Here is a 286,038-nt window from a genome sequence, read left to right on the forward strand (position 1 = left end):
GTCTAGGTTGGTCATAACTTTCCTTCCAAGGAGTATATGTCTTTTAATTTCATGGCTGCAATCACCATCTGCAGTGATTTTGGAGCCCCCAAAAATAAAGTCTGCCACTGTGTCCACTGTTTCCCCATCTATGTCCCAGAAATAGTTTTCCTTCTTCCTTTTCAATCCACATGCCTTTTATTTCTTTTTTGACCTGATTACCTTGGCTAGCACCTCTAACACAGTGATGAATAGCAGTAGTAAAAGGAGACGTCTTATCTTGTTCCTGATATTGCTCGTGTGCTCATTTGCTCCAGTCCGGGTCTGACTCTGTGACCCTATAGACTGTAGCCCACCAGGCTCCTCTGTCCATGGGATTCTCCAGGCACGAATACTAGAATGGATTGCCATGTCCTCCTCCAGGGGATCTTCCCAACTAAGGGATCAAACCCATGTCTCCCGCATCTCCTGCATTGCTGGCAGATTATTTACCCACTGAACCACCTGGGAAGGCCATTACCAATATTAGTCACCATTAAATACTATGTTAACTGTGAGTTTTATAAGATTCCCTTATCAGGTTGCAGAACTTCGTTTTTATTCCTATCATGTTTTTATCATGAAAAGATGGTGGATTTTATCAAATGTTTTTTATTTGTATTTTGAGGTGATAATATGGTTTTTGTCCTTTATTCTACTAATATGCGGAGAAGGCAATGGCACCCCACTCCAGTGCTCTTGCCTGGAAAATCCCATGGACGGAGGAGCCTGGTGGGCTGCAGTCCATGGGGTTGCGAAGGGTCGGACACGACTGAGCAACTTCACTTTCACTTTTCACTTTCATGCATTGGAGAAGGAATTGGCAACCCACTCCAGTGTTCTTGCCTGGAGAATCCCAGGGACGGAGGAGCCTGGTGGGCTGCCGTCTATGGGGTCTCACAGAGTCGGACACGACTGAAGCGACTTAGCAGCAGCAGCAACTACTAATATGATTTTCATACGTTAAATCAATCTTTCATTTCTGCAATACATCCTACTCGGTCATGGTGTTTAATCCTTTTTATATATTGCTGGATTCACTTTACTAGTATTTTGTTGAGTTTGTTTTTTTTTAACTGTATTCATAGAGATGTTGGTTTTTAGTTTTCTGGTGATGTTTTTGTTTGGTTTTGGTGTCAGGGAAATACTAACCTTACAAAATGAGATGGAAGTCCAGCAACTATTTTTTGGAAGCGTTTGTGAAGGATTAGTGCTAATTCTTTTTTAAACATTTGGTAGGATTCACTAGGGAAGTCATCTGGCCCGGGCTTTTCTTTGTAGGAAGATTTTGATTGCTGATTCAATCTCTTGTTAGAGTTCTATTCAGATTTTCTGTTTCTTCTTGATTCAATTTTGGTAGTTTGGGTATTTCTAGGAATCATCTTGGTTGTCTAATTTGTTGGCATGTTGACGGTATTCCCTTTTATTTCTGTAAGATTATAATTGCATCTTATTCCTGATTTTAGTAATTTGAATCTTATCTCTCTTTTCTTTGTCAGGCCCAGCTGGCTTGTCAATTTTGTTGATATTTTCAAAGAACAAAGTTTCATTTTATTGTTTATTCTATCTATTGTTTTTTGTTTGTTTCAGTTCAGTTCAGTTCAGTCGCTCAGTCGTGTCCGACTCTTTGCAGCTCCATAGACTGCAGCACACCAGGCCTCCCTGTCCATCCCCAACTCCCAGAGTTTACTCAAACTCATGTCCATTGAGTCGGTGATTCCACCCAACCATCTCATCCTCTGTCGTCCCCTTCTCCTCCCACTTTCAATCTTTCCCAGCATTAGGGTTTTTTCCAGTGAGTCAGTTCCTTGCATTAGGTGGCTAAAATATTGGAGTTTCAGCTTCAACCTCAGTCCTTCCAGTGAATATTCAGGACGGATTTCCTTTAGGATGGACTGGTTGGATCTCCTTGCGGTCCAAGGGACTCTCAAGAGTCTTCTCCGACACCACAGTTCAAAAGCATCAATTCTTTGGCGCTCAGCTTTCTTTATAATCCAACTCTCACATCCATACATGACCACTGGAAAAACCACAGCCTTGACTAAACAGACCTTTGTTGGCTCTTTTGTTTGTTTACTTTATTTATTTCTGCTCTAGTCTTTGTTATTTCCTTCCTTCTGCTTGCTTTGGGTTTGGTCTTCTTTTTCTAATATGTTAAAGTAGAAGTTTTGTAAACTGATTTGAAATCTTCCTTTTTTAATGCAGATATTTACAGCTATTAATTTCTTTCTAAGCACTGTTTTAGCTGCATCCCATAAGTTTCTGTATGTTGTGTGTTTTTATTCACCTCAAGGTGCTGTTTAATTTTCCTTGTGATTTCTTCCCTGGCCCATTAGTAATTTAAGAGTCTACTGTTTAATTTACACATATTGTGAACTTCTTAAAATTCTTTCTGTTATTGATTTCTAATACATTTTTTAATGGGGGCATTTTTTCACAGGTTTTAGAGTGAGTTTCCAGCTTGTGAAGTAATTGAATTCAGTAATTAAAGTTAGAATAACATTTGTTACTGAAATTTTCAAATCACATCCAACTCACTTTCCAGACATTTGGTTCAAGTTTTCCATGCATAATTCTTCATGATGAATGAAGAAATTCAGTTTGAAATAACTGTTAATGGAGTGAAAGTGAACAGAAATCCTCAATGGCCAGGATTATTCATTTGATATTTACTCAGTGGTATCTTCTGTGCTATTCAATGCTAACTATCTGAGTTTTGTATGTTTGAAGTTTTCTTGATGATATTATCATGAACCAGCTGTTTTTACTTATTTTTAATTTTAGGTTTTCACATGAATAACCCCTGGTGAGTGGTATGAGAAACTGTTTAAACAGTTATTATTTATTGCACTGGATATGTAGTCACATAGCCAAAATTTCTTTTCCAGAAATAGTTCCATGGATATATAAGGTTTGTTGAGCATCTTCAGTCTGCTAAATACCATTTAGAAAATAAAATTGGGCAATGCCTCTTCCCCAAAGTAAAATATGAACAAGGAGAAGCAAGAAGATTCTTTGGTAAAGAAGTCAAATATAAATTATCATTATGGGTTCAGTGGTAATTGAGAACAGGCTCCTAGAAAATGAACTGACCACAGCATGTGTTTATAAACTTGTTTCCCCTCTCTTCTGAAGAAACCACATGAATTCAGGATGTAAATATAATCAGTATTCTTGACTATAGACCTCACTTAAGTTGGAACTGGTCAAGTACCTGGCTATCCATGAGCTTGCTAGAAAATAATCATTGTTCAAATCACAAAATGGTAAAACCCATTGGATCTCAGAAATCACCTAGTCAGATCCCTTCGCCATTCATGGTTTATTTTGACCACTATTAAATCAATAGCATCAACAAGAGATCCTGGCTCACTAGTTGTTGGGTGAAAGAATCTTCCTGAAATGTCTCTGCTCAGGATTCTCTTTTCTCTGTCATTTCGGGTCAAGCCTCCTTTATCTGCCTATCAACTCCCTCTGTGATTTGTCTCCACCATATCTATAATTAGATTTCCTATTACTCCTCATCATACGCCCACCAAGTAGGCTGGTAGCCCATTTTCCCTACATACCCATATGTTCACACTACTCTACCGAATCCTATACATACTCCGAGGTCCACTTCATCCATCAAAATCATACATATATTCTGAGATCCATTTCTTCCATGAGCCCCTTTTCTGACAACTTTAGGCCACATTAGTTTCCATTCCTAAGATTTCTGTTATAGTTACAGTTAGCATCACAATTTACCATTTAAATGTTTAGTATTTGAGTATCTCCATGGAGTTATAAAAAGTACTTCACATACTTTTTAAAAAAAATATAACAATCCTGTGTGGTTGGCCAGAATTACTGTTTTTTCACTCAAGTAATGTGTTTTGAGTATTTACAATGTGCCAATGCTCTAGGGAGACACAAGGGAAATAATAGTAAAAAAAGAAGACCTTGACCAATAGTACTTACAGGTCAGAGACAAACTTTAATTAGATAATCATGCAAGTGTAAGATTACAATACTAACAGTTGCTAACATTTTTGAGCATTTATTATGTGGCTGGCACTGTTCCAAATCCTTTACCGATAATAATAACCTCATTTTATGTTCTTAATCACCCTATGAACAAAGTACTATTATTCTATATTGCACATGAGGAAAATTACAGTTATGGCACAGAAGTGTATAATAATTCAGTATCCACATATAACAAATTCTTATCGGTAGAGTCCTTAGATCAGTGACTGACTTCTAGTAAACATGTCTGAGTATTAGCTATTGTGATGGTGAGAGATTAAAATCCTATTGGGAGAATCCTGTTAGAGACATTTAACTAGGAGCTATGATCTGAAGGAGGCAGGTGTGAATGAGGCCAAGTGGGTGGTTGGGTGTCTGTTTTCCAAGCAAAGGTAGCAGCACATGCAAAGGTGCAGGGGGAGGGGAGAATAGAGAGTTGGGGGTGAGGGAGACCTAGAAGGCAGCCATTGTGATTGAAGTACAGGTGGGACGGGGAGCATGGTATCAGATGAGGATGCAGCTGAAAAGCTGCTGGATTCTGCAGGGGCCTGGCCACTTTGAAGATTTTAATTCTTATGTAAAAGTCGCTGAGGGGTTTTTAACAGGAGCTTATATGATCAGATATGCATTTTATATGATTATCTTGGCTACTAAGAGGAGAAAGGTTTAGATGGGGCTAAGAGTGGATTAAAGTAGATATTAGGAAGATTTTCCAGTAGTACAGGGGGGAGAAGGTGGTAACTTAGACAAGTCTAATGAAAGCAGAGTTAGAAGTAACTAGATTTAATATAAAAAGACAGAATTTGTTAATGGATTAGAGAGATTAGGGGTTGAGGGACAAGACACCAAGGAAATGCCTAGGTTTTTGTATTACTATTCCCTGAAATAAAATTCGTGCAGAAGGCCAAGTTTTGAGTGAGAAAATCATGGGTTCAATTATACATACATTGAATTTGAGATCCCTCTGAGACTTCCAAGAAGTAATGACAAGTAATCTGAACTCAGACGCATGGTCAAGGCCAAGGTCATTGATATAGAGGTGGTGGTAAAGTTCTAGGCATGGATAAGAATATTCAGAAATATTAAGCAGAAAGAAAAGAATTAAAAAAAGGAAAAAGAAAAGAATAGAAGGCCAAGAGCCAAGCTTTGAGAGGTGCTTGAAGTTAATGCTTGGGTAGAGGAGGATATGCTTATAAGGAGTCAAAAGAAATGATCAGAAGTTTAAGAAAAAAACTGGGAGAGTATTGTCATGGAAGCTGAGAAAAGACAGCATCTCAAGAAAGAAGAGTGTCAGTTGTGTCAGTTGTTGGGAAGTCGTTAAGATAACTGAAAAATGTTGGATTTGTTGACACCAAGATTTTATCAATGAGACACAAGTGACCTTATTCAGAGGTTCTTCAGGGGTGGGATAGTGTGGGGCCCCAGAGAACTGGCTAAACAGTGAATGGAAGGAAAGGAAATGAAGGCAGTTAGAGGAGCAGCTAGAAGGGAACCTAGAATCTAGGAAGGGTTTTGTTTTCTTTAACAGAAGAAAAAAAAATTGAGATTGTTTAAAACTATTGAGAAGGATCCAGAGGGAAAAAATTTGAAAAAGATATATAGATAAAACCAGACTATAGTCTTCAGGAAAGCATCCTGAGAAGACAGGGTGGAAGGAATCCAAAGCACGGGCAAAGAATTTGGCTTTAATTAAGAGGAAAGACCGGAGAAGGCAATGGCACCCCACTCCAGTACTCTTGCCTGGAAAATCCCATGGCGGGAGGAGCCTGGTAGGCTGCAGTCCATGGGGTCAGGAAGAGTCAGACACGACTGAGCGACTTCACTTTCACTTTTCACTTTCTTGCATTGGAGAAGGAAATGGCAGCCCACTCCAGTGTTCTTGCCTGGGGAATCCCAGGGAGGGGGGAGCCTGGTGGGCTGCCGTCTATGGGGTTGCACAGAGTCGGATACGACTGAAGTGACTTAGCAGCAGCAGCAAGAGCAAAGACAGCTCTCCATTACAACAGGAGGGAAGGAAAACAGAATGGGAACAGGTGAAAGTAGGACTGTAAGTTTAGTAGGAAGAAGATGGGAAATGCCCATGTGATAGTTCTTATTTTCTCAGGGAAGTCAATTGAACTCCCACTGAAAAGAATTTATCTTGCCTTGTTATCAGCTAGATACAGTTTACATAAGTCATAAAATACCTCAAAAGCCATAAAAAGCTAGAATCAGATAACCTGGAAAGGTCTGCTCTAAAGAACGTGTAGCTTTCCATTGAAAACTTCAGTTGTAATTTTTGCTTATTTCAGATTTCAGTTCATTTGTCACCCCATAGGTTTGTGGGACCTGAGAGTATAAGGGGCAGCAGGAAAATAGTGTCCTCAAGGGAGAGTCAGATTTTAATAATGATAAGAAATTGAAGAGAAATTTTGACAACACAGGGGCTTTTGCAGGTTGCAGATAATAAGTTCCAGAGGGCACAGTGGAAGAGTTTGGAAGGTAGGGTGAGGCTGAGAGAAAGGCAAGGATGTAGAGAGTAATATAGGCATAATACTTTAGCATGTTGATTCTCAGTGGGGGAGGAGGTTGCCCTCCACACCTAGGGTTGTCAGATAAAACACCAGCAGTTAATTTTTGAATTTCAAATAAGAATAGAAGTTTAATGATCCAAAAAGATACATGCACCCCAATATTCATTGCAGTACTGTTTACAATAACCAAGACATGGAAGCAACCTAAATGTCCATTGACAAACATGGATAAAGAAGGATGTGGTACATATATACAATGAAATATTACTCAGTCATTAAAAAGAATGAAGTAATTCCATTTGCCACAACATGGATGTACCTAGAGAGTGTCATACTGAGTGAAGTAAATCAGACAGAGAAGGGGAAAAATCATATGACATACCTTATAAGTGGAATCTAAAAAGAAATGATACAAATGAACTTCCAAAACAGACTCACAGACTTCTTGAAGGAGCTTATGGTTTCCAGGGAGGAGTGGCGAAGAATTGAAGGAAGGGGTACAGTGTTTGGGATATATATAAAATGGATCCCTGCTATATTTTAAATGGATGACCAAAAGGGACCTACTGTATAGCACATGTAACTATGCTCAATGTCATGTGGCAACCTGGATGGGAGGGGCATTTGTGGGAGAATGGATACATGTATACATGTAGCTGAGTTCCTTTGCTGTTCCCTGAAACAATCAGCATTGTTAATCAGCTGTACCCCAATACAAAATAAAAGTTTAAAACAAAAAAAAAAAAAATAAATAAAATAAAACAAAAAGAATAGAGGTTTGAAAAAACAAATATGTCCTGTTGTTTTTCTTTTGCTAAATCTGGCAACCCTAAGGGAACATTTGTCAATGTTATACTGTCCTAATATATTATGTGCATTTTGAAATCACAAGAAATAATAAAATTTAAAAACTAAAGGATGAAGACTTCCCTGGTGGTACAGTGAATAAGAATCCACCTGCCAATGCAGGGGACATGGGTTCGATTCCTGGTCCAGGAAGATTCCACAAGCTGTGGAGCAGCTAAGCCTGTGTACTACAGCTCCTGAGCCCAAACTCTAGAGCCCTCGAGCCACAGCTACTGAAGCCCAAGCGCCGAACAGCCTGTGCTCCACAACAAGAGAAGCCATCTCAATGAGAAGCCCCCACTTGCCACAACTAGAGAAAGCCCGTTCGCAGCAGCACAGACCCAGTGCAACCAAAAAAATTAAAGGATGAGATGAAACTGAAATAAACACACTTTTAAAATATAAAATTTTCTTACTCCCATGAACATTATTTTTTAAATCAAGGGCAATCTGATTGACTTTGCTTTGCTTCTGAAATGGTGGTTTAACAAACTATGATGTTATGATTTCAAAAGTTTGTCTCTATGATCTGTCTTCTACTTGGTTTTAATGGAAATGAAACTCACAAAAATATATAAAGGATCCAAATGAAAAAATAGCTAGTTGGGCTTATTCAAACATGAAATATTTTTCAGTCCTGTTGAATTTTATTGAAATTCATCTATTTAATTCTTATCTTCTGTGATATCAATAGTTGCATTTGCAAATTAATCAATAGATGTTGTGTTTTTAGCAAATATATTTAAACTTCACTGAATCTCTTTTATTTGGAAGATTCTTAAACACAGTAGAAAACTATCTCCAAGGTTTTATGCATGCGAATATGAACATTTTAAAAGTGACATTCTTCTATGTTTTTTGGCAAGAAAAATAGAAACACTTCTAAATATCATTTTTCAAAATATTTGTTTACAATAGCTTTCAAAAAGCAGTTATTTGTTATTTATTACACTATCAAGTTTCTCTTGAAAGAACAGAATTTAAAACAAACATTTTTTCATATCTATACTGCTGCATACTACTATCATCATCAAAAAAGTCAGCAAATTTGAATGCTTATTTTTTTGTAAAAAGAAAAGTATGTTATCCCTCACCACTGTCTTCCCCAGCAGGAAAAAAAAAAAAAAGAAACCTGAGTTATTTATAGGTTCTGACAACTATTTTAATATTCTAACAACAAACACTCAGCAAATCTGAGTGAAGCCAAATATATTTGTCATCAATGCCCCTTTCACCATAAACCACTGGATCATAAAGATTCTATCACCTGCCAAGGCAGGGAAAACAGTCCAGGAACTGAGATCCCAAAGCCATGGGCCAGCTAAGCCCAATGCGCTGCAACTACTGTAGCCCACTTGTCTAGAGCCTGTGCTCCACAACAAGAGAAACCACTGCAATGAGAAGCCCATGCACCACAACTGGAGAGTAACCCCCACAACTAGAGAAAGCTCACGAGCAGTAACGAAGAGCCTGTGGGCCACAGTGAAGATCCGGCACAGCCATAAGCGAATAAAGAAAGAATGAATTATAAAGATTCTGCTACATCAAGGTCTTGGTTCTACAAAATTGAGCACACTGATGTCATCGCTTAAACACAAAAAAATAGAATATGGTGTGCACTATCAATCTGTTTGCACTGTGGGGCTCCTATGTCTCCCTGAAGATACTGAGATGACCCCATAGCCAGCTGGCATCTGGACCAAATAAGGATGCCAGAGTCTATCTGTATATTAAATAGTAGCAAAGCTGAATTTTCTCTATTTTTTTTTAAATTTAAAAAGTATAACTATAAATCTAGCATTTTCTGTTAACATCCCAGTAGACCATCACGCACTCTGGATGTGCCCATTCTACTCCAATGTGGGGACCATTACACTGGAGGATGGGGTACCTGGAGACCATTTCCATTTCTTTGCTGAGATGCGTGAGGTGAAGACAGGTGCAGACTGAAGTCAGAAAGACCTGGGTTAGAGCTTCCTAAAATGGCTCCATCGTTCATCAGCTGTGCAGTCTTGTGCAAGTTACATCATCTCTGGGCTTCTGTTCCTGTATTTGTACTATGGAATAGTATTGTAAAGTGGAGATAATAACTTCTCACAGAACTGATGGGAGGATTAAATAAAATATTGTTGTTAATACAACCATACCACCTTTCCTAAACCCTCATAAACTGAGCACACTCCTCAAGTCCTTACCCTTAGCCTTGGCCTCTCCATCCACTTCACCAGGATCATGGAGGCCATTGGTTGACAACTCCTTCAGTTCCAGGTCTTTTTATGGCAAAGCTCTTCTTACCCAAGCACAGTGCTTTCACTGTGCTCTAGAACCATCTCAAGTTATCTCCTCATGTACCTTGTTCCATTAAACATCCTCTCTTTCTCGTATATTTTAACCCATCCAATTCTATTGGCTTTCCCCCCTAAGTTGGCAAATATGTTCAAGTGTCTCCCAACACTGAAAAAAATGTGTAAACCAAGATGATAAGTTAAAATCCGTATTTCTGCTCTTCCTCAATGTCTGAGAGGAAATGATAAATAAGAGTTTAATGCTACCCCATTATTTTAAATTTCTGCATAGCATAGTGTTCCATGGTCAGTAAATATCTCTTGAGTATCTACTTGTTCTATGCGCTGAGGGTATAGCACTGAACAAGTTAGACAATAGTCCCTGTCCTTCCCTGCTTTACTTTCCAAAGGGGACAGAAAGTCAATAAGGTAAACTGTATGATATGTTATATGATGATAACTACTTTGAGATTTAAATAAGGTGGAAAGAGAAAACATCGCCAAGAAAAGTGACATTTGAATAAATATTAAAAGGAGGTAAAGGAGAAACCCTCAGGGATATCTGGGGGAAGAGCCTTTCAAGCAGAGAAAATAGCAAGTGCAAATGTCCTGAGGCAGGAAGAATGCTTGCCACGAAATTATAGTTAGAATATCTATCTGTAGGCAATGTTATTTACCTCTCACATTCAGTTCGAGGTCCTACCTGCATATATTGAAACCAAAGACTAAATTGTAGAGAATTCACTGGAATTGTCGCAGAACTAAGATCCCACAAGCTACCTGACATGACCACTGTCTTCTGTCCTCCATTGTTTCTGGTGAAAAGTAGTAAGCTGTCTTTTTTTTTTTTTTTTTTTTAGATGTATTTATTTATTGTTTATCAACTGTGGTGGGTCTTTGTTGCTGCACTCGGGCTTTCTCTAGTGGCGGCAAGTAGGCCTACTGTCTAGTTGCTGTGTGCAGGCTTCTCATTGCAGTGGCTTCTCGTTGCAGAGCACAGGTTCTAGGCACAGAGGCTTCAGTAGTTTCAGTGCGTGGGCTCAGTAACTGGGCGGGTACGCAGGCTTAGCTGTTCCGTTCCATGTGGGATCTTTCTGGACCAGGGATCAAACTGGCATTTCTTACATTGCAAGGTAGATTCTTAACCACTGGACCACCAGCGAAGCCCCCAAATTAGTAGTTTTTTGATTCCTTATTCTCTTGTATGTAATGAGTCATTTTTCTCTTGTTACTTTCAGAATAGGCTCTTTGGTTTTCAGCAGTTTGAGTATTCTATGCCTAGGCATGGTTTTCTTTGAATTTACACAACTTGGCATTTACTGGGTTCTATAAATGTATGTCTATCAACAAATTTGGGAAATTCTTTTTTTTGTTTGTTTTGTTTTGTTTTTTTGTTTTTTTTATTTTTTTTGGGGGGGGGAAATTCTTGATCGTTTGATCATTGTATCTTCAAATATTGTTTTCTACCTCTTTTTCTCTCCTCTCTGTCTGGGACTTTAGTTTAATATACATTAGGTTTTTCCTCTATATTGTCAGTGACCTCTGAAGCTCTGTTCATTTTCCTTCCAATGATTTTTCACTTCTGTTTCTCATCTTGGACCATTCCTGTTAACCTGTCTTCAAGTTAAGTTGACTCTTTTATCATCTCTACTCTGTTATTACACTTTCCCAGTGAAAAGTTCTTACTTCAGAAATTTTTTTTTCCTTTTCCAAAATTCCCATTTGCTTCTTTTCTATCATTTTAGTTTGTCTGCTGAGATGTCCTATTTTCTATACGTTATGGGCATTTTCCCTTTATATCATTTAAAGTGGCTATAATCTCTGCTTTAAAATCTTTGCTAATTGCATCAACTGTATTATATTGGTATCCACCTCTGCTGATTGTCTTTTCTCTTGAGAAGATGTGATACATGGTCTTGTTTCTTCATACATCAAGTAATTTTTTTTTTTATATGTTTTTTTAATTTTTTAATTTTTATTTTTTCCATTTATTTTTATTAGTTGGAGGCTAATTACTTTACATCATTGCAGTGGTTTTTGTCATACATTGAAATGAATTAGCCATGGATCCCCATCAAGTAATTTTGAATTGTTGTGGAGACTTTATTCTGTCTAGTCTATATTAAATGTTTGATAGTCGTTTTTCTTAAAGAGTGTCAGTTTTCTTGAGGTGGTTGTTTTAGTTTGCCATTATGGATGAGTCAAACTGCAAATTCTGTTTTTGGTCTGCAGCACAGATTTCAGTTCAGTTGTTTTTCTTTGGTTGGGCTGCTTGCAGTTTGCCCTCAAAATATGCAATTCAGGGGTTCACCAGAAGTTGAACAGTGTCTAAACAAGAATTATGTGGCTCACTCTCTCTGGCTCTCTCCTTTCTCGGATTCTCCTGTCACTGTCCGACAGTTGTGGTTTCCCCCCAAATTCTGTCCTCTGGTCTTTCAGGCCAGAGAGACTGAATTTTCTATTAGAGTTTTAGTGCTTGAAGTAAGTAACCCTGGATGAAGCCTGCCTTCAAGGTTCAAGACTATAAAGAGAGAAAATTCAATCCATGCTATTGCTTGCTACATTTTAGGTGTTGACCCCCTGTCAAAAATCTATCTGCTCTTTTTTTTTTTTTAATCGCTCTCCAGTGCCTTCAGAGAGTTGGTTTGTGGTGTATTTATTTTGTCCGGAGTCCATGTCAGGTCTAGCACAGGGTCTTACTAGGACATACCATAAGTGGAACTCCAGTAACATTTTATTAAGCTGTCCATTTACCTTGGGACACCAGGATCAATCAGTCACTGCCAAAAATTCTTGCATATCAAAGCTTTCATTCCTGCTGCTCATTGTGATAATTCTTCCCATGTTGTCTTTTTTTTTAAGTAAATTTTTTACTTTAGAACAGATTTAGATTACAGAAAACTTGTGAAGATAAAGAGTTCCTATATATGTCATATCCAATTTCCCCTATTATTAACATCTATCTTAGTATGGTACATTTGTCATAATTTTTTTAGTAGTATAACACATTTTTTCTTTTATTCCTAGATTTTATTTATTTATTTATATTTGGCTATGCTGGGTCTTTGTTGCTGCGTGCGGGCTTTCTTTAATTGTGACAAGTGGGGGCTACTCTCTAGCTGAGGTTTCCTACTGTGGTGCCTTCTCTTGTGGAGCACCTGCTCTAAGCCACTTGGGTTCAGTAGTTGTGGCACATGGACTTGGTTGCCCCATGACATATGGAATCTTCCCAGACCAGGGATGGAACCCATGTCCCCTGCACTGGAAGACAGATTCTTAATCACTGGACCACTAAGAAAGTCCACATTTGTCATAACTAATAAACCAATATCATTACATAATTGTTAAAACCCATGCATCAGATTACTTTTGTGTTCCAGGATCTCATCAAGGGATCCACTTTACATTCTTGTCTTCTTATGCTATTCTTGGTTGTGACAGTTTCTCAGATTTTTCCTTGTTTTTGATGATCTTGGCAGTTATTTTTTTTTTAATTTTATTGAAGTATAGTTGATTTACAATGTTGTGTTAGTTTCAGGTGTACTGCAATGTGATTTAGTTTTATATATATATATATATATATATATATTCATTCATTCTTGCTCAGGATCTTTTCTCATGTAGGTTATCACACAATATTGAATATAGTTCCCTGTGCTACACAGTAGGTCCTTGCTGGTTATATCTCTTATATATGGTAATGTTTGTGTCAGTCGCAAGCTCCTGATTTATCCCTCTCCCCACGTTTCCCCTTCAGTAACCATAAATTTGTTTTCAATATTTGTCAAGTCTGTTTCTGTTTTGTAAATAAGTTCATTTTTTTAATTAAATTTCACATAGGAGTGATATCATATGATATGTCTTTCTCTGTCTTACTTCACTAAGTTATTTTCTTTTTTATGGCTGGTAATATTCCATCATATATTTGTACCACATATTCTTTATCCATTTCTCTGTCAATAGACATTTAGGTTGCCTCCATATCTTGGCTACTGTAAATAGCCTGTAAATACTGCTTCAATGAATACTGTCTATCTCTCAGCTGTGCCCGACTCTTTGCAACCCCATGGACTGTAGCCCACCAGGCTCCTCTGTCCATGGAATTCACCAGTCAAGAATACTGGAGTGTAGGGGGGAGGGGGGGATCGGGATGGGGAATACATGTAAATCCATGGCTGATTCATGTCAGTGTATGACAAAAACCACTACAATATTATAAAGTAATTAGCCTCCAACTAATAAAAATAAATGAAAAAAAAAAAAAAGAATACTGGAGTGTATAGTCATTTCCTTCTCCAGGGGGATCTTCCTGACCCCGGGATCAAATCCAGGTCTCCCTCATTGCAGACAGATTTCTTTCTGTGAGCCACCAGGGAAGCTGCAATTGGAGTGTGCGTATCTTTTCAAATTACAATTTCCCCCAAATATATGCCCAAGAGTGGGATTGCTGGATAATATGGTAGTGCTATTTTTTGTTTTTTAAGAGACTTTTTTTTGGTTATGCTGCACAGCTTGTGGGATCTTAGTTCCTCAACCAGGGATTGAACCCAGGCTCCTGGCAGTGAAAGTTGTAATCCTAACCACTGGGCCACCAGGGCACTCCCCAAAAGCCTTTAACTTTAATTAGGTCAAATTAATAATAATAAATAAATAATAAACAAATAAAAATTTGTTTGTGTTTTTATTTTCATTTCTTTCAGGGGTGGTTCAAAGAAGATATTGCTGCAATTTATGTCAGGGTTCTGCCTATGTTTCCTTCTAAGAATTTTATAAAGTTCAGCCTCACATTTAGGTCTTTGATCCATTTTGAGTTTATTTTTGTATATGGTGTTAGGGAATGTTCTAATTTCATTGTTTTTACATGTAGCTGTCCAGTTTTCCCAGTACCACTTATTGAAAAGCCTGTCTTTTCTCTATTGTATATTCTTGCCTCCTTGGTCATAGATTAATTGACCATAAGTGCATGGGTGACCTTAGTAGTTTTGAAGAATATTGGTTAAATATTTTGTAGAACATCATTCAACTGGGATTCATTTGATGTTTACCTCATGATTTGATTGGGGTTATATGTTTTGGGGACAAAGAGCACAGAGGGAAAGTGACATTTTCATCAAATTATATCAAGGGTATTATATAGACTGAATTGTTTCTTCCCCTGTCTACTCTCCCCAACTTCATATGTTGAAGCCATAAGCCCCAGTTTGACTGTTTTTGGACATAGGGCCTGTCAGAAGTAATTAAGGTTTTACATGAAGCAATGACAGAGGGGCCCTGATCCAATAAGGTTAGTGTCCTTATAAGAAGAGATATCAGAGAACTTTCTGTCTCCATGATGTGAGGACGTAGTGAGAAGGTGGCCATTCACAAGCCAGGAAAAGGGGTCTCAGCAGAAACAAAATTGGCTGACATAGCCTTCAGCACTATAAGTATATTTCTGTTCTTCAGACCGTCCAATCTAAGCTGTTTTGTATGGCAGCCCTAGTTTATTTAGGCAAGTATGCACTGTCATCATGACTTATTGCCTTGATCACCTCAATGAGGTGTAGTGTTTGTCAGGATTTCGCACTGTAAAGTGACTCTTTTTTCCTCCTTGTTCCCTACTAAACTCTTTGGAAGGAAGTCCACATGTTGTGTGTTCACTCACACTGACTTGATCTCTGTTACTCCAGGATCCCATCTCTTCTCTCCACTGAAATCCAGAAACCCGTCTCAACTATACCTTCTCCCTCCGCCAAACCTGTCTAGAGGAAAACAGTCACCAATAGGTAACGGGCATACTGGTACCCATTCACTGATATATTTCTCAGTGCATTAGAGAAGGGAGCGTCCTCTGGGATTTCTCAGATGCAATAGTGACAGGGTGGCAGTTCATACGTGATAGAGCCACTCCAACCTCCTTGTCTCCTTAAGACTTTGGATTCCTTCTAAGTTATGCCAGAAGGTTTTGCATCTCAACTTTATTGGATATAGGCCACCAAGAAAATGAAGTTTCATTCAACCAACTATCAGAGCCATTTCCCACTGCACAGTTAACACATTAAATCTAGAATGGTGATAAGTGTGCCCACATCAACAATTCAACCAAATCTAATATTACGTTCTATCTTCTTTATTTCCTTCTTAGAAATTGTTTCACACATTCTCCAAGTTTCTGCAAATATAAATCAGCAAAGTATTGCAATATTAAGCACAAATGATTTCTTCCCAGTCAATCTGTGGAAAATGTTGAAATCTGACCCTTGTTATGAATCTAGAGTAGTGGTCCTCACCTGATATGATTTTTCCCCCTGGGGTGCACTTGGAAATATCTAGATATAATTTCCATTGTCACAACTCAGGCTGGAGAAGGTGCTATTGAATATAGTGGGTAGAGGTCAAGAATGCTAATAAATGTATTACAGTGCACAGGACATCATCTCACAACAAAGAATTATCCACAGGCACTGAGAAGCCCTACAGTTAACAGTGAGTGGTGGGAGTGAAACTGGAGGAAAGTAGGCATCCTTCAGATGATATAATTACAGGACTTTAAGCAAGGGATGAGGGCTGTTTCCACTGATGCTGGAGAGATTTGGGCATTCTAGAATCTTAGCTTTGAGTCAGTCCTAATGTCCGCATTCCAAGTGTCAGTGTCATGTTCTTCCCAAGTAATGCTCTGTCTTTCACTAGAGAGTTTTGGCAAGGCTATGAGATAACTGCTGTTGTTACTCTGAAAACCGCACAATTAACTTTTTGTTTGTTTTAATCTTCAGGTACAAAAAGGAAAGGATTCTTTTAGGGCTGCCGTAGAAGCTTTTGTTGTACCTTGAACCAAATATTTAATGACTTGGACTTTCCATTTCTTTATGTTAGTTCTTCAGTGCATGAAAATAAAGTCACTCTCAACCCATAGTTGTTATAGTCACCGTGCATGTGTGCGTGCCTGCTCAATCACCCAGTCATGTCTGACTCTTTGCAACCCCTTGGACTGTAGCCTGCCAGGCTCCTCTGTCTATGGAATTTTCCAGGCAAGAACCTTGGAGTGGATTGCCATTTCCTACTCTAGGGGATCTTCCTGACCCAGGGATTGAACTCATGTTTCCTGAATTGGCAGACTGATTCTTTACCACTGAGCCACCTGATAATACCACTGAGGCCCCATGATAATCACCACTACCATCAAATAATCAAGCATGGCTCCAAAGCATTTGGTTTAGTGGGCACTTCAATACAAAAGACTTAAGGTGATAAGTTGATTATCTATGATGTTACTGCATCTCATTTCCCATTGATGAATTGCTCAACATTGATTTTGAATGTAAGGGTATGATCAAATCAACCCCAAATCCTATATCTGAAAGTCTCTTTCCTAGAACCACCCTTAGGACTATTTTCTTATTAGTCAGGATTCAATGAGGAAACAAACCACAGCAGTTATTTAACTGAGGAAACTAACACAAAGAGTTATTAGAGCTATCACAGGTATTGGAGAATTGAAAAAGGAAAATGAAACAGGAAAGTAGTAACTGCGAAAAGTAGATGGAGCAATAAAGGTCAAGGTTGGGAATATTGGGACCAAACACTTGAAGGAGGGGCCTTAGAGAGGTGGGATCCAGACCTCCAGGAAAATGCGCTGTCTTATACTGACTTATTCTGGTACCTCAGTGGCTCAGAGGAGGACCTGCATTTCAGGACTCAGACTTCTGAGGAGGGTTGCTGGCTGACTGGTACTGGTATCTCTGAGGAATGTGATGAAGCTCCTTCTGGGAATACGGAAAGAAGTCCAAAGATGGAACCAACTGTTACTGCTGGCACAAGCAACTGTTGCCTGGGTGACGCTGATAGAAACAGGAAGTGAACAGGAAGGAGCAAGTCCCTTTTCTCTCTCCTGCCTCAGATCTCCCACGGAGAGCCAGGCTGGCAAAGGAAATATGTGAATTGCAGAGACCTAGCCCAACACCAAAAAACAGAGTAGAGGTGGGAGGGTTTGAAGCTGAGGAACAATTTCTTTATAACCAGCACAAGACAACCAGGATTAGATAACATACACAAAGATGAGGGAAAGGAAGGGTTCTAGAACATTTCACAGGTTTCTAGTATTAGTAACCAAGTGAGTAGTGGAGAAAGATGTGGAGTGAGGAGTAGAGAGGAGGTAGGTTTGTAGTGTGTAAAAATTCTGTTGGGTTGATAAATTTAGTTTGAGGAACCTGGAATCTAATATAATACAATTCAAAGTGTCTCTGGTCTAGCTAGTATGCAATTAAAAAAAATTGTGGCAGGGTTTCCCTGGTGGCTCAGTGGTAAAGAATCTGCCTGCCAATACAGGATCCCTGATCCGGGAAAATTCCATACGCCAAGGGGCGACTAAGCTGGTATGCCACAACAACTGATCCTGTGCTCCAGAGCCTGGGAGCCAAAACTATTGAGCCCATATGCTGCAACTACTGAAGCCCATGTGCCTGGAGACCATGCTCTACAACGAAAGAAGCCACCTCAATCAGAAACCTATGCACTGCAACTAGAGAGTGGCCTCCACTCACTGCAGCTAGAGAAAAACCCATGCAGCAAAAAAAGACTCAGCACAGCCAAATGTAAAATTAAATAAATGAATAAATAAATAAATAATTTTTAAAATTGTGGCAAAATACACAAAAGATAAAATTTATCATTTTAATCCTATTTTAAATTACTAGGCAAATAAAAATCTTTTTTAAAAAAATTAATTTATTTATTTTAATTGGAGGTTAATTGCTTTACAGTATTATAGTGGTTTTTGCCATACACTGACATGAATCAGCCATGGGTGTACATATGTCCCCCATCCTGGACCCTCCCCCCCACCTCCCTCCCATCCCATTCCTCAGGTTGTCCCAGTGTACCAGCTTTGAGTGCCCTGTTTCATGCATCGAACCTGGACTGGTGATCTATTTCACATATGGTAATATGTATGTTTCAATGCTATTCACAAATAAATATCTTAAAGTTGGACCATTAAAAATTTTTCTCTTTTTAAATTTAATTACATAATTAATTTTTGGTTGCACTGGGTCTTCCTTGCCGTGCGCAGGCTTTCTCTAGTTGCGGTGAGCAGGGGCAACTCTTCTCGGTGCACAGGCTTCTCACTGTGGTAGCTTCTCCTGTTGCAGAGTACTGTCTCTGGAGCCTGAGGGCTTCAGTGGTTATAGCATGCAGGCTCAGTAGTTGTGGCACAAGGGCTTAGTTGCTCCTTGGCACGTGGAATTTTCCTGGACCAGAGATCAAGCCTGTGTCCCCTGCATTGGTAGGCGAATTTTTATCCAATGTGCCACTAGAGAAGTTCCCATTTTAATAATTTGTAAGTGTACAGCTCTGTGGCATTAATTACATTCATATTGCTTTGCAACTATGATCACTATCTCCAGAACTTTTCCATCATCCCAAACTGAAACTGTCTACCATTAAGCAGTGACTTCCCACGTCTTCCCCCCAGCTCCTGGCTACCACCATTCTACTTCATGAATTTGACTATTCTAGCTACCTCATATAAGTGAACTCATATACTATTTGTCCTTTTGTGTTTGGCTTATTCACTTAGCATGGTATATATTCAAGCTTCATCCATGTTGTATCGTGTATTATGGTTTCATTCCTTTTTAAGGTTGAATAATATTCCATTTTGGGTACATACCACCATCATGAGAAACGCTGGGCTGGATGAAGCACAAGCTGGAATCAAGATTGCTGGGAGAAATATCAATAACCTCAGACATACAGATGACACCATGCTTATGGCAGAAAGTGAAGAAGAGCTAAAGAGACCCTTGATGAAAGTGAAAAAGGAGAGTGAAAAAGTTGACTTAAAGCTCAACATTCAGAAAACTAAGATCATGGCATTCGATTCCATCACCTCATGGCAAATAGATGGGGAAACTGTGGAAACAGTGGCTGACTTTATTTTTCTGGGCTCTAAAATCACTGCAGATGGTGATTACAGCCATGAAATTAAGACACTTACTCCTTGGAAGGAAAGTTATGACCAACCTAGACAGCATACTAAAAAGCAGAGACATTACTTTGTCAACAAAGGTCCATCTAGTCAAGGCTATGGTTTTTCCAGTAGTCATGTATGGATGTGAGAGTTGGACTATAAAGAAAGCTGAGTGCAGAAGAATTGATATTTTTGAACTGTGGTGTTGGAGAAGACCCTTGAGAGTCCCTTGGACTGCAAGGAGATCCAACCAGTCCATCCTAAAGGAGATCAGTCCTGGGTGTTCATTGGAAGGACTAATGTTGAAGCTGAAACTCCAATACTTTGGCCACTTGATGTGAAGAGCTGACTCACTGGAAAAGACTGGTGCTGGGAAAGATTGAGGGCAGGAGGAGAAGGGGACGACAGAGGATGAGATGGTTGGATGGCATCACCGACTCAATGGACATGGGTTTGGGTAGACTCTGGCAGTTGGTGATAGACAGGGAGGCCTGGCATGCTGCGCTTCATGGGGTTGCACGACTGAGCAACTGAACTGAACTGAACTGAACCACCATTTTGTGTAATCTGTTTTTACCAGTCCTTAACAAGATGAAACTTTTTGCTAGAGTATAAACTATGGTAGCAGGCACCATGTTAATCTCCCTTCATTTTTTTTTGCAGGAAGATTTTTCAGTGAAAGAAGCAGAATGCTGATTTACATTCTGGAGCAAGGTTGATTTCTCATTTCAGACCAGCATCTTGTGTAGCACTGATACGACAAGTATTTAGAGGCACAGCTTTGGACTGGAGTTTTGGGAATCATCATCTGTAAAAGAAAAAAGTCCTAACTAGGACCAGGATGCAATTTTTGCATGAGATAATTTACATACAGCCTCTTTCCAGGAAGAAATTAGAATTTCTGATTAAATACTCCCAACTAACAGGATTAAAACTTCTGAGAAACCAGTTATCCACCCACTTTTCAGTTAAGAGTATAGTGACTTTTACCAAATATTTTTTTGTTTTTTGTATCTAATCTAAAATGATTTTCTAACCAATCTCTTCCTCTCAAATATCTCTACTAAAAGTAGACCTTAGAATTTGATTTCTTAATGGATTATCATTAAAAAAAAGAGACTCAGATGCAAATATGAAATGAATGTGTCAAAGATTTAACTTAACTTATTAATTATTGAGAGAACTAGAAAAGATGTTACAATCAGTTCAAAGGAAAATCCAATGGCCAGACAAGTATCTAAGCCTATCAGAATTGTTGAAACCAATTTTCTTAGTAGTTGCAAAGCCAGCTTATTGGAGGATGTGGGGGGACAGTGATGTCAATAGAAGCTTTACCTAACAGAATCCTTTTTGCAAATCTAAAGACAATAATTAATTGCATTATTATCAGTTTTTAACAAATTAGCTTATATCTCTTCAGAGATGTGAAATAGTTCAAAGACAGAAAAAGTATAAATCCCATAGAATCTGATAAGTGGGAAGTCTCCACTTATCAGACTGTTTAAAACAATGCATAGTCTCCAATTTCTCAATAATCTTTCAGTCCATTTAAAAGTATTTCACACTTTCTCCTATATCCTACTACAAAGCTTCTTCCTCATTGCAAGATGATAATGAAATTTTGATATGTGCTTATATCAGAATTACCTGAAAAATTTTCTTCAGCACTTGGCTTCTAACAGTGGTTGCTGATGCAGGAAAGTAGTGCAGGAGTCTCAGTGATTTTTCACTGAATTCTCATTAGTATGGCACCCCTATCCTTAATTAGATAGGGTCACCTCTACCCTCTCCAGGGAATCAACCCTAAGCCTTCTGCAGGGACCAGGAGGGGAGTGACCTGGGAGTTAGGGAGGAAGTCTGGTGTCTGCTTCTGAAGTACACTTTTAACCAGTTATTGTGCTTTTAGTCCCAGCTTTACCCCTACTTCTTTTCCTTTTTTTTAAGTTTATTTTTGGCTGTGCTGGGTCTTTGTTGCCGCTCAGGCTTTTCTCTAGTTGTGGCAAGCAGGGGTCACTCCTCCTTGTGGCGCACAAGCTTCTCATTGCCATGGCCTCTCCGGCTGCGGAGCACGGGTTCCAGGGTACACGGGTTTCAGCAGTTGCAGTGTTAGAACACAGCTCAGTAGTTGTGGTGCATGGGCCCAGTTGCTCCGCAGCATGTGGGATCTCCCAAGATCAGGGATCAAATCTGTGTCCCCTGCATTGGCAGATGGATTCCTCACCACTGAGCCACCAGGGAAACCCCTACCCCTGCTTCTTGAGGTACCTGGCGCTGCCCATTTTCAAGCCTTTCAGTGGTTCTTTGGGGGCAAATCGGGCTTTCTCTTGGCCTGCCTGTTGATAGATGATGAATTTGCTAAGTCAGTTCCCACCATCCTTCTGCTTTCCAGCTTCCAAAATGTTAGCGATTTTATCTCCTCTTATGTGAAAAATCAACAATATGAATGGACAAATAGCCATTCCATGTATGACAACAGAACACTGATCCAGAACCTCCACAACAACTGGCCTAGGAAGCCAGGTGGTTAGCATCTAATTGGCATGAGAATGGTCAGAATTTATCAGTGAGTCATCTTCCTTATACCTTGCCCCTACTTCCAATACAGGACCAAACAGAGAAAGCCAAATCAATCACATAAGAAGCCTGGCTTCCAGTTAGCCCTGAAATAGATGGGGAGACAGTGGAAACAGTGTCAGACTTTATTTTTGGGGCTCCAAAATCACTACGGATGGTGACTGCGGCCATGAAATTAAAAGATGCTTACTCCTTGGAAGGAAAGTTATGACCAACCTAGACAGCATATTAAAAAGCAGAGACATTAGTTTGCCAACAAAGGTCCGTCTAGTCAAGGCTATGGTTTTTCCAGTAGTCATGTATGGATGTGAGAGTTGGACTGTGAAGAAAGCTGAGCGCTGAAAAATTGATGCTTTTGAACTGTGGTGTTGTAGAAGACTCTTGAGAGTCCCTTGGACTGCAAGGAGATCCAACCAGTCCATCCTAAAGGAGATCAGTCCTGGGTGTTCATTGGAAGGACTGATGCTGAAGCTGAAACTCCAGTACTTTGGCCACCTCATGCGAAGAGTTGACTCATTGGAAAAGACCCTGATGCTGGGAGGGATTGGGGGCAGGAGGAGGAGGGGACGACAGAGGATGAGATGGCTGGATGGCATCACCAACTCGATGGGCATGAGTTTGAGTCAACTCCGGGAGTTGGTGATGGACAGGGAGGCCTGGCGTGCTGCAATTCATGGGGTCGCAGTGTCAGATGCGACTGAGCGACTGAACTGACTGAACTGAACTTCCCCTCCAAAATCACTGCAGATGGTAATTGCAGCCATGAAATGAAAAGACACTTACTCCTTGGAAGGAAAGCTATGACCAACCTAGACAGTATATTAAAAAGCAGAGACATTACTTTGTCAACAAAGGTCCATCTAGTCAAGGCTATGGTTTTTCCAGTAGTCATGTATGGATGTGAGAGTTGGACTATAAAGAAAGCTGAGTGCCAAACAATTGATATTTTTGAACTGTGCTGCTGGAGAAGACTCTTGAGAGTCCCTTGGACTGCAAGGAGATCCAATCAGTCCATCCTAAAGGAGATCAGTCCTGGGTGTTCATTGGAAGGACTGATGCTGAAACTGAAACTCCAATGCTTTGGCCACCTGATGCAAAGAGCTGACTCATTGGAAAAGACCCTGAGGCTGGGAAAGATTGAGGGCAGGAGGAGAAGGGGACGACAGAGGATGAGATGGTTGGATGGCATCACCGACTCGATGGACATGAGTTTGGGTAAACTCCGGGAGCTGGTGATGGACAGGGAGGCCTGGCATGCTGCTGTTCATAAGGTCGCAAAGAGTCAGACACAACTGAGTGACTGAACTGAACTGAACTGAACTGAACTGAAGTTCCCCAGGACAATGACCTCCATTCAGAATAGATCTAAAGCCTTCTAGTTTTTTCGTTATAAAGATTCCCCAATTCTCTGCCTGCCTTTGAGATTTTGCCAAACACAAGTGATGGTTGCTGACTCCCTCCTATAGCAAGTTCTGGATAAGTAACTTCTGTTTTTTTCTCATTTAGGGGATTTTCTTTTCTTTTTTTTTTTCTATATATTTTTACCTTGAAGGTTTGTGTTTTCCTATTTTTAAAGAGATTTCAGGAGGAAGTGGATTTACATATGGCTCAGTCCATCATTTAACTGGAGGTCTGTTTCTGTGCTCTTTTCTCTGTGACCTAGATGTTAGAGTCTACTCTTTATCATCAGCTCCAAAAAGCCCAAAATAACATTTGTCTTTTCCTCCTGCAAACCTGGATGCAAAATTCAATATCTATTCAAATTCCTCTAATGAATCTCCTGGAACAAAAGCATTAGAGAATGATACAGACGTTATGGACACCTACCTACGAGGAAGAGAAGATGAGTTTGCATAACTTGCACACACTTCTCATAAGGAACTTAAAATCCCAACTCTGAACATTTTATACACCCTTTCTCTCCCACAGTCTCTCCTCCCAGATATCTTTCTTCCAGGAAGATTCAGCTTTCAACCCCTGTTGTTAGATGAACTTGTCTCGTTGTGGGGGTGTATATATCTCACCCTTACTCTGAGGGGCCTTCATGAATTTCTTCTAAATGAATATGGGCATTTTTCCCAAGAGATAGTCTCATTCCACTTCCTTAGGAGAAAAAAAGAGTTCTGAGTCTCTAAACCACCAAGAAAGGATGCCTTTTCTCACTTGCTGACAATAAAGTCTTTTTTTTTTTTTTTTTTTTTTTGCATTTCCAGCTAGCTTGTAAGCTTCTTGAGTGCATAGCTGCATATTTTTGTAATCTGTATAATACCTAAAATATTAGAAAAGTTTATAGAAGGGATCAGTGGGCAGGAAGGAATGACAGAATTTCAATGGAAGGGAACAGGATATTGAGTAAGCCTATTTAGTGGTTCCCTCTAAGTTTTGACCTTTATCTTCAACACACTAAACAAATCAAATAAATGGTTTTCACCTTTATTGTGCATCTACTGGGCACTATATTCAGCAGATTTTAGTTGACCTGTGTGATATGCATTCATTATTAGTATCTTTCATTTCCTGTATCACTTAGGGATTGGGTTCTATTGATAGTAACAAAGACTACTGCATGACTTAAAAAAATTAATTTTCTCATGTAAAAGAAGTCCAGAAGTAGTCCAGAACTAACCCTAAATTTAGGGTTAGTACAGAAACTGCCAAAGACATCAGAAGTCCAGGCTTCTTCAACCTCTCCACTCCCCCTTTCTAGGCACCTGGCTTCCATCTTCAAGGTGTCACTGTGGCAGGGGGGCTGTGGAGCTCTAGCCATCAGGTTTTAGTCTCAGTAAGAAAGAAGGATAATGATAAAAAGCACCCCTCACCACCAAAAGGACCTTTTTAATAACTTTCAGTTCAGTTCAGTTCAGTCGCTCAGTCGTGTCTGACTCTTTGCGACCCCATGAGTCGCAGAATGCCAGGCCTCCCTGTCCATCACCAACTCCTGGAGTTTGATCGAACTCATGTCCATTGAGTCAGTGATGCCATCCCACAATCTCATCCTCTGTCATCCCCTTCTCCTCCTGCCCTCAATCTTTCACAGCATCAGGGTCTTTTCCAATGAGTCAGCTCTTTGCATCAGGTGGCCAAAGTATTGGAGTTTCAGCTTCAGCATCAGTTCTTCCAATGAATATTCAGGACTGATTTCCTTTAGGAGTGACTGATTAGATCTTGCAGTCCAAGGGACTCTCAAGAGTCTTCTCCAGCAGCACAGTTCAAAAATATCAATTGTTTGGCACTCAGCTTTCTTTATAGTCCAACTCTCACATCCATACATGACTACTGGAAAATCCATAGCTTTGAGTAGATGGACCTTTGTCAGTAAAGCAATATCTCTGCTTTTTAATATGCTGTCTAGATTGGTCATAGTTTTTCTTCCAAGGAGCAAGCATCTTTTAATTTCATGGCCGCAGTCACCATCTGCAGTGATTTTGGAGCCCCCCCAAAAATAAAGTCTCTCACTGTTTCCATTTTCTCCCTATCTATTTGCCATGAAGTGATGGGACTGGATGCCATGATCTTAGTTTTTTGAATGTTGAGTTTTAAGCCCACCCCACACAGCTTCCCTATTATAATATTAACATTTTCCACTGGTGTGGTATGTTCGTTACAGTTGATGAACCAATATTGACATTACTAACTTCAGTCATAGTTTAGGATTTTCCCCTTGTTGCACAATTCTATGGGTTTTGACACATGCATAATGTCATACAGTACCATACAGAATACCATGTCATTCAGTACCATACAGAATAGTTTCACTGCCCTAAAAATCCTCAGTGCTCCCCCACCTATGCACCCTCTCTTCCTCCCCTCCACTAGGTGGCCCTCTGGCCACCACTGATCTTTTTACTGTCACCATACTTTTACCTTTTCCAGAATGTCATGTACAGTAGTTGGAATCATATAGTATGTACCCTGCTCAGATTGGCTTCTTTCACTTAGCAACGTGTATTTAAGATTCCTTCTTGTGGGTTGATAGTTTTTTTCTTTTTGTCATTGAATAATATTCCGTTGTATGGATGTAACAGTTTGTTTACCCATTTACCTGTTGAAGAACAGGTCAATTTATGATGAAAGCTGTTGTAAACATTTATGTGCAAGTTTTTGTGTGGATTAAGTTTTCAACTCATTTGTGTAAATACCTAGGAGCACGATTGCTGGATTGAGTGGCAAAACTATGTTTAACTTTGTTAAGAAACTGACAAATTATCTTCAGGAACAACTGTACCATTTTGCATTCCAGCTAGCAATGGATGAGAGTTACTATTGCTGGGTATCCTCAGCAGCACTTGCTGTCATAGTGTTTGGATTTTAGCCATTCTAATAGAATTTAGTGATTCAGTGAAGTACTGGTATCTCATTATTGTTTTAATTTACAATTCCCAAACAGGTAAAGTCGATAATCTTTTCATATGCTTACTTGGATATCATATAACTTCTTTGAGATGTCTATTCAGATCTTTTGCTCACTTTTTAATTGGTTTATTGAATTTCAAAAGTTCTCTCTATAGTCTGGATAACAGTCCTTTATTAAACGTGTATTTTGCAGAGATTTCCTCCAAGTCTGACTTGTCTTTTTATTCTCTTGTCTAAAACATTTTGAAATAAAGTTGTTATTATATTTTCTAATTTCTTGTATCTCTGTTGTACTTTTCTCTGTTTCCCCTTCTAGTCCTAACATTATTTATTTGTTGTTATTTCTCTTCTATCTGGATCAGACTCACAGAACTTTTTTCACTAGTGTTTTCAAAGATCTGGGCTTCCCTTGTGGCTCAGCTAGTAAAGAATCCACCTGTAATACGGGAAACCTGGGTTTGATCCCTGGGTTGGGAAGATCCCCTGGAGAAGGGAAAGGCTACCCACTCCAGTATTCTGGCCTGGAGAATTCCGCGGACTGTATAGTCCATGGGGTCACAAAAAGTTGGACACGACTGAGTGATTTTCACTTTCAAAGATCTAATCTTAGTTTTGTTGGCCATATGAATCACGTCCTTTTCTATTTTATTAATTTGTTCTCTGATTTTGTTATCCTCTTCCTTCTAGTACTTTGAATTTATTCTCTTGTTTCTCTCTAATATATTAGCTGGTCACTTATATAATTGATTTTCAGTATTTCTTATTTTCTAGTGTAAAAAGCATATGTTATATGTTTACATGTATCATGTAAATTTTCTAAATATGTATAGCATTTTTTTACTTCTCAAATCTAATATTATACATTTTAATTAGGATTTCTTGGGGAGGGGGAAAAAATTAGGATTTCTTCTTTTAACTTTTAGTAGGATTTTTAAAAAATTCTCCAAATATATGGAGTTTTTAAAAATAATTATTTTATTATTGATTTTTAACTTAAGTGTAATGTGGTCAGGGAATGAGATCTGTATTCTCTGACCACATCACACTGAAGTTAAAAATCAATAATAAAATGATTATTTTTAAAACTACATATATGTGGAGGGGGCTTCCCTGGCGGCTCAGACAGTAAAGAATTTGCCTGCAACACGGGAGACCTACTAGGTTCAATCCCTGGGTCTGGAAAATCCCTGGAGAAGGGAATGACTACCCACTCCAGTATTATTTCCTGGAAAATTCCATGGACATAGGAACCTGGCAGGCTCTTGTCCATAGGGTTGCAAAGAGTCAGACACAACTGAAGTGGCCTAGCACTAGCACATATTTGGAGAATTTTCTAAAAATCTTACTAAAAGATTATTTACAGCATTTTTTCTCTGTGGTCAGAGAATGAGAGCTGTATTCTCTGACCACATTACAATTAAGTTAAAAACAATACAAAAATGATTATTTTAAAAACTCCATATATTTGGAGAATTTTTTTTTAATTTGGAAAATTTTTTAAATATTTTACTAAAAGATTCTTTACAGCATTTTTTTTCAATATGTAGAAAGTTGTTCAATGACCTAAATCAAAATTAATTTTCTTAAATCTTCTTTGTTTTTAAAGTATGTGCTCTCTCAAAATGCTGTGTGCAAGAGTTCTATACATATTCCTTTCCCTGGTGGCTCAGACAATAAGAATCTGCCTACAATTACTGATGTGTCTTAGATGTTTTTTCATATTTAAGTGTGCAGTAGGCTGAATGTTTTGTGTCCTTTGAAAATTCGTACGTTGAAAACTAACGCCCAACGTAATGGTATCAGGAAGGGGAGACCTTTGGGAAATGATTAGGACATGAGGGTGGAGTCATCATGAGTAGGATTAATGCCTTATAAGGGAGACCCAAGAGAGCTCCTTATCTCTTAGGCCAAGTGAGGACACAGTCTGGTCCTGGTCTATAAACCAGGAAGCAGGCATTCACCAGACAATAAATCTGTTGGCACCTCGATCATGGACTTTTCAGCCTCTGAAACTGTGAGAAGTAAATCTCTGTTGTTCGTAAGCTGCCCATCCAATAGAGTCTTCCCTGGTGGCACAGACAGTAAAGAATCGCCTGCAATGAAGGAGACTTGGGTTCAATCCCTGGGTCAGGAAGATTCCCTGGAGGAGGAAATGGCAACCCACTCCAGTATTCTTGCCCGGAGAATCCCTTGGACAAAGAAGAGTCTTGGGGTCAATAGGGTGGCAGAGAATCAGACACAACTTGAAGCAACTTAGCACAGTCAATAGTAACTTTTAATTACTAGTCCAAAGGGACTAAAACAAAGAGTGAGATACTAAGAAGTTGATTGGAAATTTTTTATGCACAGATGGAGCTTGTTGACTGTACCTTAAATGTAGGTTGATTGCTTATGGATATAGACAGTTTATTATGGGATCCTTCAAATGATGTATCCTTCCATTCCAATTTCTATCTTTTAAAATTATACCAATATTTGTCTCCTCTCCTGCTCTTTTTCTTCTTTGGCCTTATAAACTTTTCACTCCTTTACCTTCATTCTAAATAAAAGCCCACCCCCCAAAAAACCCCACTTTTTATTGAAGTACAAGTGCCTTCAGAAAAGTGTCCACAGACATGCAACCTGAACACACATGTAAATCAGCACTCAGATTAAGAAACAGAACATTATTAGCCAGAAGCTGCCATGTTCTCTTCCAGAGTCATTACTCCACTAAGAGTAATTGCTACATTTGTTACCAAACGAAACTTCTGTCCACTCATCTGTGCACAGTAAAGTCAATCTACTGACACAGGGTTGTAGTGGAGGAAAGTGCAGGGTGCCAAGCAAGGAATCTAGGTAGCTAGGACTCAAAAGATTTGAACTCCCTGATGGCTTTCAGAAGAGTTTTTAAAGACAGGGTGAGGGAGAGAGGTTGGGGGGTGGGGTGGTGCGTGATCATCTCGTGGACATTCTTCTGATTGATTGGTGATGAGGTAATCAGGAGTCCACATTATCAATCTTCTGTTCCAACTGGTCTGGGATCTAATGCTTATAGCAGCATATAGTTAACTTCTTCACCTGCTAGGGGTTTTGGTATCTGCAAAATAGCCCAAAGGACATAGCTTAGAATATTATCTATAACCTTTGGTGTCCAGTTTCTATGTCATACCCGACTCTTTTGAGACCCCATGGACCGCAGCACACCAGGCTTCTGAGACCTTCACTATCTCTTGGAGTTTGCCCAGACTCATGTCTACTGAGTCGGTGATGCCATCCAACCATCTCATCCTCTGTCATCCCCTTCTCCTCCCTTGAGGAGTAACTAAAGGTCCTTGACTTTGTTTAATGGCTAAACTCTTATTATTTTGTCTTGCTTGAGTGTTTCCCCTTCTTTCTGTATTTTCTCACTTCTCTGATTAATTTTATTCTTTAGAATTCAGGTAAAGTGTAGAAGGCTAAAGTTTTTCTACAGACAAGAGGCAGGCGGAGAACATGGGGAGCAAGGGGTTCTGTCCTTGGAAGGCCCAATAAGGTCCTGCTTGGTTACACATTGACTTCTAACAGCATGGATATTTGCATAGTTTCCAATTTAGTGCTATTACCAAGTATAAGCATAAGCTTTTTTTGTGCATGCCCTTTAAGTGAACATATGTACACATCTTTGGCTACGCATAGCTTCAGCTTTTGCTGATCCTGCCAAACAGTTTAACAAAAGTGCTTGGGCCAATTTATGTTCCCTTCAGTAGCCTGAGAGTTCTGGTTGCTCCACAGTCTTGCCAGTACTTTGTATTTTCTTTTTCATTTTAGCCTTTCTGGTGGGTAGGTAAGGGCTTCCCAGGTGGTGCTAGTGGTAAAGAACCCACCTGTCAAGGCAGGAGACTTAATAAACATGGGTTCGATTCCTGGAGGGGAAGATCCTCTGGAGGAGGGTATGGCAACCCACTCCAGTTTTCTTGCCTGGAGAATCCCATGGTCAGAGAAGCCTGGTGGGCTACAGTTCATGGGGGTCACAAACAGACACAACTGAATGGCTGAGCATGCATGCATGTACGTGGGTGTGTGAAGGTGTCTCATTGAGGATTTTTATGAAATATGTTATTTGTGGATCTTCATTGCCACATGCCAGGTCTTTTATTGCGGCATATGAGCTCTAGTTGTGGTGCGAGGGCTTGCTCCATGGCATGCGGGATCTTAGTCCCCAAAACTGGATGGACCACAACCCCTGAATTGCAATACAGATTCCTAATCACTTGAACCACCCAAGAAGTCCTTCTCTGAGGCCTTAATTTGCATTTGCCCTTTACTTTTTTGTTTATTAGGTGTTTTAGGATGGAGCAGATGAAAATGCAAGGGTTTAATGCTGTATATCTGCCAGAAAATTTCCCTTAATGGGTAATTACCTAATGGAACTTAGAACCTTTTCTCCTGTACTGGAAGCCACACGATGTAGTGATGAGGTCAACAAGCTTTGCAATCAGATATACTATTTTGATTTCCAGCTCCAATTCTTATTTGCTGAATTACCCTGAGAAATTTATTTAACCTTTCTCTACATTATGTAAAATGGCACTAATAATAGTACTGTCTCATGAGATTATGAGGATTAAATGAGATAAAATATGTAAAACGTTTTGCAAAGTTCCTAGCATACTATTAGCACAGAGTCCCCAAATGGCAGCTATTATTATTCCTTATATTGTTTATGCACATCTCATTTCTCCTATTTTACACATTCTGTAAAATGTGACAGCATTTTGGTATAAAAGCAAAGCAACAGCACATAGTATACATAAGGTGCCTCACAAATGACAGCTGCTGATAAAGACTGGGTGAAAGTTTTTAAATATAAATGGAAGGTATGGTGGTTCTTGTTATAAACGATGGCATACCTATTATAATGGATATAGTATAAAAGGCACTTCTAATGAGGAATGTATTATTTAAACAAGTGTCTCTTCTGTTTACCTTCCTCATTTAATAGCTAAGAAAATCAGTGTGGTGCAGAAACACCCCCGAGCTAATTAGTAAGGACAGTTAGTTAGAAATTCCATATTGCATTTGTGATGGTTCCAGAGGTTTTTTCCTTAAAACCAAGACAAACAAAAATATCACCGAGGGGGGTAAAAAAAAAAAGGCAACACTTATCCGAAAAGGTGTTAAGCCTTTCCGATTTTAGCAGAGCCTTTGTTCAGCACTGGAGAAACCGGTTAAGGCACCAGCAGCCCGAGCTGCTTCCGTACAAGATGGCGTCGCCCACTTGTACACCCCGGCTGGGGTTACGTCACGAAACCGGAAGTGGTTTCCGTCCTAGAGGATTCGGGTGGGTGCGCGCAGGTGGTCACAGAGGTTCCAGATCTTCAGCGTGGAGTGCCGCAGGTGTTCGGGTCGGGTCCAGGGCCGCAGGTAAGTAAGCCAGCGCACCTCGCCTCGGCGGCCGACGAGGCTTTTCTCCGGGTTTGTGCGAATGGTTGAGGCGGTTTTCCGTGCGGATTGAGGAGAGGGCTCAAGATGCTGGCGATGTCACCGTGCGCGGGGGCGAATGATTGCGGGGACCTCGTTGTCCCCGAGCGACTTGGCCCTGCCCCTCTCCCCGCCTTCCTCGCCTGTGGCGGGGGCAGTTCAGCACCCAGGTGCGCCGCGAGGGATGTCACCTCGATCGTTGGCTCCCGGTGGCCTTCCGGGGCCACCTCCTCGGTCCCGCGTCTGCTCTCTTTAAGGAGTACCTACCAAACCTTCCTGGCTTCTTGACCCAGTTAGCTACAAAGGAAGCACCGCTCGCAACATCTGGCAGCTCCTTAGGCGCTGCGTGTTGCACGCGTCCACAGATAAGAGTTTCGTCCCCTCGATTCGTGGGGACCTACGCCCGCCCCCATTGTTACCACCTCTTTCTTCCCAGACCACACCCGCTGCTGTGGACCTTACTGGGAGGCACCTCTTTTTCTTTCGCAAACCTGGAGTGTGGATCAGGGCTAGAACCGTGATGATGATTTATTACAGAATTGATACCTGCTTGTAAAAATATAAACGAAACCTAAACTTTTATAAGCCTTTGATATATTAATGGACACAAACTCCCTTAGACACTCGTTTCTTGAAAACGCTGAAATATTTACACCGTAGAACTGAACTGAAAGGTTTTGTAATACCAAAGTTGCGAAGTTCGAGAGAAAAAGAGTGATTTAAGAGAAAGGAAGGAATTACAAATTTTGGTCAAGTTGAGTTTGCTTTTTAAAAATGTATTTATTCTTTTATATTTATTTTAGCTGTAGTCCATGCATACAGTCATGTCAAAAATTTACACAAAATAGATCTTCTTTGACCTCTTTCCATCTCCATCTTTTCTTTTTTAATTTTTTGCCCCAAGGTAAAAACTGTTATTAGTTTGGCTTGTTTTTTCTATTTCTTTTTGTTTACATTTATTGATATGTGTTTGTACAGATACGTGTGTAAAATTTTGTGTTAAACTTTTAACAATGTGGCATATTGTACCTCATCAACAACTAAACTTCTTATGCTTAAAAATGGGTCTTGGAACTTTTTCTTTGTTAATATGTAGACATCTGCCATATTTGTTCTACTTGCTCTGTAAATTCCAGAACATGTTACGATCCCATAATATGTGAGATTCCATAGGTTGCTTAGTTTTTCCGTCTTAGGCACAGTGCGGCAGAGAACATCCTCCCACAGCGTCTGTGAGCTTGAGTGAGCATTTCTCAAAGATAGAAACCTGCAGGTGGAATTGCTGGGTGGGAGGGTGTGGATATTTAATGCCAACTGCCCACCAGCAGTGTATAATAATATCTGTTTTCCCAGCTCTTTTAAACATTTGATGGTGTCAGCCTTTTTTGCTTTTGCCAGTCTGATGGGTGGGAAATGACTCTAATTTGGTGTTTTAATTTGTATTTCCCAGGTTATTGGTGAGATTGAGCATCTTTTCATGATTGTTGGCTATTTGTATTCCTTCCTCTTTTGAGAAATGCCTCACTTCTTTTGGGTTGTCTGGTTATATATGGTAATGTTTTATATATTAATCTTTTGTCATTCATATACATTTGAAGTATTTATTCCCAACATTTTGAAGTTGTTTCTTATCTCTTAACCATCTTTGTAAAATCAAAGTTGTAAATTTTACATTAAAATATATCAGTCTTTTACTTTGTGTATTTAGTGGGCTTTCATTCCTAATCCCAGTGGTTCTCAAATGGGAGCTGTTTTGCTTTCTGGTAGTCACTTGGCAATGTCATGAGATGTATTTTGGTTGTCGTCCAGTGGCTAGAAGCCAGGGATGCTGTCAAACACCCTACAGTGCCCAGGAAAGCCCTTAAGCAAAGAATTTTTCTGGCCTAAAATGTCAGTAGTGCTGAGGTTGAAAAACCCTGTTCTACCTTGAGGCCGCGTTTTCTCTTACCACCATGTTTTCTCCTGTAAGTTGTTATATGTTAGAGTTTTTCTCTAATTCCTTTGTGTGTGTGTCAGAGAGAGAGAGAGAGAGGGAATGGTGTGTGTCTTTTTCTTGTTTTCCAAGCAATGTCGCTCTGAATATCAGTCCATCCTTGACCCATTAATCTAAAATACCACATTTTTCATGTACTAATGTCTCACCCAGTGTCTTTTCTGTATGCTCTTCTTTCCTATGTCCTAATTTTCTATTTTGTTGGGCCAATACTGTAGCATTCTACATTAAATATACATTATACTTTGGTATCTAGTAGGGTAAGTAGTCCCTCATGATTATTTTTACTGTTATTTTATTGAAAGTCATACTTTATCAGCTCACGTACTTATTATTTAATCAGTGTTTTGGGGGTAGTCTTACAGTTTCTTTCCCAGATTAATTTTAGAATCAGCTGGTCAAGTAGTTTTTTTCTTTTTTTAAGTGAGTTTATTGTGGTGTCCTAAATGGGAAGAGGTGGCTTAGTGGTAAAGAATCTGCCTGCCAATGCAGGAGACATGGGTTTGATTCTTGGACTGGGAAGATTCCCTGGAGAAGGAAATGGCTACCCACTCCAGTGTATTCTTGCCTGGGACGTCCCATGGACAGAGGAGCCTGGTGGGCTACAGTTCATGGGGTCTCAAAAAAGTCAGACACGACTTGGTGACTGCAACAAAACGGAAAGGAAATCTAAGAAAGACTAGGCATATGTATACATATGACTGATACACTTTGCTCTGCAACAGGAAACTAACACATTGTAAAACACCTGTACTCCAATAAAAATTAATACAAAAATAATTGTATTTAAAAAATAAGATGGTTTTATTGAAATGTAATACACATAATGTTTTTTAAAGTACTCAGCACAATTCAGTGATTTTTTTTTAGTATATTTCCAGTTAAGCAGTCATTGCTATAACCTAATTCTATTTTATTTTTAAAAGTTTATTTATTTGGCTGTGCCAGGCTTAATCACAGCATGTGGGATCTAGTTCCCCGACCAGGGATCAAACCCTGGCCCCCTGCATTGAGAGTGCAGAGTGTTAGCTACTGGACCACCAGGGAAGTCCCTACAGCCTAATTTTTGGGCATCGTTATCATCCCCCAAAGACAGTTGCTTCAGTCATGTCCGACTCTTTGAATGGACTCTAGCCTGCCAGGCTCCTCTGTCCATGGGATTATCCTGGCAAGAATATTGGAGTGGGTTGCTATTCCCTTCTCCAGGGATCTTTCCCACCCAGGGATCGAACCCGTGTCTTCTGCAGCTCCTGCATCGCAAGTGGATTCTTTACCACTGACCCACCTGGGAAGCCCAAAGGAGCCCATACCTATTATCAATACCCATTCCCCAGTATCCTAGCCCTGTGCATGCTAAGTCACTTCCATCATGTCCGACTCTTTGAATGGACTCTAGCCTGCCGGGTTCCTCTGTCCGTGGGATTCTCCAGACAAGAATACTGGAGTGGGTTGACATTTCCTCCTCCAGGGGATCTTCCTGACCCAGGGATCGAACCCAGGTCTTCTGCATTGCTGGCAGATTGTTTACCGGCTGAGCCATCAGGGAAGTTGCTAGCCCGAGCCCTAGACAGTCACTAATCTTTCTGCCTTTATAGATCTAAGTATTTTGTGTAAATGGAATTGTACAGTTTTTGCACGGTTTTGTGATGGGCTTCTTTCACTTGGTATACTGTTTTCAAGGTTCATACATGTTGCAGCGTGTATCAGTACCCATTCCATTTTATCTTTGAATAAAATTCCATTCTGTGGTGTATTTGTTTCCTAGGGCTACAGTATCGAAGTAACGAAAACTGGATGGCTTAAAATAACAGATGTATTCTCTCACAGCCTTGGAGGCTATAAAGTCCAAAATCAAGTTGTCAGCAGGAATGCATTCTCTCAGGTCTCTACGGGGGAATCCTTTCCTGCCTCTTTCTAGCTCCTGACGTTGCCAGCAGTCCTTGGCATTGTTTGGCATTCCTTGGCTTGCAGCTGCATAACTCCCAACTTCTGCCTCTGCCTCGCCTGGCCTTCATCCCAGCCTTCATCCCAGCGTGTCTATCTTCATGTTGTAATTCTCTTTGTGAAAATCTGTATCAGTCTTTTCTCCCCTTCATATAAGGACACCAGTTATTGAATTAAAGGCACTCCACTCTAGCAGGACCCTGTTTTAACTTAATTAGGCATGCAGAGGCCATTTCCAAATAAAGTCACGTTCATAGATAGTGGGAGTTAGGACATTAACATGTCTTTTGGGGGAGTCACATAACATTATGGATCTACCCCATTTTATTTGTATCATCAGCTGATGGACATTTGAGTTGTTTCCACTTTTGGCTATTGTGAATAGTGCTGCTATGAACTGTTGTGTGGACGTGTGTTTTCATTCCTCTTGGATATATACCTAGAAGTGGAATTGCTGGGTCATATAGCAACTCTATGTTTAATCATTTGAGCAACTGCTAGATTATTTTCCAAACACCTGTACCATTTTATGTCAACATCAACAGTATATGAGGATTCTAATTTCTCCGCATTATTGTCAGCACTTATTAGCTGTTTTTTAATTAAAGCCATCCTAGGTGGGTGTGAAGTGGTATCTCATTGTGGTTTTGATTTGCATTTCCCTAATAGCTAATGATGTTGAGCATCTTTTCACGTGTTTATTGGCCATTTGTATATGTTCTTTGAAGAAATGTCTATTCATATCTTTGCCTGTTTTAAATTGGTTGTTCTTTTTTTTATTGAATTGTAATAGTTTTTTTATATCTTCTAGATACACACCCTCATGAGATAGATGATGCAAATATATTTTCTCCCATCCTGTGGCTTTTTTTCACTTTCTTGATAGTCAATTCATTAAAAAAATTTTTTTTAAATTAAGTTTGCATTTAATTTACATTATTCTGAGTACTTCTTTTTTCAACATTAATTATTTTTTTATTTTGGCTTCGTTGGGTCTTCATTACAGCATGTAGGCTTCTCTACTTGTGGCATGCAGGCTCTAGAGCACATTTGGAATATTTCTGTAAAACATCTCTTCTTTATTAATGGAGAAATACAGTAATTATAGTACCTTCTGTAGAGGATTGTTAAAAGGATTAGACGAGTAATGTATTCATAAATATACAGGCATATGTGTGTAAAGAGCCTGGCACTTGGTATCGTGCTTTCTAAGTGACACCGGTTATATCCCTGCTCTTCCAGTCTTATTCTATAACTTCAGTAAGGTTTTCTCTCTTTCTTTGTATTCAGTTCAGATCAGTTCAGTTGATCTTACATATTTCTTGTTGAGTTCATACTTATGTTTGTGTGTGTGTGTTTGTTTAAAAACATGTGGCTTGTAGTTTTAAAACAGTGTATATTTCTATTATGAATGAGATTTTCTTCTTATTTTTATAATGGGTTTGGGAAGCTATTAGTTTCTATTCATCACACTTTCAAAATTCTAAGTTTAAAAGTCGTCACTTGTTTACTAATCCAGCTTATTCCGACCCAGTGTTCTGTTAGGAACTGGTGTTCTTTTCCATTCTGCCTTCTTCTGCCCTGATTTGAATCTTCTCATCTTGGCTCTGCTATTGTGAGTCTTAATCTAATGGGTCTGCCTGCCTCTAGCCTTGCCCTCATCCAATCTAGCACACACACAGTGACCATAGTGTTCTTTGAAATATGAGCCTGAGCTTGTCACTTCACTTCTAAGTCTGTTATTCGCTCCCCATTACCTGTAAGGTTTTATCTTATCAGGTAATACAGGGCTTCTCATGACTTGACCTGTATCTCCTCCTTCTAGCATCATTCCTCTCTGTCTCCTTACTTATACATTATGCTCTAGCACAGTGCTGACCAGTTGAAATATCATGTGAGTCCCATACATAATTTAAAGCTTTCTTCTAGCCACAGTAAGAGTATAAAAATAAACCGGTGAACTTAATTTTAACAGGTTTTGTTTAACCCAGTAGATCCAAAATATCATTTCAACGTGAGATATAAAATCTCAGTATGGAATTACTTGAGATAGAAAGTATAATAGAGGTTACCGAGGGTTGGGGAGGGAGGAATGGGAAGTTACTGTTTAATGGTACAGAGTTTGTTTGGGATGGTGAAGTAGTTCTAGAAATGAATAGGGATGGGACTTCCCTGGTGGCTCAGTGGTTGGGAATCTGACTGCCAATGCAGGGGACACAGGTTTTATCCCTGCTGGGGGAACCAAGATCCCACAAGCTGCAGGGCCACTAAGCCTGTGCGCCACAACCAAGACCCGACACAGCCAAATAAATAAATATTAAAAAAAAATAAAGAAATGGATAGTGGTAGTGATTGCATAACCTTGTGGATGCAGTTATGCCACTGAATGATACTCTTAAAAATGTTAAAATGTAAATTTTGTGTTATGTATGTTTTACTACAATGACATAAAAGGTCACCTTAAAAATCAATATGGAAGGGCTTCCCTGGTGGCTCAGTGGTGAAGAATCCTGCTTGCCAGTGCAGGAGACACGGGTTCGATCCCTGGTCCGGGAAGATCCCACGTGCTGCGGAGCAGCTAGGCACGTGTGCCACAACTTTGGATCCTGTGCTCTGGAGCCCAGGAGCTGCAACTACTGAAGCTCAAGTGCCCTGGAACCTGTACTCCGCAACACAAGAAGCCACCAGGATGTGAAACCCTCGCACTGCATTGAAAAGTAGCCCCTGCTCGACACAGCTAGAGAAAGGCCCGTGCAGCAGCTTAGACCCAGCACAGCCAAAAAATAAATATTTTAAAAAATCAATATGGAAATTGTCAGTAAGATAGTTTATTTATTTATTTTTTGTCAGTCTTTAGAATTCAGAATTTTGCACTTATGGTACATGTTAAATTGGCTTGAACTTTTCCACTTGTACCACGATGCTTCGTGCCTTTCATATCTTTGCACGTGCAGTTGTCCCCTCTGCCTGGAGTGACCTTCTTTCTGCCTGGCGCACCTAGAGAATGCTTGCTCATTAAAAAATTTTTTTTTAAATTTTAAAAATATTTTGATTTATTATTATTATTTTTGGCTGTGCTGGGTCTTCATCGCAGCATGCAGACTTCTCTAGGAGGGCATGAGGGCTTAGTTGCCCTGAGGCATGTGGGGTTTGAGTTCCACGACCAGGAAGGTGTATTCTTCACCACTAGACCCCCAGGGAAGTCCCCGGTTTGCTAAGTTTTTAACACCAGTACCAGTCTCAGAGCTCACCCTTCTCACTGAGTTTTTCTCTTAATAATTCCCACGCCTCCTCTTGGCCATCATGTACTTGCATGTGCTTCTGTGGTTTGTGTTACTTCACTATATTGCAAATTGTCCAGTACACCCATTTCTCCTTTTCTGAATCCTGGATTTTTGAAAGCAGATTGGCCTTTTAACTTTTTTTACCCAGAGTCTGGCACAGTCTTTGGTTTATTGAAAGAGTTGTGTACATGTTTACTGAATGAATCCCTTGACTGGGGGGAAAAATACCCCACAAAATTTCTCCATATAAAAGTGAATTAATTTTAAAAAATGAATTAATAACTGTTTTGAATGTTGCCAAGAGTTCCTTCATTGCTCCTTCAATTTCCCTACTAGGATTTTCTTTTTCACAGGCCACATCATGGTAAATAATAAGTGGGAACCTGGGTGCTTGGGAATTCCAGGTCTGAGGCAGCCCTTCTCAATGGAAGCAAATCAATAATGCTCTGGGTTTTTTTGTCTTTGTTTTTTTTTAAGTATTCCGCTTTAACGTAACCTGATTTTTAGTGTTATTAACCATGGAGGTGGTGTGAAATACAAAAATAAATTTGAAAGATGAATGAATAAAAACACGTTAGAAGATGTTATTTTCCCAGAAAACAGAAATTTTGTTTTTCTGTACAAAAACTTGTAAGTTGGGAAGGAAGCCACAATCAAGATGCAAATTGAGGGGCTTCCCTGGTGGATAAGTGGTTAAGAATCCACCTACCAATGCAGGGGACACAGGTTTGATCCCTGCTTCAGGAAGATCCCAGTTGCTCTGAGGCAGCTAAGTCAGCGGACCACAACTACTGAAGCCTGCTTGCCCTAGAGACTGTGCTCCACAGCAAGAGAATCCATCAAAATGAGAAGCCTGTGCACCGAAACTAGAGAGCAGCCCCCACTGTCCCCCTGCTCTCAACAACTAGAGAAAGCCCTTGTTCGATAAATAAATGAACAAATTTTTTTTTTTTAAATCCAAATTAATCACAAAGGATAAAATGTTTGGTTGAAACATACAAGAAGAAATTTAGATGGAATAAATGTAAAATTTTGGGTTTAGGTGCAAAATATACAAGTATATAAAATGAGGAATTCAATATGATTTCAGTGAATTTTATTTACCACAAACTCTGTATGAATCATCAGTGTGACCCTACTGTTCAAACACCTATCATTTCATCCAGTATAAATAAAATATAGGGTCCAGAGCCTGGGAAGTAATAGTACCAATGTAGTCTACACCAGTTAGACCATGTCTCAAGTATTGAATACAGGTGTGGGCACTACATTTTAAGAGATACATTGGCAAACTTGGAGCTGTCCAGAAGGATCTAGCCATAATGGCGAGTGGTCTGTAAACTAGGTCACAGGAAGACTGATTGGATTAAGTAGAATGTACCAAGGGAAGTCTTAAGAGCTGTCTTCACATATTTCACAAGCTCTTAGGAAAGAGTAAACACTTCTGTCATTTTAGAGGCCAGACTGAACATGAAAGAGAAAAAATTCTATGTAGGGAACTTTTACAGAATGCAAAAATGTTTCAACAAAAACTACCTCTTAAGGTAATGAACTCTGTGTCTGGAAGTATTCAGGTAGAGATCAGGTCATGATCTGTCAGGATTTTGAAAGAAAGAAACCTTGAACTGTGTGAGAGCTGAATTTGGCTTTTAAATTTTAACTCTATAGTTCTTTGTTTCCCTTTAATAAGACTACTGTGGTTTATAGAACCCAGTAGTGGTCATATTTAACATTTATTGAACTCTAAAGTGCTAGCCAATATGCTAAGTCAAGCTATTTCATCATCTTACTTAAGCCTTACAATAATCCTACATGGTAGGTACTGTCCTTCTCATTTTACTGATTAGGAAACTGAGACTTAGAGAAGTTCAGTAAATTGCCCAAGTTTATATAGCCACCAGGGCTTCCATGGTGGCTCAGTGGTAAAGAATCCGCCTACTAATGCAGGAGGCGAGGGTTCAATCCCTGTGTCAGAAAGATCCCCTGGAGAAGGAAACGGCAACCTACTCCAGTATTCTTGCCTGAAATATCCCTTGTACAGAGGAGTCTGGCAGTCCATGGGATCACAGAAGAGTCAGACACAAGTAAGTAACTGAAACAACAGCAATATAGCTAGCAAGTGGCGGAGGCCCAGGGTGTTTGACTCTGGGGCTTATGTTTTCATCCTCTACCTTATGCTGCTCTCTGAACATTTTAACTTACTGTCTAATGCATTAAAATGAGATTTCTTTCAGGAATATAATCATGAGTCTTAAGTGTTAAATGGGAAACTTACTTTGGCTGTCTCAAAAAGTGAAAATGAAGTGTAGTCAGTCAGTCATGTCCAACTCTTTGTGATGCTGTGAACTGGAGCCTGACAGTCTCCTCTATCCTTGGAATTCTCCAAGAATATTGGTGTGGGTTGCCATGTCCTTCTCCAGAGGATCTTCCCAACTCAGAGATTGAACCCAGGTCTCCTACTTTGCAGGCAGATTTTTTTTTTTTTGAAGTCTGAGCCACCAGGGAAGCCCATTTCTAAAAAGCACCACTTAAAAAAACGTGTTTCTAATTGGAGTCGGAAAAGAGTTGGACGTGATTTAGGGACTAAAGCAACAGCAACAAAATTATGAATATATACATACTTGTACAGAATTTGAAAAATCAAAACTATTTATAACCCTAGTGCCTTAGGTAACCACCGTTATCACTTTTATAACAGTTATTTTATGCAATTATTTTATATAATTAATACAGTTTAAAAAAAAGAATGGCAGATCCTTTGTCACTGAAGATGGTGAAGCATCAAAAGCTTTGGATCCCAGAGCCAGTCCTTAGCGAGGTGTCTTAGTGTGTATGTATAGAATACCACAGACTGGGTGGCTTAGAGACACCAGTTCTAACAGTTCTGGAGTCTGGAAGTCCAAGATCAGATTGCCAGCGTGTTTGAGTCTTGATGGACATTTTCTTCTGGGCTGCAGGCTGCTAACAACTTCTTATTGTATCCTTAGTGGCAGAGATCAGAGAGAAACAAGGTCTCTCCTGACTTTTTCGGAGCACTAATCCCATTCACTAGGGCTCCACCCTTATGACCTCATCTGATCCTAATTACCTTCCAAAGGCCCCACTTCCTAACACCATAAGTTAGAGTTTGAGATTTCTTCATGAATTTCAGAGGGACACAGACTTTCCATTTATAACCCAAGATTTAATTTTTCTCACTCCTAGCCCAGTGTTGAACCATACTGCTTGTTTGTAGTATCACAGCTCAATAAGGGAAAACATTTTTTTTTAGTTTCGTGTGAATAAACAGTTTTGTAGTCTGATAATTGAATTAGAAATATCTATCATAAAATGTTAGCATATAATACCTTGAATTATTTTATCCATTCAGTAAATATTTATTGTTATCAGCTCTGTGCTAGTTGCTGGAGATAGTTATATATAAGTGAAGAAGCCAGTTAAGGTGAAGAAGCATTTGAGGTCCCTATTTTCATGGGGTTTACATTCTGGTGGGAAAGATAGACAGTGAATGAACCAGCAGTCATTATTAATTCATAAGTCAAGCCAACAGGAGAAAAATCAGAAATATCCCTAGATTTAAAAAATTGCATACACTTGTGTAACCCACACCTCCATCAACATATGGAACTTGACCACAATTCCAGAAATTTCCTTCGTATCTGAAATGCTTTTCCCTGGAATTTGGCATAACTGGCTCCTCTTTATCATTCAGTGCACAGCTTTTTCTAACAGAACTCATCTTTAGTTTTAGTTTCTTGGCTAGGGGTTTCTTTTTGTAAGTATAACATGAACTCAGCCCCTATTATCAGTCCAGAGTGCAGATTTGAGGGCTTGTCCTCTCAGGGGGAACTCTGTTCATACTCTCTTTTTCTTAAATTGAATGAAAGATTCTTTATATTCTGTAGTAGTTTACAGTTTTCAAAAGTTTTACACTTATATTCAGGTATATACAGCTTTTTCCTTATAGATTATTAGAAAATATTGAGTATATTTTATGGACTGCAAGGAGATCCAACCAGTCCATCCTAAAGGAGATCAGTCCTGGGTGTTCATTGGAAGGACTGATGCTGAAGCTGAAACTCCAGTACTTTGGCCACCTCATGCAAAGAGTTGACTCGTTGGAAAAGACCCTGATGCTGGGAGGGATTGGGGGCAGGAGGAGAAGGGGACGACAGAGGATGAGATGGCTGGATGGCATCACCGACTCGATGGGCATGAGTTTGAGTAGACTCCAGGAGTTGGTGATGGACAGGGAGGCCTGCCGTGATGCAATTCATGGGGTCGCAAAGAGTCAGACACAACTGAGCAACTGAACTAACTGAACTGATACAGTAAATCCTTATTAGTTATCTATTTTATGTATATTAATATGTATATATTAATCCAAAACTCCTGTTTTATTCCTGCTCCCCCTTCCTCTTTGGTAATCATGTCTGTCTTCTTTGTGTGTCTGTTTCTGTTTTGCCAATAAGCTCATTTATTTCATTTTTTTAGATTTCACATTTAAGTGATATCATATGATATTTGTCTTTCTCTGTCTGACTTACTTCACTTAGTATGGTACTCTCAGGTCCATCCATGTTGTTGCAAGTGGCATTATTTTATTCTTTCTTATATATTCCACTGTGTATATATACCCCATCTTCTTTATCCATTCATCTGGTGATGGATATTTGGGTTGCTCCCATGTCTTGGCCATTGTAAATACAGCTTCACTGAATGTTGGGATATGTGTATCTTTTCAAATTAGTGTTTTAGTTTTTTGGGAGTATACACTCAGGAGTGGAATTGCTGGGTCATATGGTAGTTTTTTTTTTTTTTTTAAGATTTATTTATTTTTACCTATTTACTTTTGGCTCTACTGGGTCTTCGTTGCTGAGGCTTTCTCTGATTGTGGTGAGCAAGGGCTACTCTTCATTGTGGTGCATGGGCTTCTCATTCCAGTGGCTTCTCTTATTGCAGACCATGGGCTCTAGGCACGCAGGCTCAGTAGTTGTGGCACACCAGCTTAGTTGCCCTGCAGCATGTAGAATCTTCCTGGAGCAAGGATTGAACCCATGTCTCCTGCATTGGTAGGCAGACTCTTAACCACTGGCCCACTAGGGAAGCACCCCACCTGGACCCCCACCCTTGTCAGAGAATGAAGTTTTTTTAAAGATATTTTTAAAATTAATTTTTAAATATTTTTATTTATTTGGCTGTGCCAGATCTTAGTTGTGGCACATGGGATCTTCAGTCTTCTTCGTTGTGGCATGCTGGATCTTTAGTTGGGGCATGCAAACTCTTGGGCTTCCCGAGTGGCACTAGTGGTAAAGAACTTGCCCGACAGTGCAGGAGACTTAAGAGATGCAGGTTCGATCCTGGGAGTGGGAAGATACCCTGGAGGATGGCATGGCAACCCACTCCAGTATTCTTGCCGGGAGAATCCCATGGACAGAGGAGCGTGGTGAGCTACAGTCCATAGCGTCACACAGAATCAGGCATGACTGAAGTGACTGAACACGCATGCACATATGCAAATTCTTAGTTGCCTCTGAGTGTCTGGAGGGGGCTGTGGGCTCAGGAAGTCTTTAGGTAGCCTGTCTGCTTATGGGTGTGGCTATGTCACCACCCAGTTAGTTGTTTCGCCTGAGGCGTCCCAACCTTGGTGCCTACAAGCTATTGGGTAGGGCCACAGGCTCTAATGAACTAGAGGGAGGAGCAAAGATCAGCACTGGCTTATGTGACTGACTGAGCTCCCAAATACCACTGTTGCCAGCTGCAGCCACCCCCAGCCTCCCCAAAGCCAGCAGGTAGGTCTGACCCAGTCTCCTATCAAATGACAGCTTTTGGCCTGAGCCCCAGTGCTGGTAAGGTCTTGTGTGTGTCATTCAAGAGTGGAGTCTGTATTTCCCACAGTCCTTTGGGACTCCCGAAATTAAGCCCTGCTGGCCTTCAGAGCCACATGGTCTGGGGCTAGTCTTCCGGTGCAGGATCTCCAGGATGGGGAACCCAACATGGGGCTCAGAACTCTCACTTGTGTGGGAGAACCTCTGCACTGAATTATTCTCCAGTTTGTGTGTCGCCACCTGCGAGTATGGGACTTTATATCATGACTCCCGCCCATCCTGCCCATCTTGTGGTTCCTTCTTTGTGTCTTTTAGTTGTAGACAATCTTTTCAGGAGGTTTTGGTCTTTTTTCATAGATGGTTGTTCTGTAGATAGGTGTGGTTTTGGTGTGCTTGTGAGAGGAGGTGAACTCAGGGTCTTTCTATTCTACTATCTTGGTCGATCTCCAAGGACTGTTCATATTCTCATCCTTGGGTGGGTGACTTACCTGGGCCATGGTGGGTGAACACTTAGAGGTTCTTTGATTGAACAAGGCAATGCTTTCCTGCATCTCTGCTGTGCCCTGGGCCTGTGGCCTAGACTTTTGTCCCAGGGCTGGCGATATACCCCAGCACTGGGGCTGGTGTGTGTTCTGGTCTCTGCCCAACTTTACCTCCTACCCACTGCAGGTTCCCTTCTTCCATTTCTGACACCTGTCTTCTTTTTAAGTTTAACTGTGTATTAAACTTTTGTTATCTCTTTAATATTTTCTCCAAAATTTGTATTGTTTAGATTGGGAAAGGGAAAGGGTTTTTTTTAATCTTCTCAGAGTATTTTAACTAGAAATCTTGCTCTGCAAGTTCTTTAATCTCAATTTAAGTCTCAATTTCTTCTTCAGTAAAAGTACTGGAGAACATACACATGAATACTGAAGCATAGTTTCTGCAAAAAAGTATTTTAAGAGCAGCATAGCCATTTTATTGTTTTTATTAGTACTATAATAACTGTTGTGATTCCATTTTTTCTCCAGTGCTGAATATCTCTGTAGGCATAATGACTGGTTGTTGTAAATATTAAAGTATTTTTAAAAATTTGTCGTTGAAAGTTTTAAAAATTGATAACAGTGCACATTGGGAGTTCCTTGGTGGCTTTTCGGTTAGGATCCTGGGCTTTCCTTGGTGGTCTAGGTTCAATCTCTGGTCTAGAACTGAGATCCCAAAAGCCATATGGTGTGGCTGAAACAAAATAAAGTATACATTGAATGGAAACCAAGAGTCACAGAGCAGTACTGTTGTTCAGTTGCTAAGTCCTCTTCGACTCTGCGACCCCAGGGATTGCAGTATGCCAGGCTTCCCTGTCCTTCACTATCTCTCAGAGTTTGCTCCAACTCATATTCATTGAGTCAGTGATGCCATCCAACCGTCTTGTCTTCTGTCACCCACTTCTCCTCCTGCCTTCAATCTTTCCCAGCATCAGGGTCTTTTCCAGTGGAAAAAAAAAGTGAAATCTTTCCTTTGCATCAGGTGGCCAAAGAACTGAAGCTTCAGCTTCAGCATCAATCCTTCCAATTCAGGGTTGATTTCCTTTGGGATTGACTGGTTTGATCTCCTTGCTGTCCAAGGGACTCTCAAGAATCTTCTCCAGCATCACAGTTTGAAAACATCAATTCTTTGGTGCTCAGCCTTCTTTCGGCTTCCTTGGTGGCTCAGAAGGTAAAGAATCTGCCTGCAATGCGGGAGACCTGAGTTCGATCCCTGGGTTGGGAAGATCCTCTGGAGGAGGGCAGGACAACCCACTCCAGTATTCTTGCCTTGGAGAATCCCCATGGCACAGAGGAGACTCATGGGCTATAGCCTATGGGTTGCAAAGAGTTGGACACGGCTGAGAACCTAAGCACAGCAGCTTTCTTTATGGTCCAGTTCTGATATCCACACGTGGCTACTTGATAAGTATAGGTGGGGTCTAGCAAATTGCTGTGTCTTTGAACAGTATAGATTTTAGGTCAGAGCCTACAGATGGGTAGCCCGGAACCCAAAATAGTTTAATTTTTAAATTATTTTAAAAATTTATTGAAACCTCAAATTTTTTTATTTTGCTTCCACGTTGTTTCAAAAACTAAATTTGAAGATGGTGACATTTCACATAAAATTCAGGTAACTAACTTCTCTTGAGTCATCAAGATAGTCTGAACATACTGGGTCTTCTCCACGAATAGGTGAGGAGGAGCACAGCAGCTTGTGCTCGATGGTTGCTCTCCCGTGTTTTCCCTCCATTACGGAGGCCACAGGCCACTTGCCATTTATCGTTACCCTTGTGAAAGTGAACGTGTTAGTTGCCCAACTGGGTCCTACTCCATGGACTGTAGCCTGTCAGGCTCTGGTTCTTGGAATTCTCCAGGCAAGAATACTGGAGTGGATAGCCATTCCCTATTGTTACACTTTTACTGTTGTTTTAAAAATAGTATAGAAATAGTAGTATATACCTATTTTTTTTTTCTATCAAAAATAGGAAAACAAAAGATAGGTGGTCAAAAACCATATTGTAAGTATCGGTAAAAAAGTTAATCAGTTAATCCAATGAAGAATTGAAAGGTTTTATTTGAGCCAAATTGGAGAATTGTAACCTGGGAAGGGCATCTCAGAAAGCTCTGAGAGTTGTTCCATCACTGAGAAGTCAAGGCACAGTTATAAAAGATTTTTGGGACTGAGGGCTGTACATCAGATGTTGTATTATTGTCCGTTTATATTACCGAGATCTAAGTGCCATGTGACCCCTTGTGAGATCAAGAAGGAATGTTATCTCTAAGGAGCTGTCTCATTGATGCTAGGAGAATATTGCTGTTTATGATTGAGCAGGTATTTCTGCCAATGGGGAAGTTTCGGTTAATGCATAATGCAGATACATAATGCACAGTGGGAAGAGAGAGGAGGCCAAAGGACAGAAGAAAATATTTGTTTTTCTTGTCTTGCCTTAAAATAATGAATTTTATTTCACGTATGAAAAATGTAGAAGAAACTATTTTGTGATAGGAAGACAGTTCCTACATATTTAATAGGGCATCTGTGTCAATTTTCTCTTGCACTTGGCTTGCTTCCCTTATTTGTGTTATCCTGTTTTGATATTGTGAACATTTAAAATTGCAGCCACCTCTTGGCTCTCTTAAGTTCTGCTCTTTTTCATTTCTAGTTGGTCTTCTCTTTTGCATTGCCCTAGTTTACCCTCGATAATTGAGTGTGTTTCTATGGGAGAACTATTGAGGACTTCTCAAACAACAGAAAGTCCACATTTACTCAAGCCTGTTTGTTCCATCCCCTACAGCCCACACCTTCTAGAAAAGTAAGTTTCCCCACCAACTCCCTGGTGATTCGATTTTTCAAATTGCAAAGCAGATGTTTCTGTTCAACTGTTAGAGATTGAGGGTTCAAACACAAACACCCCAAGGAAGATCTATTAACTAAAATTTACTCACATTACATCAGCAAGTGGAAGTAAGAGTCTAGATTTTTTCTATTTTGGTTTTGTAGGATTAAGAGAGCCCTGGGCAACTGATAGAGGGCAGGGGTTTTTTCCTTGGATGAGGATGAAGATACAGGTAGAGTACATGCATATGTACTCAATCTCTCAGTCATGTCTGACTGTCTGTGACGCTATGGACTGTAGCCCTCCCGGCTACTCTGTCCATGGGATTCTCCAGGTAAGAATACTAGAGTGGTTGACATTTCCTTCTCCAGCTTATCTTCCCTACCCAGGGATCGAACCCTTGTCTCCTGCATTTTCCTGCAATGACAGATAGATTCTTTACCACTGAGCCATCTGGGAAGCCCAGAAGTAGAGTGCAGGACATACAAAAGGGGGGGAAAATTAAAATACCACTGTTTCATATGGAAAGTTGTAGTGATTGTTTAAGTTTGTGGTTACATGGATTGTGAATGGAACTTTTTTTTTTGTGGGGTGGAGGGGGTACTTGTTTCTTTTGTAAATACATTGTTGCCATTTGTTTTGCAGATTGCTGGGTTAGTGATATGCTTTCCTAAACAGCAGGAAACTTGAAGATGTCTAAACACTTAGTGGCCTTGACAGTGACCACCCTTCTTGGTGTGGCTGTCGGGGGATTTGTCCTATGGAAGGGCTTCAAGCGCCGGAGGAGTAAATCGAGCCCGGTGACCCGGCAGCGCCTGTTGCAGCAGCAGCAGAAGCAAGTGCCAGGTGGGAGAGAGCTGCCCGCTCCAGGAGAGGACCAGCTGCACTCCATTGCCCCCAGAGCCTCATGGGAAGAGAGGATCCTCGGAGCGAAGGTGATGACTGTGTCTCAGGAGGCGGAGTGGGATCAAATTGAGCCCTCGCTTAGGAGTGAGCTAGAAGATTTTCCAGTGCTTGGAATTGACTGTGAGTGGGTAAGTTAAAAAGCAAAAACTGAAACAAGTATTTTCTGCTTTTCCAGACATTTTGAGTAGTCAAAAAGAGGGTAAGATTAAAGGAGAATTCGTTTATTCTTAGTTCAGTTCAGTTTAGTCACTCAGTCGTGTCTGACTCTTTGCGACCCCATGGACTGGAGCATGCCAGGCCTCCCAGTTCATCACCAACTCCTGGAATTTACTCAAACTCATGTCCATTGAGTCGGTGATGCCATCCAACCATCTCATCCTCTGTCGTCTCCTTCTCCTCCTGCCCCCAATCCCTCCCAGCATCAGGGTCTTTTCCAACGAGTCAACTCTTTGCATGAGGTGGCGAAAGTACTGGAGTTTCAGCTTCAACGTCAGTCCTTGCAGTGAATATTCAGGATGGATTTCCTTTAGGATGGACTGGTTTGATCTCCTTGCAGTCCAAGGGACTCTCAAGAGTCTTCTCCAACACCACAGTTCAAAAGCATCAATTCTTCAGCGCTCAGCTTTCTTTATAGTCCATCTCTCACATCCATACATGACTACTGGAAAAACCTTGACTAAGTGGACCTTTGTTGGCAAAGTAATGTTTCTGCTTTTTAATATGCTATCTAGGTTGGTCATAACTTTCCTTCCAAGGAGTAAGCGTCTTTTAATTTCATGGCCACAATCACCATCTGTGGTGATTTTAGAGCCCCCCAAAATAAAGTCTGTCACTGTTTCCAGTGTTTCCCCATCTATTTGCCATGAAGTGATGGGACCAGATGCCATGATCTTAGTTTTCTGAATGTTAAGCTTTAAGCCACCTTTTTCACTCCCCTCTTTCATTCACTTTCATCAAGAGTCTCTTTAGTTCTTCTTCCCTTTCTGCCATAAGGGTGGTGTTATCTGCATATCTGAGGTTATTGATATTTCTCCTGCAATCTTGATTCCAGCCTGTGCTTCATCCAGTCCAGCATTTCTCATGATGTACTCTGCATCTAAGTTAAATAAGCAGGGTGACAATATATAGCCTTGACGTACTCCTTTCCCTATTTGGAACCAGTCTGTTGTTCCATGTCCAGTTCTAACTGTTGCTTCCTGACCTGCATACAGATTTCTCAGGAGGCAGGTCAGGTGGTCTGGTATTCCTATCTCTTTCAGAATTTTTCACATCTCTTATTAATTCAGCATAATACCTTGCCAAGATTCTGTGATCTAAGTGTTCTGGATATCTGGAGTATAGTCAGGACCCAGGAAATGTAATCAAAGGAGGCCCCAAGCAGAATAGCTGCCACCAGCTCAGATCACAGGTAGTTGGTAGGAGGAACTAAAGATGCCAATACAGTGATGACCAAGAAGAGAACACATGATGGTGTGGGAAAAGTTTGGCAGTCACACAAGGCCTTAGAGAGCTACTGAGGGTATTTCTTTATATCAGCAATAGTTGAGTAGTAGTTTATACCAGTGACCTTGGGCCATCAGGAAAGGATTGGGCATTTTTAGCTTATTGTGTATAAGAATTATGTCATTTTAGAAATATTAACATATTTCTATATTATTTTAGAAATGTTTACACCAAAAACAATAGAAGAAAGCATTAGTAAACATTGAGCTTTAGTAGATTAGGAAAATTCTCATTTGTCAAATACCTTTATTATTCCAACCAAATGAAGTATAACTTCAGAAACAATAAGGTAGGATGAAGTGACTAGTTAGTAACAGCTATTGATTTAATAGTGATATGTTTAACTACTATAGCAGAGTAAGTTTAAAGTGGCAAATAATCCAAAACCCCCTTCATTTTAGCTTCAGTGTATTGAACTTCCACTGATGCCACACTTCCCTTCGGGTGTGATTGCATTTCCCTGATTGCTGCCACAGAAAAACCTTCATCCATCCTCCTTCTTTCCATTCTTTCATCTCTGATTCCCTTTCTCTTTTGGTTTGCTTTTGTGTATTTGCTTAGTTATTATTTTTGTCCTTGTTTTATACAGTCAGTATTTGTTTAGATTTACCAAAGTGTTTACCTTTTTCTTTGCTCATCTTTCCTTGTATCTCAGAACTTTCTGGCATCATCCTCTTTAAGTCTGTCGTTTAGAAGTTCTCTTTTTGAGGGCTCATTGATAGTAAACTTAATTATTATTATTCTGTGAAAGTGAAAGGGTTAGTTGCTCAGTCGTATCTGACTCTCTGCGACCACATAGACTGTAGCCCACCCAGGCTCCTCTGAACTTGGGATTCTCCAGGCAAGAATACTGGAGTGGGTTGCCATTCCCTTCTCCGGGGGATCTTCCAGACCCAGGGATTGAACCTGGGTCTCTTGCATTGCAGGCAGATTCTTTATTGTCTGAGCCATCAAGAAACCACATTGTTCCGAAAGTGTCCTTATTTTGCTTTGATCTTTGAAGATATTTTCACTGGGGGATACAAAATTCTAGTTTAGCAGCCTATCAGTTTCAAGGTCACTTTCCACTGTCTTCTGGCTTCCATTGTTGCTGTTGAAAGTAACTGTCTGTCTAAATGTTGATTCTTTATATGTACTCAAATTTTTTGTAGACACTTCTAAGATCTTCTTTTTGAATTGCTGATTCTGAGGATTCACTAAGAATCTAAGAGAGGCTAAGTGTTGTCATCTTTCTGTATTTCCTGCTTGGGATTCAGAGAGATATCTGGATATAGTGGTTGGTATTGTACATCAGTTGTAAATTCTCTTTGAAGGTTGCCTTCACCCTGTTTTTTCTTCTCTTCCTCCTCTTCTTACCCCTCCTTTTTCACCTCTTCTTTCTTGTTGAAATTTGATTAGCTACATTCTGAACTTTTTTTGCTCTCCTACATGTCTTGTAATCTCTTTTATATTAAACATGTCTTAACCTCTCTGGATTCATTCTGCAGTTTCTTTAGTTCTCTTTTCAGTTCCCTTTTTATTTCTTTCATTTTGTCTAATCTGCTATTTAACCTACTCCTTGAATCTTTTTTTTTTTTTAACCTTTTTTTATTGTGAAGTAAAACACATCAAGAAAAGTGCCTGAAACAAAAATATTAATAAAACAGCTGGATGATTTAATCTAAAGAGAACAGTGTGTAACTGAAAACTGGGTCAAGAAACAGAATTTGCTAGCACCCCGGAAGCTCCCCTTGTGACCCCTCATAATCATTATCCCCCCCCCCCCCCCAGGGTTACTATTATCTTGATTTTAAGGTATTTACTTTCTTGTCTTTCTTTATACTTTTACTACTTAAACATGCATCCCTCGGCACTATAGTTAAGTTTTGTTTGCTTTTAAAATTTAATGTAAATGAAAATATCAAGTGTGTATTTTGTGTCTCACTTCCTTTGTTCAAACATTATGCTTGTAATATTTACCCATATTGTGTGTGACTGTGATTTCATTACCATATGTCCATTGTGTAAATATATCATGATTTATTCATCCAGTTTAATGTTGATGAACTTTTGGGTTGTTTATAGTTTGGGGCTATTACAAAGAATGCTGAAGTGAACAGATGTACTTATTATTGGACGTACAGTGTTTATGAGTGGAGTTCTGGGTCTTGGAGTTTTATATATATCTTTAACTCATAAATAATGCTAAATTGTATTCCAAGATGGTTTTAACTAGTTTACTGTCATCAGTAGTAATGAGTGTACCCATTGTTTTCAGAAGTGGTTCTAAAAATTTAACTTCTCTCTGAGACTTTATGAAAATTGCCTTTGTCTTATATCCTTGTCCACATCTGGTACTGTAAGATTTAAAAATTTTAGCTATTCTAATGGATGTGTAGTAATATTTCATTGTGGTTTTAATTTGCACATCCCTGATTAGCCCTGAGACTGAGCATCTTTTAAAAAAATTTTTATTCATCATTTGGATATCTTTTTTTAATAGAGTACCTGTTCAAGTCACTTGCCTCCTTTTTTTCCCTAAAAATCAAATTTTCTTTTTCTTACTGATTTATAGGAGTTCTTTTATATTTTAGTTATGAACCCTTTGTGAGTTAAATGTATTGTAAATGTTTTGCCCCATTCTGTGGATTGCATTTATGTTCTTTTAAAGCTTGATGATCAGAAAATCTATATAGTGCTGTATAACAAGCCTTCCCTTATCTGTCTAGTCGTGAGTATACTCTCCTATATTATTTTCTTGGAGTTTTGTAGTTTTAGATATTTAGATTTTACACCTTGCATATTTAGATTTTATACCTTGCATATTTAGATTTTATACTCTATCTGAAATTGAGGTGTGTGTGTGTGTGTGTGTATGATGTGAGGGAGCGTCGAGTTTCATTTTCCCCCTTAATGGATATTCAGTTGTCCTAGCACCATTGGTTGAAAGGATAAAATTTTTTCTCACTGCTGTGCAATGCTACTTTACTATAAAACGAGTATCTGTATATGAGTCGATGTATTTCTGGACACTCTAGTAGTCTTAATTTTCTATTCTTCCACCGGTGGTCACAAACTGTCTTAGTTACGGTTGCTTTATAATGACTTGATAACTGTGACAGCAAGACTTCCTTTTTTTTTTGGCCGGATCTTAAGTTCTCTGACCAGGGATTGAACCTGCGCCCCCTGCAGTGGAAGCACAGAATCTTAACCACTGGACCTCGAAGAAACTCTTAGCAAGACTTTCTATCTTGTTATTTTCCCAGAAGGTCTTGGATTGTCTTGGTCCTTTGCATTTCCTTATATATTTTATTTTATTATTATTATTATTTTTAGTTCTACCACTTTATTGCTACCAACCCATCTCCCTCCACCCTCGTGCACACATGCTCAGTCATGTAATCCCACAGACTGTAGCCCGCCAGGCTCCTCTGTCCATGGACTTTTCCAGGCAAGAATACTGGAGTGGGTTGCCATTTCCTTCTCCATGCATTTCCTTATATATTTTAAAATCAACTTTCCAAGTTCTACCAAAGAAAAATTCTTGATATTTTGATTGCATTGGATCTAATAGATCAGTTTGTGAGGAACTGACCTTATTCCAATATTGAGTTTTCTAATACAAAAATATTTATTTAGATCCTTAACTTCTCTTAGTAAGGTATTTGTAGTTTTCTGAGATTTAATAAATTCTATTATAAATGAAATCTTAAAAGATGTTGTTTCTGATATATAAAAATGTAGTTTTATTAAAGAGCTTAACTAAACCCACTTATTAATTCTAATTACTTGTAGATTCTTTTGAATTTCTATGTAAACTGTTATATCATCTGTGAAGTGATAATTTTCTTTCCAGTCCTTACACTTTGTATTTATTTTCCTGCCTTACTGTACTAGCCGGGATCATAATATAGTGCTTAGTATGAGTGGTGATAGTAGGCATCCTTGACTCATTCCCTATCGTAGAATGACAGCTTTCAACATTTTCATGTTGAGTATGTTGGTTTCATAGCATCATTGACTCATTAGGCACTAGTCTGAGCAAACTCTGGGAGACAGTGAAGGACAGGGAAGCCTGGCATGCTGCAGTCCGTAGGGTCGCAAATAGTCAGATGTGACTTAGCAACTGAACACAACAAATGTTATCTGCAGTAAGGTTTGTTTACAGATTAAATATATTCAATTCTATTCTTGGTTTCTTTTTCTTTTTAATTTATTTGGCTGTGCTGGGTCTTTATTGGAGCACTTGGGATCTTCCTTGCAGCGTGTGAGATCTAGTTCCCTGACCAGGGATCAAACCTGGGCCCCCTGCATTGGGAGCACAGAGGCTTAACCATGGGACCACCAGGGAAGTCCCTATTCTTGGTTTTTAAGAGTTTTTATGTTGTTTTGTTTTTCTGGTTCATACTGCATGGCTTGTGTGATCTTAGTTCCCTACCCAGGAAGTAAACCCAGGCCCTGGCAGTGAAGCATGGAGTCCTAATCACCAGACTGCCAGGGAATTCACCAGGTGTTTTTTATTTTTTTGAAGAATGAAATATTATTGTTGGAGCTACATAGATGGACCCAGAGGATACTAAGTCAGATATTCTAGGATATCACCTAATATGATACAAATGAATCTATGTACAAAGTAGAAATAGATTCACAGACATAGAAAACAAATCAATTTTCTTTTTAACAAAGGGGAAGAGGAGTGGAGGAGGGTTAAATTAGGAGTGTGGGATTAACAAATATAAACTGTTATACATAAAATAGATAAACAACAAGGGTTTATTATATATCTTGTAATAACCTATAATGGAAATTAATCTGAAATATATATATAACTGAATTTGCCCTACACCTGAAACTAACAATTTTATAAATAAATTATATTTCAGTTTTTTTAACTTGTTTTAAAATCGTGAATAGTTGTTGAATTTTATCAAGTGCGTTTTCTGCATCTCTTGAGATGAGTATGTGGTTTTTCTCCTTTAGTCTGTTGTTGTGATGAAATACATTGATTTTTAAATTCCTGGAATAAACTCAACTTGGTCATGATGTCTTATTCTCCTAATACATTGCTGAAATTCATTTTGCTAGTGTTTTTTTAAAAATCTATATTCATGAGTGACACTGGCTTATAATTCGATTTTCTAGAAATGACCGTGTCAGATTTTGATTAAAGTATGAGGTTGGCTTCATACAACAGGTTAGGGCTGTTCATTATTTTTGTGTTCTCTGGAAAAGTTTGTGTAAGATTGTCAATTCTTTTTTCCTTATGTGTTTGATTAAAATCTACTAGTGAAACCATCTGGAATTTTCTTTTAAGGGAGGTTTCTGAATTATGAATACAATATTAAGATAGTTTAGAGGCTATTCATGTTTCCTATTTCTTCGTGTCTGTTTTGATAAATTATATTTTTCATCTAAATCTGTCTTTTTTTCAAAATTTTAAATTACAGACGTATACTTGTTTATGATAGCCTCTAACAATTTTTTTTCCTATCAGATGGATATGTAAGGATGGGTCCTTTTTCATTTCTGACATTGCTTATTTGCTTCTCTCTTTTTTCTTGATTACCCCTTCCATGTGTTTATCAATGTTATTAGGCTTTTCAAAAAATCAGCTTATGGCGTTGTTGGTCTTTATTGTTTGTTTGTGTCCTATTACACCAATTTGTGCTCTTCATTATTTCTTTTCTTCTACTTGCCTGAGTATAATTTGCTATTCTCCATCTATTCTTCAACCTACTCTAATCTGACATCCTATCATACTGCTGCACTGAAAGTGATGAAGTTGATAGCTTTCTTGCTTTCCAATCCGGTGGACACTTATTTGGACTCATGTTATTCCAGCTCTCCAGAGCATCTCTGTAATTCCTGCACGAGACATTCTCTCTGGCTTTCACGCCATCACACTCTCCTATTTCCTATCTTACTGGTCTTTCCTCTTTTATTTATTTTTTATTTTATTTATTTATTTAGTTCTTGGTCTTTCCTCTTTTAAAAACATTTTTTACATTTATTTTTATTTTGGCTGTGCTGAGTCTTCGTTGCCGCGCAGGATTTTCTCTGGCTGCGGTGCAGGGCTTCTCATTGCGGTGGCTTCTCCTGCTGCGGTGCTGGGGCTCCAGGGTGCGCAGGCTTCAGCACTTGAGGCTCATGGGTTCCGTAGTTGCAGCTTCCTGCTCCAGAGCACAGGCACAGTAGTTCACGGGCTTAGCTGCTCCAAGACATGTGGAATCTCCCTGGACCAGGGATCAAACCCATGTCTCCTGCATTGGCAGGCGGATTCTTTACCACTGAGCCACCAGCGAAGCCCCTGGTCTTCCTCTTTTTCCTTTTCCAATCCCCCTTCTACCTCATATCTAAATATTGAGATGACTTACACTTGGTCTCTTCTGTACCCACCCCAGTTCAAACTCAGATGCCTACACGTCCCAGATAGGAAATGTCAGTGGATGATGTAGAGTGATTGTTTTGCATTTTTGAAGGCATAGGAATATTTTTCAATTTCATAAAGAAATATGATCCCTTCCTTTTTTATTTAAACACAATGTCTATGATCTATTTTCCATTTTCCTAGTTTTGATAGGAACATGGACTGAGAAATATTTCTCTGTATTGGAGAAACAGTGGTTTACAGCTACAGTGATAAATGGGAGATGACAGTTGGCTTCAGTGTTGAGAAGACATTATGGTGAATTAGAGAATTTCTTATGTAAATGAAGAAGCTGCTGTGCAGTTCAAGCCAAGTGTTGCCAGATTGTCCATTTCTTTAAAAAGAAACTTAACATAATAGATTTTTTAAAATGTGAGCTCCAGTAATTTAAAAGTTCTCACACAGTTTTTAAAATGTGGAGACCAAAAAAATAATATTAAACATATCTGTGGGTCGGCACCTCTAACTTATGTCCTCTATGTTCTTTTTTTAAGGGATCTCATCTAATTTTGTGGCTTTAAATGTCATTGATAAGCTGAAGACTTTCAAAATTAGAACTCCAGCTGTTTATATTCATCTCTCTACTTGAATCCTCCCTTGTCATCTCAGACTTAATATGTTCCTAACATAGCTCTTGATTTTTCTTCCCACACTTGTATTATCCCTAGTCTTCTCCACCTTTAAGATTAAAATCAGAGAGACATCCTCCCTCTTACAGGTTGTCTAACAGAAGTGATATGATTGAAAGTTATACACAAACAGGCAGTTATAGAATGTTAAGTTTCTTTAATTGCAAAATATATGGAAATTCAAAGAAACAGTTATAGAAAGCAGGAAGTAACAGCATTCTCCCAGATAGGGGTATGTGTTTCCAGATTCCCCCGAGTTACCCATGGTGATGTGCAACTATGGATAAATCCTGTACAAAATGAGGATTCTGCCATGTATTAGAAGCTATTATTGCCTTTCTCCTGGAGGCAGGGGATGGAGATGTTAAATATCTTTCTGGCCCCTGACTCCTGCCTGATTTTTTCTGGAGTCTCTGGCTATAGACAGCTTTGCTTAACAGATGCAAATAATTAGTGTAAGAAAGACTGAATGAAGTGAAGGTCATTTTCCCAAGAGCATCCCTCTGCTGGCCTAGGCTTCAGGCTTGCCTGAAGTCACCTCCCTTTTCCTTACTATTAACCCTTTCCTTCCATTTAGGAAGTATTACCAATGCTAGTTCTGAAATAGATTTTGCATCATCTACATCTTTACATCTCCTCTATTTCCTTCCTAGTCCAGCCTCAAGTATTTCTTATCTGCACCTTTGAAATGCCTCCTGACTGGCCTCCCTACTTGGATTCTTACATACCTATGATCCCTTCTCCATAGAGTTAGCAAAGTGATCTTTTAAAAATGCACACCTGATCATTTCAGTTCCCTGCCTAAAAAGCCTCCACTGCTTTGTATAAAACCAGGATGTCTTAATTACTTATGTGTTCTTAATGACTCATGTTCTTTTGCCTCTCTCAGCATCTCTCATTTGTCTCCTATTCTCTTTCCATCCCCTCTCTTAGTACTTTCCAGCCTCATTGGGCCTTCATTCTGTTGCCCGAATGGACAAGCTCATTCCTGTCTCAAAGCCATGGTCTAATTTAACTGATACATTAACTCCACAGAGAGGGTGCTCAATGTTCGTGCATGCCAAGTTGTTTCAATTGTGTCCTCTTTGCAACCCTATGGACTGCCCACCAGGCCCTTCTGTCCCTGGGATTCTTCAGGCAAGAATACTGGAGTGGGTTGCCATGCCCTCCTTCAGAGGATTGTCCCAACCCAGGTATCAAACCTGCAGCTCCTGCCTAGCAGGCAGATTGTTTACTGCTAGTTAACTTTTTTGCAGCCCATAAATATGGCTTCAGGTTTTTCTTTGCTCCTTGCTGCCATCGTGAGGTCATTTAAAGAATCACAGACTTTTCCCTAATCTCTAAACCAATTCTTTCTAAGTGAATTGCTGAAATACAGAAAAAGTGTCAGAAATTTTGTTTACAATGATTGATGGCATCATCCATTTAAAATTTTTGCTCGTGTGTATTTAATAACATCTATATCATTAGTATAGTACCACATTTATACGATTTAAAATGCATGTGTATATTTATTGTGTATGTCCCAAGTATTTTTTATGAGTTGACTAATCTAAAAAGGAGGAAAAAGACAGTGACCACTGGATTGCATAAGACTAACAAAATTAAAATATGGTTTTTTTTTTCGTATTAAATATAATGTTGGTAAACCAAGAATAGCCCTCATTGATAAAACAGTGCCTGAGGAGGGAACTCCTAAAGCTTTTGTGAGTTAAACCATGGTTTTGCTTAGCATAGAAGTAGAAGCTGAGGATGAAGTCCCTCCTAATTTTATGATTCTTGATCTAGACTGTTTCTTCTACATTCTATAGATTGGGAAATTCAGGTTCCAGTTCTGACTTTGCCCCAATTTCTTCATGTTTAGACAATTTACCTCATTTGTAGTCCTAACATTTCTTCTCCTGAAAAATGAGAAGGATTGAAATTTATTGGATGCTTAACTTGGATTCTGTGGATAACTTTAGGGGACCTTGAATTAATGTGAATTTTGTATGTAAATTTTTCTAGGAATAATTTCCTTAGCTGTAAGCATTTTCTCCAATTTATCTATTACTTCAAAAAAAATTAAAACTAAATCAGTTAATATGTAAAGTTAGTTTCATCTAAGATATGAGAATCCTAGCTTATGCTCGGCACACATTTTTATGAACAGCTTATGAACATAAAATGCTTAGAAGGCACTTTATGCTACCAGGATTTATTATATCGGCAGGTACCCACTTATTGTTAGTACTATATTTCCTGCCTCTTTGTGAAAATCAGATCTTCAGCCATTGATGCCCTGTAAATGAGTCAGTTGACTAGCATGCATGTTAAAAAGTCTAGAAAATGAAGAATGTATTCTCATTTGGCACTCATTTCCTTAGCTTTTTAAAACCAATGTGTCTCACATGACTCTGCCAGCGTGTGTGTCCCAGTGCTCCTCCAGGTCAGCTGGTCACTATTTATGGCCTGCTCATATTTCAGGCTCATATTTGGGCCCTCAGTAACCTGTTCAGGCTGCTGCTTCGGAGTCTATTGCATTTGTTAGCAAAGGCTCATCCTTAGGCTTGAGCCTGGCTGGTCAGCTCTTCTCTTTGGGAAGTCAGGGAAGTACCTCTCAGACATTTTTGCCGCAGTGTCATGTTGTCCTTGGTGCTGTGCTGGAGTGTGAACTGGGCCCTGTTTTCCTCTGTTGCAGGTGAATTCGGAAGGCAAAGCCAGTCCTCTGTCACTCCTTCAGATGGCCTCTCCAAGTGGCTTCTGTGTCTTGGTTCGCTTGCCCAAGCTGATCTGTGGAGGAAAAACACTACCAAAAACATTATTGGACATTTTGGCAGACGGCACAATTTTAAAAGTCGGAGTAGGATGTTCAGAAGATGCCAGCAAGCTTCTGCAGGATTATGGCCTCGTCGTTAAGGGGTGCCTGGACCTCCGATACCTAGCCGTGAGGCAGAGGTATGGTTTGTATGAACACTTGGATTGCTGTAGCTGTGGGGTGAATATTTTAGCAAAAGTTGGAGGTTACTGAGACTCAATAATGAAGCCTCTAAAATTCTTTAGAAGCCTAGAGACATCTGAGATGCCTATTGAATTTGTGAGGAGATATTCCACCTTCTGAGAAAACTTTAGCTACCTAGAACTGGTCTTTTTAGTGAAATGTTATTAAGGTGTCTCTATAAGCTACAGGTTGTAAACTGATGAACTCCTTGGGCAAATTAGAGTTGCAGATTTTTATTTTTTGGCCTGTGTGATATGTTGGGGAATTTTAGTATAAATCCAGAAGATTTAATGTAAAAATCTGTATTTCTGGCTTCTCTTAGGTGATTTGACTACGCGAGGTCAATAGTCCTGAGTGGTAACAATTGGCAGGTAGCACTGTCCTCTTTAGATGAGCATGTTTTGCTCAATTTCCCAGAGTCCCCACCTCTCCCATTGTAACCCCTGACTCATCCTGATAAACATTTGAATGTCCAAACCATGCTTTAGGCCAAAAATAATGAAACCTAATGCTTCACTGAGAGGAAGAGATTGCCCTTTCCCTTGGCATTCTATTATTAGGGAAATTCTACCTTTTTTTAAAGGTATATTTTCATGTATATTTGTGGTCCACATTTTAATAGTGTGGACTGAAATAGCCTTTATCCCTGACTTTCTCCATGACACTGACATTAAAAGTTTGGAGGTTTTGATAAACCAGGAGAAAGCCTGATTAAAATCTATGTTTATCATAATTTTTTAGTATTAAGTGAAATTCTATTTTGGCTTAGTAAATAAAACTCATAAAGTATCAATTTTTTCTAGTAATACATTAAAATCTTTACCGTATAATTTTTTTAGCTCTTTAAAATATTTGGAGTATAACAGCCACTTTTCATCAGGCCCTCCACCCCCTGGCGCTGGCTCCCCAGAGGTGCCTGTGGTGGTCCGGGCCTGGGTTGGAAAAGAATTTCCAGACATGATACAGAATGAGAGGAAAATAAAGTTTACTGGAGTGGGAGACGCTGTTAGCAGACCAGCTCAGGGGAGAACCAACGCTGAGTGGGGATCCTTAGTCCACTTTTATACCCAGGGTACAAGGAGTGGGATAGGGGTCTTACGGGTCATTTGCTGATTGAATGAGGCACGTATACTGGGTTGGGGGAAGAGTAAGGCAAATACCTCCTCCCTGTGGGGTAGGAGGGGAGGCAGGTTTTACTGTTCCATTAATAGTTACCTTATGGGGGAGGGAAGGGCAATAAAGGTCTGGTTTTCCTGTTCCTGCTTTGCAAGACCCTCCTTGGTTTTATCTGCCCTTTCGTCCGTGGGTCACCATAGTGCCCATAGTCACCTTTCTTAGAGGACGTGTGTATAGTGGCCAGGATTTGACTCTGGAGCGTACTATGTGGGTGGGAGTCCCCATCTTGCTCTTACCAGCTGTGTTACCTTCGGCAAGTTTCTGAGCCTCACTGTTCCTCAGCTCCCTCGTCTGTAAAAAGTAGAAATAATATTCCCATCTCATAGGATTGGTCTGAGGATTGAATGGGTTAAGCTATGTAAAGAACTTAGAAATAGTGTTTGACATACAGTCAGAGTGCTGTGTAAATTTCAGTCATCATCCTTCATTACCACCATGACTACTACCACCTTCAGCACCATGATCATTCGATTGATTTGTCCTTCCAGATCACTTTCTATCCAGTTATAGTCCTCTTTATGAGTTATATGGGCTTCCCCGGTGGCTCAGTGGTAAAGAACCTGTCTGCAATGCAGAAGATGCAGGTTCAATCCCTGCGTCAGGAAGATCCCCTGGAGAGGGAAATGGCAACCCACTCCAGTCAGTACTCTTGCCTGAAAAATCTCATGGACCGAGGAGCCTGGAGGGCTACAGTCCATGGGGTCGCAGAAGAGTCAGACACGACTTAGCAACTGAGCACACACCCACGCATTGTGAGCATATAGAAGTTATAAGTATCCTTACTTACACGGCTAAATGCAGAATAGCTAAGTGTCAAAGTTAAAATTTGGCCAAAGTGGAATATTACTGTAAACTTCTCTAGATATAAGAATGAAGCATTTAGCTTTTTAATTTTTAATGAAATCTTATTAAAATTTTAAACATTATTTTATTATTGAATACTTTAGTAGTAAAATTTAAAAATTTTGACATTATAGTAGAAGAAATTTGACATTATACTTAACACATTTAGCTATAGGTTGTCCCTGATGTTGGCTGTAAGAGGTTGACTTTCATTTGACTTTGGAAAGGAACAAACATTTTCTTGGTAATGCTGTTCTCTTTTCTTCATGCTGTCTATATTTTTTATTATATGTTAGCAGAAGATAATTCATTATTGAGACTGTTGTGTGTGATTCTGGAATCTTTGCTAGTGAAACTTTGAAGTGGCAAAGATGGCCTCTTGTTTTTAATTCATCCTCAAAAAATGTGAAACTTTCCCAAATATGACATTAAAAAAAAATTAATGACCTAAATGGAATTGAATTAATAAAAACCAAGTGCTGTCTTTCAGTGAGGGTAATGATTTCAAAAATTATGAAATACCAAGGCTTGATAAATTGGATAGATATTAAAAAGATTGAAATAAGGATTTTCCTAGTGGTCCAGTGGGTAAGAATATGCCTGCCAATGCAGGGAACCCAGGTTCCATCCCTGGTCCTGGAAGATCCCACGTGCCATAGAGCAACTAAGCCTGTACCCCACAACTACTGTAGCCCACGTGCATAGAGCCTGCGCTCCACCAGAGAAGACGCCGCAATGAGAAGCCTGCACACTGCAGCGAGAGCAGCCGCTGCCCACGGCAACCGGAGAAAGCCCATGCGCAGCAACCAAGATCCAGTGCGGCCAGAAATAAAATTTAAAAAATAAATAAAAAAGGACAAAGTAAGTATTTACTGTCATGAAAGGAGGTCCCCGATGCATTAAGTGATAGAGCAAGTTTTAGAACAAATACTAAAAAACTGTATCTGCTCCTCCATCTAGCCACCTCTTTGCTTGTTTATCTGTAGAAAGTATCTGGAAGGGCCCCAACATAACTCATAAGGGTCATTATTCTTGAGGCGTGGAAGTGTGAGGGGGGGGAGGACTTTCACTTTTCACCAATTACTCTTCTCTATTGTCTGCATTTTTAACAATAAGTATTCATTTCTTTTATAATTACTATTATAAAGGAAAACATGAAAAGATTTTAAAGAGAAAGCAGTTTGTCTCCCCCAAAGTCTTCATTTCCATGAATTGAACCATGATGTTATATATTTTACATAAATATGTCTGGACCTTTTTTTTTTTTAACTTTTTAGTCAGTGCTGCTGTTTGGGGTTGATGAAATCCATCAAGTTGCTGCTTGTTTTTGTAAGGAAAGACTTCCTTTTCTTTATCATTATAATGATTTCATTTTCCAGAGTAACTGTGGGAGTGAAGAAAGCCTTATCATATTTTCAAATTTGAAAAGTAATGCACAAACACTAGACAATTCAAATTTAAAAAATGTAAAGATTTCTGATCACCCCAAACCCTACACCCAGAGATAGCATCACCAACATTTGATTAATATCTTTCTACTTAACTCTTTGTGCTTCTTCCCTCTCACATACCTAGAGTCACATACACACATTTATTGTGTACTGTGTATATATTAATACAGAGAGTTCACGCACATGTTTTCTTTCATAATCTCTTTTTACTTTGCTAATATGTCAGGGACATCTTTTCATATCAATATAGATACACATCCTTATTTTTAACAACTATGTGGAATTTAATTGCAGGCATATTTAACTAGTCTTCCATTGAGGGTGTTACATTGTTTCTAGTTCTTTGCTACTATAAATAGTGCTGTAATGAAGATTGTTTTATGTACACTTGTCTGAGGATAATTTACTAGAAGTAGAATTATCAAATCACAGAATATTCCTGTTCAAAATTTTGATAGCTAAGAAAGCCTTGACTGTGTGGATCACAACAAACTGTGGAAAATCCTTAAAGAGATGGGAATGCCAGACCACCTTACCTGCCTCCTGAGAAATCTGTATGCAGGTCAAGAAGCAACAGTTAGAACTGGACATGGAGCAATGGGCTGGTTCAAAATTGGGAAAGGAGTCAAAACTGTGTGTTGTCACCCTGCTTATTTAACTTATATGCAGAATACATCATGCGAAATGCCGGGCTGGATGAATCACAAGCTGGAATCAAGGTTCCTGGAAGAAATACCAACAATCTCAGATATGCAGATGATACCACCCTAATGGCAGAAAGTGAAGAGGAACTAAAGAGCCTCTTGATGAACGTGAAAGAGGAAAGGAGTGACATGCTTTATTTTCGTGAGCTCCAAAATCACTGTGGATGGTGGGTGCAGCCATGAAATTAAAAGGTTGCTTGCTCCTTGGAAGACTGTGGAAACCTAGACATTCCTAGGTTTATGACAAACCTATACAGCATATTGAAAAGCAGAGACCTCATTTTGCTGACAAAGATCCGTACTGTCAAACCTATGGTTTTTCCGGTAGTCATGTACAGATGTGAGAGCTGGACCATAAAGAAGGCTGAGTGCTGAAGAATTGATGCTTTCAAACTGTGGTGCTGGAGAAGACTCTTGAGAGTTCCTTGGACAGCAAGGAGGTCAAACCAGTCAGTCCTAAAGGAAATCAACCCTGAATATTCATTGGCAACACTGATGCTGAAGGTGAAGCTCCAATACTTAGGCCACCTGATAGGAAGAGCTGACTCTCTGGAAAAGACCCTGATGCTGGGAAAGATTGAAGGCAGGAGGAGAAGAGGGTGACAGAGGATGAGATGGTTGGATATGATCACTGACTTAATGCACATGAGTTTGAGCAAACTCTGGGAGATGGTGAAGGACAGGGAAGCCTGGCGTGCTGCAGTTCATAGGGTCACGAAGAGTTGGACATGACTTGGAAACTGAACAACAAACAGCATTTGTTGACAGACCTTTTCATAAAGATTGAACAAATGTTCAGCTCACAAATTTTACGTTAGACTGTAATTCTTCATGTTCCACAATACTAGATGTAGTTATTTTTAAAGATCTTCATAATCTGATAGAGTTTAAAATTGTATATACTTTTTGTTTTATTTTATGTAGTGAGATTGAGTATCTGTCATTTGTTTATTGGCCACTTATATGCCTCTTTTGGATTGTATTGTTCTTGTCCTTTGCCCATTTTTGACACATGGTTTTATTTATTTCTTGTAGAAACAATTTGCTCTCTAATGGGCTTAGCCTGAAATCACTCTCTGAGACTGTTTTGAACTTTCCTCTTGACAAGTCCCTTCTGCTTCGCTGCAGCAACTGGGATGCTGAGAATCTTACTGAGGACCAGGTACTTCTCTTATCAGAGTAGTTGAAGAGTGGAAGAGTCATTGCTTGTAAAGTATAATTATTTAAAACATTCTAAGCCTCAAAATGATATATGTTGGGTGGAAATGCCTTAAAATAGCCTCATTGATGATACTCAAGATAAATGCTCTATAATAATGAACATGCCACTTGAATAAAAGGGTAAAACTCCCCGTTCTATTTTTTTTTTTTTTTGAGCATTTACTATATGCCAGGGATTTCAGAAAAATGTAAAATTCTTATCATGAGTAAAATTCTAATTTAAAAAAACAGTGTTATAAGACTTATTATAAGGAACAGCAAGTAGTCCTCCTGCCTTCCTCCCCCATTCTTAATTGCTCTTCCTTCTTTTCAGAGGCATCCAATTTCATTTTTTTCTGGTAATTAGCATTATATTTTAAAATTGCACACATATATTACTCTTTCCTTTTCTACTTATTATCTTTTGACGTCTTGCTATGGAAAACGTGATTTAGTGCTCTTGCAATTCCTGTATCCCCAGATACTTATTCCCTCCCCCATGCTCCCAAAAGAGGTAAATTGTCATTTTTATCAGATTAACATTTACTTATATTGATATTATTTATAACTGCTCCACATGGTCAATTGCAGTTTTTTTCTTATACAACTTTTTGTTTTCCCAGGAGTAGTAATTTATATTTTTGTTTGCTTAGTTTTCTGTATACCTGTTAACTGTGTCTACTCCAGACTCTCCTCTCTGCTGGTTCAGACACAGTCAGATAACTTAGTCATTTGAGTTTCCCTTGGAGCTTGCCCTTGTGGAGCCCTTGGTCTTCCTGTTTCTTTCAGGACTAGTTGTTCTGTAGCCTTGCTTGCCAGACTTTCATCCTGTTTGTGTTTACCATCAGAGTGGGAAGTCTCTTCACCTCTCTTCTATAGTAGTAGGTCCTCTGTTTCACAAACCTTGTGTTTTTTCACTTTCTTGTTCTGGTGGAGTACATTCAAACTAGCTTCCTGAGAAAAGGAGCATGGGAAGTTAATTTATGACACCTTGCATGTCTGAAAAGATACTTGTTTCCTCTGATACTGATACTTTGGCTGAGGATAGCATTTTAGGGTGGAAATCATTTTCCTTCAGAACTTTGAAGGCAGTGCTCTTTGTAGCTTCCAGTGTTGATGTTGAGTTTGTGACTTGTTTTTCTTTCTGGAAAAATCTTCTTTATTCTTAGTTTTTAAATTCATGATGATATACATTAGTGTGAGCCATTTTCCCTACAGTCTTAGAATTCAGTGGACTCTTTTGATCTGGAAGCTCATGTCTTTCAGTTCAGGGAATTAGTCTCAAAATATTTCTTAGAAAATTTCCCTTTTGTTTCTAGAATTCATATGTGTTTTGGATCCCTTGAATTAATCTTCTCATTTTCTTAGTAAAATGTTTTCTCTTTGATTTTCCATCTCTGTATTTTTTGTTTTATCTTCTGAAAAATTTCAAGTTTATCTTTCAATATTTCACTCAAATTTTTAATTATTCCCATTATAAGAGTTCCTGGTCTTCTCTGAATATTCACCTTTAAAATAACTTTTCATTTTTGTTTAATAGCATCTTCTCTTATCTTAGAGTATTGAAGGTTCTGAAGTTTTTTTTTTCCTTCCTGCATTACCTCCTTTTCCTCTGAATTCCTGATTTTAAATGTTTGATTTGGTCTTTGTCTTTCATGTTAAGGATTTTTTTTCAAATGTTAGATCCTTGGCTATCCATTTCTATTTATGAAGGAGACATTAAAGCGCCAGTTAAATTTACTGGCCTATTGAATCAAGCACCAATTGATGAATGAGTAATAAAATACAGTATAGCCATACAATAGAATATTATTCAGCAGTTAAAAGGATACATACTACAACATGGATGAGTCTTGAAAACATTATGCTAAAAAGTGAAAGAAGCCAGTTACATCAGATCACATATTGTATGAGTCCACTTATATGAAGTGTTCAGAACAGGCAGATCTGTAGACAGAAAACAAATCAATGGTTGCTTAAGCCTGGAAGAAGTAGGGGATGACTGCTAAAGGATATAAGATTTTTTATTGGGCTGACGAAAATGTTCTAAAATTGATGTGGTGAAGGTTGCACAATTCTGTAAATGTATGAAAAATCCTGAGTCATGCAGCATCTCTAAAAGACATATTTGGGACAATTGGAGACATTAGAATGCAACCATGTATTGTTGTGTTTTGTCAGTGTAAAGTTCTTGGGTGTGACAGTGGTGTGATTATGTAGGAGAGTGTCTTTGTTCTTAGAAGATATGCACTAAAGTATTTAAGGATGAAGTATCATAGTAGCTGCAACTTAATATTGAAATGTGTTCAGCCAAAAGAGAAGCATTTGGTGTATGTATTATAAAGAGATAAAGCACATGTTGACAGTTGTGAATGTTAGTTGTCATTCTTTTCTGTAGGTTTGAAACTTTCAAAATAAAACATTGGGGAGAAAAGGTTAATTGCCACCAAATTTGAAACCAGATTTGTGATCCATATTATTATGATAATTCAGAATTTCTAAAGACTCTTATTCATTCTTCATTTAAAATATTTATTGTTTTTTTAATTATAAACATAATGCTTAATGAGATTTTGTAAAATATAGAAAATAATATTTAAATTTGACATTTAAAGAAATGAAGTGAGAGCATAGCACATATGGCCAAATTTTTTTGACTAGTGGGTTTTATTATCAGTAACTATAAATTATAATCAAATGTCAATAGCTGTAAGTCTTTTCTCTCAGGCCACTCAGTTTCTCCAGACATAAATCTTCTAGTTTTCTACCCAAGAAGTATAAGCCCCACAGCCTATATTCTGGTAGCTGAGTAGAAGAGGTGGTGCTGGTTATCTCATTATTTAATATGTAGTTTTCCCATAATCCCTATTTTTCCTGATGACACTTTGCCCCCAACCTCTGCCATCCCTGATATTACTAGGTGCAGATCCTCTGTGATTTAACCACTATATAGCTTACACTTGTCAAAACCCAAACTCTGCACACTGAGTAAAACAAAGCAGAAATCTGAGTTTATTGCAGTCACTCATGTGAGCTGGTACTTCATTTTTTTTAATTGCTAAATAATACTTCATTGTATGGATAGACCACATTTTGTTTATTTGTTCATCATTTGGTAGAGCTTTGAGTTGCTTTCTTTTTTTTTGGCTGTTATGAATAATACCACTCTGAATATCTGTGTGTAAGTTTTTATGTGGACATACATCTTCAGTTCTCTAGGGCAAATAACCTACAATGGAATTACTGAGTCATATGGTAACTTTATGTTTAACTGTTTTGAGGAATTGCCAAACTATTTTCCAAAGTAACTGTATCATTTTATAGTCCCACCAGTAATATATGAGGCTTCCAATTTTCCATATTGTGTTTGATATGGTTTTAATTTATATTTCCCTAGTGACCAATGATGCTGAGCATCTTTCACGTGCTTATTGTCTAATGTTATATCTTCTTTGGAGAAATGTCTATTCAGATCCTTTGCTCACATTTTAATTGTGTTGTTTGTTTAATTGTGTTGAGTTTTAACAGACGTGTGTGTATGCATACATATTCTTTACGTATTCTGGATGCTAATCTCTTATCAGATATATAATTTATAAATATTTTCTCCCTTTTTTCCTTTCACTTACTTGATGGGATCATCTGAAGCATGAAGGTTTTAATTTTTTTGGAAAGTTTTAATTTTTATTGAGGTCCAGTTATCTATTTTTTCTTTTATTCCTGATGCGTTTGCTGTCATATCTAAGAAATTGTTGCCTGACCTAAGGTCATGAACACTTACTCTTATGTTTTCTTCAAAGAATCATATGTTTTAGCTCTTACACCTAGGTTCTCCTAATTCATTTTGAGTTAATTTTTGTGTGTGGTCTGAAGTGGGAGTCCAAATTTACCCTTTTGCATGTGAACACGCAGCTATTCCAGCACCATTTGTTGAAAGTGCCTTGGATTCCTTATCATTTGAAAACAACTTGTTAAAAAAGTATTCTGCACTCTTCACATTCAAACACCTTCTTTTCCTGTAGGAGACTGCTTGCTGACAGAGATGTAGATGGTTGAGTCTACATGAAAAATTTTATCTAAACTTCTTTTTCTAGTATTCTGTTCTTTTTTTGTTATTCTAAAATTACACACAGAAAAAAGATCCATACGAATAGTGTTATTTACCAGGCTTGATTATTAAAGCTGAATTAAAAGAATTTTCATTAAAGTCCTTACATGCTTTGTTAGGAAGAGCTAGTAATTAAATTAATAGTTTTGACTACTTTTATTTATGACCAGCTTGCCTGTGCCTAGTTGCTTAGAGAATGACTTACTATTGTTAAATACATAAATTCCAGAAATGGACCCTTGTGACTTTTGAGCTGAGGTCCATGTTTGAAGCTGTTTTTCTTGTTTTACACATAATTAATATGTACAGCAGTTTGTCTCTGATCAGTAGTCACACAGACCCAGTTGTTCTATATGATGACCATTTCCGAAGTGAAATTCATGTACTAGGTGTCAGGCCTGTGATAAGTACCCTACTCCAAGCTGGAGGAAAATCTGTCCAGCAGGTTTGGTAGCAGATAGAAGGAATTTCTAGCATGTAGAATAAGTCATTATTGTATCTGTGTTACATGAGGATTCATTATACCATTTGATTGATTTTTGTCTAGTTTGAATTTTTTTGTAATGAAAACGTTTTAAGCAGTAGATGGTGCCTGGGTTACTGTGCATCTTGAATTAGAACCTGGAAGTGGTCTCTTGTCTTTGTGACTGACTTTGAACTTGCTCTCTCTGGTCCGCCTTCTGGATTCTACTGATCTCTGACTTTTCTCTTCAGGTAATTTATGCTGCCAGGGATGCCCAGATTTCAGTGGCTCTCTTTCTCCATCTTCTTGGATACCCTTTCTCTAGGAATTCGACTCTAGAAGAAAATGATGACCACATTGTCTGGAGAAAAATCTTAGAGAAATGTCAGGATGTGGTAGATATCCCATTCCGAAGCAAAGGGCTTAGCCGATCAGGAGAAGAGGTTAACGGGGAAGCAACAGAATCTCAGCAGAAAATAAGAAATAAGAAGTCGAAAGCTGATGGAACGATGCCAGGCAACCACCAAGGGAGAGACCCCAGAAAACATAAAAGAAAGCCCCTGGGAGTGGGCTATTCTGCCAGGTAACTGAGTTGTTCTGTGTCTAGTAGATTCAGTGGCCCAGCCTGCAGCAAAAAGCATGATGCTTTACCTTGGGTCTGGGAAGAAGGCTTGTGTGGTAAGGTGGCAGGGGCTCTCCAAGGATTTTTATTTTTCCTTTCCTTCAAGGACATTTGGAGCTAGCCTTTATTTGTGTACTTTTCCCTTTTACCCTTCTACTGTTTTATTTTTGAGCAGTGGAAGTGGAAATGAGGAGTGCTTAAGCTAGCTTTGTCCCTGACCTTGATACAACCTTAGATATGCACTTCTATTATAAACGAGAAAAGTGACAGTATAGTCACTCAGTTGTGAGCCCTGTGGACTGCAGCCCGCCAGGCTCCTCTGTCCATGGGGTTCTCCAGGCAAGAATACTGGACTGGGTTGCCATGCCCTTCTCCAGGGGATCTTCCCTACCCAGGGATTGAACCTGGATCTTCTGGATTGCAGGCAGATTCTTTACCATCTGAGCCACCAAGGGGTATAATTATTATTCTTTGCTTGCTTCAGGAGAGCTGTGAAAGTAACATGAAGTGCCTCATACTTTTCAGGAGAAATGCATCATTCGATTTCTTACTCATTTGGTATTTGATTATTTAGAATGGTATCCAGGTCCTAAACTTACATTATCCTCTAGTCAATGAGAATTTTCCTGTACAGCTTATGTCTCTATTGCAGAATGATGACTAATAAATACTTTGGAGTGGAAGTTTGGTTCCTCTAAGCAAAATGCCTTTAGGAATTGGATGATTAAATTGAAGCAAGCATTGCGTATGAGCCAGAAATAAATCCACATGGCACTCATTACTTGAACTTGAATTTTAATTGACTTGGTTTAATCCAGTGATTACAGGGAAGTTTCCTCATGTCCTGTTCCTTCTTGCTTTCATGGTAGAACCATGTAAACATTACCCAACTTACTCCCTAATTTCCCAATCTATAAATATAAAAACTAATGGTATAAACTAGTTCATTTTAATTTCTCTTTCTAGCCCATTGTAGATGGAGGAGTAAACATGGTTTCTCACCATGTTCCCCCCGCCCCCCCCCCCCCAATAAATGTAACGTATGACCCTAGTGTTGAATGGCTTGGGTCACTCGGAATATAGGAAGGTAATTGATACCTTGATCAATAGTTTGCTCCAAAGTTTAGACTTCTCTTTCCCTCCCCACAGAAAATCACCTCTCTACGATAACTGCTTCCTCCATGCTCCTGACGGACAGCCCCTCTGCACTTGTGATCGAAGAAAAGCTCAGTGGTACCTGGACAAAGGCATCGGAGGTTTGAGATTCAGCCGTCATACTTGATTTCTAATTAGGTGCATGCAGGACCTGACTGGAGTGGGCCTGAGATCAGGGAGAGGGTTGCGATGTGTAGAAGGCAGAGAGCCCTAGAGACACGCGGGATGGAGCTGTTCAAAGCCCAGAAATAGTGATCTCTGCCCAGGACACAGCAGCGAACAACTGAGGTGGTGCTTCTTCCCTGGGGGAGAGGTGGGCAGACGGTCATGCGCTAACGCTGCCTCTTTCCTCTAAGAGCTGGTGAGTGAAGAGCCTTTTGTGGTCAAGCTGCAGTTTGAACCTGCGGGCAGACCCGAATCCCCGGGAGACTACTACTTGATGGTTAAAGAGAACCTGTGTGTAGTGTGTGGCAAGAAAGACTCATACATTCGGTGAGTGTCCAGCAGGGTGGGGCTGCCCTCTTGTCTGCCTCTGATGGAAGGTGCCCTTCAAGCCACACGCAGAGCCCTCGGCGGGCTTGGTTGAGTCTGCCCACTTTGGCTTGGAGACTTGTCCCCAGGGGGCATCCAGTGTCCCCGAGAGCTTCGACACTCTGCCTGGCCTTGCTGTCGTGGTGCCTGCCACTACCCCCCTCTCCCCCCCGCCGCCCCGCACCAGAGCCAGTTTTTAGTTTCTGGAATGAAACACTCTTGTCAAAACAGTTTGCCATGAAGAGAGTTTTTCCCTTTTGCTCATGAAGGAACGGAGACCAGTTCCCTCAGAAGCTGCCTTTCTGTGTCCTTGTGATCCTCCCTTGAGTGGCTCACAGGCTTTGCGACCCTGGGTACATGAGTATCCGGGTGACCTGAAGGCACACTCTGGAATAGTCTGAGATTATTCTGCGTCAGGGTCCCCAGGCAATGAGGGTGACGTTACCACTGGGTCCGGGCACCCAGACACCTGGGCTTTCTCCCTGGCTGCTGAGCTGTAGTAATACTTCGCGCCTCTCTCTCCTTGCAAAGTGAGACAAACAGTAGTGGTGGCCAGGAGTTTTCCCGGGAACTCAGTTCTCCTTAGAAGACAATGACGGACTTCCATGAACCAGGGAAGTAATTTGAGAGTAAGGGACCCTTCAGATGAAAGAACCGGGCTCTTACAGATCACCAGGCTTCCAAAATTTCGGGAAGAGTGGTTACCTGCTGCATGCTTTGAGAGGGTTATTTTCTAGATGTTAAAGGCCATTAGAATTTCTTTTCATTTCTCAGATCCTTCTCCTTTGGGGAGCACAGACTTCCCAAAGGTGGTTATCAGCCTCTTCCTACCCCTGGCTTGCCAGAGGAGTCAGAGAGCCGGTGGTCTGCGCTCACTTCAAGGAGAGGGGGACCCAAGGGCCATAGGCAGGTGGGCGGAGGCTGGAATAGGTGGTCGGGCCTTTATGTCGTCTCTGTTGGGTTGTGGGGCCCCAGCTCCTCAGTCGTGTTTAGACCCAGATCAGAATCGCAGTAGCCCACCTGCCGACTCCGTGTTCGGTCTGTGTCGTCTGCTAATGCGCGCTGCCGTGTGCCCGGCGCCCGTAGGAAGAACGTGATCCCGCACGAGTACCGGAAGCACTTCCCCATCGAGATGAAGGACCACAACTCCCACGACGTGCTTCTGCTCTGCACCTCCTGCCACGCCATCTCCAACTACTACGACAACCACCTGAAGCAGCAGCTGGCCAGGGAGTTCCAGGCCCCCATTGGCTCCGAGGAGGGCTTGCGCCTCTTGGAGGATCCTGAGCGCCGGCTGGTGCGCTCGGGCGCCAGGGCCCTGCTCAACGCCGAGAGCCTGCCTGCGCAGCGGAAGGAGGAGCTGCTGCAGGCGCTGCGGGAGTTTTATCGCACAGACACGGTCACGGAGGAGATGCTTCAGGAGGCAGCCAGCCTGGAGACCAGGTATGATCTGCGGTCCTGCTCAGAGGGGAGTGAGGACTGGTCCAGTGTCTTTACACCGGCTGCTCGGTTTGCGTGCCTGTAGGGCAGAATCAGGTGCCCTGCGGCAGCCTCGGGCTCACCCCGCTGAGCCTGTGTGGCTCAAGATATCCAGGCAGGTGGGACAGAGCAGTCGATTTGCTGATTAACTTTCTAGAGGAGACCTGCCTTCTGTCCTTGACCTTTTAAGATCATATCCCTATGTCCAGCCATTTTCATAATGAGCAGGAGAGTTCAAAGGCACCGGTGTTGAACCTTATGCATTCTCTGCAGAAGGAAATCTTCTGGTCAGCACGTAAGAGGAAAATCAGAGTCAAGAAATATCCCTCTAGTCTCTGGAGTTGCCTGTGAAGTACAGTGTGTGTGGTTTTGCATCTTTTTCCCTTATCCAGGTCGGTGGGAATTGAGACACAGGGTTCATGTTTCCTGTCTCTGACCTGCCCTCCAGGGTATTGGCCTGCTGAATGGCATGTTGGCCAGGATTGTTGTTAGTATTTCAATTACTTTGTACGTTTTTGCTTCCTTGCTTGCTTTCTCTCTCTTTCCCCAGGAGTACATAGTTGAATTCACTGAGTTCATATCATTTAATTGTGTCCCTAGATGAGAGGCACTTTATAGTCCTGAGAAATGAATGGCAACATGGCCCAGATGCTAAAAACTCTGGGCTGCCTATTATAGTTTGCTTCCCAACTTGTCAGTTCTTTCCAGGGACTGAAGTAACTGAACTGGTAAGTTCACAAATCCTGATAATGCTGCTGGTTGCCTATAGTGTTTTATTATTTAAAAAAAAATACTCCCATAAACTTAATTATAGCAACAAATATTTATTGAACAAATTTTTATAGATATGCTAATCTATTTAGCCCAGTTAATAAACTTTATATATATTGCCTTAATTGTTTCTTATAACAATTCTTTCCCTCCTGTGAGGTAGGATTTAGATTTCTTATTGGTTTCTGCTAACATCATATCCTGTATTTTTTTAATATCTTTCAAGACTTAAAAATTATTCCTAAGACTATTTTCCAAACTCTATTTTAGATACATTAAAATTAAGGTTAAGGTTATATTACAAATTAAGGAGTCTAGCTTCTTTAACCAGTTCCCAGGTGTATTTCCTAAAACAATACATTTCCCTTTTCGGTGACCAACCTATCTAGTAAATTCATCTTGCTGCCTTGGATGGGAGGGTGCTGGGCTTGGATGTCTAAGACCAAGAAGAACAGCTGTTTGGGGAAAGTTAGGCAAGTTAGTGGTATGCTTGTGAGTTAAATAAGAACATACCCCACAAATACCCGGAAGGCACGAACAGGCTAGACGGGGAGGATTGAGAGTGGGGTGTGGATGCAGGGAGAGGAACTGAATCCCAGACAGGGAAATCCTTTCATTCACAGGAGCTGAAGGCACTGCTCACGAGGCATCTTAGTGAGAAAGGAGGCAGGGCTTCATCTTCTCATTAAATGGCACGAGCTGTGCAACTGAGCAACACGGTAGCATTTCACTGTGACCAAAACACGTGAATGTGGTTTGGCATTTTTTCGTATGAGAAGGAAGGCACCAAAGAAATATGCCACCTTTATTTTACATTCAAGTATTACACTGTGATGAAAGCCTGGAACACGTGGGCTGATTGAAGAGTTCATATAAAGACTAAGTATTGATCAGAATGAGTAACTTAAAAGAAGGGCAAGGGACTTCCCTGGTGGTCTAGTGGCTAAGACTCTCTGCTCCCAATGCAAGCGGGCCCAGGTTCTTTACCTGGATCTGATGGAACTAGATCTGAACCCGAGTCTCCTGCCCTGCAGGTGGATTCTTCACCATCTAAGCCACCAGGGAAGCCCTAGATCCCACAGGCCGCAGTTAAAGATTGCGCATACTGCAACGAAGATTGATGATTCCCCGTGCTGCAGCTAAGACTCAGCGCTGTCAAATAAATAAATATTAAAAAAAAAAAAAAATAGAAGGGTAAGCCAGTAGGAAGGAAACCCTTCAGTAAATGAAAGACCTCCACTCTCCACCCATCACCTGCCAGGCAGTGGGGCCCCCGCTAGTAGGGTTGAGCGTTAATGCAGTGGTCTTCCCATAAGCATAGCTCAGAATCCCCAGATGCCTTCTGTGGAATTGATTGTGCTTGACCAAACTATTTTTAAAAAGTCAGATATGGGAAAGAAGATGTTTTCAAAAGCATCAGAGTAACCGACCCTTCAGGAGTGGGGCAGCCTCTCTGAGCACCCCCATGGAAGCCCCTCGGCCCACAGCATCTGGAGCCGTGGAGATGCCGTCCTGTGCTTATTTTCCTTAGACCCTTGTCCTTCGTATCCCAACAGGATTTCCAATGAAAACTACGTTCCTCACGGGCTGAAGGTGGTGCAGCGCCACACCCAGGGCGGGCTGCGCTCCCTCATGCAGCTGGAGAGCCGCTGGCGGCAGCACTTCCTGGACTCCATGCAGCCCAGGCACCTGCCCCAGCAGTGGTCGGTGGACCACAACCATCAGAAGCTGCTCCGGAAATACGGGGAGGACCTTCCCATCAAGCTGTCGTGATCGCCGCCTCCCTTCCGGGTTAGGACGCCTGGGAAGCTGGAGCCGGGGGGTTGCCAAGTCACCTCTTCCTGTTTTAATGTCATTGTCAAATTCTGGTAACACAACTCACAATACTAACCCGTCATGATCATCCCTAGATGCTTCTGGTGGAGCCAGGCTGTTGCTTTCAGGGGTGCTCCCGGTTTTGAATTTCAGCTGGGCAGAGTGAGAAGTCTATTCTGCCCTTTTCTGGACCAATGGGAACCTTGGCCTTCATATTTTCCCCCTCTCCCTATAATGCTTTCCCTGTCCAGGCGACGCGTGAAGGATTCTTCCTGAAGTGTCTTGTCAGGACTCTCGAGTTTTTAATATTTTTTCTTCCCTGTCCAGTGTGTTGGTTTATCTCAAACAGGAGCTGTCAAGCATTTCAATCCCATCCGGTTAGGAGGGAGAAAAAAATAAAATGTTCTTCTAGAGGTTGGAGAGGTGAAAAGGGGTTGGATTCATATTCCCAGTTCAGCCTCATGATTAGAAGTTCTTTGGCTTGATGCTGTGCTGGAGCTCACCTGGGCGGGGATCCGGCCCACCTGGGCTGGTTTATTACACGTCCTTGCAAATGCTCCCCTTTACACGTTCAGGACCAAGGCAGCACCTTCCTGCCATATGTTTTCACCTGAACACTGGAGGGGATTCTCTTCTGGAAAGAGGGCTGGGTGGGCCACAGAGAAGCACAAGAACCGTCTCCCTAGAGAATTTGGATGAGTTGCTCAGCTTTCGGCTGTTTGTTGCAATCCTCCTGCCCAGAACGTCAAGGTTTTTAGTGTAATCCCTTTTCTGAGAGGAAGATTATCTTTTCTCAGAATCAGTATCTGGTCCCTTCAGTGTTCTGTGTTCTATCAGATTTGCAATACTGACCTCTTTTAAGCTCTTTAATTCTCTCCCAGAGCCATTTGGTCAGGTTGCAGTGAGAGGATTTCTGCGTCTCCATCTTGCCTGGGACACTGGGATTAATTAATCCATTTTGATGTTCAAAACGGTGGTGTTTCTCATCTTTCTAAACGCGAGGCCACCACTTTGAGCGTGAAATCAACTCATTAGTGATTAGTATCTTTTTTAAAGTATAAGGAAAACTTTCTTACAAGATTTTAACAAGCTTTAAAAAAAATTTTTATGGCCAGAATTCAACAGGAACTCTGTTTTGGAAGTGTGCCTGAGTCGGTGATGGCTGCTGTAACATTGATAAGTTAAACAACTTCTAAGCACAAAGTTCATGAATTGTAAATGTAGAACTTTTTGCTTTATAACTTTGTAAAAGCAGTGGATACTCTTGGGGAAGGAGATCTAGGCAGCCCGTGGTGTGTGCTAAGTCGCTTTAGTCGTGTCCGACTCTCTGCGACCCTATGGATTGTAGCCTGCCAGGCACCTCTGACCTGGGATTCTCCAAGCAAGAATGCTAGAGTGAGTTGCCATTCCTTTCTCCAGGAGATCTTCCCCACCCAGGGATCGAACCCACATCTCTTATGTCTAACCTGCATTGGCAGGCTGGTTCTTTACCACTAGCCCCACGTGGGAAGCACGTGGTATGTATGCACAGATTCCCCTTCCGCACCCCCTACCGCACCCCACCCCACCCCGCCTCCCACCCCCGCCCCTAGCTTGACCCTTGGACAGCAGCCCACCACACATGCCCATCTTGCATTTTTTCCTCCGTCCCTTCCCACTCGTCCTCAAATAGGTGTTTCTGGGGCCTAAATGAGAAAGTCTTGAAAACAAATAGTACCATCTGCTTTGGGGGCCGTGTGTTCGCACACTAGGCTGTTACGGGGCTCTAACTGCTCTGGAGCCCGCGGCGGAGGACCAGGAAACGGATGGGCGGGCGTCGTAGTAGTCAGCCTTGCCACCAGGGGGCGCCTGTGGCTCTTGCTTTATATTCATTCTTGAGAATAAGGGGCTTTTATACCCGTTTCTTGGACATAACTCACGACTTAGGTTTCAGACTGTGTATATCTGATTCTGAGTCATTTTGATAAGTTTTATAAGAAAAATCTCTTTCTTTTAAGAGAGTAGGTCTCTTCCTTTCTCTTTCACACTAAGATGTGATTGTCCTAAGAGGTCGTTTAAGGTGCTGTGGTTGCTGTGGGTAAAAGGAATGGGTTCTCCAGTAGGGCTCCCTGCAGAGCTTAATATCACAGAGCCAGCAGCCAAGATAGAAGAAAAATCTGGACTATGGCACACGCAATCTCTGTCCTTTTTAGAACACGCGCTGTTTAGATTTGAATCTTTTCATTTTTTTCAATCAGCCTTGGACTTTAGCAGCCTGTCCCTGGCTGACAATTGCTATCTCAAATGAGTTATTTTAGGGTAAGTGTATTTTAAAATAAGTTGGTTTTTTTTTTTTTTTTCTGATATAAAAGTAACGCGTATGCTTGTTAGAGACGACTCTAAAGAAAGAATGAAATCCATCATCCCTCTGGGTAGAACAAAACTAATCTCTGCAGTTATGTTTATGAATTTCCTTTCAGTATTTAAAAATGCATATATTGTGTGTAGTATTTAAACAGACTTGAGAGTATATATATAGCTTGGTATCCTATTTTTCCTTCATTTAATATGGTATCATAAGTAGTTTCTTATCTCTTTAAATCTTTGAAAGTAGATTTCCAGTAACTCTACCTTACTTTATTATCCATGCCCACACTGTTGAAATTTTTGGTTGCTTCGAATTGTTTGTTAATATCAATGATACATGTGATGAACTTTTTTTGTGTGTAAATCTTTGACTATAACTTTGCTAACTTACTTAGGTTAGAACCTTAGAAATTGGATTGCAAGGAGGGGGAGGCACGTTGCTGGAGGGAGTACAAACTGATACCCGTTTTTAGGAGTTTCTGTGATGGGAACGCTTGCCTTCGACCCTTTCCCTCGCGTCCTAGGGCATTTGCTGAGTTTCCTCCTCTGTGAGCAACAGTGAGCAGACAGCGTCACAGCAGAGACCTCTCTGATGTGCCTGGGCACTACGATTGCAGCCTCAGAGTCTTTTTTCTGCTTCCCTTCTGCTCCCATCCTTCCTTGCCTCATTCCTCCTTGCAGCAGTGATTTTTGGAAATACTGTTTGTTTTAAAAGAAAATTGTAAAAACAATTAATTAAAAATAAAAAATTTTATTTTAAAATAAGGGTTATGGCCTTTTTTTCCCCCTGATAAACAAGCAATTACTGATTTGCCATCCTAAAGCGAACAAAGCATGATATTCAGGGATTTGTTTCCCTCTTAAGAGTGCAGCCATAAGTTACTTATTCTTATCCATGTCACAGACAGAGATCAGATGACAAAATGTGTTCTGTTGAAATAAAGCCATTTTAATCCCTCATTTTAGACTCTCAGGAGCCCAGCAGACAGAAAGAGCTTTTGTTCAGCTTCCTATTCTAATGTTTGGGGCCCTAACATTTGACTATAATTTAAATTTCAGTTACTTTACCTCTCTGAGTGTTTCATTCATTCATCTATCTTTTTCTTTTAATTCATTATGTCTCATCCTCTGAGAGGTACCATAGTTTCTCCATTTACTAGTTTGCTAATTATTATGTATTTTAAAAGGATTCTTCTTTCTGGTCTCGTCTTTTCTGTTCTTTACTTGGTCATTTTTAGAGTACCTCATCCCTCAGGAATGCAGTTGAGAATCAGTTTTTCTTGGATGAGATAAACTATAAGAGGGTGTAAGAATGATTCTTGTATTGCTTTAGTCACTAAATCATGTCTGACATTTAAGCGACCCCGTGGACTATAGCTGGGTCGCTGGTGGTAAAGAGCCTGCCTCCAATGCAGGAGACTTAAGAGATGTAGGTTCAGTCCCTTGGTTGGGAAGATCCCCTGGAGGAGGGCATGGCAACCCACTCCAGTATTCTTGCCAGGAGAATCCCATGGACAGAGGAGTCTGGTGGGCCACGGTCCATAGATTTCCAAGGACTCAGACATGACTGAAGCAACTTAGCATGCATGCACCGACTGTAGCCTGCCAGGCTCCTCTGTCCATGGGATTTCCCAGGCAAGAATACTGGAATGTATTGCTATTTCCTCCTCCAGGAGATGTTCTCCACCAAGGGATCGAACCCACCTCTCCTGCACTGGCAGGCAGATTCTTCACCACTGAGCCACCTGGGAAGCCCCAATTCTCGTATTGTTGACTCTTGATTGAATAATATAAAATTTATACATAATCCTCAAAAATACTTTTTGGAACTGAGTTATTCTTTTTAGGTATTCCCCAAGTTGCCCCCTTATCCTGAAGCCAAATACCTTCCGTCTGTCCCCAGTCCTGGGGCAGTTTTGCATCAGATGATGGAGCTGGGCTGACATGCAGCCACATGATCGTTCCACTTGTTCAAAAGTACCTGTTCAACCCACTCTACCAGGGAGATGCCTTTGCCTGTGGCACCAAGGTCCTTACTTAACTAGCAACATGTTATTTGGGAAGGTGGGAAGTACATTAGGCCATTGTTTCCTCCTCACGCCTTGTCTGTGGCCAACTCTGATTGTTGGCACCCCCCAGTCATTGTGGGTGCTGCACCAAATGGGCAATCCCGTGGAGATAAGCAGGATCTGACTTCCTGTGCATGGGAAGAGGGAATGTAGGAAGCCCGAGTTCACACTTCCTGGGTGTTCCCTCCTCTAAGGCAGTGGTACTTGCTGCCTTAGAAGGTCACTGTCTGACTGAGTGGAGATAGTTCATCTCATATCCTCCAGACCAAATTCAAGGCATTTGTCCTCCTTGCAACTTCCTTATTTGCTTTTAATTCTTGAATTCTTCTCTCTTGCCTGATGGGTAGCCTGTTGCCTTTCTGCCAGCATAAGCTTCAAGAGCTGCTGAGTTTAGAGTCAGCATTATTATCAACGGGATGTGTGAGTCCAGATATTCCTGAGTTGTAGAGGCTACTTACACTCTATGCCTGCTTCCCAAAGATCTCCCTTCTCAGGCTGCAACATGCTGGGGCAAAGTTGGGATTCTGACTGCTCAGACCACAGGGTATCTATTAAGTCCTGGATAAGAATCTGAAATTTGAGCTTATGCAGGTGGTGAGCTGGTGGGGGTGGAAAGAAATGGGAGATTGAGACATGGGCAGTTTTAAAGAAGGTACATTTATTTGGTTGGTGGGGGAGGATGGGAGCATACATAGTCCATGGACTTACCTTTATATTTTGCTTCTTGTGGCTCAGCTGGGAAAGAATCTGCCTGCAATGCAGGAGACCTCAGTTCGATCCCTGGGTTGGGAAGATCCCCTGGAGAAGGGAAAGGCTACCTACTCCAGTATTCTGGCCTGGAGAATTCCATGGACTGTATAGTCCATAGGGTTGCAAAGAGTCAGACACGACTGAGCGACTTTCACTTCACTTCAAACTTAATTGTATAGTGTATTGGAAGATCAAGAGGCCTTGGTGATAGTGTCTGGTTCTGGCCATCAGCTGTGTGTCTTTGGACCAATCGCTTAACTTTTTTGGGTTCCTTTCTGTACCTATAAAGCTCGGAGTTTGAATCAGATGTGCCATAGAGGGGCCTACTAGCGTGGCATTCTGTGATACATCCCACTGTGTTATGTGGCACTTTCCCGTGGGTGTTGTGTACCTTCTGCTTTATTGCACGTTCTCATCCCGCCCCAGCCCTGGGGATGGAGGCTGTGCATGAAGGGAAGCGGGGTGAGGAAGGCAGGATGCCACACTGTGTCCTCCCAGCCTGTTGACTAGGGCCAAGCCTGCTCCCTCCATCTGGAGCTCCACCTGGGGTCAAAACACTCTTCTCACCAGAGATGTACTGTGTGTGGCCTTAGGGAACTCACATTTCTTTTCAATTCACTAGTTTACAATAAAGAAGAGAAATCTTTATCTTCACCCACATTGCCAGTGCCGAAAGGCTTAATAAGAAATCAGCATGGAGTAGAAATGAGGCATTTTTGCCAAGTGTTGTAAATGGAAGGATGTTGGGGAGGAAAAAAACAAGGTTTCTCATTTAAAGATCGGAGATGTTGCGGCTGTGCCAATGAGAGAGAATTGAATAGAACTGGGCACTTGGAAAGGAAAACATTAAATCAGTAAGTTAATATTCTTTTTATGCTGTCAGGACTACCTAGAAAATTTGAGGGCTCCACTGTGTTAACACATTGTTCTCCATCCGTGCATCCTAAGACATAGTTAACTGCCAGGGAGACTTGAGAAGTCTCTAGGGCTTGCCTTTCTATAACCCTGACCCGCCTGGGCCTTTGTCCTGCTTACCTTTCTGGCCACCAGTGAGACAGACATGTGCAAAATGTAAAGATCGTATTTTATAAGCTACCAAGAGACATTTTCCCCTCTGTGTATCCATTCTCTGTGACCTGGCAAAAGATACATGTTCCAGTCCATCATTGTGGTTTGTTTCAGTCCCAAAGAGGTTATGGTGTATTGTCTTTGTGTTGCATAAACTTCTTTGTACCAAGTATGCTAAACTTGAAGCTCTTTTCACAATAATCACTTCAATGTAGACATGAACCCCCCTTTTTCTACAATATTGGGGTCATTTTGTTGTTCTGGATCAATGACCAGATTGCCAAAAAGGAGGCTAAAGTATATATCTCTCCCCTCTCCTAAAATGTAGACATCTTTCATTATATCTTGGGCTTCCCTGATAGCTCAGTGGTAAAGAATCTGCCTGCGCACTGTTTACAATAGCCAGGACATGGAAACAACATAGATATCCATCAGCAGATGAGTGGATAAGAAAGCTGTGGTACATATACACAATGGAATACTACTCAGCCATTAAAAAGAATACATTTGAATCAGTTCTAATGAGGTGGATGAACTGGAGCCTATTTTACAGAGTGAAGTAAGCCAGAAAGAGAAACATCAATACAGTGTATTAACACATATATATGGAATTTAGATAGTAACAATAACTCTAAATGTGAGACAGCAAAAGAGACACAGATGTATAGAACAGTCTTTTGGACCCTGTGGGAGAGGGCGAGGGTAGGATGATTTGGGAGAATGGCATTGAAACAAACGTGTATATTATCATATGTGAAACGGATTGCCAGTCCAGGTTCAGTGCATGAGACAGGGTGCTCAGGGCTGGTGCACTGGGATGACCTTGGTGGGATGGGATGGGGAGGAGGGTGGGAGGGGGTTCAGGATGGGGAACACATGTATACCCATGGCTGATTCATGTCAATGTATGGCAAAAAACCATTACAATATTGTAAAGTAATTAGCCTCCAATTAAAATGAATAAAAAAGAAAAAGAATCTGCCTTCAATGCAGGAGACCCCGGTTTGATTCCTGGGTCGGAAGATCCACTGGAGAAGGGATAGCCTACCTACTCCAGTATTCTTGGGCTTCCTTTGTGGCTCAGCTGGTAAAGAATCCGCCTGCAATGGGGGAGACCTGGGTTCGATCCCTGGGTTGGGAAGATCCCCTGGAGAAGAGATAGGCTACCCACTCCAGTGTTCTGGCCTGGAGAATCCCATGGACGGTCCGTGGGGTCGCACAGAGTCAGACGTGACTGAGCGACTTTCCCTTCGCTGTCACATCTCATGGCACCAAGTGGGGCCCCAGCTGGTTGGCGCAGTCTCTTTCTAATCAAGATCTGGAGGTTTGGTCAGCCTGAGCTGTAGCCTACATGGCTTCCTCTGAGTTCTTGGATACAATGAGCAAGACTAAAGTTGGCTCCGAAAAGGAACAGAAGATGACTTAGGGTTAGTTTTTCTTTTTTAAATGTTATACAAGTGCAGAGAGTTGGCTGCAATCCCCCTCTCAAACCATCAGCAGAGCTTGACCTTGGCCAAGATTTTGCCTCATCCTCTCGGCATTTTAGCATCGAGTTGCGTTTCAGCCGTGGAATGCTTAACCAAAAGCACATGCTCTCATGGTAGCTTCCAAGGAGCAAGTTTTTGCAGAAAGTCCACATCATGTTGTTTTCTCAAAACAACTGTTTTCTCTGAACCACCAACCCAATAAACCCCCAAATGGTGATTCTTTGGTTTATTTGTACACAAGGGCTGAAATTTTTGCTGCTGTTAATAATACTTTATTGAAGTGCAATATAGTGAAAATACAATAAAACGTACAAATCTTATAACTACATCTCAGTGAATTTTGATGAATGTATATACTTACCCATGTCATTAGGGGGCTTCCCTGGTGGCTCAGTGGTAAAAAATCCACCTGTCAATGCAGGAGACATGGGTTCAATCCCTAAGCCAAGGAGATCCCCTGGAGAAGGAAATGTCAACTCACTCCAGTATTCCTGCCTGGGAAATCCCATGAACAGAGAGGAGCCTGGTGGGCTATAGTCCCCGGGGTCAAATGTAGTGACTAACTCATGTAATCTTGAAGGGCTGGAGTTTTTTGTATTACATGAAACATACATCCTGATGATGTACAGCTTGGGGTCGGGAGGTTGTACATTCAGTTAGCTGAGCAGATTACTATAACACAGCAAATCCAGGTCAAAATGTGCTGACATTTGGTGGTCTGAGTCCAGGCAGTTTGTTCTTTTTCACTCCCAGGGGAACTGGGTACAGCAAAGCTTCATGATGTTTGTTTTTAACAAGTTACTTTTAAGAAGAAATAACATGTGCACATAGGACAAAATTTGTTTTTAAATGTATAATGAAAAAGGAACCTCCTCCCCAGTCCTTTCCCTTCCTGACAGTAACCAGTTACTATTACTTGTGCATAATGCATCCTTCAGAGAGGGGCAGAATGGAATGTGAATGTGTGTGGGTTTGTTTTTAAGTCTTAGGTTTCTTCTTTGCTAAGTAAGAATTTCTCTGCCCTTCTCCTCATACTCTAAGCTCTAGTCTCTAGTCTAGGGCATTTGTGTACAAATCTGGATCCTGCTGCCTCAGTAGAACTAACCCTATTTCTCTTTCACTATACAAAGTTCATACTCTCTGGATCTGTCATCTGGCTCCAAAGTCCATGTTTCTCATAGGATTGGCCATGAGTTGATAAGAGTCTAGGCTGGGTTTTTTTACATTAGGCTTTCTACTTCTTTTAATATGTATTTAAAATTTTCTGTAATAAATGTTTTCAATGTCTTATTTCTTCAGCAGTAGCTCCTGCAACACACTTATCTACTTAGGTTTTGGGTTTGTTTTAAAGTAATGTTTCACTGCAACCTGAAAGGAAACTGTAGATATGACCACCCAAATCGACATTTAAAATTCCAAAGTTACAAACATGAACCAGGATGATTATTCACCTTCAAAAGCCATTCTTCTTTTTAAACATAGAACTGACCTCAAATTTATTTTGAAAAGCCAACTCCTCTGGCAAGCAAAGTTTGGTGTGATTTGTACACTGAGTTTCTCAAGAATCCAAATCTCATGCAGAGCAGAGGACTTACATTCAGCCTTGAAAAGTATACGCAATATACTTTACACAATATAATGGGCTCAAGAGCCAGGGAAGGAAGAACCTCCCAGCCCTACCCTCTCGGCTGGGGAGCAAACAAAGCCTGCATGGATAGCTTTCCTTGGCCACTACTCCCCTCTGTGCCAGGTGGGTGAGGAGTCAGATCATCTCCAGGTCAGAGCGTTCCAAAAAATGCACAGGTTTTTCCCATTCAAGTCCCATATGGTTTCCCTAGGGCCATTTTATCCTTGATGTCCTTTTACATTCTCTACTTTGTCTTGCTGTAATCCAATCCACCCCAGCCCTCTCCAGTCATCATTAAGTATATTCCCACGGGTCAGGGAGCTCTCTTGGAGCATCCCTTTAGAGCAGCTGTCACATTTGAGCAGCATCTGCTTTCCAACAAGCTTGAAGACAGAGAGAAGGACGTGGTCGAGTCTTTCCCAGTGGGAAGTGGATGACACTGGTAACCTTCGGGACTGCCATCAGGATGCTGCGAGTTGAGTGGCCCGGCAACTCGCATGTGCAGCGAAGGCGGGTCATCCCCAGAAAGGGCAGCGGGTCTTCAGCCCTGGGGCCCGTGCAGGGTCCTGAGGCTGGAATGGTTCCCTGAGCCTTTGGCTCCAGCTCTTTCTGGGCAGGGAAACAGAACAAGGCAAAATGCCTGGTGTGTTTTTAAATAGATTTGGCTCACCGCAGCCAACAAGCCCGACAGCTCTGGGAGGTGAGTGACCCTTCCTGAGAGATTTCTGTTGCGCCATTCCTCAGCCTCCATCCCCGCCCCTCCTGCTTCTCCCTTCTGACCTACTCCCCTGCTCTCTGGACGATTTCTCCTCAGGCCTTTCTGGTTTTCGTATTTATTACACTTTTGTTGGTTTTCGCTCTCTGCCTTTCCTTTCCCCGAGGCTGCTTTTCCTCACGCCCTGTATCTTCTCATCTCTCCCAAGAGTGCGTCTCCATCTGCGGCTCCTTCTCTGTCTCTGCGTCTCAATCATCCTCCTGGCCTCACCCGGGCTTTACCGACCCTGGAAAGAAGGGAGGGAGGCTTGGAGGAACCTACCTTGAGCAATCCCACGTGGTGGGGGCAGGTAGCAGCCTTCGTCTTGGGAAATGGACCTTAGCCGTGGCAGCTGATCCTGGGCAGAGTGGCAGTGCAGTAGGCAAGCCGGAGGAGGAGGAGGAGATGGACAGGAGGGGTGGAGGGCCCAGCACCCACTGAAGGGGACAGTCAGAAAGGAGGTGGCAGAGGAAGGCTGGGTGGATGCCATGAGGAGGAGCTGGGGTGCGGGGGTGGGAAACCAGGGGCGTGGGACCCCAGCCCAGCTCTGCCCAACAGAGGCGAGCAGTGTGGGGAGAAGAAGGCGCCTTAGAGACCCTTTCTCGCCACTCATCTCTGGCCCTTTTGTTCTTTTTCTTTCATGTTTCTGTCTTCATGTTGTATAGCAGCAGAAAACACCACACCACAAAAGGCCGTCTGTCTTTGAAAGGGAACGGCCAGATCTGGAGGACTGAGGCTGGAGGCACTTCCCTCTCTGCTGAATTCGTAGGTCCCTCTGCCTCTGTCTGGCTGCTGGAGTCGTCAGGGCCGGACCTTGAATGGAGGCCCTGTACCAGCTCTGACAGCCCAGCCGGGGCGCCACAGCACGGCAGCCGGCAGCAGTGTGCATCCCCAGACCCCCCTCCAGGCGCCGGGGGAGCTGGGCTGTTGGCCAGTGAGGGCCTGGGCTGAGGGGCGGCTTCCAGAGGCTGATGCCAGCACCACTAGGGGCTCCTCCTCCCCGGCTAGGAGCTGAGCTGCAGAGGGGCCTGCGGTAGAAGAAAGAGAAAGGAAAACTCTTGCTTAAAAAAAGTTTTACAATGAAGAGGTGATGAGTGCGTGTGGCAAAACATCCCAAAGGTATAAAACAATGAGTATACAGTGAAATCTCCTGCTCCTATTCACCTCAAGTTTCCCTCCTCAGAGGTATCCCTGGATGTAACAGTCCCTTGCACATTCTTTCAATATCTCCTTTTTAGGTCTCTATATCCTGGAAATTTTCAGATTCTTCAGGCAATGGAACATCTGCAATTGTTTGGATGCATATGTATATATGTAATATGTGCCAGGGGACCCAGTGATAATGAAGAAAATTGCATCTCAGTTCATTGCCAATAATTCTTGCTGGGGTACAGAATGGTTTTAAAAAATTAAAATAAGCAAACAGAATAATAAGATGCTAGCACTAGAAAGGACCTGCTGAGTCTTATTGTATCAAACCCCTCATTTTAAACACGAGAAAGAAGTTCGGATAAGTGACTTTTCCAGGGTCACCAAGCTGGCTTATGGCACAACTAGGATTAAAACCCCAGCTCCTCGCCTCCTAATCATTCCAAGTGTCCAAGAACATACTAGATGCTCTGTCTGTAGGTAAGGGCCTTTGGAAAGACATGTGATGAAATGGAAAGAAAGACAAATGATTGGACATGGGTTTAGAAATTTCCTTTGGAGGCAAATAGAGTGAAAGAAATCAGTAATTCCGGGAAAGACCTGAAGTCGAAGACCTAAAAAATAGCATGTGCGTGCACACACACACACACACACACACACACATGCGCGCAGAGGCATTGGCAGCAGACAGAAGATGAACACCTATAAAGTCTACTGTCTGTCTCTCCTGCCAAGCCCAGCGGAGACTGTGAAAGTGGCATGACCCCCTGCTCTGCTGAAGAACCCACACCCCTCGGATCCACTGTCGCTGGGCTGGAGGCAGAGGCTGGCAGTTTTGGTTGGGCAGGAGGCAAAAACCACTTCAGACCAGAGTAAGAGAACAATCTGTGCAGGAACCGGGCTCAGGGATGCCAAGTGAGAGAGGAAGCTGGGCCTGGCTAGGCCATCACAGAGCCCTGCCTCCACTGGCTCCATGAGTACTGGCAGCCCCAACAGTTTATACCACCTACCAGGCCGAAACACCCTAAGATTTATGTACTGACAAAATAGCATCATAAGTTTAAAAAATTCTCTCTGCTTTGACATCAGCTCCAGACACTGTGAACAATTTCAGTGTCCAAGCCAGATTGATGGGCCCTTTGATGGCTTCAGACGGTGGCTTCAGTGAGCGGGGACATGTATGACTGTAAACATTGGCTGTAAAAACCCTCAATTGCTTTGAAATGGTAAATTTCCAGGCAATGTGGATCTGATGTCATATGCCTCCTGCATTAACAGCTTTTTCTTCCTGTTCAATTATTTTGGCTGGTAAGGGAGTGGAAATTACACTTCAAAATATATCGACGGGTATTTTCAGCCTGCTGAAAGCTTCAAAATATATACCAATCCTGGGAACATTCCCTTAATTTCCACTTCCCAGTTCTCAAGGAAAATGGAGGTTTCAATTATAGGCACCATTAGATGGAAGGAAATGCAGGACTAAGGCCTCTTTTCAATTCAGATGCTCTCTGGTCTTATCACTGACCTGTTTTTGAGCCAAGTTTTGTTCCAGACCTAGGTGGAAAGGTCTGTCCTAACATGTACCAAATGATGAGGTCCTTGACAAAAAGATGAGTATTTCTAAGAACCTGGGACCAGGGCCTTGAAACAGGGCATCTGACAGGGGAAAAAGCTAATTCTGTCTCTGTCTTCACACGAGGGATCCAGAGGTCCTGATTTCTAGTGCTCACACCATCTCCCCCGTGTCTAGGTGCTAGGTACAGGCAGCCTCCCAGCTGTTTCTGCCCCAGTTGTGTTATGGTTTTCTCTGCCTAACTGACCTCTTCCACTCTTCTCCTGAGCAGCAGACCTGGATTTAAAACTCCCTTCCTGGGTGGATCACAGAGAACTCAAGTTCAGTAGACCATGTCTCCTAAATCTGCTCCTCCTCCTGTGTTCTCCATTTCAGTTAGTGGTTACCTTAAACCAAAGCACTTGTCTCCTACGCAAGCAATGGACATGTTATCCTCAAATCGTTTCTCTCACCTCCACCTCTAACTGATCACGAAATCCTTTGAGTCTACCTTCCTTCTCTTCTGCTCCAGTGTTTCTGCCCTAATCCAGGCCCACAGCATTACCTTCTTGGACTATTTCAATGTCATTGTGATCCCCTGCCACTGGTCTTCAGCCTCATCACTAAAACTAATAACTGATCATGTCATTCCCTATTACAAAATCTTGGGTGGTTCTTCATGGCTTTCCAGAATAAGTCCAAACTACTTACAGAAGCACACAAGACGCCTGTTAACTGGCCCATCTATCTCTCTAACCTGGTTACTGTCACCACCCTCTCCTCTACACACACTAAATGACCGACCACTATCTTCCCCACCTGCTTACCCTTTAAAAGACTCAGCTCGCAGGTGACTTCTTCCATATGATGAAGGCCCCTTTGTGCTTGTATAGAGTCTATTATACCATGTGGTGACCATTTGTGCCCATTGCCCTGTTATTGGTGACTGGGCTCCTCAGGAGCCGAAATCAGTTTTTGTTCATGTTTGTATTCCTGGAACCTAGAAGTGCTTGGCATGGTAGGTGTTCAAGAAGGAAAGGGAAGGGACTTCCCTGGTGATTCAGTGGCTAAAAAGACTCCACACTCCCAATGCAGGAGGCCTGGGTTCGATCCCCAGTCGGGAAACTAGATCCCACATGTTGCAACCAAGAATTCGCATGCCACAACTAAAGACCTGGCACAGCCAAACAAAGAAATATCATTTCTAAATTGAAAAAAAGAGAAATACCACCCTAATGGGCAAACAGGCATTGGCTTACTACTTGAGTGGTCTAGGTGACATTTTAATAGGACAGAATGGGGAGTAGCAGCCTGCCACACTAGATATTTATTCATTCATTTATTCATTGCACAGATACTTAGTGAGAGCTGCCACGATGCCCAGCGCTGTGCTAGACACTGGAGATACACAAAAGAAGACTGCCAGGCCCTGCTCAGAGGAACTCTCATTCAAAGGCAAGGGATAGGCATGTAACAGGCAGTGGCCTGACATTTGGGGCCATCTGGTCCTCTCTGAGGACCTGTGCCACTCAGCTCCGCAGAGGCTGAGGAGGAGGGGACAGGGCAAAGGAGACAGGCAGTGAGGTGGGGAGGTCACGGAGGGCTTGCAAAGGGCTTTGCCTCCGGGACCAATCCTGCTGACCAGCTGGCTTTATTTATGCATTTCTCCTTTGAAGGAATTCCTTGCTGTTAAGAAAAAGCATTTGACACATTTCTAATTAGCCCTCAGACTCTGCAATCCTATTATTCCCAAATGTAGCAGCTGGGTCATCTCATGATCAGTAATAATGTTTGCAGTTCCTGCAGTTCTTCACCAAATCAAGGTCATTCCTCCCCTGACTTCTGGTGGGCCCAAAGAGGATTTTCTCACCCTGTCATCTGGGGCAGCGGGCCTTAGTGCCTGGATCTAAGTGCCTGCCTGTGGTTTGGGGGCAGACAGCTGCTGCTGCGGAAGCCCTGTGAGGAAGCCTGGGTTATTCACTACAGCAGCCCACACTGACCCAGGTGGGTCATGCCTTTCTCTGGGCTCTAGTCCTGTGCCATCTCTCAGGCCCTTGATTTAACAGAGAAGCGCTGAGTACCCTCCTCCCCATCTTCTTCCCCCCTTTCTGCCACCAACAAATATTCAACAAGCATGCACTATACACCAACGACTGGGGAGCCAGGTGAACAAGACATACAAGAACACCTGCCCTCAGGGAGCTTACACTCCAGTGGCAGAAACTGATATAAAAAGCCATGTTCTAACCAACGTACAGTCCATGTCCACTGTCTCTCCTGCTGATCTTGACTGACTGCTATCCTTTGTATCATCTACAGTAACATCCGCTTTATACTGAGAAAGGTCTGCTCCTGGATCTATACTCCACTGGATATTTTCAAAGGATACATCTTGGTTGTTTTGTAGAGGTTTTGTTTTAGCAATTCTACATGGATTTAACTGAAGAACTGATGCAACTTCACATGCTCCACGGATGGAGATTTTCCAGCAGAGGAAAGAGAAAAGAAGTTGGCTTCCTGCTCAAGACACCGATTTCGCTACATTCCACCCAACACACCAGAGAATTTCTGGGAAGTTGGTTTTCCTTCTACTCAGACTTGTATGGAAAGAGGTTACATTAAAGAAGACCTTGATCCTTGTCCTCATCCAAAAAGATGGCAGCCTTACAATGCAGTGTTTTCTCCAAAAGGCAAAGAGCAGAAGACATAAATGTTGAAGCAAAAACAGAAGAGAGGATAATTTTCTTTTTAGTTATTTATAGTTAAAGTTGGTGTTAAACATTGATTTTTTTTATCTTCTGTAAACTGGTTTAAAAATCATTTTTCTATTGAAAGTGTTTTTAAATGGCATTTACTCATCACACAGACAACTATTTAAAAATGTGGATAAGTTTATGTTGTATTTTCTTGCTTTTGCACCTTGTAAATAACGAGGTGCTTTTATTTTGCACTCTAAATTAAGAGTTGTTTATTACTTTATTTGGTAATACCTAATTACAATTTTGAAAATACAAAAAAAAAAAAAAAAGCCATGTTCTCAGTCAAATACAAGGTACTGTGTGCTCAGTCGTGTCTGACTCTTGCGACCCCGTGGATTGAAGCCCACCAGGCTCCCCCGTCCATGGAATTCTCCAGGCAAGAGTACTGGAGTGGGTTGCCATTTCCTTCTCCAGTCAAATAGAATGATGACCCATAAAGAACTCTTCGAGAACTTCGTTGGGGTCCAGTGGTTGAGAGTCCATCTGTCAAAGCAGGGGACATGGGTTTGATCCCTGGTCCGGGAGTATTCTACATGCTGCAGAACATCTAGGCCCATGTGCTGCAACTACTGAAGCCGGCGCACCTAGAGCCCATGCTCCGCAACAAGAGGGGCCACCGCAGTGAGAAGCCCACGCACCGAAACTAGAGAGTGGCCCCCGCTCCCTGCAACTAGAGAAGGCCCATGTGGAGCAGGCAAGACCCTGTGCAGCCCAAACTAAAAAAATAAAAATAATTTAAAAAAACTCACTTCTAGTTCTTTCAAAGAGCCAGCTCCCCTCTTTGATTTGGAATGGCTTGTAGAAACCTAACTTATAAATAACCTTTCCTCAGACAAGCTGGTATGTTAAGTGGGGACAGCGGGCAGTGGGTAGCATCTGTGTCACCTGATGCTTGGTGACCTCTGCTGGCCTCAGTCTCTCCATCTGTGAGATGGAGAGCGTCGAGCCTTCCTCACAGGGTCATCGAGAGCATTCTGAGATCATGTATCAGCACAGTGCCTGTTTCATGGTAGCATGCCTTCTGTTCACTATCCCTGCCTCCTCTTTCCTGCTTGGAGCAGACATGGGAGTCTAGTCAGTTCCCTGATTCACCCACCTCCTGGGCCCCTACTGCAACTGCAGGCAGGGCAAGAGGCTTCCGACGTGGCCCAGAGTCTCTAGGGTAAAGGCTGTGCCGGCAAAAATGGACTCCTGCAGAGGCTGGGGCCCCACTCTGCCTCTCCCCTCCCCTCCACCCAGCCGGCTGAGCAGAGGACCTGGAAGAGGCAGCCATGGACCTGTAGGGCAGGACAGTCATCCTTGTCGCGCCTTGAAGAGGCCCGCTGGGGATCTGTTCTTTGCAGCCCTGGTGAGCAGTCCCCTGCATGTGCCTGGCAGGCCCTCCTGGAGTCCCCTCACCCCAGCAGCCAGCAGCAGGGCCTGTGAGGATGGACCTTCCGAGGACCAGTGGTTACTAAAGCACTGGGTGGTACTTGCTTCACCTCACCCTACCTTTCCCAACAATGCTACAAGTTAAGGGCTGTCACTGCCCCATTTTCCAGTTGAGGAAACCATGGCTAAGAGAGTGAGTAAGAATTTGCCCAAACCACTCTCACATGTGACGGGACCAGTGCTTGAATTCACGTTGTCCAACTCCAGAGCTAGGGCCTCACACTGACCTATATCCTTTCTGCCCTCTGTTACCCACCCCCCAAATCCAAGCAGCAAACTCACAGACAGTTTCCTGGGACCTCTTGGAATGCCAGGACCATGTGGCACTTTGCCCAGCTTACATGAGTACTAGCTTCAGCACTTTTAAAGAGAAGGGGACAGTGTCCAAGAGTGAGGTCACAAGAGAGACAATGCCCAAGGAACTGCAAGTCCAAAATGGCACAGCCGGAGTCCAGAATGGATGACCTGGAGGTCATCTCTCTACATCTCTTCTTTTCCAGAAAAGAAAATGGAGGCCCAAAGCAGTAAGAGGTCCTTGCACACAGAACTTTTAACTGCCCTGCAGAGTCCCCAGTGGCCTCAGAAGCCAGACACTGGTGCCCAGACCCTGGTATGGAAAATGGGACTGAACCCAGCCCCTCCGCCCACCTGTTGTGTGACTCTCTGCAATTGAGAGTGTCCCTGAGCCACCTGCAGGTTTCAGGGGCTTTATTTCGTTTTTTCAGGGGCTTTAGAGATAATGTGTGTGAGATCCCGGCCCAGCAGCTGGCACCTGCTAGGAACTCAGCCAACTGTAGTTATTATTATCACTGTTGTTGGCTTCCAAGTTCACTGATGTTAGGCACCACTAAGTCTCTTAGGTGCTGCTTTGCTTCTGCAGTTCTTCTGGAGTCATTCCTAGCTAGGCCTAGAGAGGGGACGATGCTCCCAGTCATCTCTGAACACTGAAATCCATCTCAGGGAGGGCTGAGCCTCAGCTCAGCATCTATTTGGAATTACAATCTGGAAGAATGACCAGGCGCTGTAGCCACGGTTGCAGCTGTGAGTTCCCAACTCTTCCAGTGTGCCTGTGACTAGTGACTCATCACTCAACCTCTATGTCAAATTTCTGGCGGTCCAATGAGCGTGATAATCACTTGCCCTCTTACCCCCAGCCCCGACCCCCAAGGGAAGTTTCTTGTGCTTATTTTTAAAGAGGGGCTGCCTGTGAAGTCTAACACCCCCCCCAGAGAGGCTACACTCCTATTTTTTTTTTTCTTTTTTTGGTGAGGAGTGAGTGGGTACCAACCTAGACAGCATATCAAAAGCAGAGACATTACTTTGCCAACAAAAGTCTGTCTAGTCAAGGCTATGGTTTTTCCAGTAGTCATGTATGGATGTGAGAGTTGGACTACAAAGAAAGCTGAGCGCCAAAGAATTGATGCTTTTGAACTGTGGTGTTGGAGAAGACTCTTGAGAGTCCCTTAGACTGCAAGATTAAACCAGTCCATCCTAAAGGAGATCTGTCCTGAATATTCATTGGAAGGACTGATGTTGAAGCTGAAACTCCAATACTTTGGCCACCTGATGCGAAGAGCTGACTCATTTGAAAAGACCCTGATGCTGGGAAAGATTGAAGGCGGGAGGAGAAGGGGACAACAGAGGATGATGAGATAGTTGGATGGTATCACCGACTCAATGGGCATGAGTTTGAGTAAACTCTGGGAGTTGGTGATAGACAGGGAGGCCTGGCGTGCTGCAGTCCATGGGGTCACAAAGAGTCAAACACGACTGAGCAACTGAACTGAACTGAACTGAGTGAAGTTTCTCTTCGGGACAGAGTTACCAGGCAGTGACAATTTGGAGCAGATGTATGGCATCCTCCCCACTGAGCCCTGGGGAATAAGTGGTGAGACTTGCAGAAATCCTGCCAAATTCCAGATCCTCCTTCCCTCCCTCTCCTCATGGAGCCCTCCTTCTGAAGCCATCAGAAACCCATCAGCCTGATTTCGGTTTGGCCTGATCCAGCTTCATCCCCCATGCTGAGGGGTGCTGATGGGATGTCTTTGGATTCCACATCCTCTCACCTGGTTCTTCATGACCAAAGGCAATTAGACATGCAAAGACCAGGCTGATGAAGGGAGCAGCCTATAGCAACAGAGGCCAGTCTCCGAGTCTTCCCATCCGGCTGAACTGACAGCCTGTATGGAGGTGGCAACACCAGGATGGCAGTTCCCTTACATCTTCTCGTTGTCTGGAGATGCCTGTGGGGCCTGATTCCTAAGGAGCAAGGTCTCCCTGGCTTCCCAGAAAGAACATGACCCCTGGATCTGCCCCATGATTCTGGCAGAAACCAGACAGTGGCTGGATAGTGGTTTTCTTGGTCTGTGGAAATTAGTCCTGGTCATTGCTGCAGTCTAATTAAACTCTCCAGGCAAGGCAGACAGGGGAAAGCAAGGCTGGTAGGAATCCCTGCACCTTCTCCTATTGCTCCTGTTAGCATCTCCTCCTGCCTCAGATTCCCTGCTACTCTTACAGAGCTCTTGGTGAGATACATTTTGCACATCCTCTTCTTTCTAGGGTCACATTCTGGGTAGGGTCATTTTTTAATTTGTCCTCATGGTGAGACTTCAGAGTGAGGAAAGGATATTGCAGTTATAACAATGACTTTTCTGCAGCCAGAAAACCCACTTAGGTTTTCTTCCTTTAATTTACTTCACTCCAATGGAAATGTATGAGGCGTCTACTGCATGAACATTTCAGTCCTGCTGCTGGAGAAACAGGGAAGGAGGGGTGCTGATGGGGGTGGTAGGGGAAAGCATGAGCTGTGACCTCACCATCTGCCTGATTCCCTAGGCAGCTTCATTTAGAGGCCAGGACCCGAGGTGGTCTTTCAGACCAGCCAGTGTCCAGGAGCACCAGCAGGACACAAACTCCCTGACAAACCTGCCTGTCACATGCAAGGGCCTCTTGGGTCCAGACTCCCTCAGCCTGGCCAACCTCAACTCCCACCAAGAACTTTCCAGATCCTGGGGCCCAGTGCCACCAGGTACCTCTCCTCCTTGAAAACATCAAGTACTTTCATCCTCTGGACCTTTGCTCAGGCTGTTCATGGAGCTCACACCCTGCCCTGTCCTCCCCTTTCCTGCCTCTTAAGACTTTATTCGAAGAATTTATCCACTTTCTTTGAGAAGCCTTTCTTTAAGACTGCCTTACGGTACAGTATTTCTTCCTCTGTGACCTCTGCATGGTTAGTTAATTTAACATCTATTCTCTGAGTGTCTGTTTCATGCCTGATCCTGCGCTGGTCTTCTAGAACTAACTTAGCCCATCTTGCTTTCTGCTCCAGTGAGAATGGTTTTCATAGAGCCGGGGCTGACTCTCACTGGTTTCTTTGTCCGTGTCTCTCAGCACCGTGTTTTGAACTTTGCTTAAAGTGTCAGACGGAGAGGTAGTTTCTAGCCTGGGCTCTGCCACTAATTAGTCGTGTGGCCTCGGGCGAATCTTCCAGCCTCTCTGGCCTCCTCCCTTCTTTCTGATGAAACGGTGATGACGATTCCCCAGAGTTGTCCAGCGGACGAGGCGGGGTGGAGGGAAGCTCCTTGAACGCTGGGAGCCCCAGGCCAACGGAAGAGGTGAGGTGGTTGTACCCACAATCTCCTTTCACTGGCAGCGAAGCCGCGTCTCTTCCCCTTCGCTCTCTTCGAATGTCAAGTGCACCGGCTTCCAATCCCTCCTCGGGGCGGGCCCTCTGGCGGCTCGGCATCCCAGGCTGCGGAGGATACCGGTGCAAACTCCAGACTCTCTTCGCACCCAGCGGCCCCTTCCCAGGGTCTCGCCGAACACACACCTTAAACCCTGTTCAGAGCGCAGCCCAGAACTGCAGCTCCGTGGCGCGGGCCCCGGCCGGGGTCGCGCATCTCCAGCCGGTGACTCAGGGCCGCTCGGTCCGGGAGTGGGTGGAGGTAGGCGGGACAGACCCGGGCCGCGCGGGGGCAGGCGCCGGGAGCTCGGTCGCGGAGCAGTTGGAGCCGAGACTGGTTCTGGCCCGTCGCCATTCCGCCGCGGGCGTCTGCCTCGCCGGGCCTTCCTCCCGCGCCGCTTCGCGTCGGCTGCGCTCCTCTCCCGGGGCGCAGCAGCCCGGCACCCGCAGGGGCTGGAGCGCGGGGCGGGCTCTGCGAGCGAATGAATGGGCGCCCGAGGGAGGCGCGCGCCTGGGGCTGAAGGGCATTAGGACCGTGAGGATCGCTCCGCGCTCCTGTCTCTCCCTATCACCCCCCCACCCCCCACCTCTCTCCTTTTTCTGCTCTGCAGGACCGAGCAGCCCCGCGCGAGCGAAAACAAACAGCTGGGGCTGAGAGTGCCCCCCGCCCCGGCCCCGAGAGCACGCCGGCCAGGGCCCCTACTCCGGGCGTCCGCCCGCCCACCATGAGGAAGATCCGCGCCAATGCCATCGCCATTCTGACCGTAGCCTGGATCCTGGGCACTTTCTACTACTTATGGCAGGACAACCGAGCCCACGCAGCATCCTCCGGCGGCCGGGGCGCAAAGAGGGCCGGCGGGAGGCCAGAGCAGCTCCGAGAGGACCGCACCATCCCGCTCATTGTGAGTACGCGCCGCGCGCGGGGTAGGCGGCCGGGGAGCCGCGGCGCGCGTCCTAGCCCCGCGCGGCTGCAGAGGGCGCGGGGCCGGGCCGGGGGCTGCGTGCCCGCCGCGCTCCGCCGGCTTTGTATACGTTGGAGCATTCCTGTCCGTTGTTATGGCAACCTCTGTCGGGCTAGCGGGGCCAGGGCGCGAGGATGGAGGGAGGGTGACAGCGGGTGGGGGCTGGGAGAAAGTACTGCAAGTTTGGTGGGCCCGGCGTGCGCGCGCGGCTGGGAACGTGGCGGCGCTCTCGGCACTGCGCCGCGGGGCCCCGGGCGCAGGGGCCGGGGGTTGGGGACTAGGGGTTACCCCCGCCTCACCGGTCGGCGAAGACAGCTGGACCTTGCGCACCGCGAGTGGGCAATGGGAACCGCACGCTGCTAAGCGCGTCGGTGGCCGTGCTCTCCCTCTCTCCAGCCTCTTGGGGGCAAAGGACGTGGGGTGGGGACGCTGGGTGAGGCATGGTCGCCAGGGCCTGTGCTGGACTTCGAGCCCCCTTCTCAGACCCGGTCAACTTGAACCTGCTTGTCATGAGGACTCCCTACGACTACCCCCAGGGTTCGCTGGATCGGGAAAGGTCTCGTCCTGAAGGCGTCCCTCGCCCCAACACCAGTCCATCACCACGGATGAACTAGCAGTGTCTGCGGCCAGCCCCGCGACGTCAGTGGGAGCGGCGGGGCATGGCTGGGGCATCGATGGAGGTGCAGGGGTGCCCTCCGGGCGCTCTGGGGGCCTAGACTGGGGCGTGCCTGTCGCCGCCTCCGCCTGGGCCCCGGGTGACAGCTGTGTGAGGCAGGGGCACCTGTTGAGACGGGAGGCTCCGGGACCCGCGAGAGCCGCGCTCGGGCGGGCAGCGTCCTTCGGATGGGGGCGGATGGTGGGCGAGACTCTTGGGCGACCCTCGGGACTGGGCTGAGGGGCGGGGCCGCCCGGGGACGCGGAGTGTGGGGCTGAGGGTGGGGGAGTGGAGCAGCGTGGCCCGTTTGAAAGGCCTGGCCTTGGGGAAGGAGCAGTGAGGAGCTCCCCTGGGAGGCGCAGGGTCAGGAGGGCGAAGGCTTGTGCGGGGGAGAATCTGAGGTGTTCGTGCCAAGGCAGCCGAACCCCAGGAAAACGGAGTGTTGTCTGTAGGGAGCTTGACGCTGTGGAAGGGCTCTCGTGTTCCCATCCTGTCCGACTCCGTGTCTTGTTACCTACCAGAAAAGAAGTAGCTATCCCCTGCAAAAGAGCATTTCCAGGCTGTGCCTGAGGAGACCTTGGGGTCCGTGGGTTTTCCCCCAGCCCCACTCCCCCATACCCAGCTCCCCCTCTGGCCGAACTCTCTGGGACTGCGCCCTGATTGGGTGAAACGCTCTGCTCTGGGCTGAGGGTCCCTGCCGCTAGCACACTGTTTCCAAAGCTCTTGTGGACGTTTGGACAGACAGGCTGATGGAGGCAAAAAGCCTCCTGGGTCAAGATCGCAGGGAGTTGGGATCTGGGTGGACAGACAGATCGGAGTCAGAACTGGGCAAAGCAGGAGCGGCCCCTGACCGACCCCGGGGGAGCGTCCTCAAGGAGGACTCATCCAAGCTGCCGCGTTCCTGCTCTCCAAGAGGGCCAGCTCTGGTCCAGGGTAGGCGGGCCTGGAGTGGCAGGGGAGACGCAGACTGCCGAAATGTTCTGTCCTTCTCTGTGGTGACGTGATGGGAGGAGGGTCTGAGCTCCAGGAGGAGGGGAGGGGAGAGAGGAGGGGGAATGGAAGGGAAGAGCACAGAGAAGCCAAGTGCTGCTTCGAGCTCCAGGCTGGTCTCATCACAGGTGCCTGCGCTTCAGAAACCAGGCTAGGCCACTCAGACTGAGAGCCTGGGAGGGTGCCGGGGGCTTGGGGGGCGCTGCTGAAAGTGGGTGGCACTCATTTTGAGGGGGTGGAAATTGGAGGTCATGGGGGCTGCAGTGAACGTCCTCTCCTTCTTCCCCTGCGGTGGGACTTGCTGCAGATTAGAAGAGGGCTGTGAACTGGAAGCCGGGTTTCAAGTATGAAGAAGAACCGGGGAGCCAGGAATGGAGGTGCAGGAAGAGAGGGAGAGTGGAAGTTCCGAGAGTGAGCTGCAGAGCCTTCTCTGGCCACTCCAGGCATAGCCCGCTCCCTCGACGTTCTTAGGCTTTAAGCCCAGGATGTCTGTTCCCTGGGCGTTGATCCCCAGTCACACCCTGCCTTTGACATAGCCTTGCACTCCCATCTTCTGGGGTATTTCACTTCATTGGGATTCTCAGCCATTGGCCTGTCGCTTCATTGAGTGGCAGCTATCACTCAGGGACTGTGCAGGAAGCTTCATGCAACCCCACCTTGATGAGCACAGCAAGACTTGAGAAGCACTGTTAAATGAGTGAAGGATTTCTGCCCATCTCTAGGAGCCATCAATGATCCAAGCTTCATATCCCACTAATACTTTATTCCAGCTCCAGCCTGACTCTTAACTAGAGAGCTAGAGAAATGTGTATTCAGCTTCTCAGGGAGATAAACCCTTTGTTAAGCTTAAAAGGGGCAGGTGCAGCTGAAGATTTGCTTTCTCTCTGAAATCCATGGTTAACCTCTCACTGGTCTTCTTGCCATTTCAAAACATGTCCCTGTCTAGTTGGGCCAGAATGCGCTGCACGTGGATTTTCAGATTCTTAGGGAATGATGCAGCCAGCTCTGCTGACAGAGGCTAAGAAAATTCAGACAGGCGTCATCATCCCTCCCCTGGGGGATCAGAGAGCAGAGCTGGGAAAGGGAGGGTCTGCATAACAGCCTGGGCCAGGAGGCAGCTCTGGCTTCACAGTGTCTGGGTGATCTGAAGCCAGCCAAGTTGTTTCTGGACCTTGGAGGCACTTGTTTGGCATTGTGGGGTGTCGGCATGGCAACCGGATGGCCCAGATTTCTCAAGGAGGTCCTGATTTTTAATATTCTGTCCTGCTGTCAGCCCATGTGTCATAAATTTTGATGTGCAAAACTGGTTGTAGAATCTGTAAAACTAGAGAAAGAGAGATACTGACTTCATCAGTAAATGGCTGCTAGCGAGGTGGCAGGGTCTGTGATTTTCTCCATGCTGTGCTTTATGGGCAAGGCAGTGGATTTGAGGATATCCACTTGAACCTACACTGATGCTCGCTAGCTCTGGACAGCAGCCAAAGCAGGAGGTGGAGCAGACACAGCTGGCCTTCAGTCTTAGGGCCTCACAGCCGGGAAGAACATTTGTGATTGGTTTGGTTTTCCATATGTTAAGTCTCTATTAGGCAGGGAGTGGGGGGCGGGATACTAAGGTGTTACACGGAATTTCACTTTACAGACATATTTTTAAAAGACTGTCCATTGTGAGTATTTTTAGGATAGGTATACTCCTTTGCAAGGTCTTCTATTTGAAACCATGGAAGTTTTAGGCAAGAGTTTTCCCAAGCTGGAGTTTTTTATCCTACCATTGGGGTATTGCTCAGTGAGCATGGACAAAAACTGATACCTCTGGACCTTAGTTATTTTGTATGTTAAATTTGAGTGAGGGTTAAGATTTTGCGCTTTCCCTACCAAGGGCAAGGGTTCGATCCCTGTTCCAGGAACTAAGATCATACGAGCCCTGCTATGCTTGGGATTTATTGAAATAAATAAATTTGGGTGAAATGATTTGTAAGGTGTGTTGACCCTTGGATAAGTTGATGATAGCTTCATTTCTAGAAGCAGATAAATGGCTTTAAGGGAGTTCTTTTGACAATGTTGTGAGATTTATGGCTAATTGAGGGGCTACCCCTGTCCGGAGCAGTTCCCCTGGTAACCTTAGAGCCTGCACAGGGATCCCTGCTTACCTAGCAGAAGGGAATATAGATGATGACTTTTCTAGCACTGTTCTCTGCAAGCAGAGGCTTCAATTCAGTCTGGATAGGTTTATATTTTATTTATAATGTGTGCATTTCAGAACTGTGGGAATTATGATTTGCCTAAATGACAGAAAATGATGTTGTATTTAATTTGTGTAGGTACCACACAAGAAAGAGGGTGGGGAGGGAGAATCCCTAGATCCTTTTGCCAAAATGTTTGAACTGAAAGGTCCCGATTTCCTCTTATTGGGCTCCCAGCCTGGATCATGTTGAGACCTGTCTGTAGGACCTGGGGACCACACAGAGGCCACAGGACTGGTAAGTACCCTGACAGCCCTTCCTGGGAGACCTGAGTGCCGGAGACACAGGATCCGTTTTAGGGTTCTGCTCGCCCTCCTGCTGGCCCTTCATTTCTATGTTGTAACAGCAGTTCCCGCACCGGTTGCTCTGAGGGTACTGGGCCTGGCTTTCCTCTTTGGTGACTGTTTGTCAGCTCTGTGGGCACAGGAAGCCCTGGGTCTGGAAGTGCCATTGAAGTGGACGTGGACGGGCACTGGTGGGCCTGGCTGGGCCTCGGGACTGTCTTGCTGTAATGGAAGAAACCCCACTGGGGTCAGAGGGGAGCCTGGAGCCGAGTAGTTCATTACAGTTACGAGATTGCAGATTAGTCCGGTCGGCTTCTTGAGGAGACCTGAAACACCTCCCCCCCACCACGTGAACAGGAGGGGCAAAGACACAAGGAGGCTAAACAGGAGACCTGAGGAGCAGGGAGCAGAGTTTTGAGACTCAGGTCAGTGATGATTCCACACGAACAGAAGTTCAGTTCACTGATCAGACCGCGTGCGTGGCGCCGTCACAGGCGGTGTACAGCTTGCTTTGGAAGCGGTCTCAGCTTCTCTCCCTTGAGCCCTGTGGTCTTTGATCTACACCCATTAGCCTCTGGAATCACTGATACCCCTGTGTTATGTTTCTGGTGGCTGCATTCGTGGGACATGTCAGTGCTGTGTTAGGAGTTTTGCAGGCCTGAACCTCCTAGAATCCCCTCAGTAACATAGTGAGGTCGGCGCCATTATCATGCCCAGCTAACATATGGGTAAACTGAAGCTTAGAGGGAGACGGTGACTTACCCGTGATCTAGCACCGAGTTAAGTGCTCGATCTGAAGGTGTGTCTCCTCTGAAGCCCATGCTCTTGTCTTTTCTCTGAAGCATTCTCAAGGCAAGATCCAAGTCTGATACATCAGCATGTCTTTCCTGGAGAGAACCTAGGTATCAACGCCTTGCTTTGCATTCACTCTGTAAACATTTGTTGGAGAAAAAAATGCAAACACCATACAGAACAAAATGTTTAGCAGGGGAAAAGTAGGATTATGGATAATCTTCCTGTCCAACTTTTGACCTTCTCCAGCATTTTCTGTCATATACATCTATTAACGTTATGATGATAAAGCCAATCACGATAATTATTTTAAAAATATTCAACGACTGAATAAAATCACTCTTGACTCCTTGATTAAAGTGTAAACTTTTTAACCATGTCTCATGCTTCTGAGTCCCACATCAATGCTTAGCACTGAGCCAGCAGAAAAGGCCAGAGACTTATTTGAATTATTCTGTAGGCCTCCAAGGAATAGAACTGGGGTTAGTGGATTCCCTGGTGGCTCAGAGAGTAAAGAATCTGCCTGCAGTGCAGAAGGCCTGGGTTCAATCCCTGGGTTAGGAAAATCCTCTGGAGAAGGAAATGGCAACCCACTCCAGTATTCTTACCTGGAGAATTCCATGGACAGAGGAGCCTGGCAGGCTACAGTCCATGGGTTCGCAAAGAGTTGGACATGACTGAGCAACTAACACACTAGTGGGTGAAAGTTGCAGAGAGAGAGAGATTTCTTTTTACCAGAAGGAACACTTTCTTGTTGAGCTGACCGTCCCTGGCATAGTCTGAAAGCTGGCCAGGGTTTCTCTTCACACTCCCGGTTGTCAGGTCAGTGCTTGCTTCTAACGGCAGTTGGAGGAGGAGAAAAAGGCGCATGGTCCAAAGGTGTCAGGCAGCTCTGTAACTGAGTTGGAAATAGGGCCCAGTTATTATACCACCAGAGACCTGGCGCCCAGGGAAGCAGGGCTGGCCGAACCCCCCAAGGCCAGGGAGGAGAGTGACGAAAAGAAAGCCATAACTGCCACTGTGCCGTCCCCTCCCTGTTCCTTTGGAGCTGCCAGGAAGGGAAGGAAAGGAGGCCGAGGCTGGCCAGAGGCAAGGCCACGGAGTCAGAGGTGCTGGTCTTCAGGATCTTTCCTGCTGCCCGGAACAGGGTCCCCAGAGGTTTTCCACCCACCTGAGGCCCCTTGAATCTGACCTTCGCATATGCCACTTCTGTTTCCCTCATCCAGCCTGGGGAGAGTTTCCAGGTGGCCTGGCCTGTCTCCTGGGGGCCCTGACCGTTGCTTTCCAGGGTGGTGCCGGCTGCGGTGCCCTGAGCTGTGTTTATGGAGGAGGCCTGGCTCCCCAACACTGTGAATTTTAGCCACACCCTTTGTCAGTATCTGGTTAGAGACAGCAAGGCCATCGGAGGACTTCTGTGAACTTTTCAGAACAGGTAGGAGTGGCAGACCAGGGGCATTTGGGGACAGAGTTAGGGCATCATTATACTCTGTAGGCAAGATAAGGCTCAGGCCTCATCTGGGGAGACACGGAAGCAAGTCTACCTCAGGTGTAGCCTTTCCACTTTTCTGGACCCATTAGGAAGAGCTCCAAGTTTAGCTTAAAGGCACCAGTGCCACTTTCCTGCCATTCCATGAAGTGAGGTATGGCTCCATGCAGATCAGGGACAGCATTGTCTCCGAGCTCGGAGAGGAAGTGACATCTCTTAACATGCTCAGAATCGTGAGCCCTGCTGTTGTGGGATTTCCCCCGGGCGGTAGCTGGGTCAGGTCCAGGCAGAACAGAGTGGCCCAGGATGGAAGCAGATGTTGGCTGCCAGGGATGAGAGGGTGAAGGGATGGAGAGAAGATGCAGAATAAAGGACATATGACCTTCTCTCCTAGGCTCAGCTCTGCTCCCAGGGGGGCTGTGTGTCCTTAGGTAAGTCACTTCCAGTCTATGGGCCCTTAGTTTCCTTATCTGTCAGATGAGACTTGAACTACGGGATCTCTGAGGTCCCTCTCAGCTCAAACCATCTTTGAATCTGTGGATTGTTCCTCCCAGAGTGAGGTGGCCCCAAGCCAGGACTCATGATCTGATGGTGCTGGCATTAAAAAGGATAAGGCCAGAGGGTGAGACATACAAAAACCAGACCACTTGTGTTCAGAAAAGCGTGAAACCAGTTTTAATAAGGAATAAAATGGACCAAACCATCGTGTTCTCTTCTCTCAAAACACTGACGGGATGGTGCAGCTCACCTTCTGCGGAAGGAGAAGCCCATGGAATTCATGCGTGTGTCCCGGGGGCACACAGACGCATCTGCAGGAGAGTCTCTGGGTGAACTTCAGACTCTCAGAAATGCAGAATGAGGCTGCAAAGACCCCTGAGCAAAGAATTCAGAGCTTCAAGCTCTTGGACTTTATTCAGAAGACAGGCTTGGAATTTGGCCACAGCCTAGAAACCCACATTGTTTGTAAAAATCAGTTTAAGGAGTTCAGAAGGTTGTCTGTCTCTTGGTAACCTTCAGCTTTTCATAGGTTACATATACAGCAGATTAGAGCAAGCAAGATGAAGGCCTTGTTAGGAATTGCTGATACACTGAGAAGTGACAGTTGACAGCAAAGGACCAACCAGCTGTGTGAAGATGAAGCCACCCCGCTCCCCCTTCTGACCAGGTGCACACTGGTCAGAAATGCTGCAGGCATCATTTATTCCTTCACTTGACAATTATTTACTGGGCATGTGCTGTGTGCCAGGACTGTTACAGGCTCTGGGAAAAGCAAAACAGGCAAGGTCCCTACTCTAAAGGAGCTCACATCCTAGTGGAGGAGACAGACTATAAACAGATAAATATACTATGTGTTAGGTGATGGGAAACACTGACAATAAAATAAAGCGGCAAAGGGGGACAGAAAGATGAGAGAAGGATGGCCAGGAAAGGCCTGCTGGATAAGATGGTATTTGAGCTACAGCTACAGCATGAATGGAAACAGTAAGCCATGCAGCATCTCAGGAGAGAGTGTTCCAGACAGCCAAGCCCAGGGCAGTATGTCTGCAAGGTAAGTGAGGGGGAAAGTGGCCCGAGGTGAAAGTCCAGCTCATTAGGCCCTCTAGACCATGGCAAAGATGGGCTCGGAAACATGTCCCTGAGTCATCAGGAAGTGATCAATTACATTCAGTGTACCAGCTTGGGATGTCAGGGAGCTTATGTCATTCAGCTCAGAAAAATTTCCAGCAGTGTGGTCAAATATATTAGTAAGTGTTGGTTCTTAAAGAGGTAAACCTAGGTTTTCTGAAAGATGTGCTGTAACTGGAACACTTCATTTCCCTACGATGTGAGATCAGTGAGGTATTTGTGTGTCCTGAGTGTGTGTGTGTGTGTGTAGGTGTATGTGTGTGTGTAGGTGTATGTGTGTGTGGTGAGGCTGGTGAGGGGGAACAGAGGGTGCTAGTGCCTGAAGAGATTTAAAAGACAAAAGATAATGGGGCCCTTGTTGAAATATTGGAGTAGGGGAGGACAGGGGAGGGCTCCGGGGGAGGGTTTTGTGTGGGAAGGAGAATTCCGCTGTGCGGTGGTACCTGATCAGACACTCCTTTGTTTCTTCGTCTGGTTCATCATGTTCTCTTCAGGTGCATTGGGACTCTGGAGAGGATGTTTTCTGGCAATGCGGGATCTTGGAATTCATGCATTTTCCTGTCCACTTCTGTACAAACAGATCCTGGAGGCTGAAGCATCCAGAGCCTTCCCTCAGACATTGGAGGGTAGAGACCTGAGCCCTGGCAGAATCAACAAGCCTGCACAGCTTTTTTTTTTTCCAGGCAGGAGGTGGATGAAGGGGTTGCTTTTTGGAAGCGGGCTCTGCCTGGGCCTGGGGCTGCGTGCCCTGATGCTCAGTGCTTCCCCAGTGCCCAGGTATGACGCGGCTTCGTGTGCCCGGCATCCTGCAGGTGCTCTGGTTTTGTGGTTCAGGTCACCCTCAGCCTGAGACCCCTGTCAGTCATGTCCTTTTAGACACTGTCCATTTTCCGACTTCAGATTTCCATCCCTTTATCTTCTCACAGTGGCTCTGGCTTTTAGCTTCTTTAAACAAATTGTTGGGGAGAGCTTCTGACATTTCAAGGTCTTTCATTTCAAGGGAGTCTGGCCTTGATGCCACTGCCAGAGGGAACCCGTGTTGCCTTCCAAAGTAGCCAAGTCAGTTCCAGGGCCCTTAGCTTCTGGCGCCTCACAAGTCTGTGACCAGATTCTTGGCTTGGAAGCCATCTTTTCCTCTTCCTGTGAAATCCCTCACTGGGTGCTTGGGGGAAGCTGGGAGGAGTGTGGGAGGCTAGAGGCATCATGCCAGGGTTTGGGGTAGAGCCCAGCCTGAGACTCAGGGAGAAAGAACCTGTGATCGATTAGTGATGTCTGCTCTGGTGTTGGTGCCTTGAAGGGATAAAGTGATGGGGCTGAACGACAGCCAACCATGAGTCCAGAGGAAGAAAAGGAACCCAGGGACAGAGCACACATACTGCAGGGCCCAGGGACGGCGATGGGCCTTTTGGAGTCACAAGCCAAGAGCGGTTCCAGGTAGAGAGCAGAGCTGCCCATAGGAAAGCTTTAGTATAGGCTTGGTGCCACCTTATGGGAGCAGGAAAATGACAAGGGCCTTCTCCCAAAACTCTGAGCAGAAATGAACTTGCCCCTGGATGTACCCCCCAAATTGCCCACTCCTGTTTTTTGCAAAGCAGAGAACACAGCATCACCTAGACAGCCCTTCCAGTCAAGCAGGGTTCCTGATCCACACCTGGGCAGGGGCTCAGAGCCAGGTTGGGGCCTGGGAGATCTGAAAGCCTGTATGGGGACAAAGCTACTTGGCAAGCCAAGCAGAGAGAGTAATAAAGGGCCTGATCAGAAAATGAAACCTGTTGTGAGGCCCAGCCTGAGCAAGAGTATTCAGAAGAGCCAGGCCAAGCTCCCTGAGCATAGTCACGGGGGCGCTGATGGGAGATGACAGCGGCCAACAGATAGGGAGAGCCTTGCAGGGTGCAGACCTGTGCTAACCAGTAGAGTAGCCGTGTGGCTATTGCATGCTCGAAATGTGGAGAAATTAGATTTTAAATGTTCTTTCATTTTAATTGATCTAAATATAAAAGCCAACACTCATTTCAGCTATTGGAAAATGTCTAGGAGTGTTTAGAAGAGCTTCAGTATAGGGAATCCACATTTTCGGCTGCAAATTTTATGAAACCTCAATATAGATAAAGTATTTCTGGTGAAAGTTTAGTATCTAATTTGAAATGTGCTGTAAGTGTAATGTACACACTGGATTTCAGAGACTTAGTACAAAAATAAAAAGAATGAAAGTACCTCACTCATTTTTTGTATTATGTGTTGAAATGCTAATATTTGCATATAATGGGCTAAATAAAATATATTATTAAAATTAATTTCACCTGTTTCTTTTTACTTTATGTGGCTTGTATTCTGTTTCTTTGGACAACACTTCTCGTTGACTCCTTCCTGAAGTGCTAGGAGGTTGTCAGCAGAAGGTTATGTGTAAAGGATGTGGCTACATCCTAGTTTACCTTGATTTCAGGATGTGTCCCTTCTGGTCCAGCTGCTGCTGAGTCTTTAGTTCCTAATGCCTCATCATCTATGGGCACGGACACCTCCCAGCCTGGACCTTCATCCTTATACCATCATTAAAACCAAGGTCAATGTTTTCTAGCCGTGTCTTCTCTTTTTAAAAATCCCTTCTAAACTTTCGCTGTGATGAAAATGGGTTTTGGAGGAGGGGTAAGAGCAGTGGAGGCAGGGAGCCTTTTACTCCTTCGGAAACTAGAGGGATTAGTTCCAGTCTGTTGCTTTTGGTGTTTCGTCTTTGTCCTGTTAGAGCCAGAATGACAAATAGGTCTCAGCTCTACTTGGCAACTCAGAACCTGTGGAAGTGGCATCCTGGAGTACTGTGGGGAGAAGGATTCTGAAGCTGCCTCCAGACTGAGTAGGAAAGAGGCAGTTGATAAGCCATGTCTGTAAAGGGCAGGAAGGGGACTGTAGAAATGCGCATTGTGTTTACTGATCCTGCATCCACAGAGCTGCCTTCTTTGAACAGTTTTGCTCCACTTGAAAGATATGCGTTAAAAACATTGGCCACTTTGAAGAAGCAAGAATGAGGCTTGCACATTTGTGCAGAGGAGAAACTGGTCATCACCAGGGATTCGAACCCTAACTAAGAAGATGTGACAAGAACTTTAAAACACTGCACAAAGTTTTAGTAACATTTTTCACTTATTTCAGTGGAAGTGAGTCGGACCAGAGTACTGGCAGCATTGGAGACGGTTAAAACCATCTTGGAGAAGGGTAAAACCTGGGGAGTCTGGGCGAAGAGAAGAGGGTTGCCTCTTTTCCTTTTCTCTTCTTCCTCTTCCCTCCTTTAAAAGCAAGCTCTGTGAATCTGAGAACACTCTCTGCTTCTTGGTACCACGGTTCTGGTTATGGCTTTGTTCAGGATGCAGCATGAGGCAGCAGTTGTGGGCGCAGCCACTGGAGCCAGTGTCAAGGTGCATGTCCCAAGCCCTGCTGCTCCCTGGCAAGTTATTTAAGCTAAGTTCTGTGCCTTACTTTTCTTATCTTAAGGTACACACTAAGTTCTGTGCCTTAGTTTTCTAATCTGTAAAATGGGGATACTCGTAGTCTCCATTTCAGATGGTTGCTCTGAAATGTGCTATAAGTATAAAATATGCACTCAGTTGCAGAGACATAAAGTGTTTGGATTACTGTCAAGCACATAGTAAGTGCTATACTAGTGTTAGCTTGCTGCTGCTACTGCTGTTGCTAAGTCACTTCAGTCGTGTCTGACTCTGTGTGACCCTATAGACGGCAGCCCACCAGGCTCCCCCATCCCTGGGACTGTCCAGACAAGAACACTGCAGCGGGTTGCCATTTCCTTCTCCAATGCATGAAAGTGAAAAGTGAAAGTGAAGTCGCTCAGTTGTGTCCGACTCTTAGCGACCCCATGGACTGCAGCCTACTAGGCTCCTCTGTCCATGGGATTTTCCAGGCAAGAGTACTGGAGTGGGGTGCCATTGCCTTCTCCGAGTGTTAGCATACAGGTTAACAATTCAAGTTATTATAAGTTCATTTCTGTATTATTTACTTAAGACTGCATGCCTCACAAATCACCATAAAATGTAATGACTTAAAACAGCAACACTCTCTCACTGAGAGTGTCTCTCACTGTCTCTGTGGGTCAGGTATTTGGGAGTGGCTTGGCCTGGGTGGTTCTAGCTTGGGGTTTTCCAGTGAGGATACTACTGGCTTTTAGTGGGAGGCCTCAGTTCTTCCCCACGTGGGCCTCTCTATAGGCCTGCTTGAGAGTCTGCAGGGGGTGGTGGCTGACTTTCCCCAGAGTGAGCAAACCAGGAGCCCGAGATGCATACTGCAAAGCCTTCTTGACCTAACCCAGGGATTCACGTAAGGAGCAGAGTGATGAGGTCTGACTTACGTTTTGAAAGACCTCTGTGGCTGCTGGTCTGAGAAGAGACACAAAGGGCAGAGACAGAAACCTTTTTTCTTCTGCCTGCAACGTTCCAGGAGCCTGCCAAATGGGTTTCATATATTTCCCCTCTAACTGTCTTAGCAGGCTGGTGAGCTGAGTATTACTGTCCCCATTCTACAGACAAGGAACCTGACTCGGAGAGGGTGGGTTACCTGCCGACAGAGCCAGGATGTGACCAGGTTAGCCTGGCCACACAAATCTTAGGAAACACTGACTTCTCAGGATGCCCACGCCATTCCCATGGCATATAAGGGGAGAGCAGAATTTGTGAAGGATCTTAATTCCCTCATGTCTTGAAATCAGGATGGGGAACCTAAGAAGTCCGAGAGATACTCAGAGATCAGAGGAGTGGGGTGGCACCTGGTGATCTTGGCATCTGTTGGAGCTGGAGAAAAGATGAGGGGCTGGGCGAGTTTGAAAGGTTTTATGGACTAGAAGGATGAGGGCTGGGGAGACTCGCTGTGACTGGCTTAGTCTCTCCAAATTAGCAGAACCTTTGAAGTCAGGGAAAGCCTTGGTATTACCTGGGCCCCAGAGAGTACCATGCCAAGGCATCAGACCCCGCAGCTGGGATGGACTACTTGTGGTAGTAAAATAAATGAACTTGATCACTACATATCAGCATGAAAAAGGCTTAAAAACATGATGTTAGAAGGGAAAAGAGAACCAGATTGCAGATGGCATCGTATGATACATTTATGCAAATTTGAGTAATATAAAACAATTCCATCGATTGTTCCTGAAAGTGTGTGTGTATGTGTGCCTGTGTATTTCAAAGCATAACAATGGACCAAAGAAGATACACAGCTCATTCCTGGAGGAGACGGGGGAGGGGACCAACAGAGAGTTCTGACTATCTTTGTAGTGTTATTTCAGGTTTTTAAAATATTAATAAAAGAGAGAAGCTTAGATGATCTTATTTGCAAAGCAGAAATGAAGAGAGAGATAGAGAACAAACATATGGACTCCAAGGGGGAAAGAGTGGGTGGTGGGATGAGTTGGGAGATTGTTATTGACATATATGCACTACGGATACCATATATAAAACAGATAACTAGTGAGAACCTACTGTAGGGCATAGGAACTCTATTCAGTGCTCTGTGGTGACTTAAATGGGAAGAAAATCCAAAAGAGCAGGGATATATGTAAACATATAGCTGATTCATTGTGCTGTACAACAGAAACTAACAGAAGACTGTAAAGCAACTATACTCCAACAAAAATTAACTTAGAAGCTTAAGGCCTATCTGATAATAGTTGAGTTGTTAATTTGGGAGGCGTTGTAGGTGATTCTTAATCTTTGTATGTTTTGGAATTTAAAAAAACCTTCTTCATTCTAAAAACATTTTAAAGGGAAAAGGAAAAGCTGGCACCTCAGGATTGCTGGGTCTCAACTGCATGAAGATGGAGAAAGAGGGTGGTGGACAGCAAGACTTCCTCCTTGCCCCCCACCACCAAAGCTTGTCACCCACACAGCACTGTTTTCACTTGCCTTGGGGGGCAGCAAAGTGATTCTCCTTTCTCTGTGCTGGGTGCTGCGGGGTGTGTGCTCTGCACCTGAAGACCAGCCCCAAGGCAGGCATGGGGATCTGGAGGGTGGGGGCTGGGGGCGGGGGTGCTGGGGTGGGAGATGGGGCTGGTAGAGAAAGCACTTTCTTCAGCAAGATCTAAGTTTTGGGGTGCAAGGGACTGGAGGAAAAGAAGGGTCAGCAAAGGATCAGATGCTAGAAACTGGGAGTCTCATCTGTGAAAGGACAGGAATAGTAACAATGTGTGTGTTGGACTTCCCTGGCGGCATAGCAGATAAGAATCCACCTGCCAATGCAGGAGACATGGGTTTGATCTCTGGTCCAGGAAGATTAGAGAAAGCCAGTGCAAAGCAACGAAGACCCAAAGCAGCCAAAATAAATATTAAATAAATAAATAATTAATAAATAAAAATGGATGTGCCTACCCCCGTCTCAGGGTGAGGGGATGACAAATTCTTTTGAGAGAAAAGTATGAAGTGAAAGACCTGCAGATTATATTTTATTGTTCTTTTTTCTCCCTTTGGACATGGTACATGTTTAATATACATGAGATGGGAAATCAGAAAGGACATGAAAATCACCCCCAAACCCACTGTTCAGGCTTACCACTATCATCATTTTGGTGAATAATCAATTCAGATCTTTTTTGGTGGCTTTTTCTTAGTGAATCTTTATCCTCTTTTGTACCTGGTTCTTTTCATACAACACTTTACCTTTTTCTGTCACCTTTCTATGTCATTGTCTTCTTCCAAATATTTTTAATGGCTGCCTAGCAATTCCAGAGGGTGAATGGTCCATAGATTATATATCACAGTTCATAGATGGTAGATACTTAGATTAGATTGAACAATATGAAATTGTTTTTCTTAGGTCCAAAATAATCAAATGTTGGCAGTTTCATATGGTTCAACCAAATGTTCTCCTGTTTTTTATTTTCATAAACATCATGACAATGAATAATATCCTCGTAGGTAACTCTTTACACATAGCCTTGATGAATTCCTTAGATAAATACCTAGAAATGGAGTTGTTGAATAAAATATAGGAAAATAAAGACATAATCAGATAGGGCTGGGATTAGGGGGCGGTGAGTGTTGTAAGTGCAAAGCTGCATCCTATCTTTAAAATTTTGATATTTGCATTAAGAAAATATTTCAGTAAAATATTATCTATGTTGATACCTAAGTTTTTTAAAAATTTTTTGGTGCCCTTTTACATTTTTCCACCTGAGCTGAGTGCCTCACTTCCCTCACCCTAATCCCAGCCCTGGATAACAGTAGTGTTTGCCTTTTTGAGTTGTTAGGAGTGACTGCATATAAACCTCTCAGAACAACATTCATGGCAAGTGAGCTCAGTAGATGTTATGTCCAATTCCATTCAGAAAGCTAGAATTTAGGGTGCAACAGTGAGTGAGCCCCGTTTGGGCCTGGAAGGGAGATGGTGAGGGTGGGGAAGGTTGTGGGTGCCATCACAGGGCATGCGGTCAGAAGAGCAAAGTCTCTGCAGCCCTTACTGAGGGCATGATGATGTGGCTAAGACTTCATTCTTTTCACAAGACAATTTCAATTAAAAAAAATTTTTTTACAAATATATACATTCTTTTAAAAATTATTTTCCATTATGATTTATCACAAGATATTGAATAAAGATCTCTATGCTATACAGTAGGACCTTGTTGTTTATCCATCCTATATGTAATACCATTCTATATATAATAGTTTGTGCTTGCTGATCCCAAACTCCCAATCCATCCCTCCTCCACTCCCCTCCTCCCTTGATAACCACAAGTCTGTGAGTCTTTTTCTGTTTCGTATGTAGATTCATTTGTGTCACATTTTAGATTTCACGTCTAAGTGATATCATATGGTATTTGTCTTTTTCTTTCTGACTTACTTCACTTAGGGTGTTAATAGGTCTATCCATGTTGCTGCAAATGATATGATTTCATTCTTTTTATGGCTGAGTAGTACTCCATTGTATATATACACCACATCTTTATCCATTCATCTGTCAATGGACCTTTAGGTTGTTTACATGTCTTGGCTCTTGTGAATAGTGCTCTTATGAACATAGGGGTGCATGTATTTATTTGAATTATAGTTTTGTCTAGATATATGTTCCGGATTGCTGGGTTATATGGTAGTTCTATTTTGGATTTTTTTGAGGAAGCTCCATACTGTTTTCCATAGTGCCTGCACCAATTTACATTCTCACCAAGAATGTAGAAGGCTTCCCTTTTCTCTACACCCTTTCCAGCATTTGTTATTTGTAGACTTTTTAATGATGGCCATTCTCACTGGTGTGAGGTGATACCTTGCCATAGTTTTGATTTACATCTCTCTAATAATTAGCGATGCTGAGCATCTTTTCATGTGCCTATTGGCCATCTGTGTGTCTTTTGTGGGGAAATGTCTATTGAGGGCTTGTGGTGGCGGAGACTTGAAAGATGAGCATAGCTTGGCTGGACATGGAGAGAAAGGGGACGTTAGACAGGAGGTGTGGCCTGAGCAAAGGCACAGCATTTCTGTCATTTTCTAAGGTTTTAGCCTGGAATGCGGGGGAATAGGTCAAGAATGCGACTGGATAGGTGGGGGCAGATCCTGGGATTCTGCCCTGAGCCAAATATTGATTCTGTCCCCAAGCGACACTGACTACAGGAGCACCCAGCCTGGAGTGACCCACTGCTGCTTCCAGGGGTGCCGTCTTCCCTAGGTAACAAATAATGGCAATATTGATGCTTACTATTGACTTCTTATTTTCTTATGTTTAATTGTAGTAAAATACACATAACATAAACTTCACCATGTAAACCGTTTAAAAATGTACCCAGTGGCATTAAGTACATTCACATTGTTGTGCAGCTGTCGCTCCCATCCATCTCCAGAACCTTTTCATCATCCTAAACTCAACACCATTAAATACTAAATCTCCATTCCTTCTCCAGCCCGGGAAAACCACCATTCTACTTTCTGTGTCAATGAATGTGCCTATTCTAGATACCGCTTCATAGGTGGAATCATACAGTCTGTCTTTTTGTCATTGACTTATTTCACTTTAAATAGTTTCCTCAAGGTTCCTCCATTTTATAGCATATGTCAGAATTTCCTTTATTTTTGAGGCTGAATATTTTCTATTATATGCATATACCACATTTTGCTTATCCATTCATTTACTGATGGACGCTAGGGTTGTTCCCAGCTTTGGGCGATGGTGAATATGGAGATGCAGCTGTGAATGTGGGTGTGCAAATGTCTCTTCAAGAGCTTGACCTCAGTTCTTCCATGTACATACCCAGAAATGGAATTGCTGGGTCATATGGTAATTCTATGTTTAATATTTTGAAGAACTGCCATCCTGTTCTATTCTTACTATTTTTCCCAGGTAAGAGAGCTGAGGTACCCTGTACATTGCCTACCTCTAGAGAAGCTCCTTGATTGAATGAGACTCATGGAGGTTGAGTGACTTGCCCCAGGCTCCACAACTGGAAGTGGTGAGAGGGTGAGGTCAGAGTAAATTCAAACCCAGAGGCCAAAGGCTCTTTATTTCCAGGCTATTCCTGCTCCCTGAGAGGCCTGGCTCTCCTCATCCTGGGAGGAGTCTCAACCTTCCTTCCCCCTTCCCTCCCTTTGGGGCAGAAGCGGAGGATACGGAGGATACGGCCTTTATGGAGAGCCCCAACCCTGTGCACCAATTAATTGCAAAGTTGCCAGTGATAGTTGTGACTCTTAGGGAAAAAGGGGGCTGGCAGGTCCAGCTTCCCTCACCGAAGTTCAGGAGAAAAACATCAGCTTGGGCTGAAAGTGAAAATCACTCAGTTGTGTCCAGCTCTTTGCAACCCCATGGACTATACAGTGCATGGAATTCTCAGGCCAGAATACTGGTGTGGGTAGCCTTTCCCTTCTCCAGGGGATCTTCCCAACCCAGGTCTCCTGCATTGTAGGTGGATTCTTTACCAACTGAGCCACAAGGGAAGCCCCTGTGAAGGGTACTGACCTCACTATGCAACTTGAATTGTCTGCAAATGTAGAAATCAGCTTGGACTGCTTATGACTAATAAAAACTCAGAGCCTTTGTCCCATGCCCATGCCACTCCCCGAGTGCCCGGGCACCTGCCACTGTGTCATCAACCCAGCCTAGCTAGAGATTGCTTCTTCTAAGCTGATCCTGAGTGCCTGGGCAGACTGGGTTAGCATTTGTACCACACCTCCATTGCACCTGCTTGTGGTGAACACTCTAAACCTACAGGGCCTCCTAGGTGCTGGGCCCAGGGTAAAGAACTTGACTCATGTTCTCTGACTTGACTCTGTGAGCTAGGGACTGTTAGTGTCTCCATTTGACAGATGAAGAAGCTAGGTTCAGAGAGCGAGTGACCTGTTTGCTGTTCCAGCCAATCCTTTGCGATGCTGGGACTTGCAGCAGGCATCTAGGCTGCTCACGGTGGACTCATACAGGAGAGGGAAGTCCTTTTTAGCTCCAGACTTGTTAGGTTTGGGAGGTCTCACTTGAAGCCCCCACTTAAATCCCTAGAGTAAGAGGGAGGAAAAGAGGCATGATTCCAAAGCTGTTGGACCCCAGTTCCTTGGTGGTCTTCCCTCCCCACTTTGCAGGGCTCTGTGAGCTCTGGTGGTGTGAAAAGCTCTGATGCAAACAGAGATGTATGGTCTTCACACCAGCCTAGCTCTCCATCCTTCTGGGCTACACATGCTTATGTGACCTGGGGCACCCTGGCAGCTCAAGACACTAATATCCCTCTCTTCTCCCAGGATGCAGGCCTGTGGCATTTCTGAGACTTGATTTTTCACAGTCCTAGGGAGCCGACAACTCAGCCCCCCATCACTCCAGTCTTCTGTCCTAGCATACAGGTGTTGCAGCTGAGCCTGTCCCCAGGGCCCATCTGAACCCCAAGACACCAAGATAGTTATTAGAGAAATGATATTCCTTTTGAAATCACTTCCTGCTGGCCTGGTGAGCACTTGCACACACATAGCGTGTCAAAGACCAGGTGTTAGGACTATTAATTTTCTATAAGTTACATGGTGGGGATTTGCCCCCAAAGGACCTCAGAGAGATGTCAGAATTGACAAAGATGATGTTTGCACTTGCTAGCTGAGTTTTACTTCACGTGCAGACAATTCAAGCTGCATAGTGAGGTCAGTACCCTCCACAGGGGCCTGGAACCTGGGACCACCCTTGTCCTCTAAAGGCGATTCCTTGCATTGTTCCTTTGTATACCATCTGCTTGGACACGCTGTGTGTTGGAGCACCCCCCGGGCCTGAAGTCAGCCATGCCCAGGGCTGAATCTTCCATTTTATTGATCTCTCATTGTTACCTCTGTTCACTGTGCCACAGCCACGCTGCCCTCCTGTCTTTACATCGGCACATCAAGTGGTCCTGCTCCAGGTCCTCTGCACAGGTGGTCTCTCGGCCTGGAGCCCACATCCCCACCCCAGAGCTGACCAAGACAGCTCCTCTCTCCAGGGTTTTTTACCTTGCATTATTGCCTTCTCCACTTATCACTTATCACTCCTGGAAATGGTCTTGTTTATGTGTTCTTTCCTGCTCTCCAGCTCACCCCCTTTACCTGAGAGCCCCCTTTTGTACCACCAGAGTATGGTCTGCTGTGTGGCTACCTGTAAATATGTGTGGTTACCATGGGGAAGCTGACTGGACCTCTCTAAGCTCTCTAAGTCTCTGTTTCTTCATCTGTCCAGTGGCATAATCAGTCAGGAGGATTACACTAAAAGAGATACAGCAGACTTCTCAGGTGGTGCAGTGGATAAGAATCTGCCTACCAGTGCAGGGGACACAGGTTCAATCCCTGGTCCAAGAAGATTGCACATACCACAGAGCAATTAAATTTGTTCGCCGTGACTACTGAGTCTGCGCACCCTAGAGCTGGTGCTCAACAACAAGAGAAGCCACTGCAATGAGAAGTCCATGCACTGCAACAGAGAGTAGCCCCCGCTGGCCACAACTGGAGAAAGCCCGAGCAAAGCAATGAAGAATAAATAAGCACAACCAAGATTAAATAAATTTTAAAAAATGTTTAAGAAGAGCTATACTATGCTGCTGCCGCTGCTAAGTCACTTCAGTCGTGTCTGACTCTGTGCGACCCCATAGACCAGGCTCCCCCATCCCTGGGATTCTCCAAGCAAGAACACTGGAGTGGGTTGCCATTTCCTTCTCCAATGCATGAAAGTGAAAGTGAAGTCGTTCAGTTGTGTCTGATCTTCAGCGACCCCATGGACTGCAGCCCACCAGGCTCCTCCGTCCATGGGATTTTCCAGGCAAGAATACTGGAGTGGGGTGCCATTGTCTTCTCTGGAGCCATACTATACACACGTGGCAAAGAGCAGGCACATCACAAATGATGGAGCACTAATGTCATTCACTTGAGATCCTTGAGAGCAAAGAGCATGTCTGTGTCTTCGTGCAGGAGAGTGCCTGGAACCTACCAGTAAACAACTGAATCAGCGGGAAGCTGACCATTATTGGTAAGGCTGCTGTTTCTTTGCTCACAACTCGGCCCTTCATGGGCTGTATCACCCGTGTCTTGGTTGCCAGGATATTGATGTGTCTGGGAGATTCACACTGGGCCTCTTACAGGTCCTGATACTTGGACTCAGGCAGTAAGAAGCTTGGTATAATACTCCAGGAAGCTTTTCCAGGATAGGACAGATGGTGATGGTCATCAAAGGAGTTAAGACCATGGACCCTGAAGTCTAACTGCCTTGGATTCAAATCTAGCTGTGCTGTGCTCTGCTTAGTTGTTTAGTTGTGTCTGACTCTTTGTGACCCCATGGACTGTAGCCTGCCAGGCTCCTCTGTCCATGGGGATTCTCCAGGCAAGAATACGGGAGTGGGCTGCCATGCCTTCCTCAGGAGATCTTTCCAACCCAGGGATCGAACCCAGGTCTCCCACATTGCAGGTGGATTCTCTACTGTCTGGGCCACCAGGGAAGCCCATGAATACTGGAGTGGGTAGCCTATCCCTTTTCCAGGGGAGCTTCCAGACCCAGAAATCGAGCTGAGGTCTCCTGATAAAGAATTGCAAGCAAATTCTTTACCAGCTGAGCTGTCAGGGAAGCCCTTAAATCTAGCTTCACTGCTTATTAGCTGTGTGATCTGGGGCAGGTTACTTAACCTGTCATGCCTCAGTCCCTATGTCACAGGCTAGTCATGAAGATCTGACTGTTTACTATAAGTAGTGCTCTTAGAATGGTGCCTGGCACTTAGTAAGTGCTATGTTAGGTTTGTTATCATTATTATCCCCCTGTTTTCTCCACTTCACTGTGTTGTGTCTTCACTCACATACTGCATGTTCACTGAGCACCCACAATGCATCAAGAACTGTGCAGGGTACCAAGGAATCAAAGGTGAACCAGTATCCTGACCCCTGTCCTCAAGGTGCTTCCAGTCAGGCGGGAGAATAAATGTTGGCAGAGGCGTAGATAGACGCCCTAGGATAGACCTAAGAGGAATGATTCAGCTCATCCATGCCCCGTCCTGTTTGGAAAAATAGGTTCCTGCCTTGGGGCGCTCACACCTGCCCTGCTGAATATCCTTCTGACCCTTTCCTGGGGCTAGAATCATCCTGACTTCCCAGGGCTGGCAGGGGCTGTGGAGACCCGCATCTCTTTCTTCTCCTACCCAACCCTGCTGCAGCTCCTCTAGGAAGGGCTGCCCGCTCTTCAGCCACAGGGAACACAGAGTCAGTTTCTTGATGCTGGTGGTGGGCCATCCTGCCCCCTTCCAGCCTCAAGAGTCCCCCAGGTTGTCACTGTCTGCAAGGACAGAGGACCGCAGCTGTCGGGGAGCAGGGTTGGATGAATGCTGGCACACAGATGTGTATACCTAAGGAACCCCAAACCCTGGTGAGCTCTCGGGCTGCACTTCAGGTGATTCGCCCTGTCTGGCATGTTCTGAGGAGGTGATGGTTGCGAGCTAGAGCGGGGAGGCTCTTTACACGCCTGTGCACTCGTGACAAATGCTCCAGGGCAGAAAACTTGCCACCCAGCCTTGCACACAGTGAAGGGGCCTCCTCTGAGCAGGCACGTGAGCACACGCCGGGACCCCCGCTCCGTACCACAGTTCAGGTTCCTTGGCTGACTGTGACCTTGGGCAGATTACATCTCTGCCTCGTGGCTGTTTCCTCTACTGCAAATGGGGACAGTGAAAGCCGAGTGCCTTCCTCACACAGGAGAAGACGGTTGTGGGGATCAGGCGAGATGATGCATTAGAACGTGTGGTATGGGCTCGGCTTTGTTACCACATACTGTGCAGGTGTCATTTACTATTGTCATCATTTTCCAGGGACATTTGGGTCATGCCTACAGCCCATCCCGCACCAAAGCAGGGTCTCATGTAAGAAAGATCCTTTCATTTTCCTAACTGTCTGACATAGCATTGTCTGCATTTCCATTCCTGGGGGGCTGTTGTAGTTGCGTGGAGGAGAGGCCCCCAAGTTTCCACAGACCCTGGACACCTGGAATTGCAGCTGCTGCTGAAGGGAGCTAGGCCCTCTCTCTCATCCTCCCTCAGGGACCATGTTGTCCTCACACTGAGGCTTGTTCTCCTGGACACACACTTGTGTTCCTTACTAGCCCTGGCTTCTCTGTACTTTTACGGGCATGTGGCCCAGGATCCTGCTAACCTAGCCTCAAATCTGCCCTGTGGCCTGCAGTTCAGTGTCTTTGCCCAACCAGTGTGGCCTCGCAGTGTTCCCCTGATCTCAGAGACAGCAGTGAGTGGTGGCTTGGAGCAGGATCTTTGTTCCCTGTCCAGGACCTGGGTCGCCTGGATGAGAGGGCTTCCGAGGTGGCCCTAGTGGTAAAGAACCCACCTCCAGTGCAAGAGACATAAGAGAGATGGGTTTGATCCTTAAGTTGGGAAGATCCCCTGGAAGAGGGTATGGCAACGCACTCCAGTATTCCTGCCTAGAGAATCCCATGGACAGAGGAGCCTGGTGGGCTACAGTCCATGGGATCGCAAGGAGTCAGACACAACTGAAGTGACTTAGCGCACACACACAGCCTGGATGAAAGCCAGGAATCCTAGCTACTAGTCCACTAGGGGCTAGACGTGAAAGTGAAAGTGTTAGTCACACAGTCATGCCCGACTCGTTGTGACCCCATGGACTGTAGCCCACCAGGCTGTTTACCGACTGAGCCGCCAGAGACTAGAAGCAAAATGGCCCTGACTCTTGCCCCTGTCTGAAAGCAAGATGTTTCAAGGAGGCAAAAACTAGAAAAACAGGTACAAAGTTTGTTATCAGAGACACAGTAGGACAAGTGGGAGAGCACATAGAGAAGCAGTTCGCTTATTTAAAAGAGAAAGCAGAAGTAGACACTGGGAGAGGAAGGGTATGGGCGTCCTCTCTAACGAGGGCGACTGCAGTGAGGAGGTGATTTATTTATTTTTTTTCATTTATTTTTATTAGTTGGAGGCTAATTACTTTACAATATTGTAGTGGTTTTTGCCATACATTGACATGAATCAGCCGTGGATTTACATGTGTTCCTCATCCCGATCCCCGCTCCCACCTCCCTCTCCATCCCATCCGTCTGGGTCTTCCCAGTGCACCAGCCCTGAGCACTTGTCTCACGCATCCAACCTGGGCTGGTGATCTGTTTCACCCTTGATAGTATGCTTGTTTCAATGCTGTTCTCTCAGAACATCCCACCCTCGCCTTCTCCCACTGAGTCCCAAAGTCTGTTCTGTACATCTGTGTCTGAAGAGGTGATTTAAATCACTTAGGTAGGACAGACCTTCCTGTCTTCGTTGACCTTGGACCAATTACCTTGCTTCATTTTTTACACCTGACCTTCCCTAGGACCCTCCCCAATACATGCGTGCAAATTTTTACTAAGATGGATCCCACCCCTGAGGCTGTGGGGGTATGTCCACACTTATTATGGGGTGGTGCCCCCTCCCTTTTTGATCTCCAAGGAGCCTTCCTGCACATGTGCTGACGGGGAAGTTTTCCTTGACCTCAGAAGTGGTCATCTTATCTCTTCTCTTTAGCAGAACGCCAGTTTGCCCTTGGGGTGTCTGGGGGAAAACAAAGCTTCAGTTTTACCCCACCTGACAAACACTAGTTGTCCAGCCCAAGAGCCCATTTATCGCCTACCTTACTACCTTCCGTGAGAGCCTCAGATTAACCCAGTTCATCCCCCTGAGCCTGACCATGGAGGTCAAAGGTCACTAGCTAGTACTTAGATGGGCTGCCTTGGGCTCAGTGCCCACCCTAGACTGTGGCAAAGCACCCAGAGTCATGGGGCACAGGTTACATATGTTAGGGCAGCAGGTGCTACGGGGATGAGCTGAGCGATGGGTCTCTTAAAAACGAGGTGGACGAGGGCACTCTCTTGGAGTGGTATTGATGTTGTATTTCTTGGTAAGGGATTTGAATGAACAGGTGTATGCATTTATCAAAATTTATCTAAGTTATGCCTAAGATTTGTGTGTTTTTCATCTGCACACAAAACCTTAAACATATTTTGAACTCTAGTTAATAATATGCATGCTGAAGTGTTGAGAGGGTGGAGTAAACAGGTCTATAGCTTTGTTTGAAATATATCAAAAAGTTAAGGAGGATTGATTGACAAATGAAAGGATGGATGGAGGGCTAGACATAAACAACTATAGCAAAATATAGAATCGAGCTGAGTGTTCACTATATAATTCCCTGAGTGTTATATAATTCCTTCAACTTCTCAGTACGTTTGAAAAATTTTACAATAAAATGCAAGTCTTAATAAAAAAAAGAAAGGGTATATGAGCGGGCAGGCTCTGCCTGGCATGATTTTTTCTCTCCAGTCAGAGACACAGGAGACCAGTGCCCTGGGGCTGCTACAGAATGCTGAGCATCTCTTATCCACTCCCTAACTCTTGTCAAAAGCTGAAATGAACTGATGAATAATTGAGAGTCTCCAGGATGTGTGAGTCGCTCACCACTCCTCGTTTTGAGATCAAGTCCCCTTATCAAGCCAGGTCCCCAGGAAGGGGCATACCTGGCCAGGATTTGTGACTTGCTCGCTTTGATCTTTGTGCAGAATTACAACCGCACCTGGTGGCTTAGTGGTAAAGAATCTGTCTGCCAGTGCAGGAGATGCGGGTTTGATCCTTGGGTCCACAAGATCCCCTGGAGAAGGAAATGGCTACCCACTCCAGTATTCTTGCCTGGAGAATCCCATGGACAGAGGAGCCTGGCGGGCTACAAGCCATGCGGTTGTGGGGAGTCGGACACGACTTAGCGACTAAACAACAAGAATCCCACCCTCACTTTTATAGAGCCCCTCTCGGCGTCTTTGGTACCATCAGCACTGGCATCATTGTTGTATTTCCACTTGGGAGAATCCCCAGGGTAAAATCCCCTCAGGTCTGCTTGCTCTTGAAGGCCCAGCTCAGTAGGCCTCTCCTAGCTGCTCAGTACATGTTTACTGGTTAAATGCAAGACTAAGTGAATTGCAGAATTCAGTGAAGGAAAGAAGCGTCTCCTGACTGATGGGTAAGCTTTCTTTAAGCAAACTGAGAACGAAGCAGTGCACAGTACTTCCCTTCTGTTTCGGCTAGAAATTTAGCATAGTAATGACAACTGTTCCCGAACGAGGAGTAGGAAAGTGACCTGCTTCCTCCCTTTTACAGCCCTGGAGTTTTTGTTTTCCTGTGTCTAGTGCTATAGGGAATACATAATAAATAAATGAATAAAGTCAAGTCCAATTCTTTCATTTTGCTGTCGAGGGAAACAACTCAGGGAGGTGAAGTGACCTGTCTGAAGGCAAACAGCAATCTCCTGGGTGGCAGAGCCAACACAGATCCGGCCTTTGCTGCTGCCACAGTTCTTTCTCTTGGATCACACTGCCTCTTGTGTTCAGACTGAGGCGAAACTATAGCTTGGAAATGAGGCAACTCTAAATGAGATACACTAACTGAAAATCCTAATTGTAGGGTCCAAATCCAGTAGAAAATTCTCCCCTTGATCCTCTTCTGGGTTGTCGTTGTTGTTCAGTCACCAAGTTGTGTCCGACTCTTTGCGACCCCATGGACTGTAGCACGCCAGGCCTCCCTGTCCTTCACCATCTCCGGGAGTTTGCCCAAGTTCATGTCCATTGAATTGGTGATGCCATCCAACCAGCTCATCCTCTGTCACCCTTTTCCCCTTCTGCCTTCAGTCTTTACCAGCATCAGGGTCTTTTCCAATGAGTCAAATTTTTCACATCTGGTGGTCAAAGTATTGGAATTTCAGCTTCAGCATCAGTCCTTCCAATGAATTTTCAGGGTTGATTTCCTTTAGGATTGGCTGGTTTGATCTCCTTGCTATTCAAGGGATTCTCAAGAGTCTTCTCCAGCACCACCCTTTGAAAGCATCAATTCCTTGGCACTCAGCCTTCTTTATGGTCCAGCTCTCACATCTGTACATGACTACTGGAAAGACCATAGCTTTCACTATACCGACCTTTGTTGGCAAAGTGATGTCTTTGCTTTTTAATACACTATCTAGGTTTGTCATAGCTCTCCTTCTGAGGAGATAACTCTGAGGACTCACAGAAAAGCCTCCATAGCACCAGGAGCTCTGGATTGTTCCTGAAGTCTCCTGTGTCCTAGAAGACTGTGCTGCTAAGAAGCCAAAATGTTTCTTGGAATCAGTGAGCCTGCACTTCCACAGCAAACTAGCAAAAGTGCTACTGCCTTACTTGGGTCCCCATACCTGCTTTCGAGCCACACCTAGAAGAACGGCAGTCAGATCTGAGTAAAGGACCTTGAGGGGCACCTCGTGGCCTGATTTACAGGGAAGAAGTGAAGGCTGCAGAGGGTTCCCCTGATTAAAGCCACGCAGCTTGTTTGTGCAGACGAGGGCTGGGGTGCAGGCTTCCAACCTCTTGGCCACAACTCTTCACGCTGCACCACGCTGCCTTTTCTCAAAGCCACAGGGCAGTTGTTCTGCATTAGGGTGAACCAGAAGGCAGTCTGAATGGGTTGACAGCTGGCTGTCAAGAACCCTCTGGAAAAAAAAAAAAAAGGACCCTCTGATGCAGTTGGTGGTGGATAAGTTTAGTGGAGATGCTACCACATTGCTCCTACACCATCATGTCAGGCCCCGGAGGCCCCAGCGCTCCAGCCAATAACCCCAGCACCAGTGTGTCCCCAAGGCCCAGAGTGGCCAGTGGCATTGCCTTTATTCCTGAGCTGAGTGAGCACCTAGCTGGCCTAGAGAACTGTGGCCCCAGACCTCACTAATTTCCCACCTGGAATCACTTGGAGACGAGATTCATGGGCCTTTGGCAGGGTACATCCTTAAGGACCAGAAGGTTCCAGCAGGTTTCCATCAGCCCAGAACTTTGTGGGTAGGAAAAATAGTTGGTCTCCACAGCCTCAGAAACTTAAAAACTCAACCCAACATCTGGAGAATGCAGAATCTAGAGAAAGAGTACATGTGGTCCAGGCTCATGTTTGGGTCTGACGATGACATGGCTTTTCTTTTTTTGGCCAGTGGATAAAGGCCCTTAATTATGTTCCTCTTGGAGCACCTGAGGGATGCTGAGGTGCTGGAGGCCTTGGAGAAGCTGAGTGGCTAAGCCCATGTGGAAGTCATCACTTTGATGGGATCTCCATTTTAGAGTTTCTGGTTGGTAGCACGGTGGACTTCAGTTGTAGGTGAATATACTGCTATGAAGATACCTGGGAGGCTGGGAGCCAGCTGCTTCAGGTGATCAAAACCTCTGAAGGCTTTACTTTGCTAGAAGGCTCTCCATCTACAACTTTCCTGGTGACTTAGGTGGTAAAGAATCCACCTGTGATGCAGGGGACCAGGGCTCAATCCCTGGATCAGGAAGATCTATCTGGAGAAGGAAATGGCAACCCACTCCAGTATTATTGCCTGGAGAATTCCATGGACGGAGGAGCCTGGTGGGCTACAGTCCATGGGATTGCAAAGAGTCAGATGCAACTAACACTTTCACTTTTTTTCCCACCATTTATACTTCTCTGATGCTGGTCTCAAGCCTAAGCCCTGGAAAGGCCTAAGTTCTGTGGTTGCCCTTTTGTGGGAAGAAGTGAGATGTCTCCAAAGAGGCCTGCAGGGACCCCTCTGATCTCCATAGTGATGTTGGTGGGTCGGAGGAGACCCTTGGATGGTTTACCTTCTCAGCGAGTTTGCCTTCAGAAATACGAGGCCATTCCCTAAAAGGAAACCAGAGTGATCCTCAGAAGGCGAAATGAATGCTGGGCTTCCCAAAACAAAAGCTGTCTTCCGTACCCAATGTAGAAATCGTTCTGAGCTATTTTTGTTAATTAATTTAATATGAACATATGTTCTGTTGGTCATTGTCAGTGATGTAGTGTGTAAGATTCTTAAAAGCAAGAGACAGTGCCATAGTGCTAGCTGTTGCTACATACCCACACATGCATCTTTGTCCTCAGAACTCATATCTGTAGAAACTCTCAAGTTTGCACTTTGACCCACATCATCCTGCTGGACCTTGGCAAGGTCCCTGAAAGGCAGTTTTACCAGATTCAGTGCTCCCAGGAGAATGACCTTTTGCTTCAGGAAGCCAACATCTTGGATGGCCTTGCAGGCAAACAGGAAGGCGGGGGAGGAGAAAATTGTCTCAAGATATGAGAATTGAACCCAGGCCACGTGCACTGGGAACAGCTCTGCAGGGGCGGGCTCCCAGAATCATCTGTCCTTGGTGCCTCCCCAGAGGAGCCCAGACATTGACATGGGCTTTACCCTCTGGTTTCACTGTTGATGATTTTAAACTGACAGAACCAAATGAAAACGTTTTAAAAATAGTGAGGCTCTCATTGACCTCCAGATGCTGCGGTGGAGAGTGATTGAAAGATTCACATTAAGAATGTGGCTCCTGAGAGCACCTGCCTTCAGGCAGACCTGCGGAGGGAAGTTCCCTGTACACTTTCCCTCTGGGCTGGGAACAGAATTTCAGCCCCAGCGGTGATGGTCTCAGAAAATGACCAGCCCTTGGAAATGAGGATGGAGGATGAAAACGCTGTTTCAGCCCTATCTGGAAATAATTAATTGCCCAAACCCTCCATCCCAGCTCCATTATTTATTTTATTATTTATTTATGACTACACTAGGCTGAACTAGGCATGCGGGGTCCTAGTTCCCCAACCAGGGATCCAACCCATGCTCCCTGCAGTGGAAGTGTGGAGTCCTTTCCATTGGACTGTCAGGGAATTCCCCCCACTTCCTTTATTGACAACAGTTAAACTGTGTTAGAGATGCAAGCCTCAGCTAGGAAGGCTCCGCGCAGCTCTCAGGGCCCATGGACACCTGTGATTCTCAGAAGAGGGGCTTGTGCCCACAGGGAGGGAGAGAGGGACTTCCAGGCCCATGGGGGCTCAGTGACCCTGTTTTCATATTTAAATTCTCACCTTCAGTGGTTAAAGGAAGGGTTGGTCTTTGTTGTTTTTGTTTTGTTTTTTTCATAAGACTTCATATTTTGAAATTTTACATAGATCAGTACCTTGCAATAACTTATAATGGAAAGGAATCTGAAAAAGAATATATATATATATATAACTGAATCACTTTGCTATACACTAGAAACTAACAACATTGTAAATCATATATACTTCAATAAAAAAATTATAGTGACTGTAAATAGTTTAAAATACAGACGGAATAGGAAAATAAAAATCACCTAAAATTCTGTCCAAAAAAATTTTTTTTTTCATAGAAATGTTTGAGGTTTGTTCCCCAAATCTCCTGAGAGGACTCAACTCCATTTCCCATGTCTCTACACTGGGTGATCCCAGATAGACCAGCTGTGTGGACCACTGGCTTGGTCCCAGTGAGACAGGGCCTGACCCCACCTCTCCTGCTCTTCGTCAGGGCGGTGAGAGGGAACAGCCCTCCCACAGACATGCACCGAGCCCTAACCTTGACCTTGGCCTCCGGGCCTGAGCTCACAGACCACTGGGCCCTGAAGCTCAGGCAGGAGAGGGAATGAGTGCCAGGGCAGGACAAACCCTCACCTCTGCCAGGAAGACCCAGAATTATATGGAACACAAGTTCAGTGCCTGAGCGTCAGTCTCCCTTCACTGGCTGTGGAATCTGCCCACACCTTGAATCTCTCCATTTTTAATTTGTAGAATTGCAATTATAATGTACATAGGCTTATCAGATGAGACAGTGCATGTGAAATGGCTTCACCAACTGTCCAAGTGCCATAAAAGCATAAAGGACCAGAGTTGGCACTGTGGTGGGTTTGGTGAGCAGGACCCCACAGGCACTGCAGACTTGGGAATAGGTTTGAATGCTCTTCTGGGCAGAGCCCAGATGGTATCCTGCCAGCTTCCTCTTTAAGACAGTGAAGGGGACCCATGATTGGCTTTGTCTCAGCCTCAACACCAGCTTAATAACAGAGCTATTTGTGGAGCAGTAACCCTGTGCCCAGCACTGGCCTAAACATTTTACACACATGATCTCCTTTTCTTCTCCCAGCATCTCTATGGGATAGGTATTATGCTTACAGAGAGGTTAGGGCTTCCCTGATGTCTTGGTGGTAAAGAGTCCAGTTGCCAATGCAGGAATTTGATTCCTGGATTGGGAAGATCCCCTGGAGAAGGAAATGGCAACCCACTCCCACAGACAGAGGAGCCTGGCGGACTACAGTCCATGGGGTCTCAAGAGTTGGACACAACTTAGCGACTAAACCACCACCACTGCTCCTCCTGGGAGGGAAGACGGAAACCAAAGCAGGCAGGGCAGAGGCTGGGAGTGCCATTCCAGGGCCCAGGGGAGAGTATTTTCCCCTCCGCTGTCCCTTGTCCCCTGAAGACACCAAGGCAGAGCTCCTTCCACACCCTTCACTGGTCGTAAGGTCACAGGAAGTCCTTCTTTGTGCCTAACTTGGCCAGCCTCTTGGCCCAGCCGAGACCCAGCTGCTCTGTCTCTGCTCTCTGGGGAGATGGAGAATTATTCTGTCCTAATCATGATGATCTTTCTTCTGCCAAATTCACAGGCCTACTTAAAGCCACTCCTCCTTTGGTCTTTAGAGGGGTTGGCTTCCGTCACCCATCTGGTTTGCAGGCCCTATGGAGAGGCTGGCAGACGCCTCCTGGGGACAGTGGCTGCAGTTCCCGGCTCCCCTGCAGGGTAAGGACAGGACTGGCCCACTGGGCAGCCTTGTCCCAATGTAGAGGGTCAGATCACAGTGCTAGGAGCACAAGATGTTTGGTCAATCTTCCTTTATAGCATCAGCAACTCAGTGGCATGAATTTGAGCAAACCCTGGGAGATAGCGAAGAGTGGAGCCTGGTTTGCTACAGTCCATGAGGTTGCAAAGACTCAGACACAATTAGCGACCAAACAACAAGCGCAATGCTTCCTTAATGATCTATAATGAGAAATATACCTGTAGGTGATAAGAAAGTTAGATGGAAGATAAGGACTTTCATTTATTAAGTACCAAGTACGTGTCATGAACTTGGGCTGATCACTTTATACATGTTACAGTATGTAATCCTCACATCCCCCAAGCTGGACCTTTTTTTAAAAATCTGTTTTATAGATGAGGAAGATGAGACATAATAGAAGTTAAATATCTTGTCACTAGATGGCCAAATTTGTTGAGGAGCTGAGGTTAAACTGGTTCTGTTTTGCCCCAAAGACTGGGCTCCAAACTCCTCAGCACAATGTCCCATTGCCTTGTAAGAAACTCAGGCACTTAAATACAGGTTAGAAATAGCACTGGCTTCTCTCTACTCTCTCCATCCGTTAATATCTAAACCAGATAGAAGAGAGATTTTTTTATGGCTACTCTGTAGGGTTTAGCACTTTCCTTTCAGACTATTTCTTAAACAGGCTTGGCTTTTTATTATCTGAACATTTCAGAATACAGCTGGACAAACCCGTGCCATTTGAGTCAATTAGGTGGTGGTTTCTTCCCTGGCTAGCATTTACTGAGCACTTAATTTAGGTCAAGCACTTTGTATTAGTTATTTTTATTTAGTTCTCATAAGAACCTGAGTTAGGCAGGTAATGCAGTCAGATGGTTAAAGCCCTTAATTCTTTTTTTTTTTTTTTTAAAGCACTTGATTCTTAAAATCAGGTTACCTGCTCTCCTGCTGGTTAGCTGTGTGACTGGGCAGGCTAACCACTTAACCTCTCTGTGCCCAATTTCCTAATTTGTAAAATGATTTAAATGATCACCGGGGGAGAGTTGTAAGGCTTATTAACAGGAAAAACATACGTAAAGTATTTGAAATAATGCCTGGCATTAATAGTAAGCATTAATTACTACAGATCCACTCTATGGTATGGACATTGGAAGGAGATAGCTTGCCCAGATGAACTGGGAGAGCTGATAAATTAACCCAGTGAGTCGAATGCCAGGACCCTTGCTTCTAACCACTACCACCCCTTAGTAGCCCCACTGCCTTCACTTTTTAAAGTCACTTAAGTGAGGTATAATTTACACACCGTGAAATTCATTTAATGACTTTCCCTAAATGTATAGAGTTGCACAGATCACCACAATCAAGTTTAGAATATCTCTATTATCACAGAAAGATCCCTTCTGCCCATTTGCAGTCATTTCCCTTTCCCTCTCTTTGCAACCCCAATGGACTGTATAGTCCATGGAATTCTCCAGGCCAGAATACTGGAGTGGGTGGCCTTTCCCTTCTTCAGGGGATCTTCCAAACCCAGGGATCGAACCCAGGTCCCCCTCATTGAAGGCAGACTCTTTACCAACTGGGCCCCAAGGGAAGCCCAAGAATACTGGAGTTCCCTTGTGGCTCAGCTGGTGAAGAATCTGCTGGGTTTGGTTCCTGAGTTGGGAAGATCCCCTGGAGAAGGAAACAGCTGCCCACTCCAGTATTCTGGCCTGGAGAATTCCATGGACTATTCCATGGGATTGCAAAGAGTCGGGGCATAACTGGGCGACTTTCACTTTCACTTTTTCCTTCTCACTCCCAGCCCCAGGCAACCACTCATCTGCTGTCTGTCTCTATGGATTTGCCCTTTTGGGATATTTCGTAGAAATGGAATCATACTTTATACTATGCAATATATATACTATACTATACACATGTAGTATACACATACTACATATGGTCATGTGTCTGGCTTCTTTCCCTTTGTGTGATGTTTTTGAGGTTCATCCAGTTTGCAATTTGCTTATCAGTTGGTTGTTGCCTTTTGTTAATAATTAGTATTCCATTGTATGGATAGACCACATTTTGTTTACCTATTTACTCGCTAAGAAACATTTAGATTGTTTCCAGCATTTGGTTATTATGACTATCTTTTACATTTCTGATAATTCACTGTGAAAAATTCTCAAACACACAGTGAACTGCCACAGACCCATCAATCAGCTTCAACATCATGTTAACATCTACCACCATTGTTTCATCTAGACCTCTCCCAGAAAACATGTCATTGCCTTCTTTAACTTCTTCCTTTAAGCATATGAAGTTTTAATCAATTTTAATAAGTTAAGTATTCATAAGATTCTAAGGTCAAAGAGTTTGAAAAGATATGCAGTGAAACATTTCATTCTGGAAAGTTCTATTCCCCATCTGCTCAGCTGTGCCCTCCAGCTTCTGTTATTTTCATGTATTCTTCCAGAATGCATATGTAAGAAAATAGGAATATGTAGTCTTTGCCTACATTTTACATAAATGGTAGCATGTTTACTATAATACTATTTTGTACTTTGGTGGTTTAAACTTAATAATATAGCTTCAAAATCTTTTCATATCAGAATATAGTTTCCTTATTCTTGTATCTTTATTTTTATAGCTTCATACTATTCCATTGTATGGCCGTACCATAGCTTAGAGAAACAGCCACCTACTGGTAGACATTTGGGCTGTTTCCAGTTTTTTACTTTCAAAGACAATGCCATGGCCCGTAAACTTGTATGTCCATCATTTCTCACTTACACAGAATATCTATAGATTTCTGAAACTGAATTCCTGGGTCAGACAGTGTATTACATTTGTGGCATTTGTAATTTTCACTGATTGTCCTGTTTGACAGTTGTACCATTTCACAACTACCAGCAATCTATGCAAGTATTTCAACCCCATTGCCTCACCAACAGCATGTTACCCAGTTTTTAAACTTTTACCTAATAGTTGCTTGTCAGCTCTTGCCTCATTTTCTTTCTTTCTTGTCCATCTTGTTTTGCTTTAGTTTATATGTTTTTTGTTAAGAATTTTTGAAGGAGTTATTTCCTGCCTACCTTGTATCATGTTTAAGGCATTTTGGGGGCAACAGTTCTTTGAAATATAACTCACACATTGTATAATTCATTCATTTAAAGTATATTCTTCAATGGTTTTTAGACTGTAGCTCATTTTTAATGTTTATCTCTAACCTTTTAAAAAAGCATTTTTTTCTAGTTACAGAAGTAATGCCTGTTCTGTTCAGAAAACTTGAAAAGGAAAAATCAAAGAAAAAAAGAAAACATAGTGCCATCACCTGAAGATATCCAGTTACCATTTAAAAAAAATTATTGAAGTCTAGTTGATTTACAATGCTGTGTTTAATTTCTGTGCAGCAAAGCGACTCAGTTATACATATATATATATATATATATATATATATATATTCTTTCTCATATTCTTTTCCCCTATGTTTATCACAGGATATTGAATATAGTTCTCTGTGCTATACAGTAGGACCTTGTTGTTGATCCATTCTATATACAATAGCTTACATCTGCTAATACCAAAGTCCTAATCTATCCCTCTGCTTCACCCTTGGCAACCACAAGTCTTTGTTTTTATATCTGTGAGTGTGCTTCCCTGATAGCTCAGTTGGTAAAGAATCCACCTGCAATGCAGGAGACCCTGATTCTCCTTTTGTTTCATAGATATGTTCATTTATGTTATATTTTAGATTCCACAGATAAGTGATATCATGTGTTATCTTTCGCTTAGTATGATAATCTTTAGGTCCATTCATGTTGCTGCAAATAGCATTATTTCCTTCTTTTTAATGGTTGTGCAATATTCCATTATACACATGTATATTTTATATACATGTATATGCTGTGTTGTGCTTAGTCACTTAGTTGCGTCCAACTCTTTGCTACTCCGTGGATGGTAGCCCACCAGCCTCTTCTGTCCATGGGGACTCTCCAGGCAAGAATACTGAAGTGGAGAGTAATGGAAATAAAAGCAAAAATAAACAAATGGGACCTAATTAAACTTAAAAGCTTTTGCACAACAAAGGAAACTATAGGGTGAAAAGACAGTCTTCAGATTGGGAGAAAATAATAGCAAATGAAGCAACTGACAAAGAATTAATCTCAAAAATATACAAGCAGCTCCTGCAGCTCAATTCCAGAAAAAGGAAGCAACCCAATTAAAAAATGGACCAAAAAACTAAACAGACATTTCTCCAAAGAAGACATACAGATGGCTAGCAAACACATCAAAAGATGCTCAACATCACTCATTATCAGAGAAATGCAAATCAAAACCACAAGGAGGTACCATCTCACACCAGTCAGAATGGTTGCTATCAAAAAAGTCTACAAGCAATAAATGCTGGAAGAGGGTGTGGAGAAAAGGGAACCTCTTATACTGTTGGTGGGAATGCAAACTAGTACAGTCACTATGGAGAACAGTGTGGAGATTCCTTAAAAAACTGGAAATAGAACTGCCATACGACCCAGCAATCTCACTGCTGGGCATACACACTGAGGAAACCAGAATTGAAAGAGATATGTGTACCCCAATGCTCATTGCAGCACTGTTTATAATAGCCAGGACACGGAAGCAACCTAGATGCCCATCAGAAGACAAATGGATAAGAAAGCTGTGGTACATATACACAATGGAATATTACTCAGCCATTAAAGAGAATGCATTTGAATCTGTTCTAATGAGGTGGATGAAACTGGAGCCTATTATACAGAGTGAAGTAAGTCAGAAAGAAAAACACCAATACAGTATACTAACACATATATATGGAACTTAGAAAGATGGTAATGATGACCCTATATGTGAGACAGCAAAAGAGACACAGATGTAAAGAACAGTCTTTTGGACTCTGTGGGAGAAGGCGAGGGTGGGATGATGTGAGAGAATAGCATTGAAACATGTATATTATCTTATGTGAAACAGATCGCCAGTCCAGGTTGGATGCATGAGACAGGGTGCTCGGGGCTGGTGCACTGGGATGACCCTGAATGATGGGATGGGGAGGGAGGTGGGAGGGGGGTTCAGGATGGGGAACACATGTACACACATGGCTGATTCATGTCAATGTATGACAAAAACCACTACAATATTGTAAAGTAATTAGCCTCCAATTAAAATAAATAAATAAATAAAATTAAAAAAAAAAAAAGAAAACTGGAGTGGGTTGCCATGCCCTCTTCTAGGGGATCTTCCCATCCCAGGGATAGAACCCAAGTATCCCACATTGCAGGCAGATTCTTTCCTGTCGGAGCCACCAGGGAAAAGCCCAAGAATAATGGATTGGGTAGCCTATCCCTTCTCCAGGGGATCTTCCTGACCCAGGTATTGAACCAGGGTCTCCTGCATTGCATGTGGCTTCTTTACCAGCTGAGCTACCAGGGAAGCCCACGTATGTGTATGTATATCTCACATCATTTTTCACCCATTCATCTGTCAGTGGACATTTAAGTTGTTTTCTTGTCTTGGCTATTGTCATAGTACTGATGTGTATGTAGGGATGTGTGTATCTTTTCAAATTATAGTTTTGTCTGGGTGGGAGTGGGATTTCTGGATCTTATGGCAACTCTTAAGTTTTTTGAAGAACCTCCATACTATTTTCCATTGTTAACATTTTTTTTTAAATAAAAATGATACCTAATGTATATACTGTGCTGGGATTTGCTTTTATTATTCTCAGTTCTTTTAAGTCTCTCAATTATGTCTTCAGTATTCTAGGTCTGTTAATCAATGTAATTATCATTGATGATGATACCAATAGCAGTAATAAACACAGTACTCCTCACTTACCATGAGATTGCTGTGTGCCAGGCACTTGTGTGTTGCATACTTTAGGGGCTCAACCTCATTTAACTCTGGAAACAATTTGGTGACCTTGGTACTATGCTCACATTTTACAGCTGAAAAACCCGAGGTTCAGAGAGGTTAAGTAATTTGCCCAATGTTAAACAGGTAGCAAGTAAAGGAGCTGAGGCTTGAACTCCTATCTGTATACTGCAAAGTTCCTGGTCACCATACTACAGGTTAAAGATGCCCAGGACTAATCCCTGTTTGAGGAACTGAGATTACACATGCTGCAGGACAACTAAGCTCATGGGCTGCAAGGAAGATTCCAAATGCTATAACTAAGATTCAAAGCAACCAAAAGTAAAATAAATAAATATTTAAAAAAATAATATATTTGATAGGTTTAAAAAAAAAAGAAAGACATTCAGGACTGGTTCAAACAGCTGCTCTTGGGACCAGTCAGGAGGACCCAGGGGTTCCAACATCTCAAGAACAACCTTGGGGCCCACGAGCACACTCTGTTCAGGGCGAGGTTGTCCCAGGCTCAGTGCCCTGACCTTCCTTTGCGGGATTTTCTCCTGGCTCTGTGTGATCCCCTCTCGGCCCTTGGAGGGCCCCTCCCTCCTTGAGCTTTCGGAAAGAGAGTGGAGGATGTAGCAGGTATTACTGGAGAAATGGCTACATCATGAGAAAGCTGGGGACCCCGCTGACACAAGTTATTTACAGCTCCCCCAGCCTCAGCCTGTTGGTGAAGAATTATAGGTGGCTCAGTGGGCAAAGAATCTACCTGCAATGCAGGAGACACAGGTTTGATCCCTGGGTCAGGAAGATCCTCTGGAGGAGGGCATAGCAACTCCAGGATTCTTGCCCGAAGAATCCTAGGGACAGAGGAGCCATGGGACAAAGTCCATAGGGTCACAAAGAGTCGGGTCAAAAAGAGCCAGACACAACTGAAGCGACTGAGCACAAGGAAAAATTATAAAAGCACTGAGTTCGACACCTCATAAACCCCTTTGCGTCCCCCTTTCTCACTTCCCATATCCCCCCTACCGTGCTGCAGCCTCTCAGACACTTTTGGGGTATCTTCCCCTGGGTTCACCGAGCCAAGAAGCCGGCAGGAGGCTTGTAACTGTTAGCTTGAACAGCAGGCTGGCTGCTTGGTTGCCATGGCAACAGCTGTTGTGAGTAAGTGGTCTTTGTGGTAGAAGATTTAATTTAATAAACTAAATCTGGGGGCCCAGTGGGAAGATCTGGTACAGGCTTTATTGGGTATCTTCTGTGGCGCTGGGCTGCGGCAGGGGGTATGCTGGAGAAGGGCTGGAAGCTTTGTCCTGCAGAGGTAGGCCCGGGGATGAGAGCTACATCCTCAGACGCCCTGAGACTCCGCTCTGCACATCACCTAGGAGTGTCTGGCCAAGGCCTTGCATTACTGCTTCCAGCTATGAGGTGTTGGAGGCCTTCCCTTGGGGAACAACAGGAAAATCTGGACGAAGCATGCAGAACTTCTGCGCGAGGTCGAGACTGAGGTGGACAGGGCGGGCGTCCACCCCAGGGACCCATTTCAGTGTGTGCCGTGGCCTTGGGGAAGCAGCATGCTGTTTCTGTGCTGCCACTGAAATAACAAAACTGGAAAGAGTTGTCTGTGCTTCCATTCTTTCTTGACCCACTTCACTCAGGTTTTTGTTCCTACTATTCCTCTGAAACGCTCTTGTCAAGGTCACTGAGGACCTCATGTGCTAGTTGCTCAGTGGCGTCAGGTTCCTTTCTGGGACCCCATGGACTGTAGTGCCTCCAGGTTCCTCTGTCCGTAGGATTCTCTGGGCACAAAAACTGGAGCGGGTTGCCATTCCCTTCTCCAGGGGATCCTCCCAACCCAGGGACTGGACCCGGTCTCCTGCATTGTAGGCAGATTCTTTACTGTCTGAGCTACCAGGAAGGCCCCGCATGTGACTGGATCCCATCCTTAATTCCCAGTCCGCATCCTTCTTTCCTGTCAGCTGCTTTTGACGCTGTCAGTCACTCTGTCTACCTTGTCATCCGGCTTCGGCGAGACCACACTCCGCAGGCCATTCCCTCCCCTCTCTGTGATGGGGCTTCCTCCTCCCTGACCCTTAAACTTTGGAGGGCCAGGGCTCAGGGCTTGGTCCTTTTGTTTGTTCCGTCTTCTCTGGCTCCCGAAGGGATCTCGCCTAGACTCTTAGGTTCCCGGAAACTGGCTGTGAGCCAGAGATTTGCATGCTGGGAGTGCCTGGGGACCAACGCCTGTGAGGGAGTGAGGGATGCTGGGAGCGCAGAGAGAGAAGTTGAACCGTGATGCTCTTGCAGCAAAGGCTTGAGCAGACAGTCTGGGATCCGAGGAGTGGCAGGCACTGTGCTTTGCAGGAATTATCTCAGTGAATTCTCATTAAGCCATCATGCAGCAGATTCTGTCATTGTCCCCATTCCGCAGGTACGAGGTTGAGGCTGGGTGAAGTTATCCAAAGTGCCTACCATGAGGATCAGGGACTCAGCTGTAGGCTGGCTGCCTCCCAGAACCCTACATAGAGCCTCTAAAAAAAAATTCATATTGAATACTTATGGGCCAGGTCCTTGGAGGCCTTGCCAGAGCTTGCAGCCCTGCCACTTACTCCCCTCACCACTGACATCCTAGAATGCACCCCTGCAGGGCCCCCAGGGCTTGTCCCCAGAACCTGTCACCTTTCTGAGAAGAGATACATCCCTCTGGGGATCTGGGGCAATACCTGAGGCCCACAGAGCTGTGGGAGTCTCCTGCTTCATTTACAGATGCGTGAGAAGTTTGTGCCTACATCCTGTATAATAGAAAAATAATGTCCTAGCTCCCAAATCTTTGAACGAAAAGAAGATGCTCTATGACTATTCATATCTTTGTGTAGCCTTGGCTGGACTACCTCATATTCTTGAGGTTCACGAGCCCTCCTTTGATAGGCATAGACCTCCCTCTTTGCTTAATAGACGTGGGCTCTGAGAATGAGGGCAGGTGGGCAGATTTTCCCTTCCCCCCCAACTAGTCCTGGAGCACGTACACCCCTCCTTCCATTCTTCTTTCCTTTCTTCCCTTGTCTCCAGGCGCTGTGCCTCACTCTGCCCTGGGCTGGCTGCCGAGAGCCTCCACCTTCTTGGTGTGGCTGTCAGGTTGGGGGTGGAGGTGGCAAAGGATGGTGCCAGAAGGGCCTCCCCTGGATTCTGTCCCTAAGACACCAAGGTGGCTATGTTTCAGGGTCTGTTGGAGGAGTTCTTGGTTGATGAAAGAATTCAGGCAGCCCCAGAAGCAAAATGAAGGGATGAAGACCCAGGTGGTAGCTTTCAGCACATATGTGTACAAACTTCAGGGAGGGAAGTTAGCGTGCAGCCATGTGCCACAAATGGTTCAGAAATTTATGCACAAAAAAAGTCCATGCCAAAATAAGCAAATCTCTGACTTTTGAGGTGAACCCCTTCACCTTCTTAAAGAGCTTTTATATTTAAAATAGACACGTATGTGCAACACATAAGCAAGCATGCTTGTGTGTGCACACATACATACATGAAAGTCCTGATGCACACAAACATGCCTACATCCTCAGAAAAGCTTGAGCCCATGTATATACATAAGGACATCTGCGCCACCCAGCAGTATACCTGAGTACACCGACCCCCGCTCAGCTGTGTCTGACTCTGCAACCCCGTCCACTGTAGCCTGGGCTTCCCTTGTAGCTTAGTAAAGAATCTGCCTGCAATGCAGGAGACCTGGCTTCGATTCCTCGGTTGGGAAGATTCCCTGGAAAAGGAAATGGCAACCCACTCCAGTATCCTTGCCTGGAGAATCCCATGGACAGAGGAGCCTGGCAGGCTACAGTCCATGGGGTCACACGAGTCGGACACGGCTTAGCGACTAAACCACCACCACCACCACCACCACTGTAGCCTGCCAGGCTCCTCTATCCATGGGCTTCTCCAGGAAAGAATACTGGAGAGGATTGCCATTTCCTTCTCTAGGTGATCTTCCCAACCCAGGAATCAAACCCACATCTCCTGTTTTGGCAGGTGGATTCTTTACCACAGAACCACCTGGAAAACCGGTGCACAGACATATGCACCCATGTGCTCCCACAAATGCATAGACTCAGAATGGAAACTCGGACTGGAGTGAAGCCGTTCTCTCCTTTGCTGCCTCTGGAGTCACGGGATCGAAGTGACACTCTCTGGTCTCTCAGAAAACTGTTCTTGCCTTTGCCCACTTAGAGTCCGGGGTGCTGTTTGAAGTCTGAAGGAGAAGCTTGGCGTGTGGATGTGGGGGATGGTCATGGACCACCTGTGGATTGTTCAGAGCATCCACTGTGGCTGGAGGGAGGGAGGGCGGGCTGCCTTCAGATGCCGTCTCCTGGGTTTCACTGGCTTCTGAAGTCCTGGGTGTCCGTTTGGGGCCCGTGGGAGGAGGGCTGAACACTAGGCTCTTGGTGGGTGGTGGGAGCTGGAAGCGGAGGAGGTGGCTGGTACTCTGTGGAGACTCTGGGGTGGCGTCTTTCCCACACAGGGGAAGGAAGGAGTGACTTCTCAGTGGCAGAGGCCGAGGGCATTGGGAGGCTCAACCCTGAGAAAGCCAATTACCAGTGCTTGGTTTTAGGGCTGTGCCCCAACCTTGGTCCAACTGGAGGATGCAGGAAGGACTGGAGCTTGGTGTGTGTGTGTGTGTGTGTGTGTGTGTGTGCGTGTGCGCTCAGTCATGTTCAACTCTTTGTGACCCCATGGACTGTAACCTCTGTCCATGGGATTTTCCAGGCAAGCATATTGGAGTGGGTTGCCATTTCCTTCTCCAGGGGATCTTCCCAACGCAGGGATCGACTTTTTAAGTCTCCTGCATTCTCAGGCAGATTGTTTATCACTGGGCCACTGGGGAAGCCCCTGGAGCTTGGTAGAGCCTCCAATAGAACAAGAGCGGCTTCCCCCAGTGGCTTCCCTGGGGGAAGGGGCTCCCACCTGAGAACTGGGGAACTCTGACAGCCCTATTTCCACTCCCTCATTAATGGCCTCAGATGAAGTACCCTGTTTTCTGGGCCTTGTTTTCCTCTGTTGGTCTCTAGGGCAGCAATTTGCTCACATGACTTCATTTAATCCTCCTGGGAGCCTGAGGAGAGTCAGGAACTGTGCCTATTCTACAGCAAGAATGTCAGGTCAGACAGCTCATGAGGAGCAGAATCAAGAAGTGAAGCCCATATTATTTCTTCTTTAGAAAGGATTATTGATTTTTAAAAGTCACGAAAGCAACATACGCCTGTTTTAGCAAGTGCAATGATACAGAGCTATCTTAAAAAAAAGTTAAAATTCTCTCTTCCTGTCTCCCCACCCCACTCCAATCCCATCTCCCTGAGCCTACATGGAATTTCCTATTCTTTTTGCTATGGTCATAGAAATGCATACACACTTACATAGCAAGCTTTCTCTCCCTTGCTCTCTCTTTCCACAGAAATTGGAATCTTACCTTATATGTGATTCCTCAATTTGCTTTTCCCTGTAAAATTGTGGGACCATTTCTTCAGGACAGTGTGCTTAGATCTACCTCTTCTTTGGAGTGGCCTTAACAGAAGTTTACCCATTCCCCACTAATAGGCATTTAGGGTGTTTTAAATCTTTGCCAGTATACACAATGCTATAATAAATACTCTTATACGTAGGACTTTACACACTCATACTTTTTTTTTTCCACGCTCATACTTTGATTTCTGTTGCATGAAGTTCCCAAACTGGGATCACCAGTAAAAGTTTTGTATATTTTAAATTTAAACACACCTTGCCAAATTATTTTCCACCATGTGGTAGACATGAACACTTCTGCTAGTTGTGTTTCCTACATCCAGTTATCAGGTCTGGATGTTATTCTTCTTTTTGATTTTTGCCCATCTGATAGATGAAAATGGCATGTTGTTTTATTTTTATTTTCTCCCTATCAGTTGTTTCATATGTTCATCGGCAATTTGTGTATTTCCTCTTTGATGAATTGTCCATATCTTTTGCTTAGTTATTATTTGGGTTGTCTTTTTCATATTTTCAGAGAATAACTTTTATCTGTTAAGTGGGAAATAAATAGTGAGTTATTAAATCATAGGATATTATTTGTCTTCTGAACTTAATAGTATCTCTGCCATAGGAAAATTCTTGATTTTTATAAAAGCCAATCTATTTACTTTATCCTTAATGACTTAAGGAAGGCTTCCTGCCTTCCAAAAGAATCATCCTCAATGTTCAGTTATTCTAATTTTATTATAATGTTTTTATTGTTTTAAAAATATTTATATTTAAAAGTCAGCTGGAATTAATTGTAGTATCTGTGTTGAAGTGAGGACTTAATTTTGTCTTCTTCCATGTGAGTAGTCAGTTGTGTCAACACTATTTATGCCAAACTATCTTCCTCACTGAATTAGAATGCTGATATGTCATATACTGAGCTCTCATATATATTTTTCTAGATTATATTCTGTTCCACTGATCTGCTTTTCTTCTCCTCAGCCAGTACCATATTGCTTTGATTATAGTGGCTTTAGTGTTAGTTTTAATAACTGGCAAGGCAGATCTGTTCCATTGTTGTTTGTCTTCTTTTGGGGGTGTGGGTGTGGAGAGTGGTCTGTTCTAGAGAGGTCAGGGCTCTTTTCAGATGTTTATTCTTTCAAATGAACTTTAAGATCTTTTTGTCAAGATAAAAGCAAAGAGAAAAAGCACCTGGTGTTCCCACTGGAAGGACATCCGTGTTAGTCTTATGTGAGTTTCCAAGCCCATGCCTGCCACAGTATAGGACTGTTGTAGGCACTTACTGGTCTTGTGATCCTGTGAGTACATAGAGATGAGGGGAAAAAATGAGGCAATTTTAATCTGAGCTTGGAATTTTCCCTGTGCAGAATATTGTTATGTTGTTCCCTTGGAAAAGAAACATAAATTCGTATCATGTTAATAGCGTTTGGTGATTATGTTTTTGTTTAAACTGTATAATGGATCAGAGATAACTGTGTTGGGTGCTGTGCTTCAAAACAATACCTTGTCCATGCCTCCTTGGGTAGGTAGGTTAAGTTGTTTTTTTCTTTTTTTTTTAAAGAGATGCCAAGATGGAGAGTTTCTAGATAGGAGGGTTTGCACATTCAACATTCCAATAGCTCTTGCCAAATTACCCTGCCCTTCATGGGGCTGTCCTCCCAGGCTCCCAGCCCTCTCCCCCGACCTTGTCAATTGCCCACTGCTCCCGCAACCCCTGCTCGGTTTTCAGGGCCATAAAAGAGGTTGGTTCATGTTGTTTAAATAGCTGCTTAAGAGCTATTAAAAGGAGTGGGCGGCAAACTTGGAGTTGACACAATACTTTGTACTCTGTTCCCACACCCTCTTCCTGCCGCTTTCATCCATGCCAGGGTTACAGATCATACAAAGCAAGAGGTACCAACTCTGGATCTCCCTTCCTGTCCAAGGATTTCTCTCAACTCTAATGTTTTTCGGCAGCACCCAGGATGCAAGAGACTCCTCTACATCCCTCTGTCTCACATACACACACACTGAGACAGCGCTTTAGCAGTGCTTGCTGTGGACGGTGCCCTGGGAGTGCTGAGCTACATTCTATCCCTGCTCTGTCCCTTTTTTCAAAGTCTATATTTAACCAGTTTGGCCTTAAAGGGAATTAGCCAAGTCAGGGCTCCAGTGAGTGCCAGAAGCTTGAGATTACACCAGAGGTTCTGACCTGGAGTCTGAGGATGGACCTCAGGGGGTTTGTGAGCCTCAGAAACCGCCTGTGGCGGCGGCATTTGGATTCATGTGTGCTTTTTTTTTCATAGCTTCAAGTAGGATCTCAGAGCAGGTATGAGACCACTGCCCCGGAAAGTTGAAGAATGACTGCCACAGGGACAAAGTAGCTTTGTGAGGGAGCAGAGTAAAGGAATGGCAATCTAGAGTCTAAAGGAGGGCTTCTTAACAAGGAAAGATGGAGCAGGGGGTTGTATGTGGAATTTTCTGTGAGACCCTCTAAGACTAGGACAGAGAGATTTCATTAGCTCCCAGAGTTCATGACTCCAAAGTTAAAGAATCACAGATACAGAGGCTTAATAATGTAATGTACGTACATCATCTGAGAGGATAGATATTTCTAATGGCAACTTTTTCAAAATGAATGCATTTAGTTCATCATAGAAAACTGAAAAAAATCTTCTAGAAATCTAAAAATCACCTATAATCCCAACAGCCAGAGATAATAACTTTTTTTTTTAAGGATTTTTCCAGAGTGTCTGGATCTTTCTTTCGTGCTCTCTCATCCTCGCTCTTCACATAAGTGCCTGTGTATATGCAAAGCTGGGTTTGCCAGGTGGCTCAAAGGATCCGCCTGCCAATGTAGGAGACGCAGGTTTGATTCCTGGGTTGAGAAGAAATCCCCTGGAGAAGGAAATGGCAATCCACTCCAGTATTCTTGCCTGGAAAATCCCATGGACAGAGGAGCCTAGTGGGCTATAGTCACTGGAGTTGCAAAGAGTCTGAGACGAGTGAGCATGAATGCATACGCAAACCTAGAATCATACTGATTCTTAACATGAATTTTTCTACTTGTTATTTTAATCCACCATCTCCCATTGTTAAATAGTTTTCTAAATGTCCTTTTGGTAACGGAACCCTTATTTTCAAACCAAATCTTATACAGAAGACTAAAATATAAAATAAATAAAAGATGAGATGTTCTAGTTAAAGCATGAGGAAAGAAGAAACACAATTTGAAAGCCACCACTCTAAAAATTACATGTTTTAATGGCTACGTAGTGTTCTATTATGTGAATGTGTTAGGGTGGCTAGATTTAGGAAATAAAAATATAAGATAGCCAGGTAAATTGGAATTTCAGATAAAAATGAATCATTTTTTATATAACTGTGTTTTTATTGGTCTTGGCAACCTGTCTCTTACATGGCAACTTATGACATGTGATTTATCTAACCCAAGCTCCCATTGTTGGACATTTAGATAATTTCCAATGTTTTACTAGTATGAAATATACTGAGCGGTATATCTGTGTACCCATATCTTCATATACTTATTATTTTATGTCAGCCTGGGATCAGAATTGCTGGAACAAAGGTTGAAAATGTTTTAAAGGCTTTCAGTACGTTTGCCAAGTTGTTTTCCCCAAAGGAATGCACTCTGGAGAGCTGTGTAGGCAAGCATCGTGTTTTAGGAGGTGTTAAGCATGTCCATTCATTTTCAGTGGTGTATGTTAGGCGGTCATTCTGCCCCTGCAAGACCCTGAGACATTAAGGTTCAGAGCTGGCAGGTTTGATCCATGGGGTCTAAGATAAGCCAAAACGGGCTGGTTAGCTCAGTAGCATCTGGGTGCTTGGAGTCAGGGGTGAGGTCTGAGAAACAGTAGGGTAGAGATGTACAGGTTAAAAAAGAAGGACTCACCATGACAGACTTCACCCAGCAGAAGTAAGGGAAGCTGCAAAGAGCTAGGCCCATTCGAAGGCATTATTTTTAGTAAGCAGCCTTGCGTTCCCTAAAGACAACCATTCCAAGCAGAGGCTAGAGGAAAAAGTCTCGAAGTTTTCTTTCTCCAGTTGAAAAAGAAAAATTACATAAACATAGTATTAACCAAAAGGATGGAAAATCACCCATAATCTCCCCATCCTAACAAATAGCTGTTTTTATTTTTCAATATGCCTTTTTTGTCAAGCTCCATAATTTTTACATAACTGCAATCACAGAATATACAATTTTTATCCTGCTCTTTCCTCCCATTATTGTACAAGTAATTTTCTGTGCTGCTATACAGCTTTCATAGCTAATACTGCTAATGGTATTTTTCCTTAATTTCACAGGTAATAGTTATTCATTAAGACAAATTAGAACATCTAGATAAACAAAAATGGAATCAATTCACATATTAATTAGTGGCCTGCTTTTTTCACATAACTGTGTATGGTGAACATCTTTCCATGTTACAAAAATATATTTCTACAACTTTTAAGATAATTGCAATGTTTTATTGAAGGGGTATACCAAAATTTATTGAACCAATTCCCTATTACTGGAAATTTATGGGATTTTCCTCCACAATTTTGCTATTATAAATGGAATCTTTCCTTAATCATTTCCTTAGGATGGATTTATAAAATTGAATCATACGTACACATTTTTTTCAGATTTTTGATACATACTAGTAAGTTTACCTCTAGAAGATTGTACCAGTTTATATGCCCTCTGTTAACACATAAGAACATATTTATTTCCCCACAGCCTATGACAGTTATTATAAATGGTCACCAAATACTCTTTTTAGTTAATAGAACATAATTGACAGTGTTTCCCCTGAAAATTTGGTTTATATTCAAACTTTCATTCTTATAAATGACTGTCATGAACATCTTTATGCCAGTATTTGTCTATAATTAATAATATGATTGGCGCTTCCCAGGTGGCATTAGTGGTAAAGAACCTACCTGCCAACGCAGGGGACATAAGAGACACAGGTTCGATCCCTGGGCTGGGAAGGTACCCTGGACAAGCTCATGGCAACCCACTTTAGTATTCTTGCCTGGAGAATCCCATGGACAAAAGAGCCTGATGGGTTACAGTCCTAGGGTCACAAAGAATTGGACATGACTGGAGTGACTTAGCACACACGCATGCAATTATATGATTAAAATAGGAATATGAGATGAGAAGGCATATTTATACATCACTCCCTTCTTCCAAAGGTTAAATTTAAATATTCTGAATATATGGGAGATTTGGAGCCCATTTGGTACCCTGCCATGACTAGGGGAAGATAATGGACAGAATAAAATAGAAAGGCCATGTGCCAAAAGATACAGCACTAGAAATGTACTGCTGGACTGTTTTCCAAAAGGGTGCTAATTTAATAACTTTCAGGAGACTTAAAAACAATTTAATACGAGTCAAAGATATTAGTCAAGGAAGAAAAGCACTATCTGTCATAAACCCATCATAATGTCATTTTCCACAAATGACTCTCAAACCACAATAAAACACACATTTCTGTTCCTCTTAGACCCAAACTAGGTCCATCTGCCTAGTTCATGCACTTGGCAGAAGTTACCAGTGGTGGTCTCAGGTTAACTTGCTTCCTGCAGCTTCTCCATTCTAGATAGCCTTTGTATTCTTACCTCCTGTCCAAACTCAAGGCCCCAGAAGGAGCAAGGACAATTTTGGTGACACTTAATCAGAGTTGCTGGTCATTCCTCCAGCTCGCACGGAACTGGGGTCTCTGGGACACAGTATACACCCTTCCTCATGTGACAAACACCCCCTGAGCACCTACTGTGTACCAAGGTCACATAAGAAGACGCTCTTGGCTCTTTAAAGGTTCTCTACAATCTGCAGTAAATATGTCTTGAAGAATGATGAGGTGAATGGATATAGTTGTTTAATGTTCAAGGTGGAGGATGCCTCGGGATCCATCTTGCTCAACCTCCCTCCTTTTATACAATCATTTATTGAGGGCCTCCCGTGGCCCAGATGTGATGACTGTATTTAACACACTTGATACTTCTGGGTGGTATGTATCATCACCTTCTTTCTGCAGCTGTGGGAACTGCTGTCCTCAGAGGTTAACCCAGGCTCTGCAGAGTGGCTTGTGAGCTAGCCTGAGAAACTCGACCGACAGCTCTTCACAGCTCTCCTCGGCCTGCCCACCCCTTTCAACCAAGTTACTAAGTTAAGCACTCAACACCAGACACCTTTTTTTTTTTTTTTTTTTAACTTATGTCTGTGCTGGGTCTTCATTGCTGCCCATGGGCTTTCTCTAGTTGTGGCCAAGCAGGGTATTCTCTCGAGTTGCAGTGCATGGGCTTCTTATTTGTTGACTTTTGTTGTGGAGAATGGGCTCTAGAGCTTGGCCTCAGTAGTTGTGGCGCATGGGCTTAGTTGCCTCATGGTATGTGGGGATCTGCCCAAAACCAGGGATCGAACCCACATCTCCTGTATTGTAGACAGATTCTTTACCGCTGAGCCATCTGGGAAGCCCTTTGAAAGGCTAAAAAAGGCATAAAATGGACAAAATGAACAAAAAGGAAATGACACCAGTCACCCATGAGCCTGAGGACCAATCTCTTCAGAGTGTACTTTCGCAATTGGTTCCTCGAGTACAGTTGAGGTTAGTGGCCTTGACCAGTGTTTGGCTTCTTAGCGTTTTCTCCACATCCCATTTTTAGTTGTTAGAGTCTCACTTCGGGGAGAAATCAAGCTGGGTCTCAAGCATCATCTGAATGTTGAATTCACCTGCAACAGCCACCCGTCCCTCACCTTTTGTACTGTCTCCACTGGCTATTGATTCGTTTCCTTCAATATCCTTTGTAATAAACTGGTAATCTAATGAATTCGGTGAGCTGCTCTAGCAAATTAACTGAACCCAGTGAGGGGATTGTAGGAACTTGTGGTTTTTAGCCAGTAGGTCAGAAGCACAAGTAACAGTCTGGGCTTGCAATTGTGTCTGGAGTGGAAGGCAGTCTTGTGGGACTGAGCCCTCAACCTGTAGAATCTGATACCACCTCTAGGTAGATGCTGTCAGGATTGAGCTGAATGGTAGGACACCCAGCTGGTGTCCAAGAATTGCTCACTGGGGGTTTGGGGAAAACCCCCTCCACCTTGGAATTGGGTCCCAGAATCCTTCATCTTTCTTTTATATCAAGGGTCTCAGCTAAGAACTCAGAAGGATAGAGGAAAATTACTTTTTCTCCCTCCCTTAAACTTTCCTTCCCCTCCTCTTCATCTGAAACTTCTGCCCCCAAATTGTTACAGCTGAGGAAAGGCTTCAGTTCAGTTCAGTTCAGTTCAGTCGCTCAGTTGTGTCCTACTCTTTGCTATCCCATGAATTTCAGCATGCCAGGCTTCCCTGTCCATCACCAACTCCTGGAGTTTACTCAAACTCATGTCCATCGAGTCGGTGATGCCATCCAGCCATCTCATCCTCTGTTGTCCCCTTCTCCTCCTGCCCCCAATCCCTCCCAGCATCAGGGTCTTTTCCAACGAGTCAATGCTTAAGGCTTACTTTTCATCAATTTATTCTGAAATTCACTCTGAAGATATTTATGTTGATGATGACAGAAATTAGCTCACCTCTTTTAGGTAGAGAATTAAGGTTCATCTGGCTGTTAAAATTAATTTTATTGTAAAAGAATAAATACTTTTGTATTTATTTGTATAAAAGAAAAGGTAAAATTCCTTAGTTTTCCAGCCTACTCTTGGAAGTGCCACTTGCTGGAATGATCACTATTTAGCACCCTACCATGGTGGTGGTTTAATCTCTAAGTTGTGTCCGACCCTTGCCATCCCATGGTCTGTAGCCTACCAGGCTCCTCTGTCGATGGGATTTTCCAGGTGAGAATACTGGAGTGGGTTGCCATTTCCTTCTCCGGGGATCTTCCTGACCCCGGAATTGAACCCAAGTCTCCTGTATTGCAGGCAGATTCTTTACCAACTGAGCTATGAGGGAAGCCTGACACTCTACTATATTTTTTTGCGAATAAATCTATGCATTTATATATGCATATATTTATGAACTCTTTATACAAAATGAATCACATTATTCATACATAACTTATTCCTCCTAACATTTGTTTAGAATTCTATGGTAAGAATAAACTGTAATTTAATCATCCTCTACTGATGGGCATTTAAATTGTTTCCAGTATTTTAAATAAATGCTACTGTAATTAAGGTACTTGTACATTTCAAATACTCATGTGAGTTTAATTATAGAGTTAATATCTAGAAATGTAAGGTGATCATATAATCTGTCACATAAACTAAGACAAATTCTAAATCAGAGGGGATCCTGAGAGTACACTCAGGAAATATACTGGGACTGTCTCAGGAAAATTAGGTATATGTTTATATAAATTTAAAACTTCTACTGAGTCAAATGGCATTAATAGCATTTAAAATGCTGGTGTTGGAACTTCCCTGGTAGTCCAGTGGTTAAGAATTCACCTTGCAATGCAAGGGATGTGGGTTGAATTCCTGGTCAGGAAACTAAGATCTCACATGCCACCCTGCAACTAAGCCCTCGAACCACAACTCCTGAGCTTGTGTGCTGTGGAGCCTTTTCACACAACGGGAAAGCCCGAGTGCTGCAGCTAAGACCTGACCCTGCCAAATAAGTAAATATTTTTTAAAATGCTGATGTTGTCAACCTTGGTCATACTGGTTGATAATCCACCAACATATAAGGGCTCCTATTTCTTCAAGCTTTAAAAATACATTATAGTAATAATTATCTTTGAATTTACTAACTTTCCACAAACTGGAATCAAGATTGCTGGGAGAAAAATCAATAACCTCAGATACACAGATGACACCATCCTTATGGCAGAAAGTGAAGAAGAACTAAAGAGCCTTTTGATGAAAGTGAAAGAGGAGAGTGAAAAAGCTGACTTAAAACTCAACACTCAAAAAACTAAGATCATGGCATCCAGTCTCATCACTTCATGGAAAATAGATGGGGAAACAATAGAAACAGTGAGAGACTTTATTTTTGGGGGCTCCAAAATCACTGCAGATGGTGACTGCAGCCATGAAATTAAAAGATTCTTGCTCCTTGGAAGAAAAGCTGTGACCAACCTAGACAGCATATTAAAAAGCAGAGACATTACCTTACTGACTAAGGTCTGTCTAGTCAAAGCTATGGTTTTCCAAGTAGTCACATATGGTTGTGAGAGTTGGACTATAAAGAAAGCCGAGTGCCAAAGAATTGATGCTTTTGAACTGTGGTGTTGGATAAGACTCTTGAGAGTCCCTTGGACTGCAAGGAGATCCAACCAGTCCATCCTAAAGGAGATCAGTCCTGGGTGTTCATTGGAAGGACTGATGTTGAAGCTGAAACTCCAATACTTTGGCCACCTGATGTGAAGAGCTGACTCACTGGAAAAGACCCTGATGCTGGGAAGGTTTGAAGGCAGGAGGAGAAGGAGATGACAGAGGATGAGATGGATGGATGGCATCACCGATGCGGTGGACACGAGTTTGAGCAAGCTTCAGGAGTTGGTGATGGACAAGGAAGCAGGCTGTGGGGTCACAAAGAGTCAGACACGACTGAGTGACTGAACTGACTTACTAAATTAGCAAGTTTTATCTTGTTTTAACTTGTATGTATTTAATAATCAGTGACATAGAACATCTGTCATTTATTGTTGATCATCTGTATGTCATATTTCTACAAACTACTTGTTGACACCTTTTATGTCTGTTGTTGTTCAGTCGCCAAGTCATGTCTGACTCTTTGTGACCACATGGACTGCAGCACACCAGGTTCTCCTGGCATTCAGTGTCTTCCAGAGTTTGCTCAAATTCTTGTCCATTGAGTCGGTGATGTCATCCAACCATCTCATCCTCTGCCACCCCCTTCTCCTTTTGCCTTCAGTCTTTCCCAGCCTCAGGGTCTTTTCCAATGAGTCAGCTCTTGTTGTGCACCCATTCTATGTAATAATTTGCATCTACTAACCTCAAACTCTTAGTTCATCCCTCCCCGACTCAGCCCAGCTTGGCAACCACAGTCTGTTTTCTACATCTGTGTGTCTGTTTCTATTTTGTAGATAGATTCATTTGTGTCATATATTACATTCCACATATAGGTGATACCATATGGTATTTGTCTTTCTCTTTCTTAGTATAATAATCTCTAGGTCTATCCATGTTGCTGCAAATCGTGTTATTTCATTCTTTTTTATGTCTGAATAATATTCCATTGTGTATATGTGCCACATCTTTATTCATTCATCTGCTGATGGATATTTAGGTTGTTTCCATGTCTTGGCTATTGTGAATAGTGGTGCTATGAACATAGTGGTGCATGTATCTTTTGAGTTGTAGTTTTATCTGGATATATGCCCAGGAGTGGGAATGCTGGGTCATATGGTATTAATAGTTTTATTTTTAGTTTTTTTGAGATACCTCCTGAGAGACTGTCACTCAGTCACTCCATACTGTTCTCCATAGCGACTGCACCAACTTACATTCCCACCAACAGTGTGGGAGTGTTCCCTTTTCTCTACACCCTCTCCACCATGTGTAGTTTGTAGTATGTCTACATTTCTTGTGAATTGTTGGCTCTTTGATTCATAAGAGCTCTTTTTATATTAAAGAAGTTAGTTCTTTGTTTGGCATATACTTGACTAATATACTTTTTTCCCCATGTGATATTTGTATCTTGACTTTCTGGTATTTCTAGTTTTAAAAGTCTTTATGTAGTTTTAAAAACAACATTTGAATTTTATGTTCCAGATTGCCAAAAAATAGAATAAAAAGTAAGCAATTTTCTCTTTATACTTCTCAGTTTCTTTTTTAAATTAAAAACTTTTGAGCCACCTAGAATTAATTTTGGTTTCAGAAATGCATTCAGCTTTCTTTGTTTGTGTCTTGTCTAGTCACATTGCTAACTTCATTCACTGAATAGTGCATCCTTCCCCTTCCCCCTGCCATTTGAAATGCAACTGCATCTTATGACAACCCTTCATATTTACTTGGATCTATTTCTGATCTCTCCATTTTCTTTTACTGATCTGTTTGGTATTATGCCAGTAGTATCTTGCCATACAAAATCTACAGTCTTTGATATGTCTTAGTATCTGGTAGGTCTATTTCTCTCTTTCATTTTTTTCAGATTTTCACTGCTTGTTCACTCATGTTTAAACTCTCCTAGCTGAATCCTTACTGCCCCCCTATCCCCAACACAGTTGTTATTTGCTGTTTAGTCAGATTGCCCTGAGTTTGTAGATTGAGTCAGGTAAACTTTCTATCTTAATATCACTGAAGCTTTTTCAAGAATGAGCTACATTTTCTCTTTAAGATTCTGTTTAGCCACAGGGTGGACATCTAGGAAAACATGGATGAGCATATATAGTAACTGGCTTATTTAGATTGCATGAAATGGTTGTTTGTTGTTGCTCATTAACAATATATGGTTTGGTGCACTGTGCAGAACTGCAATGAATATGGTGATAAGACCACATTGCCCTGGATCCCAACACATGCATCTGTGATCAGATGATCTGTGTCTCTGATTTCTCACTAAATAAAACTGCGTCTTCAGCATATCCCAGAAGTCATCAAAATGTCTCTATTCATTAAAAAATATTATTATTACCCCTGTTTCCAGATTTTACAGCCAGTTAGTATATTGTACTTAGATAAAATGTTGGGCTGAAGTGCTCGGGCCTGGTGCACTGGGAAGACCCGGAGGGGTCGGGTGGAGAGGGAGGTCGGAGGGGGGATCGGGATGGGGAATACATGTAGATCCATGGCTGACTCATGTCAATGTATGACAAAAGCCACAACAATATTGTAAAGTAATTAGCCTCCAACTAATGAAAATAAATGAAAAAAAAAAATGCTGGGCTGCAGGGGAGGGCCAGTCCTGGGTCATGAACATGCTGAAGGGACAAGTTGTCCCCACCCCTGCAGTGGCCCTTGAAGAAAGTCACCCAGGAGGCAGGCTGCTTTTTCCAGTTCCCCTTCCCTGCCTCCTTTTTCTTTTTGTTTAACCTGATTTTAAAAGTCTGTCTCTGTCCTGCTTTCTCCTATTGATGGGTCTAACCTAATTGTTTAATCACATTAGTCATGAACAACAGGTAATGTATTTCTGAACTTGACCCACAATGCCAATAATGTACTGCCTCAGCCACTATTCTAATTTGGCTCTCTGTGCTGAAAAGTGTCTCAAACTGAGGTGCCCAGCCCGTGATCGGGGCCTTGCTGAGTGTTAATGTGTAGAATTTGATCCTGGCCCAGCTGGTCCCAATCTCAGTGGAGGCTATTGTCACCCTCAAAACCATCATACTCAATGTGTTCTATTTGTGACTGCATGAACTGTAGCCCACCAGGCTCCTCTGTCCATGCGATTTCCCAGGCAAGAATACTGCAGTGGGTTGCCAATTCCTTCTCCAGGGAACCTCCCAACCCAGGGATGGAACCTGAGTCTCCTGCATTGCAGGCAGATTCTTGATCACCTGAGCCACCAGGGAAGCCCCGTTACATGACCCATTATTGCTTTTATTTTTCCAATTAATATCTGACAAGTTCAAGTTCAATAGATTCTGAGTATAAAACACCGGAAGTGTGACATAGTACACTTGCGTTTATAGTACACTTGCGTTACTAGAGCAGAACGAGGTGGGGACCTGCACCGCATGTTGGCGGGGAGGGTATGTTGGGCCTGGGGAGCCCTGAGGGCTATCATAGCAGTTCTTTTTGCTGGCTTCCTTGCTCTCAGCCACAGAGCGTGGCAATGTTGTTTGGAGGATGGATACAATCCAGCAGACAAGAGCCTGACTGGAAATCAGCTTTGCCCCCCTTGAACTGTGACTGCAGCTGAAGTCCATCAAGACCCTGAGGATGTCCCTGGCTGGAAAGACCAAGGAGAGCCTGAGCTGACCTGAGGAAATCTGGTTATGTGCTATTTAGGTCTGAGTAATACAAGCTCTTCTACTTCTCATTTTTTCCGTGTTCTTTCTAGCCCTAAGCAAAGAAATGTTTCCATCCTCATGTCAGGCCAAGAGATGACAGCACTGGGCAGGTCCCCATTAGAGCCATGAACTGATGCTCTGAACCCTGAGCCCAGGAGGGAGGCTGCCTCTAGCCTGTGCTTGTCAGGGCCTGTTTGTGGTCCCAGCACTGAAGGCCAGCTTGCTTGGGAGCTGAGAGACTCAGAGTCAGAAGGCGGGTGCTAAGCTCATCTGGCCCCAGAGGCACACCAAGGAAGCTTTGTCCTTAGGCTTTGCAGCCAAACAGCCTCAATTCTAGTCCCAGCCCAGCCACTCAGAAGCTGTGTGACCCTGGGCTGGTTATTTTACCTCTCTGGGCTTCAGTTTCCACCTCTGTAAAATAAGGATTAAAAAAACACCTATTTGGCAAGACTACTTGAAGATAGCATGCAGGTCATTGTAGACCCTCAGTGAGGAGACAGTATCAGCTCAGATTAGAAGAGGCCTAATCTTTCCTCATAGTCTGCAGCAGTTTTGGCTGGGAGGGTCAGTCAGAGTTCTGGTACCCCTTACAGACCCAGGAATGCTCTACTCAAGCTGGGTAAGCTGATAAGCAGGTGGAAACTGAGCTATCACACCACACATTGCTAGCATGGACCACCCTCAGAGTCCCTCCATCCCTAAATGGCCTCTGGGCTCAGCAGAGAGTGGGAAATGAGACCCAGAGAGCTTGATTGGGACTGGCATCTTCCTGGATCTGAGCAGAGGTGGTCTGGAACCTGGTGCCCTGTCCCAGCCTTGAATAGAGGACCCTAATTGGGAATGGGGACTATGTCCCCACTGTCTTTCTTGGTGAGACCACCATTGTCATAAAGCTCTGCAGTTATCAGCACCCTGGAGAAGTCAGGTCATGGTGGGACATCTAACTGGAAGTTTAAGGTGGGTTTCCCAGGCAGCCCCTACCTTGGGCTTCTTGGTATATAATTGAACTAGAACCTCCCAGGCCTGGAAGCACAAGTGTTACAAGGTGGCATTTCTAGAGTAACCTTGGAGGCTCTAGCTGAGCTGCATTTGGTTCTGCTGATGGTGAAACTCTGAGTCAGTACAAATAGAGGCCAAAAAACCAGACTCACAGCGCTGTTCCTGGGAGGAGGTCAGGGGAGGTGGCTTAGGTCCCTCCTGACTCTTGGTCCTGTGATTTCAGTAGCTTGTGACTAGTAGTCGCTCACCTCCCTGCATCTGCTAGAAGCAGCAGCTCAGCCTTGGTGGCACATTGGAACATCTGGAGAGCCTTAAGAACCCCTGATGCTTGCCACTCGCCTCCAGAGATTCTGATGTAGTTCGTCTTTGGTAGGACCTAGATGTCAGGATGTTAAAAATCTTCCCAGATGATTCTAATGTTCAGCCAGGGTTGAGAGCCACTGCTAAAAAGGCAGGCGAGCTAATGATAATTAATATATAATTTATGTGCCAGTTACTGTGCTAAACCCATTATCTACATTATCTCCTTTAATCCTCACCGTAATCCCTTTTCCAGATAAAGAAGCAGGCTCAGAAAGGCTAGGTGACTTTCCAAGGCCAGAGAACAGTAAGCACTTGGCACTCTATCCCAGGGCCATCAGATTTCGAAGCCCAGGCTGGTAACCCTATAATAAATGACTACTTTTGAAAAGGACATCCTGGGTAGCCCTAGTGTAAAGAACTCGCCTGCAAATGGAAGAGATGTAAGAGACACAGCATCGATCCCTGGGTCAGGAAGATCCTCTAGATAAGGAAATGGCAACCCACTCCAGTATTCTTGCCTGGAGAATCCCGTGGACAGAGGAACCTGGCAGGCTACAGTCCACAGGGTCACACAGAGTCGGACACGACTTAGTACACATGCAATTTGGAAGGGAAGATGAGGACACGTCTGGGGCAGGCCCTCAGTAACCCAGGCAAGTTTCCCCTGTGCCCAAGCTGAGATTGCCAGCCTGGTGCCGCCCTCGGCATCCTGTCTGGTTGAGCAGGAGCACTGGCAGTCCAAACGGAGTTGGCTGCTTCCCCAGAACCCAGCAGCATGCAGAGACACTCGGGGGACCCGCCTTTTCATTTGGGAGAGGTGGAGCCCGAGACCGTGTTCTCAGAGATAGTGACTCATGCACTGTTTCCCAGCTCTCCTAGTGAATGGCAGTCTTTTAATGTGAGACACGGCATCAGATGAGATTTTTGTTCCCAGGGCAGTCGGGAGTGGTTGGGAATTATATTTTGTTCACCAGGTGGTTGGGGTTTAAAGCAGCCTTAGGGACAAAAAAAAAAAAAAGTCAGGAGTCATCCATTAAAAAGGACCAGAGTCTTTTTATTTGCAGTTCCAGTGAATTTAGTGAAAGGCAAACCCAGCAGGTACCTGTTTTACTGGTCATAAAAGGAAATTGGGCAGCAGTTATTCAAAAGGAGTTAAAGTTGTTTAAATCTAAAATTTAGGGATACGTGTATGTTTTAAAAGAAAATTTACAAGACTTGCAGATTTGGGTTGAACTGTTTTTTGATGAAAATGACATGGAAAATATTTTCCTTTCTTATTTTAAAACTTCTCCTTGACTGTTTGTTTCCTAAATTTAGCAGTCAAGAAGAAATAAGCAAATCTAGGTAGAAAAAAGGAACAAGCTGATGCAAGTCAGGCAGATTTTCAAAGTTTAATTGAAGTAAGGGACTGAAAATAAAAGTCTCCAAAAATGAGAAACAATTCTCCCCAGTTTATAGAGCAGAGTCGTTCTTCCGGCTTAAACAATTTCAAGATATGATTGACCTTATCGGGCGTGGAAGTGCTGGATTTGCCACTTCCTGAAAACACGGACTAGAGCGGAGGCTGTTGCTTAAACATCACCAAGAAGTCTCGGCAGGAGGCTGGAGGGCTGTGGGAGGCTCATCAGGCTGTTACTCACTAATCTCCTCAACACTTGTTCCTTACCGTGGCAGCTCAAGGGCCTCTTTAAGTCATGGTCCAGATGGGACCTCCCCCCAGCCCCCACCCTTCTGACCCTTCTGACCACAGCCCTGCCTCCTCGACAAGGCTACTAATACCTCACCCAGCTCTGGGCTCAAGTCCCTGGGCCAGATTGCAGAGACTAGCTTGAAAATCTTGAAATGGATGGCTTTCACCCAAACTGTGTCATTGCCACTGGTGGCTCATTTGTTGGGTTTTGTTTTTGACTTTTGTTTCTTACTTTTGGAGAGTGGTTTTCTTTTTCACTGAAAGGACCAAAGGACTGACATCTTTGAAGGTTTGTTTATGAGTGAATAGCCAACTCAAACTAGTTCAAAAGAAAAAAAAAAAGGTAGGTAGGTAGGTAGGTAGACAGATATAGAAAGAAAAAAAAAAAAAACCCAAAACTGAATTTGGATCAGAAATAATTGGCTTCAGGGACCCCAGAGAATATCACTGGAGCTCTTTCTTTCCATGTCTTAGGTCTGATTGATTGTTCTTGGTTTCATTCTCCAGATAAGATTTCTGTGGGCAGGAAGACTCCCACCTCCCAGGCTTAGCAGTGCTAAGGAAAAGAGTTCATTGTATAGAAAAGTCTCAGAGTGGATTCTGACTGTTGTTGTTGTTCAGTTGCTAAGTCATGTCCAAGTCTTTGCAACCCCATGGACTTCAGCATGCCAGTCTTCCCTGTCCGTTATTTTCCGGAGTTCGCTCAAACTCAAGTCCATTGAGTCAGTGATGCCATCCAACCACCTCATTCTCTGTCGCCCCTTTCTCCTCCTGCCTTCAGTCTTGACCAGCATCAGAGTCTTTTCCAATAAGTTGGCTTTTTGCATCATGTGGCCAAAGTATTGTAGTTTAAGCTTCAACATCAGTCCTTCCAATGAGTATTCAGGATTGATTTCCTTTAGAATTGACTGGTTTGATCTTTTTTTTTTTTTTTGGTTTGATCTTCTTGCAGTCCAAGGAACTCTTAAGAGTCTTCTCTAGCACCACAGTTCGAAAGCATTAATTCTTTGGCACTCAGCCTTAATTCTGATTGGCCCATATTTAGTCAAATGACTGTTCTGAACAGGTACCCTGTGTCTGGGAGTGCAGTGACAAGGTCAGCTTAGCTTGGGTCTTGTGCCCACCCCATGGTGATGACTGAGGTATTGGTCGGGTGGGAGGGAAGTGATTAGCAGCCCTGTCAGAAGCATGTGAGTGAGGAGATCCCTAAAATGGGCAAAAACTAGCCTGCCACTGTCTTGTGGCAGAGTCAGAGAGGGCTCAGAAGCTGAGGCCAACAAGGGGACAGGGCATTGGCTCCCAGAGTCTCCTGGGCCACTGTGAGCTCTGAGGCTCGTACTCAGGGAGGGTGAAGGTCACTGGAGGTCATGTGCTATGTCAGGGGATCCCATCGGTTCACTGTGGCTTTCTCCCCAGTTGATTTTAACTAGCCTGCCACATTTCAGTTCCAAGTGTTGTATTAACTGAGTGTGAGGAGTGTGGTGTGGGGGCAAGAGATGCTTGCGGTCATGACAGCTCATCACTCACATACTCATTAGCCATTGTCTTTATTGGGTACTGTTCTGGGCTTCAGGATCCAGCATTAGATGAAACAGACAACCCCTGCCCTGGTGAAGGTTTTATTTTTATGGGAAGAAGCAGTCAACGATATAACATTGATAAGCAAAATGCACGTAGAACATCCGATGGTGCTAAGTACTATAAGGAGAAACAGCAGGTGGAAGGATGGAAGGCAAGTGTGGGGCTGGGGTTTTACTGGTGGTGTTTGGGGAAGGCTCACCAAGTAGAGGTTTGAGCAGCGCTCTGCAGGGGGTGAAGGTGCAAGCTATGCAGACATCTGGGAGAAGAGCCTTCTGGAAAGAAGGCAGAACGAACAAAGAGGCAGAGGGGAAAGGTACTGACAGACTCAGGGACCGTCAGGAGGCCAGTGTGACTGGAGCAGAGTCAGAGAGGGCTCAGAAGCTGAGGCCAACAAGGGGACAGGGCATTGGCTCCCAGAGTCTCCTGGGCCACTGTGAGCTCTGAGGCTCGTACTCAGGGAGGGTGAAGGTCACTGGAGGTCATGTGCTATGTCAGGGGATCCCATCGGTTCACTGTGGCTTTCTCCCCAGTTGATTTTAAGTAAGATGAGAGTAGGGACACTGTCTAGGTATCCATTCACTCATTCATTCATTTACTCACTCAGTCATTCATCCTTTTATTCAGTAAACATCTGCTTAATACCTACTATGTGCCAGGTGCTGGGAGCTCATGATCTAGTGCAAAAGAAAGACATAAAGCAAGATGTCAGTGCCATGCGGTATAAGAATTCCACAGACAGCCCCCGTGCCCTCATCCAGAAAGGGCAGCAGTGCCAGTCCCATCCAGTGGCTCCAGCTGGATCCAAGTCCAGCATCTCAGGTCCCTGAGGCTCATTGAGATATAGCTCCTTATGGTCCCACAGTCTAGAGCCAAAGGATGCTTTACTCCTCGCCAGCGTGCTTTGTGGGCAGTGTGGCCGAGAGAACAGGAGACCACAGCGCACTTCTCACCAAGGCCTGGTGCCCGCGCCATTGCGGGACTCCTGCCCCAGCCGAGGTAGGGTGAGTGAGGTCCCAGGGCCAGTTCTCCAGCCACCCGTGATCTAAGTTTGAGGGTGGAGGCTTCTTCACGATCCTGCATGGCCATGCCCTGTGTGGGATGGGAGAGGAGAGGTGGGTGGTCTAGATCCCTAGATTTCTCTTCTGGGAGCTGTCCTTTTTATTTCCATCCTCCCGGCTTCTTGCACAGTGTTAACACAAACTAGACTCTCAGGGAATAACCTGTTGCTTTAACACTAGTGGGATGTGCATCAGCCACTGCCTGTGGGACCCAGGGCTGGGGTCTGCATCAGACTGTGGCGCCTGGGGGCGGGAGGGCACCAGGAGTGACCCCTGGACTTATCACCTGGAGGACCCAGAGGGTGGGACTGCCCATGTCCGCCTCAGGCAGCACAGGAGAAGCAGCTGCTCTGGGGAACTGATGAATTCATCTTGAGGCATGGAGTTAGAGGTGGTCATGGCCTGGAAGTCTCAGGATCAAAGCCCAGGGCCAGAGGGAGAGGAGAGTTCAGGAGCTGGAGGGAAATGAGCCATAGGGTGGGTGTGTGGACTGGTTAGATACCCAGTAGAGGAGCTCCGGGTGGTGACTGGGCTGAGGCCAGGGAGGGGCTGGATAGAGAGTTCCCAACTTACCCTTCCTCAGTCTCTGCCCCACTTGGCTGACACAGGGCCACTGATGTTTCGGCTCCAGATCCCGTGGATGCTGGGTCAGTGGGAAAGCAGAGCTGAGACCTCTGGAGGGAGCAGGCCTGTATTTCCTTGGCATCCTTCTTCACAAAGGTGTGTCATGGGTGAAGGGTCTAGCCTCAGAGGAGGGTTGGACCATCAGAGGCAATGATCTGAGGAAGGGAGCAGTAGATGCATCTTTGAGGATGTCTAGCTCAGTTTTGAGGCCCTGAGAGGAACTTCCCTAGAGATGCTCTTCCACAACGTTCTCTGAGGCCCCAAGGAAGCTCTGAATGAGGCCAGGAAGCCAGCAGAGGACGGTGTCAGAAGCGATCCTTCTTCTTTCTGGCACATAGCAGGTGCTCAGTGGGGCTTTTCTGGATAAATGGGTGGGTGGATGAAGGAGTGCGTGGATTCAAGCATCCATAAAATGAATGAATGATCAGGTGATCTTTGGAACTTCCAGAAGTGTGTCCCAGTGCCCGGTAGATGGGTGGCTCTTGATCAATATTTTTTGGGTGATGGGTGAGTGTGGCATGAGGGCTTGGAGGTTTCCTGAGCCCACAGAGTAGCCGTAAGTCCTAAATAAGTAAGCGTGGCATGGTTATTTCTCTCAGTTGACTTGCAGGATAATTCAGTAACATACTCTCCCCATGGGAGCTTCTGCAATTTTTTTTTTCTTATTTTAGCTCCTCCACCATCAACTGGAGGCTGATTTCCATTTCCCTGACCCCTAGGCTGAGAGGAATTCTGGGGCAGAGTTAGCACCCATTCTTTCCCCGGGGTGGAAAGGACACAAAAGAATCCTCATTCTGACTTTCACAGTTGACAGCTTGGGTCCTTCTAGCAATTCAGGGTTCAAGCCAGAACCTTCTCCTCCTCTCTCTATTTCCCTCTCCCTCCTTCCTTCCCTCCTTCTCTCTTTCCTGGAATGGATTTTGAGTCCATGAGGACTCCACCCCATCTTCCCGGCCTCTGGCATGGCACCAAATCAGGACACCACAGCGCAGCTACTACAGCCGTCGTCACCATCTGAAGCATGTGTGTGGCACGAGGCTGCGCGTAGTGGACCTGAGGAAATCTCTCTCACTGGCTCTGACCTCAGGGAGCTCAGGACTGGCTCCTAGAAGGTGGGAACACTACAGAGAGGCAGCCCTAAAAGAGCAGGCACTCCCTGGAGCTCTAGGTTCTCAACTCCCTGGGCTGCTGGTGGATGTCCCCCAGCATCACCTAACACATTGGTCTCCTCTCCACAGGCCAAGCTGCTTTCCTGGGACCATCCCTCTAGAGACTAGGCCTGAAGCGGGATTCTCATGCAAGGGTTCTATCCCTGGACAACTCTCACCCACCTTCCTGGTGCCCCTGCGGGCCCACAGCTCCTGCCTGGTGGAGTCGAGATGCACTCACAGTTGATGATATTTCCAGGCACTCTGGGGACCATCCGGCCAGCAGTGTGGCTCAAATAATGAGATGTCAGGATCCATCTACCCATCCATTCATCTCGGATGTGTCCTTCCCCAGTGTCTTTCATGGGGGGACTTTGGGAGCACAGAGCAGGGTGTGGCTAAGAGGAGGGGGGCTGGACCACGGCAATCGTCATCTGTCACTTCCCAGCACTTAGCACCCAGGGCCCCGGAGGTCTGACGTGGGCCATTTCAGCAGCAAGCACGAGTCCCGGAGATACTGTCAGTGTGCTGGCATCCTAGCAGCTCTGGCATCAGCCTGGGAAGGCCCACCTGTCCTCACAGGTGGTCCTCTGGGCAGAACCTTGTCCAAGCCCTGGGTGTTTCACTGATCAGGCAGCTCCTACATGCCTAGCCCCAGTGTCAGGCCCAAGTTCATACCTAGGAGACTGTCCATCTGACGGTTGCTTGGTGACCTCTAGCCTCGTTGGTGGTTCCCTCAGGTGGTTCCCTTATCTTGGGGGATCTTGTGCCTTCCAAAGTGTCACCATCTCCACATCCAGCAAAGAGCATTGGTCAAGAGTGTGGGCTTCTGAGTCAGAATGACCAGTTTGACTCCAGAAACCTGGGACTTACTAGCTCTGACCTTGAGCTTTTTTATTTTTATTTTTAATATTGATATATTTACTATTTGTGGTTGTACTGGATCTCCATTGCTGTACACGGGCTTTCTCTAGTTGTGGCAGGTGGGGGCTACACTTGCTTGCAGTGTTGGGGCGTCTCATTTTAGTGGCTTCTCTTGTTGTTAGCATGGGCTCTAGGCGCCCAGGCTTCAGTAGCCACCGCACACAGATGCAATAGTTGTGGTGCACGGGCTTAGTTGATGCACAGCATGTGGGATCCTCCTGGACCAGGGATCAAACATGTGTCCCCTGCATTGGCAGGCAAACTCTTAACTACTGGACCTCCAGGGAAATCCAATAGGCTTTACTTCTTAAGAACAGTTTTAGGTACACAAAATTGAGTGGAAAGTACAGAGTTCCCAGATACTCCCTGCCCCGACATGTGGGGGTACTGCCTCGAGCCTCCGTTTCCTCATCTGTACAATGGGGGAAATAGTAATCTCCTGCTCAGGTACAAAGGAGGTGATGCTTGGCTCCCGCCTGGTCATAAGTACTCCCCACGCAGTGGCTCCCTTGTCCTCTTGCCTGTGGCCCTTCTGATGCTGACCTTTGTCTCAGGTGACAGGAACGCCCTCCAGAGGCTTTGATGAGAAGGCGTACCTGGCAGCCAAGCAGCTGAAGCCAGGAGAGGACCCCTACAGGCAGCACGCCTTCAACCAGCTGGAGAGCGACAAGCTGAGCCCTGACCGGCCCATCCGGGACACCCGCCACTACAGGTGTGGCCTCTGTTGCGCTCGTGGAGAAAGACAGGCGGAGGGGCAGGGCCGGCCCCAGCTGGCTTGTCTTTCAGTCACGCGGGTTTAAGAAATGAGGAAAACTTCCTCTGACTCAGTCTAGTTACTGAGACATACAAACCCTTCCTATCTGTTGTTCTCCTGGCTCCTCTTAGTGTCGTTGACCTCCTGAGGGGCTGAGAGGCCCAAGGAGGCCTCCCGGCCAGGCCACAGAGGCCCCTCAGTTCCTCAGTCCGGAGTCCAAGCGAGAGTGGCCGGCCAGGAGACCAGGGGAAGGTCCGCAGGGGGTGGGGGAGCCTGGCGTCCCTGGTGCCTGGCTGGTGGTGCCCTGTGGGGCCGCCAGCCCCACCTGCCCTGTGCAAACAATAGAGTGCTGTGCACCGCCCCCACTGGCATCCCTTTCCTTCCTCTCTGCCTGCCCCACTGCCTCCCACCCTTCCTCAGCAGCTCCCAGAAATGCTTCCCACTCTTGCTCTTTGTTCTCCCGGCGTGCTAGGTGAGAGAGGCCCTAGACCAGGACTGCAGGGCCTGGAGGCTCCGCTGACCCCAATCTGGGCACTGAGGGGTTGGCCTGGATCCCCTCTGCCCTTCCCCCCATCCTCCCCCACTCTGAACTTTCTCAGGTGTTCACCAGGAAACTTAGAGGCGGAATTTCTCTTGAGGCCACACACATTTTAAAACGACACTCTTCAAATCCAGGCCAGTGGTGCTTGGTGACGAAGGCCTCTTGTCTTGCCCCAGTGCTTCTGCCCCGCCTTCTCAGAAGACTGAGATGGATCAGGGGGTGCGTGTGTGTGTGTGTGTGTGTTTGCACATGCATGTCTGTAGGGGCAGCAAAGAAGGTGTTGGCAGTGGTGGGCAGGGCCTCCCCTGGCGGAGCCTGGGGTGTGGGGTGAGCCATACTCTTCCCCTTCCAGGCCGCAGCTCCGGTTGGACCCCAGACTGTCAGGCCAGGTCCTGGTGCAGCCCTCAATCCAAGGAGCCCCCTTGAGGGAGGTCTTCCAAAGACACCTAACCTATGTGAGACAGACCTACCGGCATCGCAGAGAAGACCCCACCAGCCCCACAGACACAAGACAAACCTTTTCAGAGGCTCCTGGTCACTACAAGCCATACATTCCTATCATCACAGATACAAATCCCAGAGAAATGCAGGGTGGAGATGGTTGAAGGGGGCTGGTGGGAGAAGGTCAAATCCACTGTCCAGATGGGGTGTGGGCAGGTTGGCCACCTTCAGGTTGTGGAGAGTGGTTATCACTGTCCACATTCCCTCCTTCCTGGGCACTTAGGATTCAGAGATACAGAACTGGGGCCCTAGAGGTCAGTGCAGGGGGCTGACCCCTTCTTCCAGGGCTCCCCATCTCAGCAGACCAAGCCCCCTTCAGCCCCCAAATCCACAAGCCTCTGGGAGGAGAGGCACTTGGAACGCCTGGCTTCCCGTGCAGAGGAGAACTTCTCCACCCCTCCTCCTCCCACACACCCCCTCTCAAGGAGAATTATTTTAAGGCCTCTCACGATTTCTCCTGTGGGGGTCCCAGGCTAGAGGAACTCCTGCCTGTCTGACCCTGTCTGCTCCGCTGGACAGGAAATGGCCTGGGAATTTGGCCATAAGCCGCTGTCAGTGGAATGAATGCCGTAATGAAAAAATGGTTGCGGCTGAAATAGTCAGGGAGCAATTGTAATAAAGAAGATTGCTATGAAAACCAGCTCTGCGGCTGCCTTCCCACCGGCCCCAGGAGCACGAGTAAATGCATTCACAGAAGCATTCTCAGAAATGACAGCGTTGAAGGCTGGCGGGGATGGATCGTTTTAATTCCCTTTCCAGAGGACAGGGCCCAAAATGTAGTGTCTGGAGAAGGTGGGAGCACAGAGCTGCTGGGCGAGGGAGTGGGCTGGGGGGAACCGCCTTTGGTGTCTCCTCAGAGACTTCAGTTTTTCCCACAGGTGCCCCAGGGCCCGTGGAAAGCCTAAGGGCACCCTATCTGCTGTTACCAGCCTGGCTGTTCACGTTGGCAGCAAGAGGGAGGGATTCACGGGAGGGCAGGATGGGGGGCAATTCCTCCCTAGATCCCACCAGATGTCAGGAGACAGGCGACGAGAAGGAAGAAGCTACAGAGACAAAAGAAAGGCCATCTTCCCTCTTCTCCCCTCTGCCATTTTTTCTGTCTTGGCTGCTTCATCGGTTAGTCCAGGTTGATTCTGTCTGTGTACGTACACACGTCAGAGCCCCCCTTAGCATTTCAGTGATCGTGGGGCTCCGAGTGATCCTAGGATGTGGGTGAAGAGCCCCTGGGCCTGGGAAGTTGCCCCAGCCTGGGCTTTCCCTCCGGGGACTCCAGGCTGGGCAGCCTGAGTGGGGTGGGCATGGGTTTGCGGGGGCAGGGCCTGTGCCCAGCCTCAGGGGCATCAGAATGGGCAGAGAGACGCCGCAAGCCTGCCCCAGGATGTCCCACAGCTGCCCTCTGCGCTCTCTGCTCTCTTCTCAGTTGTCCATCCGTGTCCTACTCCTCCGACCTGCCAGCCACCAGCGTCATCATCACCTTCCACAACGAAGCCCGCTCCACTCTCCTGCGCACGGTGAAGAGGTAAGCCCCGCCTCATCCCTCATCTCACTGGGGCTGCTGCCCCAGGCCTTGGGGATCTGCTGGGCCCTGGCAAGGGAGGACCCTGAGACTGGGCATTGTGGCCAGACAGCATGAAGACCAGTGGGCACTGGGAGGGGGGGTTTCTGCCCTTCTGAGAAGCTGGGCTTAGTGAATCAGAGTCAGGACCCAAGACGTCCAAATGTTAGTGAGATGCGTGAACACAAGGTCAGGTCCCCAGGACACGGGCAGAAACACAGGGGCCAGGAGCCGATGGAGGCAAGGGTGGAGGTGAGGCCTCAGGCGGATGGGTGCCGGCCCAGTGGGCACCTGAGAGCAATTCAGAGAGAGATACCCCTTCTGTCCTCCTCAGGTTGGCCCTGTGGTCAAGTTTGACTTCTTATTCACCATGTTTCTTTAATGAACGTAGATAAGAACAGGATGCGGAATGCAGTACCCCATGGTAGTCTAAGGATTAAAGAAGCTTGGGCTTTCTTCATGGGGAGTGAAGGAAGAGGAGGGATGTTGGGAGGGAAAAACTAGGGTGGGGGTGCTTTCTGAGAACACCCATCCTGACCTATCAGGTCAGAAGGAGCCTCTCCAGCTTTCCAAGCAGGCAACATCTGGGCCCTCTGGCCTTGTTGCCATTGTTAAGCCCAGGCAGCCAGAGCAGCTATGGGTCCTGCTTCAACTAAACTAGGACAGTCCTCACCCACCACCTGGGGTGAATCTCAAGTGCCCAAGGGTCCAGGCAGCAGGTCAGTGGGTGCTTGGAGGAGCCTGAGGAACATCCTGCCCCTCAGTCACTGACCAGGGCATGAAGGGTTTGCTAGCAGCTGCCCATGGCCAGTGTGGTGGCCCCCGAGGTGGGGGTAAGGGAGTCTTAGAAGGGGGCCCCTAAACCTGGGCTCATCTGTCTTGGTCCCTATTCCAGCGTCCTGAACCGAACTCCTGCCAGCCTGATCCAGGAGATCATTCTAGTGGATGACTTCAGTTCAGATCGTAAGTGTCCGTCTTCTTTTTTTGCACCGCCTCACACCCCATTGCTCCAGAATGCTGAGGGAGGCACTCTTGAAATAGTCCTGGCCACCGCAGGCTGACCTCTGCTCCTCACCAGGATCTTCAGTCTTTACTAAGTGCCCTTCCTGGCTCTGCTCCTTGGTGCCAAAGGAGTGATGTTGCTTTGATGGGACACCAGTGAGATGACATTTTAAAAGATTAAACATCCACAGCATCCTTCATTATCACAACTGCTGTGTGCTGAATATTGTCCTCACAAAATGGGCTTCCCAGGTAGTGCTGGTGGTAAAGAACCCACCTGCCAATGCAGGAGACGCAAGAGAAGTGGATTTGATCCCTGGGTTGGGAAGATCCCCTGGAGGAGAGCATGGCAAATCATTCCAGTATTCTTGCCTGGAGAATCCCATGGACAGAGGAGCCTGGAAGACTTCAGTTGAGGTCCCAAAGAGTTGCAAAGAGTCTGACACGAGTGAAGCAACTTAACACACAATCTAGCTCAGAGGGTGTTGGACTGGAGAGGTTGTTGGTACTCTGTGGCACCCCCTGGGGGTTATGCCACAAGTACAGACATTCCTCAGTCTGTCCTGGGAGTAGGGGATGGGGAGATGACCTGTACCCCAGTGGAGATGACCACACCTCACCTTCCCCAGCCCTTTCCCTGGGCCTGGTCAAACTACATGTGGTCTGATGTCCATATCTGAACAGTCTTGCTTCCTTCTCTCCACCCTCAGCCGAAGACTGTCTGCTGCTAACCAGGATCCCCAAGGTCAAGTGCCTACGCAATGACCGGCGGGAAGGTACGTCCTTGGATCCATTTTGGTCTAGACTTCTGCTCCCCTTTGATGCCATGTTATACCAACCAAATGTAGTCTTGCTGCATTCCTAGTGGCAAGACCAAGGCCTGGGGAAAGACCCTTCTGCTGTCTCGGAGCAGCTCTTATCACAGCATGACTGTAGGCAAGTAGCTCTACTTCTGGCTGCCTTAGTTGTCTCTTCTGAGAAATGGGACTAATAGTATACTCTTTCTGCCCTGCACAGTTATTGTAAGGATTAAATGCTTTGAGAAAAGCACAGGGGAATCTAAAACAGATATACTTGGAGCATCAACTATGGCATAGGATTGTGCATGACACACCAGGGAACACAAAAGAAGTATGCATGTGGTCCCTGCCCTCGGAGAGCTTATTATGGACCCAAGGCTGGTGTAATTATGTGGGAGTAAGGAGCTGAAGAAGGGAGTGATCTGGGAGGGAGCCTGGATTGGGTGAGGGGGTTGAGAGACAGATGAATGGGGTGCAAGAGAGAGCATTCTAGGCCCAGAGACTCTGAGCAGAGGCATCAGTCAGGCCTGGGTACATGTAGTACTAACAGCCTCTTCCTGCCTTTCCTACATTCTCATCTCTGCTCACATTGTCACACTCAGTTCTCATAACAGCCCTTCATCCTGTTTTGCAGATAAAGAAACTAGGGTTTAAGAAGGTTCAGTAATTTGCCTGGAGTGATGAACCGAGGAGCCAGGATTCCACCCCCAGCCAGGGGACCCACACTCAGAGCCCAGCCTCTTAACCTTGCTTTTCTTAGTCTCCCTTCTTGGGAGAATCAGACCTGGTCAGCCAGGGAATAAGTGGGGTGGGAACAGATAATGGAGGGCCTTGAAGCCAGAGAAAGGCGTTTAGATTTGATAAAGCAGAGAGCACTGGCTCCAGCCTATCTTTGTCTGGAAGACTCTCTGCAAGCCATAGAGCATAGTGCAGCCAGAGGGGAGCACCCTGAGGTTCCTCCACGTGGAAGGGGAAAGGGTTTTGGTTTCTAGGTCTCCTTAGGTACCAAACCACACTTCATTGCCAATTCTGTTCACTAAACTCTTGACTGTTCATCAGCATGTCCCCAGAGCCCAGTGTCTGGCCTCCACACCGGGGGGCATTCAGAGAACAGCCTTGGAGTATTGATGGTTGATGGATGGGCAGATAAGAGAAAGGAAGAGAGAGGGAAGAAATCAGCAAATACCAAGAGAAGTTAAATCACAGTAACTCAGAGGAAACCTGAGCCCTAACGGGCAGAGAGTCCTGAGCCTTTGAGGGGATGGGGATGGCTGAGCAAACTGGCTGAGTCCCAGCACCACCCTGTCCCTCCCACTTCAGGGCTGATCCGCTCCCGAGTTCGTGGGGCAGACGTGGCGGCAGCTGCCGTCCTCACCTTTCTGGACAGCCACTGCGAAGTGAACACGGAGTGGCTGCAGCCCATGCTGCAGCGAGTGAAGGAGGTAAGTCTCTCTGTCCCTGGGGGAGCTCTGTCCCTCGGGACGTGCCCACCATGATCTTGGCATTGCGGGTGGGGAGGGTATGAGCTGTCTCTGAGAGCTGGACAGGCAGAGTGAGAAACTAAGTGATCTGCTCTCTCCTGAGCAACTTCATCTGTGGGTGAGCCATGGAGCTCCTTCTGCGAATGGGTGTTGTTTTTTTCCCGGGGGAGTGATGAGAGTGGAGGGTGGTGGGTCAGACTGGTAAGCCTGCAAAGGAAGGAGGAGAGGACATTGTTCTCAAGCAGAGGGCCTTCCCATGTGCCTGCTGCTCTTTAGAATGGGGAGGATTTGGACACATGGAACCAAGGATGAAGTGATTACAAGTCAACCATAAAAGACAGAGAACCCAATTTAAAAATGGGCAAAGGATTTGAATGGATGTTTCTTCAAGGAACGTAGACAAATGGTCAACAAGCACATGAAAAGATGCTCAAAATTAAGTCATTAGGGAAATGCAAGTCAAAACCACCATGAGATACTACTTGATACCTCCTAGGAAGGCTCATCAAAAGATGGACACTACAACTGCTGGTGAGGATTTGGATAGATAGGAGCCTTTGTGCATTGCTGGTGGGTATGTCAAATGGCAGCCACTTTGGAAAACAGATTGACAGTTTCTCAGAAGTTTAAACATAGAGTTACCATATGACCCAGCAATTCCTCTCTTAGATATATACTCAAGAGAAATGAAAACATACCCCATACACAAACTTGTATACAAGTGTTCAGAGCAGTGTTATTCCAAATTGGCAAAACATGAAACAAACTAATGTCTATTGACTCATGAGTAGGTAAACAGAATGTGATATAGCCATACAATGGAATACTGTTCAGCCATAAAAAAGGAATAAAGTACTGATACATGTTATAGTATGGGTGAACTTTGACAACTATGCTCAGTGAAAGAAGCCAGTCACAAAAGGCTGTAAATTATATGATTGCATTTATATGAGATGTCCAGAGTAAATAAATCTGAGGAAATACCAAGTGGATTAGTAGTTGTCAGGAGCTAGAGGGAGTGGGGGATGGGGAGTGACTGCTAGTGGGTACAGGGTTTCTTACTGGGGTAATTAAAGTATTCTGGATTTAGATAGTGGTGATGGTGACACGACCCTGTGAATACACTGCAAACCACAGAACTGTACACTTTAAAATGGTGAATTTGATAGTATATCGATTATATCTAATAAAATTATTATATAATGTGAATTATATCTCAATACAAAAACAAGTCTATAAAAAGGATAAAGTGAGGCCCCCACGGAACACTGTGAGACCATGGATGGTCTCCTCTGATCTGCCACGTCCCACATTTTTGTCATCCTAAGACGGGGTGTGAACAGAGGTTCAGTGCTAGATTCAAAGCTGCAGACAAGAGCGTTTTGAGGGTCAGTGCAGACAAAAAAGAAGAGGCTCTGTTCCTTGTCCCTCCATGGAGGAAGAAAAGAAGAGAGCAGACATCCTGCTGATGAAGGGCGATTAAGTTTTGCACATGTTATATGATAAAATCCTCCACCACCACTACTCTCCACATCCCCCACCTCAGGAAAAAGCCCTTTAGTAAAACTGGCATTACCCACCAATATTTTGGAGGTGGATTTGTGTCTCGGAGGTGATGAAGGGAGTATGAGTCTGACCTTGAAGTGGAGGTGGCATGAGAGGAGTGCCACCCAGGTGCCCCAGGAACTGCAACAGGGTCACTACCCTCAAGCTGCTGGTGGTCCAATTGGGAAGACTCAACCCCAACATGTACAAAGGTGGCCGACAATTAGTAAAACAACAGTTCAAACCAGCAACAGAAAAGCCACCTCAGGCAACATCTGATTCGTTGTCCCAGGAATTGCCTGGACTATAATTGCGAGAGCAGCTTAAAAAGAGGAAGAAATCCTCCGCCTGCAGCAATCAGGGAGGGCTTCACTGAGGAGGTGAGATCCCAGCAGAGCTCAACATGGTGTAAGAGGAAGAGGCTGGGAGAGCATTTGTGCCCGTGAGACCCAAGTGGGACCTTCTGTGAGCCTGGTGTGATGATGCAGGACAGCTCCTGGGAGCTGACATGTCCTGCAGGAAGTGCTGAGTACCTCATGCCTCGAAAGAACTTCACCAAACAGGCAGTGCGGGCTTTTTTCACAGAGTCCCTGACCTCACACCACCTCATGTGTCCTCCCCTAGGACCACACCCGCGTGGTGAGCCCCATCATTGATGTCATCAGTCTAGATAATTTCGCTTACCTTGCTGCATCTGCTGACCTTCGTGGAGGTAGGTCCAGAGCATCTCCAGGAAACAAGACAGCATTTCCCTGCCCTTTACCTCCAGAAAACGAAAGGAGATTGTATAGAGCTGTGGAGTTGGGGATGAAGGACCAGAGCTGGCAGTTGGAAGCTCCTGGCATGATGAGGGCAGAGTCAAGCTAGTCTCCAATCTTTCCCTGCCCCCAAACTATGACACATCCTTCTCAAATATAGCTAACCCAGGGAGGATGGGCACGAGTCTTGGCAGAAGACCATGATATGACAACTATCTTGGGAGTGGGGAAGGGGGAACCCTCAACTTTGCATGGATTACTGACTTGTACACCCCAAAATGATGTAGACCTCGCTGAATACAGTAGCTATTAACCACATTTAGCTATTGAGCTCTTGAAGTGTGACTCCATTTTCAGTGTGAATCGAGATGTGCGGTAAGATAAAATACACACCAGGTTTTGAAGACTTAGTTTGAAAGAATGTAAAAAATCTCATTAGTAATTTTTTGTGTTCATTATGAATATGATCATCAGTTTGAAATGATAGTTTTTTGGATGATCTTGCATTAAAAATACATTATTCAAATTAATTTCATATGGCCTTACTTTTAGATATGGCTACTAGAAAAATTTAAATTGCACATGTGGCTTGCATCTCCAGCTTGCAAAGTATTTCTTTTGGACAGCTCTGATCTAGGCCTTAGAGCCATGCTGTACAATACAGTAGACTGTAGCCACTTTGGGCTATGTACATTTAAGTTAATTAAAATTAAGTAAAATTCTAAACTCAGTTCCTAAGTTGCCCCAGCAGCACTTCAAGTGCTCAATAACCACATGTGACTTGTGTCCACCGTGTTGGACAGGGCAGATGTAGGATACTTCCATCAACGCAGCAAGTTCTACTGGGCAAGCGGCTCCAGAGAATCTGTGGCCAGGAGCTAATGAGCTGAGTGGGTTTCCTCTCTGGGGCTCAGATTTCCAATAAATGGACACAGTCATTAGTTAGATGTTGAGGATGAATGGGAGGGAGCCAGACATTTCTTCTTTGGGAAATCACCCCAGTTCCTTGGCAGTTGCTGTCCTCCCACCTAGAATTCCCTTTTCCCATCAGTCTGCATGGATCAGTCCTTCATTCAGGTTTCTACTCAAATGTCACCTCATCAGAGTGTCTTTCCTGGCTACCCTTATTAGAATAGCATGGGCATGTCTCCTGTCTTTTCTTTCTTTCTTTTTTTTTTTAGCACTTTCACCCCCAACTGACATATTATCCACTTATTGATTTATCTTTGTAAGTCTTTGTCTTACCCAGTAGATTGAAACTCCATGAGGACAGGGATCTGTCTCATTCTGAATGAAGGAATGACTACACCAATCGGCCAGGGCCATCTGCAAGCTGGGTTCTGATCAAGAAAGACTCTCGGGGCAGAATGAGGGGACAGGAGCCCTAAGGCCCATCCTCACCCCACTCTGACCCTTAGGATTCGACTGGAGCCTGCATTTCAAGTGGGAGCAGATCCCCCTGGAGCAGAAGATTGCGCGGACAGACCCCACCAAGCCCATAAGGTCAGAGCTGCTGTGGGTTCTGGGGAGATGCCTCCCTCCCCTGAGTCAGAGGCTTTGGAGACCACTGGGGGCCGGTTCAGTCACCAGGGCTCTTAGAGCTGCACGATCTAAGGGGTGACTCTGTTCTGAGCCCTGGGGAGAGAGACATCATAGACCAACAGACGGGCCAGACATCCAGCCCCAGTAACTCTGCAAGTGGGTGATCGTAGGGTAAAATGGCCTGAGCCCTGGGGCCATCTAGAGGGGCTCAGATTCTCTAGCTAACGTATTACCTCTTTCCTCTCCTTGCTCCCAGGACGCCTGTCATCGCTGGAGGAATCTTCGTGATTGACAAGTCCTGGTTTAACCACTTGGGAAAGTATGATGCTCAGATGGACATCTGGGGGGGAGAAAATTTTGGTAAGTTGGGGAATACCCACAATAACAATAGTAGGCAAACCCAGATTGAGTGTTGTCTATGTGTAAGGCCCTAAGGACTTTATATATATTGACTACTTAAATTCTCACAACGAATCTCTGAAGTACCATTCTACTGGTAAACTGAGGCACAGAGAGGTTAAGTAATTTGTCCAGAGCCACATATCTAGTAAACAAAGAGATGAGGTGGTCAGGGAGAACCTGTGGCCACGTGGCCAGACATGTGTGGAGGAACTACATGGCTGCTTACCTACCAGAAAGGCTGAAGGAGAGGTGGTGTGCAGTAGAGGGTGATGGTTCAACATAAGTAATAGGGTCAGACCGTATTACTGGGTGCAAACCCTGGCCCTACCCCTATAAGCTGTTTGGCTCTGGGTAAGTGAAAGCCTCTCCGAGCCTCAGTTTCCCCAAGAGGCTGTCATGAGCACTAAGGAAGAGGATGGATGAAGGTACTGGTGGCCATTGTTATTACTTATGAAGCCAGGTGGCTCAATGGTGAAGAATCCACCTGCAATGCAGGAGACGCTAAGAAACTAGGATTCGATCCCTGGGTTGGGAAGATCCCCTGGAGCAGGAAATGGCAACCCACTCCAGTTTTCTTGCCTGGAGAATCCCGTGGACAGAAGAGCCTGGTGGGTTACAGTTCATGGAGTTGCAAAGAGTCAGACATGACTGAGCGTGCGCACGTGTGCGCGCGCACACACACACACACACACACACACACACACATACACACGACACCGTAGGAACCCTTTAGCTCCAGAAGGAAAGAGAAGAGCCAGTGACCCTCAAGGGTTGCTGGTGAGGTTCATGAGACAAAGGCTGGATACAGATGGAACACTTGATGTAGGGGTTTATGAAAGGGCCTATTTACATGGTGTGGACAAGTTATAGGGAACCACAAGGGACAGGGAAGGGCTAGGCGTGTGAGTGCTGGGAGGTGCAGTCACCCCTAGGTCCAAAAGATGGGGACAGAGCACTCCCCAGTACGAGCTGTGGTCTTGGGGTGCCTGCAGTCAGCCCATGCACCGGGTGGAAGGTGTCAGGGGATAAACATCCACCCTCACTCTCCCCCTGACTGCAGGCTGAACCTGTCCTAACTTGGGAAGGAAGTCAAGGGGTGTGGCCCACACAGTAGCTCCCAGATGAAGAGCAGGGTGGAATAGGGCAGAGAACAATCCCAGAGGTTCTCCAGGAGCCGGAGGGAGGGATACCAAGAAGCCCATAAAAGACAAAGGCCTGTCCTTGCTGTTCCTGGACCCACTCAGTCCTTTGCAGAGCCTTTCCCACTGCTTTCCCTTTTCATCCTGACCCAGTTTCTTGAGAAGTAAATAGACCTGGTATCTCACCCATCTAACAGGTGGGCAAACTGAGGTGGATGCCACCTTCCAGATCTCAGTCAGGAAACTCCACATCTGACAGGTGTAGGATAAGCACCTTTACTGGAGGGATCACTTCAGTGTGGTGAGGTGTGTGATCCAAGTTACGGTCTGTGCTTCTGGGCTGAGGGGACTAGGTCTTTCTTCCCTCTCGGACTGGGACAGTGGGGCAGACGGGCACTGGGGCTTTGACTCAGAACCAGCTGGAGTGGGAACAGGCATGGGATTTTCTCCCCTTTGTAACTTACTCTTGGAAACGGTTTCTAGGCAGGCATTCGGAGGAGTCAGTGCTGGGAACTGGGGTGCAGTGACCCTTCCATTCTGACCTCCTTTCATGTATTTTGGGCCAGAGTGACCTCTTTTGTGTCCTCAGTCTCAGCCAGAAGGAAACTTTGGCAAAGCCAGTTTCCTGTAAAGTCTCAGAGAGCTGAGAAACTAAGGATCTCTGCTGCGTCCAGAGGCCTTTTTCTTTTTCCCTTCCTTCTTTTTTTTTTTTTTTTTTTTAAGGCTGGGGCCTGACAGAGAAACAAGTAAATGATCAAATAGCTAACTTTAAACTCTGCCTGAAGCCAGGGCTCAGTGGTTGGGGGAACTTGAAAGGTGAACCACGCAGTGGTTCTAGGGAAGGTTTTGTTTCTTCGAAGAAATTCAAAGAAATTCCCAAGCTAGCCCTGTAGCTCAGACATTCAACTGCTGGGACCAGTTTTGAACCAGGAGACTCCACCGCTGGTGGGTTTGGGCCTTTTGTTCTGTTCCTTTGTGGAAGGAAGGGAGGTGCCTAAACAGAGACTCCTTCCTGTTTCCCCTGAGAGAGCCAAATGCAGGCAGGCGCTCAGAGGCCGCCCTGAGCGGGGGTGGCAAATGTGAAAATGCTTGGGATTCTCATTAGGCATCCTTTTCAGGTTGCATCAGATCATGTTACTCTGCTGCTCAAGACCCCACAAGGGCTCCCATGTCTCTCAGAGCGAAACCCAAAGTCCTCAGACCATCTGCCCTTCCCCTACAAGACACACCACCAACTCTGCCCTCAGCTTCTACTGCCCCAACCTCTCCCTCAGTCCCGCCAACTGCACTGTTACCTCTAGACCTGTGTCCTTGCTGGTCCCTCTGCCCGCAGTGCTCGTCCCCAGGAGCCATGTGACTCTTCCTCCCCTCCTCAGGCCTCAGCTCAGATGTCTCCGTTCATTGAGAGCATCCCAAATCAGCCTCACTAAAATTGTGACCCCACCCCCAACTCCACTCATCATCCTCAGTTTTCCTGCCTGCTCCATCCTCTTCATTGCACTTATTACCATCAGACAGATATTACGGGATCAGTGGTAAAGAATCTGCCAGTGCAAGAGACACACAGGAGCCAGTGTTCGATCCCTGGGTCGGGAAGATCACCTGGAGGAGGAAATGGCAACCCATTCCAGTATTCTTGCCTGGGAAATCCCATGGACAGAAGAGCCTGGAGGGTTACAGTCCATGGGGTTGCAAAGAGTCGGACACAACTAGACCATGTATTCTACTCATTTTCTTGTCTACTTGCATTTTTGTTTCTTATTTTACTGAGTTCCTGTCTTCTCTCACTAGAGTGTGAGGGACTCTAGAACAGTATCTGACGGGTCGTAAATAGGTCTTTGGTAAAAATCTGCAGAATATACTAAAGAATCTGGTTCAAATAATGAGACTTGCTGAACAAAGTATGGACTTTACATTACGGTTCTGCAACTGAGTGTGGGGTGACCTCAGAGAGGTTATTTAACATCTTTGAGCTTCATAGTTCTTATTAAAAACACAAGGATTATAACATCAATGTCATATGGTAGCTGTGAGTATTAGACATCAGCCATAAAGAGTACAAAATGCTCAGTAAATGCATGATGGTTAACTGCTTTTGTTGTTGCCATTGTTGCTAGTAATGACAATAAGTGAACAATAATATGACAATATGGTGTATGTGGAATAAAAGTGAAAGTCGCTTAGTCGTGTCTGACTCTTTGCAACCCCATGGACTATACAGTTCATGGAATTCTCCAGGCCAGAATACTGGAGTGGGTAGCCCTTCCCTTATCCAGGGGATCTTCCCAACACAGGGATCAAACCCAGGTCTCCTGCACTGCAGGCAGATTCTTTACCAGCTGAGCCACAAGGGAAGCCCAAGAATACTAGAGTGGGTAGCCTATCCCTTCTCCAGCGAATCTTCCCGATCCAGGAATTGAACCAGGGTCTCCTGCATTGCAGGTGGATTCTTTACCAACTGAGCTATCAGGGAAACCCTAACTATTAATAGTGTAACAAAGTTAGCCTGGCAGAAATAGGACTAGAATGCAGATCTTCTGTCCCCAGTTCTGAATCTCAGTTGCTGAACCAGTTGCAGAGCTCTGACCAGGAGAAGAGAGAGGCCTGGCAGTTAGCAAATATACCTAAAGAAGCCCATTAATTATAGCCGACCCTGAATATAGCAGGTCCAGATATGCCAAATGTCTAGTCCTGGTCCCAGGACCATATCGGGAAGTTGTCTGGTGCACACAGGCTGGCCAGGAGGTAGTCCTGAGTCCTCTGCTCCCTACTCTGCTAGTCACTGGGAGGGCTCCAAGCCTCTGTGCCAGGTGAGAGCCCCCAGACCTGACCAGGGACCACGAGTGTCCTCACAGCCCCCTGGGGAGCAGGAAGAGAGACCAAGGCCAGAACTCATGAAAAGTGGTCTTTCCTTTTTCAAAAAATTAAAAACAAACCAAAAAAAAAAACAATGCTGTGGATATTCTGGGACAAGAGAGAGGTGTTTGAAAGTCACAGGATGTCCAACTGTAGGGTTAAAATGAAAGAGAGGAAGAAATCAGAAGAGATTATGTGAGGTTCGGCCAGCTACCAAGGTGGATCCTTGCCAGAAGTTGACAGAAGGACTGTTGAGTGGACAACGGAGTGAGAAACTTGTGACATCCCCTTCTGGGAGGCAGGATAACCACCACTAGCATCCCCTAGCTCTACTAGGGACTGGTCATCTGTGAGAGCTCCTTCAGCATCACCACCACCATCAACAGGATGTGTGTCCCAGTAGGGCCAGTGCACGCACATGTGTGTGCTAAGTCGGTTTAGTCGTGTCTAACATTTCATGACACTAGGGACTGTAGCCCACCAGGCTCCTCTGTCCATGGGATTCTCCAGGCAAGAATACTGGAATGGGTTGCCATGCCCTCCTCCAGGGGACCTTCCCAACCCAGGGATCAAACCTGTGTCTCTTTTATGTCTCCTGCATTGGCAGGCAGGTTCTTTACCACTAGGACCACCTGGGAAGCCCCCGGTAGGGCCCATGGTAGCTGTAAATGGAGACCACGAGGGTCAAGAGGGTGGTCTGGGCCAGCCGGAAAAAATGCCAACTGGAGCAGCCTTTTACTTGCTTGGTGTTGGTTTTCTAGCCTCTCAGTTCTGATGAGCAGATGTGTTCATCCTTAGCTCATGTCTGGGTAGGACTTTCTAGGCAGAGGCTGGAAATGATTGATGCGGCCCTTTGATTCAGTTTTCCTTCTATTCGTGGTCTTGGTGTTCCTTCAAACCTTTTCCTGCTGCTCTGCCAGGGCTTAGATGTGGGGAATATGTGTGGTGTGTGTGGAAGGGGTCTGTATGTGGGATGTGTGTATGGAGAGTATGTGTGGTGTGTATGTATGATGTACATGTGGAGAGTATGTGTGTGGAGGAGATGTGTGGTATGTGTGTGTAGTGTCTGTGGAGAGTGTTTGCGTGAAGGGGCTGTGTGGGATGTGTGTGTGTGGTATATGTGTGGAATATATGTGTGTAGAGGGTATGTGCGTGTGGAGGGTATGTGTGTGGAATGTATGTGTGGTATGTGTGTGGAGGGTGTGTGTGTGGTATGTGTGGTACGTGTGTGGATGGTATGTGTGTGGAATGTGTGTGTGTAGAGGGTATGTGTGTGTGGAGGGTATGTGTGTGGTATGTATATGTGGTATGTGTGTGGAGAGTATGTGTGTGTGGAGGGTATGTGTGTGGAGGGTATATGTGTGTGATGGGTCTGTGTATATGAAGGGTATGTGTGTGTGTGTGTGTGGTGTGTGGTATGTGTGTGGAGGATATGTGTATATGGAGGGTATATGTGTGTGGTGTGTGTGTGTGTAGTATGTGTGGTATGTGTGTGTGTGTGGTGTGTGTGTGTGTGTGTGTGTGTGTGTGGTATGTGTGTGTGTGTAGTATGTGTGGTATGTGTGTGGAGGATATGTGTATATGGAGGGTATATGTGTGTGGTGTGTGTGTGTGTGTAGTGTGTGTGGTATGTGTATGGAGGGTATGTGTGTGTGGAGGGTATATGTGTGTGGTGTGTGTGTGTGTGTAGTGTGTGTGGTATGTGTGTGGAGGGTATGTGTGTGGAGGGTATATGTGTGTGATGGGTCTGTGTATATGGAGGGTATGTGTGTGTGTGTGTGTGTGGTGTGTGGTATGTGTGTGGAGGATATGTGTATATGGAGGGTATATGTGTGTGGTGTGTGTGTGGTATGTGTGTGGAGGGTATGTGTGTGTGGAGGGTGTGTGTGTGGTATGTGTATAGAATGTATGTGTGGTATGTGTGTGTGTGGGTTTGTGTGTGATATGTGTGTATGTGGAGGGGTTTGTGGGATGTGTGTGTGCACATATATGGAGGGGGCATTCAGGAACACATGCCAGGAGTGGGTGCACCCCAGGAGCTCCAACCCAAGCATGTGCCTCCAAGGGGACCCCAAAGTCAAGGGACTTCCCACCTTCACTCTGTGGGGACTTGCCAAGGGGCCCCTGCCCCTCCTGACGGCTGCCGTCTCCGCAGAGCTGTCCTTCCGTGTGTGGATGTGCGGCGGGAGCTTGGAGATCGTGCCCTGCAGCCGGGTGGGCCATGTCTTCAGGAAACGGCACCCGTACAACTTCCCCGAGGGCAATGCCCTCACCTACATCAGGTAGGTCACAGTGCAGAGAGCATCACATTAGGAGCCAGGACACCTAGACCCCAGCCCTGTCAGTGACTCCTGTGACTTTGAGCAACTACCCCAGTCTTAGTCTCCCCGTTTGTCCCTTCCGTTCTGGGATCCTGGTACTTTCAGAGCTGGAAAGATGATGTTGGGGGTGTCTTCTCCAGGCCTGTCTTGTCTTGACTGTCTTTGTTCATGAAGATCTTGGAAAACTGGTGAAACGACCAACTGGAGCTGCCCTCCACACACTGGGTCCCAAGTACTGGTCATGGATGCTGTGTCCTGACTCTGACTTGGTCAGCATCTGCCCACCCATGTTCCCAGCCACAGCATGCGCTTCATCTTGAAGCGGAGTGGGCAGGTCCTGAAAGACCACCCCCCTCACCCACTCTCCTGATGGTGGAGGCAAGGGGAGGTCGGAGGAGTGCCATGAGCACTCTCCCCTTCCGAGGCCGAACCTCCGTCTGGTCAGATTTGTTTGCTGACAGCGGGGGCTCCTCAAGTCTAGCTCATCAAATGACCTTTTGTTTGGCTTCCCCTATTCCATTTCACTGTTTTTATAATTATGAAAGTAATACATGGTCACTGTAAAAATTCAAGCTGTATCTATGTATATTCTATGTGTGTATATATATGTACCTATACTGTACATTATGACTTTTACTCTTCATATCACATAGAGAGAAAAAAGTGAAAGTTCTTTTCACCCAGTCTTACACCTATCCTCTTGTTCTCTCCAAAATAGATAGATTTCTAGCTTATCATTTCAGGTCTTTTTCGAGGCTGTCTAGTACTCTGCCATGTGGACATAGTTCATTATTCTTCTATTGATGGCCATTTAGGGTTGTCACCAATGTTTTATGACACAAATATTCTTGTATATGTCCCTTTGCCCATGTGCTGGTATTTCAGTAGAATATAGCTCCTGTAAGTGGAGTGTCAGAGAGTATCCATTCCCCCAGATTTGATGGATGCTGACAGCTTGTCCTCCAAACAGACCGTTCTCATGGATACTCCCACATCAGTGCCGTTTTGCATGCACTCCTGAATGCCTCCTCGCCCTGTACTGCACAGAGCTGATCTAGATCCCAGCCCTAACTCTGTCCCCAACCTGGTGACCTTATTTTGCTTTTTCCTCTCCTTTTAGGAATACCAAGCGTACCGCAGAGGTGTGGATGGATGAGTACAAGCAGTATTACTATGAGGCCCGGCCATCGGCCATCGGGAAGGCCTTCGGCAGGTGGGCCCCTTCCCTAGCCTTGGGCCTTTGCTCACAACCTTAGTGAAATACTAAATCGTGTGTACTCCAGAGAAGCGTTCAGGGTCTCCTGAGCAAATGAACCCCACACCCCTGGGCTCTTTGGAGACTGTAGGGTATACGAGACAGAGACAAGGTTCTGGTCGTGCAAAAAGAAGCAGCCTCTTGGGGAGAAATAACCAGAGAGGGCTTACTTATGCCAGCACTGCCCATCCACCAGCTGCCTGAAGGATGGATGTCTGTGGAAGTGCTTAAGGATGGCTGTCTGCAGAAAACACTGGGGGTTTTGGCTTCCTTGCTGTTTCAATCTGACGGTGATCTGTTAGCTTATTTTTCTGCCCTGGACTGTTATGACTACAGTCTAATTAAGCATTTTCAAAATCAATTGAGTATGACATGACCAGTATTTTTTTTTAAGTGATAGAGAACTAGAACATATCAGATTAGAACAGAAAATAGCAGTTGATTGCAGTTGAGGATAGATACTGTTTTGTGAAACTCTTATTTTAGTTCTGTGTCCATATATGCCCATGGGTATACTGGGTCATAATGTAAGATGTATATATTTCTTACTTAATGTTGTGGTCAGAAATGTTTGAAAACATTATTAGTGATCATCAATGAATTTTCCTCTATTTGTATCTATCCCTTAAAGAAAAAAAGTTATGTCACTCTTTGTTTTAGTGAGGAAGTAACATTTGCTGAGGGCCTCCACTGTGCTAGGCACTTATGTCTATTCATTTAACTCTTATAAAAACCTTTGGAGGTGGATGATTGTACCCCAACTTTACTGAGAACAAACAGGCTCAGAGGTGGTGCTGGTCTTCTGTCAGTGGCCATTATGATCCCTGGAGCTGATCAAGATGTTCATGGACACATCAGATGGTTCTTATTTGCCAAATTTTTGGAAAAATGTTTGAAACATGGTTTTCTTGTCGGTAGACACTTTCTGCTCAGCTTGAATGCAGGAAAGGAAAACTACTAGTACATTAAGGCTCTGCTCTCTCTGTGAAAATAAGCACCAGGCAATGGTATGCCCACTGAGCTCTCAAGGAGGAAGAAGCCAAGATTAAACCTTGGCCCCAATTTGAGGAGAGAAATAAGGCATGGCCAGGAGCCCTGGGGTGAGCTTGCAGCTCAGAGAATGAAGTAACGCTGGAGGGCAGACTTAGATAGCTAGCTCCGGAAAAAGAGACCTGCCCGTGCCCCCCTACCCGGGGAGGTGGAAAGAGGGGGCTGACCTCCCAGACTTCTTCCCACTGCCGAGGCTTTCCTCCTCCTTCTCCAGCGTGGCCACGCGCATCGAGCAGAGGAAGAAGATGAACTGCAAGTCCTTCCGCTGGTACCTAGATAACGTCTACCCAGAGCTCACGTGAGTGTGGCCGTGGTCCCTCATCTGGCCTGGGTGGGGGCCAGCGGCGTGGGGATCCTTGATCCTGATCTCTCCCCAGCCCAGGCAGTCTGGCTTTTTCTAACTGTTAGTGTTTGTCTTCATGTGATGGGTCTGGAGGATGTTACCAGGAGTGAAGAGTAAGGTGTGGTAGGAGCGAAGAGTTTAACAGACTGGGCCTTAGAGCTAAAAATGGATGTTGTCGGGACTTCCCTGACAGTCCAGTTGTTAAGACTCTACACTTCCAGCACAGAGGGCACGGGAATTAGGATCCCACCCACAGCCAAAATTAATTAATTAAAATACTCTTGAAAAAAAGAAATGAGCATTGTCCCATTAGGAAAGCAACAGCACATTATGTATCAAAGGCTGCAGAAACACTCACTTCCTCTGACTCTCTTCTCTCCTTTCTCGGAGTTTAGCCCAAGGAAATAAAGCAAACAAGCGAAAAAACTGTTGACAAATAAATGGACACTGTAGGCTTCTTTGCTGTGAAAAAAATAGAGTCACAACTAGCAATAGGGTCTGGGTTTAGTGAATCATGATGCATTGATCTAAACAAATACTATGTGTCAATTAAAATTATAATCATACACTGTGAATAAAACATGGGGAAATGTTTGCTTCAGCAAATGAGGAGGCAACATGCAAATGGTGTATGTATGTGGGCTGTAGAACAGTACGCTGTTTAATGACTGGGGGGCCTGAGGGTGGGCAGAGCTGATTCTTTTTATTTCAAAATCCTTCTCAGCATCTTGCCTATATCATTCCTCACCTCCTCCAGGTCTTGAGTCATCTGTCCCTCCTGCAGGAGACCCCCCTGACCTCTGCATTTGCAGACTGACCCTTCCCCAGCACTCTCTGCTTCTTTTCCTCGGTCACCCTTATCGTCATGGAGCTTCTATGTGGCCAATTAATGTTATTGTCATCTTCCCACATTTGACAGTAAGCTCCATGAGGCGAGAGGCATTTATCTGTCTTGTTCACTGCCTTATCTCCAGCCCCTAGAACAGTGCCTGTCACAGAATGGGCACTCAATAAATAGTTTTATTTGATTTGATTTTGGTGTGCCAGATCTTGTTTTGGTGCACAGGTCCTTCCTTTTGGCACCCAGGTTTCTCGCTAGTTGTGGTTCGACGGCTTAGTTGCCCCATGGCATGTGGGATCCTGGTTCCTCACCTAGGGATGGAACCTGCGTCCCCTGCATTGGAAGGCAGATTCCTAACCATTGGACCACCAGGGAAATCTCTAAATATTTTTAACTAAATAAATTGCATAGTCAATAAGGTTCAGAAATAATTTTGAAATTAACATTGTCCCTTCTAGAACTGTCATCTCAGGAACAGCTGTCTCCCAAAGGATGCTGTCATGATTTTCCAGAACATTCCACCGCTCAGAGCCTGTGTATCCTCAAAGGAGGCAAATCTTTGAGGGAAGATTTGATTTGGGGAAAACAGCCACGGTTAGGTTATAACCAAGTCCAGTGAATAACTTAGTTGATTAACCCAGATATTACAGTCCTGGGTCCCAAACAACAGGTTAACAAGATGGAAACAAGTAACAAGAATAAACTGACTCTGTGAGCAATGTTCAAGGAATTCCAAAAAATTCCAAAACAATTTGAGCGGCAGCAGCATCCTTGGAGAAAGTTGGCGGCCTGGATAACCCCAACTCCCTAGACAATGGCTGTGAAGGGAAGAACATTAATTTATGAAAGTATAATAAATGAACAGCTTCCTCAAATGGCCACTTTTAAAAGGATGGTTTTATTCAGATGTGCCATTTCTGAGTGAAACAAGCATAGTCATTTCTTTATGTTCTGTCAGAGTTCATGTTATCTGGTTGGAGCCAAGGACTCCAGGCCTCTGGCAGGAGCTGGGGAGCCGTGGAAGGGGATTGAGGATATATGCCTCCTCCCACACCCCAGTCCCCACACAGTGCCCCATGTCATCCCCTGAGGACCAGGAGGAAGAAGTACTGATAGTTTATAACTAGCATCAGTCTGGATCCGCCAGAAGACAGGAGAGTGGATGAAATTAGCCGTGCTAAATGAGGAGCATGAGTCATCTTCCGTTTGTTTTGTCACCATGTGGAGGCTTAAAAAAAATGAATTTCTGCTCTTAAGGTAGAAACTGCAGTTCATTCTTATCCAGGTTACTCATCGTCAGCCTGTTCCTTCATGTTCTACCTCGGTTCTCAGGGGCCTGGAGTGGATCCGATTGTTAGATAGAAAGGAGTTCCACAGGCACAAATGATACCAAGTTTCCTCCACACGAGATCCCAGGAGTTGGGCCACACTTGAATGTGGTCAGTGGGGAGCCTGAGGAGGCTGAAGGGAGAGGCCTGTGCTTTCCTAGGCCTGCCTGCAGTCCTGCTATGGCTCGGCCGCTTTTCCAGATCAGAGTTCTGCAGCTGGCTTCACTAACTGCTAATATATTACTTTTATTAGGATGGTCAGGAACAGTTGTGCAGGCTGAGCACTGCACAAGGATACCACATTTGAAGAGTGCTAGTCACACAGCATTGTGCCTTTATTACAACAATTCCTGGCAAATGACAGTAAAAGTCTTCTAACAAAATCAGTATCTTATGATGATTTTCTAACATAAGTAAAATGTCTTGAAAAAAGGATGCCTATTGCTATTTCTAGAAAGGCAACATAAGGGCTAATGGGAGCCCTGGCAGCCCAGTTTTGAGGTGGTCCACAGAGAAGGAAGCAGATGCAGACTTAAGAGAGCTGCCAGCAAACAGGAGAGCTTAGCTTGGCTCTGCCAGGGAGCAGGGGAAGGGTGATGATGGCCATCCCAGCTGCTCCAGGGCTGCTACCACTTAGACACCTCAGGAGCTGCATCTGGTCTTTTATCTTATTTTTTAAATTTAGTTGGCTGCACCAGGTCTTTGTTGTGGTATGCAGGATCTTTAGTTGCAACGTGCAAACCCTTAGTTGTGACATGTGGGATCTCGTTCCCTGACCAGGGATTGAACCCAGGTCCCCTGCATTGAGAGTGCAGAGTCTTAGCCACTAGATCACCAGGGAAATCCCTGAATGTGGTCTTGAGATTGCTGCCTGAGCCCCAGGTTTCCTCCATAAGGATCTTTTGAAACCTACCTGTTTTACTTAACAGTATCTTATAAACACTTTCCCATATGATATCCTTTCTCAGAGTCATTTTTAATGATGAAGGGTTTTCGACAGATGAATCAGAATTTACTTAGTCCTTCACCTATTGTTGGATATCTAGGAATTTCCAGTGTTTTTGGTTATAACTAGTCACTCTGAATGAGTATCATTTAAACTAAATCTCTGCACTCATCTATAATTGTTGCCCTAGAATAGTAAGTTTCAGGAAGCAGGATCATTAGGTCAAAAGTATATACATTTTTAAGGCCTTTGATACATAGTATAACATTGTCCTCTAGAAAAAGTGGGCCAGTTTATGCTCCCATCTGTGGGGTATGAAACATCCAATCCCACAGCCGTTGCCAACACTAGGTAGTAATATTTAACACATACACTTAAATATATAATTTGTATATTATTTATATATTATAAGATCTTCCCTGGTGACTCAGATGGTAAAGAATCTGCTTGCAATGTGGGAGACCCAAGTTCAATCCCTGGGTCAGGAATATCCCCTGGAGAAGGAAATGGCAACTCACTCCAGTTTTCTTGCCTGGGAAATCCCATGGACAGAGGAGCCTAGTGGGCTACAGTCCATGGGGTTGCAAGAGTCGGATACGACTGAGTGACTAACACTTTTACTTATATATATACATTAAATATTTTATGTATATAAATACATAGAAATTTCCCTGGTGGTCCAATGGCTAAGACTCCATGCTCCCAATGCAGGGGGCCTGGGTTCAATCCCAAATCAGGGAACTGGATTCTACAAGCTGCAAATTAGAGGCTGCATGCCACAACTGAAGATCAAAGATCCTGTGGGCTGCAACCAGGATTCAGCATGGCCAAATAAATAAATAAATATTTTAAAAATTAATAAATAAATATACACATATGGCAAACAGACAGTGGTAACTCTTTAATACATATTTCCTTAGTTATTAGTGAGACTGAACACATCTTCATATTTGTATATTTTACATTTGCCTCTTCAAAGCAACTCCTTCCTGTCATCTTGATAGTGCACGCTGAGCCCACATCTGAGTCTTAGCCTTTCCTCTTTCAGGACTGGGGAGCTCCAGCTTCTGGTTTGAGCTCTCTCCCACCACCTCCTCTCAGGCCTGGCCTGAAGGGCAGTCCCTGGGGCTCCCAGACCTGCCCAGAACCCAGGGGGTACGGAGGCCCAGTCTTCCCAGGGGGACCCCTGCTCCCTCACCTTCCCCTGTTGCCAGGCCTGCCCCTCAGTGTCCCTCCCCATGGAGACCTGGGTGCCCTGGGAATTGCCTGGGCCTGCTTTCTGGGTAAGCGTGGGTCACCCCGGGAAGGGCAGAGGCCAAGCCTGACCACTGCCTTTTCTTTCAGCATCCCCGTGAAGGAAGTGCTCCCGGGCATCATTAAGCAGGGGACTAATTGTTTAGAATCCCAGGGCCAGGACACAGCTGGTAACTTCCTGCTCGGAATGGGGATCTGCAGAGGGTCTGCCAAGAACCCCCCAGCGGCCCAGGTATGTTGCTTGGGACCTCTGAATCAGGCCTAGGAGAGGGGTTAGGGGCCTCCTTCTGCCCAGTCTCCTCTCTCTTGTCTACACCCTCCACAACCCATTTTCCCAAGGACCCTGCAAGCTGCCCCCTCACACTCTGCTCCTTGGGTCTGCTCCCGCCATGCTCCACCGCTTCGTAGCCTGTCACACGGTTGCCCTGTGAGCACCACCTGGTTTCTGCTTGCAGGGGCAGAAATGCCACCCAAACAGAACCCAGTACTCTCCTTGGATGCAGCCTGGGCAGCCTGCATGGACAGGCCTCAGGGTGTCCAGGATTCCTGCGAACACGTGTCCAAAGTATGAGTTGATGCACCCACGTCAAACTAGAGCAGGTCGTGGAGACCCCGGCATAGACCTGCCCCCAGCTGCCCTGCTCCAGTGTCCTGTCTTTCTTCCCATCCCCTGAGCTGGCTCATACATCTCTGGCTGGCTCCAGCTAAGCTTCTCCATCCCAATATTTTATTATGAAAAAGTTCAAACACATAGAAAAGTGAAAAAAATTGTACAGTGATTAGCCATCCACCCATCCCTAGTATTTGTAGAAAATTCTACCGAAATACACAGTGTATTTGCTTTATCATCCATATACCCATCTATCCATTCATTGCTGTCCTTTTTGGTTTGGCCTTTCTGCTTCTTATCTTGCAGGCCTGGCTCTTCACTGACCATCTCATCCAGCAGCAGGGCAAGTGCCTCGCTGCCACCTCCACCTCCGTCTCCCCAGGGTCCCTGGTCGTGCTGCAGGCGTGCAACCCAAGAGAAGGCAGGCAGGTAAGCCTCCTTGTCCCCAGGCACAGGTTGGCCAGCAGCGCGGGGGAACATAGTGAAGGTGTGACATATAGACTCAAATAAGCCCTCCAGAGTGAGGACAGGGAGCTTAAGCTAGTATCCAGGTCTAATCTGTTTTCCTCATGAGGAAGTACCTTGGGTAAATAGTTGTTAAATGTCCATCCTGCATCCTGTGAGCTCCATGCAGGCAGGGACTATTTTTATCTTGTCAGCACTGTGTCTCTAGCTGCTGACAACCAGTACAGCCAAAACAAATGTGAGGTTTTAATAAGAACCTGTGCCAGGGGTTTTACATAGATCATCTCATCTAATCCTCCCAGCAGCCCAGCAACCTGGGCCTTAGTGTGTGCATGCGTGCGTGCTAAGTCGCTTCAGTCGTGTCTGACTCTTTGCGACCCCATGGACTGTAGCCTGCCAGGTTCCTCTGTCCCTGGGATTCTCCAGGCAAGAATTACTGGAGTAGGTTGCCATGCCCTCCTCCTGAGGATCTCTCCAACCCAGAGATCAAATCTACATCTCTTATGTCTCCCGCATTGGCAGGCAAGTTCTTTACCTCTAGCACCACCTGGGAAGCCCCAGGCCCTAGTACTAACCCCATTTTAAAAGTGAAAAACCGAAGCTCCTTGAGTTTAAATGTATCAGATCACACTGCTGGGAAGGGGTGGAGCTTAGATTCAAGCCCAGTGTGACTCCTAAGCCCACAGTCCTGCCCCAGCACATAGTAGGTGTTCAGTATCTCCTGACTGATGGCTGGTTGGGGAAACTGAGACCCAACCACGGTGCTTTCCAAGCTGGCATACCTGTCTCACATGAACACTGCCTTTTCCTTGTCAAACTTTCACCTGCCCTTTTTCATTAATCCTGGGAGACAGGTCAGGCTTGCCTGTTGAGGAAGAAACAGATGCTCAGAGAGATGCAGTCATTTGCTCAGGGCACACAGCAGCCGGTGACAGAGTCAGCCCCGCTCCATTCCTGGCTGAGAGGGCTGCTCGTCTGCCCAGGAATGGACCCGAAGGCCAGAGTTCTGCTTCAGCCCCTCCTCTGCCTGCCCCTTCTTGGTAGCCCCCACTGTGCCTGACCCCAGCCAGCTCCCTGGCCAGCTTGCAGGGCAGTGAAGGGGCAGGAGGGCACCTGGCACTCTCATTCAGCCACCAGGGTTTACTTCCCTCCCCCTTTTCTATTGCCTGGGTCAGTTCTTTCTTTAGGGATGACTGGCAGTTTGCTATTTCATTCTGGAAAAGCAATCAGATCCTTCCTCTTCCTCCAGCCTCCGTGTGTGTATGTGTGTGCGTGCGCACGTGCCCGTGTGTGTGTGTGTGTGTGTGTGTGTGTGTGTGATAGAGAGAGAGAGAGAGGCTTGAGTGCCGTGGCCTGCTCACTGGCTGGCACGCTCTAGCACGTCCTGCCAGCCCCTGCCTTCACTGCCCCTGCAGGGGTGCGGGTCCCCAGGCTCCCCTTCACCTGGGGTGCTGGCCTCTGTGAGAGTCAAGCCTTGAGCCCACTCCCACCTGCTCCTTGCTGAGACCAAAGTCAGGGCAGTAGCTCCCAGGGCAGCCACCCCTCTCTATGTTCCCCTTCATGCTGACCCAGGACTCCTAGGAATCTCTTTGGCCACATTCCTTCTGGCCTGCAGGTCCTGCAGGGCCCCCAACAGCAGAACCCCTCTTCCAGAAGGACAGGGTGAGCAGCTCCCCCACTACCAGTGACTTCTCAAGTCTGGGCCTCCGTTCCTAGTCCTCTGTTGACCCCATTTCTGAGGCCACCCCATCAGTGGTGGGAGAGATACCTGTGCAGAGCGGTGTCACTCTTTTCACCTCTCTGAGCCTCCATCTCCTCACTTATAAAATGAAGGGCTCCCTCCCTGGTCTCCCTTGTAAGGAATCTACAAGAACTGAGACTGTGGCAATGGAAGGGCACCGTGAGGTGGTATTTTTTCTCTGGCCAGGCTAGAACCTAGTGACCAGGAGACTCTGGGGGAGGGAACCCCAAGACTGTGTCTGATGGCACCAACAGGAAATGAGAATCCCATGATTTGGGGAGCACTTCCTCATGACTGATCGATTCAGTCTTTACATTCATTCTTCATAGAACAAAACTAAATGAAAGATGGATGAAAGAATGGCATGGCCCAGCCATGCCTAGCCGGGGTGTGTGGCCAGCCCCTCCCAGGGGGTCAGAGACTAGAAGACCGCAGGCAGTAGGATGCTGTGGGTTCCAGAGGGACCAAAGGCCCTGTCCTGCCCACTGTCCAGGACCTTTAAGCCAGGAATCCCTCTCTGCTTGGACCACATGGGCAAGAAAGACTGGTTCTCAGCGATCCGTATCCCACAGCCCACACTCCTAAGGGAAATCCAGGCCTGCAGCACCTCCCCCACACCTTCCACCTTGTTTCCACCTCCCAGATGGTTCCCTTCTCTGCCCACGCTGTGTCCCCCTGCAACTGGGGCTGCTCATCTCCCTTCTAACAGTGGCTCCAGTAAGTACATGGCCCCTCCCACCCAGAAACTAGGACCCCACCTGCAGCAGATCTTCAGCTGCAACCGAAGAGACTGGGCCTGTGTCTAAAGGGAAGCTGGGAATGCAGATTTCTATGTGAAGGCTAAGCCAAACTTTAGATAAGCGCTGTGCAGGCCAAACAAAATCCACCTCTGGGTTACATTCAGCCTGTGGGCCTCTGATCTAGACAGTAACTTTGTGCCAACCTGTGGAATCAAGAGTGCATCAGAAGGGCTGGGCTTAAAGCTTGTGTGTGGGGTGCAGTGCCTCTTATGCAAAGGACACAGATGATTTAAAGGGGACTGTGTCCTAGGGCCACTTACACCCATGTGTAATGCGGGTACGGATGTTATTATTATTATTAATCCTTGTTTCTCTCTCCCCCACCCCTTTTCTGCCTCTCCCCTCAGAGATGGAGGAGAAAAGCCTCTTTCATCCAGCATTCAGTCAGCGGCCTCTGCCTGGAGGCCAAGCCCGCCCAGCTGGTGACCAGCAAGTGCCAGGCCGACGTCCCAGCCCAGCAGTGGCAGCTGTTGCCGCACACATGACCGTAGCCCCCGGCCTCCTGTACCTTTTGCATGAGACTTTGGGACCGGAAGGGGGTTGGGGTGGGGAAGTGTAAAGCGGGCCGTCTCCATCTCGTCACATTTCTGCCGGAATCATCAGCCAACACCGCTGCCACAACACACGATGCTCCAAAGCTTGGACGGGGAGGATGCAGGGGGATGCCCTGCTTGCTGTCCTGGCTGCCACCCGGCCTTGCCTGGGGATAACTGGACTGCGACTGGGCAGCCTGGCCCTTTGTTACGCCCTTCACCCTCCCAAGGCCTGGACAGTGGTTTGGGGCCTCTCCTCGTGGGCTGGGGAAAAGGAGGACAGCAGCCCCCACGAGTCTTGCTGGGCCCCCGGGGCCTGCCTGTGGGGTTGGGCACAAGAGGAGAGCATGGGCAGCCGTGGACAGGAGGCAGGCGGAAGGCAGAGGGAGGGGCAGCCTGTGGGCAGGTGGGGAACAGGAAGAAGTGAGCCGCTCAGAGATCTGTCCCGGGCAGGTGCTGGGTTGGGGACAGGAGGGATGGGAGCCAGGGCCAAGGATGAGTGAGCTGAGACGAGAATAGAAAAGCTGCAAAGCACGGGAAAGAATGGGTCTCGCCCAGGGACCTAGTTCCTCCCAGGGCCCAGCGCCTCCAGTCCCACGCTCTGGTTCCCACGTTCTCAGCAAGATGCTGCAGGGTCACCTCCAGGGGCAGCCTCGGGACCCAGTTTATTAAACAGATCCCGCTTCTGTTTGGATATGTGTCAAGACAAGACCTCTCCCTTGGGCCTTAAAGACCAGTAGGTGCCCTGAGCCTCTGCCTGGGCGCACCGGGTGAACCCCCGTAAGGACAGGCACCACTGAGCCGCCCCGTCCTCCCTGCTAGATTTTGACTCCTGCCTGCTCTGAAGCCCTTGCCTCTGTAAATACAGTGTCGTTACGGGATCGGGGTTCAGGGCGGTAGGAACGGGGAGCATCGTTAAGCTGTGGGGACTAAGTCATCCAGGCTGGACTCCCCACTGCCGGAGGGAGGCCCTCGGCTCGGCTACTGCAGCGGCCAGCAGGCTGGCTGGCGGCCCCAGTGTGTACAGAGTTCCCAGTTCTCCTCACACCCACTGGGTCTCTCTCTCCCTCCTCCTGGGCCTGGTCTTGGAACCACTTCTGCTATTAATATTTCCAACATTCCTCTTCCCCCGCCCCACTGGCCTAGGCCGAGTGATCTTAGGCAAAAGTCTGGTGATACCAGGATTCCTGCGGGGGGCGGGTGGGGGGATTGTCCCCCACCCAAAGCAAATCAGCCTGGAATGCCTAAGGGGAGTTCATAGATTCTGGAGGGCCCAGGAATCTCCTGAAATGGTTCCCCAAATAGTGCATGTGTGTGCATATATGCATTGTCCTGGGGAGAGGATCCATGGATTGTCCCAGGTTCATACAAAGGTCTCTGACTCCCAGAGGGTCTGGACTTTCCTGGATTGGAGCTGCCATGCCCCTCCCCCTCCATAGCGTGCCTCAACTGCTGTGGCCCGCTCCCTCTGCACAACCTTGGGGCTGTGGTCCGCCACTCCCACCCTGGAGGGCTCTCACTGGTTTCCTTTCACCTCCTGGCTCTCTGCAGTGCTCCTGGGCCTCAGCCTGCACCCCCTACACTCACAGCAAGGAGCCCTTGGCTCCCAGAGCCACACTTTTCCCATCCTCTGTGAGATGTTTACCCAGCGCCATCTCCCTTGTGTGTGTGTCTACCCCGGCGGGTAGTGGGGGCCTTTGGGACAGGAATCTTGGGCATCCCTTACTGAATGTAAGAGGATTGCCATTCAGCCTTTCAGAGGGCCCCCTCCTTCCCTGTGATTGGGCTGGGCTCAGCACTTGTCAGCCTCCTTTGGGACTCAGCCCTGTTCTGTTCTTGCTTTTCCTCTTCTTGACCAAAGCATGTGCCACTCGCTGTCCCTGAGGACCTCGTCTTTATGAAAAACACCTGGAATAAAACCACTTCTCACATGGGCATGTGCACCAGCGCCTTCCTTTCTGATTCTGGAGCCAAGGCCTTCAGCACCTCCCTCCCGCCCTCTATTCCAGAAAACTGAGCACGCTCAACTCTCACCTCCTCCTGCACTGGGTAGCTTGCTCCTCCACCTACATCCCCCTCCATGGGACCCCAGGGACTCCTGAACAACAGGCAGGCCACCCTGGGGGAGGCCATGAGATGGGGCAACTGGGACCAGAGCCCAGGCTCTTGTGACCTCATCATGGGACCTACTTGGGCCTTCGAAGTGGAAACCAAGGGGCTTCTCTGAATGCTTGTCTTTTGGTTTCGCCAGCCCTCTCTCCTTCCCTAGGTGCCAGCTGGCCCCTCTGGACTGCCCTTCCTCTCCCCTGCCATACAAGAAGGCAGCAGTAAAAATGCAGGTGGGGCAGTTTTCCTTAGTAAAAACAGCGAAGTCATTCCAGCATGAGTCTTGCCACCCTAGCCTTGTTTGCTTGGGTAGCAGATGCTCTGTCTAATGTTTCCATAGAAACCAATGGAAAGCCCCCACCGTTCCTGTGATCGGAAACTGAACCTACCCAGGTAAAAATAAACACAGCCTCGGCACACACATGAACTGTAGTGGGCAGGCCAGCACGTGACTAAGCCTCCCCGGACACAGCCATTCCCACCCCCACCCTCACCCTGGTCTCAGGGCCGCTCATTCGGAATTCTCCAAAACTGACCACCAGGCCCGATGGGCCCGGAGCAAAGCTCCGGCTGGTGACGGTTCCGAGTACACGACGTGGCTGTGGAGTCCATCTGTCCATAGTCTTCTCAAGGAGCACGGCGCACTGCCCATTGCCTTCTCGGGCCGCCCTCCCGGCCTGGCTGAGTCAGCCTTCCTTCCCCCTGGTTTTACTCCCACCCTTGAAGGGCTCTGGTGCTGGCTTCTCATGAGTCAGCTCTCTCTTGCCCTCCTCTAAGCCTCTCCAGAGGCCATTCTCTCTCTCACCCCTGTCTTTTTTTCCCCCTGGGAACTAAGGCTGTCTGCTCTTAACCAGCCCCTGGAGGATTCAGTAAAGCCCTGGGGCTGGCCATTAACCATTAACCTTGGGCCTTATGTAACCCAAACCCGTCAGAAAAGAGGAGTCTTCCAGAGAACCCAGGGAGGGGAGGCGGGGAGGGGAGTCTGCGTGGGGCCAGCAGCAAGGGGTCCTCCGTCCCTGGCCTCTGTGACTTGCCTTCACAAAGGCTCCTCCTGGAGAGACTCCTGCCTCCCCTGGGATGGGTATCTCCCCTCACAGCTAGGAGAATATCACCCAGGCAACATCTCTGTCCTCCCAGGGGTCTGGCGCCCCCAGGCCTGCGGAGGATGGTTTCCAGTGGGGTGTGGTCCTCTTCCCACCAAAGAAACAGGAAAGGAGACCTGGAGAGGAAGGGCAGGAGTTCACGGTGTCCACAGCTTTATCCTCGTGAATGTTCTCAGTGTCTGTGGTATTTCTGAGTCCCCTGTGACACTATTTCCTCCAGAACAGGGAGGGGGGGACCCAGGCAGCTTCTCTCATCTTAAAAGTTCTTCACAGTCAGGCTCTTAGCAAAGACCTTGCAGTGGAGCAGGGAGGGGCCACTCTGTCCTGACCTGGCAGCTGGGCCGTGGGCAGCCGAGCTGGATGGAGGCTTTGGAGAGCTGGGAAAGGTGTAGTGGGTATGGGGATCCAGAGACCCCATCAACCCGGAGCCATCCCACTCTGCCACTGGCTAGTTGGAAAGTCACTTCATCTCCTAGCCTTGGTTTCCTCACCTATGAAATGGGTTCACTCATAGCTCTCAAGGGTTTTTGTGAGGACTGGTTTATTTAATGACCGCGAAGCACCCAGCCCTTTCTGCTGCTTGGTAAGTGTGTGTTATTGCTGCCATTAACAAGCATTTTCTGAGTACCCGCTGCATGTCAGGCACTTTGCCAGGGGTGAGGACACAAATGTAAACAAGACAGAAATGTTCTAGAACTGATGTTCTAGCAGAGGAGATGGATACAGATACAGGCATGCGTGCATGCTATCTTTTCAGTCATGTCTGACTCTGTGACCCCGTGGACCATAGCCCGCCAGGCATCTCTCTGCATGGAATCCTCCAGGCAAGAATATTGGAGTGAGTTGCTATTTCCTTCTCTAGGGGATCTTCCTAACCCAGGGATCGAACCCAGGTCTCCTGCATTGCAGGAAGATTCTTTACCATCTGAGGCACCAGGGAAGCCTGGACAGATACACAGACAACCGTAACACTGGATGATAAAACCGAAGGGGAGGTGGGAGCTATGGGAGCAACACAGAGGGGCCTGGGGGCCAGCGAGTCATGATGCTTCCTAAGTAGCTGGGCTCTACATTGATGTGACCTTCTGGGCTTTACCTGTCTCGGGCCAGGTAAAGGGTGGGCTGGGTGAGGCCTTGTGAAGCTGACTGGCCATACTAGCCCAGTCGGAGGAGGCTTAGTGGCAATTACCCAGCTGTCTTGACTTTTCCCCCAGTGCACGCAGCATGGTGATGATGTGGACCAGGCGGTAATCAGAGAAGAATTCTAGATAGAACTGCGGGAACCATTTAAAGCCAAACAGATGTGCCTTCTTCTTCTTGAGCCAGTGATTATTCCTCCAGGGCTCAGTTTTCTCAGGCTGGGGAGGGCCAGGGAAAAGGTGGGAAGAGATGGCCTGGAAAATTCAGTGATCCTTATCTGGAGAGAATGAATACAAATGGCTGCCTTCAGAAAGACTGGATTTCTTCTTGCTCTCTCGCTCCCAGGTTCTGGTTATCTCTGACCCCTCAAGCAATCTGAAAATCAAACCTGTCTTTCAACAATTCTTCTTTCAAAGGAGTTGTCTGTCAAGGTACATCCAGATAACCTGCTGGAATCAGCTGTGCTTGTAAGGGTGCTTGTGTCCAGGCTCCCACCTAGACCTGCTGACTCCCAGTTTCATCTCTGTGATGATGGGTGCCCCAGGCAACACCATGGTCATCAGGTTTGTAATGCTCTGAAGCGGGGGGAGCGTGGAGGGGGGAAGCCGTGCTGGGGAGAGTCAGGCCGGCTGGCTGCAAACTGTGCAGTCTGAATACACTGGCCCTTACCCTCACTGCGAGAGGAAGAAGCCAAGGGGAAGGCAGGCGGCCCCCTGGGCTCCCTGGGAGCCGGATGAATGTGGAGACCAGGTTTGGGGGCCAGAGCAGAGCCAGAACCGGCTCACCCTTAAGGAGAAATGCCGCCAGCTGGGAAGGAGAGTCCCGAACCAGGAGAGGAGTCGGGCCTCACTGGGGCCTCTGCCACCATCTGGGTGAGAAGCGGCCATCAGCGAGGCAGGAGGCTCTCTGAGGCCCACGTGGCTTGAAGGCCCCCCCCAGTCTCTACGGCAGCTGCAGAGTTCCAGGCGCCTCCGCTCCCGGTCACGAGTGGCTCTGGCCCCGATGGACACTGCTCTCCAGAGCCTGTTCTCCCTAGGGGTGGGAGTGTCGGCGGTTGTTAAGGTGAAATCAGGTCACAGTGAGCAAGTGGGAACTCCCACCCTCTGTCCCTCACCCTGCAATCCAGCCAAACTGCCCTGCATCCTGTTTCTGGAAGTCGTGGCCTGCCTTCTCTTGTTTGTACTTTTGTTTCTTCTACCCCCGTGGATCGAAGGCTACCCATTTTCCAGACAAATGCTGCTTCCATAAGGAAACCTGCCCTACCTCCCACCTGCCCGAAGACATCTCTCTGGCCTGTTTCTTCAGCATCTTGAATGTTCCTCTCTGGCTGCAGTGAGCACCTTCTTCCTTATGCCTCCTTATGCTGGTGCACTTGTCTTCTCTTTTCTATTGAAACTGGACTATAGGACCTATGTCCACTGCAGCCTCGTACTTCCCACAGCCAGATCACAGAGCCTGGTTCTAGGCTTCCTGGTAAATGCTGGCTTGTAGAATGAATGAAATGAAAGATTGTAGCTGGGTTTTGCTTGTTTTGTTTTGAGTGATAAGGTGTTTTTGCATTTAGGAATCAGAACATTGCATTCAAAAAGCACCCAATCTGTATTTGTTCATTTTTTCTCTCACTTTTCTTTAAAAGCTTGGCATCTTCGCAGCTCCACTCTTGCTGCTTATTAGATGTCTCTGAGCCCTACAAAATGAAACATGGAAGACATCGGAGGCTCACACGATTGAGCATTTCCTGGGATCCCAGAACAGAATAGGGCTACCACGTGCATATTCTCATCTGGGGCCCACACTTCCTTGAGGTAGGCTCTGGTGTGACCTCTTTAGGGATGAGGCAGTGGGGACTCAGTCAGAAGAAACTTGCCCAAGGACAAATAGCAAGGTTTAAACTCAGTCCCACAGAAGTGCAGGTGGTCCCACAGACCAGCAGCGTCTGCATCATGTGGGAACTTACTAGAAATGCAGACTCTTAAACTCCACCCAGACCTATTGAATCAGAAATCCTGGGAGTGGTGTTCAGCCATCTATATTTAACGAGCCCCTGGGGCATTCTGATGCACACTCGGGTTTGAGAGCCACCGGTTTGGTGACAGAGACGGTTCCTGGTCTCCTCCTGGAGGGCATGGGTTACCACCTGGCACCGAGGGTCAGAGAGCTGACACTGTGTGCAGCAGGCCTGGCCTCTGCTAAGCAGGCTGCAGAGCTCTGGGCTGTGATGGATGACTCTGGGGCAGAGGGTGAGTGGGCACGAGCCTGGGCCATGGCTTGCTGCTGAACCAGATGCCGCATGCCAACCTTGCTCTGTGTGATTTATGAGTTTCTTCCCCAGAACCAACCACAGATGGCTGACTTGGTTACAGAAGACTTTCCACCCCAGAAGATTCATTAATCAGGAAATCAGCACTACACCTCCCAAGCCTACAGGATGGGCATACATTTTACCATGAGTTATACGATTAATTCCTTTTTATAGATCAGCCAACTGATGACATTCATAGCCAATGTGTGTGTGTATGTGTGTGTGTGAGTCACTCAATCATGTCTGACTCTTTGTGACCCCGTGGATGATAGCTCTCCAGGCTCCTCTGTTCAAGGAATTCTCCAGGCAAGAATACTGGAGTGGGTTGCCATTCCCTTCTCCAAGGGATCTTCCCAAACCAGGGATCAAACCCGGGTCTCCCACATTGCAGGCAGATTCTTTACCATCTGAGCCACCAGCAAAGCCCCTCCACAGCCAATACTATCACTTATCCACCAGTGACTGAGTCACACATTTCAACTTCTTTAATCCTAAGAACAACTCTATCAGGTAGGTGTTTTATTATCACCCCATTTACAAACTAGGAAATTAAAGCCCAGAGAGGTTAACATACCTGCCCAAGATTACCCAGCTAAGTCAGAGGTAGAGCCAGAATTTGAACTCATAAAGTCCGACCCAGGGTCCAGGCTTCTTCCTGCCCTTCACTGCCTTTCACGTTTTAGTTTGTATCCTTGTACCAACTCTGATACTTCTGTGTTTTTGTTTCCCCATTTTGCATTTAAGGAAAGTAAGCTCCCTCTTACTCTGAGTCTTCTCCCGGATCCCAAATTTTGTCCCCCTGCACCCACATCCTTCCATGGCTGACTTTTAGACACCTAAGAGGTAGGGCGGGCCGGGGTTGGCTCTACCATCATCTTCTACAGCTGTAGACACAGACTGAGGGGCTGAGACACCCAGAGTTACAAGGTAGGAAACTGGGAGCCTCAGGAGACCTGAGAACCCAACGTTCCGTGACAGTGACGGGCAGTTGCTGATGACTCTGCCTGGTGCCAAGTGTCAGGAAGGTGAGACCCCACTGAAAGACCCCCAGACCAGGGCTCTTTGCTACATACACTGTCTGCTGTCTCCCTGCATCCTGACCAGGACTACTTCCACGTGCCTTTCTGGCCTTAAGATTCTTTGTTCTGCATTATTGCTTCTCAGACGCTAGTCTTGTGGCACCTCCTTTTGCACACCAGACTCTGTGGCTTCGTCCAGCTGGGCTGGGGATTTGGTTCTTTGCAGAGCCCGATGGGTTCACACACAGTTTTCACCAGGCACCTGGGCCTTTGTATGCTCGCCAAGCAGTTCACCAAGGGCTTATTTTAAATTTATAACCAAGTGTGTCCATCCCGGTTATTTCTTGGCTGCTGTATTGTGCGACAGCAGGGATGGAGAGGAGCGTCCCGGCCTGGCAGGAAGAGAACGACCGCTCCAGCTCTGGCTCAGCCCTTTATGAGCCAGGTAATCTCCAGCAAGCGGCTTAGGCTCCCTGAGCCTCAGGGTCCTCAACTGAATAATGGGGGTGATGTGGGTGAAGGTCAGATGAGATGTCTGTGGTCAGGTCCCAGAAATTAGAAAGCACATACAGCCATCCAGGAATGATCAGGGAGTGTTTCTTTGACCCCAGGGCAGGCCAGAATGGCCAGACACCAAGGCTGTGAATGTCCAAGCTGCTAAGGACACTTTCCAGCCATCAGGACAAGACCTGGCAGCTCATCCACTGGAGCACGTGGGAGAGGGAGTTCGACCAAGAAAAGAGAGAAGCAGAATCCCAGCATCCACTTTGTTCCTGGCTGGACCTTGCTGATCTGGCTCTGAAACCTTTCTGGTGGCACTTGCTTTGACCTTCCAGAAGTAGAGAAAGCCGATTCAGCAGGGGACTTGATGTTTCAATAAGGATTTGAGACGCTTCAGGCTGGTGGAGAGGGCAAGATGGGAACCCCAAGGAAGGGTTACAAGGCAGAAGTGGGGTTCCACCTGGGGTGCTCAGAGCAGAGATGCCCCTCTCATCAGCATCTCCTGGCTGACATGGATCAGGGCTCACAGGGTATGCCGCTTAGAGCAGAGGAGATGGGGCTGCGATGACGGCCCTAGGCCAGTGTCCTCTGTCTGTGGAAGCCACACAGGGCACGGCCTCGCCACTTTCAGCAGGCCTGAGGGAGAATAACAGAGCTACCCCTTGAGAAGACTTTGTTGAGAAGGCCCCATATATCCTAACTGATGACACAGAGAAAGCCCCTGTGTCACTGTTGGGAGGCCCCTTCCCGGCCCAGGGTCCGCTCTGTCTGGTGGGGAGGAAAGAGCAAGGCTGGGGATGCAGGCTGAGAGCTGCGGCCTGGCTGTTCCTCTGAATAGCTGGGCAACCTGCCCCAAGTCACCTCGCCTCTCTGAACCTCAGTCCCCTGCCTGGTAAAACAGTGATGATACTACCTGCTTCTGAGGGATGTAGTGAGAGCTGAACAAAGTGACATTTGTGAATAAACCGGAATAAACAAAGAAAACGGGGCATAGTGCTTACAGGGGTGCCCAAAGTCTGTGAGGGGAGAAGTGTTAGTCTTGTTTGCCGCTGGACCCCCAGAGGTTGATGCAGAGGATGTGGTCAATAAGTGTTCGGAAATGAATGAATGAATGAGTGCAGCTCTGTGTGAGGCAAACAAGTCTCCCTGGGAAGCTCTGGACTCCATCCTCAGCCCCAGCCCCGGTCCAGGTTTCCCAGGACTCCAAAAGGGCACCTGTGTTCAAGATAGGTATGTGTCAGAATTGTACACTTTGCAGGCAGAGGAGTCCAGGCAGGCTCTGATCTGAGAGATGGACAAATGGATGTAATTCATGGGCAAGAATGCTGGGAACTTCCCTGAGATTCTCCACCTCCATCCCTAGCCTCTGGGGGATGGGCCTTCCTAAAGGTTCCCGAGGGTCTGTATTTCCTCCCTTTACTTTGAATCAGGGTTGTATTAGAATTGCCTGACTTTCCCACAGTCCCACTAGAATGCAAACTGCATGACGATAAAGACACAGCCTAGCACAGCACCTAGCGCATGGTAGATGCTCAATAAATGCTTGTTGAATGAATGAACAAGAGCAAGAAGGCTGCTATTCTCTCTGAGAGACTAGTCTTAGCAGGGTTTGGCGGGGGGACATGTCAATTGTTCTCAGCTTTCTCATATAATCTGGTTATTGATTTGGGTTTTCAAGGAATCAGGTGAGGTTTGACCAGTGAAAATACTTTTTCAGCAGGCATGGGGAGACCCAGTATTTGCAAGTTAATGCCAAATCAGTGCTTGATTAAACAGACAATGAATGTGAGAACAAGGATAATACAGCAGAGATGATACAGCAAATTCAGATGGGGATGCACCTACCTTGTTAGAAAGCTGCCTTACATACTAATGAATTCATTAAAGGCTAAGTCAGTGAAAACTGCAGCTTTGGGATTAAGGTTTTAGTTTAAACTGCCAGCTGAGAGAAACTGACAAAGGCTTCTCTGTGGTCCAAGCCCTGGTCTTCTTGAAGCTTTTGCCCAGGGCCATGTCTCAGCTCCTGGTGTTGGAGTCCTTAGTTTATTTGCATACAAATTGCAAACATCTACAAAGTCTTTGCTCAAGCAATTTTTAAGTAAAATATTATTGCTTCCCTGAAGGATATGATTCCTTGGTTTTTCTCCTCAATATTCATCTCACTTAGCAGTCGCTCACATTGACCCAGATTTTCCACCCTGGGAGGGTACAGGAGTGGAGGAGCCAAAGGGAGGCGGAGCAAAGAAAGGAGTGGCTGGTCAGGCCATGGAACCCGCTTGACAGAACATGCAGGAGGGGACTTAAGTGGTTCTCTTTTTAAAAGATTTTTTATACGGATCATTTTAAAATCTTTATTGAATGTGTTAACATTATTGCTTCTGTTTTTTATGTTTTTTGGTTTTTCGGCCTTGAGGCAGGGAATGAACCCATACCCCCTGCACTGGAAGGAAGAGTCTTAACCACTGAACCGTGCGGGAAGTCCCCAGATCTAAGTGTTTTAAGTATTATTTCATTTGATTCTCAAGCCAACTCTTTGGGAGTTGACCTTATTATTATCTCCATTTGTAAGGAGGAAATCAAGTTTAGGAGACATTATGTGAGTCGTGCTCAAGGTCACAGAGCTAGGAAACAGCAGGACCAGGACTCCAAGAATGACTGGCTCCAGAATGATATCCTTGAATCATACTATCTCTGTAAATCACTTACCCTTTACAGAGCTTTAAACGTGCCAGGCAGTCACCTAATGCATAAACTGTTAAGAATCTCCAAAACAGTGACAGCAGTGTGGGGTCTTTCTAAGCGTAGCTTCCTGAACAGCTGCACACACTGCACACCCATAAAGCTGGCTCTGGGTCAGGGTTCTGGGTGGAAACACATCTGTTTTGTCTTGGAACCAGGCATTAGGTCTGGCACATGACAGACATTATGACTGTTGGCTAACTGAACGAAGCAATGCAATAAATATTCATCTACTACTACATACCATGCCATACTCTAGGCACAGGGAATATAGCAGTAAGCAATACCTACAAGGTCCCTGACCCCCCCAGGGCATACATTCTAGAGGGAGAGAAAAATAAGTAACCCACAAGATGTACCAGATTATTCAGAGATGCTAATAGGTGCTACGCAAAAGTAAATGGGGCCTATGTGGTTGAGTTACTAGGAGGGTAAGAAGTAAAGGCTTCTATTAAATGGGACAGGAGTTAGCCCTGATGCAAGATGTGAGTCCGGGGAGGTAGCGAGAGGAAGAGCATCCTGGCAGAGGGAGTAGAGAGTACAAGGACTTTCACTTGGCCAGGATGAAAGAACCACATAACTAGGGGGATGCACCTGTACTGGGGTTTCCTGTGTGATAAGCTAGAGTCTTGAGCTCTGCCTGCTGCCTACCTGTTTGTTGAGACAGGCTGTCTGTTGTTCTGCTCCCCCTTCCCAGTCACTTTGCCAGTCTTTACGCCACTGTTTTTTTTTTTTTTAAATTTTATTTATTTTTTTGGTTGTGCTGGGTCTTCATTGCTGTGAGGGTTTTTCTCTAGATATGGCATGCAGTGGCTACTCTCTAGTTGTGGTGGTGGGTTTATTGCAGTAGTTTCTCTTGCTGTGGAGCATGACATCCAGGATGTGCAGGCTTCCGTAGTTGCAGCATGTGGGCTCAATACCAGCAGTTCAAAGACTTTTAGAGCACAGGCTCAATAGTTGTGGCACATGGACTTAGTTGTTGCTCGGCAGGTGGAATATTCCCGGATAAGGGATCAAACCCGCATCTCCTGCCTTGGCAAGTGGGTTCCTTACCACTGATCCATCAGGGAGGCCCACCAGTCTTCTCTGAGTCCCTCAAATGCACTGAACTTTTCCCTGCTTAGGGCCTCTGCACTGCAGATCCTCTGCCTGTTACCTGCTTCCCTCACTCTCACTGGCTGGATCCTTCTTATTTTTCAGATCACAGCCTAATGTCAAGCTTTAAAGGGGGTCTCTGCCTCTGCAAGCTCAAGTAACTTGACATATTATTCTCTCTCAAAAAACCCTGATGATTTCCTTCATAGTAATAGCCACATTAGTTTTTAGTTTTGACTGTAAGCACCATGAAGGTATCATGGATTGGGGTCATGTCTACTTCATTCATTTATTAACTTCATTTGAGGTAATAAAATGAGAATTGACCTCCAAGCCCCACATTACTTTATAATGAAACCAGATTAATAGGAGGTAAGTGCAAGTGAGAGTAACTCTTTGAAACTATAATTCAATTAATTAGCTAATTGATTAATTAGTCAACAAAAATGTTGAGACTGTATTATTTAGAAGGCATTCAGTTCAGTTCAGTTCAGTTGCTCAGTCATGTCCGACTCTTTGAGACCCCATGAATCACAGCGCGCCAGGCCTCTCTGTCCGTCACCAACTCCCGGAGTCTACCCAAACCCATGCCCATTGAGTCAGTGATGCCATCCAGCCATCTCATCCTCTGTCGTCCCCTTCTCCTCCTGCCCCTAATCCCTCCCAGCTGCTGCTGCTGCTGCTGCTAAGTCACTTCAGTCGTGTCCGACTCTGTGCAACCCCATAGACAGCAGCCCACCAGGCTCCCCCGTCCCTGGGATTCTCCAGGCAAGAACACTGGAGTGGGTTGCCATTGCCTTCTCCGATCCCTCCCAGTATCAGGGTCTTTTCCAATGAGTCAACTCTTCGCATGAGGTGGCCAAAGTACTGGAGTTTCAGCTTCAGCATCAGAAGGCATTAGGGATTCCAATATGAAAGACTGGGTTTCTTCTTCAAAGAGCAGAGATTATTGAGGGAGCTGGACAGTCACACCAACAATGCCACACAGTGTGATTAAGAGTCATGACAAAGAATACTACTAGAGCTTAGAAGATAGAGGAGTGAGTGGAGGGATCAGGTGATCAGGGAGGTCTTCCTGGAGGTGGTGATACTGCATCAAGCCTTAACCTATGATCAGGGGTGAGAGTGTGTGGGCCTTGCAGGACTAGACTGCTCATAAAAGGAAGGGCCTGTGAAAGGCAGGCAAGAGCTCATATGGTGTACTCAAGGGACTGACAGTTAGAAGTGTGGTGGTAGCAGGGAGGGGATGGGTGGGAGCTCAGTTTGACAGGTGGGCAGGTGCTAATCATAAAGAGCCTCAGACATCAAGCTACAAACTTGGATTTTTATTTTAAGAGTGATAGAGAGCTTTAAGAATGCTAAGCAGCAAACCGACATGATCAGACTTTTGTTACAGGAAAAAAATCTCTGCTGCACAGCAAGAAAGAGGGTGGACTAGGAAAGAACCGTGGTGGAATTTGTTCTTTTATCAGCAGGACAGTCCCATCCTTTTCCCAGGAAGAGTTCCTTCTCCTGTGATTTGAATAGAAGCTTCCATTTTCTTAGAATGTATTAGTTCTCTTTCACTAAGTAACAAATTACCTCACAATTTAGTGACTGCAAACAACTAATATTTGTTATCTCATAGCTTCTGTGGATCTGGGATCCAGGAATGGATTAGCTGGGTGGTTCTGGCTCAGGGATGTCACGAGTTCAGAGTGTCAGCCAGGGCCGCAGTCATCTCAAAGCTCAACCAAACCCAGAGAATTCACTCCTAAAACTCGCTCACATGACTTCTGGCAGGCCTCTGATAATCTGCCTCCAAGCCTGCTCACCAGGGTTTCTCCACTGGGCTGTCTCACAACATGACAACTGGCTGCCCCCCAAGTGAACAATCCAAGAGAGAGTGTGCCCGAGATGGCAGCCACAGCCTTCTTATAACGTAATATAGGAAGTGAGAGTCCATCATTTCAGCCATACCTTTTTATTAGAAGAGCATCATCAATAAGTCCTCACTTGAGAGCAGGCCTTTACTCAAGGGCACAGTCACCAGGAGGACCGTCATAGGGGACCGTCCTAGGAACTGCCTACCGCACAGCTGAATTATTAACTAGGCCAGCTGACCCAAGCTGGGCCAACTAGAACATTCCCTTGGGATCTGTGCACTCAGTCAGAAAGAAGAAATCTTTCTAAAGTAGTGAAGCTTGGATCTCCCTGGTGGTCTAGGGGTTAAGAATCCTCTGGCCAATGGAGGGAGCATGCCCTAGGGTCCATGCTTTGCAGCAAGTGAAGCCACTGCAACGATACGCCCAAGAGCCACAAATAGGGAGTAGCCTCTGCTTGCCACAACTAGAGAAAGCCCACATGTGGCAACAAAAGCCCAGTGCAGCCCAAAATCAAATAATTAAATTAAAAATATGTATATATATAATTTAAAAAATAATTAAATTAAAAATATGTGTGTGTATATATATATATATATATATATATATATATATAAAGTGGTGAAGCTTGAAGACCATGGACAGTCATGCTCTCCAAGTGGAAGAAGCTGATCTGTGGGAAGAATGAAGCTGACACTGAAAGGGAAGCAGAAACCAGAAATAGTAGCCTTTCCTGATCGCAGTAGTGGACTTTCCACGTTTCTGGTTGCATTTGATCCTGAGCCCCACTTGTGCTCTGGCCATTCCTGTAGTTTGGTTCTTTGCATCAATAAACAACACCTCCTCTAGCTTTGCTAAGGTAATGCAGGTGGGTTTTTGTCATTTGTAACAAGAAAAACGACAGTTGACTCCCTGATGCAGTCACATGGGGAAGCAGGCAAGTCAGTTAGGAAATGGAGTAAATCTGGTAAGAACTGATGAGGGGCTGATCTAGGGTGCTGGGAAGGGTGACTAGGGTCCAAACAGGAGAAGAGATAAGCACTGATGGTAGGGACCATATAGGACTACCTTATTCATCATTGTACCCCCAGAGGTTAACACTGTGTCTGGCACAAAGTAGCTGAAATGAATGAATGAAGGCAGGAAGACGTATAAAAAGCAGAACTTGCTGACTGACAGGACATGGAAAATGAGAAAGAGGGAGAAATAAATTGTACTCAGGTCTCAGGCTTGAATGACTGGCTGGCTGGCAGCCCTATTCAAGACAGGAAATGCTGCCTTGGAAGGAGTCAAGAGGAAGGGAGATGAGTTTGGTCTTGAATTACTGGCAAGTGTTTTCAGGAGGAGTGTCTAGTCCTAGGGAACAAAGATGTTAACCTGTTTACATGAGGATGTCTCTGTCACTGTCTGCCTAAGCTCTGACCATGTAACTGAGGGACGCAGCTACTCGTACTCAAAGTCTTATTTACAGGGCTAAAGAAAGACCTAATTTGGCAAATAGACAGTGACCACAACTGCCTGGGGAACTGGTGGTCCCTGATTAGGAATGGTCTGAAATTAGCATGACAAAAATCAGCAGTCCAGTGCCAGGCTAATGAGTCCATCTGACTCCCAGCACAGTTCTTCACAGTCCCTGTATGACAGTCTACTCCCAACCGGCTTGGGAGAGATTATGGAATCGGCTGAGAAGCTTGAAATTGGGTATTCAGAAAACACATTTGCTTTCCCCTAACGGGAACAATGTGTCAACACAAATACCCACACTCAGGCTGGGTGTACTTGGCAGCTCTTTAAAAACTGGCATTGAAAAGCTGTCAGGGGTGGGAAATGCCCCCTCTTAGATTGATACTATGTCCAGCCAGAAGCAGTCTAGGGAGATAGTTAAATAAAGGTTATTAAATTCCACCAGAATTTAGTTTGAAGTGCTGACTCTGTTTATACCCCTGAGCGAAGCTCATTAGCGTGTGTCAGAAATACAGCTTCAGTGGCTCCAAACATCCCAAGCTGCTCTTGGTTGTTCGGGAATGCCAGCCTGACACAGTACAGCTAGCTCGGCTTCCCAGTAAGCTTCTCCGCTCCAGTGGCCCCAAGGAACTGAGGAGTCTTCCTCTGTGATCCAAATGTGTCCTGCTTTGAGAATGCCAATGCACCGGCTTGCCCTCTTGGGAGCTCAGGTTGCAGGAGGGAACTGGGCAGGTGGAATGCAAGAGTGAATGTTGGTGCTGTAAATGGTCAAGCACTGCAGAGGGGTGAGGAGAGTGCTGGATGCCAGCACCACAGATGATCAGCCTTACAGCTACCGCTACATGCAAGAGCAGTAGTCAAGACAGGATTTAACTGCATTATCAATTGTCTTTTAAACTTTCCATTACGGGAAATTTCAGGCACATATGAAAGCCAAGAGTGACTTCACTGGTGGTCCAGTGGTTAAGAATATGCCTGCCAATGCAGGGGACATGGGTTTGATTCCTGGTCCAGGAAGATCCCACAAGCCTCAGGGCAATTAAACTCATGTGCCACAAAAACTGAAGCCTGTGTGCCCTAGAGCCCATGAATCACAAATAGAGAAATCTGGACATAGAACAAAGACCCATTGCCACCAAAAATAAATTAAAAAAAAAAAAAGCAGAGAGATTAAGGCCCATCTCCCAGTCTCAAAAATTATTAGATTATGACTAACTTTATTTCTTCTACATCCTTCCATTGGATTATTTTGGAAAAAATCATAGATATTTCATCACTTTATCTGTAAATATTTTATATATGATCTAAAAGATAACAATTTCAAAAAAATAAGCATAATGCCATTATCATACCTAAGGAACTTCATAACAATTCCTTAACACTGATGGAATTGTATGTGCCACACCATGCTAAGTTGTTTCAGTCCTGTCCAACTCTCTGCAACCCCAGGGACGGTCACCCACCAGGTTCCTCTGTCCATGGGGGTTCTCCAAGCAAGAATACTGGAGTAGGTTGCCATTTCCTCTTCCAGGGGATCTTCCTGACCCAGGGATCAAACCCATGTCTCCTGTGGCTCCTGCATTGCAGACAGATTCTTTAACACTGAGCCACCAGGGAAGCCCATGGAACCATGTACTAGTGAGCGAAGGAGGCTCCGCACCACCATCTCCTCTGCTCTTCATCCCTCCAGCAATATGTCAAACCCAAAGGAACAAAAAAGGCAGAGATCAGTCAGGTAAAATTGTGCCCACACTAAGCTCATCCCCGATGTCTCAGCAACTCTAGTATTTGAAAACATTTCTTGAGATAGGCTAAAACAGAAATTAAAGAAAACAGCAGCCCTCACATTTTTATCAGACCTTTTGGCATTTCTCAGAGCTACAAGGACGGCCCAGAAGAGAACCAAGAATTGCTGGAAGATTAACCAGATTCTTTGATTGGCAGGTGGTCGGGCTGCCACAGGGTTCAAGGCCTCCACTAAGGTACAGAGATACTACATAGACTTCTTTTAGGAAGCATTGTTTTAATAACAGTATTCAATATTTCTGGGGAATACATTTTATTAAAGTATAACATATACATATAGAAAAGTGCACAAAACTCTAGGAGTTCGTTTTGTAAAATGTTATTACTTACCGAGCTCTACATTTGTCTTGAGGATTAAATTAAACACTAAAAATGGGACATAAACAGCTGGACAGCTGCTAGGGTAGCCAGTCATAAGTTTACCATGTGAGCTCATCTTTGCAGGATGAGACAGCATCTCCATGAGTGGACCAGGGTAGGAATCAGAGCTAAGAAGGGGGTGTCTGTGCAGAGGGTAGCTAGGTAGGGGTTGTCAGAGCTAGCTAGGGGTTGTCAGAGCCCGGTGGGGTGAAGAACTTGGCGGCCTGAGTGATCCTTCTAGCTATGGGCTCTCAGGACAGCATGCTCAAACGCTCTGTTGTTTAAGGAGTGACCATCAGCCTCTTACATGAAGGAAAGACACCAATTTCTCAGTCCAAGTACTTGAATAGCCCCAGAGGGCCTGGCTCAGAGAAGCCACAAAATATTGGGGTATCAAGGCTTTCCATCTCAGATTCCTTAGGGATGTATGAAGACTTCATGCTAAAGAGCATTTGCCCTCATTAGTACCTGTATCCTCAGATCATTTTATAACATTCCTCTGAAGGGAATATGAGTCTAACTCCACTTTTGTCACTACAACTGCCACTTCCCATTGGGATTTGCTTAATAATTGGGAAGAATATTATGGTAGTCCTTTTTGGAACTGCTTCATAGGCAGAAGGAAGTGGATGACCATGCTTCTAACAGACTTCAGGACTCAGGGATAATGTCAAGGACAAAGTAGTCTCTGAAATGAAAAGGCCTTTGGACAGAAGGGGCCTAGCATGATCCGGTACCCATCACACTGTTCACCCTGGTGCAGTATTAAAAGACTCAAACACTCCTTCCCTTAAAGACTAGAGGGCAATACAGTTGGCCAAGCCTTGGGAGCCTTGGAACAGAGCAGATACTCCACAACACATGCCAGTAAGTGAAGGTAGGAGTTCGCATTACCATGGCAACCCCTCCAATCTCAGGCTTCCCAGGAAGAAACCATGATCTATCCCATTTCTCTTAAATTACAGTCCAGAGACCTTAAATTCAAACATCTGTTGACACGGGGTTTGTCTCAGTTAACTGATATAATCAGTCCTCATTAGCCTTCTCCCCACTCTCTTGAAAAGCATAAAGGAAATTACCTTTAGCACAGAAGAGGCTTAAGTCAAACTCTTCACAGTATACCTTAAACTGAATATCCCTTTGAAGCACTGAATTACAAAACAGAAAGGAGTGGGCTAGAGAAGCTGACCCAGGATCTCTAAATGTAGCTGAAAGGATTACTATTGTCTCCAAAGGTAAACTATCTTCTTAGCTAAGGCTTACAAGTCAAACTATGTAGTGGAGAAGAAAGGAAAGTGAATCACAAGAAATTATCACCTTCTGTTTCTTTCACTGAAATCCCCATCAGATAGCTTCTTCCAACTTCTCCATCTCCCAACTGTCCTCTTGATTTCAGTCTCTCATCCCCTCCTAATCTCTTAGTCCATCATTCACTTGCCTTTGTGTCTGGTCCAGAGCTTGTTAGCCTTTTGATATTATGCTTGTGACTTATGATTCCTTGTCACCTTAACTCTCTCCTCTCCCATCCTAGTATCCCCTCCTATAACAATTAGATATTGTTTCTTGTGCTAAAGTTATGCTTTTATCTACCTTCTATTAGATGGTGGGATTTATACTGCCTAAGATGATTCTTGTTTATTTTGAGATCAATTATGTACTTTGCAATGCTTAGTCAGATTTGCTATTTACTGTACATATAATACACACCAGGCACTTTCCTATGTTCAGCTCAGTTCAGTTCAGTCACTCAGTCGTGTCTGACTCTTTGTGACCCCATGGACTGCAGCAAGCCAGACTTCCCTGTCCATCACCAACCCTGTCCAACACCATCCTCTGTCATCCCCTTCTCCTCCTGACTTCAATTATGAGTCAGTTCTTCGCATCAGGTGGCCAAAGCACTGGAGTTTCAGCTTCAGCATCAGTCCTTCCAATGAGTATTCAGGACTGATCTCCTTTAGGATGGACTGGTTTGATCTCCTTGCAGTCCAAGGGACTCGCGAGAGTCTTCTCCAACACCACAGTTCAAAAGCATCAATTCTTTAGCTCTCAGCTTTCTTTATGGTCCAGCTCTCACATCCATACATGACTACTGGAAAAACCATAGCTTTGACTAGACAGACATTTGTTGGCAAAGTAATGTCTCTGCTTTTTAATATGTTATCAGGTTTGTCATAGTTTTCTTCCAAGGAGCAAGCATCTTTTAATTTCATGCCTGCAGTCACCCTTTGCAGTAGTTTTGGAGCCCAAGAAAATAAAATCTGTCACTGCTTCCATTTTTTTCCCCATCTACTTGCCATGAAGTGATGGGACCAGATGCCATAATTTTAGTTTTTTGAAGGTTGAATTTTAAGCCAGTTTTTTCACTCTCCTCTTTCACTTTCATCAAGAGTCTCTTCAGTTCCTCTTCTCTTTCTGCCATAATGGTAGTGTCATCTGCATATGTGAGGTTATCGATATTTCTCCTGGCAATCTTGATTCCAGCTTGTGCTTCATCCTGCCAGGCATTTTACATGATGTACTCTGAATATAAGTTAAATAAGCAGGGTGACATATACAGCCTTAATGTCTCCTTTCCCGATCTGGAACCAGTCTGTTGTTCCATGTCCATTTTGTGTGTGTGTGTGTGTGTGTGAGAGGTTCTAACTGTTGCCTTTTGATCTGCATACAGATTTCTCAGGAGGCAGGTAAGGTGGTCTGGTATTTCCATCTATTTAAGAATTTTCCACAGTTTCCACATAGTCAAAGACTTTGGTGTAGTCAATAAAGTAGATGTTTTTCTTGAACTCTCTTGCTTTTTCTATGATACAAGGGATGTTGGTAATTTGATCTCTGGTTCCTCTGTATTTTCTAAATCCAGCTTGAACATCTGGAGTTCTTGGTTCATGTACTGTTGAAGCCTAGCCTGGAAAATTTTGAGCATTACTTTGCTGGCATGTGAAATGAGTACAATTATGCAGTAGTTTGAACATTCTTTGGCATTGCCTTTCTTTGGGATTGGAATGAAAACTGACCTTTTCCAGTCCTGTGGCCACTGCTGAGTTTTCCAAATTTGCTGGCATATTGAGTGAAGCACTTTAACAGCATCATCTTTTAGGGCTTGAAATAACTCAGCTGGAATTCTACCACCTCCACTAACTTTGTTCATAGTGATGCTTCCTAAGGCTCACTTGACTTCACATTCCAGGATGTCTGGCTCTAAGTGAGTGATCACACCATCGTGCTTATCTCGTCTTTTTTGTACAGTTCTTCTGTGTATTCTTGCCACCTCCTCTTAATATCTTCTGCTTCTGTTAGGTCCATACCATTTCTGTCCTTTATTGAGCCCATTTTTGCATGAAATGTTCCCTTGGTATCTCTAATTTTCTTGAAGAGATCTCTAATCTTTCCCACTCTGTTGTTTTTCTCTATTTCTTTGGATTGATCACTGAGGAAGGCTTTCTTACCTCTCCTTGCTCTTCTTTGGAACTCTGCATTCAGATGGGTATATCTTTCTTTTTCTCCTTTGCCTTTTGCTAAGGCCTCCTCAGACAACCATGTTGCCTTTTAGCATTTCTTTTTCTTGGGGATGGTCTTGATCACTGCCTCCTGTACAATGTCATGAACCTCTATCCACAGTTCTTCAGGCACTCTATCAGATCTAATCCCTTGAATCTATTTGTCACTTCTACTGTATAATTGTAAGAGATTTAAGTCATACCTGAATGGCCTAATGGTTTTTCCCTACTTTCTTCAATTTAAATCTGAATTTTGCAACATGGAGTTCATGATCTGAGCCACAATCAGATCCCTGTCTTGTTTTTGCTGACTGTATAGAGCTTCTCCATCTTCGGCTGCAAAGAATGTATTCAATCCGATCACAGTATTGACCATCTGGTGAAGTCCATGTGAAAAGTCATCTCTTGTGTTGTTGGAAGGTGTTTGCTATGACCAGTGCATTCTCTTGCAAAACTGTTAGCCTTTGCCCTGCTTCATTTTGTACTCCAAGGCCAAATTAGCCTGTTACTCCAGGTATATCTTGACTTCCTACTTTTGCATTCCAGTCCCCTATAATGAACATCTTTTTTTTTTGAATGTTAGTTCTAGGTCTTGTAGGTTATCATAGAACCATTCAACTTCAGCTTCATAGGCTTTAGTGGTTGGGGCAGACTTGGATTACTGTGATATTAAATGGTTTGCCTTGGAAACAAACGTGATCGTTCTGTCGTTTTGAGATTGCCCCTCAACTACTGCATTTCGGACTCTTGTTGACTAGGAGGGCTACTCCATCTCTTCAAAGCGATTCTTGCCCACAGTAGTAGATATAATGGTCATCTGAATTAAATTCACCCATTCCAGTCCATTTTAGTTCAGATTCCTAAAATGTCCATGTTCACTCTTGCCATCTCCTGTTTGACCACTTCCAATTTACCTTGAATCATGGACCTAACATTCCAGGTTCCTATGCAACTTTTGTTCTTTACAGCATTGAACTTTACTTCCATCAGCAGTCACATCCACAACTGGCTGTTGTTTTCACTTCAGCTCTGTCTCTTCATTCTTTCTGGAGTTATTTCTCCACTCATCTCCAGTAGCATATTGGGCACCTACTGAGCTGGGGAGTTCACTTTTCAGTCGTATCTTTTTGCCTTTTCGTATTGTTCCTACATTATCTCATGGAAAGCAGTGTGGTATAGGAAATTTTGCCCCTCAACGTGTAGGCACATGGAAGTTTGTTAAAAATATGGAATGTCAAAGTCCATTTCAGACCTAAATCTGCACTTTAGCTGCACATTTAGGTGCAAGAACTCAGGTGTGCAACATTCAGAATGAGAGGTAGTGCCAACACATCAGAATCTCCCAAAAACTTGTCTCATATTTTTGAGTTGTTATTAAGTGCTTGTTTAAGATTATGTCTCTTGGTAAATTTATCCTTTTATAATTTTAAAAACAGCCCTCTTTGTGCCTGGTAACATTCATTATGATGCTTGCTTTGTCTGATACTGTATCTATGTCAGTTTCTTATGCTTAGTGTTTGTATGGAATATCTTTCCCCATCTTTTTAACTTATCTGTGTTTATATATATTTATATATATATATATGTATATAATATTTGTTTTGGCTACACTACATGGCTTGCAGGATCTTAGCTTCCTGATCAGGGATTGAACTGTGCCTCCAGCAGTGGTAGTGCAGAGTCCTAAACATTGGACCACCAGGGAATTCCGTTTTTTAATTTAAACTGGGTTGAACATGTAGTTGTGTCTTGCTTTACTGATCCAGTCTTTTAACTGAAGCATTAAGACTATTTACATTTAATGTAATTAACAGTAGGATGGGGGTCTAAATCTACCATTTTGCTATTTGTTATGTTTGACCACCTGTTCTTTGTTCTGGGGGTCCTGGAACAAATGCCTGTGGGTGAGGGAATTACTTGGGGCGGGGGAGGGGGAAGCAGTCAATATCTAATTCTCCTTTTTCTCATTGGCTGAATGCTTCTAGTGAAAGTCACAAAATGTGCTGATTTGTTCTACTAAAAATACATTAACCTCCCCACACCTCCCATAGCTGTTACACTTTACCCACCATCTTCAGTGCCCTTGTATCTACTCCTCCTTTCTCCAAGATGTAACCAATTTTACCCTTTTAATGGATTGAGACCATCTAACACAAACCCTTTCCACCTTCTCTTTCTCTTCTAAGCATTCAACCAGTACACCTAAACATACGTTTCAACTGGCACTGAATCTTTCATCAATTATCCTAGACATTTCCTTTACTTACATACAAGAACAAATTGACTTTTAAAAAGTGTCCTTCCAACTGATCATTGTACATTGCCACTCTTTTTCAAGTTTCTAATGAACTTTGCCTTCTCTGCTTATATTTTACCATTTCCCTTACTTTTTAAAAAAATTTCCCTTACTTTTTACCTGCAAATTTGGTTTTTGTCTTCATATTAAACTAGTGAAAAGACTTTCTAAACTCCAAATCCTAAGACTTCTTACTAATTCCTCATTTTACTGAAAAATTCTCTTGACTTGGCTTCTGAGACATTTTATTCTCTGGTTTTCTAATCTGGTCTACACAGAAGAGTGAATTTAATTCTCATGATGCAAAGATTTGACAGGTTATGCCTTAAAAACCTTTAGACTATCCACAGCCTTTGAAATAAACTCTGTAGCTTCAAGTTCAAAGAATTCCAATACCAACCTTCCTGGCCTTTATGCCATATACCATCTCTCCAAAAGTTTCTGTACTCCAGACACAATGGCTTACTTGCTTTACCTCAAATATTCCCAGTACTTTACTACCTCATTACTCCTGTTTTCCTGTTTTCCAACAGCCATTCTTCAAGGTCCAGCTCAAATGTTACCTCCTTCACCTCACACTTCTAACAAAACTCCTTCTACTCTATGCACAAATTTGAGCTAACTTTCTAGCAGGCTTTATTTTCTTGGGCTCCAAAATCACTGTGGACAGTGACTGCAGCCATGAAATTAAGACACTTGCTCTTTGGAAGAAAAGCTATGACAAACCTAGACAGCATATTAAAAAGCAGAGACTACACTTTGTCAACAAAGGTCTGTCTAGTCAATGCTATGGTTTTTCCAGTAGTCACGTATGGATGTGAGAATTGGACCATTAAGAAGGCTGAGCACCGAACAACGGATATTTTCGATCTGTGGTGTTGAAGACTCTTGAGAGTCCCTTGGACTGCAAGGAGATCAAACCAGTCATTCCGAAAGGAAATTAACCCTGAATTCACTGGAAGGACTGATGCTAAAGCTCCAATACTTTGGTCACCTGATGTGAAGAGCTGACTCACTGGAAAAGACCCTGATGCTGGGAAAGACTGAGGGCAGAAGGGGACGACAGAAGATGAGATGGTTGGATGGCATCACTGACTCAATGGACATGAGTTTGAGCAAGCTCCAGGAGTTGGTGATGGACAGGGAAGCCTGGCATGCTGCAGTCCATGCGCTCGCAAAGACTCAAGACACGACTCAGCAACTCAAAGACTTTCTAGCTCTGTCCCTAAGGAAAAAAAATGGTGGAATGTATTACTAGGCAAAAGTGCTTAAGGTAAAAATGACCTCTAATTGGTAAATTTATGCCTCCACTAGTATAAATACCTGGTGGTAAGATACAGGTTTTTTTTTATTTTTTTTTTTCATTTATTTTTATTAGTTGGAGGCTAATTACTTCACAACATTGCATTGGGTTTTGTCATACACTGACATGAATCAGCCATGGAGTTACATGTATTCCCCATCCCAATCCCCCCTTCCCACCTCCCTCTCCATCCGATTCCTCTGGGTCTTCCCAGTGCACCAGGCCTGAGCACTTGTCTCATGCATTCCACTTGGGCTGGTGATCTGTTTCACTATAGGTAATATACATGCTGTTCTCTCGAAACATCCCACCCTTGCCTTCTCCCACAGAGTCCAAAAGTCTGTTCTGTACATCTGTGTCTCTTTTTCTGTTTTGCACATAGGGTTATCATTATCATCTTTCTAAATTCCATATGTATGTGTTAGTATGCTGTAATGTTCTTTATCTCTCTGGCTTACTTCACTCTGTATAATGGGCTCCAGTTTCATCCATCTCATTAGAACTGATTCAAATGAATTTTTAACGGCTGAGTAATATTCCATGGTGTATATGTACCACAGCTTCCTCATCCATTTGTCTGCTGATGGGCATCTAGGTTGCTTCCATGTCCTGGCTATTATAAACAGTGCTGTGATGAACACTGGGGTGCACATGGCTCTTTCAGATCTGGTTTCCTCAGTGTGTATGCCCAAGAGTGGGATTGCTGGGTCACATGGCAGTTCTATTTCCAGTTTTTTAAGAAATCTCCACACGGCTGTACTAGTTTGCATTCCCACCAACAGTGTAAGAGGGTTCCCTTTTCTCCACATGCTCTCCAGCATTTATTGCTTGTAGACTTTTGGATAGCAGCCATCCTGACTGGCGTGTAATGGTACCTCATTGTGGTTTTGATTTGCATTTCTCTGACAACGAGTGATGTTGAGCATCTTTTCATGTGTTTGTTAACCATCTGTATGTCTTCTTTGGAGAAATGTCTGTTTAGTTCTTTGGCCCATTTTTTGATTGGGTCATTTATTTTTCTGGAATTGAGCTTCAGGTTTGTTTTTCTTAATGCAGTGACTCTTGTAAGAGGCACGTCTCTTGCAGCGACCTACAAGCATTGTCTATGGACAGTGGCTCCTGCTGTATACAAGGCTTCCAAGCCAAGGTAGTCCTTGCACTTACCTGTCTTGTCTCTTGCAACTGACCTACCACTTGTCTGTATGTGCAGAGAATAATTCTTAGATGGCTGTGTGAACTGCCATGAGGACTACTCACTCCTGTGGAAGAGGAACACTTGATGATGCTGGGTTAGCAAGCTGTTTTCTGTTCTATAAGCTTTCAAGTAAACTGGTGACAAATATGACCTACTCAGGTCTTGTGAATCCAGATATTTCTATCTTTAAAGTTCCTTTGATAGTCACCAGAGATTCATTATCTATTTCAGTTATTTATTTTGGGGGGGCCTCATATTCCCTTCAAAAATCTTGGAGGTTAACACCATGTCTTTTTGTTTTCAATTAATTAATTTAGGTTGTGCTGCACAGCATGTGGGATGGTTCCAGGACCAGGGATGGAACCTGGGCTTCCACAGCAAAAACATCGAGTCCTAACCACTCGGGTTACCAGGGAACTCCCAAGACCATGTCTTTCACCTAGCAAAGTGATTTGAGTCAATGTGAACCTATTTTTTTTTTAACCAGTAATAAAGGGATAATTATTTCCTATATCAAAGGGTTGCTATAATGATTAAATAGGTTAAATATAAAAATGTTTCCCAAGCAGTAAATGCTATGCATAAGTGGTGGACATACTAACACATAAATAAAAAGTCCCTATTCTAAAAGTATCCCTATTAATGTAGTAATGTTTATTAAATACTTCATAATTAACTCTGATTTTCATTCCAATCTTAAAAATTAATAAAAACAATTTGATAAAGAAGTGGTCATACTGATATGAAACTGATTTCACACTAAGAAATGTCCTGCCCTCTTTTCTCCAACCCAAAGACTGGTCTGCTTTTAGGACAGTATGAAACTGTCTGCTCACCCCTTTTGAAAGTAAACAGTTTACCATCATTCTTACCCCAAACAACAGCAGTAAGACATATAATCTAACCAAACATGTCATATATATATTTGTATATGCCAAAAATACCCAAGGCATTTTAGTGAGTTGTTGGAAATATTTTAAGCCAGAGAAATACAAGTTGAGTGAGACAGTTAAAATATCCCCCTTTCTAATCCTGGGACGTGTCAGATCAAACATTAAAAAAACAGAAGCAAGCGGCACTGTCAAGAACTATTTTAGAAATTTCCAGGTATATAAAATAAGGTGGATTACAGAATATCAGGATCTTTGTTAATTTTCCTGGTATGCTTCACCCTTTGGGCAGCAGTATAAAACATCACTCTATAAGCAGAAATCAAACCTGTTTGACTTGTAGTTAAGAGAAAGGCCACACAGTCAGTACTCTAACTCTGTAAGAACATGGAACAGGGGCTACAGCTCCACCAAACCACTGAGAAGTTTCATCACAGATTCCACCTTAACAATGCAAAAAGCCTACTTCTGCTCCTCTTTTGTGTAGTAATGGAAATTCTTCCTTAAGCTTTATAAAGTATGATTCAAAATACTGCTCACCTTCTTTTTCCTCATCACCCAACATCCAGGACCTAGATGTTTTCTTTCACATTCCTTAGAAAATCTTATTTCCTCTGTAAGTCCAACACTAAAAAACATATTTTATCAGAGACTCAAGGGATCCCATTCCCTCCAGATGTGTTCTAGAGTATTTTTCAAAAAAAGAAAAAAAAAAAGAAATGAAGCCAAAATCATATATGTTAGAGAAATAAAACTATATTAGACAGGCCAACTGAAAAGTAGGACAATCTGACTTACTTTTGGATCTCTTTCTTTTTCTGTGAGAACCTTTTTTTTTTAGAACATTTTTAAAAATTGGTTGATTCACAGTGAAATATTAACTACAGCTACATATATAATTTCATTCGCATAAAACAAGCATATAAGGCCAGTCATGAAGCCTCCAAAACACTGTCCATCTTACAGTGTGTAAAGATATTATTCGTCATTGGTGAAGTGTGATATTAGCAGAATCAGGGAATGTCCACATACTTTGACTGGAGGTATGATGGGAATGCAGTGTACGTTCAAGTCACAGTATGACCATAATCTTTACATTAAAAGCAAGATCATTCTGTACTTTTCTGTGGTCCTTCCCTTACCCTTGTACAGGAGCGGTATTAGCATTCCATTGCTGAAGGGTATTAGAAGGCAAAAGGACCTCCCAGAAAAAGGACATCAGCAAGGCTAAGGAATTAACCTGGTTGCTGCTGTAGATAAACTATGTCACCAGAAAGTGTTTCATCATGTTTGCATCAGTACGTGGAAACCTTGGAGATACAATTGAGATTCACTTACAAGAGGGAAAAACTAGGAGAAATGAGGTAAAAACTCTTTAGCTTCATATAAGCCACAGGAAAACAAATTCAGCACATGTATAGGCTTTCTTTAACTTCATCGTGTAGCAGCCTATTGGTTTAGAAACTGATAATGCTTTGCAAGAACACCCAATTCAGATCAGAGACACAAAAAAAAGTGGGAAAAAAATCACTCAGGGGGAAAAATATAACTAAAGAACATTTATTTGTTTTTCACCAAGACTTTATCTTGAGGACATAACTAAACTGCGCCTCCACTCCCCACCCCAATTTGAAGGAAGATTAGTACAGTGGATGTTATAAAGCAGGTATGAACAGTTTGAGGGACTGGAACCAACGTTAACTGACAAAAACCAACTTCCATCTAAATCATCATAAAAATGTTTAAGTAAAAAAAAAGGGGGGGAGGAGGGCAAAGGGTTTTCAGATTGGACAAGATCATCACATTTTATCTAATACATTCAATTCTGGCTACGGTATACCAAAATGGAAACAGGATAACTATAATACAAAACTTCCACTACAGCACACTGCACAAATCTGTGTTCCAAGCCCACCCCTGTTCCCCTAATGCTTCCAAACTCAACTATTTCCCAGCCTGTTGGGCCTGTCGACGAAGGAGCACGTAGATCTTCTCTTTAATCCAATCTTTGTTATAAGGCTGGTATGTCTGGGTATCAGCTCGGTAACTGAGGAACAGAAGAATAATAAGCAAAGTTACAATGGTCAAATACCGTCGTGTTTTTAAAACTGGAAATTGTTAACTGTTCTAGAATGGCACAGATGTGCACATGTTCATACATGAATATAATGAAAACGTAAAACAGCAGATTACATGACTGTTGAATTTTATGCTATATGAAGTTTAGATCATCTAGCACAATCTCACAGCAGAAAAAGAAACCGAGGTCTAGAGATCTTAAGGTAAATGCTCACTGCGTTACACAGCTACTTCTTGGCGAAGTCTGCCCAGAAACCATGTGTTCTTTCTCCTACGTAGTTAACTATTCTTATGGTTCCTTCAGTGATTAAAAAACAAAACTTCAGATTTACTATATTTACTTTGAATCAACTTAAAAAAAAAAAAGAAAACCTTTAAAAATATGTTGCTGCCACAAAGATTTCTTCTCTGGAAAGTATTAACAGAAGGAAAATTTTATATACATCCAGTATTTCAGGATTTTCTTTTTATTTATTTTTTTTTTAGGATTTTCTTTTTAATGAACAATGCTAGAGGCTGAGAAGAGCCTGGAGTACAAGGAGTAATATCAGCAATGAAACTAACAGGATTCCAGGGTTTTTGGGGTACAATGCATCACCTAATAGACAACTCACTCAAGGTATGTTTAGAGGACAAAAAATAGAAATATTCCACTGACCTACAACTGAACAACTACAACCAGCTAAATTGCTGGTTAAGCAATAAATTCATTTTTTAGAGTAAAAAAACTAAAGCTATAGTATAAAAAAAGAATATAATAAGCAAGCAGAGATCGCAGAAACACGAAGTACATCACAGTGTTTCAAGGCCATGAGCACTATCATTTTTTAGGTTCTCAGCAAAAAAAAATTATATACATATAACTACAAATGACAGTAAATATCTCTAAGTGTTAGAAGTGTTAGTCGCTCAGTCATTTCTGACTCTTTGCGACCCCATGGACTGTAGCCCACCAAGCTCCTCTGTCCATGGGATTCTCCAGGCAAGAGTTCTGAAGTGGGTAGCCATTGCCTTCTTTAAGGAATCAAACCTGAATCGCCAGCACTGCAGGCAGATTCTTTACCATCTGAGCTACCAGAGAAGCCTATAAAGAATTGCCAACTGCTAGGTTATTGCTCTGGGCACTCATCTGAATCAACTCAATCCTATTTACAACTCTGTGATTAGATACAATTATTATCCCTTTTTAATAAAGGGGGAAACCAAGGCTCAAAACAGTGCAGGCAACTTATTGGCTAAGTGACTTCAGGCAAGGAGTAAAAGCTTAAACACTCCTGACCAGAGTTCTTATTGTCTGTGAACCACTGAGCTAGAAACCTATGATCCATTTTTTTTTGGGGGGGGGGGGGAAGGGTGGAGTTTAACTGCTTTCAACGCTGTGTTAGTTTCTGCTGCACAACAAAGTGAGTCCACTATATGTATATATAAATCCCTTCCCTCTCACCCACTCCTCCAGGTCATCACTGAGCTACAATCCAATCTTTGAAGAGAAACAAACTCCAAAGTAGGAATGCTTTACACCATTATCAGATTCTTCCCCTGAATGGTAAGGTCAGAATGGGGTTTAGTAAAATGCACAAGCTCTCTACTTTTACAGAACATTTGGTTTTTTACTAATGTCCTGTTGTTACAGTGAGAAATAATCTAAAAGTAAACTCACCCTTAACTCTTAAAATTAAGAGTGACTAGAAAATACAATTACATGACTCTCTTAATTTTATATTCACTATCAAGTACCTCTTAAATCACATTCCCTAATCCCTTCACCCTCCTAGATTTCTCATTTCTTTTTCACAACCTCCAACACTTCCTCCCTCACCCTTAATTCCAAATGGTGTCTTCCTTTCTATTTTCCTGAAGTAACTAAAGCAATTAGAAAACCTCCCCAAGCTTCTATCACATCGGCCTGCATGTTTCCTACTTGACTATTAATGGATTGTCCAAGATCCTATCTAAAGCCATCAATTTCTCCCTCTACTACATCATCACATTAGCCTGCCAATATACCATTATTTTTCTCACCTTAAAAACAAAATTCAAGGGGAAAAAAAGTATTTTTTCCTCTAGCTATAACCCCATTTCCCTCCTCTCCTTTTGAGTCAAATTCTACAAAATTTGTCTGTGTTGGCAGTCTACAATTCCTCTCTTCTTACTAACTCACTGGAATATATTAAGATTTTACTCTAGGGCTTCCTAGGTGGCTCAGAGAGTAAAGAATCTGCCTGTAATGAGAGAGACCTGGGTTCAATTCCTGGGTCGGAAAGAGCCTCTGGAGAAGGGAATGGCAATCCACTCCAATACTCTTGCCTGGAGAATTCTATGTAGCCTGGTGGGCTACAGGCCATGGGCTTACAAAGAGTTGGACACTACTGAGCAACTAATACTTTCACTTCACTCTATCAAAACTGCTCTGGAAATCATCAAAGACTTCCACAGGGCTACACCAAATTTCAATTCTCAGTCCTCATTCATTTGATCTACCAAAATATGAAGTATCAATACTTTTGAATGGGCTGGTCCACCAAATTCATCTCCCTCTGCTCTCCACACCCTCCACTTACTCTTCTGCAGCTTCACAAGCTTCATTTTACATTGATTTATTCACTGTGCAATCCTCAGTGCCTTGGAACACATATGGTACATAACTGGCACTCAATAAATTTATGAACATGTATGTCTCTTTCTGTGTGTCAGGCAATAAACACATCAACTATAAACATTATAAACTAATACAGCATGATATATATACAGCTCTATTGGCCTCAATAGTTTTTTGAGTTTTTATATCAAAATAATAATAAAATTATGACACATTATAAACACATTTCATTAAAGACCAGAACTGGATCACTTAAATACTCTTGAGTAAGCAGAGCAAAATGACTATAACTGAAACACAATGAAGAGGTGAAGAAAACTGAACTCAAAAATTCCAAGGAAATGCTTATTTTCACCCGGATCTTTTGTGAGACAGCAAGTCCAGACTTGGTTCCAGTGCTGAAACAGGAAGTGCCTCAGAGAAGGACCTACATGTTTTTCACGACTGAAAAATATTTTTTTCTTCTAGGATAGTGTCTGATACATAATAAATATGCCCGGTGACTGAAGCTCTCATTATAAGGTACTTCCATTTTCCTCTGTAAGATTCACTGTACTTAACACTCGGTCTCTTTGACAATGCTGAGAAGATGAAGTATTATAGATTGACACGCTCCTTGGTAACAGTGGGGATAAGTAATTACTAATATAACTTAAAATAAGCATAATGTTAGGGGAAAAAATTTCATTTGACAAAACTCAGAGAATAGAAAAGTGTCAAAACAAACAAACAAACTCATTCTAACATACCAAAATACACATGATCAACATTAGGTGGAATTAAAATTAAATTCTATTTCAGTCCTACATATATTTAAAAAAAAATCATGAAAACAGAATAATCTTAGTTTTAATTTAAAGCTAACTGCTTTAGGATAAAGACTGTAATTGGGGAAAAAACTAAGTAAAAGATTTAAGGAACAAAGTTCTCGGTTCAAGGTGTATGCACGCTAACAGCGTCAATTAGCAAAATTCGTAAGATTTTCTCGTGCCTTCAGCTTTATGTTGACAATGTATGAGCCACGTGTAGAAGAAATATTAATTACTACATCACAAGCAAAACACAAAGATCTGTGTCATGCAGAGTGAGCTCCTAATAGCATAAATCACCTCAAACAAACAAACAAGATAAAAACACAGTTTAAGAGATACGGTGGCTAATACTTACACAAGGCAGCTGAGGTCTGCCAGGTCATCAATAAAATCAAACAACTGACTGATATCATATGTGATAGAGGGGCTGTTGGGATTCATTCTCTTCAGATGTTCTTCATACATTTTACAAACACCTAAGAGAGGGGAAAACCAAGATCTTACAATTGTGTGAACTTTAGATATGAGTAGTGTTATGTGCTTATATCACATAACAATATTTTGTCCTACCTTGTACATATAGGTCTTTGTGTACCTCCAAATTGATTTCATAAATTTCCTAATAAAAAGTAACAGTCAAGCACAGAGTTATCAAAAGCTATCTTAAAGCTTGGTTCAACACACTGTGATCAGAAGTATCACTTATGAGTTCCTGAATAGAAAGGGTGAATGGAAAGGAAATAAAAACCAGGAATATCAATTCACTGTGACACTAACCCACAGCTATCATCACACTTAGTGGCAAAGGACAATGCTTTCCCATTCAGACTAGAATACCTGCTCTTGTCACTTGTATCATGTAACACTGCACTGGAGGCTCTAGTAAGGGTAATTTGGCAAGGAAAAGAAATAATTGGCATTCACACTGGAATGGAAGAAGTGTACCTATCTCTATAAGTGTATACAGAATTGTATACAGAATACCTTAAGGAAACTACAAAACACAAACTATTAGAACTAATAAATCAGGGTGGTAAGACTGCATGATGTAAAATCAATATACAAAAATCTATTATATTTCTATACCTCAACAATAAAAATACTGAAAATGAAATGAACATCAAAAAAGAATAGAATTCTTACAAATAAATTCAATAAAAGAGACATAAGATACACTGAAAACTAAAATGTCACTGATAGTAAAGATTTAAATAAACAGAATGCTATCTCAAGTTCACGGACTGGGTGACTTAAGAGTAACAGGAGTCCACAAATAAACCCTCACATTTATGGTCAACTGTTTTTCCAAAAGGATAACAAGACAAATCAACAGAGAAAGAGTATTTTATCAACAAAGGGTGCTAGGACAACTGTACACTGATACGCAAAAGAAGAAACTTGAACCCCTCTCACACCATGTATAAACAGTCACTCACAATGGCCCAGAAAGTTAAATCTATGTCAAAATTATAAAACTCTTGGAAGAAAATGTAGGCACAAATCTTTGTGACTTTGGATTAAGCTTCTTAGATAGGCTGGACTTCATCAAAATTTAAGCCTTTTGTACTTCAGAGGACACTATCAAAGAAAGTGAAAACACAAGCCACAGACCAGAAGAAAATCTTTGCAAAATATGTATCTGATAAAACAGGGGTCCCCAACCTCTGGGGTCGAATGCCTCATGATTTGAGGTGGAGCGGATATAATAATAATAATAATAGAAATAAAGTGCACAATAAATGCAATGTTCTCAAATCATCCCAAAACCACACACACACACCAATCCTCCACGGTCCATGGAAAAACTGTCTTCCACGAAACTGGTCCCTGGTACCAAAATGGTTGGGGACCACTGAGATAAAGAACTATTATCAGAAATATACAAAGAACTCCTAAAACTCAACGATGGGAAAGCAAACAACTCAATTAAAAAATAGGCAAAAGATGGGAACAGACACCTCACCAGAGAAGATATACAGGAGGAAAATATGCATTATGAAAAGATGTTCAACATCACAACATGAGGAAACTGCTAACTGAAATGAAGTATCACTACACATCTACTAGGACGGCAAAAAACTCCGAAACACTGACACCACCAAATGCTGCCACAGGAACTGCAGGGAATGCAAAGGGATACAGCCACATGTGAAGATAGCTTGTCTGCTTCTTACAAAGCTAAATGCAGTCTTACCATATGATCTGACAATCACACTCCTCAGTATTTACTGAAAGGAGCTGAAAGCTTAGTTCCACACAAAAACTTACACAGGAATGTACATGGCAGCTTATTTACTGACAAAACCCGTAAGCAAACAAGATATCCTTCAACAGGTGATGGATAACCAGACTGTGTTATACACATACAATGGAGTATTATTCAACAACAAAATGAAATGAGCTATCAGGCCGTGAAAGACATGGAGACATCTTAAAAGCAGATGACAGAGGACAAGATGGCTGGGTGGCATCATCAACGCAGTGGACATGAGTTTGAATAGGCTCCGGGAGTTGGTGATGGACAGGGAGGCCTGGTGTGCTGTAGTCCATGGGGTCGCAGAGTCAAACACGACTGAGCAACTGAACTGAACTGAAGTGAAAGAGCTGATCTGAAAAGGCTACATACTATAATTTCAACAACACAATATTCTGGAAAAGAGGAAACTATGAAGACATCAAAAAGACCAGTGGTTGATGTTTAGGGGAGAGATGGGTGAGCAGGTGAAGCACCGGGGATTTTCAGGGTACTAAATGTTAGATACATGTCTTTGCACATGTCAAAGTCCACAGAATGTTCAAAGCAAAGAGTGAACAGTAATGCAAACAAGACTTCAGTCAATAATGTATCAGTACTGACTCTACAATTCTAACAAATGTACCACACTGACATAGGATGTAAATAATCAGGAAAACTGGGAGGGGGCGAAGCAGGGGTAATGACAGAACTGTACTTTCTAATCAATTTTCCTGTAAACCCAAAACTACTCTAAAAAAACCTAAACCTATTAATTTTAAAAAAGGGATGAGGGGAGGGAAAGCTCTGTATTCCAGATGAATATTAACTACTATAACAAAGAAAAATAAGAAAGTAAGAAAATTACCATTTGACAACCACCATGTGAGAACTGATTCCAATAATTCCATTTTAACTTTTAAAATGGAAAATAAACCACCATTTCTAATTTAAAAAGAAAAAAAGAGCTAGAAAGCCACAAAAAGGCATGGAAGAAAGTTAAACACATTGCTAAGTGAAAGAAGCTAGTCTGAAAGAGCTATATGTCAATGACTCCAAATCTATGACATTCTGGAAAAAGCAAAACAATGGAGGTGGCAAAGAGACCAGTGGTTGCCAGGGGGGGCAGGGACTGAGGTGAAGAGGGATGACTAGGGGGAACATGGAAGATTTTTAGGGCAGTAAGAATATTCTCAACATTACAGTATGATACTGTAATGGTGAATACATGACATTACACATTTGGCAACACCCATAGCACTGCACAACACAAGGAATAAATCCCAAAATAAACTATCGACTGTATTCTGCTTCAACTGTAACAATGTACCATACCTCATATTCTATTTTTTTTTGGGGGGGAGGGGGTGTGTGGCATGCAGGTTCCCTGACCAGGAGAACCTGAGCCCCCTGCATTGGGAGCAGTATTAACCACTGGACTACCAGGAAAGGTGTCATTAACAGGGGAAACTGGGGATAGGGAGAACTATATGGGAACCCTCTGTACTTTTTATTCAATTGTTCTTTAAGCCTAAAACTGCTCTAGAAATTAAATGTATTCTTTTTTTTTTAAGTTCAGCTTAGTTCAGTTTAGTAGCTTAGTCGTGTCCAACTCTTTGCGATCCCATGAATCGCAGCACGCCAGGCTTCCCTGTCCATCACAAACTCCCAGAGTGTACTCAAACTCATGCCCATCGAGTTGGTGATGCCATCCAGCCATCTCATCCTCTGTCGTCCCCTTCTCCTCCTGCCCCCAATCCCTTCCAGCATCAGGCTTCCCTAAAATCAGCAAAGGTTAGTAAAGAGTATTGCAGAATCAAAGACCAAACACGGTAATATAGATAAAGCAACAATCTAGAGTGTGTGCACAAAGTCTACCTTAATGGCAAGTAAATCTATCAGCAGAGGAAGGGACTTGAGAAAAGAAGAGAACACAAGCTTTGCTCGTCTTTAAAAACTAGAATAGAATCTGAGGAGCCATCTCTGATACTATGAGTAGCTTTTTGTCCCGCCAGAGGTCTACCCACCATTGGTTTTAAGAAGAGATTTTTAAGCCTAATCCAATTAGCTTCAGATAATTGGCAATTCCAGGGACAGCCAGCAGCAAATTTTATATTCCTATAAAATCTTTACAGTAAGAGGTGAAGAATGTGCAATTTGCTAGAAAGGGTGCAGGGTGTACACAAGTGGTTTACTGGATGATCTAATGATGTAATGAAAGGACATAAGGATGAATCCAGTTTGTGATGATCCAATCTATGTGCTCTCATCTAATGGTTTACCGGGGGTTAATACCTCCCTTCAGGGTGGTGCCAGCTTATCAAATGTACAATAAATTATACTGATTTGGTTCCATTTGCCTTTATTCACTGAGCTAATTTTTTATTTCTTAACATTCTGATGGACTGTAACCTTAGCTTTTAATGTTTGTTTAGTAATTAGACTATTAGGTTGTGTAGGCACTATTAGTTTTCTCAAGCCTGTCTTAATAACTCTATCGAGTTTAACTAGACTATATAAGGAATACCTGTAAAATATTTACAAAACAGAGGCCTGGGAAAGTCACTATACGTATGAGCTTGATTCTAAAAAGTAGAAATAACAGTGAATGTCAGGGTAAACAAACTAAAGACAACTGAGAGTCTTAGCACTTACCACTCTCACCCTGGGAGCAAGCGTAGACCAGCTGGTGTGGATGCTAGCTAGAGTGGGAGCCAGGAGACTCTATAGCCCATCCCACCTCCAGCCCCCAACCCCTCACCACCCCCAAAACAAAGTCAATGATTTCTACCCCTTGATTAGTGTTTAAACTCACCTTCCATACACTCATTCACAGATTCATAGTCAGCGTAAGTTCTGCCTTCTGGCCTCTTGGTAGGCTGTACCAGCAAGATGGTGTGAGACTGCAGAGGGAAAAGTGATTTCAATGTAAGTTTCTAACTCAGTATTTGAGAAATTCATAGTATGGGATAAAATCTCCATTCACCACACAAATTATCGTTGGTTATTAAAACACTATTAATTAGGGGGGGTCTTTCTGCAATATTGATGCCTCTGCCCAAGTGCAGCGCCAGAAGCTGGATTCAACTTCTCTGTAAGGTCTCTTAATCTCCCAGTTCTTAACAACTGCTGTCTCAAACTCTTACTGCATTTACTGCCTGTAAATTCTCAGCATAAACTACCCTGTACTGTTTTTTCTCTTTTGCATCTTTCTTCCCAGCCAGATTGTAAACCTGCTTAGGTGTTCTATCTCCATTGGTCACTCTAATCCCATTAGGTTCCTAATGAAAACAGATATGGGTTGATGAAAGGAGAAAAAAGGAAAACACTGTAATGATTACAAGCACTTTATCAATCTATGTTTTTTCTAACTTTAGCACTACAGTGAAATCACATCTTATCCAGAGATTAGACTCAAACATTAAAGGTGTAAGATACACTGGCAATATAAAATTAGTATATACAGTTAACGTTACCCTAGAAAAATCCATTAAATTATTCACCCAGTAGGTGACTCACCATAAGGGGCTGTGTTATACTAAAATATTGTATTTTTAAGAACGAGAATCACAAAATAGCTAGAGGATATGACACAGGAAATGTGACTATGCCTAAAGATCAGCAGATCCTTTCTTCCATCTCACCCTCATTGGGGAGCATGCTTTTGTTCGTGGGTCTATTTCAGGGTTTCTCAACTCTGGCACTATTGCATCAGGGGCTGGAAGATCCCCTGTTGCAGAGGTTGCCCTGTGCACTGAAGGATCGCAGCGTTCCTAGCCTATTCCCAGTAAACACTAGTAGCACCTGCACTCCCATGCCCTCCTCCCAAGGTGCGACAACTAAAAATATCTCCAGAACATCGGTCTGTTGAAAGTATAACCCCCTCCGGTTTTTTTTGCCAAGTGTGTAAGGTTCACTAATTAAATTCAAATATGATGTAACCTCACTGTAAACCCAATGCTAAATCAAACTATCTATAATCTTCGGGAGATGGTGAAGAACAGGGAAGCCTAGCGTTACAAGAGTTGGACATGAATGAGTGATTGAACAACATATTCTTCTCTTCTGCTGTACTAGTTTTTTTTTTTGCTGTACTAGTTTTTAATAAAAAACAAACAAACCTCTTAAGGACAGGAACTAAATGTTCTGAAATGATCAGACTTTTTAATGACCAACAAACTGCAACTGAAATAGCTGATATTGAGAGTTTCTGAATAAGCACTGCCCCCGCCCAAACAGTACTTTGAACACAATGTGAAAAACAAAGGAATTTATCATACTCCTCCCTCTCCATCAAGAAGTGAGTCATTCTGATTAAAAGTTTGAGAGGATCTGAGATAGAACTTGATGACAAGAGATGAAAAGTAATTCTGACCTATAAAGACCTGAACACAGCCAAGGCCTTTCTTAAATAGTGATCAAAAGTCAGAGAAAACAGAATGTTAGATTACTGGTTATTTAAAAACCACCAATAGTTTCAATAGCTCATATGGTGAGAAGAAAAATGACTTTATAGAAACTGTACTAACATTCCTGTAAGAGGACCTGTCCCACATACTAGCCAGACCAGTTGCTACTATATTAATTTTCTTCTTATTCTAATAAGGACCAATTCACTTAAGAGTAAAGATATGAAAATGGCTATACAGTATGCTGCTTTTTATATTTACCCTTAAAGTGAACCTGAACAAAGTTTACTATTTTTCTTACTGCCCAAAGACAAGGCTTAAAAATTAGGAACAAGGAATGACTAAATTTACAAAACTGTAAACAAAATTATCAGATTTTTCCTTCTTCTAAACAGATTTGGTCCAGCATTCCTTAGGTTACTCTTTCTTAGGGGAATGACCAGTAGTAAATAAAAATATAAATACATACAGGAATATATATATCTATTGATATTTGCCACAATAGAAAAGTAACACTGTGAAACCTAAATCAAGAAAAGTTATGCAGAATTACCTTAATAATATCCTATTCTCTGTTTACTAAGCAGTTGATTCACTCTAATGAAGAGTTAATCTGTTAATCTGTTTTTAAAGTCTCACAAACATGAACCCTAACAGTCAGTCATTCTACTGTTACAGAAATGCTGCAATACATACAATTGGTTCTTGAGTTTTAAACGCATCTCTCAAACTACCAAAAAAGGAAGGAAGGAAGAATAAAAAAAAAGAAATTGAACCAATATTTAAGACTTTTGAACCAGTATTCACTTTAAATACAAATTCCAATTTTCCATTCTACACGATATGATAAAGAATTATCACTGATAATTGCTCAATGATAATAGGGTGTTCATATTAACTGCTGTCATATCCCCAGATTTTAATCTAAGCATTTAAAAATAATACCAAATAAAGGCAGAGAAAGGAAACTCCGAAGTGAAATGACTTGCTCAAGGTCACACTGCTAGTTAAGACAGGAACTGGAAACCCAATCTCCTAATTCCCAGTCCTCCTTGGGAGACTATGTTGGGTCAAACACTGGCCTATCTCAATCCAGAAAACTACAACCTGAAAAAGTTCCTTGTTAACAATAGCTGCATGATCTGTTAATCTGCAGCAACCAGAAGACGAAAATTGAAGTGTGGAAGCAACCACGATTCCTTGGAATCCTCGTGAGCATCTCCTTTTTGCAGATTACAAAACACCAGACACACAAGCCAAAAACAACCCTTCCCACCCATTCTACTTAGATTCTAAGTAAAGTGGACCCTGAGCTGAATCTATCTTTTCAACTTCCAGACCCAAGAGACTATAAATAAAGGTAAGCACAGGTTGGGTGGCTGGAGGGGGTAAAAAAAACCCCACCAAATCGGCCCCTACAGGTCTTAGAAACGAGGGAAAATGTATTTTTTCAAAAAAGGCAGAGCCCAGAAAAACAAAAGGGAATATGGTCGGAAAAGCACGCTACAAAGCAAAGATGTTCCCTCCCGGCCCACACGGGGGATGCAATATTCAATCTGTCAGCTTCGAGACGGGATTGTCAGACATCCCTCGGCCATTGTTCCTATAGTAGGCTGGGGCGTTTGGAAGGAAAGGGAAGCACCCCCACGCCTGCCTCTACCAAGCAGCAATCGGAAGAAAGAGCAACCTCCGTAACGCACGCCTCGCCCGAGCCAGCAGGCGGGAGCGCAACCGCGGGGCGGACCCGGGATCCGGGGCCTAGCGCCAGGCCCAGTGTCTCCGCGGCGGGAAAGAGAAGGGTCGACTCACAAGCTGGAGTGTTGAGCGGCAGCACTCTAGCGCTGGATGGGGTGGGGAGATGTATGGGCGGGGGTCGCCCCGGGGGGGTTGGGGGTTCGGGAAGCCGGTTAGGCCTTTCTCACCATCGCGCCAAAGTCTCCCGCTGCAGCCGATGCCGACTCCGCCGCCGCACACGAGCTTACCCGCAACGCCGCCAACAGCCAATCCCCGCGAGAGGAGCAGCCGGAAATCGTCAGAGGCGCACCGCGAAAGAACCTTTCGGACCATAGAGGCTCACAGATTTCCGGCAGCTAGAGCAGAGAGTGACTCTGTTTCAGCCATCTTGGATAAGGGAAAGGAAGCACATAGGGAACATATCGGAACTTGAAAAAGGAGCACTTTTTTCCAGACACGATCTTCGGTACTCGGGTTATTAGACGCGCGGCTAAAGTGATCACCGGTATAGACAGTGACACAAGCCATCTTTCAGTGGCCCCACTCAAAAATGGCGGCAGTATAAGAACCCTGGGGCATAGGTCGGTTGTAACCCCGGAAGTACCCTTCTAAAGGAGGGGGCTGTAAGGCAATCCGGAAGTGGATGTAATGAAGAGGTGCCACTTGGCGGCCATGGCAGCTGTAGTATCGGTGGCTCCGGGTCAAGGCCCCTCGGAGTGGAGCAACATGGGCAGCACTGGGTATAGGGTAGAGACAGCTTTGTATCAGCTTCACTGCTGAACCCCACGACCCGCCATTACCGGCCTGCAGGACTCCTTTCCTCACTCTAGACTCGGAGGAGAGTTTGCCGTGATTGGTGGGCTGGTCCCGGAGCTGGGGGGGTGGCGATCACCTGCGGGGGTGCCCCAGGGAGATAGGGGAGCAGGGAGAACGAACAAGTTCGCTTGGGTTTTCGTCCTTTTCTAGCTGCCATCGGGAACATTGCTTGTGGAGGAAGTAGGCCCATTGTACTGCCCGTATTCCGACGATTGAACCAATAGCTCCTTCGTATAGTTTCCCGTTGACTTCTCATCTCTGTTAACCCATGGGAATCCAGTGACTGGTATATGAAAACTTACGGGCTGGGACCCAAGATTGCTGAAAGTTGTTTCTAGTATCAGCAAAAAGGGGGTTCTTTACAGGTACGTTCAAGAGAGAAGTGTCTCGTGAACGCATCTGCCGGTGGGGAGGACGAAAGAACTGGAAAGTACACCTGTTCTTTTGGAACAATTACACGTGTTTAAGGACCTGAGCTCCCGAAAAATTATAGACTAGTGGTATTGGATGAATAAAGAAGGCAGAATGGATGATTTCATCTCCATTAGCCTGCTGTCTCTGGCTATGTTGGTGGGATGTTACGTGGCTGGAATCATTCCTTTGGCTGTTAATTTTTCGGAGGTAAGCGCTCAATTTTCTGTTTTCTATCAGCTGTCAGGATGGCAGCTAGGAAGTAGTGACAGTTAAAAGGGAAGCTGCTTCCCCATTTAATAGCAGAGCTAAAGGTCTTCTTAAGGATGACTATTTTCAGAAGATGCAAAACATTTAATAATAGAAACAAACCACTTATTTAGCACAAGTTCTTAAGGGAGAGGGATGGGGCGGGGAGTGGTGGATCCACTGAAGATCCTTGGATACTCTGAACTTCCTGAAATTGCATACCAAAATTTGGGACTCTACATTTTCCTGGAAAGACACCGTAATGTTATTTTGATACCCAGAAGTTTCAAAGAATCAAGGTTCTGGATGGCTGTCAAAATATACATGAAGAATATTGTTTGTTCATATGAGTTGAAATCAATATAATTTCTTTTTGAGAAAATCAGGCATAGTTTTTTGGTAAAAGGTTTTTTGTGGTTTTTTTTTTTTTTTTTTTTGATACCTGTAATTAGAATGAAATAAGGAAAAAAACTGGATTGTTCTTAACTCAAACTTCCTTTTAAAGGAGAACATTGGATAGGTTTTTGAAGTTGTTTTCAAATCTATTTGTTTAGAAATGAATTTTTTTGTTAATATGGTTTGACATTTTGTTTTAATTTCTTTGGTTTTTTATTATCACTTGAACAAACATTAACAGGGAAGAAAGATGAAAGCATTGTTCAATGAAAGTGCAGATGGATTCTTTGGGGTGTTGTAAGGAGTTCACAGCTTGCACAGTGCTCAAAGATTGGGGGAGAAAAACTACTGCATTCAGGATTTCTTAAGTATACCTTGATGTTCGACAGTAAGATAGTTTCACTGTCAGTCCTGAAAGTGCTTTCAAAGAAAAGGAAAGGTATAGATGAGCTGTGAGGTAGGCCTTGAGTAGGGAAGAGAAGGCATTGGTGGTAAAGAAAATAGCCTGTGGGTGAGAAAAAGTTGGGACTAGTCGTTATGAGTTTGAGAAATAAACCCCACAGTCAGATAGAAGGGGGACTTGAATTGCTACTGCTCCTCATCTGTTTCCTTTTTGTTTTGATTTTTTTCAGCATCTAATGATAACATTGAACTACAATTTTTTGAGCATATACATTGCCTAATTTCATTAGGAAAAAAAAAACAGTGAGGTACAGATGAGGAGACTGAGACTTAAATTATATAACTTGGACAAATTTATGAAATGTGTTAAAATCAGAGCTGTTTTTTTCAATCTAGATTTTTCTGACTTGCAACAGTTCTTAGCCACTTTGTCCCTTGAGGCAGTAGTAGTCCATATACCAAATCTAGCCTACAGACTTACTTATATGTTTGACTACACCAGGTCTTAGTTGTGGCATGCAGGATCTTTAGCTACAGCATGTAGGACTTTTTTTTTCCCCCCAGTTGTGTCATATGGGATCTAGTTCCCTGACGAGGGATCGAACCCAGGCCCCCTGCATTGGAAGCATGAGGCTTCAACCACAGGGCCACTAGGAAACTCCCTGGATTTACTTCTTCAGATTAGCAGAGTGTCGATTTTATTGTTACTGTTTTTTTGTCTTTATTCCTCAAAGTAACAGTTGGCTAGAGCTGAGTAGTGGTAGATTATCATGGTCCTTCTTTGCTGTGAAGCCTGCTTCACTCATTTGAGCCACCTGCCTGCCCAGTACTTTGTGAGTGTGCTGTCTCTCCTCTGACTAAATTATGAAAAAAAGTAAGAGTGTCAGTTGCTCAGTTGTGTCTGGCTCTTTGCAACCCCATGGACTGTAGCCTGCCAGGCTCCCCTGTCCATGGAATTCTCCAGGCAAGAATACTGGAGTGGGTTGCCATTTCCTTCTCCAGGGGGTCTTCCTGACCCAGGGACTGAACCTGGGTTTCCAGTACTGCAGGCGGATTCTTTAACACTGAGCCCCAGGGATTGAGTCTTCTAATTACATTAGAATTGAGTTGACATTATTAGGGCTAGCATTTGTGAAGTTTAAATTGGTTTGTATATTTAAAGCCTCAGTAGAGATAACATTTATGAAGAATTATAATTAACTCAAATAAAAGGCTGATAAAACTTTTTATTTCTATAAAATTCCTTTTCCAGTTTCAGTATTTTCTCAAACTGTCTTCAGTGATTCTTGTAATATGCAGGTATATGCTATCCTCTTTTCTCACTGAAGGAAATGTGTCCATGAGTGGTGTAATTAACTAGTCCATTAATAAAGATAATTAGTATGATATGTCATTTATGGCTTTCTAAATTGATGGTCAGGTGGTCTTTTTCCAGCTGTAGTTCTTGAAATGCTATAAATCACCATTCATATCTGTTCATTATTACAGCAGGACCAATGCATTTTGAGCTGTTAGGATAAAAAAATTAAAGTTATATATAACTTAGTCAAAAACATTTTAAAATTCAACTGGTGATTTTTATCTCCTAGGAATTAGCATTTTTTTCCAGACAGGTTATGCTATTATTATAAATCAATGTATTGTGAAACTAGTAGATGATAAATCTATAAAAAATGAACTTCATTCATAGAGACCAAGAACAGAGTTTCTATCCTTAGAGAATAGCTCCCCAAATTCCTACGTTGACTAAACAATTTTTCTTTTTAAGGAAGTGTAGCTTTTCTTCAGGACTGGAGGTATTATAAATAAAAGGACCAATAAATCTAATTTATCTTATAGTTAACTTTCACTTATATGAGAAGATATGATTTTTATTCATGTTCTTAATCTAACTACTTTGTCTTTCAGCACTTGTTTCTTCAGAATTTCTCAGAGCAGGAACAAAAGATTGGTAAACCATTAATGATGGCAGGATTAGTGTTTAGAAATGAGATAAAAGTCAAGTAGTCTGAAATTACTGTAGCAGTGGTATTTGTCTGCCTTATCTGACCATCATGAGGTATGTGTGGCATTGATTTCTTAGTCACTTTCTCCAACATGCCTTGTCCCCAGATCAACTTTCTTGATTGATGGTTTTGCAACTTCCTTATGCCTAAATGGGGCTTCACAGGTGGTGCTAATGGTAAAGAGCCCACCTGCCAGTGCAGGAGACATAAGAGGCTCAGGTTTGGTCCCCGGGTTGGGAAGATCCCTTGGAGGAGGGCATGGCAACCCACTCCAGTGATCTTGCCTGGAGAATCTCACAGACAGAGGAGCCTGGCAGGCCATAGTCCGTAGGGTCGCAAAGAGTTGGGACACTACTGAAGTGTCTCAGCACACATGTATGCCTAACTGATTTCTAAAGTAAAGGAACAAAATCTCTGATTCTTAAATGCATTTATAAGTGACTGATAATCAAGATATTTTCTTTTTCAGCATATGAGCAGGAGAAAAATTAAACTTGTAAAAGCAGCTGAAACATGTTTTATACAAATGAGGTTTTGTTGAATAAAGGAATTGGACACACTACTTTAGCAACTACATTGTGTTTTTAGGATTCAGATGTTGAGCAGTTTTCTTTGGCTCTAAACGAAAGTGCTGTATAAGTAGGTTGAGAACCTGTAACTTAACATTTTGTTGTTGTTTAGTCGCTAAGTCATGTCTGACTCTTTTTGTGACCCAGTGGGCTATCTGCCAGGCTCCTCTGTCCATGGGATTTTCCAGACAAGAATGCAGGAGTGGGTTATCTTCTCCAGGGGATCTTCCTGACCCAGGGATCAAACCCGCACCCCCAGCATTGCAGGTAGATTATTTACTGCTGCACCACCTGTGAAACATTACCTAGGATAAACGCAGCTCATCAGATGCTCTGATGAGTGAAGTTCAGATGGCTAGTGTGAGATGTCGTTTAGCAGAGCACATCTCCTCTTTGTAACAGAGCTGGTAACAGAAAGCAAAGCATTTGCCCAGAGCTCTTGGGCAGCACTCCTCAAACCCTGGTGCTTGACCAGTTTTATCTTTACCTTCCATTCCTTTGCAGAGCAGTATACTTGTGAAAATGAAATGGGGAAAAAGGCATAGAAAATACAAGCCCAGATGCAGTATCGTGAGATTTAACAGACATATAACTGCTCCTATAGTTGTAAAAATCATATTGCTATAAAATTTTTCAAAGACTTTCTCTTCTCATGTTGTACTTGGTGGTGGTGGTTTTAGTCGCTTGGCCGTGTCTGACTCTTTGTGACCCCGTGGACTGTAGCCCACCAGGCTTCTCTCCCTGTGGGATTTCCCAGGCAAGAATACTGAAGTGGTTGCCATTTCCTTCCCCAGAGGATCTTTCTGACCCAAGCATCAAACCCGCAGGTCCTGCATTTCAGGCTGCCTCCTGCATTGGCAGGCGGATTTTTTACTACAAGCCTGTACTTGTTGCAGACCATTTTGGGTTATAATGCCACATTTTTTCATGTCTTAAAACAGTATAGATCCATAGATATCCAGATGAAAGTAGAGTTGCTGCTGCTGCTAAGTTGCTTCAGTCTTGTCTGACTCTGTGCGACCCCATTGACGGCAGCCCACCAGGCTCCCCTGTCCCTGGGATTCTCCAGGCAAGAGTACTGGAGTGGGTTGCCATTTCCTTCTCTGGAAAGTAGTGTTACTCCTATCTCAATAAAGTTTTTAAGGTAATTAGTAATGCACTCATTTCAAAAGGAACTGTCTGATACAGTGTAGTTCAAAATCAGTGTTGAGCAAACTGTTTAACATCCAGCTCTCTTCTGTTAAATGGCCTTGTAGGATTGTTGTGAGGATGTAAGGAAATAACGTAGCACAGGGCTTAACACTATCTGGAACGTAAGAACTTTAGAATAAACATTGAGGATTATCCTCAGTACTGATTGTGAAAACTTTCTAAAGATTTTCATTTTTATATCTTTGTTCTAAATTATAATTTTTAAACCTTTTCTTTTGGAATAGACTTCTAATAATGGGTAAACTCCTCCCTTCCCCACCCCAAATCATGAAACTTCTCTGCAATTTGGAATCCGAAAGGTTTTGCTTCAGGGTTGGCTTTCCAGGTCACCATGAATGTTTTTTTTGGAGAGGCCAGGGCTTTTCCACTGGTCTCCTTGCTGTATAGTATTTTTCTCAGTATTTAACTTTTTCTTCTTCTTTTTGTTAAACTTTTCTAGCTCAAATTACTTTATGTTTTTCATTTCTTAATTGAACCCTGACTAATACAGCTAAGGTAATGGGTTGTAAGGGCTTCCCAGGTGACTCAGTGGTAGAGAATCCTCCTGCCTGTGCAGGAGACGGAGGTTCAATGCATGGGTCAGGAAGATCCCCTGGGGGAAGAAATGACAACCCACTCCAGTATTCTTGCCTAGGAAGTCGAGTGGACAGAGGAGCTTGATGGGCTCCAGTCCATAGAGTTGCAGACACAACTCAGTTGTGGACACAACTGAGCACGCACACACAGTGGGTCATAAAATCGTATAACTACTGAGACTGAGCAGTAAATCAGCCCTGGAGTGAGATAAAATGGTCCACGTGTCACAATATGTGGCAGCTGACCTCCCGGGTCAGTGCCTAGGGGTTTCGGGGAGTCCTAAGAACTGTGGTCAGCCACAGATGTCGTTTAATGACACCAGCCCTGGCATTGCCTTCCTGCTTTTCAGAAGTTGAAAATATTGAGTCTTCTAAATTTTATACTTTGGTTGCTAATTCAAATATTATTACATTGCTGTGTGGGTCAAAAAACCTGTTTATGAGCTGCCAGTCTCAAACTTCTGGGCTGGACTTCTCATTCCTAAGCTCTCTGTGAAGTAGAAAGGGCTAACTAGCAACAGAAGGGGAGGGACAGCAAGTAGAGGAAATAAGTCACAGCATGACGTCAGGGGCGGGCACTGAAAAAATTTCAGATTGCTACAAACCCTCAACACACCGTTGTTCTGAACCACTTTGAAAAGGGGAAAATGTCTCTATCTGCATATTAAGGGCACTGTGCTCTCTAATCCCACAGTATAATAACAATAGCTACAGTATCAATTTGTGTGTTAAATTCTGCTATGATTTTACAGTGACCTTGAAAAGGAAGAGCCTCAAGCTTTGTTAAGTTCAAAGCCACTATATGCTCTCTAAATAAAAGATTTTTAAGCCTAGCTGTATAATAGAGGCTCTTTGTGGAAAATTTGTAAAACGTGATAACGTGTGAAAGGAAAATAAAACTATTATCCCACTGGAGAATCACTAGTAACATTTTTGTTTCTTTTCATTCATTTTTTTTTGCATGTTTGTTTGCATTTTTAATATGGTTGATTATGTAGTGTGTACGTGTGTGTATGTATGTATATGTGTGTGTGTGTGTACATATATATATATATTTTTTTTTTTTTTTTTTTTGCATTCCCCCTTCTTTTATCTGGGAAACTTCCTTGGTGGCTCAGATGGTAAAGCATCTACCCGCAATGCGGGAGACCTGGGTTCAATCCCTGGGTCAGGAAGATCCCCTGGAAAAGGAAATGGCAACCCACTCCAGTATTCTTGCCTGGAAAATCCCATGGATGGAGGAGCCTGGTAGGCTACAGTCCATGGGGTCGCAAAGAGTCAGACATGACCTTTCACTTAACTTTTCACTTCTTTTATCTGGTATTCTTTTCCTTTATCATTAAAAACATGTTCTAGGCACTTTTGGCCTCATTTGGCCACACCTTGTGGCTGTGGAAACCAGCGTTTGAACCGGAGCCCCTGGGCAGTTAAAGAATGGAATCCTAACCACTACACAGCCAGGGAATTCCCTCTAGGCACTTTTTCACGTCTTCATTACATTCAGTTATTTTATATACAGAAATTCTTATTATGCATTTGTTTTCAAGTTTTGCCATACCGTTGGGTTTTTTTTTTAATGATAATAGTGTTGAATGGATATTTTTGTGTCTAATGCTATGACCACATTTCAGATTGTTTCCTTAGGCGTAGAATGACAGGATTAAAGAATGTAGATATCCTCAAGAAGAGTCTCAGTCTATATTACCAGGTTTTCTTAATGTGTTGTTTCCAACTAATGCAAATGACACTGTATTCTTACAAACACTGAGTACCATCACTTTTAATTTTTAAAACTTTGCTAATTTGATAGGGAAAAATTATTTTTTTCTCAGTTCAATCAAACTTCTTGTGTATTAATAATATTCGTTGTCAGTGTTTTCCCAGGTCTTTCCCACGCATCAGTGGGTTTTTGTTTTTGTAGTCACGTTGAGCAGTCTTATGAGATTTTGTTTAATTTTTAGAAAGGACTTATGCAAAAAAAAAAAGCAAGTTGGTCTTGTTTTCCAAGATTGAAGGAAGTAGCATCAGTGGAGTATTGCTTGTTATTACCTCTATGCAAATGAATTTAGTAAAGGGAAATCTGTATGCCACTGGCATAATGGTAGTGATGTAGCATTGTTCACTTGAACTTCCATCCAAGTATCTGGGTTTTGTATTGTGATTCTTGTGCAGGAGGGGCTTAGAAGCATTTACGGCATACTCCCAATGAGGTTGGAGATAAGTGCTAGTGACAACTGCTCTGTATTAAGTGTGCTAACATCATATGCCTACATGCTAGTATTAGTAGTGGTAATCCTGTCCTCCAGAGAAGGATATTGAACTTGCTTGGTGTCACAGAGCCACGGCTTAGAGGCAGGAAGCTTTTAGACATCTTGTCTCAGTTGTCAGGACTTGAAGAATCAAGTTCATATTTGAGTTTTCTTGATTACTGTTACTGTGTTACTGTCACTTAGCAGCAGATCATATAGTAGGTAAATTGACATCAGGAGGTGTCTCCTTGAAGCAGGTTTATTTGTAAGAATATGGAGAAAGCCTTTATTGCTTCAACAAGGGTTACTTTGTGCCCTGTGATATTTCATCCCTTCAGTGCTTACAGCTTTGAAGGAGTCAGTCTTATAACAAGAGATGCATCTTTCATTTTTTAGGAAACTGCAGTTGGTGTTTTTCAGTAGAAGATGAGCATGGTATAAGGGAGATTGAAATAATTTTCAGTATTAAAAGCTTTAAAAATTATTGGCATGTATTTAATTGAACCAAACAATTTATTGACTGTTTCTGTGAGCAAGGAAAGAAAAACCATTTAACTACCTTGGTATCTGCCAAGAAAACTAAACTGACTTCAAAGCTTGCACTGCGCTGATAGCTTAATGGCACTGAGTCCAAACTGCTGTTTTAATTAATACTTCTGGTCAGTCCTTTGGCTTAGTCAGCTACAGACGTGGAATTGTAAAATGAGATAGCACCAGACAAATGGCATTGCCCAGTTCATGCCTCTCTTGAGCAAATATTTCACTTGTTCAACAGATATTATTGCTTTGGGAACTTTTTTCATCTTGAACCACACATGAAATTTGTAGTTCTTCATTTAAATACAGCTTTTCAGTGATTTACCATAAGCAAAGGAGAGAACTTGTCAGCGTTTTGACTTTGACATGTATGCTGTTCTGAGATTAAATAACAAGTTGTGAAGTTGTGTGAAAGAATACAGCTCTACAAATAACATGGAGCCCCATCTCTAGTGCTTGAAATAAATTGAGTCTAAAATGATTTAGGTAGTTTAAGAAAAATGGAAACTATAACCCATGGCAGTTATGCTTATTTTTTTGACTATTGGATTTTTTGTTTCCGTGAGAAGTGTTCCCTCTATAATTAGGTTGCAGTGAGAAAGTTACTACACGTTTATCAAGCTAGTCAAAATTATGTACAATAAATAATCTTCATATCACTTTGCTGAAGATTGAAGCAGTGACTAAATAGTGATTGAAACAGTGCTGAAGATTGAAACAGGTTTTGAACTCCTGGGAAAAAAAAAAGGTGTCATTTAAGGCATTTGCATTAATGAGACAAATGACTGCGTTGCCTCACATTTACTGTGGTGGAATCCTATTATGATTCCTTATTTTATGTACTTTAATACCCCTTGAGCCAAAGGATACATTCTGAATCAAATAACCACTGAAAATTCTAGCTATGGTTACACTTTTAAGGGACATGTTAGGCCTATTTCCCAGCACAAGTGTTCTAAAGAGGTTCCAGAGCATTTATATACTTGTTGATTTTAAGGGCCAGTTGAATGGCAGGTACCAGGTCCCCAGTGCCTTGTATGAATCGGGGTATTTAATTCATTCTCTTTGTATATGTTTAGGGAAGAATCTGTTATGTGTCAAGATACTAGTCTATAAACTAAGTATTCAGCAGTAAATTAAAAACAAAAATTTCTGCCTTCACAGAACTTAACATTTTGGTGTAAGGAGTTCCAAGAACAAACATAGGTTTGTCTAACTTAGTTAAATAACTTAGTTAAGCATAGGAGGTTTAACTTCATTTGGTAAATAAATGTATGTACTCTTAATTTCAAAGTAGACTGAAAGCATAATACAGTAATTTTAGCTCATACTGCCTTTCCTTTGAGGAAATATTACAAAGTGAGATGATTTACTCAAGTTTACCTCAGAGATCTCTTTTTCCAAATTCTCAAATTCTTTTTTTTCTGACTCTTTAAAATGATATTGTAATACAGATCTCGGGCTTCCCTGATGGCTTAGTGGTAAAGAATCTACGTCCATTGGCTGACCTGAGTTCGGTCCCCAAGTCAGGGAGATTCCCTAGAGAAGGAAATGGCAGCCCACTCCAGTATTGTTGCTTGGGAAATCCCATGGACAGAGAAGCCTGGTGGGCTACAATCCATGGGGTCACGAAAGAGTCAGACATGACTTTGTGAAATCTAAACAACAAACACAGATCTCTTTAGCCATAATCTGAATCAGATGTCCAGCAATAGCAGAATGGATAAACTGTGGTATTCTTATGGTTATTATTGATAAAGCTTCTTTGAGCGTTTTTATACAAGTTTTGGGGGGAGACATATGCTTTCATTTCTCTTGGTAAATAACCCAAAAGTGGAATTACTGGTTTAACTTCATAAGAGACTACCAGTTTTCTGAAGTGATTGTACTATTTTACGCTCAGCCAAACAACATATGGGAGTTCCAGTTGGTCTGTATCCTTGCCATCGTTTAGTGTTGTTGGTCTCTTTGATATTAGCCATTCTAGTGGGTGTGAAGAAGTATCTCATTATAGTATAAGTTTGCGTTTTGATGATGACTAAATGATGTTGAACATCTTTTCATGGGCTTACTGGCCATTCATATATCTTTTGTGAAGTATCTGTTCAGTGTTTTACCTTTTTAAAATTTTTAACTTTAATTTTGTCTCTTACTGAGTTGTAATCATTCTTTATATTTCAAATGCAAGTTCTTTGTCAGTGGCTTAGGTTGGGTTACCCAGAATACAGATGCTCCGAAGATTTGCAGAAAGATTTACAGGAAGTTTATTGGGTGGTGTTCTTGGGAATAACCAAGTGTTAGTTGCTCAGTCGTAGCCGATTCTTTGTACCTCCATGGACTGTAGCCCATCAGACTCCTCTGTTCATGGAATTCTCCAGGCAAGAATACTGGAGTGAGTAGTCATTCCTTTCTCCAGAGGATCTTCCTGACCCAGGGATCAAACCCGGGTCTCCTGCATTGCAGGCCACCATGTGAGCCACCAGGGAATAACAACTATGAAAGAATGAGCAGGATTAAACAGATGAAGAAGTGAAGCTGTAAGTTGGTTGCAGTAGAGGCCTCAGATCACTCCCCAGAAGGCACTGAAGCTTTATGGCCCTTCCGAGATATTCTGAACTGAGGCTTTGTACCTGCATCCGCATAGCAGCAAGTTGGGCTAGTCACTGGATATGGACTGCTCGAGGGGAGGGAATGTGACTTTTAGGTTAGTTCCCTTTGGCCCAAGGGCAGTATCTCAGAGGGATTTAGCTGAAAGTCATCAGTAGGCAACATTGCCAGCACTTGGAGGAACAGGTGTCTCCAACCTGAAGGGGCCTAATATTGTTACCATAACACCCACCACACATATCTGTATTTCCAATACAGATATATGTACTTTCTTCCAGTGTGTAGCCTGCCTATTCATTTCTTAATGAATCAGCAAACATTTAAAATTCTGATGTTGAACTTCTTTCTCTTAAAATAGTTTGTGTTTTTTGTGTCCCTGTTGAGAAATCTTTGCCAACCCCAAGATTGCCAAGATTTTCTATATTTTTTTGCTAACAGCCGTTGAGTTTTAGGTTTTATATTTAGGTGTATAATCCATCAGGAATTAATTTTCATGTGTATGATTTGAGCTACCACCCAAGTAATTCTTGAAGGCAGTTAGCTCTTTCTCTTTTAGGTACATCCCTTTCCTCTTCTCATCTTCCCTTATTTGCAAAGCTGAGGCATCTTTCATTTCCATTTCCCAGAGTAGAGCAGAGTCGAAATGTTGACAGGACAGTCTTCTTCCCTAATAATTTATTCATTAGTTTGAATTGTGGAGTTCTGAAACTAAGGCCCTCAAATGAAATGATAGTCCGGTGCAGTTTTACCCTTATTTTTGTCCTTTCTTTGCAGTAAAACTTGACATTCATGATTGTTTTAAGCAAAGGTGACTTTTATGAATTGTTTAGAGAGAATGATGAAAAGACTAATTACTTGCCATGTCAGAGCTATTTTTCCATCTTGTGTTCTCCATACTCGGACAGTTGTTCTCAAATGAATGCTGTGATTAGCAGTGCTTTGGTGAGTTTAGTAACTTGGAAAAGACAAAAACTCTTAGAATAGCTCAATATTGAACATTAAAATAGGAACACCAGCTGTTTGATGTCCTTTTCCCAAAATGCTTCAACCATGTTCTCCTGTTGCCTCCTATATGTTCATAGGATGTGTAGAAATGTTATTTTAAAGAAGAAAAGTTGAGGTGCTGACTTGTTAACTGATTTGAACATGAAGTTAGTTCTGCCTCCCAAGCCAACGCCCCAACCATTGGATGCGTTCAGAACTCTCTCAGTTTGTAAGTCATTAATAGCCATCCAGAATGTGTGAAGGGCTAACCTGGCCTAGGTGCTAAGGGGATTTCCTTCTTGCTATAGGGCAAGTATTAGCTGGTGCTGACTTTGCGGCTATGGTTCCCCCATTTTCAATAGAGACACAATAGATATTGATCCCTTCTTTCTTCCCAAACAAGGAGCAGGTAATATTTCTACTAGCTTTTCAGCTAAGAACCTCCCTTAGAGGCAGTACTTGTATGTGTATATTCCCACAGCTTCAGTAGTATTTCAGAACTAATAGAGCCGTTGTTATTTTTGCTAACCTCATAAAAGAAACTAAAACAGAAAAGGTGAGTACGTGATATACTGTAAAATTATTTAAAGTTTTTCATAAGCAACATAAATGCCCTCTTTTAGTTTTAAAGATCATTTTTCATACTGCCAAGATTCTAAGAAGGGTACATCGCTGCTTCAGGAAATTTTGAGACATAATCTTTTATATCTTATATGTCAGGATACAGTCTCCTAAGGAAATCTGAGTAAAAAGAAGAAGTTGGTATTAGTGGATTAAAGCCATAGATCATTTATGGCATTGATTCTAATGATGGTTTCATAGATGTATACTTCCAAATACATAAAGTTGTATACATTAAATATCTACAGCTCTAGTATGTCAATCGAGCATTTTTTTTAAAACTAGAGGACATTTTAGTATTAAACTAAATATGTTTTTTCATTGCATGAGTACTACATGTTCATTGCAGATAAGTAAATGTAATATATTACATATTATATTTATAAACTATAAAGAAAAATTGTTAATGTTTACACTTGTTCTGCTTATATATATACTTTTTCAAAAGAACTATGAGATTATCAATACATAGTTTGCCAGTAGCTTTTTCCTCATAGCAGTACATCAGCCTTTTTAAAAAATTAATTAACTTATTTGTTTTTGGTTGTGCTGGATCTTCGTTGCTGCACGGGCTTTCTCTTGTAGTGAGCAGGGGCTGCTGTTGGATGTGGTACACGAGCTTCTGATTGCATTGGCCACTCTTGTTACTCGGTTGCAGAGCATAGCCTGCAGCTCGCGGGCTGTAGAGTGTGGGCTGTGTAGTTGTGGCACCCGGGCTAAGTTGCCCCATGACATATGGGATCTTACCGGATCAGTGATGAAACCCGTGTCCCCTGCATTGGCAGGTGGATTCTTACCCACTGGACCACCAGGGAAGTCATGTCATTACTTTCTGTATCCATGAGTAGACCTCTGTCATAATTTTTAATTGCTGAGCTACTAACACTTTCACTTTTCACTTGATGCTATGATGAAGTTTTTAAGTTTATTAGCTAATCTCCTTTCTTGGACATTTAGATTATTTTCAGGTTTGCATTCTTAATATGTACAGTGGCCATCTTTGCATAGTTCTTTCTTTCTTAGGAAAATTTCTAGCAGTGAAATTGCTGGATCAGAGAATTCACATTTTTGAGGCTTTAAATATAAATTACCAAATTGGGGTCCAGATAGGTTGCAATAGCTCCCAATTCCTCCAGTTTAAGACGAATATGCTAACTTCTCCCTATTGTGGGTAGTAGACAAGTTTTCCCACTTCACTGCCAATCTGGTAAGCTTAAAAATGGTATCTCCTTGTTCTAATTGGCATTATTATTCATGAAGCTTGGGCTTCCCTGATGGTAAAGAATCCACCAGGAACACAGGTGAAGCAGGAGATGAGCGTTTGATACCTAGGTCAAAAAATCCCCTGGAGGAGGGCATGGCAATCCACTCCAATATTCTGGAGAATCCCATGGACAGAGGAGTCTGGCGAGCTACAGTCCATGGGGTCACAGAGAGTCAGGCACGACTGAAGGGACTGAGCACACTTTGACAAGCTGACCCTTTTTCACGTTCACTGGCCATTGTAGATTTTGGCCTCACAACTAAGCAGCTCACCGTCTTCATTGCAGATACTTCAGAAACTTTCCCCCTATTTAGTCATCAGTCTTTTCAACAGCTTATGTTTTCTTTCCAGGAGCGACTAAAGCTGGTGACTGTTTTGGGTGCCGGCCTCCTCTGTGGAACTGCACTAGCGGTCATTGTGCCTGAAGGAGTACACGCACTTTATGAAGATATTCTTGAGGGTGAGAGAGAGATGGGCCTTCTTTGAGCTATGTTATTGATGTGGAGAGCTCAAAAGAGAAGCTTGGTGATATTTTTTTCTGAAAACAGTTCACACGTTTGCCATAGAATATATGCCAAAGCATATCTTTTGATGTCTTTGACAATAAACACGTCAGTAGCAGTTTGTGAATTGAATGCCTCCGTCCATGAATACCACTTAAGATTTATTCGCAATAACACATGAATTGCGGCCTTTCTCAGAAGGACAATCATTCTTTTTAATGCCTATGCAAAACTTCCAAATTCCTACATGACAATGATTCTATTTTTAGTGTTCTTTAGTTAAAAAAAAATATATATATATATATAGAGAGAGAAACACATTTGGATTCAAGGACTCTTTAAAAATTTTTTTAACCATTTTGTTTTAAAATTTTATGCATTTATTTATGGCTGTTCTGGGTCTTCGTTGCTGTATTGACTTTTTCTACTTGCTGTGCACAGGCTTCTCTTTGCGGTGGCTTCTCGTTGCAGAGCACGGACTCTGGGGCATGCAGGCTTCAGTAGCTACAGCACATGGGCTCGGTAGCTGCAGCTCCCAGGCTCTGGAGCACAGACTCAATAGTTGTGATGCACAGGCTTCGTTGCTCCAAGGCATGTGGGGTCTTCCTGGACCGGGGAGGGAACCTGTGTTTCTTGCATTGGCGGGCGGATTTGTTACCACCGAGCCACCAGGGAGGCCCCTCAAGGACTCTTTATAGTGAACCCTGTAGATGATGAGGACTTCTGTCGTAGAGGGAACTAAGAAATCAGAGACCTCTCCACAGTCCTGACCGTGTTCACAGCTGTGGAAGAGTAAATGCTGGGCAGTCAGCTTGCTTCATTCACCTGCTAAATGATTTGGTCCTTTATCTCAGCTCGGAGGCATACTCGATTCACATTTGTGGTTCAGCAAAATCAGATTCCCACCTGTCATGAAACGTCCCCTTGACTGAAACCACAAATATTATATTGGTGAGCTGACTCTTCAGATGCCAAGAGTCTGCTGGACTTTAAGAATAGAATAAAGAGATCAACACCTTCCAAATTTCTTACTAGTCACAGCATAATAAATAGTTTTTCAGATGTTAGTAGAGGAAAAAAACCGTGTCCTGTCTTCAGAGAGATGATGCTTATATGCCTGGGGTGTGAATATGGTCATAGTGGTAAAGAGTGAGGATCGTGGGGGTTAGTGAAAGATAGGACAGAGGTCAGCCTTAGGAGGAAAAAATAACAAATTAGGAGACTTAGAGCCGTGGTTTCCACTCTTTTTGATCATATATTCTATTGAGAAAAAAAGATAATACATGTGCTATTGCACTGATATACTCTACATTATAAAACATACTCCTTAAATAGAAAATTTTGGAAAATGAAATTTAAAGTAACAGTATATAGATCAGTATTTCCTTTCATGTTCTAGTGGATCATCTTGAGTTTTCCTGGGTATGCTCATCCCACTGTGGAAATTACTGTGCTGGTGTGCTAGAAAACATTCAGACTATGATTAAATAGACACTTAAAATTTGTTTTGCTTGGCTTTGTGCTAAGAATTTTGGGTGTTAGTTGTTTGCTAAACTTGTCTGATAATAAAAGTTTCTTGAGGGAGGGGTGCATTTTAAAAGTACAGTTTTCTGACCCCCAACCTAGACTATTGAATCAAAATCTCCAAGGAAGATATTTGGGTATATCTAATTTTAACAAGTTGTCAAATGATTCTTATTAGACAATTTGGGAAACACTAGGGTAGAGGGAAAAAGTGCTTCAGCTTTAGTTTTTTATTGTTGTTATTTTGCTGATAGTTTTATGATGATTTTGATTATATAATTATAGTTTATATATATTATTATAACAATAATGTATATACCATATTCAGGTATAATTTTAAAATTAAATGTAGCTACTATGTGTTGGGTGCTTTCGTTTATTTTCAGTTTTCCTGGTTTTGGCCCAAAATAATTTTGTGGATTCATCTGAAAATAGATACATGTGCTTTATAAACCTATTTTTTTAAAATAAGCATTCTGATCTCTTTAACCTTTTTATTACAGATTATTCTCCTGCCCCAAGCCGTCATTAAAAAATCTTTTAAGGGACTTCCCTAGTGGTCCAGTGTAACAGACTCTGCTTTTACTGCAGGAGTTGTAGGTTTGATCCCTGGTCAGGGAACTAAAATCCCATATGCTGGTTGTTATTCATGGAAAAAAAAAGAAGAACTATTTTAAAACTATTTTCATTTACATATTTTACATTCACAAGGCAAAAAGCTATGACACTGAAAGATGAAGCCCTTAGGTTAGTTGGTGCCCAATATGCTACAGAAGAGGAGTGGAGAAATAGCTCCATAAGGAATAAAGAGGCTGAGCCAAAGCAGAAACAATGCCCAGTTGTGGATGTGGCTGGTGGTGAAGGTAAAGTCTGATACTGTAAAGAACAATACTGCATAAGAACCTGAAATATTAGGTCCATGAATCAAGGTAAATTGGAAGTGATTAAACAGGAGGTGGCAAGAGTGAACATCGACATTTTAGTAATCAGTGAGCTAAAATGGACAGGAATGGGCAAATTTAATTCAGGTGACCATTGTATCTCCTACTGTGGGCAAGAACCCCTTAGAAGAAAGGGAATAGCCCTCATAGTCAACAAAAAAATTCCAAAACACAATACTTGAGTGCAATCTCAAAAATGATAGAATGATCTCAGTTCATTTCCATGGCAGACCATTCATTATCACAGTAATCCAAATCTGTGCCCCAACCACTAATGATGAAGAAGCTGAAGATGACCAGTTCTATGAAGACCTACAAGACTTTCTAGAACTAACACTAAAAAGATGTCCTTTTTATCATAAGGGACTGGATGCAAAAGTAGGAAGTCAAGAGATACCTGGAATAACAGACAAGTCTGGCCTTGGAATACAAAATTAAGCAGGGCAAAGGCTAACAGAGTTTTGCCAAGAATGCACTGGTCATAGCAAAACACCCTCTTCCAACAATACAAGAGACGACTCTACACATGGACATCACCAGATGGTCAAAACCGAAATCAGATTGATTTTTATTCTTTGCAGCCAAAGATGGAGAAACTCCATATAGTCAGCAAAAACAAGGCCTGGAGCGGACTATGGCTCAGATCATTAGCTTCTTACTGCAAAATTCAGACGTAAATTGAAGAATGTAGGGAAAACCATCGGGCCATTCAGGTATGACCTAAATCAAATCCCTTACAGTTATACAATGAAAGTGACAGATAGATTCAAGGGATTAGATCTGATAGAGTGCCTGAAGAACTATGGACGGAGGTTCGTGACATTATATAGGAGGCAGTGATCAAAACCATCCTCAAGAAAAAGAAAGGCAAAATGGTTATCTTAGGAGGCCTTAGAAATAGCTGAGAAAAGAAGAGAAGCGAAAGGCAAAGGAGAAAAGGAAAGATAAACCCATCTGAATGCAGAGTTCCCAAGAATTGCACGGAAAGATAAGACAGCCTTCATAAGTGAACAATGTAAAGACATAGAAGAAAACAATATAATGGAAAAAGCTAGACACCTATTCAAGAAAATTAGAGATACCAAGGAAATATTTCTGGCAAAGATGGGCACAATAAAGGACAGAAACGGTATGGACCTAACAGAAGCAGAAGATATTAAAAAGAGGTGCCAAAATACACAGAAGAACTTTACAAAAAAGGTCTTAATAATCTGGATAACTGGCATTCGTTGGAAGGACTGATGTTGAAACTGAAATTCCAATACTTTGGCCACCTGATGTGAAGAGCTGACTCATTTGAAAAGACCCTGATGCTGGGAAAGATTGAGGGCAGGAGGAGAAGGGAACGACAGAGGTTGAGATGGTTGGATGGCATCACTGACTTAATGGACATGAGTTTGGGTGGACTCCAGGAGTTGTTGATGGACAGGGAGGCCTGGCATGCTGTGGTTCATGGGGTTGCAAAGAGTCAGACACAACTGAGAGACTGAACTGAACTGAACTGAATCTGGATAACCATGATGGTGTGACCACTCAACTAGAGCCAGATATCCTGGAGTATGAAGTCAAGTGGGCCTCAGGAAGCATTACTACAAACAAAGCTAGTGGAGGTGATAGAATTCCAGCTGAGTTATTTCAAATCCTAAAAGATGATACCGTTAAAGTGCAGCAGTCAATATGCCAGCAAATTTGGAAAACTCAGCAGTGGCCACAGGACTGGAAAAGGTCCGTTTTTATTCCAATCCCAAAGAAAGGCAACGCCAAAGAATGTTCAAACTACGTCAGAATTGTGTTCTTTTCACATGCTAGCAAGGTTATGCTCAAAATCCTTCAGGCTAGCCTTCAGAAGTACTTGAATTGAGAACTTCCAGATGTACAAGTTAGATTTAGAAAAGGCAGAGGAACCAAAGATCAAATTGCCAACATCTGTTGGATCATAGAAAAAGCAAGGGGATTCCAGAAAAACATCTACTTCTGCTTCATTGACTACACTAAAGCCTTTGACTGTGTGGATCATAACAAACTGTGGAGAATTCTTAAAGAAATGGGAATACCAGACCACCTACCTGCCCCTGAGAAATCTGTATGCAGGTCAAGAAGTAACAGAACCAGACATGGAACAACAGACTGGGTCCAAATTGGGAAAGGAGTACGTCAAGGCTGTATATTGTCACCCTGCTTATTTAACTAATATGCAGAGTACATCATGAGAGACACTGGGCTTGATGAAGCACAAGCTGGAATCAAGATTCCTGGGAGAAATATCAATAACCTCAGATATGCAGATGACACCACCCTAATGACAGAAATCTAAGAGGAACAAAAGAGCCTCTTGATGCAGGTGAAAGAGGAGAGTGAAAAAACTGGCTTAAAACTCAACATTCCAAAAAAAAAAAAAAAAACTCAACATTCAAAAAACAAAAATTATGGCATTTGATCCCATCACTTCATGGCAAATAGAGAAAAACTGGAAACATGGACAGAGTTTATCTTCTTGGGCTCCAAAATCATTGTGGATGGTGACTCCAGCCATGAAATTAGAAGACGCTTGCTTCTTAAAAGGAAAGCTATGACAAACCTCGACAGCATATTAAAAAGGAGAGACATCACTTAACCAACAAAGGTCCACATAGTCAAAGCTGTGGTTTTTCTGGTAGTCATCTATGGTTGTGAGAGTTGGACCATAAAGAAAGCTGAGTGCCAAAAAATTGATGTTTTCAAACTGTGGTGCTGGAGAAGACTCTTGAGAGTCCCTTGGACAGCAAAGAGATCAAAGCAGTCAATAAAGGAAATCAACCCTGAATATTCATCGGAAGGACTGATGCTGAAGCTGAAGCTCCAATATTTTGGCCACCTTATGTGAAGAACTGACCTATTGGAAAAGACCCTGATGCTGGGAAGGATTGAAGGCAGGAGGAGAGGGTGGCAACAGAGAAAGTGATACTTGGATGGCATCACCAACTCAATGGACAGAGTTTGAGCAAACTTCAAGAGATAGAGAAGGACAGGGAAGACTGGCATGCTGCAGTATGTAGGGTTGCAAACAGCTGGACATGACTGAGCAACTGAACAACAACAGCGTTCACTGTTTTTGGCATGAATGACTACGTTTTGTCAAATGCATAAAGTCAAAATACAGAACAGTTCCATCACTCTCATCTCCTTTTGTAATCAAACTTATCCTCCACTCCCAATCTTGAGCAACCTCTGATCTCTGTATCTATAGTTTTGTCTTTTCTCAGTGTCATATATATGCAGCCTTGTAGTCTTTGGGTCTGGCTTCTTTTAGTTAGCTTAATGCAGTTGAGAAGTCATCCTGTTGTTTGGTGTATCTGGTTTATACCTTCTCCAATATTCTTGCCTGGAGAAGTACATGGACAGAGGAGCCTGGTGGGCTAGAGTCCTTGGGGTCACAAAGAGTCGGACACTGAGTGACTAACATCCACACACAGTAATGTGTGAGAGTTCCACTTCACTCCCTTCCAAACATTTTTGTTGTCTCTTTTGTTTTAGTTTTTGTATTTTAATCACCCAAATAGATGGGTAGTTGTGTGTCTGTGTGTTTTGGTTTATTTGACTGTGTTGAGTCTTAGTTGTAAATCTGTAAAGGTTATAAGATATAAATAGAAGGTAAAAAATTTAAAACAATCAATAAAGGCCAAAAATATAAACATCAAAGCTAGGGGTCACCCTTCCCCCCAAAGAAACAGATTACCTGAAGGTTTGATTCTTAGAATGCTTTGTCCTTTGTAAATATTAATCTGAAGGAGTTCTAGTGAATGTCTTCAAAGAGTAAACTGATTCTATTATATTTATCAATAATTTAACATATGTGTCCGTAACATAGGAAGGCTATATACCATACTGGTGGAACTTATTGGAAGGATTCCTGTATGAATATCTAGGGAAAGAATTAAGCCCATAATGATTTGCTGAACACTCTGTTAGTGGCATGAGAAATACATGTCTGATGAGCAATATCCAATGATAATACTGGGTTTATATACTTCGCGGTGGGGAATGTGACATGGAACATGTCTCAGTTATTCATTACCAACCAGTGCCCTGAGTGAAATAGACACAACAGTAACAATCTGAAAGTTCTTTCAACAATGAGTAACATATGTACACAAATTTTAATTAAATATCTGGGTGTTAAAATTTTTTATTTTAGTATAGTTGATTTACAATGGGGTGTTCATTTCTACTGTATAGCAAAGTGACTCAGTTATACATATGTATATTATTTTTCATATTCTTTTCCATTATGGTTTAGCATAGGATATTGACTATATAGTTCCCTGTGCTATGCAGTAGGCCCTTGTTCTCCATTCTATAATAGTTTGCATCTAATAATCCCATACTCCCAATCCATCCCTCCCCAATCCCTCTGCCCCTTGGCAGTGAGAAGTCTTCTCTATGTGTGTGAGTCTGTTTCTGTTTCATAGATAAGTTCATTTGTGTCATATGTTAAATTCCACATGTAAGTGATGTCATATGCTATTTGTCTTTCTCTTTCTGATTCACTTCACTTAGCCTCTTGGTCCATCCATCTTGCTGCAAATGGCATTATTTCACTCCTTTTTATGGCTGAGTGTTATTCCATTGTATATATGTTCTGCATCTTGTTTATCCATTCATCTATCAGTAAACATGTATGTTGTTTCCATATCTTGGCTATTGTAAATAGTAAATAGCTGGGTTTTGAGATCTCAGGTTTTGCTGGATTGAGTTTCCTGTCCTCCAGTAGAAGTGAAAGGGTGGATGTGTTAATACTGAATATCCAGATCCCATTACTAAACTGTTAATGTGCTAACAAGTCATGGGATTATCACTCACTTTAAAAAGCTTTTTTGTTTTGTTTTGGCTAATGTTTGCAAATAAAACCAATAATGCCTACCATTCATTGTATATAATCCAGTAAATATTTGTATTTTTATATATATAATTAAATTCCACTTAGTTGTAAGTATTCAGATCTTCTATGGAAAGCTTCAATCAACAGCACACTTATTTCAAGTTTTATATGTATGTATGTGTGTGTGTGTGTGTGTGTGTGTGTGTGTATATAAAATAATGTTCCTGACATTTATTTGCCACAGTTTTATTTATACATAAAATTAAGTGTTAATTCTTTCAAAGTCGTAATGTCAGGAAATTATATACTTATATAGTGAATGCTCAAAAAATGTTAGAACTCTTTCTTTAATTTACCTTCAGAGTACGAGATGAAAGTCATCAGTCACAACAGAGTTTTCTTGAAAGCAGTTTAGATTTGGAGAAATACAGTTATTCAACACCAATCTGTTTAATAACATAGGTGACCCATTTATTCAGTATTATTTTAGATCAGAAGCTGGTATATTAGGAAGTAGGAGTTTTATTGTGACTCATAAATTTGATTCCGAAGGCTATGCCAAGAGTTCCAAAATGATTTTATAAAGAAAGCATTGTTAGGATAAGATATAGAAGGTTCTTATACTCATCTAAATTGAAAAATTCTGATATAGGTGTACCTTATTATTAAGGGATGTGAAAGTTGGACCATAAAAAAGACTTGAGTGCCAAAGAATTAATGCTTTTGAATTGTGGTACTGGAGAAGACTCTTGAGAGACCCTTGGACTGCAAGGAGATCAAACCAGTTCAGGCCTAAAGGAAATCAACCCTGAATATTCATTGGAAAGATTGATAACTAAAGTTGAAGCTCCAGTACTTTGGCCGCCTGATGCGAAGAACCGACTTATTAGAAGAGACCCTGATGATCGGAAAGACTGAAGGCAAAAGGAGAAGAGGGCGGCAGAAGATGAGGTGGTTAGATGGCATCACTGACTCAATGCACATGAACTTTAACAAACTCCAGGAGATAGTGAGGACAGGAAAGCCTGGCATGTTGCAGTCCAAGGGTTGCAAAGAGTCAGACATGACTTAGCGCCTAAACAACAACAACAGTCAAGGGAAATAATGTTGGTCATCCTTTGAAAGTTGTAATTAGGCTTGACATTTAGTTTCAGAGCTATGGATACCCCAAAAGTACTTGCCTTTAAAAATTACTATACAACTGTTCACAAATAATAGTGTGACTAACACCCTTTAATGAGGTGTTAACCTACCTTTGCACCTCAGCTCACTTTAGCATCACCTTTCACCTAATTTAGCACATACATCTGTTACCTATTAAGTCTGGATTTATAAAGAAGCATGTGCATAATTACCTTGAAAATGAAATTTTCTCAGTCACGTCTGACTCTTTGCGACCCCTTGGACTGTATGTCACCCACCAGGCTTCTTTGTCCATGGAGTTTTCTAGGTAAGAATACTGGAGTGGGTAGCCATTTCCTTCTTCAGGGGCAACCCAGGGATCAAACCTGGATCTTCTGCATTGCAGGCAGATTCTTTACCATCTGAGCCATCAGGGAAGCCATTCTAAAACATAAGACTAAAAGATTGTATTTTATTTCCATTTTTAAACATCTTTTTACATTGGAAGGAATTAATTGCATAACTTTCTAAATGAAATGACACATTAAAAAATTACCTAAGTGTGAAGGCCATTTTTTTTTTTTGCCTTCAAAATCTTATTTGTTGAGTATATACTCAATTTATGGCCTTATATTGATTGTTAGAGTTCATAGATCTACAATATAGCTTCTGCCTTCAAGAATTCACAGCTGATGGAAAATGAATAAATTAGCAGTCAGTGACAGCAGGGGTTGGCAAACTTTTTCTAAAAGGGCCAAACAGTAAATGTTTTAGGCTTTGTGGGCCAGATGGTTTCTGTTGCAGTTACTCGACTCTGCCATCATAGCATGAAAGCAGCTATAGACAGTCTGTGAACAAGTGAGCATGGCTGCGTTCCACTGCAAGTTTTATTTACAAAACTAGACATGAACCCTTGTCCTGCAGTTTGCTGCTGTCTGAATTGTAGGATAGTGATATAAAACTTATGGTTGACACACACCAGTCTGCTGGGTATGCATGAAGAGAAGAGGACACAGAAAATGTCAGGAAGGAAGGAACTTACAAGCTGAGTCTTGAAAGACAGGGTGTTATCCAGGAGAAGCAGCATGGAAGGCCCATGGATTCATGAACTGCACAGACTAAACAAAGGCAGAGATGCGAGCTCATTTTGTTAAATATTTAGTGGGGACTTTTTAAAAAAGATAATCATTCAAATCCTTTCCAATAGCATCTTTCTAAGTAGTATTGAAAAGTGTAGGTACCAAAATTCTATGACTGACTTCACTGTGTAGTTTCTTTACATCTCTAAATATGAAGAATTGATTTTGTATATTAAAATGGAAGCCTACCAAAAATTGCCTTGTCTTTAGAGAAAGTCAAGTGTTTTACTTCTTTTATTTATTTTACATTCTCAAGGCCATGCTAATTACTTGGCAGTATATGATAGTTCACTGATTTTTCACAAACCAAACACCCTTGTGTTACTATGAGGCCATATTTTAATTGTTCAACACTACCAATCAAAATTCTTAGACTGCTTCTCTCGTAAACTTAATTATTTTTCATCTCTGAGCTTTCAGTCAGTTCTCTGGATTAGAATCCTTATTGCTAACAATAATTTTTCTTGCATGAATAACAGCATGGGCACACACTGTCTGCCCACCTTTTCCTCCTAGACCTGTCTAAAGTTTGATTCTCTTTTAATTGATCACTGCAGTGTAGGTTTCTAATTTCCAGGAAATGCCTCTTATTCCAAAATCGTCCATTTCTTCCTCTGAAAGTCTCTCTTTACCGCCAGCAGTGCTTCCATGCTGAATGTAGCAACTCAGTGGATCTTGAGATAAATTTAGTAAGTTGGACTTGTGACTGGTATTTAAGAGGAGCACAAGGGAGGGAGGGACAAAGAAAAAGAAATAAGAAATTAAATTCTTTTGCATTGTAACCATTGTAAAGCTAAGTATTGTTGGGATGGCAAAGAGTCGGATAGCAACAACAGATAAGATGCATAACACTGGGAACAACACAAGGCTGTCTCCTCTCAGCTGCTTGTACTTACCATTGTACTTGGAGTCCTAGCCAGATGCTAGTCTGCAGTAAGGCCAGAAACAAAAAGACAAGGCATAAAGATTGGCAGGAAGTAAAATTATATATTTGCAGATGACATGATCACTTATGTAAAAATGGTTAAAAATGTAAAACCTCATAGTATCAAATGTTGACAATGGTATGGAGCAACTAGTACTTTTCAGATATTGCTGTTGGATATGTAAAATGGTACAACCACTTTGGAAAACAATTTGAGAGTTTTATCTTACATTGTTAAGTCACTTGAGTCGTGTCTGACTCTTTGTGACCCTATGGACTATGGCCCGCCAGGCTCCTCAGTCCGTGGAATTTTCCAGGAAAGAATACTGGAATGGACTGCCATTTCCTCCTCCAGGGGATCTTCCTGACCCAGGGATCAAACCCGTGTTTCTTATGTCTCCTGCATTGGCAGGCAGACTCTTTACCACTAGCACCACCTGGGAAGCCCATTTTCTTTTATAAACATACATATACCCAAAAGTTCTAATCCTAGGTATTTACCCAAGAGAAAAGAAAATTTGCATCCACAGAAAGATTTATACCTGGACTTCTCTGGTGGTCCAGTGGTTAAGAGTCCACCAATGCAAGGGACATGGGTTTGCTCCCTGGTCTGGGAAGATCCCACATGCCGCAGGGCAACTAAGCCCGTGTGCCGTAGCTACCAAGCCCACACTCTAGAGCCCGTGTGCCATAACTTCTGAAGCCCGGGACCCTTGAGCCACAAGAAGAGGAGCCCATGCACCACAACTAGAGAGTTACCCCTGCTTGCTGCTACTAGAGAAAGCCCACTTGCAGCAGTGAAGACCCAGCACAGCCTAAAAATAATACAAATAAATTTTTTAAAAAAGAGAAAGACTTGTACCTGAATACTGGTAGCAACTTTATAATGGACCAGTGTTGGAAATTACCTAAATGTCCATCAATAGCTGAATGGGTAAATAAGTTGTGACATGTCCATATAATGGGACATTATTCAGCAAAAAAAAGAGGACCAAACTACTGATACATGCAAAGCTTAGATAAATCTCAAAATATTCTGCTGATCAAAAGAATCTTTATGCAAAAGAATTCATGTTGCATGATTCCATTTATATGAAATCCTAGAGCAGGGAAAACTCAGGGGACAAAAAGCACATTCAGCACTTGCTTGGGACCAGGACTGACATATTGACTCCAGGGGAGCACAGAACTTTTCTGAGATTTTTGAGTACTGTTCCAAAGCTTGAACTTGGTGGTAGTTTAACTGGTTTTTTTACATCTGTGAATTATACCTCAGTAAAGTGTGCTTTAAAAAAAAAAGATTGAGACATTTCAAAACAAATGAAAAAAAAAAAAGCAAACAATAAAATCACTATTAGGAAAAAAACGTAAGGTTAAAAAATTACTTTGGGAAGATGAAAAAGTTCTGGAGATGGATAATGGTTGTAGAACAATGTGTGTACTTAAAGCCACAGAATCATATGATTAAAAATGGTTAAAATGATAAGTAAATTTTATGTAATGTATATTTTACACTTTTTGAAAAGGTTAAAAAAAGGAAAAAGCTATGTTAACAAAAAATCTTTAAAGAATTAGAAACACATATTTTTGTTATCTTAAGATGGTTTGTGCTTCTCAATAATGACTTTTAAAGAATTAAGCCAGGGTCTAAAATATTACAGCAGGCTTCTGTGATTTCTTTAGTCAAAGGTTAAATGCTTAATCTAATTATAAATGATAAATATGTTTAGTATTTTGGCCTGTATTTATAAAACCAGCAAAGATAAGAATTCTTTTTTTTTTTTTTAAGAATTCTTGAAGTGTTCATGCTTTGAGTATCAGATATTTGAGTATAAACTAGTAGTATTAATATTGCCTAGCCAGGTGTCATTTCCTGTAATTCAGAGTATCCAAACAATCTTATTTCTAGAACTGAATTTAGACTGAAGCAACTGTCTCATTTAAACTGCTCTGCCCTTTTGGTTTCTAATTGGTGATTGTCCCCTGATAATTTTTAAAGCTAAAGCATTTTATACTCAGTTTGCTCTTTATTTGCAATTTTTGTATCAACCTAAGTATAAAACTAGATGAATTTGATTATACTTATTTTCATTGTTACTGTTCTTCATTTGCCTGTTTTCATCAGAATAAATCTTTCTGTGGTTTCTGGTGAGACTAGTCTGAATCTCTAGACAGAAAGGGGAATTGGAAGATGATATCCCTTGGGAAAATGACTGCTTTCTTGCCTGGTGATTTGCTTCCACTTCCTAGGTTTTAAGAATAATAGGCAGTTAAAAATTCTGCATGCCAAAAGCAGAAGAACTTTGGGAATTTTTTCATCATGAACTTTAAGAGAGTTTATGACTTGCTACGTTACAATATAGGAAGTGAGTGTCTTTGCTGGAAAATCTGTAGAGCTCAAAAGTACAAAAGAACAGAAGCCTCTACATGAAGATGCTTTAAGGGAATAAACATGTTGTCTCTTTATGGTTCATTCTGCTCTAGGAAAGCACCACCAAGCGAGTCAAACACAGAACGTGATTGCATCAGACAAAGCAGCAGTAATACCAGTTGCCCATGAACATGAGCACAGCCATGACCACACACAGCTGCATGCCTACATCGGCGTTTCCCTCGTACTGGGCTTTGTCTTCATGTTGTTGGTGGACCAGATTGGCAGCTCCCATGTGCATTCTACTGACGGTAAGTGACCCTAAGGTTTTCGGGGCATTGCAAAAAAATTGCATTTTAGGTGATCGCAAATGATTGAATGATTCAGTATGTATCAATGGCCATATTTAGTACTAAAACTCTTGTTTTAGGTTCAGGTGAACATTTTATTCATTTGAGGAAGCTAGTGGGTTGTGATATGTGGCACAAGAGAGTGTTTACTGGGTTACTACCCTGGTTATCTTTTTTTTTTTTTCCCCATTTATTTTAATTAGTTGGAGGCCAATTACTTTACATCATTACAGTAGTTTTTGTTATACATTGAAATGAATTAGCCATGGATTTACCCTGGTTATCTTAAAGCTGTTTCATTTGATGGAGGTCTAGGGCAGAGAAGTTCTTAACCCTTTTTGTTCCATGGAGCCTTTAAGCAGTCTAAAGCCTGTGGACCTTTCATTGGGATAAATAATGTTTTTAAATGCATAAAGCATAGTACATAGGGCTACAGAGAAAATAAATTTTATTGAAATATAGTTACTAAAACATTAAAAACAAGTTTGTGATATAGGATGTCTTCTTTATTAATGCATTAAATAATGATATAATATACTTAAATTGTAAGCAAGTTAGAGTTAAATATAATTGTTTAGGACATTAGTATAACAGCTGTTGTTGAGTAGCTTGACTAAGAACATTAAATTCTGAGATGGGCTTTAACAGGCAACAGATTGTCAAGTTGAACATCCAGTTGATTTGGGTTTTTGTTCTGATGGTTATTAGTGTAGAAGAGCCCAATTCACAAAGATAACTTTATTACAGATACACTTAAACACATTTGTAGCTTGCTTTCCAGGGAAAGATAAACTTCTTTCAGAAGACACCTAGAATTTTCCAAGACTTTTAAAATCAGTTCCAGTCATAGTAACTTTTTTGTCTTGAGAGCAATGAATTCATCTTTGGTTAAATCAACATATTTGGTATGGGTTTGTATTAAATAAAAAAGGATTCTAAGCCATGATACACCTTTAATACCATTGTGATACAAATAAATTTAAAAGGGTTATAATAGATATGAGAATTTATAGATATTTCTTTTCAAATATATTGACAGAATTTTACAGATAGAAACTACTAGAAAACATAGTTATCTTCTTCCTCAGTGAGAGATCCCATGACTTCAACTGTTTGGTGGCTAAATGATGGTTAGGTACAGATTTGCCTCATAGTTACCCAGCTCCATCACATGAGCATTTACAGACAGGAAGACTGTGATCAAGCACTGTGGCAGTACTTCGCAGTTGAGTTCAGTTGCTCAGTTGTGTCCCAACTCTTTGTGACCCCATGGACTGCAGCACACCAGGCTTCCCTGTCCATCACCAACTCCTGGAACTTGCTCAAACTCATGTCCATTGATCAGTGTTGCCATCCAAACATCTTATCCTCTGTCATCTCCTTCTCCTCCTGCCTTCGATGTTTCCCATATTTAGGGACTTTTCCAATGAGTTAATTCTTCATATCAGGTGGCCAAAGTTTTGGAGCTTCAACTTTAGCATCAGTCCTTCCAATGAATATTCAGGACTGATTTCTTTTAGGATTGACTGGCTTGATCTCCTTGCAGTCCAAGGGACTCGCAAGAGTCTTCTCCAACCCCACAGTTCAAAAGCATTAATTCTTCCACTCTTAGCCTTCTCTATGGTCCAACTCTCACAACCGTACATTACTAAGGGAAAAATTATAGCTTTGACTAGACAGACCTTTGTTGGCAAAGTAATGTCTCTGCTTTTTAATATGCTATCTAGGTTTGTCATAGCTTTTCTTCTAAGGAGCAAGCGTCTTTTAATTTCATGGCTGCAGTCACCATCTGCAGTGATTTTGGAGCCCAAGAAAATAAAGTCTGTCGTGGTTTTCATTGTTTCCCCATCTACTTGCCATGAAGTGATGGGACCAGATGCCATGATCTTAGTTTTTTGAATGTTGAGTTTTAAGCCAGCTTTTTCACTCTCCTCTTCTACTTTCATCAAGAGGTTCTTTAGTTCCTCTTCACTTTCTGCCGTAAGGGTGGTGTCATCTGCATTCTGTAAGCAGTACTTCTATAAGCCCTTAATTTAAACTAGTGATGAGTGATAATATGAAGGTATCTTAGAACGACTGTAAAATAATATGAAATTATCTGATTTCTACTGGTAAAGGTAGTGCTAATATTACTTGTGGCTTATTGTCTATATTTATGACAAAAGGAAATGCAAACAGATGGGGAAACAGTGGCTGACTTTATTTTTCTGGGCTCCAAAATCACTACAGATGGTGATTGCAGCCATGAAATTAAAAGACGCTTACTCCTTGGAAGGAAAGTTACGACCAAGCTAGACAGCATATTAAAAAGTAGAGACGTTACTTTGCCAACAAAGTCCGTCTAGTCAAAGCTATGGTTTTTCCAGTAGTCATGTATGGATGTGAGAGTTGGACTATAAAGAAAGCTGAGCTCTGAAAAGCTGATGCTTTTGAACTGTGGTGTTGGAGAAGACTCTTGAAAGTCCTTTGGACTGCAAAGAGATCCAACCAGTCCATCCTGAAGGAGATCAGTCCTGAATATTCATTGGAAGGACTGATGTTAAAGCTGAAACTCCAGTACTTTGGCCACTTGATGTAAAGAGCTGACTCCTTTGAAAAGACCTTAATGCTGGGAAAGATTGAGGGCAGGAGGAGAAGGGGATGACAGAGGATGAGATGGTTGGATGGCATTACCAACTTGATGGACATGGGTTTGGGTGAACTCTGGGAGCTGGTGATGGACAGGGAGGCCTGGCGTGCTGCAGTTCATGAGGTCGCAAAAAGTCGGACACGACTCTGGTTAGTAAAAATAAAAATGCTTTTTTTTTTTTTTTTCCAATTTAAGGTCACAGACACCCCTGCCTCCTCCCATGTTCTCCTGTTAGACCCCAGGTTAACAATCCTTGATCTACAAAAAAATGTAGAAAAGCTGTCAAAAGACAGGAACAAATATTTCATGAAAAGATGTAAAAATGGTCTTTAAATATATGAAAAGATGTCCCCTGCATTTAAAATAAGAATGCAAATCAAAAGTTCCACCAAGAGGCCATTTCTCACCTATCAGATAGTCACAAATTCAAAACCTTGACAACATATATTCTGTTGGCAAAGCTGTGATGCTATAGGCACTCTCATCTGTTGCCATGGATGTTCATAGAGGTACAGTCCCTGTGGAGGAGAGTTTACCCTTCAAGCTAAAAATCCCACTTCTAGGAATCTGTTCTGATAATTCAGCTTGAGTGTGAAGATACATATGCACAAGATTAATCAATGCAGCATCGTTTGTCATTGTAAGACCACTTCAGTGTCCAGTCATGCAGACTGACTGAGTGAAGTATGATGTGTCTATGTAATTGAGTCCTCTGTAGAAATGAAATAAAATAAGGAATCCAATCTCTGTCAACCAAGGGGGAGAGATTTCCAGGAAATATTGTTAAGTTGGGGGGGGAGCAAAAATAAATTACTGTCTGTCATATATTTGTGTAAGAAAGAAGGAGAAACAAGGAAACATGTATATATTTGCTTATTTTTACAAAAAAGAAGCATAAGAATCAACTAGAAACCAAAGTTGATTACTTGTAGGAGTGGGGGCATTTGTGGGATAAGGTAGAAAGGTTTTAAGAAAGGGCATGACACTTCCCTGGGCATGCCTTTTTGATACAGTTTTAACTTTTGGGAATATGTTAATGTTTTCCATATTCAAAATATAAAATGAAGTCAACAAGGGGTGGGGGAGCTAACTGAAACAGATGAACTATACATCAAATGAATAACACAATCACACTGAAAGGGACTTAGAAAAAACAAACTCAAGTAATTCATGAATGTAGTTATTTGGCTATATACCTTTAGTAGTGGGTAGAGTTGCAGAAGAAGTATAAACAATACTGGACTCTTTTTAGTAGGCTTCGTCTTTTGTAATGGTGTGGGCAAAAGTGTTCTGAAACTATTTTGGATATGTTACAAGGTTGAGTAAATGAGTAGATGTGCTGCTGTTGGTGAAACCAGAGTCCTCACTGAGGAAGAAGGGACATGCAAACAGGGAATGAGGGAAAGCAAGAAAGAACCCCTGCTGGGGTGGATTGGAATTGGAGCTATTGGAATCATGATTTCACAAACTTGTATGTGTATGTGTACATATATACATGTGTGTTTAAATATACATGGGTGTATGTCATATCTGTGTGTGTAGAAAGGGCCTAGAAGTAGACACCCCGCTGGCAATGAACATATCCGGGCTCTTCAAAGAAATGACTGATTCTAGGATGGGGTAGGGTAAGTGTAAAATGAACTTGAAATATCTAGTGTTCAAAATATATATGAAGGAAAAAGATGGGAACATCACAGAATATAGGAACCAGCTTGAAGGGGCATCCATTGGCCAGATCTCGGACAGTTTGTCCACCGAGATGATTAAGAACAGCAATAAAGCATAAAAAAATTTAAAAAGCAATAAAGCATAAAAAAAAAAATGGGAGTCAATGTGCACATCCACATGAGAGAAAGATAAAAGAGGGGAGGGCATTTGCTTCCAGCAGAACGCTAAATACCAACTGGTAAACATGGAAGCAGTTGGAATTGGACATTTTTGCAACCTTTCTAGTAAAAATTGGCTCAGGCCAGAATCATCAAGGAATGTTAGATCTAGGGGGTATGTTTTGATTTGCTTATTAGTTGCAAAGGGGGAAAAAAGTAACTAAATGAAGAAATCAGACAATACCTTGATCAGATGATCAAGATTAATGTTACTGATACTTTGCTTCAGTGTGTGCAGAAAGTTCCTATTAGATCAACCCCCCTGCAGGTAACTATAAACTTTAGACAGAGTTCTGAAAACCCACTGTCTGAAGACACTGGAGAATCACCTAAAGGAGGCAAATTCTGGAAGGGAGTCTACACTGGGAACCGATTTTTACAGCTTTTAGTTCCCGTTTCACTGCTTTTAGCAGTTGGTTCCTATGGGGTAGCCAGCTGAGTCTTTCTGGCCTAAAGAGGGCAGAGTTCAAGGTAACTACAGTCACTGCAGAGTGAGAGGAGAATCTTAGAAAGGAGACAGACAGAGAAAGTCAGCGCTGAATTCTGTGTATAAACTACCCAAGTCTCTGGCTAAGCCCTGAACCATGCTTTCTTGGGCAGGCTCCAGGCAGGTCCACTAAAGATGAAAGAACTAAACTGAGACTTAGGCAGCTGCCCAGAAGACAGAATTTGCAGTTTGAGCCAAATCAGGTTACTTTAAAGCAAAGCAAAAAAGAAATCAACATTCTTTGGAGGAATGTAATAGAATCCATAGTATCCACAAAATAATGCTTACAGTGTCCAAGATGTAGTCCAAAATGCACACCACAAGTGAGCAGCAGGTGTACATCCTGTGCGTCTGGCTGTGATAGCCTGAGAAGCATCACCTATGTAGTATCCATTCAAGAATGCTTTATCTAAGGACACATCAGACAGATCCAAAAGCAGGGACCACTCTGTTAAAAAACAAGAAAGGTGCAGGGAGGGGAATGTATTCTTCAAGATATCAACATGACAGAAATCAAAGGCAGAGAAAATCTTTCAGATTAAAGGAGACTAAAGAGAGAGTTACAGCTAAGTGTGACATGCAGTCCTAGACTGGGTTCTTCCTGGGAAAGGAAAAATGCTCTGAAAGTCATTCTTGGGCAATTGACAAAAATAAAATATGCAAGAGAGAGTAGAAGAAAATCTCAATGGCATTTACTGAATTTGATAACTTTACTGTGATTATGTAAGAAAATACCCTTTCCCATCAGAAATACACATTGAAGGATCTAAGGGTAAAGAGTTAACGAGTAGTATAAAGTGTAGTATACTCTTAAGTGGTATATTCCAGGAAAGGAAATATATGTGTGTCCGTGTGTAGTGTGGAGAGAGACCAAGAGGTCTTGGTCTAAGTACAGATGATAAGGCAAATGTGGCAAAATGTTGGACAGGGTGTTAAAGAAACTGGTTTAACTGGAGAAGTATGATGAGAAATACAATGATATCAGTTGATGTAGAGCTCAAGAACCTACTTAATAGAGCAGTTTGGATTGAATTTGAAAAGTAGCAGATTCTTGTTAACTAACCCATCAAAAGAGTAGTGAATTAGGAAGATGATTCTGACAAGGATATGTTAGATGAATTTGGTTAGGAGAAATGAGAGTAAGAGACATCCAGGTCTCCTGCTAGTTTAGGGGTTGGAGAAGAGGGTGTTTATGTTGATGAAAATTTAGGTTAGGATGGTGGCAGTAAAATGGAGAAAGGCAAATGTGACAGACATTTTGATGTTAGAATAAAGATAAAGTTGCAGGAGGCTGAGGAAGGGGAAAGGGGAGGCAATGACAATGAGATTGGTCTAGAGAAGAAGTGGTCAGAGGCCAGAGCCGGTTCCTTGGAGAGGTGGAATGGTAAGGGGTGTGAGGTAGTTAGGGTGACATCATGCCCACTCAGAGAAGGCTGGGTAAATGAAGAGTTCCCATCTGCCCGTCTCTTCAGGACAGGAGAAGTTTCTAAGTGTTTGAAGCAAAAGGAAAAAGACAATAGTAAGGAAAATAATAATAGTCTACTTAAAACAGCTTTCAAAGAATTCTTCCACTTCCAGGTGAATGTTCTACTAGTTTCTGTTTCCTGTTGCTTCATGGCTGACTTGCCTATTTTTTGCTTCAGATCCAGAAACAGCAAGGCCCAGCAATTCCAAAATCACCACCACGCTGGGTCTGGTCGTCCATGCTGCAGGTGGGTTCAGATTGCAGTGGAACCCCTTTCTTTTCTGTCACACAGGTACCATCCACAGGAAATACTCTGGGGCTGACCTTTTGGAGAAGGGGTTGTTTAATGAAGTCCTCCGACAGAAGCACGAACCCCAGTATACTCAGTGTCAGGGGATTGTAAGCTAAGAATGGTTTTTATATTTCAATCGGATAAAAAATAAAGAATAATTCATGGCACATGAAAATTACATGAAATTCAAATTTTATTGTCCATAAGTAAAGTTGTATTGTAATATAGCCATGGCCACTTGTTTACATATAATCCGTGGCTAGTTTCACACAACAATGGTGGAGTTGAGTAGTTGCAAGAGACCGAATGACTCACAAAGGCTAAAATATTTCCTAACTGGCCCTTTAAGAGAAGTTTGCTGACCCTAGGACGTCCCTAGGACGTCATCTGCACAAGAGCTCGAACACTTTTGTACTGAATAGCCCTGCTACCTAGTATCTACCCAGAATGCCAGTTGAGGCAGGGGTGGGCTGTAGAGTGTCAGAAGTCTCAGCAGTGCTGACTGAGAGCACCTTTGAATCATAACCACAACCAGTCCCAGTTGTAGGGGTCTGTAAGTGACAAAAGCATGTGAAAGCTGACACCATGTTATCTGAACTTTATAGTAACGCATGCTTTTCTAACAAAAAATTCATCCATCCAGCCAGTGTTTATTCATTACGTATAAAGCATCAATGCAAAGTCGTGGTGTCTTTGTTTTTTCACCTGCAAGATGCAGAGATGCCTCCTTTGAAATTCCTTTGTTTTTCTATTATTGCAGTTGAACTGATTAGTCAGTAGATTTTTAAGCATCATACTTTTTCAACAATAGCAACAATAACTGGCTTATTAAATATCAAATAGCACCTGTGCTAAGCTCCTCACATATGTTACTTCATGAAAACCTTAGGAATATGTACTTTATTGAACCCAGTTTAGAAATTAGAAGGCTAAGGTTCAGAAAGCTTAAGTAACCTTCCCAGAGCCCGGTCCAGCTCTATGTGAGTCTGAAGCCCACACATTCACCCACCACACTATTATAGTTGTTACTTACAGTGTTTTATGTTTCATTTTTTTCCGAATTCAGCTGACGGTGTTGCTTTGGGAGCAGCAGCTTCTACTTCACAAACTAGTGTCCAATTAATTGTGTTTGTGGCAATAATGCTACATAAGGTAAGCAAAATTTTGGTGTAAGGTTTGTTATGGACTGCACCTATAATTAAAATTTCTCTTTGGTCTTTGTGTTTTTCTGGAATGGAAAGGTTTTTGTAGTTATTTTCATAACTGCTGTTCAACTTAGAGAATTGAATAAATCTGTTTAAAACTAGGTCTTTTGCTACCATTTCTTAAACTTGTCAGTTGAAGGGATTTTATTTTTTTATGGCATATACACAAACTGTTAAGTCCTCTACAGATTTCTATATTTCATGGTAATTTTTGTTCATAAATATTTTTCCTTTCTTATGCTTAACTATTTCACACAGACACACACACACACACACACAGATGGGACATTTTCTAGCTTAGAACATTAATTTCTAAAAGGCAGAGCTCAGACTTGATGTTTGTTATACTTGGTTTTCTTATATGATAATAATTTAGTCAAATATTACTTCATCATGTAGAAGCAACCCAAATTTCTAGAGTAATAAGGGATAGTTTTTCTTTTCCAGGCACCAGCTGCTTTTGGGTTAGTTTCCTTCTTAATGCATGCAGGCCTTGAGCGGAATCGAATCAGAAAGCACTTACTCGTCTTTGCACTGGCAGCACCAGTTATGTCCATGGTGACATACTTAGGACTAAGTAAGGTAAGTCTGAATCAAGCGTATCTGGATAAGTATCTAACTCCTGTGATCTGCAAAAACTTATGGCCTCTTAGGTTGAAGTTTTCAATTACTGCCTCAAGCTAAAAAGAAAATTCAACTTAAAAACCTGTACTGTACAAAGTGTACATCTTAATTCCAGGTCAATCTGCTTCATAAATTTAGAACATTTTCTTATTCATTTAATTAGAAAACTTCTTTCCCATCAGTTCCAAAAATATTTGCACAAATACGTGGTCTTTAAAACAATCCAATTTAAACCTTATCAGACATGCTAGTTATATTTAACTGGTACATAATAAGTCACAACAGTGTGTGTGTAATGTGAGCACAGGAAGTGTGAGTAATGAGCTTGCAGCAGCTTTAAGAGCAGTAGGGAATGAGCAGAGATCTCTGTGTTCAGCTAAGACTCAGATTCTTCTACTCCCAGCTCTCATATCACTGCATATTAAGTACCCAGGTCTTTGTCATTACACTGATCATACCTCCAGTCCTGAAGTGGCGTGTGTCGTTTGTCACATCAGAGCCCAGGCATTCTGCTCTGTTGCTCCAGTTAGACCTTCCCGTGCCTTCTTATTCTGTCCACTGGGGCTGTAGTTCTTAACAACAACCCTCCCTGTTTTACTTAAATATCAATTGGCAGGCGACAGAGGAAGATCTTAGAACCAAACCAGCTTAGGGCTTTCCCCCACGCTCTCTGAAGATCACTGATTCTTCTGAGTGTTACTCAGTTCGTATTTGATATAGGAAAACTTGGGTTGAAAGGAACATGAGAAATGAAATGGTTAAAGAATGGTTAAGTTCCTGTCAGTCAAGGCTTAGCTGATCTGGATTGCTAATACCTCATTGTTCACCTGAAGAGCTTTATCTTCTTTTAGTCAATGAGTAATAATACATAGTTCCCTTTTAAATATTATCCTGTTTATCACTTCATTGATCAATGTAAGTTTCTAGAACTTTTGACAAAAAGATATGATAATTTTGGAGGCATGGAGTTACAGGTTATGTTTATGGCATGTTCTTAAATTTTCAGTTACTTGTCTTAGTCTGTAGGGCCACTTTTTTTTTTCTTTTTGTTATTTTGAGCCACTTTTTTTTTTCATTTATTTTTATTAGTTGGAAGCTAATTACTTCACAACATTTCAGTGGGTTTTGTCATACACTGACATGAATCAGCCATGGAGTTACATATATTCCCCATCCCAATCCCCCCTCCCACCTCCCTCTCCACCCGATTCCTCTGGGTCTTCCCAGTGCACCAGGCCTGAGCACTTGTCTCATGCACCCCACCTGGGCTGGTGATCTGTTTCACTATAGATAATGTACATGCTGTTCTTTCGAAACATCCCACTCTCGCCTTCTCCCACAGAGTCCAAAATTCTGTTCTGTACATCTGTGTCTCTTTTTCTGTTTTGCACATAGGGTTATCATTACCATCTTTCTAAATTCCATATGTATGTGTTAGTATGCTATAATGTTCTTTATCTTTCTGGCTTACTTCACTCTATATAATGGGCTCCAGTTTCATCCATCTCATTAGAACTGATTCAAATGAATTCTTTTTAATGGCTGAGTAATATTCCATGGTGGGGGCCACTTTTTTAATTAAAAAAAAAGATGGAAATTAATTGTGTAAAGATTAGCTTTTGAGATATCTCTAGGCTCTGTGAGGGCAGGTGCTACATCTCAGTTATCACTATATCTCAGGCCCCGGCCTAGAGCCTGGTGCATATGGGATGTTTGTTAATATTGGTAGAACAAATGAATGTATGAAATTTGATATCTGCATTAATGCTGTTGATTTCATCTTAATCATCTTGAAGTTTGTTTAAAAGTAATCCCAAGTGGCTCAGTGGGTAAAGAATCTGCCTGCAATTTAGGAGATGCAGGTTCAGTCCTTGGGTTGGGAAGATTCCTCTGGAGGAGGGCATGGCAACCCATTCCGGTATTCTTGTCTGAAGAAACCCATGGACAGAGGAACCTGGCAGGCTACAGTCCATAGGGTCGCAGGGTCGGACATGACTAAAGCGGCTGAGCACGCATGCACACTTGGCCAATAGTCTTAAACACTTATTTGGAAGGTTTCCATAAATAACAAAATTGTTCTGATCTCAAGGTGTCCCCACTTCCCAAACCACACCAGTTATGAATGTTGAGTGTTTTTTTAATTATTCTTCTTTCTGACTCTGCATGTTACTTGACTTAATTTTCTTCTCTCTCTCTCTCTCTTCACAGAGCAGTAAAGAAGCCCTTTCAGAGGTCAATGCCACTGGAGTGGCCATGCTTTTCTCTGCCGGGACCTTTCTTTACGTTGCCACAGTACATGTCCTCCCTGAGGTGGGCGGATTGGGGCACAGCCACAAACCCGACCCCACTGGAGGGAGAGGTCTCAGCCGCCTGGAGGTGGCAGCCCTGGTTCTGGGTTGCCTCATCCCCCTCGTTCTGTCAGTAGGACATCAGCATTAACTGGTGGGGGTCCAGCCTCGGCCCGTGGCCGGTCGCCATTCGGTGAGAACAGCCGCTCACTCCCTCAGTCTCCCGTCTCGCCTCGCCCATCTCCACCTGTGTTCCTGAAGGGCCCGGAGGGAGGTGAGATGAAAACCTGGAGTAACGGAGAGCTTTTCAAGTAGGAACAACACACTCGAAGGACGCAGACATTCCCTTGTGTTGTCTTTGCAAGGGCCCTTGGCATTTTGAGTTTTGATGTTTCCCTTAACCCTATTCTCAGGGAAGATGGAATTTAGTTTTAAGGAAAAGTGGAGAACTTGCTACTCATAATGAAATAATTATGAAAGTACAGTATTCTATAATTAAGCTAAATCTCTTAGTTTAGAGGCTCTGCCACTTTATCCATTGATTTTTTAACATGGTTCTCACCGTGTAAGACTGGTGCTTTAGCATCTATGCCACTTGCCTTGAATGAAGGTCATGATGCCCACTGTGTTAGATGCTAAAGATAAGTAGTTCATTTGGAGCTAGAGTCAAAATGATGGCAAGACACATTGAAAACTGACTTTACACTTGAGAGATCCATTGAAGAGGGGACATCTGGGGAGACTTAAACACCCCATTTAACACGTGCCTCTTTACAGAGAGCCTGCCTTCCATCAGATGGAGCAGCAGAGGTGGACTAGCTTTTAAAGAGGTGACATGTTTTATAAAACATTTTTTTTCAAGTCCTCCTGTTTGTAGTGGAGGAGCCAAGTTCTAGGAGGTTCAGACCAACCTAGGCTTCCCTTCTGACTGTTCTAAGAACAGTCAGATCCCAAAGTATCTTTGGAAATTAAGGGGTGTTAAATTTTAATTGAATTTGGACAGTTACTGACATCTTTGTAGTAACCTTTTTAGAAGAAAGATCACCAAAACCTACTTGTCCTTTTTTTGTCTCTTTAAGTATTTATCTTAGTAGACCAGCAGTCCCTCTGGCAAAATACTCAGTGCTCCTTTGGGACTGCCAGGTCAGCATCACGTAAGCACCTGTAGCAGTGAAGAAAGTCAAGATGTATCACAAATGGGAGGTGTTTGCCTGTTGATTTAATGCTTATTAAAATCATGTCTTTTGTCTCTTCCTCTTTCCCATATTTTATCCGTAACTTTTCCCTACAGCCCTTCCTCCCGACAATTTCCTGCTTACTGCTGGTGGTGATGCTAATATTTGTGTGAGTTAAGTTCTCATCAGGACAACCTCTTCTTGGAACTGTGATGATAAAGATAATATTGTCTCTGTTCTCTGTTCCTTTCAATGAAGTTACCTTTGTGTCAATTGCAGCTTTGTTAAGCCCTTAAAATGTCAACTTCCTCATATGTGAGATGATACAATCACTGATATTCTGGTAATTTAACCAATTGAGATATTAAAAATAGTAAGCAAACTAGGATAATTTGTCCATATTTGCCAAAAATCCCTGTAAACCTTGTGTTATCAAATAAGTGTATAATATTATATTGTTAATTTATTTTGATTTTCTGTACCATTTCAAAGCACATTTCATAAAGTGGGAACCAAGACTATTTTTGTCAAGGCATTGGATTTAGAAGTTTGTGAAACATTTTATATAACGCGTAAACCAGCATGCCCAGGATTTCTGTATTTCCTTCGTAGATTTGTCACTGGGTCAGCAGCTGTGGAAAGGGAACTTGTGAGCCCTCTGCTGGCTAGACCAAAGTAGCATAAACAGGATCTGGTTTTGGATAGTGGCTGGGAACCATTGTGAACAGCATAAAAACCAACAGAAGGTGCAGCATGAAAGTCTAAGTGACTTTCCTGCCAACAGCTCGGACTTCAGAGAGTCATGGGGTTTCACGTAGTCCCTCAAAATGACATGGTTGCCTTGATTCTCCCTGGAAATGTACTTCGTTAAATAAATAGCTCATTTTAGTGTCTGGTCTGGTTTGAATAGTGGCACTTTTCTATCATATTGTTGTGCAATGATCCTAAATTTGTTCTGCTGGCCAAAGCCTCTTTCTGCAGTGCCTTGCCATCACACTTAAAAGTTGGGCTAGAATATCTTGCCGGGTAGGGCCTTGAACTCTGGCAAGGGCAGAACCATCTAACCTCCAAATTGGCCTTCCCCTCTGGACCCCACATTAACAAGCAAACCTTTCAAGGCCTATCAGCTCTCAAGAGCTGTGGGCTCTCCCAGATTTTAAAACTGCTACCCCAGGAACCATTCATTTCCCTCCTGGTCAGCAGGCAGAAATAGCCATACTAACCTTACAGGGCTCAAACGCATCTCCGGGTAGCAGGGTACTCAGCAGCGTGGCAGGGGCCTCCTTCATTTGGGGGGTGGGGGAGAACTTACTTATGTGGGCAGTATCCCAGAGAGGCCCCCCCGATAGTCACCTATTGGCACATTTCAGCTCCATTTTCCTCTTGTTAAAAACTGCCTCCTTAGATGTGGATGCCTTAATGCTCTCACACATTTGGGAACCTTGGCAATACTTCAGTCGCTGCTGTGATTACAGATGGAATTATTGGCTACCAAAGAGATGCAATTGATGATGAAAAGCATTGTCCTTCCTTCCTCATAACCATCTTAATTACAATTTGACTCCCTTTCCCAGGTACGGATAGACTTTCTTCATATGTCGAGTGCTCTCTTAAATGGCAAATTAAGGTGAAAATTATACTCATCCATTCCCTTCATTGGTTCACCAGTGAATTGCTTTTGTCAGTTCCCATATCCCCAAAGCAGCCATCTTCCAGGTCTGATGGCTTTCCTGTGCATGCTATTGCCAGATTTCAGCTCTAAAGGCGAATTCTGCCCTGGAGTGTAGAGTGTTGGAACACCACCAGAGAGGCCCTGTGTTCTCCCTTTCCCTCTTCACCTTTTTATTTCCCTATTCAAAACAGCCAAGTCTGTTCCTATATTTTGAATCATTAGAGAAATGAGAGAGGTGGCTGTTTTGAGTGGTCAGTTCTTTGTAGAAAGAAGAAAATGTAGTGGTGTTTTTTACTGGCCTACTTCTAAGTGTCACTGCCTGGGTTTTCCTCTTTTTCAAGGATTAGAACTAGGAGGACATGCCAGCCTCTCAGATGCATGGTAGCCAGGTACTGAACACGGGAACTGCGTATGTCAGCAGCACAAGCCCCCAAAGCATGTTCCTGCCTTGGGGCCCCTGAGCCCCGTGGGGGACTGAGAATGACCAGATTCACCCAAAACTGCTGTCGGGCAAGGCAAGAACACAGAATGGTCCACATCACCCAAAGAGCACTGTTTGAGATGCTATGAAATTAAAACCAGTCACGTAGCCCCTTAGCACCTGAGACATCTAGATTCACCTGAGAAGACCTGAGGGAAGTGTAATGACTTGCATGAAAGGGCTAGACAACAATTAGGAATTTTCTAGATATGCTCAGCCTAACACAAGAAGGTTGGCTTTGATCTGTTTTCTCATAGCGTCTTCTACTAAGTGGGAAATCTCATGGGATAACACTGCAGTTCCCCTGGTTTGGTAACCTAAACGGTGATTTTAAATGTCCCCTTTTTCTGGATCCTTTGTAAACATGAAATCATTCCATGGATGGCTGCCTTATAATTTTTGTCTCTTTCCACTTTAATTGTGAATGGTTAAAAAAAAATGTTTTTGCTGTTTTCTGATTTGTTTTATGATATTAAATTTTTATTAGTGCATACCATATGTGAGTGGTTCATTATTTTGATCCTCTCAGCAGTTTTTTCGTTTGATGACCAGACTGGACCCACATTTGAACATCAGAAAAGGTAATGAAATGGTTTGAGGGGCAGTGGAAAGATGTATCTATATGAACCTCCTTTGGGGAAGGAAGGCAAGAAAGGTGGACGGGAGATAAAGGACTCAGTATACCATCTGACCCAGCAATTTATTGACAATTTTTTTTGCCTTGCCTTTGCTGTTAGCAAATATTATTTATGAAGCTACCTATCTAATCCCAGTAAAGAGACGCTAGCCAGTAGATCCCAATCACAGTGGATGCATTTCGAAGGGCACAGTTACTAATCTGAGTATGTAGGCACTATGAACAGTGGTCCCTGGAAACATTTAAATGGAAGTGAAAATTATAAATTTGATAAACATTTTCTCCCTCTGTAGCACTGAAGCTGTTTTTAACATACACTGATAAGGGCCATGTATAGCCATGTATCATTTAAATATATCATTTATCTGTTTATTCATTAGATTTCATTATTACTAATCCACTGTGTGCTGACTTTCTATGTGTATCACATGCTACAACTAGTTACAAAGGTACCCAGAGTGTTAACATGTTTCCAGAAAACCTCTCCTCATGAATAAGAAAATAGGCCTCAAGGACATGGTACTCATGATTCCTGCCATCTCTCAAGAAGTCATCCCTCCTTTGCCTTAAGCAGTGGGTTGTGAAATCTTCAAAAGCCCTTTTATCCTATCGCCCTGAGATCAAAATGTATGTATCTGTGTACCTGTATATGTATACAGATGTGTATATATACATACGGGTTTAGTCAAAATAGCCAACAGTCATTATTCTGTTTAATTTCTATTTCTTAACAAGCTAGAGCTGTGTCATACAGGGTAGTTTGTAGAATGTAGGAAATAAACCAGCTTTGTGTCCCCCTGTTTGCCCCGTGTCAGTGCCCCTCCTCCAATTCCCTCTTTCCTCCAAGTCTTGTTCTAGCGTCTTCTTTAGTTAGGCCAGGGCTTCCCTGATAGCACAGTTGGTAAAGAATCCACTTGCAATGCAGGAGACCCCAATTTGATTCCTGGGTCGGGAACATGCATTGGTGAAGGGAAAGATTACCCACTCCAGTATTCTTGGGCTTCCCTTGTGGCTCAGCTGGTAAAGAATTCACCTGCAATGCGGCAGACCTGAGTTCAATTCCTGGGTTGGGAAGATCCCCTGGAAAAGGGAAAGGCTACCCACTCCAGTATTCTGATCTGGAGAATTCCATGGATGTGACCACTGTATTTAAAGTTGTAATCTGCTCATCAGTGGTAAGAACCACTGGGGTAAGAACCTGATCACCTTTTAATCTGCTTTGTAATATAGGTCTTTACTTTGTTCCTCTTCTCTGCTAAAATATAAGCTCCAGGAGCTAGGTACTCAAAAAAAATATGTTGTTAAATGAATCAGTCTGTTCTGAGGGGCCACTTTTCTCCTAATCTGTGCTCCCCTCCTTCCCTCCACTAGCTGCTGCCCTGACTCCCGGCAGGACCTGCTGCTGGCCTTGCTATAGCTCTGCCTTTGTCTCACACTGAGGTGAGGGCTGTCAGGGCTGGAGACTGAGCAGACAGGTGAGGAATTAACCTGGTTCCGGTTACGAATCCAGTACTAACATTAGTAAGGTGCTGTGTGACGAATTTAGGGATGGGAAAACCTGGATCCCATTTCTGGCTTAGCTACTGATTTCTATTGCAGTGATAGCTACTGCCCAGTTTCTATAAATTTTGGATGAGTGAAAGCATTTGTCCCAGTCTGGTTGCCTTATTCATAAAGGGATCCTGACGTATTCTGGAGCCGTCAGAGGAGAGAGCACAGTGAAGAGGGGATGGGAAGCCGGGGCCCTGGAGACAGTGTCTGGAATGCTCTTGAGGGCGGAATTTGATAGCCATCACCAGATAACTTCAAGGGCTGTCAAGTGTGGGAGGGTACAGATACCATAATCTCCCTAGGGTGGAACCAGAAGGAGGGCCCTGCCTCCCCTCCACCAACCCTCTTGTCACTTAGCATGGTTAACAGCCCTTCCTGTGGATGCAATGCCCAGAGCTGAGCGTACAGAAGGGAATGAGGCTCTATCCAGTCCTTAGAGAGCTTGTTGTTCAGTGAGGGGTTCAAGTAAAACAATTGTCAATAAAGTCAGTTATTGGGAGCCAGGAAGGCACAGAGAACATGTAGGGGCAAGGAATCCTGGGTGGGCTTCAGGGAGAGCATCAGAGGGAGATGACGGCTGCCCTGAACTAAAAGGCTGGGCAGGACGAGCTCGAAAAGGTGGGAAAGGGAAGACCCCTGTGGGCAGAGGCCCAGAGGCCCAGGAAGAGGGACCCTGCCCCAGAGGTGCCACAGCTGGAGGGAGGAGAGGGAAGGTGAGAGCTGGTGTGCTGGCTCCCTAGGTGACTTCCAGACTGAACATCCTACAGATAACTGAGCCCGGCCGAGGTCCTTGTGATTCCCGCCTCCGCTGCCACCAGGGCCCCTCCCAGGGGCCGTGCTGGCTGCCCTCGCTCTGAGTCCCGGTCACCACGTGATGCCTGGAGCAGGAGGAAGTCCGCAACGTCCTGATCTCTGCGCTCTAGTGGCTCCCCCTGGCACCTGAGGGTGGGGCTTGGTGACTGTTTGCCTCCCCCATTCCTGGCTGGGCCCCAAGGACTCCCTTCATCCCACCTCTGACATGGGTGTCAGTTCCATTCAGAGGGCCTGACCCAGCCTGGGAGGGGTGCCCAATCTTCCTTCTACCCCCCAGCTCCTTCCCAGCTCTTGTTTACCTAAGAGACCTGGCTTGGAAGAGCCCCACCTACTGTCTTCCTCTGTCACCACTGTCCCCAAAGCCTCCACCCCCACCTCTTGCTTCCTCCACGCCTCCAGTGCCTGTGTGAATTGGGTCTTCCCCAGGGCTGAGGGTGCGGTGGGGGTGGCAATGTGAGAATTTATAGAACCTGTGTGACGTTCTCCTCTTCTGTCTGCCTTCACCCTTGCTCTACACTTTGAGAAACCAGAAAAGAATATGTTACTGGATCTAAAAGAAATAGTCCGAGGATAACGTGATGCTGAGTTGGAAGGGCCCCTTTTAATGTATGAAGCCACGAGCTTTGCAAAGTAGCTTGCCCAAGGTCTTTTCACTAAGGATGGAGCCACCACTGGCACCCAAGCCTCCCACACCTGGTCCCATGGATTGTTAACTCTCTTCCACAGGAGAAAGCAGCACCCTAGCTCTCCCTCGGACTTCCTGGGAAATCGTGTGAGATTGTGACGATGAATGGCTGTGGGTTTATTGGCCAGACTGAGCCCATCTCCCATCCCCTAGTGAAGTATTGTCTTTGCTCTTAGAAGCTAAATGTGTACATTTGAACCCACACATCACACACAAGGGGAAGTCCTTTTTACCTTTGGTGTTTTTCTGAGCAGTTGTGCTGTTCTCAGTGATGCCCTTGGATGCTGAGAACCTGCGTCAGTGCTGTGAAAAGGCTGGCGGGTTAGGAGGTCCTTGGCCACCCCCAGAAATATATCACACTGACAACCTCAGATGTGAGCAGTTGTTGGGTAGAGATGGCAGACGCCTACCTAGCAAGAAGGTGACTTGTGGATGAGAACTGAACTATAACACAAGGCACTTCCTGTCTCAAGACGTCTAGAATGGGGGTTTGCCTGGGGACGGGGCGGTGGTTCTGTGCCCACATGTGCTCTCCCCATCCCCTTCGTCTTTCAGTGGCTGGCATTGATCTTACACTTGGTTGCCCTGGATCAGGAAGTGTCTCAGCATCTTCCTCTGCTAAAAAGTCCCCACCCTCCACCTCTTGTTTTCTCCATCCCTCCAGCCTCTTCCTCTTGGGTTCCCCTGTGGGCAGCCAAGCCCTGCCACTAGTATAGGAGTCTGAAACCTACGCTGGTCATAAGAAATTAGTCAAAATGGGATACAATTCTATAAAAAGAAGTGCTTTAATCCCCAGAAGGGATGCCATCAGAAATGACTTCACAAAAGAAGAGTCATTTTTCTGGCTTACTTCACTCTGTATAATAGGCTCCAGTTTCATCCATCTCATTAGAACTGGTTCAAATAAATTCTTTTTAATGGCTGAGTAATATTCCATGGTGTATATGTACCACAGCTTCCTTATCCATTCATCTGCTGATGGGCATCTAGGTTGCTTCCATGTCCTGGCTATGATAAACAGTGCTGCGATGAACATTAGGGTACACGTATCTCTTTCAGATCTGGTTTCCTTTGTGTGTATGCCCAGAAGTGGGGTTGCTGGGTCCAATATAGTATACTAACGCATATATATGGAATTTAGAAAGATGGTCACGATAACCCTATATGCAAAACAGAAAAAGAGACACAGATGTACAGAACAGAATTTTGGACTCTGTGGGAGAAGGCGAGGGTGGGATGTTTCGAGAGAACAGCATGGAAATATGTATATTATCTAGGGTGAAACAGATCACCAGCCAAGGCTGGATGCATGAAACAAGTGCTCGGGCCTGGTGCACTGGGAAGACCCAGAGGAATCGGGTGGAGAGGGAGGTGGGAGGGGGGATCGGGATGGGGAACACATGTAAATCCATGGCTGATTCATGTCAATGTATGACAAAAACCACTACAATATTGTAAAGTAATTAGCCTCCAACTAATAAAAATAAATGGAAAAAAAATTTTCAAAAAAAAGAAGAGTCATTTGAGCTGAATCTTGAAGTAGAATTTGCAGAAGATAAAAAGTATTCCAGACTAAGAGAACAGCAAATGAAAAGAAGATATGAAAGAGCATGGTAGCTCCTTGGGATATTAGAACCAGTGCAACCAAAGCAGATAAAGTGTGATAAGGTGCAGGGGTTAAGCCCTGACAATAAGTCAGGACCAGATTGAGGAGGGTGTTAAGTCAAAGGTCAGAAATGGGGAACTGGAGTTGAAGGAATGGAAACCCAGTCAAGGGTTTTAAACAAAAAGCTCACAAGAACCTTTGAGTCTTGAGAAGATCACGTGAGTGATGGTGGCAAGCCAGGATTTCTTGGGGGACCCTGCTGTAGGTGGGGAGTCATTTGGAAAGGCTACTGCGTAGTCCAAGTGGAAGATGACCGACTACACAGTGCAAGTTGAGAAGCCCAAAGAAGTCCAGGGATCGTCCTTGGTTCACAACACCTAATGGCAGAAACTGGAATTAACCCATCCTAATGCCAAAAGCAGTTGACAAGTCTGCCATCCATCTAAAGATTGCTTTCACATCCATTGCTTTCATGCCTACCCACAGATTCTGTTTTATAGATGAGGGACAGTTGAGGGCCTGAGAAGTCAGTCTCCATTCAGCTGGCAAATTGAAACAAGAATCTGAAGCACCAGAACGGGGCCCAAGTGAAAAAGAATCTGTTCAGCAAGCATTTGCTGAGCACCTACTGCATGCCCTGGACTCTGCTTCAGGAGCTCACAGTCTGGAAGGGAAAAGAAAAACTCCCAACAAGGGAGACAGACAGGGGTGCTAGGATGGAAGGAACCAGGAGGAGAGTGTAGTTTCAGCTGAATTAGTGCCATACCCTGCGGAAATCAGGACGGGAGCCTGAATGATGGAATTAGGACTGGAGGAGGAAAAGACGTCTATGGAAGAGATTCGGTACTATAGCAGGGCCTGGCCTGGAGCCCAGACCTTCCTGATTCTCCTGCTTCCTGGCCCTCTAAGGACTCCTGTGCTGGGCCCAAGCATCAGACTGACGTGGGAGCTGGGAGACCTCAGGGAACCTGAGGGGGCGCGTCCCTGGGTCCTTCGCTCAGCACCGACCAGGCTGCCTGCCTGAGGGTGGGGCCAGGGCCAGGGAGGGCTCGGGGCTGCAGAGACGGCCCTATGGGAAGAGCCACTGTTGGCCAGGTTGCTGGGAGCTTCGGAGGCCCAATCAGGCTGTGACCGTCCCGGGAGACCCTCGTCAGTGTTCCCGGCCTGATAATGTCTCCCTGCCCATCTCTGGCTGGAGTGGGTTAAGAAAGCCTCTGTGTCTGACTCACTCTGGCTGAAGCATAAGATCAGAGTGCTGGACCCCTGTTGATACTCACACATTTAACTACCGTGGGCTGGGCATGTACAACAGACATGCTAACACCTGTTTCATGGAAGAACGGTGACTACCACGTGAGCCTGCAGACTATAAGGTAAAAGCAACATTATGAAAATGTCTGTTCATTTTCACAGTAAGGGAATCAACAAAATGAAAATAATCTGGAATGGGAGAAAATATTCACCAACCATTTATCTGATAAGGGGTAAACATCCAAAATATGTAAGGAGCTCAACCAACTTAATAGCAAAGAAGCAACCTGATGAAAAAATGGGCTAAAAGACCTGAATAGATGTATTTCCAAGGAAGAAATACAAATGGCCAACAGGTACACGAAAAGGTGTTCAGCATTACTAATCATCAGGGAAATGCAAATCAAAACCACAATGAAATAGCATTTCACACCTATGAAGATGGCTATTCTCATTAAGACCAGAGATAAATATTGGTGGAGAAAAGGGAACCCTTATGCACTGTTGGTGGAAATGTAAATTGCTACAACCGCTATGGAAAACAGTATGAGGGTTCCTCAAAAAATTAAAAATAGAACTACCATATGATCCAGAAATCCCACTTCTGGCATATATATCCAAAGAAAATGAAATCAGTGTGTTGAAGAGCTATCTGCATTCTCATGTTCATTGCAGCATTATTCACAATAGCCAACTATGGAAACAACTGAAAGTGTCCACTGATGGTTGGATGGAAAAAGAACATTTCATACACACACACACATTGGGATATTATTTCACCATAAAATCTGTCATTGCAACAAATGTGAGTAAACCTGGAGGACATTATACTAAGTGAAATAAGCCAGACACAGAAAGATAAATGCTGTATGTTTCACTTATCTGTGGAGTTGAAAACATCTATTTCTGCTTCTTTAACTATGCTAAAGCCTTTGACTGTGTAGAGCACAGCAAACTATGGAAAATTCTTGAAAAGATGGGAATACCAGACCACCTAACCTGCATGAAGGTCAAGAAGCAACAGTTAGAACCAGACATGGAACAACAGACTTGTTCAAAATTGGGAAAGGAGTATGTCAAGGCTGTATATCATCACCTTGCTTATTTAATTTATACGTAGAGTACATCGTGTGAAATGCTGGGCTGGATGAAGCACAGCTGGAATCAAGAGTGCCAGGAGAAATATCAATTAACCTCACATATGCAGAGGACACCACCCTAATGGCAGAAAGTGAAGAGGAACTAAAGAGCCTTTTGATGAAGGTGAAAGAGGAGAGTGGAAAAGCTGACTTAAAACAACATGAAAAAACTAAGATCATGGCATCCAGTCCCATCACTTAATGGCAAATAGATGGGGAAACAATGGAAACAGTGAGAGACTTTATTTTCTTGGGCTCCAAAATTACCGTGAATGGCGACTGCAGCCATGAAATTAAAAGATGCTTGCCCCTTGAAAGAAAAGCTAGACAGTGTATTAAAAAGCAGAGACATTACTTTGCCAACAAAGACCTGTCTAGTCAAAGCTACAGTTTTTCCAGTAGTCATGTATGGATGTGAGAGCTGGACCACAAAGAAGGCTGAGTGCCAAAGAAATGATGCTTTCGCACTGTGGTGCTGGAGAAGACTCTTGAGAGTGCCTTGGACATCAAGATCAAACCAGTCAATCCTAAAGGAAATCAACCCTGAATATTCATTGGAATGAACGATGGTAAAGCTGAAGCTCCAATAATTTGGTCACCTAATGTGAAGAGCCAACTCATTGGAAAAAACCCTGATGCTGGGAAAGATTGAGGGTAGGGGGAAAAGGGGCAACAGAAGATGAGAAGGTTGGGTGGCATCACTGACTCAATGGACATGAGTTTGAGCAAACTCTGGGAGGTAGTGAAGAACAGGGAAGCCTGGTGTGCTGCAGTCCATAGGGTCGGAAAGAGTCGGACACAACTAAAGCGACTTAGAACACACACGTACTAAAGGTATACAATTTTCATTTGTAAATCATATCTCAGGAAAGCTGGCAAAAAATAAAAACAATAAGAAAAAGAAAATGTGTGTTCATTCTTAGGAATCTATTCCTGAACACAGCTGAAAGGCTGGAGTTTTATAGTGCAAGTGGAGTTTTACCTTCAGTAATATAGGAACTTAGAACTTTAAGTGAGTTGGGAATTGAAAGAAGGTACTGGGAAAAAGGGGAAAAACTGAAATAAAGGTCCACATTTCTCCAGATGGCACCTTACTCAGCAGTGTGCTGCAGTGTAACAAGTATGAACTTAGGATTCAAACCAAATCCTGCCACTTTCCTTCATTCAGTGCATATTTGAGCACCTACCATGTTCCAGGAAATGAATTGCTGGATGACCTTAGGTAGACAACTGTTTTGAACTTCATTTTTCTCATCTGGAAAACTAAAGGTAACACACCTCATTGGGGATGTTTCAAAAATGAAATGAAATAGATATGACGTAAATCATATATTCAGAACATCAGCTCTGTGCTTGAGTCTGCAGTGCACTAGGACCCTGAGTTTCCACCCTAACTTACTTTCTGATAAGATTGGACAGCCCTGGCCCACACTTGGGCTGGGGCAGTGGACTGGCACCCCGCTTGTTGTGTCTTCTGCTAAACTATCCGCCAGACATCCTGCACTCCCACCAGCTGGAGCAGAGAACACGATGGGAATAGAAACAGCTTCTAACAAGGCTGGCTTGGCTTGATCTGGACCGGTTAGTTGAGGGAAGAGGAAGCCACTGAAGCACCTAGTGGACCATCACACTCACGCTGCTTGCCTCGTGGCAGTCTTTCCACCTCTCCCTGACTACCATTAGCTAAGGTCTATTCAGGTGTCCTGTACGCAGAGAGAAGAGGCAAAGGCTGCTTTCTCTTTGCCACTGAAGAAACCTGTGCTCAGAAATGGAACGAAGATGGTGCTTTCCCAGGAGCTATCTGGGCTCTCCCAGCCCTTCTTCTTGGGAAGGACTTCCTCAAAGATGATTCCAGGCATCCTGCCTTTCTCCCACAACTGCAGAAGCAGCCAGATGGGCAGGCTGTGGATACTGCCATGTGGGTGCCTCCAGGAGTCCACCTGCCTGTGACTGCCCCTGCAGCCAGTCAAATGCTGCTAGGCGCTGTAGTTGGGAACACATCCCTGCAGCCCCAGCTGTCGCCCAAAGCCAGACAGATGCCTCTGGCATTAGCTCTCAGAAATCTGATGGCTGTGCATGCTCCTTCCTCATGTTTGTCACCTGCAATTCAGAGTCCTGCCCTGGTGCCCCTGACCAGTGAGCTTCACATCACAAGCTTCCAACACAAGTTTTCGGGCTCCCATCTGGAAAAATCAGAACACCTAAAGTAGGAAATTTTCCAAGCATCAAAGCATGTGTCCAAAACCACCCCCCAGTGTGTGAAATGTCTACTTTGTATCCCCTCCGAGGGCTCTCATCATCTTCCTAGTCCTGTCTCTTTCCTTCTGATGGACTCGGGCCCTGGACCCTGTGTTATAGCTGAGCCTGAGAAGTTCTGCAGGGCAACATGAGCCAAGAGGGGAATTCAGATCGGCCCCTTTGGACAGCGAGAAACAAGGGGATGCTGCCTGGGCTTAGGACCCCAGGACTTGGTGAGGGGAACAGTGCCAGGGTGGAGAAGGCCTTTGTTAAACTCCTTCTTAACTAGGTGGCTCAGATGGTAAAGCATCTGCCTACAATGCAGGAGACCAGGGTTCAATCCCTGGGTTAGGAAGATAGCCTGGAGAAGGAAATGGCAACCCACTCCAGTATTCTTGACTGGAAAATCCCACGGATGGAGGAATCTGGTAGGCTACAGTCCACGGGGTCGCGAAGAGTCAGACACAACTGAACGACTTCACTTTCACTTTTCTTAACTAGACTCATAATATGTAGACCTGGGAAGCCCTTGGAGGAGCAGTGAGTGAGGATCACAAATTCAAATGCCTACAGGCGGAAGTCAAGCAGGTAACAGTGAGAGAAGTAGGCAGGTCGAAAGACAACAGGAGGGAGGGGGGATCAGGATGGGGAATACACGTAAATCCATGACTGATTCATGTCAATGTATGACAGAAACCACTACAATAATGTAAAGTAATTAGCCTCCAACTAATAAAAATAAATGAAAAAAATAAAAAATAAAAATAAAATGTAAAAAAAAAGAAAGAAAGAAAGACAACAGGATAGTTGCTCTGTGGAGAATGCCATTTTAGGCATTACAGTATAAACTTTTAAAAAGGCTTGTTTTAAAAAAAAAGGCTTGTAAAGGTTGATAAGAGTCAGAAAGTGGCTTGCCTAGGAGGCAGTGAGGAGGGGATGTTGAGTAATCAGAAGCATGAGGGAAACTTCTGGAGTGATGGAAATGCACTGCATCTTGCTTTGGGTAGTGGTGACTCTGTGTATACATTCATCAGATAAACTTCATCAAACAAATACTTAAGACTGGTATGTTTTGTCATGTTTTAATTATATCTCAATTTTTTACTTTTTATTTTGGCAAATTAATAAAGTTTATCTATAAAGTGATTTGACACTCAGGCTACCTATTTGCAGTGCTGGAGAAGACTCTCTTGGACAGCAAGGAGATCAAACCAGTCAATCCTAAAGGAAATCAATCCTGAATTTTCATTGGAAGGACTGATGCTGAAGCTGAAGCTCCAATACTTTGGCCACCTGATTTGAAGAGCCGACTCGCTGGAAAAGACCCTGATGCTGGGAAAGACTGAGGGCAGGAGGAGAAGGGGAAGACAGAGGATGAGATGGTTGGATGGCATCTCCAGCTGGATGGATGTGAGTTTGAGCAAGCTCCAAGAGATGATGATGGACAGGGAAGCCTGGCCTGCTGCAGTCCATGGGGTCTCAAAGAGTCTGACACACGACTTTGTGACTGAACAACTACCTATTTACAAACATCTGTTCCAATCTGACTTCTTTACCTTACAAGTGAGGCATCAAGAACCCCTGAGGGGAGAGGGGAGAAGGGTTTATCCCAAGCCCTCAGAAGAAACCTGCATGCCCTGAGATGGCTGCGGTCCACGGCCAGGGGTAGGGAGACTGCAGCCTGGTTTAGCTGGCTGCCTCTCACCGCGTAGATTCGCTCCTGCCTTTGGAGCGGTGCCCATAGGCCGCGGTGTTAACAGAATCTCTCCGCGGGCGGTCCCTAGGGTTTGGACAGGCGTCTGCCATAGCCTGAAAGTGAGAAGATCACCTAGAGCCGCCGAGAGGAGCGGAAGTGGATGGAGCGCCAGGCCCCAGGGAGCACGGGCCTGG

The 286,038-nt window shown here is 43.7% G+C and overlaps 4 protein-coding genes, 1 long non-coding RNA gene and 1 other non-coding gene across 13 annotated transcripts; 3 read left to right on the forward strand and 3 right to left on the reverse strand.

The window, feature by feature from the left end:
- The first annotated feature begins 31,831 nt into the window (after positions 1-31,831).
- EXD2 (exonuclease 3'-5' domain containing 2) lies at positions 31,832-80,230 on the forward strand. Of its 4 annotated transcripts, XM_070469543.1 has the most exons (11): positions 31,861-31,931; positions 46,541-46,729; positions 48,231-48,353; positions 49,023-49,411; positions 60,502-60,758; positions 66,011-66,137; positions 70,998-71,329; positions 72,518-72,624; positions 72,880-73,015; positions 74,141-74,497; positions 76,861-80,230. In XM_070469543.1, exons 4-11 carry the CDS (start codon positions 49,070-49,072, stop codon positions 77,075-77,077), a joined length of 1,875 nt encoding a protein of 624 aa, XP_070325644.1. In that variant the 5' UTR covers positions 31,861-31,931; positions 46,541-46,729; positions 48,231-48,353; positions 49,023-49,069; the 3' UTR covers positions 77,078-80,230. The 4 variants fall into 4 exon arrangements, with proteins under 4 accessions (XP_020745412.2, XP_070325645.1, XP_070325646.1 ...); XM_070469544.1 differs by lacking the exon at positions 46,541-46,729 and having other exon boundaries at positions 31,840-31,931; XM_070469545.1 differs by lacking the exon at positions 46,541-46,729 and having other exon boundaries at positions 31,855-31,931; positions 48,204-48,353.
- A 4,256-nt stretch (positions 80,231-84,486) lies between these two features.
- On the reverse strand, positions 84,487-98,645 carry LOC139035671 (uncharacterized). Of its 2 annotated transcripts, none has more exons than XR_011488356.1 (3): positions 98,557-98,645; positions 87,503-88,248; positions 84,487-87,075 (listed from the first exon to the last, which is right to left on the reverse strand). It is a non-coding gene; the product is annotated as an uncharacterized lncRNA (long non-coding RNA). The 2 variants fall into 2 exon arrangements; XR_011488357.1 differs by lacking the exon at positions 98,557-98,645 and adding an exon at positions 96,178-97,892.
- Positions 97,945-192,787, forward strand: GALNT16 (polypeptide N-acetylgalactosaminyltransferase 16). Its single transcript, XM_020889752.2, has 16 exons — positions 97,945-98,055; positions 98,405-98,695; positions 163,044-163,201; positions 165,706-165,804; positions 166,736-166,803; positions 167,553-167,618; positions 168,963-169,084; positions 171,293-171,380; positions 172,845-172,929; positions 173,225-173,328; positions 179,521-179,647; positions 180,807-180,899; positions 182,206-182,289; positions 186,794-186,935; positions 187,620-187,742; positions 190,667-192,787. The coding sequence occupies exons 2-16, from the start codon at positions 98,519-98,521 to the stop codon at positions 190,802-190,804; spliced, it is 1,674 nt and encodes a 557-aa protein (XP_020745411.1). The 5' UTR covers positions 97,945-98,055; positions 98,405-98,518; the 3' UTR covers positions 190,805-192,787.
- Positions 185,272-185,344, reverse strand: TRNAE-CUC (transfer RNA glutamic acid (anticodon CUC)). The gene has a single exon. It is a non-coding gene; the product is annotated as a tRNA-Glu (tRNA).
- Positions 192,788-219,058: 26,271 nt separating the features above from the next.
- Positions 219,059-231,691, reverse strand: ERH (ERH mRNA splicing and mitosis factor). The gene is made up of 4 exons (XM_020889751.2): positions 231,582-231,691; positions 228,066-228,153; positions 223,373-223,493; positions 219,059-219,574 (listed from the first exon to the last, which is right to left on the reverse strand). The coding sequence occupies exons 1-4, from the start codon at positions 231,582-231,584 to the stop codon at positions 219,472-219,474; spliced, it is 315 nt and encodes a 104-aa protein (XP_020745410.1). The 5' UTR covers positions 231,585-231,691; the 3' UTR covers positions 219,059-219,471.
- Positions 231,692-231,793: 102 nt separating this feature from the next.
- On the forward strand, positions 231,794-274,724 carry SLC39A9 (solute carrier family 39 member 9). 4 transcript variants are annotated; one of them, XR_011488358.1, is made up of 9 exons: positions 231,794-232,830; positions 246,643-246,751; positions 247,236-247,385; positions 259,788-259,985; positions 266,670-266,738; positions 267,850-267,935; positions 268,436-268,570; positions 270,821-271,174; positions 272,192-274,724. XR_011488358.1 is itself a non-coding variant. In XM_070469548.1 (8 exons), exons 1-8 carry the CDS (start codon positions 232,717-232,719, stop codon positions 271,049-271,051), a joined length of 1,092 nt encoding a protein of 363 aa, XP_070325649.1. In that variant the 5' UTR covers positions 231,794-232,716; the 3' UTR covers positions 271,052-274,724. The 4 variants fall into 4 exon arrangements, 3 of the variants coding, with proteins under 3 accessions (XP_070325649.1, XP_020745408.1, XP_070325650.1); XM_070469548.1 differs by having other exon boundaries at positions 270,821-274,724; XM_020889749.2 differs by lacking the exon at positions 247,236-247,385 and having other exon boundaries at positions 270,821-274,724.
- The last annotated feature ends 11,314 nt before the right edge of the window (positions 274,725-286,038 follow it).

The sequence above is a fragment of the Odocoileus virginianus genome, chromosome 6 (assembly GCF_023699985.2).
Source record: "Odocoileus virginianus isolate 20LAN1187 ecotype Illinois chromosome 6, Ovbor_1.2, whole genome shotgun sequence".
Classification (NCBI taxonomy): domain Eukaryota; kingdom Metazoa; phylum Chordata; class Mammalia; order Artiodactyla; family Cervidae; genus Odocoileus; species Odocoileus virginianus.

Excerpts from the sequence above, each read along its gene's own strand:
- ERH (XM_020889751.2), bottom strand. Across the intron at positions 223,494-228,065 it reads TGTGAATGAGTGTATGGAAG|GTGTTTGTAAAATGTATGAA; the intron begins GTGAGTTTAAAC and ends CCCCTCTCTTAG. Across the intron at positions 219,575-223,372 it reads GCAGACCTCAGCTGCCTTGT|TTACCGAGCTGATACCCAGA; the intron begins GTAAGTATTAGC and ends TCTGTTCCTCAG.
- GALNT16 (XM_020889752.2), top strand. The coding sequence starts at position 98,519 with ATGAGGAAGATCCGCGCCAATGCCATCGCCATTCTGACCGTAGCCTGG. Across the intron at positions 98,696-163,043 it reads ACCGCACCATCCCGCTCATT|GTGACAGGAACGCCCTCCAG; the intron begins GTGAGTACGCGC and ends CCTTTGTCTCAG. Across the intron at positions 167,619-168,962 it reads ACGCAATGACCGGCGGGAAG|GGCTGATCCGCTCCCGAGTT; the intron begins GTACGTCCTTGG and ends CTCCCACTTCAG.
- EXD2 (XM_020889753.2), top strand. The coding sequence starts at position 49,070 with ATGTCTAAACACTTAGTGGCCTTGACAGTGACCACCCTTCTTGGTGTG. Across the intron at positions 73,016-74,140 it reads AAGAAAGACTCATACATTCG|GAAGAACGTGATCCCGCACG; the intron begins GTGAGTGTCCAG and ends CGGCGCCCGTAG. Across the intron at positions 74,498-76,860 it reads GCAGCCAGCCTGGAGACCAG|GATTTCCAATGAAAACTACG; the intron begins GTATGATCTGCG and ends GTATCCCAACAG.
- SLC39A9 (XM_070469548.1), top strand. The coding sequence starts at position 232,717 with ATGAATAAAGAAGGCAGAATGGATGATTTCATCTCCATTAGCCTGCTG. Across the intron at positions 232,831-246,642 it reads TGGCTGTTAATTTTTCGGAG|GAGCGACTAAAGCTGGTGAC; the intron begins GTAAGCGCTCAA and ends TTTTCTTTCCAG. Across the intron at positions 246,752-247,235 it reads TTATGAAGATATTCTTGAGG|GCTTCTCTTTGCGGTGGCTT; the intron begins GTGAGAGAGAGA and ends TGCTGTGCACAG.